We start from the raw sequence: 288,358 nt of genomic DNA on the forward strand, positions 1-288,358 counted from the left end.
ACAAGCCTATAAAAAGTTGAGGGGACTATAAGAGTTACAAATTAGTAATAAATTGTGCTGAATATGAACAAGCATGAATAAGAAAAAATTAAATTGTGGGTGGGTTTCATTTATCAGAAAAATCATTTAAATTACATTCTTCATTCCTCAACACCAGATAAATATTATGTAAAGGAAATCCAGACAAATAGTGAATTTCTAAGCATTCAGCGAAGGTGGAGAAAGTAAACTAAAATCCAATAAAAATTGAAGTCAAGAAATATAAGCATCAGGAATCATAAAAGCTTAGGACTAGTGACACTGAATTCTTTATTTAAAACATATTAAACAAACATTACCTCTCCTTAGCTCTTCTATTTTTAGCAAGAAATTCCAACAATTTTTGTTTTAATTCTTGGAAACAGGTGTTTAAAGTTGAATATCAGCAACAAGTTGTAATAAAAGCGTACATGAACAGTGACAGTCTGCTTCCAAATAACTTCAATGATTCCATTATCTTTGGTGTGGTTTAGGAGCAATTATGCAGCCGTTGGGTCCCTATTTTAGAATTTAAAGAGTACATGCCCGATATAGGCATCCAACCTTTGGAAATATTTTGTTGTAGGTATAAAATACCCAGAGAATTACTCATGAAATATTCTAGTTATTCTTTGTGCCAAATATTGATCTATTCAAGACAATGGAAGACATTTCCCCCCAAATGAATTTACATCATACTTAAGAGCTCAGCCTTTTCTTCTGGGACAAAAGAAGTAGCTTTCTATACTCTTTGATATATTATAAAAGGTCCTTTAGTTGCAAAAATTAGATCCTTATAGAACAGTCCCAAAATGTACTAAAAAAAATTTTTTTTCCTGGGAAGGTGAATACAACCTCACCCTTTACCAGCAGTAATGCCTATTTGACATATTTAAAATGCTTTTTGAAAGGGCACCATGCTCATGATTTAAGCATGCATAAATAATGTATAAGCTGAAAGCAGCACTAGCTAAGTATTTGGCAATCTAGAAGAATGTTCCAAATAATACATACGCTAAATTTAAAGAAAGTATTATTTCTACAGGCTTGTGCAACAAATGGTGCCTTTATCTTGAAGTAGATGTGGAAAGGGGAGGGAAGCACATTCTTTAACATTATATACATTTTCTTGGTATTCTGGTTACAGCATCCAGGTGTGATGTTTCCAAATTATGGGCAATTAAAGTACTAACATTAGTAGCTATTTTCCACCACAAAACAATCAATTATTTAGCCCTAGTTGAGGACAGTGATGTAAATAAAGTAGTTCATTTCATAATATAGCAAATACAAAATATCTGTGAAGCTAACTTGTCAACAACCAAATCTGCAAACAAGATGTAAAGAAATTAATGTTTTTGCTCCTTAAATATTTTTAAATTCCATATAATAATAAAATTCTAAACCAGAATGCTGTGTTATTTTATGGGTGGCTGGCTTTTGACTATTCTTGTAATATTTTACCACATTCTTCTTTCTTTAAATAACAGTTTTCATTTTTCACTCAGTCATTTAAAATTTTTTCCCATTTATATTTTAAACCATTTTATGGTAACTATAGGTGGAGAAGTATATCTAAACATTACTTATACCAAAAGGCTACTGTGAGCCTATATATTACCTCTCAATCTACAATATAGCAAGGCTAAGTCCTTTGGTAAATACTTTTCACAAGAAATATTTCTAACATAGGAAGGAGAATCCAGCAGAATGGAAAGATTTTTGGGGAAAAGATGGGTCAAGTCACCCAGTACTATAAAGCAGTCAGATAAAATATGAAAATACATAATTTAACTAATTTACAGCTGCAAAATTTTATATTAAAAGTAGTTAAAAACTAAATTATAGTAGCTCCAAAGCATTAAAAATAACTGGCCCTAAAGAGGCCAACTATTAAAGTATTATAAAGATCACTGAGAACTTGTGTACATCTAGCTTCACCACACAGTTTTAAGTGTTAAATGAGATCTAAAGCAAACTTTTAATAGAAAAGGTGAGAGTTGCAAACTAGCAGTGTTGCTAAATTAACAATAGCCATAATCTGGTGGCCATATTTTTTTCTTAAAAATCCAACACTTCTACAGCAAAAATATGAGGCCTACCCACCCCTGAGTTCAGCAATTACACTTTTTAAAAGTGTACGGTTTTATGTAATTAACACTATATACAATGCTAGAAAATATTATTACTGTACATAGATTAAAAACAGTACTCAGAATAACTTTTGCCAATTCTAGATTTAGTTTTTTGGGGGCAATATCTCAATACTTTCACTTTCAGCCAATTACCTTTTTTAAAGGTCCAAATTAAAGCAAATATTCACCGTAGGATTTATTTTTTCAGAGTGCAACAATAAGGCATTAGTAAAAACAGTGAAGTAGAAACTGATTTTGCATAAGTGTTAAAGGTAGTTTATAAAATACATTAAGTGCATTCTTAAAATTGAGAACCTAGTTGCAATATCATTAAATTACAATATTGGTGACAATAACTGAATCTATCTTTCAACATTTTTTTTTGTAGAAAAGTCATCTAAATGCAAAGGCTTCTGAAGAACCACCATCAAAAAAGGGGGGAAAAACTAGAGCTGTGTGAGACAGACAAGCAAAAATATCATCTTATACTCTAGTTATTTGAACTTAAATAAAAATGTCCACACTTTTTTTGTCAAAATATTAAGCCTCTGTCAAAAATGTATTTCTTTCTTTATAGTACAGGATTAAAAGACAAGATGGTGCTTACAGATAAAAGAAAATGTACAAGAAAATATTTTGACAAAGTTTTTCAATTAAAATATTGCAACATTCAAACTCGACTTACAGTATAACAAAAGAAATGAGACCGCAAACAAAATGGTGTATGGATTTTTCAAACACATAAATAAATGAAATATTGTGAAGGCAGCAGGGCTCATGCTGATGGCTAGCAGGAAGTAACAGAGTGTAATCTACTTGTAAAAAGCTTTTAATGTACAAATTATAAGCCCAATCATGGACTGCAGCAATTCAATCATCACTGCCATTTTTTTCTTACTTCCAAAATAAAGCCTTGATTAAACCATTCATACCCTATATTACTCATACCTTTACTTCAGAGATTGAGTAACTATACACATCAAATGTATTTATTTTCACCATAGGGATAACATATTGTACCTCTCTGCCAATGTTACTCGAAAACCTTTCATGTCAAAACAATTTGACAGCATAAAAACAATTCAATAAATATGCAATGATCTTTCAATACAGTCCTTTATAGACACGCATGTTAATTCATGCTGCTAACCTTAGGATCACAGTGCATAGAATCCAAATATTAAATGGCTGGGATGACTTTTGAAGTTATGATGGATCCTTCACTTTATTTATAATCCCATTATAACTGATTAACTCATTTCATAGGCCCTTTCATGCATTTATCATTTGGTGGCAGGAGTAAAACATTTCCTGTTAACAACGTCCATTGCCAGCAATGAACGTCTCAAAACTGCCAAGAAGTCATTGTTATTGCACAATACATGGAGGCCCTGGATATTTTCCAAAAGCTTTAAAAAATAAAAATAAAAAAATGGAATTATTCTGACATTTCCTGACACCTGCATTAATACTTGTATGACTAATAAAGCATGTCAGTTGCCTGGACTGAACCAGCGATCAACACGTGCCCAGAATGCACACGAGTAAAAATGCAGAAAAAGGAAGTAGTCTTCATTGCCTATAGGTCACTTCCAGTCAAAAGTTAAAGTTCAAAGACTGAATGATCAAAGTGCTCATTTTCTCAGTAGGGCTATCTTCTGCTAGGAGGTTCGCAATGGTGGCATCAACATGTATCATCTTAAAGAAAAAAAGGAGAAGAATATATTAAAAAAAGCATGCACAAATATTTACAAAATATTCTAGCACAGAAATCACTTCATGAGGCAAAAAACATACCTTTTTAACTTGTAGCCCTACTTTGACCCTGCCTCTCCAATCAATATGATTTTGCAACAACGTTTAAGTCTTGATTATATTAACTTGACAAATCAGTTACACAAAGATTCAAAAAGAAACTTGTTTTGTGTCTTTTGAGAAATGATAGCATATGCCTGATCAATTTATGGTTTACCATCAATACTCACTCTAAACCAGGGGTGAGAAACCTATAGCCTCGAGGCCACATGTGGCCCTCTAGGTCGTCAAGTATGGCCCTCTGACGATTGGAATCCACACTTCACAGAACAAATCCCCTTACTAAAATAATTTGTTCCGTAAAACTTGGACTCCATCAAAAGGCTGCACCCAAGGACCTAGAAGGCCATGTGTGGCCTTGAGGTCACAGGTTCCCCACCCTTACAAACAATTAAGTGAAATAAAAATTCAAATGATACATATTCCTTTTCTATACAAATATACAAATATGTATATGCACAGAATAGGGAAAAATCATGAACTTATCAAACTGTTAATGAAAAAGTGGAAGTTGCCCCAATTCAGAGTTTATTAACCTTTCTTTAGAAAGGTCTCTCATGGAATGCATAATTTCAGAAAGGGCTATTTCATTAAAATTTGCACAGAATAGGAGTAATATGGGTGTGAAACATTAAATATACTATTAAGACTCAGTTATTGTACTAGTTAGTTTTGCCAAACTGCTTTTTTCTCCCTTTTTTCAGTCTCTGTTACAAGGATAAATTACTTATGCATACTAAAAAGATATAAACAAAACAAAAATGTTCTTAAGAGTTCAGAGGCCAGAGAAATCAATTCGGCTATCTACTAAAGAAAAATAAAATAATTATAAGATGTCACACCACCAAAGAAATTCAAAGAACTCAAGGGTATAATTGTGAAACTACTGCTCCAAACATATAATCTGCTGTCACCAGCTTGTCAGGATAGATTGCTGACACAGCCCATATCTGTAGGAATGGCTCGGTGGAAACCAAAGAATCAGTGAATCTGTACGAACCTTCCAGAAAGCCTAAAAAAGTCCTGTGAACCAATGTTCTAGATTCTGATCTGCTGATGAGTAAAGGGAGTAAACTTGTTGGAATGAAACTAACTTGTTATCTTCAGTCAAGTTTGTAAAGAAGTGTAAGAGCCAATCTAGCCCTATCCCTTTTCATGTATGCTATGATCTCTCAAATCAACTACTCATACTCTACACCTGGGTTGTACTTTCTAAACTCCCAGCGTTTGTATAGCACCCTCCTGGAAAGCATTCATTCTCTACCTCTCTTATAAATGCTTTTCCTGATCCCTTCCTGCCTCAAATTTCTCAAAGGACTTGAGAGCATATATTCATGCTCTTGTTATAACATGTATTTTGTGTTAAAGTGCATGTACATTCATTATCTCCCCTTGTAGTTCGTAAGCTCTTTGAAATCAGACTTATTTTTTAATAAGTTAAACCATTTAACACAGCATCTTGCACAAAGGTACTTAAAAGACAGTTAATAAATTAAGTTGAGAAGAGAGTTATCAGCTATTGGGAGGGGATACATATTTGGAGGAGGAAGCTTACATTGAACAGAGATTCCTTTAAAAATAATACTGAATTATCTTTGATGACTGGAATTGGACTACTAGTTGGTGGTTGTCCTTTGTTCTACAAGAGGACCAAAATGACATCACTGTGATAGAGTCAAGTTTCAATGTGTCCAACTGTGGCTGATCAGACTATGAGCTCAGAATACTCTACCACAGGTCGGGCACATAAATAGTCCATGTGAACATTTGGGGTGGACACTCTCAATTTGCACATCCTGCATTTCCTTTGAGCTGTTTCCACTCTGCTTTGCTCATAGAGCACAGAATTTTCTCTGATGTGAGCATGCCATGCTGAGCAGTCCTGTGCCAATGTCTCCCATGTCACACAATCAATTCCAAAGTTCTTAAGAGAGACCTTGAGAGTGTCCTTGTATTGCTTCTTCTATCATGTGAATGCTTGCCCTGTGTGAGTTCTCCATAAAATAGTCTTTTTGGCAAACATACATGGGAAGAGTATTCCTATGATTTGGCCAGACGGGACTCTGGGTAGCCATCAAGGAGAGCCCCCCACCCCCAGCTTTGAATAACAGATGTTGCTCTCTCTCTGGTAACTATGCATGTATTGTCTTGGTCACACAGCTAGAAGCCTGTCTGTTGATTTGTGTTATTTGCTCTGTTTATATAATTTCTGCTTGTAATTTCTGTTTGTGTTTTCTCTGAAGTTCAGGGCGCTGACTTTTCCCCCTAAACTAAGTGAATGATATATATATATGCTTAAAGTGAGATTGTAAACCCCTTAAAGTTGCTTTTCTTAGAAAAGAACCTGTGCTAGCAGCCTTCCTGTGTGCTGGTGGTCTTATACCGCCCCCCCTCCCCCAGCAGCTGCTAGCAACATTGTTGTTACACTGAGAGAGTGCGAGAACACTGTCCATTATCCAGAACCCAGGCAAGCATGCCTTCATGAAACTGACAGACAATGTTGATGAACTCTAGGCAACCAAATTTTGATGTAATTTTTCATAAGCCCTCACAACTAACAGTATCAAAGGCCTTGGCCAGATCTACAATCACTGTGTACAGACCTCTGTTCTGCTCCTGGCATTTCTCTTGGAGTTGCTGGTCAACAAACACCCTATCAATTGTTCCTCGGCCCTTTCTGAAGCCACATGGGCTCTCAGGTAGATGACCATGTTCCAGATGATGGAGTCACACTGATTAGTGACAAGGATATGATCCTAGAGAGATGGGCTAAACACTTCCATAATTATCAATCAATGCTGAAGCCATTGACTGTTCACCTCAAGTTGAAGTCAGTCCCTCCCTAGCTGAAGTTCCTACTGAAGAAGAGGTTTTGAATGCCTTTAGGCTCCTTTCATGTGGCAAAGCACCTGGTGCTGATTCTATTCCAGCTGAGATTTACAAGGTAGGGGGTCCACTGCTCATACAAAAGCTGACTGAAATTTTCTGGGTTATATGGCAAGAGGAGGTTATCCCCCAGGAATTCAAGGATGCCTCCATTGTCCATCTCTATAAAGGCAAAGGAAATAGATAGTCCTGTGACAACCACAGGGAGGCCTCTCTTTTAGTCATTGCTGGCAAGATTCTTGCCAGAGTCCTTAATAGGCTGATCCTTCACCTGGACTACTAGTAGTAAGAAATGAGAAGCCAAGCAGAGAATATTAGCTGTAAGACCAAAATGAGATTCTTTAGAGGCAGACAGGTCTAAGACATGAGTCTTTTTTAGTATGAAGAGGACAGAAATATCCCCATTGATTCTCCAAAGCTAAAGAGTTTCAGTATGAAGGGCTGGATAGAATGCACCCTACAGACACCAGACATTCTTTTTTGTTTTTTTCCTTTTCCATTTTTATTTAAATCTCTTTGGATTACAGACCTAGTAGTGCTATTTCAGGATCAAAGTGTATGCAGTTTTATAGCCCTTCGGGCATAGTTCAAAATTGCTCTCCAGAATGGTTGGATCAGTTCATAACTGGGGGGACATTCTTAAAAATCGAAACTATGGACATCCTGCCTGTAATGAATAGTCTATAACATAGAGCAGATGTAATCTAGTTTCGTAGTTGAAGACGAATCTCTTAATTCATTTGGATCAATGAACATATACCGCATCAGAAACCGTTCCTATTAGGTTTTCAATGTGACGTCACACATCAAATTAAGGTTGTCATGGATGACCAGCAATATTTTGAAAGATCCCAATAAAGAGATCCAATCTTTGGGTCAGATAATTAGAATGGGACAAGGAGATCATTTTTGGGTTTTGCTTTGGGTTTTTGTTGTTGTTGTTTGTTTATTAGAGTGAGGGTGGATGGTGAAGAAAAGAGAGAAATGATGGGAGATATTTTAGATTAGTATCTACCTTCTAGGAGGTAATGGTAGCTTCTACCATTTTGACTTAGTGCCTAAAAGCTAGTAGGATTCAGGGGGTATTCAGTGAAATAAGATTTTTTTTAAAAAGCCTCACTAAAGTTGAGATACAACTTTAGCTTATAGCAAAAAGTAGTTAAGGGGGGCGGAACCAAGATGGCAGCTGGTAAGCAGGGAACAGCGTGAGCTCCATACCGAGTCCCTCCAAAAACTTATAGAAAATGGCTCTGAACCAATTCTAGAACGGCAGAACCCACAAAACAGCAGAGGGAAGCAGGGCTCCAGCCCAGGACAGCCTGGATGGTCTCTGGGTGAGGTCTATCCCACACGGAGCTGGGAACGGAGTGGAGCAGAGCCCAGCCTGAACGGCGTGGACCAACAAGACCAGCAACCGGGCAGAGCATGCCCTAGCGCCCTGAATAAGTGAGCTGTGGCAGTTACCAGACTTCTCGACCCACAAACACCAGAGACTGCTGAGAAGGTTAGTGGGAAAAGCTGTGGGAGTGGAAGGAGTTAGCGGTTTGGTTTCCAGCCCCCAGGGCAGTGGAGGTGGGGCAGCTATAGCTGTTGCTGCTTCCGGCTCCAGGCCCACCTGGTGGGAGGAAATAAGTGGCGGATCAGAGCAGGGGTGCACAGCCTGCTGAAGATCTAAACCCAGTTCGGGTTGGGGGTTCTTGGGGAAGGAGCAGTGCTGGTGTGGCAGAGCTAGCACCTCCCCCCCAAACGTGGAACATAGAACTCTGTATTCTACAAGCAGTCATACCCCACTGAAAAACTCAAAGGTCAAGTTAGTTGGCTGGGAATATGGCCAGGCAGCGAAAACGCACCAAGATTCAGTCTCAGACTTTGCATTCTTTCTTTGCTGACAAAGAAAACCAAAACATACAGACAGAAGAAATTAATAAAGTCAAAGAGCCTACAACAGAAACCTCCAAGAAAAACATGAACTGGTCCCAGGCCATGGAAGAGCTCAAAAAGGAGTTGGAAAAGCAAGTTAGAGAAGTAGAGGAAAAATTGGGAAGAGAAATGAGAAGGATGTGAGAAAACCAACAAGTCAATGACTTGCTAAAGGAGACCCAAAAAATACTGCAGAGAACAACACCTTAAAAAATAGACTAACTCAAATGTCAAAAGAGCTCCAAAAAGCCAATGAGGAGAAGAATGCCTTGAAAGGCAGAATTAGCCAAATGGAAAAGGAGGTCCAAAAGACCACTGAAGAAAATACTACTTTAAAAATTAGATTGGAGCAAGTGGAAGCTAGTGACTTTATGAGAAATCAAGATATTATAAAACAGAACCAAAGGAATGAAAAAATGGAAGACAATGTCAAATATCTCATTGGAAAAACCACTGACCTGGAAAATAGATCCAGGAGACATAATTTAAAAATTATTGGACTACCTGAAAGCCATGATCAAAAAAAGAGCCTAGATATCATCTTTCAAGAAATTATCAAGGAGAACTGCCCTGATATTCTAGAGCCACAGGGCAAAATAGAAATTGAAAGAATCCATCGATCGCCTCCTCAAATAGATCCCAAAAGAAATCTCCCAGGAATATTGTCACCAAATTCCAGAGCTCCCAGATCAAGGAGAAAATACTGCAAACAGCCAGAAAGAAACAATTTGAGTATTGTGGAAACCCAATCAGAATAACCCAAGATCTGGCAGCCTCTACATTAAGAGATCAAAGGGCTTGGAATATGATATTCCGGAGGTCAATGGAGCTAGGATTAAAACCAAGAATCACCTACCCAGCAAAACTGAGCATCATGCTCCAAGGCAAAATATTGACTTTCAATAAAATAGAGGACTTTCAAGCTTTCTCAGTGAAAAGACCAGAACTGAATAGAAAATTTGACTTTCAAACATAAGAATCAAGAGAAGCATGAAAAGGTAATCAAGAAAAAGAACAAGAAAAAGAAATTGCAAGGGACTTACTAAAGGTGAACTGTTTTGTTGACATTCCTACATGGAAAGATGACGAGTATGATTCATGAGACCTCAGTATTACGGTAGCTGAAGGGAATATGCATACATATATGTTTATGTATACATATGGGTGAATGTGTATGTATGTATATATCTATGTGTATATATATATATATATATGTATGTGTGTGTGTGTGTGTATATATATATATATATATATATATATATATATATATGAGAGAGAGAGAGCGGACACAGGGTGAGTTGAAGATGAAGGGAAGATATCTAAAAGAAATAAAATCAAATTAAGGGATGAGAGAGGAACATACTGAGAGAGGGAGATAAGGAGAGATAGAATGGGGTGAATTATTTCGCATAAAGGAGGCAAGAGCAAGCAGTTCTGTGGGAGGAGGGGAGAGGGCTGGTGAGGGGGTAATGAGTGAACATTGCTCTCATCAGATTTGGCCTGAGGAGGGAATACCATACATACCCAATGGAGAATCTTACCCCACAGGAAAGAAGAGGGAAGAAGATAAAAATAAATGGGGGGGATGATGGAGGGGAGGGCTGATGGGGGTGGAGATAGTAAAAAACAAACACTTTCAAAAGGGGACAGGGTCAAGGGAGAAAATTCAATAAAGGGGGATGGGTTGGGAAGGAGCAAAATATAGTTAGTCTTTCACAACATGAGTATTGTGGAAGGGTTATACATAATGATACACATGTGGCCTATGTTGAATTGCTTGACTTCTTAGGGAGGGTGGGTGGGAAGGGAAGAGGGGAGAGAATTGGGAACTCAAAGTTTTAAAAACAGATGTTCAAAAACAAACCAAAATGTTTTTGCATGCAACTAGAAAATAAGATACACAGACAATGGGGTGTAGAAATTTATCTTGCCCTACAAGAAAGGAAGGGAAAAGGGGATGGGAGGGGAGTGGGGTGACAGAGGGGAGCTCTGACTGGGGAACAGGGCAACCAGAATATATGCCATCTTGGAGTGGGTGGGAGGGTAGAAATGGGGAGAAAATTTGTAATTCAAACTCTTGTGAAAATCAATGCTGAAAACTAAATATGTTAAATAAATTAAAAAAAAAATAAAAATAAAAAAATAAAAGAGAATTAAGCAATAAAAAAAAAAGAAAAAAAAAGTAGTTAAAGACTTATAGTTTAAGAAATCAGATATACTCCTGAAGGAGGTATTTCTGAACCATGGCTTAAAAAATAAGCATGATAATCTCGGCTCCAAAGGAAGAATCCCTCAACAAAGGCTGGCAAGAATTTACCTGGAATTTTGCAAATCTAATCAAAATGACTTTAATTTGGGAAAAGGCTGGAGGAAGGGGGGAAAAAAGGGAAAAAAACCTGCTTGCCTATATTCACCAAAGTAGATAATATATAGATAGGACAGGAAGAATAGTAATAGAAAACAAAATCCAAGTAAAGAAGCCTTAAAAACAAAAAAAAAATTCATGACCAATGATGAAAACAAATCAAGGTGAACAAGAGAAAGTTCAAGATAAATTTGATTTCAAAGATATCATTGAGACTATTATTGTTTGTTTAAAAAAAAAAAGCAGGATATGAAGAGAGGGAAGGACAGTGTCAGGACTAGAAAAGGGCAAATACCTGGATTTTTTAAAAAAGTGAAAAGAATGGATGTCTCATATATAACCTGTATTAAATTGCTTACCATTTTAGAGAGAGGGAGGGAGGGATAAAAATGTGGAACTCAATTTTTAAAAAATAAATGTTAAAAATTGTCTTTACATGTAATTGGAAAAATATATATTAAAAAAAGAATGTGTGTCTGAGTACTATAGTGAATCTCACTTTGATTCCACGAGAAATTTTCAAATGCATTATTATATTCAAAGTGTAATGGTAACTGAACGATCCAGAAAAATGATAAAAAGAACTAACTTGGCTTTATCAAGAACAGATAACATTAAGCAAGACCAAAAAAATTTTATACATAGTATCTACAAACAATGTACAAGTAAAGAACAATGACACCACAATGAAAACTAAATTCTGCGTAATTATATGATCAAGCCTGGTTCCAAAGAGAAGAAAAAAACACACCTTTGTTTGCCGAGGACAGGAACTATGAAGGCATATAAGGTCCCACTTGGCTATTTCATTAATTTTACAGAGCTACTCCCCACCCCACCTCCACTCCATTCTTTAACATTTTGTTGCTGTTGTTTTAGAGAGAGAGAGGAAGAGAGAGAGGGAGGGAGGAAGGGAGGGAGGGAGGGAGGGAGGGAGGACTTTCTGAGGAAATATGAGGGTAGGAATACACTTAGAAATGAAGTATAAAACAAAAGATTAATAAAAATTTGTTTTAAACTCTAAGTCATGCCTACACCAACCTCATTTTCTTTTTTACAAAGTTACTAGAGTGGGAGATCAAAGTGTATGCTTAGATATAGTTTATTTGGTTTTAGCAAAACAGCAGACAAAGTCTCAGGCTATTCTTGTAAACTCCAGTGGTCCCTACTGCCTCCAGGATCAAATATAAAATCCTTCTGTTTGGCTTTTTACACCCTTCATAACCTGCTTCCTTTTCATCTCACTCCCCTATACATACTCTGTTTCAGTGACTCTGGCCTCCTTTCTGTTCCTTGCACACATTTCATCAGTTGAAAATGCAACTCTGTGCATTTTCAATGGCTGTCCTCCATCCTCCTTCCTACCTCCTGACTTCCCCGGCTTCCTTCAAGTCCTACTGAAATCACATCGTCTGCAAGAAGTCTTTTCCAGTACTCAATATTAGTCCCTTCCCTCTAAGATTATCTTCAATTGATCCTATTCTTTGTTTGACACGGTTGTTCGCCAATTAGATTGTGAACTCCCTGAGGGAAGAGACTATTTTTGCCTTTTTTATATCTCCAGTGCTTAGCACAATACTTTGTCCTACTCTAAGGTCCAACTTGCTTAAACGTTTACTGAGTATATTCAAATTATCAAACTATCTCATTTGACTCAACATACCTACTACTGGCTTGCCCTGGACACCAGACCATGCTTCAGTTTCACATCCTATCTAGTCATTTAGTCTCTCTGCCTACTCCTGCTGGGAAACTTTCCTCCCTGCTCCTAATTCACCCCATCTCCCACCCCTCTGGCATGCTCTAAAAATAAAACTCTTCTTCCGGTCACGATTCCCCACAGATACTGTCTATCCCTAGAGTAAGTTTCTAGAAAGGAGAGACTATTTCTTTAAAAACAAAAAAAAAACTTTTTTATCCCTGGTGCTTAGCATAGTACTTGGCACACAGTAACCCCTTAATAAATGCCTTATGATTTCTTCATTCAAGTCATGACAAACAGGGCAATTTCATTTCTTCCCTGTTAAATTTAATACACACTTTAAAAATTACAGAACAATTTAACAATTTCATATATAATCCTCTTTTTTGTTTTCTGAATAATGGAATGTTAGTGCTGATGACTTTTCACAATAAAGCTTAAAATTATCCACATGCTAACACACTAATAAATTTAAAAATAATTAATGCAAAAATTAGACACAACAAAAAATTCAAAAATAATAAACCATGCCACAGAAGACTCATTTCTTTTAATACAGGAGAATGCTGATGGGATAACATATTTGGATTTCAACATGGTATTTATCAATTTTCTTATGAAATTGCTTTGAAAAGCAAAAAGAAGGCAGTCCAGTGTGGGCCATGCAGGCACAGACCGGGTCCCAGCAAACCCAGAGCAGACCTCAGGGGACTGAATCACTGGAGCTGAGGCAGTTTCCAGACTTCTCAACCTACAAATGTCAAAGATAACTTAAAAGTTCAGTGGGAAAGGTCTGTCAGACCTGGGTGAAAGAGAAGCACAGACCAGCCCCATGCCAGTGTAGCTCCAGGGTGGCAGCGGCAGGAGTTTGGTGGTGGCGGCAGCAACGGCTGCTTCCAGAGCTCTCAGCCCACAGACAGTAAGGGGAATGAACAACTGGTCAGAAGATTACAAGGGTCTCTCTGCTGGCACTAAGGCAGGATTCTGTTGCTCTGCCCATACTTGGATTTGGGTCACAGTCCGGGGGGCAAGGAAGAGCACCGGTATAGCAGAGCTTGTGGCAGCAGTGGAGAGGGGACCCTCCTCACAGTTCCAGGGCAGGAAAGAATACTTGTGGTCACTCACTGACCAAAGCATAGGCCAAGAGAGGAGTAAACACCTCTCCTTATATCATACCACCTTGGAAGAACTGAAAACTTACAGGTCCCTAGAAGTATCTCTGAAAACACCTACACAGAATTCCTGAAGCTGAGAATAGTTCGCCCTCCACACTGGAAGCCCTACCTTAACAAAGAGTTAAAAAGTCAAGTAACTGGCTGGGAAAATGAGCAAACAACATAAAAAACTCAAACTATAAAATCTTACTTTGATGACAAGGAAGTTCAAAACATATACTCAGAAGAAGACAACAAAGTCAAAGCTCCTACATCCAAAGCCTCCAAGAAAAGTATGAGTTGGTCTCAGGCCCTGGAAGAGCTCAAAAAGGATTTCGAAAATCAAGTAAGAGAAGTAGAAGAAAAAAATCTTGGAAGAGAAATGAGAGTGATGAAAGAAAATCATGAAAAATGAGTCAACAGCTTGCTAAAGGAGGCCCCAAAAAACGCTGAAGAAAATAACACCTTAAAAATAAACTAGACCAAATGGCAAAAAAGGTCCAAAAAGTCAATGAGGAGAAGAATACCTTAAAAAGCAGAATCAGCCAAATGGAAAAAGAGGTTCAAAAGCTCACTGAAGAAAATAATTCCTTAAAAATTAGAATGGAGCAAATGGAAGCTAATGACTCTGTGAGAAATCAAGAAATTATAAAACAAAACCAAGAATGAAAAAATAGAAGACAATGTGAAATATCTCACTGGAAAAACAACTGATCTGGAAAATAGATCCAGGAGAGATAATTTTTTAAATTACTGGACTACCTGAAAGCCATCATCAAAAAAAGAGCCTACACATCATCTTTCAAGAAATTATCAAGAAAACAGCCCTGACATTCTAGAACCAGAAGGTAAAATGAAAATTGAAAGAATCTACCAATCATCTCCTGAAAGAGATCCCAAAAGGAAAACTCCCAAGAATATTGTAGCCAAATTCCAGAGTTCTTAGGTCAAGGAGAAAATATTTCAAGCAGCCGGAAAGAAACAATTCAAATATTGTAGAAATACAATTGGGATAACACAAGATTTAACAACTTCTACATTAAAAAATTGGAGGATTTGGAACCTGATATTCCAGAGGTCAAAGGAGCTAGGATTAAAATCAAGAATCACCTACCTAGTAAAACAGTGTAATCAATGAGGGGGAAAAATTGAGATTCAATGACAAAGAGAAATTTAATGTATTCTTGAGAAGCTGAGCTAAACAGAAAAACTGACTTTCAAATACAAGACTCAAGAGAAGCACAAAAAGGTGAACAGGAAAGAGATATCACAAGAGATGTATTAAAGTTGAACTGTTTACATTCCTATACGGGAAGGTGATATTTGTAATTCATAAGACATATTAGGGTAGTTGGAAGGAACATATACATACATACATACGCACACACATATGTATATGTATGTATACATATGTGTGTGTTTGTATGTATGTATAGATAGAGTGAGTTGAATATGAAGAGATGATATCTAAAAAATGAAATTAAGGGGTGAGAGAGGGATATCCTGGGAGGAGAAAGGGAGAGGCAGAATGGGGTAAATTATCTCACATAAAAGAGGCAAGAAAAAGCTTGGGGTAGGGTAGATAGGGGTAGGGGGTAATCAGAAGCAAACACTTTTGAGGAGGGACAAGGTCAAAGGAAAGAACAGAATAAATGGGATGAGGGGGCAAGATAGGGTGTGGGGAAATATAGTTAGTCTTTCACAACATGACTATTATGGTAGTGTTTTGCATAACTACACATGTACAAGCCATATCAAATTGCTTGCCCTCTCAATGAGGGTGGACAGGGAGGGAGGAAGGGAGAGAATTTGGAACTCAAAGTTTTAAAAAACAAATTTTAAAAATTGCTTTAAGTGCAACTGGGAAATAAGATACACAAGCAAGTGGGTATAGAAATCTAGCTTACCCTACAGGAAAATAGAAGGGGAAGGGGATAAGAGAAGGGGGAAAGGGGAGTTGACAGAAGGGAGGGCAGATGAGAGAAAGGGTAATCAGAATGCACACTGTCATGGAGTGGGGGGGAGGAGAGAGATGGGGAGAAAATTTGGAATTCAAAATCTTGTGGAAATTAATGTTGTAAACTTAGGTAGATGGATAGATAGATAGATGAAAGAATGAAAGATGAAAGAAATTACAAGCATAAAAATTAAATCCTACTCATCAGTTTCAAAGAACTGCACAAAGGATGGGGAAAGGGTGCCTAAAAAGAAAGTTGCATGAGAAAAAATCTAAGGGGTTTGCCAAACTAAAAGTTCCATGAGAATCAAAGCAGTCAATGCAGCTAATGTAGTCTTCATCTACCTTAAGAAAAGTATAATGTCCAGAGCAAGGATTACTAAAAGGAAGATACTCTGTAAACCTTACAACATTATATAAATGTTAAATAAACCATTATGATGGTCTTACTGTACTCTGCCCTGGTCAGAACACATCTGGAACAGTGTATACAGTTCTGGATGCCATATTTAATAAGAACCATTAACAATCTGGAGCAGGTAGAAAGCAGTGTGTTATGGTATAAAAAAAATCTATTGAAGGAATTATGGCTGTTTAGCTTAAAGAGAAGGTTTTAAGAAGGATGCTTATCTCCAGAGGAAATAGCTAGTATCAATGGATCATGGAGACAAAATTTTGGCTCAATATGCAAAGGTCATATAGGGGGCCTTAAAAAGGAATAAGTTTTTTGCCACTGAAAATTTTCAGACACTGGACAAATGCTTCCAAGGATGTTAGAGCTTAATTACAGCTAACATTTGTGTTTTGCCTAAAAGTTGGACAAGATTACCTTTGAGATGCCCTTTCAATTCTGTAGTTCTATGACCATAAGCAGATTAAGACTAAATATAGCTGTCTAAGAGTAAAATATAAAGAGCTTTCAGGTAAACATCAAAAATTACTTTCTTTTGGAGGCATTCAGAGTTAGGTGATTCGCCCAGGGGTCACACAGCTAGTAAGTGTCTGAGGTTATATTTGAACTCAGGTCTCCCTTACTCCAGGGCCAGTGTTCTATCCACTGTGCCACCTAGCTGCCCCAACAATTACCTTCTAAATGGAAAAGAATAAAATCTATAAAAGCAGGTATAACTTTCATAGCCCCTCAAATAATTTTTACATGAAAATCTCAACACATTTGAGCACTAATGCACTACAGAGACTACCATACTGAAATGGTACCACAAGAGAAAGAAAAAACTGTGATCTCTGAGTCAGGTTTTCTAAAGTAGAAACCCCAACCCCCTGGGTGAAGAACATAAAAACTTACTTAAGCAGCAATGAAACCATATTTGACCTAGATTAAGCATAATCCATGGGCCTGGAGTCAGGAAGACTCTTCTTCTTGATTTCAAAGCTGGCCTCAGTCACTTAATAGCTGTCTGACGCTGGGCAAGTCACTCAACCCTATTTGCCTCAATTTCCTCATCTGTAAAATGAGCTGGAAAAGGAAATGGCAAACCACTGGCGTATCCCAAGTGGGATTATCAAAAATCAGATATAACTGAAAATAACTGAACAACAATAACAAAGTCTAATTCCAAGTTAAGAGATCTTCCTTTTTGAGACAAATATCAATCTTGAATAGTCCCTAGCTTAAGGGAGTTACATGGGATAGGCTGATTCTATGAAACTGTACTGCCTCTCAAAATAGCAAAAGATGGAAGTTTATCTTAACAATAATTCTATTAATTCTCTCTCCTCCAAAATGGACAACAACTACTGCCCACCTAAGAGACATTTTAATGTAATGTGAAATGGAGCTGTGAAGGACAGTGAACATAGACACAAAGGTCACCTTCAAAAGTTTTTTTCAAATGTACTGGAAGAAAAAAGCCACAGGGCTCTTTTCTTGTTGCCACCTATCTTGCCCCTCAGAAACCGTCCATCCACAAAATGGGATAACAACTGAACCACTTACCTCACAGGGCTGGGAGGAAAATGCTTAGTGAACCTTATGGTGCAATAGAAATATGAGTGTATTATTACTTCTGACAAAATTATGACTCATGCATCTAAGGACATCCACTGGGCAGAAAGTTTCCACTCAGTTTAACAGATTTTTAAATAAAATAGTTGTGTTAATATTTTTATTCTAGACTCTCCACTGCTTTTTAGCTTAGTAAAGAAGGAAACAGTAACTATAAGAAAGACTGGTACAATACAAAGTCATTATTAGATTTTAGATTATCATATATTAGATACAAATAAGTTTCTATAATAAGATAAAAAAACTCAAACATTAATACAATCCTATCAACCTAAACAAAGAGAAAAAGAATGAGGAAATATTTAAGAGTTAAGGAAATTAGAAATAATTTAAAAGGTACAACACCTAAGCATCAATTCTGGAGGAAGCCAGTAGGATAAAGAAAGCTTATATTTAATAAGTTAACCATAAATTGATTTAGTTTTTTTCCTATTGAAATTATCTACTTTAGACCAAATGAAAACACACAGCATCAATACTACAAGAATTAAGTTTTATTTATAAAAGCAATTTTTCCCACCAACATTATTTCTGATATGAACTGAAAATTTACAAAGGGATTTTTTTATTTTTACATATATGGCAAATGAGCAAAACATTAACATTATCTTATTTGCTCATAATAGCTAGCATTTACATAGTGTTTTAAAATTTGTAAAGTGCTATATAAATATTATCTTATTTAAGCCTCACAACTCTGGGAAATAGGTGCTATTATCATCTTCATTTCAGAGACGAAGTCTTCCTGAATCCAGGTCCAGTGCTCTACCCACTACTCTAACTTAGCTCCTTTGGATAATAGTTATCTATTTTTGCTCACCAATTAGAACCCAAAGTTTTTTACCCTCAACATGCAAAAAAGAAACAATCAAAACTGCTAAAAGAATTCCTTACACACCATGGAACAAGGATTTCAAACCATAAGTCCCTTCCCACTAACTTGACTGTAGGCAACATAATTCTCTTCTTGAAATGTTATTTAAAAAAAAAAGTCATTTGAAATTGAATGCTTACCATGATACCACCACTTTGTTTTCTTTGGATTCTTGTTACATGTTCTTACGTAGAAAGAATTATCTGGTGGTCGCCTCTGAAACCAGAAAGTTTAAATGGATAAATAGCTCAAAAAAAAAAGAAATGAAGTGAAACACGCTGAATAATTCTTAGTTGATAAAATCTGTGCATGTAATGTTTAGAGAATGAACATGAAATCAATATGTATCTGTACATGATATCAATGACATAGCAAAGAGAACAGAAAGCTTTATATTTTGAGAAATTATACTATTAGTAATTAAATTATTTAAATGTTACATATGGTTACATGTGTTCTGTGGATAGAGAAGAGATAGACTCACTAGAGAACAGCCAATATGGAAGGGAGAATCAGATTTTAACCATGTATGTGGGCACATACACACACACACACACACACACACACGTTCATCTATGAAGGAGGAAATCAAAGATTGCAATGGCCCCTTTGTAAAGAACTGATTTGATTTTAATTTTTTTAAAATGACTTTTAATACAGTTAATGCCTTTAAAATAAGATTTAGTAAACATCCAATCACTCAAAGAATTTGGGAAATTTGAGAACCACTTAAATCAATGTGGTACTATAACGTAATGCTACCAAGAACATATCATAAGACATCAAAGCTTCGATACCATGTTATTCTATATATAAGTGGGAAGTAGCTCATGGTAAAGAATAAATAGAAAAAAATGACCTATGCTGGAATTTCCACATGAAAAGAAAACCCCTCAAAATGGCAGACCAGGGACATTTGGTTAACTGCCACATGCTCCTGGGATTTGGGGAAATTGGCAAAACCAAAAAAGTTACAAGAGAAATAGTGAATCTAAGAGCAATTAAGGAAGAAGTGAACATAAAAACCTAATACTGACCAGAAGAATTATGCCCAAGTTCAAGGCCATAGTTATAAGGCTCTGGGAAATGGCATTTATAGGCAATGATGGCAGTTTGGGAGAATATTCTTCCTCCTCTTCTCCCTCCTTTCATAGCAACTACTTCATACCTTCAATTTAATCACTGAATATTAGTATCTTCCCCCCACCTATAATTTTCTGTTAAAAACTGCACATTTAGACATACTATCAAATCGATTTCTCTAAACCAATAAGGAAACATAAATATATATGTACACATGTATATATGTGTGTGTATATACTTATATTAAGGAACAGATAATCAAGGTCTTTCCTTGTTATGTGGATTAAAGAAGACAGTTCTGTGTGGCATCAATAAAGAAATGGTAAAACACACTTGGGAAGTATGTTACATTCACAGAACTAACTATAAGGAAGTAAAAATAGTAAAGAGGAGAAATATCCCCACTCTCTGAATTAGCATAGCATGCTTATATTTTTAAAGCACTTTTACATTTATCTCCTTCGATACTTAGGATAAATAATTTTCAAGTCTAGGATTGTGAATAAGAGTAAATGGGTAAAGTATCTGCCCTCACTTTGAAAAAGAGGAAACTAAAGCAAAGGTTAAATGACTTGTTCAATAATATTAAATTAACTGTGCAATTGGTTATCATTCAAGATAATTATAGAAAAATAAGAATGAAACTAGGAACCTGAAAATATTTCAGAATGAAATTGACTGTTATTCAAGCAAGCATGGTTTTACAGAAAACTATTTTACTTTAAAGAACGATAACTACCTTTTTTAAAGTACCAACATTTTGATCATTGTTATGGTAATCCTTATAGAATCCACATTTCCTAGACTTAGAAGGGATGCATTTAGCCTTCTTTGAATGACTCAGCCATTATGAACATCCATTATGTCCTGGGTTGAACACAACAGTTTTGCCTACTCTTTAATTTTTCTTCTTTCTTCCTTCTTTCACTATCCGTTATTGTGGTGCCTTCCCCTGATAATTCTCTTCCTTCCTTCCACCCAAACTCCTCCTAGTTTAAGTGCTTTCAATTTGCTAAGGAAGGAGATGGAAATCAGAAAATCAATCTTCCTAATAATTCTGTATTAAATGAAGGTAAATAAAGCTTTGAGCAAAAGGCCTATTGTATCTCCTAAGGAACAAAGTGCTTTAGTCCCGGAACTTGCACTGGTATTTGAATGCTCAAAAGCCTTCTTGCTTTATTTGGTTTGGGGCCACCATCCAGAAGTCTGATGATGCCAGAAATCTGATCTCCAACTAAGCTGAAAGTTATTGAACTCTTAATCAGCTGTCCATGCCAGGGCATGAAAAGATTTTGGTTTAAAATTTTAGTTTAAAAAAAAAACCCACAAAATAAGCTTCTATTAGCCTATGTCATACCAAGGAAGCAAGCAGGAAAGATTAATTTTGGTGAGTGTCAAATGATCAAATGAAATTAATGATGACGAAAACAAGGATTAGAGAAAGATGGATGAGTTATAGGTCATTGTTTTCTAGTTTTTAATGGCAATGATGATATCTTATTCGAGTTGTGAACAGTTAAAATATCATATCCCTGACTCTGAAGTCCCAGCGGCACTTTTGGGCCAATGTAACCAATTGCCTATTGGACATTTCTAATGAGTTGTCCCACAAGCATCTCAAATTCAACATATTTGAAAAAGAACTCATCTTTTCCCCCACACCTATTCCTCTTACTATTTCTATTGGGAGTATTTCACTGTTCTTGCAGAGAAACCTAAGTTTGAAACCTTGGAGCTTACCTCATCCCTTATAGCCAATTAGTAGCTAAGCCTTTTAAATTCTCTCTCTCCAGTATCTCTCCCATTCAATTCTTTCTCTTCTCACATGGCCAATACTCTAATTCAGGCCTTCATCATCTCTGGACCACTCCAACAGCCTTCTCTGATTAAAATCTCCCCTTTCTGAATCCTTCTTCCACACAGCTGCCAGTGATGTTTTGGCAGCAGCAGTCTTTCTATATCACTTTCCACTCAAAAAGCTCCAGTGGCTCCTTATTGCCCTCTAGAACAAAACAGAAATTCTTCTGTTTGGTTTTTATTGTTTTTCACAATCTGGTTCCTGCCTATTTTCCTAGGCTTGTTCTATGCTATTCCCTCCTTCATGCACATCACGTTGGCCACATTGACCTACTTTCTGTTCCAGGTATATTACAATCTTCCAACTCTATGACTTTGTATGTCATAGAATCTACTCCTTCCTCTTAGAATCCCTGGCTTCCTTAAAAGCTTTGCTCCAGTGCTCTTTCTCAACAAAAACCCTTCCTGATCCTCCCAGTTATTACTGTCACCCTAAATTACTTGGCAAAACTTTCATATTTGCTTATATGTATACCTAATTCGTTCCCTCAATATCAAGCTAGCTCATTAAGGGCAGGGACTCGTTTTGTCTTTGTGTCCTAGTGTCCATTCTCTCAACCTTTCCACCTTGGACCCCCTTGTATCAATAATTTCTTCTTCTCACATGACTTCAATTATTTCCTTTATGTGGATAACTCCTAAATTCCCCAAGGTCCAACTTTTCCTCCAAGCTTTAATGTCTTACATCTGTAACTGCTCACTGGATATCTCCAAGTAAGTAAGTATACAGTCCAGATCTCAGGTTCAACATGAGCATAACTCAACTGCTTTCCCCTCAAACCTGTCCTTCCTATCATCCCTAATTTCTGTTAAATTATACTACTGTTCTCCCAAATATGTTTAACCTTGGTATCACCTGACTTTTCTTTCTCTGCACACAATTATCAGTATTTGCCAAATCCTTTCATCCCTGTCTCCTGTCTTGTTTTCATGACTATCCTCACCATTACCACCACTCAGTATTTGTGCTAGTGCTTATTCTTCTCACTTGGTACTACTGCAATAGCCTCCCAAACCAAATTCCCTGCCTTTAAGTCTCTTTCTCCCTACACACTGTCCCATCTACCTCCTTCCATGATTCACAGCTCTGGTTATGTCCCTCCCTTACTTTAAAAATCTGTAATTCAACTCAACTGGCATTCATCAAGCACATCCAATGAGCAAGGTACTGAGCTAGTGCTGGGAATACAAGCATAAAACTTAAAACAGTCTCTGCCTTTAAGAAATCCATATTCTACTGGTTTCTAACTGCTTAAAGAGTGAAGTTTAAGCACCTCATTCTCTACAATCTGGCTCCAACTTACCTCTCCAACTGTCTCTCTCATTATGCCCCTTTGCATGTTTTATGGTACCTTAACAAGGAAACTTGACTTTTGCCAACTCTGTGCCCTTGCTGATATTCTCTATCACCCTTGTACCTAGAATGCTTTCTTTTCCCTGCTCCCACTTCTACCTTTTGAAATCCTCAAAGCCCAGTTCAGATGTCATATTTGTTGTGAAGCCTTCTTTGATCCTTCCACTAAAAGTAACCTTTCTTTAAAATTTCCACAGTATTTACTTTGCACATACCCCCAAGCACTTGTGATTTCTATACTATTTCAGAAAATCACAAGATCATAGATGTAGAGCTGGAAGGGTCCTTTCTCCCATATAATCCAGTCCTCTCATTTTACAGGTGTGCAAACTAAGGATAAAAGAAGTCAGATGACTTGCCCAAGCTTACATGGGTAGCAACAGAGATGATGCTTGAGCTCTGGCTCCAAATTCATTGCTATTTCTACTGTACTATGTTCTCACGTACATATCCATCTCCTTTATTAATATTGTAGGGAATGAACTATGCTATTTATTTTTCCATCACTCACAACATTTAGCATAATACCTTGCACAAAGCAGGCATGTTTATGAATTTGACCCCCCCACCACCAGACTTTATAGCTGTCAAAGTGATAGAAGAGCAAAAATCAAAAGTAACTCTAAACAGTCACCAAAATAATGTTATTCTTCCTTTGAAATTTCACTTGGTTTTCCTGTTCTGTTCCCATTCTCCATACCTATGTTGCTCCCTCTTCAAGATAAATTTTGCCCACAATTTGCTTTTGAATCTCAGCCTATTAAATATTTACTATGGCTCTCTATTGTTCAAAGTTATCAAGCTAATAACTTTGACCCAAAGACCCTCATTCAAATGGTCCCACAATTAATTGTTTTAACTTTATATCCCTCTGCTTACTAGATCATAAAAATGAGAACTGCAAGGAACCTTAGAAATCAACTAGTCTAAACCCTCATTTTAATGATGACTCAATAAATCCATTGTTTTCATCAGGATGTTTTTGTTCCTTGCTCTCTTCTCTACTACTCAAACTCCTATACTTTATGGTAACTATTTATAGTTACCTACCATCTCAGCATGTGCTGATCATTTCCTACTTGCAAGCCTGGTATCTTACTCAGGATATGTTAATTTCAAATGCAAAACTCTTTAAAAGGGAAGCTGGCAAGCGACTGACTTGGGGGCAGGCTTGAAGAGAATTTGAAGGACTTGAGCAGAAAGACAAAGAGACATGGCTGGTAAGGTAAAGGTAAATAATAAGTTATCAAGATGAGGGAAAGGAAATTCAATGTGCTTAAGGAGCTTAAGGAGAATGACATCTAAAGTTAAGGCACCCACACAAGCAGTTGACCAAAGCAGTTCTTTTGGAGGAACTACTAGCAAGAATACAGACTAAAGAACTCACTCTCAGTAAATATGGAGTACAAGCAGTGAGTGTGATGTTTTTATTTTGACATAGCTAAGTGGCTCAAAACGCAGGCTAATTACCTACCCTCTAGGAAGATAAAGTAAAAGAGTACAAGGAACCCTCCACTCTCCAGCTTATTAGAGAGAATGAGGTACTCCCTTAAAAAAAAAAAAAAGAAAAAGGATATGGAAAAGCAGAGAAGAATCTTGAATGCCTCAAGAGAAGATCCACCAGCAAACACCTCGAAATAATCAACAAATAGAAGGCTATTCTTAAAGAAGATTTCTTTAGCAGAAGGAAGTGCTCAAAACGGTTATGATGCCTATCCACTCGTACTGTTAGGTGACAAACTATAAAGCAAGAGTGAAAAAGGAGGGAAGGAGAGGAGGATTGATTTATTAAGCACCTATTATGTGCCAGGCACTGTGCTAATAAGCACTTTATAAGTATCTCATGTGATCCTCACAATAACTCTGCAAGGGAGGTGCTATTATTATTATTATTACCCCCATTTTACTGTTGAGGAAACTGAGGCAGAGATTAAGTGACTTGCCCAAGATCACAGTGTCAATAAGTATCTGAGGCCACATTTGAACTCAAGTCTTCCTAACTCTAGGCCACCTAATCAACTCCAAGTACTGATGGCAAGCAAGTAGGTCTCCTGCTTTACTGGAATATACAGACAATGTATGACTGAAGTTTCTGAAAATGATACCAACAGAAGTAACCTAAAAAACACTGGCAAAGAATACAAAATCTCAGGCAAGAAACTGAACATCATAGGAGGAGTTGGGGGAGGGGGGAAGGTAAGTAATGTTTTCATCACTGCTGCTCCCTGGAACCAAGGAAAGCAGAAGAAAAAAGAAAGATTTGGGAAGGGAGAAGCTGGTTAAAAACAGCCTAAAATGAAGTAATGACAGGCTCCAGGCTAGGGATGAAGTACATCTAACAAAGTACAGAAATAATGTCTTTGTCTGGAATTTTGGAAATAAAATCATAATTCTTTTCATTGGAAACAGAAGGGGGAAGCAAATAATTACCCATGTCTAACAAGAAGGCCAAATAACACAGAAAATAGCTACAAATAGCTTTGTACATATCCAAAAGTTCCAGGAGATAAAATTTAAGAAAGAAGCCATTAATAAAAGCCATGTTTTCAGATGTTTATATGGAAATGTTCAAGTATAGTTTAACAAGCAATAAGATTTATACCTGGAATATGGCTCTGGGAGCACATATTTATTCCAAAGGAAAAAAAGACAAGTAAGAGGAGATGTGGAGTACCTTTAGAAGTACCTTAAGAAATCTAAGAACTGGAGAGGGAAACAGAAGTAGAAAGAGGAAATATTTAGGCACCAAAATACACTACAGACTATTTAATGAAAAAAAAATACAGTTGGGGAGTTCAACAAACAGATCATAAGCCTGGCAAAGAGACATAATAGGGGACTTCAATTATTTAAGTATCTGCCAAAAGCAAAGCAGATAATTTTGTGACTTGCCTTAATTACAATTTCACCCTTCCAAAGGTAGAAAAATTAAAAAGAGGAAATTCTATTCTGGATCTTATTTTTACCAAAAAAGGAGGAAATGAGTGGTAGGGTAATGATTTTAGAAAACTTGGAGTGAAGTGACACTTCATCTTAAGTATTTGTAACAAAGCAGCCATTAACTTATGGTAGAGAGGCCAATTTCAAAGAATTTGGAGAAAGAATATGTAGGATCTCATAAATGAAAACTCAGCCTAAGAAGAATGGGAATCCAGCTCAATAAGGTTGGGAATTTCTCAAGAATACAATTCTGAAGATACAAGAAGTATTCTAATGAGATGATAAAAGGTCTTTAAAAGATGGATGTGGATGCACAGGAAACTTACAATTTATCTTAGGTTTTTCAAATGACACATAAAGAAGATGGAAACAAGGCACGTAACTAAGGATAGATACCAAAGTACAAAATAATATTGTAAAAATGGTGTCAAGAGATTTGGATCTCCAGGCTCTGATCCAAAACAAAAATAACAGGATCCTGGCTAGGGATGGAATATACCCAAAAGGAACTGGTAAAAAAACTATTTGCCTGGATTTTGAAAAAGAAAACCTCTCAACTTGGCAAGTATAAGACAAGGGAGGTAAGGATAGATAGTAATTTGTCAGAAAAAGATCAGATAATTTTAGTGGATAGCAAACTCAAAAAATGCAACAGGACAGACAATGTAATAGGCTACATTAAGAGGGACACAATGTTTGGGTACGAAGATGATATCACTGATCTACTTCACACTGGTCAGTACTGTGACCACAATCTGAAGTACTGTGTTCAGTTCTGGACACCATATTTTAGGAAGGATAGTGATAAAGAGGGCCACCAGGTGGGTAGAGGGCCATATCAGGATCAGCTGAAGGAAATGGGGATGTTTAGCCTTGAAAAGATTTTTTTTGTTGTTGGGGCAAAAGGGTTCGGTGGGAAAGAACATGACAACTTTCCTCAAGTACTGGAAGTGTCAAGTAGAAGAGGAATTAGACTTGTTTTATTTAGTCCCTGAGGGCAGAATGAAGGGCAAAACATGGAAGTTGCAAAAGTAAATTTAGACCTGATGTAAGAGGAAAACTTCCCAACAATTAGTACTATTCAAAATTGGAAGGTCCTGCCTCGAAAGATAATGGCCTCCTTCTCATTAGAGGTTTTCTGATGAAGGCTGGATTACCCCCTGCCAGGTATTCTATATAGGAGATTTCAGTTTAGGTACAGGCTGGACTAGATTGTTCCTGAACTCCTACAATTCAGATCCTGTGATTCCCTTGGGATCCTATGTGTAAAGTATTGTTTTGAGGTACTAAGGTAGATAAGTAAGATGTAAGACCTAATTTCATGGAGCTTGTCCATGAGGATCATATGACACATTACAGAGATAAACCAATTACAAAACATAAGAGTACAACGAAGAAGTGCAAACATATTCTGAACTAGCATCCATTACACTTAATCCTATTGCCGATCATGCGTTGTCAAATCTCAACCTTAGATTACTCCCACAATCTGCAGTCTTCCATCATCACATACTTCTGAATGGTGCTGGAAAAATCATGAAACCAGGCTCCCTGGGGCCACTAAGAATTTATGTTACATAATTTCAACTGGGCCCTCACTGTAGCAAGGCAAGCCTTTTACATCTCCCTAATTAACTCACTGTCCATTCACCAAGATGGCTATTCCAAACCTTTTCATCCCTCTTCATGCCTCTCATAGTACTCTTTCTACCCTCTAGGTTGAGGGTACTTTGCCTCATACTTTAATAAAAACAGTGAAACTCTTCTCATCTCACATAACTCAGATATCTTCCCCCGTTATAGTCAGCTTCACTCCTCTGTCACGTGAAGAGGTGGCCATTCTTGCCAAATACCTCCACATACATTTTTGGTCCCATACCATCCTGTCTTCTTCATCAGAGAATTCCTAATTCTATATTTAATCTTCTATCTCATCCTATGTATTGGCTATTTCTCTACTCCCTACAAATATACCCATGCCTTCCCCCAATCATTCTTTAAAAAAAACCCAACAAACCTTCATTTGATCAGACCATTCTCACTAGCTATATATAAGCTATAAAAATTCTCTCTTTTTATGGTTAAACTCCTTAAGAAAGTCATCTACAAAAGCTATCTCCACTTCCTTTCCTCTTATTCTCTTCTAAAACCTCTGCAATCACATTTCCAAACTTATCATTCAAATGAAACTTTTCTCCAAATTTACCAAAGATCTATTAATTGCCAAATCTAATACCTTCTTCTCAATCCTCATCCTTCTTCTACACCACTTTCTCCTGTATAATCTCTCATATTGTCCATCACCCTAGGATATCCTGGTTCTCTTTCTGTTGTGTCTGAACATTCCTCAGTCTCTTTTGTTGTATAATCCAAGTCACACCCACTAATGATGGGTGTTCACTAAAGTGCTGTCCTGACCCCTCTTCTCTTCTCCCTTTATTCTATCTTGCTTGGTGATATCATCTGCTCCCATGGATTCAATTATCAGATTTATTCAGCCCTAACCCGACCTCCAATCTCACACCATCAGCTACCTATTTACCTCTCAAACTGCACATCCCACTGGCATCTCAACACATCCAAAACAGAACTTATCATCTTTCCCCCAAACCCTCCCCTCTGCCAAACTTTCCTATTACCATTGAGAGTACCACCATACTCCTAGTCACCCCCAAACTAGAAAACTAGGTGTCTTCCTCGACTCACTCATACTCGCCCCATATATCCACTGCGTTGCTTAGTCTTACTGTTTCTACCTTCATAAACTCTCTCATATACATCCCCTCCTCTGCACTTATAAAGCTACCACCCTAGTGCAGGCCCTCTTCACTTCACACCAGGACTATAGCAATAGCCTACTAATTGTTCTCGCTTTCAAATCTCTTCCTGCTCAAACCAATCTACCAAACTGCTCTTTCTAAAGAAAAGATAAGACCACGCCACCCCTCTACTCAATGAACTCCAATAACCTCTGGAAAAAAATATAGAATCTTCTGTTTGGTTTCTGAAGCCCTTCAACACCTGGTTCCATCCTACCTTTCCAGTCTTCTTATACTTTGTCTTCCAAATACTCTGAGATCCAGTGACATCAGCCTTCCTGGTGTTTCTCAAACACACTATTTCCTGACTCCTTTTCTTTTCACTGTCCATCTTTCCATGCCTGGGATGTTCTTGCTCCTCATGTCCACTTTCTGCCTTCTTTCGAGACTTAGCTCAAATACTATCCTCTTCCAAGAGACCTTTCTCAACACTACCTCTTTCCCTATCTCCTTCCCTCCTCTTATCCCCTCTCCCTGTTGGGGCTTCCCATTAACAGTATATATCTTGTATATACTTAGTTGTTTACAGCTGTCTCTCCTATTAGAACGTAAGTTCTTTGACAGCAGGGAACTGTAATTTTGCCTTTCTTTTTATTCCAACTCTTAGCACAGTAACTGGCACATACTAAGTAAACTCTTAAATATTTGTTGATGTTGATGATGAAACAAAGTGCATTTCAGTTGCAGAGAATTGGGGATGAAAGAGAACAGAAAATCAGGAAAAGGCTTTGTGGAAGAAGTAGCCTTTGCACTGGGATTTAAAGTATGAGTGGGAATTCAATACATAAAGAGAGGAATGGAAGACATTTTGGAAAAAAGAAAGCTGAACAAAAGGACAGAGGCAAGAGAGTACAGGATGTGGCCAGAGGATAGAGAGTATTCCCATTTGGTTTGAATGTATGATACGTTCACATGGAAGGGAGAAATTATAAGGAGCATATTGATCTAGAAATGAAAGGGATCTCAGAAGTTATCCAGTCCGACCCTCCCCTAGTCCTACAGCTGAGAAAAGTGAGGTTCAATGAGGTAAAAATCACCTGTCCCAGATTACACAGGTGGCAAATATAAGAAGTGAGATTTGAACCAAAGCCTCTGACTCCTGGGCCAGCGCTCTGATTGTACCATGATGCCCCTGGTGCCACATAGTAGCACATCATATAATCAAAAGACCACTGGACTTTAAATGCCAGGCAAAGGAATGTGAAAATTAATGCAAAGGCACCAGAGGATTATTTAAAATTTTGAGCAAATGAAAGTTCTATGAATAAGGAAGATTAGTCACATCAACATAAAGGATAGAATGAGGAAAAAAAGAGACAGGAAGAGTAGTTGGAGGCTATTGCTAGAGTAATGGCCTCTACCAAGGTGGTGGCAATAAGCAAGATGGGCAAGAGGAGGCAGGACTCTAACCAAAACTGATTACATATAAGAGGTAAGAAAGAAGAAAGAACCCAAGACAATACAAGGTTTTAAATGTAGGACACCAAGCGCATGGTGATACCACTCCCAGAAATAATGACAGGAGGAAGACAGAGAAATATTATATTGATTTTGGACATGCTATGTTATTGATACCTCCCAATAGATTATGTCCTATAAACATAGGCAGTGAGGATCTGGAGCTCTGAAGGACTAGAAATAGAGGTCTGTAGTCATTAATGTACAAGTGAGAGATGAATCCATGGGAGTGAATGAGACTGCTAAGCAAAAAATAAAGAAAAGGAGACCAATGCCAGAATTCTGGGAAGTACCCACCCTTAAAGAATAATGGGGCAGATTAAGAATAGTTATAGAAGAAAGTCTGGCATCCCTAAAGCCAAAAAGGAATGTAAATCCAGAAAAAGGTTGTAGCCAACGGTATTATGCTACAGTGAAATTAAGGATGAAAAGTGGAAGGAAAAAAAAGGTCATTAGTGACCTTTCAAAGAATAATTTCAGTTAAGTAGCCATGGCAGAAGACAGATTATAAGGAGTGTGAGCAAAGTCCTGGAAGAGGCAAAAGAGGATCAAGGATACAGGCAAAGATCTCAGTATGAAGGACCAAAGAGTAGAGGGATCTAAAGATCTTAAGGGAAAAACCCTTAAAGACAAAGGTAGTATGGGACGTCAATTTAGAGAACATGCAAAAACCTATTCTTAATCTTAAAAAAAGATTAAAATTTGTTTTCTCATATAAACAAAAGAGTGTGTGTGTGTGTTGTGTGTAAAACAGCAGTTTCCCCATTCACCTGGGGCACAAGGGAAAAAAATCTATGAATATTCTGTTGTCCCCTCATCTTCAAGCAGAAACAAGTTAGACACACACACACACACACACACACACACACACAAAACTGAGATGGGGGAACTTCTAGGATTCCTAGAGCTGACTCAAAAGGTCTTCAATATGAAATATCTTAATTGGCCAACTTATTCTTCCTTTAGTACTCTTTTTATCACTTTCTCCCAGAGAGTCAAATAGGAGACTCAGAAGAGGGAAGAAATGGAGAAAAGGGGGCTCCAAATAATCTGTGTAGCTACTAGCCAAAGAGGATCTACCTTCTCCATATCCCTCCTCCCCCTCATCCCCACCAAAAAAAAAATGCTGGTTCAGGGTAAAAAGAGTTTTCCTCTCTGTGTAGCCATAAAGAATTGTGGGAAGGAGTTGGGAGAACCAAATTGAATCTAGAGGCTTGGGAGAGTAGGGAGAAGGAAAAGAAAGTGTCTGACTGCCCCACTGGTGGTGAATGAGGGGAGCTATACAGCATGATTTTTTGGAAACTTTCTATACACTTTGCTCTAAGCATGCTTTAAGGGAAATAAAATTCAATATCACGACTCAAGAGCAGCAGTATAAGGCCTATTTAAAACAATACATTCTAATCCATTTAACCTTTGATCCGGAGCAAAAGGTTTGGCAAAGTAAAAATAAAGAATTTTCAATTTATTCCTCTATAGAAAAGCAACATTCCCTATAGTTTATAATCAAAAGCACATTTCCTTCTTTAAAAAACTAATTAGATATTAAAATATTTTATTTACCTAATCTGAAAGCAGAAGTATTATCTTGAATAATACTGAAAAGTCCTACCTTTTCTTTGCAGCTGGAAAGCATGCTAATAATGCTAAGACAAACTGATTGCACTGAGAGCGCTGGGGACCAATCTTCTGTTAGAATGGATAAACAGATATGACCATTGCTATAAACATGAGGATGTACAGGAATATTGTCACCAGTAAACATGACCTAAGAAAGAATAAAATTCCATTAACACTTATGATTCTAAAGGACACCAAAATCCAAATCAAATTCTCCATTTATGCCTAGAAATATTGACTTATAACATAATGCCAAGTAACAGACTTTAAACCTTTCAGTAAGTCAATGCCAAGTTAGGTATAACAACCATACAAAATAGAATATATAAAGAATCTGATCTATTCTTATTACAACATATCGTTTTCCAAATTCTCTTGAGCATTATCATAAGGGACAGGAACTGGACTTGTAGTTTCATTAGCTTAGGGAACTTCCTGATGACAACTCCCTTTACCAATACAGGATGGCATCTCCTCTGTCAACTTACAGTCTGAGAGAGTTGCCTAGAGCACTGAAAGGTTATTTAACTTGTCCAGGGTCACAAAGATATTATGTGGCAGAGGCAGGACTTGAACGTAAGTCTTTTAGCTTCCAGGCTAGCTCTCTATCCACTATGTCATAATACTGCTATTATTTTTATTCGCCTAAAACTAGTTTTTCCTTTGAAGACAACTTCCTAAAATTCTCCTCATTACTCTCTATACTAAGTAGAATTCACTTAAATTCTAAATGAGAGTTCTCCATTTGGGAATAGTACCCTTATTCTCCCTATCTTTATACCCACCTCTTTTTCCCTCCCATACCTAACTCAGAAAGACAAAGTGGTTTTCATTAAATCAGCAAGTATGTATGTGGCTAGAATTTAGAAGAAACAGGCAGAGAAAATAAAAGCAGGAACTACACCAAGCTTTTAAATAGTGTTTTGACTTCTTTATTTGGTGATATTTCTCAAATGTTAACTTTTTCTTTGAGGTCCTTCCTTTTTCTTAGCTTTTCTTCTAATTCCTTAACCTTTCTTCTCCTCTGCCCCCTCACATCTCTTCAACGCTATTTTGAAACATTTCTTTCTTCCTTTTCAATTTGACTAGTTTTGTCATTTTATAATAGGAATTTTTATTAGTTTGCATTATGGAATTAGTAGGAAAAATGACATTTCCCCCTTAATTAAGCAGTAGGGAAAGTAATGGGATAATTGATGATAATCATAAATAGCAAAAGCTTTACAGCAAGAAAAGTCCTTAGAAATCAGCACCCTCATTTAAGATGAAACTCAGGCTCAGAGAAGTTCAATGACCATCCCCAAGAACCAATATTTGAAGCCAAATTAGAAGTCTAATTTCTAAATCCAGGGCTCCTTCCAGTACACCACACTCAACATAGCTAAAATAACACCTCTGAAATGTAAAATAGTAGAAAACAGGTACAATACTTAAAATTAAACAAGGACAAGCAACAAGATGCTGGTACTTAGCGGAAAATGGTCTTAACTGAGCTTCAGTTTCCTCATTTATAAAATGAGGGAGTTAGACCAGATGACCTCTGAGGTCCAAGCTCTAAGTTGATGATACTATGAAATATTATTAGAGAATGAACATTACTATTGTTATTATTTGAAAACAACGTCACATTTATATAGTGCTTAAAGATCCGCAGGCACTTTCATAACATATTATTATGACCATTTTAAATGAGAAATAGGTTCACTGGTTAAGTGACACACCTATGATGGCAGAGTTTACGTCTGAGATAGGATTCAAGCCCAAATCTTCTAAGTCCAAAAACTCTTTCCACTGTGCTCTAAAAAGGACTTTCAAGGCTTTATTTAGGAGACTAATGACACAAATTCTTCATGAAGTCTAATTTCAGTTTTAAACTTAATAGTATTTCTTTTTCTTAGTATACCTATTACCACTTGCACATCAACCACCACAATTAAATTTCTTGGCTTACAAATGGAACTCATTTACTAGAGATTACTTACTGAATAGAAATTGGGAAGTGAGAAGAGGATTAATAGCAGCTCACATTTATGTCTGTAAACCATGAATTAATTTCAAATGAGATAAATGAATTAGAGGTAAGTTTAGGGTCTCACACACAATAACTATCAGAGCTGGAAATCAAACCCAGAAATGATTCCAAATCCGGTACGTTTTCCATTATCCAACACTTTAATAGGACAGTGATCATATTTTACAACACTTAACACTTAATTTGGACATACAGAGAGCTTCTCTCACAGAGCCCCCAAGTACAAGTGATCCACCAGCCTCAGCCTCCAAAGTAGTACAAGCATGCATCACCACACTCAAGAGGTTTAGGAGGAGAGAAAACAGGGAAATGCTGTGCCTAAGAGGGATGATGTGAAGAGTCCTATACTTGGAGTCAAAAGGGATTTAAGACCCACCTCATATATTTAATAAATTAACACAGACAAATCACTTAATCTTTCCGTGTCTTAGTTTCCTCAACAGAAAAATGGGAATAACAGCTGTAGTTCTTACTTCACAGGATTGTGTGAGGATCACATGAGATAATGTATGTAAAATGCTCTGCAAACCTTAAGTGTTATGTATATTGCCAATTACTATTAAAAGATACTTGGAAAATTTTTTTTACCTGGCTACCTCAAACTCATCAGCATTTGATAACAGTGGCAAATACAGAAGATGAAAGAAGAGCACTTGTGGCTTTAAAGAAGCGTTACTGATCAATCCTATCACCAATACATACAGCTTAGGGAAGCTGAAAATTCAAAATATTATGCTACACATACTTCTGGTCAGTTTGCAGACCAGAAGGAAAAGACTGGGTGATAATGGGCAAAAAAAAAAAAATTCAAGCCAGTTGGCATATGAAAATCAAGAAACATGAGAGAAGCAAAGGGGTAAGGAGATGGGAAAGAAGGAAAAAAGTAAACAGATGAAATAAGAGTGGCAAAACAGCAGAGTCAAACCACAAAAGTGGCTGTCAACTGTTAACAGAAAGACAACCACAAAAAAGGGACAAGAGAAACCAACTCTGAAATATAAAGGGGCAAAAAGTCATTTAGGTCTCATTAGGCTTAGAAAGTATCACCATACCTTTTTAAAGCCACCATTCATAGGATATTTCTTTAGTTATGTCCTACCAAGTACTATTTAGATCTCAGCAGATTAAGGGCATCACTTTCTTCAGGCCATGCCAAGGGGGAAGACATGCCAATACATACAGTTCAGCTGTCAGGTGAAATACTTGATAATAGCAAATGAAACCAAAGAATAATGCAATTTATACACCTAATATTGACACAAGCAGAAACAAACTACCAGGCATTATAGAAGCCATAATTTGATATGGATTCCAAAACTTCTAATAAAAAGGCCACACTATTCCCTGCAATTTACGACATAAGATGACTAAATTGCTGAAAGCGCATATGTCTTATCCCAGTATCACAGTTAGAAGGGACCCCAGAGGGCAACGAGTCTAAACTTTATTTAAGTAGAAATCTCCTTTATAATACATCTCACTTACCTCCATACCATTTCTAGGGACACCAAGCATTAGAAAAATGTTGTCTACATCATCCAAATCTGCCTCCCTGAAACTTGCCCATGGTAATCTTTAAGACATCTGAACTATCAACCTCAAAAAGTTCTCATCTCCAGGTTAAGCATCTTTAGTCTTTTCAACTGACCACAACTGCCTTCTTCTGGACACTCTGATTTGCTGAAGTCCTTCCTAAAACATTGCTCCAGACTAGAAAACAATCTGAAGACATAATTTGGTTAAACCTTTTCCTTGTCCTATCCTCTTCACTGAACTAATTCTGGAAATTTCAACTGTACAACTAATCTTCAAACTTAACAACAGCTCTACATTCTGTTCTACAATGATGGAGGGTTCAGTGGGTCTACTTCAGGAGCATGGAAATCTCCCTCAGTGCTCTCTGGAGGGGTGGTCTCAGGTGGTCATTTCTTCAATGCAATTACCTTTCTTCAGCTTCCAAAAAGGTCCCCTACATGGCAGGTAAAGTGCCTCTCTCCATCAACCTATAATGAGCTGGGCTGTTGTCACCATGCTCATGGCCAACTCCTTGTTCCTAAGTATGACCCTTTTAAAAATATTAGTAGATTGCTTTCAGAACTAATGGGGCACTAGAGATCAATCAATCCAAGCCCCTCAGTTTACATGGAAAAATTGTAGCCTAGAATGATTAATCATAGAATCTCAGAGCTTTAAAGGTCCACAATGATCATATTTCTATGCTGTTTTCTGATTATAGGATTTAGAGCCAGAATGGCCCTTTAGATCACCCAGTCCAAGTTTCATCCAAGTTTCATCATTTTGCACATGATGAAATATGTCCAAAGAGGAAGAAATCTGCCAAAGTATCTTTTACTCAACATCACACTAGAGCCTTCAGAGCCTCAGACTAGGAATCAGAAGACCTATGTTCATATCACATGTGATGACAATTATTATCTATGTGGTCTTGAGTCAAAACTATTTTGTTTTCCTCTATATAAGATGTAAGTATCCCCTCTCATTTCCATCACATTCTAACTCTTTTACTTATTAGAGAAGATATTGGACTATTATATGGGAAAGTCAAACCAGTATAGGAATGGGAACCATTCATTATTACTACTCTTACACAGAAGTTACTAATAGAAATAATTATAGATTTGAAGTCAGAGGACCTGGGTGGAATCTTATGCTACTGAAAGCATAAACAAAGCTAGAAGGAGGGTTGTTTTTGTCTTTGTACCCCAGGGCCTATCACAGTACACCTCTGAGAGGTTTAATAGTCACTGAAGTGAATTGTATAACCTTAGGCACATTCCTTCTGCTCTCTGACGTCCTCCTTTAAAAATGAGGGGGCTGGAGTACATAAACACCAAACTGTGTTCTAGTTCTGACACTCTGTGTTCCAAAGGTTCTTTCCAACTTTCAGGAAGACCAGAGGTGAAGTGATTCTTCCAGTGTCATATAGGTGGAAGTATCATAGCTGCGCCTCAAGCATAAGACTCTTCCACTACCGCAGCAAACCCCTCAGAACCTCCCTGAGTTGCTTCCATGTGGCCTTGTCATACCTCTGGAACTCACTTTCTTCATACAATGAAGGACTTAAGAGCTGGGAGAGACAAGTCAACAAACATTTATTAAGTGCTTACCATATGCCAAGTAGAGTGCTAAGTACTGGGATCAGTCCCTGCCTATGAAAGTATGTGAAGTATAGCCTATCCTATCCAAGCCACCTTAATCTCTCTTAATGCAATTTCCTTGTCTATAAAATGGGGATAATACTTGTGTAATATCTATGAGAGTTGCTATAAGGAAAATGAACTGTAAACCTTGGGATGCTACAAAATAGCTACCATAGTACATACTACCACCTCCTACCAGGATTTCAGAAAAAAAAAAAAAACCATACCTCCAAACTATATGAATAATTAAATTATAAAGTTATACATATTCCAGTTTGCTCATAAGCAGGGACATTTTTAACGTCATAGATGGTCCTTATTATACTTCACAAAAAGGAAAGAAATTCATAAAACCAATATCAATATAAAGAGATAATACATGCCCCTTCAAATTATACACTCAACAAACATGCAGGAAGTTATGCTTGGTGCAGGGAAAGTATAAAGTTTATAAAAAACAGACAGGCACTGTCCTCATGAAGGTCATAGCTAAATATGGAGACAAATACAGATAACTATTGCATAAAACATTGACATACACATATTTAAGTGCTGTTCCACAAAGTGCCAAAAGAAGTATGAGAGAGGTCATTTCCAGACAGTGGTGAAGATGGAATTCAGAGGGGATTAGAGTGAGGAAAGTTGAGAAAGTATACAACTTAATCAAAAGCATGGAAAGGAAAGACTACTGCTCAAAGGGCAGGTAATAGTCCCATCTGACTGAATTGAAGAGTAGAGGGATAAAGCTAAAAAGGAAGGCTCCAGATCCCTGAAGACCAGGAAAGAGAGATGAAATTTTAATTCAAAGCCAAGACATAGTGAGTAAATACCTTTTTTCTCCTCTAAGAATGGCATGAGTAGACGTATGTTATTAAAGAAGACAGATCAGAGGTATATACTATAGTAACAGTGTACTTAGATTTCTTAGCACAGATCCTATTCTTGTGGAAAAGATGGAGACATGACATGGATCAAAAGACTCTAAGTTTTTTTTTTATCATGCACCCAATCATTTTAAATTGTGTACATTATAAAGCTCACAAAAAAAAGAAATAAAAAACATGAAAAAAATCACGTAAAATTTGAACTTAGAGTCTATAAGAGATTATTAGAGCTTAATGAAGTAGGGTGGTGATATGGTCAAATCTGAGCTTTAGGAAACATCACTTTGGCAGATGCATGGAGCATGATTTGGAGAAATTGGTGAAAGGTAAGGAAGGGTGACTAGTTAAGAGATTGCAATAGATCAGGTAAGAGGTTTGAGGGCCTCAACTACAGTGGTGCTTGTGTGAACAGAGAGGACATACATATGAAAAATGCTGTAGAGAGAGAAATCACAAGATTTGGCTAACTAATCTGAAAAAACCAAAGTCGTGAATCTGGGCAACTAAAAAGGATGATAATGGCAGCTAGGTGGCTCAGTGCATAGAGCACTGGGCCTAGAGTCAAGAAGATGTGAGTTCAAATCCATCCTCAGATACTTACTGGCTGTGTGACCCTGGGCAAGTCACTTAACCTTTGCCTTAATCCACTAGAGGCAGAAATGGCAAACCACTCCAGTATGTTTGCCAAGAAAACCCCTGGACGGTATTGGCAGGCAGTCGTCTACAGGGGTCATGAAGAGTTAGATACTACTGAACAACAAGGAGGATGGTGGTGGGGCAGATAGGTGGCACAGTGGATAGAGCACTAGTCCTGTAATCAGAAGGATTTGTGTTCAAATCCAGCTTCAGACACTTAAGAGTTATGTGGCCCTGGGCAAGTTACTTAACCCCGAATGCCTTAAGAAAAACAAAAAAGATAATGGTGACTTGGACAGGATGAAAATCACAATTATCCTTGCTTGCTCAGCACCTAGCTAACTTATTTGGTCCCAATGAAAATGAAAAGAAAGTTGGGAGGAGAGGGGGGAGTGAGGAGATGCTTACCAGCAATAAATCAGATACAATGGAGCAAAGAGTTTTAACACCTGCCATAGGACAGATGGGAGCTTCAGAACAGGGGCAAATTTTGCTTGTATAGCTGCTGCCATGTATCTGTGCGTACCTGGCTGGCCAAGTTATAATGGCCCTGATGGCCTAGGCATAGCCCCAGGAGGGTAGCACTGGAAAGGAACAGAATACATTTATGTTGAGAGACAATAGGTATAAGGGGTATGGCTGTATTCGAGAAGCCCATGATTGTCATGATTGGATCTCGTGGGGTGGGTGAGATACAATCTATGATCCACTCTCTAAATGGGTGACCAGACATAAGACTACCAACTTAGGAAAGACTAAACAGAGTTAGAAATGATTGATAAGCCAGACCAAAGAACAGACACAGAAAGAGAGAGTTAGAAAGATTATCAGAGACCATCAAGTCGAAATCTAAGCAATTATCTTTTGCAACATATCCCCCAAGTGATCAACCAGCCCTTGCTTGAAGATGTCCAGTGAGGTCTATAGAGATAGTCCATTCTATTTTGGGATACCTTTGTCAGGAAGGTTTTCCTTTCAAAATCCACAAATTCCTTACAAAAATCTAAACTTTACATTTTGCCAACTTCTAGATGTCCATTGTTCCTACCAATTTCTACCCTCCAGGGTAAATCCTTTTCCTTTTCCGAATTGCAGCCCTTAAAATACCTGAAGATGTCTATCATATCTCCACTTACTCCTCTAATTCTCTCTTCTTCAGGCTAACCATGGCAGTTCCTTCAAACAATCTTCAAAAGACATGAACTTGAAGCCCTTCCTTTCCCAGTGCTTTTCCCTTGAAGATTCTAGTGTAACATCATCTTTTCTAAAATGGGGTGCCATGAACTGAATATAATATCTCAGATGTGTGTAGTTCACCTAGGACAAAGTACTGCCCACCCCCAAAAAAAAACCAAACCAGTATTACCTTATTCCTGGGTATTCCATGTCCCTTAAAGCAGCACTAAGCTTTCTTGGCTTCCACATCACACTGAGACTCACTGAGCTTGTTGTCTATGAAACTCCCATAACACAACCCCCCCTCCCCCGAATAAAATGTCTAGCCAATGGTCTCTTAGTTGCTAAGTCTGATGGCTGTCCCTCAAAACTCATCTTTTTTGTACTCTCTACAGCATCTGAGAGTTATAAGGGATGGCTCTCTGGGGAGAAAAGATAGAGAGGGAAAATCTAGGCAATCTAAAAAAAAAAAAAAGATCTATGAAATAATATTTCCCACAGCTTTACCAAGAACTGAAGGCCCTCCATTCTCTCAGCTTTGGAGGGCATAGCTAAGCCAATGTTTGCCCTTCTTCACAACTATAGTACTACTCCAGTTCTATGTGATTCTTCATAGATTACTGCTGGTATATCAAATATATTGCTAATTCTCAGGACCTTAAGTTGTTGTTTATCTGGGTCAGGTGACTTGGATCCAAGGACAGACAGGTACGTTTTCATATAATCTCTTTACTTATCTTGGATATCAACTCAGTATTAGCTTTGGTGGTTCTACTCTTTCCAGGCTAGAGATCATTCTTCATAGAGAATAAAGAGTTGAGGAACTTCATCTTCTATCACTTATCATCCCCATCCATGCCAAGTAATTTTAACTCCATACTTTATTAAAAACAAAAACAAAAAAAAAGTACCCTCATCAAATAATTTTGTTATCCTTAGTCTTGCCATTCCTAGATCCTTTTGAGCACTAGCACTCCCCAGATTCAAGCCATGCCATGCTTTTTTGTTCATCCTCTGTCTTTTCTTCCATCCTCATCCTGTCTATAACTTTATATGTCTCCTTAAAATTTAAGTTGTCTGGCAAGTACCCTGTATTTACATTGGTCTTTTTAGACAACCACTCCTCTTCCTCACCCACTGGAATCGTTCCCTGTCTTTACAATTTCATTCTTGAGTGTTTCCCACTCCTCTTGGGACAAACAAAAGATCAGACATTACCAGCTTTACTAGCTTTTCCTTTCTTAGCTATTACAAATTCGAAGATAAATGATCATTTTCCTTCAAGAGTCCATCAATAACCACCTTGCTACTAGTTCATTCTCCTTTAAGAGGATCAAATTCTCCAGAATATAATCTTCCCTTGTTGATCCCTCCACTTTTGGAAAGATCAAATTATCAAGAAAGACAAGAAATCATTCATTTTCTGAATTACTTTTGATGAAGCTCCAGCAGATATTTGGATAACTGAAGCCCCCTCCATCATCTACATTAAAATGCCTTTGTGCTAGACTTGAGATCTATTTCCTAAACTCTTTGACAATTTCTGCCATCCTTCCAGTTCAGATGTGGCATAGTCTAATCCTCCCACCATAAATCTTAACCCAAACTATTTGTACTATGTTTCTTTCCTCTACCTCAGTTTCCTGAACTCGTCACCTATTATCAATACACAATACTAGTCTGCCCTATCCTTTCCCTCTTTATTTCCTCCCTCCCAATACCTCAAACACCCCTTTTATTTTTCCTCCTCCAATAGGCTAAGATGTATCTTTCCATAATTAATTTCCAGTTGTGTCTCATCCAAGTGTCAGTGAAACCAATGAGGTCTAATTTACTTTTTTGACTTAGAATTTCTAGTTTACCTGGTTTGTCACTAATATTTTCTATAAATTTATGTATAGGGCATATGAAGCCAGGCATTATCACCGGAACCTTTCTTGGATTTTGAATACTGTGAAATGAATATCTCCATTGGTATTCTTTTTACAATACACAGATGCTCTCTAGATTGTCTACCTTAGGGAATGTCCAGATTTTTTTACTCCTATTACCTTTAATTTTAAATTTAAAGACCTCGATTATATATGAAAGATTGTTAGAAAACATGTTCTTACTAACCCCTACTGGGTACCCTCCGTTCTTGACCAGGATCTTTTCATTTCTATGTTTTTAGCTATAGTACAGAAATCCAAATCCCGTTCTCAAATATCTTAACTACCTGTTCATTTCTCAATTCAAATGTTCTATGCTGTGTTTCCCACCTTAGATTAACAGTAGTGGTGAAAATACTTTCTGTTTTTGAGCTTCAATTCTGGAGTAAGGCTTTTTCAATCTTTAGTAAAGTTTCTTCTTGAAGTGTCATGCATTCCCATGTGAGATTACCAAACATAAACAGTAAGCATCCAGTTTGAAAAATTTTTGAAGGTTCCCATGTAACATGTTAAATATATGCCCAGAAAGGGGTGGTAAGAAGATCTCTATTATCGTCAAGTAAACTGTAAAAAGTTGCCTGAGACTGCCAGCAAGGAGTCACGCACCTCTACTAATCTCTAACTGACCATCATTTTTCACCTCAATACCACATGTGCATCCATATCATCATCATTCCTCACCCAATGATTATTTCTTTCTCGGAATGTCCAACTCCCTCCAATTCGGGAAGACCCTTATATCTGTTTCCTAGCTCATGTGCAGTGGGTCTTCTATTTGTCCCCCTCAAGGTCAAGATTCTTGCCTTCAGATTCTTTTTCTTCTTTTGTCTTCACTCTGAATCCTTTCTTCAGAGCTTCAACATATTAATAATTTGATGATGAGTTAGATAGAAGGCTTTCATAGAGTGACCCAGGGTTCTGTGCTAGGACTGGTACTAGTTAACTTTTTAAACAATGACTTGGATAAAGACATAGATATCATGTTTATCAAGTTTATAGATCCCAACACTAAGAGGGCAAACAACTAAATGACAGTCAATTTTAAAAGATCTTGTCTAGTTAGAACACTGAGCTGAATCTATGATGATGAAATTTAACAGGAATAATTGTATAGTCTTATGCTATGATTCAAAACATTAACTTCACAAGGGTAAGATGGGAAACATAACTAGACAATGATTCATCTGAAAAAATACCTTTTAAAAGTTCTGTTCATGGGGGGACGGAGCCAAGATGGTGGCTGGAAAGCAGGGACTAGCGTGAGCTCCCCGCCAAATCCCTCCAAAAACCTATAAAAAATGGCTCCGAACCAATTCTAGAACTGCAGAACCCACAAAATAGCAGAGGGAAGCAGGGCTCCAGCCCAGGACAGCCTGGATGGTCTCTGGGTAAGGTCTATCCCGCACGGAGCTGGGAGCAGAGCAGAGCCCAGCGTGGGCGGCGCGGACCAACCAGACCAGGAGCCGGGCAGAGCGGGCCCTATCACCCTGAATCAGAGAGCTGCAGCAGTTACCAGACTTCTCAACCCACAAACACCAAAGACAACAGAGAAGCTTAGTAGGAAAAGCTGCTGGGGACAGGGGGATAGAGTTTTCAGTTCAGCCACCGCCCCAGGGGGCAGCAGAGGTAGGGCAGCTACAGAACTGCAGCTGCAGTTGCTTCCAGCCCCAGGCCCACCTGGTGGGAGGAATTAAGTGGCGGATCAGAGCAGGAGCGCAGAGCCTGATGAAGATCTAAGTCCACTCTGGGTTGGGGGTTCTTGGGGAAGAAGGAGTGCTGGTGTGGTAGAGCTGGCTGTAATAGCTCTCAAATCAACAGCGCATCCCCCCAAGCTTGGAACATAGTGCTCTTTACTCTACAAGCAGTCATACCCCACTGAAAAACTCAAGGTCAAGTAAGTTGGCTGGGAACATGGCCAGGCAGCGAAAACGCACCCAGATTCAGTCTCAGACTTTGGAATCTTTCTTTGGTGACAAAGAAGACCAAAACATACAGCCAGAAGAAGTCATCAAAGTCAAAGAGCCTACACCAAAAGCCTCCAAGAAAAACATGAACTTGTCCCAGGCCATGGAAGAGCTCAAAAAGGAGTTGGAAAAGCAAGTTAGAGAAGTAGAGGAAAAATTGGGAAGAGAAATGAGAAGGATGCAAGAAAACCATGAAAAACAAGCCAATGACTTGCTAAAGGAGACCCAAAAAAATACTGAAAAATACACTGAAGAAAACAACACCTTAAAAAATAGACTAACTCAAATGGCAAAAGAGCTCCAAAAAGCCAATGAGGAGAAGAATGCCTTGAAAGCCAGAATTAGCCAAATGGAAAAGGAGGTCCAACGGACCTCTGAAGAAAATACTACCTTAAAAATGAGATTGGAGCAAGTGGAAGCTAGTGACTTGATGAGCAGTTCTGTAGGAAGGGAAGAGGGGAGAGGTGAGGGGGAATGAGAGAATCTTGCTCTCATCAGATTTGACCTGAGGAGGGAATAACATACACACTCAATTGGGTATCTTACCCCACAGGAAAGAAGAAGGAAGAAGATAAAAAGGGTGGATGATAGAAGGGAGGGCAGATGGGGGAGGAGGTAATTAAAAACAAACACTTTCGAAAAGGGACAGGGTCAAGGGAGAAACTTGAATAAAGGGGGATAGGTTAGGAAGGAGCAAAATAATGGAAGACAAGAATACTAAAAGAAGCACTTGCCAGGACTATGGATGTGAAAGTCTTGCTGAATACTGTCTTGATCCACTTCTGGAACATTATGTTCAATTCTAGACATGCTTAGGGAGGATTTTGTAAGCTTGAACATATCAACAGAAGTGAAAGTTAAAAAGCCTCAAGTTCCTGTCTTATAAAGGCTGGTGGAAGGATAGAAAGAGACCTAGAAGGGATATGAAGCACCATCACATGGGGAAATAATTAGACTCATTCTGCTTAACCCCAAAGGGAAAAACTAGTGGCAAAAAAAATAGAAACTAACAAATGTGAAAATTCAGGTTTAAAGGAAATACTTCATAACAATGAGATATAACAAAAAGCAGACTGGATTGCCTCAAGAGGCACAGGATTTCCTTCCTTACAGAAGGTTTTCTAACAAAGATCGTATGAGCACTTGCTCTAGAGTAGATTCTTGTTCAAGAATGAACTGGACTAGATATGGCCTTTGAAGTTCCTTTTGATTCTGAGATTATATAATTTTATATAATTTATATAATTTTATGACTCTGTGGAAATTTAATCTGGCAGCCATACATATACGGCATGAATTTGAGGGGACAGTAGAAAGTGAATAAGACCTGTAAGGAAATCTATAAGTTGAGGCAGAAGTTAACAAGGGCTTGTCCTAGGATATTGGCAAATGGGAATGGAGGGAGGGGATTAAGATGTGACAGACAGAGAGGCAGGTTATTGACTAAATAGAGAGATGAATAAGAAAAAAAAATCAGAGAAAATCCCAAGGTTACAAATACAGAATTCTAGATAAATGGAAGTACCACAAATAGAATATTCAAAGTTGAAAGAGATGAGGAAAGATAAGGAATTCTGTCACTGACATTGTCACCATTACATGTACGTTAAGAACTTAAAAGGTTTTTTTTGTTATTGTTGTTGAATTGTTTCAGTCAAGTCTGACTCCCCATGACCCCATTGGGGTTTTATTTACTGTAGTAGTTTGCCGTTTCTTTCTCCAGCTCATTTCACGTGAGGAAACAAGACAAAAAGGGTTAAAAGTGACTTGCCCAGGGTCACACAGGTAGTAAGTATGTGAGGCTGGATTTTAACTTAGGTCCTGACAGAGCCCAGTGCCACTGTGCCACCTAGCTGCCCATAACCTGCATCTAAATGCCTAATCATTGGACTTTCTTATGAATACCCTTGATGTTTCAAGGCTAAAATTCCTGTGCTCTGCTCATGTGCACCCCTGAGAGCTCATCAATAATTTACTGAAATATGGTACAGTGACTAGAGAGTCACTTCCTGACAAAGTCAGGAAGACCTGAGTTTGAATCCCATCTCGGACATTTATTAGCTCTGACCCTAGGTGAGTCACTTAACATCTCCAAGCCTTTGTTTCCTCAACTATAAAATGAGGGGGTTAGACTTGACAGCCTCTAAGGTCCGTTCTAGCTCGTAATCTATGATTCTATGACCTATAAAGGTGCTAAAGTGATTGAGGCAGCAAAGACTTTGGGGTCACTCATGATATGTGGATTTTTGAAGTTGTTGACTACATGATTATCATGTTGCAAAATCAGAAGAGAAAATCAGGCAGAGGGACAGAGAAGAGAAAGCACATGACTGAGATCTGGATCTTAACACATGGAAGTCTTACAGCAGAAGGGTGGAAAAAGACAAGATAGCCAATCTTAGGTACTCAAGCATTTCTGACAAGTCACAACCTTGATCAAGCTACTGAAAGGGAAAATCTGAAAGAGGGCTAATGATGACACAGAAACTGAGGGTTCATATCATAATTATGCCAGAGGTCTGTCTTCCTTGCAAATACATTTTAAGGAAAGGCATTTTACATCCCGTCTGGTAAGCACATTAAGAGAAACTACGATGAGAAAATACATTCTTACATTTGGTCAAAAATTAAATGAAAAGGTGGGAATCTGATAGAACACAACCGAGTCAAGTACTATTTTCTCTTTGGTGGATTTGTCATGACCAAAAGACATTAGTACATTTTTATCAATGACGTGAAGATAGATATGGAAGTTTATCAAATTTGCAAATGACAAAACTGGAGTGACAGCTATTATCAGATGACAGAGAAGAAGAAATTATACCTGCCTCTTCAATATTTCTATGAATGTGAGAACTCCCTTCAATGATACTGATCACAATCCATTCATGACCTCTCATTCTAGCAAACATATATCCTCCTGTACACCATCCTCAGGGACTTCAACCAATGTATTGAGGGGTACTTCCTTTAATTTTCTTGACATTGCATGGATACCCAATGGAGTACACAGGCTGTTCATTAGTTATTCTTTGCTACTGCCAAATAATTGTCCACCGTATTGTCTGGAAAGATATCTTTACACTCCTCCTCTGGTGCAATTTTTGAATGATCTCAACCTCACAACCACCATGCACTGTTCCACTGGCTTTTGGGGAATCCTCTACTTTAATTCTTCTGAGACTGATATCCCATGATTTATAGCCACAAAGCATCAGTGGAAAAATATTAATATTAACAAGATGCACTTTTGTTGGTGAGAAGGCTGGGATTATTAAAAGCAACCCCTGCCCAGTTTTCCAAAGGCAATTCAGCTTGCCATCTTCCTGCTCAATTTTAGGCCCAATTTATTACCATGTGGGGAGAGAAAGGTAGAGAGAAGGAGTGAGAGGGAAAGGGAAGGGGATGGATAGGAAGACAGGGAGGGAGAAAAGGAAAGAGGGGAGAGAGGAAGAAGTGGGGAGAAGAAGGAGGGGGGAGAAGAAGAAAGGGAGAGAGGGAAAGATGAGGGAGAGGAAGAAGGGGGAAGGGAAAGAAACAAGAAGGGGTGGAAGAAGGGGGAAAGGAGGGAGAGAAAGGAGCAGGGGAAGGAGGAGAAAGTAGAGGAGGGAAAGAGGAAGAAGTGGGTGGATAGAGAGACTCTATGGCTTCCGGGTGATGTGCTAATATGCATCTCCATACTTAACTGGGCTTGTCCTCAGAAAACAGACTTTGTCTGTTGCCAAGGCCACACCTCGAAGTTCTTACAAGCCACTGGTACAGCATTTGGGAATCCTGAGTTACCTCCATACCATGAGGAGGCACTGGAGCAGGACTGTGGAAAACAATAATACTGCAATGGAAAGGCTCATGTAGGTGTGAGCCAGCCATAACATGTAACTAACAAGAACTTACAAAGAACAGAAGCAAAAGATGTTGCTATGGAAATGATGATAGGAAGAAAAGATGAATGAGAGCCTAAATGGTCCACTGGCATACCTTCATGATGTCAAGAGAAAGTGAGGAAGGCCTCCAGCATGTCTGGTAGTGTGCCTCTCCTCTCCCCTCCCACCCGCACCCCCTGCCACTCTGGTGAACTTACGGAAGGAAAAAGACAAGAAGGACAGGGATGGATAAAAGCTGTGATTTGCATTTCAGGAGGAAACTTCTGGGTTGTTAAGATTTAAAAAAAAAAAATCAAAGATCCATTTGGACAATAGCAATTTTCAACCACTTTTAAATTCTCACTTAGGAGGCCCTGCAATGTTCCAGGGCTTAATGCAATTAGAACAATGTCAAAAATAAAGAGGAGTACCAGGAATTTCTCACCCTTCATAGGAAATCTCTCTTGATTCAGGCTTGTTCTGGACATCTTACAACACTTTTGGCAAGCACAGACTTTTCCTTATTATACCTCACTTGATATTAATAGAAGTACCCTGGTATAGTACAGAGCTGGTCTTGGAGTCAAGAAAACAAATACTAAGTATAAAAGTACTAATTATGAAAAGGCTGTATCAGACACAAATAGCAACATAAAAATGAATTTAGTCACAGTGAGTAGAGCACTGGCCCTGGAGTCAGGAGGACCTGAGTTCAAATCTGGCTTCAGACACTTGACACACTTACTAGCTGTATGACTTAACCCCAATTGCCCTGCCTTCCCCCCTCCATAAAAAAAAAAACAAACCAGATTTAGCGCTATTAATTCCACCTCAGATAAATACTGGCTGTATGACCACCAAGAAACCACTTAACCACTAAATGTCCTAGGCAATTATCTCAAAATCTATAAAGTACAGAGAAAGTGCTAACTTGCCCTAGCAGAGGATGTTTCCTAATACGGGAGTTCCCTATACCAATGAAATTAAAATGTTAGTCTCTGTCTCTATCTCTTGATATTAATAATCAGAGGATCAAACAAACATGTTTTTTAACTTTCAAGGAACCTTATATGATCTGACATATGCATGATAGTATCCATGTTTATTCTTGCTTGATATTGATTTTGAGCTCTGTCCTAAAAACCAAGTTGTATGCAGTTAATTTGAAAGTGACTTACCTTGGTAGCTGTTTTCTGTTAAAATAAAATCAGCTGCATTATTTGTCATGGTATATGCCTGTCACACAACCAGTGCCTTCTAATTTTGTATAAGTATTTGATCTGTAAAGGTATTCTGTGTACTCTACAGGCCTTTTATGACCTCTCTTGCTTCTTACTCCTGAAATGTATTTGCCACATTTTGGGGGGCCACACTATCATCTCCTATGTCCACTTTTGAACTGACATCACTAAATATCAAAATATACGCTTATATAATTTGGAATGTTTTATCTATTTTAAAGAATTTCTCTACTTCCTTATCCAGACCAACAGTAGTTACATAAGTTAAAATTATTTTCATGGTATTATTATTTTGCAAACTCTTATCATGATCACTGGAATATGAGATGACCCCATATCTCATGTAATGGTATTTCATGCTACCCTTGTACACATGAAAAAATCAACTCCTAAAACTCCTTTATTTGCATCTCCATGGACAGCATAGGTGCAAAATAACTTTTGTCTCCTCATTTCATTTCACAGGCATCTCAAGATTAAAATAATTTGTAGTTACCAGTACAAGTATATTCACATAAGAAGGATTTAACATTTAAATGAAGCTAACTACAACTCAACACAATGTGATAGAATCCCATGTTCAGATTCCAAAAATCAGCTGTAAGAGTACAAGATTGGACTTCTGGGGGTGGAACCAAGATGGCAGCTGGAAAGCAGGGACTAGCCTGAGCTTCCCGCGGAGTCCCTCCAAAAACCTATAAAAAATGGCTCTGAACCAATTCTAGAACTGCAGAACCCACAAAACAACAGAGGGAAGCAGGGCCCCAGCCCAGGACAGCCTGGATGGTCTCTGGTTGAGGTCTATCCCACATGGAGCTGGGAGCGGAGCAGAGCAGAGCCCAGCGTGAGTGGCTCGGACCAACCAGAGCAGAAGCCGGGTGGAGCGGGCCCTAGCGCCCTGAATCAGTGAGCTGCGGCAGTTACCAGACTTCTCAACCCACAAACACCAAAGACAACAGAGAAGCTTAGTGGAAAAAGCTGCGGGAGTGGAAGGAGTTCGAGGTTCGGCCACCGCCTACCGGGGCAGCTACAGCTGCTGTTGCTTCTGGCCCCAGGCCCACCTGGTGGGAGGAATTAAGTGGCATCAGAGCAGGAGTGCACGGCCTGCTAAAGATCTAAGCCCAGTCCGAGTGGGGGTTCTTGGGGAAGGAGGAGTGCTGGAGTGGCAGAGCTGGCACAACACCCCGCCCAAACGTGGAACATAGAACTCTTTAGTCTACAAGCAGTCATACCCCGATGAAAAACTCAAGGGCCAAGTAAGTTGGTTGGGAATATGGCCAGCCAGTGAAAACACACCCAGATTCAGTCTCAGACTTTGGATTCTTTCTTTGGTGACAAAGAAGACCAAAACATACAGCCAGAAGAAGTCAACAAAGTGGAAGAGCCTACAACAAAAGCCTCCAAGAAAAACATGAATTGGCTCCAGGCCATGGAAGAGCTCAAAAAGGATTTGGAAAAGCAAGTTAGAGAAGTAGAGGAAAAATTGGGAAGAGAAATGAGAAGCATGCGAGAAAACCATGAAAAACAAGTCAATGACTTGCTAAAGGAGACCCAAAAAAATACTGAAAAATACACTGAAGAAAACAACACCTTAAAAAATAGACTAACTCAAATGGCAAAAGAGCTCCAAAAAGGCAACGAGGAGAAGAATGCCTTGAAAACCAGAATTAGCCAAATGGAAAAGGAGGTCCAACGGACCTCTGAAGAAAATACTACCTTAAAAATTAGACTGGAGCAAGTGGAAGCTAGTGACTTGATGAGAAATCAAGATATTATAAAACAGAACCAAAGGAATGAAAAAATGGAAGACAATGTGAAATATCTCCTTGGAAAAACCACTGACCTGGAAAATAGATCCAGGAGACATAATTTAAAAATCATTGGACTACCTGAAAGCCATGATCAAAAAAAACCCTAGATATCATCTTTCAAGAAATTATCAAGGAGAATTGTCCTGATATTCTAGAGCCACAGGGCAAAATAGAAATTGAAAGAATCCACCAATCGCCTCCTCAAATAGATCCCAAAAAGAAATCTCCTAGGAATATTGTCGCCAAATTCCAGAGCTCCCAGATCAAGGAGAAAATCCTGCAAGCAGCCAGAAAGAAACAATTTGAGTATTGTGGAAACACAATCAGAATGACCCAAGATCTGGCAGCTTCTACATTAACAGATCAAAGGGCTTGGAATAGGATATTCTGGAGGTCAATGGAGCTAGGATTAAAACCAAGAATCACCTACCCAGCAAAACTGAGTATTATGCTCCAAGGAAAAATATAGACTTTCAATAAAATAGAGGACTTTCAGGCTTTCTCAGTGAAAAGACCAGAGCTGAATAGAAAACTTGACTTTCAAACACAAGAATCAAGAGAAGCATGAAAAGGTAAACAAGAAAGAGAAATCATAAGGGACTTACTAAAGTTGAACTGTTTTGTTTACATTCCTACATAGAAAGATGATGTGTATGATTCATGAGACCTCAATATCATAGTAGCTGAAAGGATATGCACATATGTATGTTTATGTATGTATATATATATATGGGAATGTGCATGTATGTATATATGTATGTGTGTGTATATATATATATACATATATATGTAAATAGAGAGAAAGAGAGATAGAGAGAGAGAGAGAGAAGACACAGGGTTAGTTGAAGATGAAGGGAAGATATCTAAAAGAAATAAAATCAAATTAAGGGATTAGAGAGGAATATATTGAGAGAGGGAGACAGGGAGAGAGAATGGGGTGGATTATCACGCATAAAGGTGGCAAGAAGAAGCAGTTCTGTGGGAGGAGGGGAGAGGGCTGGTGAGGGGGGAATGAGTGAATCTTGCTCTCATCCAATTTGGCCTGAGGAGGGAATACCATACATACTCAATTGGGTATTTTATCCCACAGGAAAGAAGAGGGAAAAAGATAAAAAAATGGGGGGGGGGGATGATGGAGGGGAGGGCAGATGGGGGTAGAAGTAATCAAAAACAAACACTTTGGAAAGGAGACAGGGTCAAGGGAGAAAATTCAATAAAGGGCGATGGGTTGGGAAGGAGCAAAATATAGTCAGTCTTTCACAACATGAGTATTGTGGAAGGGTTATACATAATGATACACATGTGGCCTATGTTGAATTGCTTGACTTCTTAGGGAGGGTGGGTGGGAAGGGAAGAGAGGAGAGAATTTGGAACTCAAAGTTTTAAAAACAGATGTTCAAAAACAAAACAAAAAAAAAAGTTTTTGCATGCAACTAGAAAATAAGATTCACAAGCAATGGGGTGTAGAAATTTATCTTGCCCTACAAGAAAGGAAGGGAAAAGAGGATGGGAGGGCAGTGGGGTGACAGAAGGGAGGGCTGAATGGGGAACAGGGCAACCAGAATTTCTGTCATCTTGGAGTGGGGGGAGGGTAGAAATGGGGAGAAAATTTGTAATTCAAACTTGTGAAAATCAATGCTGACAACTAAATATGTTAAATAAATAAATTTAAAAGAAAAAGAAAAAAAAAGAGTACAAGATTGGAAAGGGAGTAAGGGGAAGATAGGGCTAAATTAATTCAAATGAAAAAATACCTAAGAGTCTCAGCAGACTGCAAGTTCAATGTAAGGCAGAATGATATGACAAACAAAAAAGCTAGAGCTCTTAGGCTGCAGAAACTGAAGCAGTATCTAGAACATGGACATTATAAATGACTATGTCAGGTCAGAACATATCTGAATACTACGGTCAGTCTCGGGTACAATATTTTAGAAAGCACAATGACAGGAGACCCCCAGGCCTCCCAATACAGGACAGCAGTCTGAGACATCAACTCCTGACGCTTACAACCCAAAGGTATGAAACGTGGCTTCTTGAACTTCCGGGAGACATAATGGCCAGGTAAACAGTTCTAATCCCTCCCCCCCTCACCCAGAGAATTCCTCCGAAAAAAAGAACGCTGGAACAGAGGAGATAGAAGTGTGGCTTCAGTGGCCAAGTAGTAGAAGTTCCTGAGTCCCAGAGGGCAGAGCCAGGAGGGGTCAACACCAGGAGCCCAGACGTACTCTTGCTCCCCCAGGGGAAGTGCCAGACACCAGCTCAAACAACAAAGAGCTGAGACCATTGCTGAAGAGCAACAGTGCTGGAGAGCAACCCTAGGGAAAGAGACATCAGGGAGCCAGACCCCTCTCCAACACCTCAGGAAACTGAAGGTTTTAATTCACAAAGCCAACAACTAGACTCACAATCCCCAGAATAAGAAAGCTGGGACAGAGAGCCCTGAGCCCCAAAAGCAGAAATTTATTGTAAAGCCAGGAAAAGGCTTACCAACATGAAGAAGAACACAAAAAAACCTAGGACCATTGATTCTTTTTATGGAGACAGGCATGATCAAAATACCAATTTGGAAGAGGATAGCAATGACACTATAGCCACCTCTGATACCTCAAAAGGTAATGTGAACTGGTCTCCAGCCCAAAAAGCATTACTGGAAGAGCTAAAGGAGGATTTTAAAAACCAAATTAGGGAGGTAAAAGAAAAAATGGAAAAAAAAATCCACTGAGGAAATAAAGTCCCTAAAGAATAAGATTGGCGAAATGGCTACAGAGAGTCAGAATCTAAATAGAGAAAATGACACCCTGGGAGGTAAAATCAACCAATTGGAAAAGGAGACTCAAAAGCAAAATGAAAACGCTAACTCATTAAAAATTAGTGAGCAAGTGGAAGCTAATGAATCTATGAGGCATCAAGAAGTAGTAAAACAAAATGTAAAGAATGAAAAAAATAGAAAAAAATGTGAAATACCTGATTCGGAAAAAAAACTGACCTGGAAAATAGATCCAAGAGAGACAATTTAAGAGTTATTGGTCTACCAGAAATCCATGATGAAAAAAAGAGCCTTGACATTATCTTCGAAGAAATTATCTAAGACAACTGCCCAGAGGTTATAGAACCAGAGGGCAAAATAGTCATTGAAAGAATTCACTGATCACCCCCTGAAAGAACTGAAAACACCAAGAAATATTATAGCTGAATTTCAGAATTACAAAGTCAAGGAGAAAATACTGCAAGCAGCCAAAAAGAAACAATTCAAATATCGTGGAACTACAGTCACGATCATGCAGGATCTCTCAGCTTCCACAGTAAAAGACAGGAGAAATTGGAATATGATATTCCGAAGGGCAAAGGAGCTGGGACTACAAACAAGGATCAACTACCCAGCAAAACTACGCACAATTTTTGAGGCAAGGAGATGGAAATTCGATGAAATAAGGGAATTCCAGACCTTCCTGATGAAACAGCCAGAACTCAATGGAAAATCTGATTTCCAAATACAAAACTCAAGAGAGACATAAAAAGGTAAAGAGGGGGAAAAACCCCCACAAACCTTATTAATCAATAAGGGCAAATTATTTGCATCTTTATATAGGATTATATCATCATATGAAGGTTTTATATATATATATATATATATATATATATATATATATACACACACACACACACACACACACACACACACACACATATATATGTCAATCTTGAGAATAGTTACAGCTATTATGACAACTGAAAGGGATACACATAGATTGTGAATGCCTGTATAAAATAACTGATATAAGGATAAAAACCATAATTAAAGAGATGTAAAGGGAGGGCTATGAGAGAAGAGGTAAGGAGGTAGTAGAAAAGGATAAATTACACCAAATAAAGAGGCACAAAAACATATTATAGTAAAGGGAAAGAAAGGAGGGAGAAGAACAGTACTGAGCTTTACTGTCACCTGATCCGGTTCAAGAAGGGAATAACATACACTGATAAGTATAGAAATCTAACTTGTCCTACAGGAAGTAGGAGGGAAAAGGGGAAAAAAATGGAGGGGGGGTTGTCAGAAGGGAAGGGAGAAGTAGCAAGTGGGAAATGGTAAGATAAGGAAGAGGAATAAAGAGGGAGGGTAAACTGAGGAAGGTGGCAGTCAAAAGCAAAACTCTGTTGAGGAGGGGAAGGGGAAAGGCAGAAATAAAAGCATAAACAGGGGGAAATAGGATGGAGAAAAAGACACAGATAGAAATCATAACTGTGAATGTGAATGGGATGAGCTCTCTCATAAAACGGAAGCAGACAGCAGAATGGATTAAAAACCATAATCCTACAATATGCTGTTTACAAGAAACGCATTGGAAACAAGGGATACACACAGGGTAAAGGTAAAAGGCTGGAGTAAAATATATTGCACCTCAGCTAAAGTAAAAAAAGCAGGTGTAGCAATCCTAATCTCAGACAAAGCAAAAGTAAAGATAAACTTAATTAAAAGAGATAAGGAAGGACATTACATCCTGCTAAAAGGCACCATAAACAATGAAGCAATATCATTGTTTAACATATATGCACCAAGTGGTATGGCATACAAATTCTTAGAGGAGAGGTTAAGGGAGTTACAGGAAGAAATAGACAGCAAAACTATAATATTGGGAGACCTCAACCTCCCCCTTTCTGAACTTGATAAATCTAATCTCAAAATAAATAAGAAAGAAGTTAAGGAGGTAAACAGAATTTTAGAAAAGGCAGATATGATAGACCTCTGGAGAAAACTAAATGGGGATAAAAAGGAATATACTTTCTTCTCAGCGGTACATGGCACATACTCAAAAACTGACCATGTAGTAGGGCATAAAAACCTCACAATCCAGTGCAGAAAGACAGAAGTAGTCAAAGCATCCTTTTCAGATCATGATGCAATAAGAATTATTTGTAACAAAGAACCATGGAAAAATAAGCTAAAAATTAATTGGAAACTAAATAATCTAATTCTAAAGAATTAGTGGGCCAAAGAACAAATCATAGAAACAATTAATAACTTCATTCAAGAGAATGACAATAATGAGACAACATACCAAAACTCATGAGATGCAGCAAAAACAGTTCTTAGGGGAAGTTTTATATCTCTAAATGCTTACATGAATAAAATAGGGAAAAAGGAGATTGATGAATTGGGCATACAGCTGAAAAAGCTAGAAAAAGAGCAAATTGAAAATACCCAACTAAATACCAAATTAGAAATACTGAAAATCAAAGGAGAGATTAATAAAATTGAAACCAAGAAAACTATTGAATTAATAAATAAAACCAAGAGCTGGTTTTATGAAAAAATCAATAAAATTGATAAAGCTTTGGTCAATTTGATTAAAAAAAAAAAAAAAGAAAATCAAATTACCAGTATCAAAAATGAAAAGGGTGAGTTTACCTCTAATGAAGAGGAAATCAAAACAATAATTAGGAATTATTTTGCCCAATTGTATGCCCATAAATTTGACAACCTTAGAGATATGGGTGAATATATACAAAAACATAAATTGCCCAGGTTAACAGAAAAGGAAGTAAAATTTCTAAGTAACCCCATCTCAGAAAAAGAAATTGAGCAAGCCATCAATGAACTCCCTAGGAAAAATCTCCAGGGTTAGATGGTTTTACATGTGAATTCTATCAAACATTTAAAGAACAATTAATTCCTATACTTTGTAGACTATTTGGAAAAATAGGTGAAGAAGGAGTCCTACCAAATTCTTTTTATGACACAAATATGGTACCCAAACCAGGTAGAGTCAAAACAGAGAAAGAAAATTATAGACCAACTTCCCTAATGAATATTGATGCAAAAATTTTAAATAAAATATTAGCAAAAAGATTGCAGCAACTTATCACAAGAATAATACACTATGACCAGGTAGGATTTATTACAGGAATGCAAGGCTGGTTCAATATTAGGAAAACTATTAGCATAATTGACCATATCAACAAAACTAGCAGAGACCAGAATTGGAAATCAAAGGGATGCCCACCAATTGGGGAACGGCTGAACAAGCTGTGGTGTATGAAGGTAATGGAATACTATTGTGCTATAAGAAATGGGGATGATACGGACTTCATAACAACCTGGAAAAACCTGCACGACATAATGCTGAGTGAGCAGAGCCGAGCCAGAAGAACATTATACACAACCACAGATATATGGATTCTATGAGGACTAACCCTGACAGACTTTGCTTGTCTCACCAACACAAGGTACAAAGACAACTCCAAAGGACTCACGATGGAGAATGCTATCTACATCTAGAGAAAGAACTATGAAGTATGAATGCAGATTGAGGTACACTTCATGCTAGCCTTCCCCCACCCTTTTTTTTCCTTTTTCTCTCTTTTGTTGTTGGTTTTTTTTTTTTTGGTCCTGTTTCTTCTTTCTCAATATTTATTTCATTGGTCATAATTCTTCTCCATAACTTGACTAATGTGTAAATTAATTCAATGAGAAGTTATACATGGAAGTTATATGGAATTCCATGCCGCCCTGGGGAGGGAGGAAGGGAAGGAGGGAAGAAAATTTGGAACTCAAAATTATGTAGAACCAAGTGTTGTAAACTAAAAATAAAAAAAATAAAATAAAATAAAAAGAAAGCACAACCACAAACTAAGTTTCATACAGAGTGGAGTTAGGGAACTTGGAAACCACACCACAAAAGCATCAGTTGAAGGCACTGTGGGATGTTTACTCTAGAGAAGTCTAGAGGACAGGGGGGAAGACATACTAGCTATCTTCAAGTATTTTAAGAATTGTTGTGCTGAAAATAGGAATTTTAGACTTTTTCTGCCTGACCCCAAACAAAGGTACAAGGTGCAGAAAAATAGATTTAGGTTAGATGTAAAGAAAAACTTGCTAATAAAACTATCCAAAAGTGGGATGGGCTTGAGAGGTAGTGAGTTCCCCCCATAACTAGAGATCTTAAGGAAGAAGAAGCTTCATGGCCACCTGCCTTCCAGTGATTCTGGCATAGTGATTCAGGCTATAACACTGGAGTAATATTTAGAACATCAACTATTACAGAACAGATTTAATGAGACGGCTATTCTTTATCTAAGTCTCACAAAGAACTTTCAAAACTTATGACAATACTATAAAAGCAATTTTCAATGTTACATGTACTTGGAATTCTGTCAAGTCAAACTGTAGTCTCTCATATCCTCAAAAGTGACACCTTCTGACAGCAAATTTGCAGGCATTGTACCAAGCATCACCAAGACAGCTTAACACAAATTTTTGAGATGGTGAAGAAGTGAGATGGAATTATAGGCAAGATATTAAAAAGGAGGTACCAATGGCCCCAGGTGATAATGATACCTAACTGAATGTTATGAACGCTTCCAACAAGTTAAGACACTGCCAGCAATAGTGACTTCTTTATGGAGGATGTAAAAAACTGGAAGATAGCCACAATGACTTTTTTTATCCTATTTTATTTTTAACCCGAAGTTATATTTTACTGTCCTGGATGTTATGTAGCAATATGTTTTTCACTTATGAGAAATATAAAAGGCAAAAATCTGGCTGACAATAAGGACTATCAAGAAAGCCATCTTCATCACAAATCCTAGCATCGCTATTTATCTGGACCTATGAGCTACACTTTATAGTTCAGTACAACAATATACCAAGGATCTATGATTTGCCAGTATACGTGAATGGCCTTTATTGACACAGACTGCAACCTATCTATATAACGTAATAGAGAAGTCTTAGAGTGTTTCCAGATGCTGAGGAAGATTAAATGACTTGCTCATGATCACAGAGTTGGTGAGCATCAAAGAGCGGTCATCTTTCTTAACTCAGTCTAATGCTATTTTGTTTTGAAAAGAACAAAACTCTGTATAAAAACAAACAGACTCTTAGTAAGAGCTTAAGAGCCTATCTCCTTTGGAAAAGGACCTATATGTACAAAAATATTCATAGCAGCTCTTTTCTGGGGGTATAGAATTAGAAGTTGAGGGGATGCCCATCAACTAGGGAATGGCTGAACAAACTGGTATGTGATTATGATGGAATACTATTGTACTATAAGAAATTACAAGAAGGATGCTCTCAGAAAAACCTGGAAAGACTTGCATGGGCTAATGCAAAGTGAAATGTACTATGTACAAAGTAAAAAGAATACTGTAAGATGATCAGCTGTGAATGACTTAGCTATTCTCAGCAATACAACGATCCAAGACAACTCTGAGGAACTTATGACGAAAAAAGCTATCCATTCCCAGGGAAAGAACTGATGGTGTCTGAATACAGACTGAAGCATAATTTTTTTAACTTTATTTTTCTCAAGTTTTTCTTGTCTATGGTTCCTTTCTATTTATGGCTATGTTTTGCCTGACTATACATGTATAAGCTATATTGAATTGTTTGCCTTCTCAATGAAGTGCGGACAGAAGAAAGGAGAGAATTTGGAACTCGAAGTTTTAAAAATGAATGTTAAAAATTGTTTTTACATGTAACTGGGACAAATCAAATTCTAAATAAAAGCTAAAAAAGAAAAGAGTCTGTCTCCTTTGACTAAAATATAGGAGCTTTCATGCATAGACCTGTAGCATTTATTATGGCTGCCCATAGGCCCTTTTTTGCCCCACATTCTGTATTCTTTGCTATTCCAGATAGATATTCTTTGCTATTTCTAGATGAAACCTTAATGGTGACTAGACTTTTGGAATATAAACACTATGTGCAATAATTAAGTCTCAATCAGTTTAAGTCACTAAATCATAACTGGCAAAAAGGTATATGTCTGTGTATATGTAGGTATCATCAATTAAAATATACATAGTATACACAGATATGTAATGTATATGTCCTTGATCCTGTAATGCACAAAAGCCTACACAGTGACATCACAGTACCTTCATCATCATCAAGAGCAGAAACAAAAATATCATTCTCCTCCAAAGGACAGTTCTATTCAGTCAAAAGCAGAATTACCTCTCACTAAAAAACTTAACATTTCTAGGGAATCCATCTCACAGGGTCAGGCCAGAGTTCCATTCCTTTTAATACTAGACTCCATAAATAAAAAAACTAAAAGGCACAGAAAGCAACAATGGGTGTAGGGAGTTAGAGTACAGAGGAAAGGGAAAAGAGAATGACCTTAGTAGATCTTATAAGCTAAAATGGTGATAAGCTGTTTCGTGACTACAGACAAGGAATAAAGCCATTCTCTTGACAGACCGTGCATTTAGAGCTGGAGAGGAACTCAGAAGCCAAGTCCATAGATTTTACAGATAAGAAAAATGAAGCACAAACAGGCCAAGTAAGTTGCCCAGAGTCATTTAGCTAGTAAATATCTGATGCAGGATTGGAATGAAGGTCTTCCTGACTCCAAGTCCAGTTCCCTATCCACTATGCCATACTGCCAAAGTCAGAACTAAAATTGTCATTCCTCAGCCTTTTGGCTAAGATCAAATGGGAGAAATATACATAAAACTAAGTAAAATTTGAATATAATCTAAAAATATAAGTAATAAAAAAGTGATTACCTGAGGAGAGTCAAAAGGATATCGACTACTAAATTTAAATAGAAGTTGAAATTTCTCCCCTTCATATAAAGTACCTGGTGCACCCTCCATGTCTACAATCCACCTGCAATATAAAAAAAAAAGCAAATTAAAATCCCGTTAATAATTTTTTTCCCTTCAGAAAAAATTATCACTGTACTACTCAAAAAACAAGGCAGTCAGCTGTCCTTCTACTCTTAGCTAAATGACTCAGAGCATAAAGAAGAGGGACTCAAGAGTCAGGAAGTTCAAATGTGACCTCAGACACTTACTAGCTGTGTGACCTTGGCAAATCACATCACTTCTTTGTGTCTGTTTCCTCCTTTGTAAAATGGGAATGTAATAATGCCTGTCTCACAGAGTAGATGTAATCAACTAACAGTTAATATGCATAAAGCATTTTGAAAACATTAAATAAATGCTAACTATTGTTAAAGTCATAGAAGAAGACTACAGTTTGGGCAACAAACCAGACTAATAAGAACCGCAGTGACACATTATTTTGTGTATTAAGGCTTGCAAAAAACTCTATATAAATGATTTCACTGCACCTCACAATAGGCAGGCACTATAGATATTATCCTCATTTTACAAAAAGAAAACTGAGGCTCAGAAAAGTTAAGTAATTTACCCAAGGTCACAGTGTTTGAAGTAGAATTTGAACCCACATCTTCCTGGCTTCATGTTCAGCTTTGTCTATTACAGCTGCCAGATGTACTGTTTTACCTATATTCCCTCGTGACCACATGAAGAATCAACCACCACCTCACATTTTCACAAAACTATAAAGATGACCATACAGACACTAGATTACCCATCAGCTTGGTTTCTGCTTACACCTCTGCCCTGCCTCTCCAACCCCTCTCCTGTCCTCTCTCCCTGACTTCCTCAATGTAAGTCTATTAGGCCAGTAGGACAGGTCTAGACATTTTCCATGTAGTAGGCAATTAAATTTATTAACATCTACATAGAACTTTAACGTTTACAGAGTCCACTTCATACTTTATTGCATTTGATTCTTACAGTTTTGAGGCAGATAAAGGTATAGTTATCTCTATCTTAAAGATGGACAAACGGTACTATAATAAATATAGGCATCATGAAACAAGGTCACCTTCATACAAGTTCTCTCACTAAAAGTACATGTGGGTTAAAAGAATATTAATAAGCAAAATTGAAAAGAAAAGCCTAAGATAGGCTCTAGTTCCAAATCTACCACAAACTAAAAGGAAAACCTTGGAGACAGTAAAATTTAAACTTTTTACAAGTCAGGACTATTTTGGTTTCGTCTCTGCATCCCCAAACTTAACATAGTGCCTGGCACACAGTAGGTATTTAATGTTTGAACTGAACTGGGGACATTACTGTTCTGTGCCCCAATGTTTTCACTTACCTTGTTTCTACATAAGCCCTTTACAACTTGCAGAGTCTAAATAAATTGTATTATCATCTATAAAGTGAGGAGACTACACTAAAGTCTTTAATGTTCTTTCTAGCACTATGATTTTAAGTCTGGAGAGTGTAAGAGATGGCAAAGAAACCACAGCTGTTCTATACCATCCCACCCACCACAGAGCAACAATGCTCCCTTCAGGGGACAGTGAAGGTGTTCTCTTTCTAAAAATAAACAACTAAGGCACTGCGGCACTTAGAACCAGAATATTCTGTCTGAGAGTACAGTGGTCACCCAAAAGGAGTTTACTACAAAGGACCTAGCAATTATACTACATCCTTGCCTATTTTAAATAGTGACTTCTTTGCAAAAGAATCGTATGAAGAAAAAGCAATGAACTAGAAGCTAGGATACCTATGTTCTATTCCTGGCTTTCTAATTAACTAGCTACATGACCTCAAGCAAGGTCCTCATCTGTAAAATGCAGAGACTGGACTAGATAAATATTTTCTCTAAACTCCCTTCTAGTTCTATGACCTCTATGTAAGGAAAACTTTAGAGAACCTGTGGTTAAAAACAATTACTCTGGCTTCTATACACCAAGCCTTGAAAAGTTCACATTCTACCCCTATTTCCATAAATCATACCATTTGCTTTAGGGACATATTAACCTACAGTTTCTTGCAACTCAAGGGTACAGTGTCTGTAAATACACAGTTCTTTAACCTGGAATGCTTCCCACTTGAAGGGTGCTGCTGTAAGAGGACACATGGTACAAACTGTAGTTAATGATGCTAAAGTAAAAATCTTAAGATCTTAAAAAAATACAACATGTGAACTAAGCAGTGATCAGAGAAAGAGTCAAAATTGGATCATAGTCCTCACTCCTTTAACTTGCCAGCAATCTAACCTAGGGGAAGAACCTCTTTAAAGGTTTCCTCATCTGTAAGAAGAAACCAGATGTGCTCAAAGGTCCCATCTAACTCTAAAATCCTATAATTAAGACCACAAAACATTATTTGAGCTGGCCATCTGCCTTCAAGTTATTAGTCCAATGTTAAAGCTGAAATAACTAAAGTCCTCAGAGATAAAGTGACTTTCCCAAGGTCATAAATATGAAAGGGGATTGGAATTTACATCTTAGGGGCAGCTAGATGGTGCAGTGAGTAGAGCACCGGCCCTGGAGTCAGGAGGACCTGGGTTCAAATCCGGCCTCAGACACTTGACAAACTTACTAGCTGTGTGACCTTGGGCAAGTCACTTAACCCCAATTGCCCAGCCTTCCCCCCTACAAAACAACAACAACAACAACAACAACAAAAGAATTTACAGCTTAAGCCTCTACTGAAGTACTGTGCCATACCACTCCTATCTAAGTGAATAGTGCTTTATACAAGTAAGGTACCATGAGATGGCTGTGGGGCAAACACTGATTTCTGTTATATTTTATCATGTTTATCTGTACTCAAAATATACGCTTTAAGTTGTCTTCCTTCTCTTAATTTCCATTATTTGTGGAATTATACTCCAGGGTCAACTTTGACCAACTGCTATATTCTCTTCATTATCATCTATGACAAGTAGAATTCCATTTTAACAAATGTCTGGTTCCCACAGAAACAAACAACTTGTGTCTTGCCAAGATGGTTCATGTTCACAGAATTTTGCTGATTAAGTATAATTAATTCCATTAAGTGAAACTCTCATATGAAATGCTGACAAACAATTCCATTTGTTCCTATGGTTTTGCTTTGTTAAAAAATTTTCTCCTAACTGGTCTTAATGTTACTGAGATACATGAACAGATGACTATGCTTTTATGTATGACAAAAACTTACATATCATTAGTACCTTTCCTTTAAAGATAATTTTATTTGATGGATTAACCAAATTGGCCTATCTAATGCATGATGTAGATCACTTAATGTCAACACATTTAGAACATACTAAAATACTTCTATTAGAAAAATATCCTTGCAATTAACTTGGTACTTGGCTACTAAAAATAACATAACAAATAAAGATTTCAAAAATAAAGTACTTACTGTGTAATTGAATTCTGAACACTCTTTTCATTCAAAGTCATTCCTGGAGGAGGGTCATTCTGTAAAGCCAATAATTCTTTTTGCAGTCGTTTCTAGAAAAGATCAATAGCATTTCAAGGTTTGCACAATATTCTGCTATATTACTTAAGAAATTATAAGTCTCCTAATGAGAAGGATCAGAACTGAAAACTGAAGTCCCTTATTTAAATGCTTCTTATAATTCATACCTTTCCCTCATCTATGTCCCTTGAATCTATACTGCCATACGCAATTGCTATAAATCATATTGCTTATGTATTTCTACAACTTATAAGGCATTTCCAAACATCTGCATTCATCATAAATTCTATAACCATATCCCTAATACTCTGAAAATAGCCCATAATTTCCCAGACATGTAAATGTACAACACCTTTAGAGTTGTATACCTACTATCCTACAACAATCTCATAGATGGGTGCACCTATAGAAGATAGATAAAGGCTGCTTTCACTGTTTTCCACCAAAATGCTTACTATACGGAACCTGTAGGGAACAAATAATTTCAGATAACTAAGTTTTACAAAAAGCTAAGGGTTTAGGTCTTGCAATACCAAAACTTTCTACTTGGGGTGGAAGTCAAAATGTTTTATAGTTTTCCTGTTTCCAAATTATACTGAAATATAGCCTTTTCTTCTTCTTCCTCTATACTATTTCACTTGGTGATCTCATCAGCTCCCATAGAATCAATTTATCATCACTGCTGATGAATCTCAAATCTTTTTATCAAGCCCTAACCTCTCTACTGATCTTCAATCACCTGTTAGACAACCCAAAGAGAATATCCTAGAGATATCTTAAACACAACATGTCCAAAACTGAACTCATTATCTTTTCTCCAAAACCTTCTCCTCCTTCTAACTTCCCTATTACTGTTGAAGGTACTATCATCCTCCCAGTCACCCAGGCTCACAACCTAGATGTCATGACTTCTCACCATCTCTCACCTCCCATAACCAATCTGTTGCCAAGGCCTGTCAATTTTTACATCTTTGCATCTTCTCTCCTAACACTGCCTCCACCTTGGTGCATCACTGGATTAATTCAATAGCCTATTGGTTGGTCTGCCTGCCCCAAGTTTCTCCCCACTCTATCAATGTGATGTTCCTAAAGAGAAGTGTGCCCATGTTACCCTTCTACTCAAACTCCAGTGGCTGGCTCCCTACAACCTCCCAGATGACACATAACTTCCTCTGGCATTTAAAGCCCTTCACAATCTGGCACATGTTCCCAGTTTTCTTACATTTTATAAACCACCCACCACACACACATATTCTATGATCCAGTGACACTGGTCTCCCTACTATTTCTCACACAGGCCACCATCTCTAAGCTCCAGGAATTTTCAGCAACCAGTCTCCCCCTGCCTCCTGGCTTCCTTCCGTCAACTCTCAGCTAAAATTCCACCATTTAAAGAAAGGCTTTCCCAAACCCCTTTCTACGGCCTTCCCTCTGCTGAATTTCCAATTTATACTGTACATAGCCTGTTTGTACAGAGTTGTTTAAGTCTCTTCCATTATGCTATAAGCTACTTGAGAGCAAAAGCTATCTTTTACTTTTCTCTGTATTCCAGGGCTTAGCACAGTGCCTGGCATATAGCAGGTACTTAAATGTTTACTAATGACTTAGTATTTCCCAATATTTTTTCTTCTGATTCTTCAAGACATTGCTGAGCTCCGCAAGCCTGACTGATCCTACATTAAATGACCTCTGATTATTATGATTAAGAGTTCTGTATTTCTTTTAAAAACAGCTTTCCTATCTTTTCGCTGATTGTCAGGTGTCACTTTCTCTCAACTGTCAGTGCATCTGCCTGTATCCGCCTCTCTCTCCTCACTTGCGTAATTCATTGATTCTAATCTGCTGGCTTGAGAAATTAGATAATCAAGTTAATTAAAACCAGTCATAACAACCTCCTCCCTTCTTTACAGAAGTGGAGAATTATGGGCATGGAATACTATATATAATATCAGACTTGGTTAATCTGTTAGTTTTGCTGAACTTTTTTTCTTTTTCATTTGAATTAGAAGGGATGGCACTCCAGACCACCACTACCACCACCTCCCCCCACCCCAGGTAAACTCACTTCTCTATCAAATTTTGGACTGTCTCTATGACAACAGAAAATCCATTTCCTTAATAACTATACCATTAAAACTGAAAGATAGGGGCAGCTAGGTGGCACAATGAGTAGAGCTCTGGCCCTGGAGTTAGGAGTACCTGAGTTCAAATTCGGTCTCAGACACTCACTAGCTGTGTGACCTTGGGCAAGCCACTTAACCCCAATTGCCCTGTCTTCCCCTCCTGCAAAAACAAAAAAACAAACCAAAAAAAAAAAACTGAATAAGGGGGAAATACCAAGAGTACAACAGGAATTAAGGGCAAAAAAATCAGCAATAAGAGAAACATTGATCTAAAACTTTCCTACTTTTCCCTTCTTATCATGTCCTAACCTTCTTTTCCCTGGAACTACAGGGGAAGAAAATACAAAGATTATAATTGATGATCTCTTATACTTTATATTTCCTTCCATTATTATGCTCAGAACCTAACTGAACCTGCCTTATATATGCATCTAATTTCTGTTAAGGGTTCATCATTGACTCTCAACATTCATTTTTTGGAAAGATTTTGAGTTTGGAAAGATTTTTGAGTTTTGGAAAGTTTTGAGTTTAAATTTTTATCCCCCCCCCCCCCCCCACCCAAGATGGCAAACAATATGATATAGGTTATACATGTGCAGTAATAAAAACCTATCATCACTGACTCTCAGTCACAATGTCAGTTCTCTGGTCTAGCAGGAAGAGAGAGTAAAAAGCATTTAATTTATCTAGCATGATATTTGTTCCCAGGCTAACCGATATAAAAACCCTTGAGAGTAAGGGCCATTATACAAGAAATTACAACAAGCAATTTAAAGCACTCCAACAATTTCACTAAATCCACCCTTTCCCCCCTTCCTACCCCACTCTCCATCAGACATTTATCTTAATATGATAAAAAGTGACCAAGATTATACATGGAATTAGTATTCTGGCTAAGTTGTGTTTTCTAATTAAAACCAAGACTTTTTTTAAACTATTTTTCTAGGAACCTGAAACGTATAGTATATAGTTCCCTACCTATGGTAAACAATACAATCAATATAATTTAGCCTTTTCTTATGGATTCAAGAACAACACTGATTATATCAGAGAATGCAGATGAGACCAAGATACATACTGTAAAGTCATTTTTACAATTCTGAACTTGAGCATTTCAATATACAAAGTAAAACAGAAAACAAGTTTGTTCTATTGGCTTTCATTCTGCTATTCTCCATACATTTTTTAAAAAAGTTTCAATACCCCACCCCATTTGTCTTTTTTTAAAAAAATCTGGTAACCTTACGCCTAATCCAGACCTCACCCTCCCTAAATTCTCCCTCCATTTTAAGTAAAACAAAATCCTCATATCAAATATACATAGTCAAGCAAAACAAATCCTTAGATTGGTCATTCCAAAATGTGTCTCTTCCACCTTAAGTTCATCACCCCTTAGCAAGAAAACTATAGCAACTGATATTTGTATAGCATTTTAAGTTTTGCAAAGTGCTTTACATGGATTCTCATTTGATCCTCACAACAACCCTATGAGGTAAGCATTAGGATGGGAATTATTCCTATTTTATGCATGAAGCAGAGGGATTAAATGTCTTAGCCATAATCACAAAAAGGCAGAAGCCCAGTATTCTTTAATGACTATATCATGCTATTCCTCAAATAAAGTAACTCTACTCTGACAGACATTTCTAGTTGAATTTCTTTTCTTTCCTCCCCAAGGGCTGCTAGCCCTCTGCCATCAGTAGCTTTGCTTCTTACCACGTTCTTATCACGTTATTGTTCCTCCTTCTTTCCCTTTTTACTTTTAAAAAGTGTGAAAGCAAAACTGAAGCCCTAATTCGGAATGAATAGGAACACTATCCAGCTTCCAATTTACTTCCAAGTCATGCAAAGGATTGATAGCAGCAGTCAGATTAATGAGAAGCACAAACCTAAAAAGAAATTTCTCTCTGGCTAAATTTGGCATGTGATTTAGTAGTCTCTAGAGCTGAGTAAGATAACTGAGCGGTCTGATTCAAATAGAAGAAATTTCAAAAGGTCCTTACCTTCCAGATCCCGCTAGGCTATAAACAAAGATGGTAATAAAGGAATTATTTAGGCAGAGGAGCTTAAGTCACAAAATTGAAAGTAAGGTTTAAAGCAGGTAAACAAGCAGTTATAATAGTAGTAACAAATACTTAAAAGGTAGACAGGAAAATTTGTGCCCCCCTCTCTCTCTTTTACACTCCTCACTCTTCTCTCTCTCTCTCTCTCTCTGACTCTCACACACACACACACACACACACACACACACACACACATACACGCAAACGCACTCAGTCTCCCTCCCAGCTTATCTATCATAAATCTTGCTTTCAAATTTGTGACTTCAGCCCCTCTACCTATATTACACAGACACAAGCATGTACATGTTGGTGGCACTGGTAACTGCTGTGGAGTATAACAAAGATTAATCAGAGATGATTTCGGCCTCAAGGAACTTAAAATAAACATAACTTTGAGTAACTCCTGGGGTGTTTCTTCATCTCTAATATGCAAATTTTACTGTCACATGAGGAAGGAAGGAAGGAAGGAATTGTCCCTATCCTCAAGGAACAGGGTTGCTTATACAGGAAAGGAAAAACTGGAATTTTCAACTTAAAAAAATGTAAATTCCATAGTAGTTCCTCCTTTCTGAGTCTGAACTATCACATGCTTTAACATACCACTGAACGTATAATATCGTTTTAACTTGCTCTCCAGTTTCTTTTTTAAATTTTTTTCTATCAAAAATCAACCCTCTCTTCTTCCTAGCCCTCTCTCACAACTGAAATAGAAAGAAAGGAAGCAAGGAAGGAAGCTTCTGATACAAACACATAAAGTAAAGCAAAACAAATTTCCTCATTGGCCATGTTAAAAAAAAAAAAAGACTCATTCTACACTGAGTCTTTCTCCTCTCTTTAAGGAGGTACATAGGATTCATCGTTAGTCCTCTGGAATCAAGGTTGGTCATTACTGTCATCAGAATTGCTTAGTCTTTTAAAATTCTATTTTACTATGTTGTTGTCATTACATAATTGTTCCGGTTCTGCTCATTTCACTTGGGATCAGTTCATACAAGTATCCCAGGGATTTTCTGAAATGAAGCCCTCCATTATTTCTTTCCTCCCAATATATTTTATTTCCTTAAATATTTCTCAATTAGATGTAAAAAAAATTTTTACTTTTTTTTTTAATTTTGACTTGTGCAAATTCTTTCCCTCCTCCATCCTTGAGAAGGCAAACAATTTCATATTGATTTTAAACATGAAGTTATACAAAATATATTTTCATATTAGCCACATTGCAAAACACAGACCAATCCCATCCCTATACCTGAAAAAATCTGCATTCAGATTCAATCTGCATTCAGATTCCATCAATTCCTTCTCTGAAGGTGGACAGCATTTTTTCATCACAAGTCCTTGGATTCACTGTATTGCTGAGAACAGCTAAATCATCACAGTTGGTTTTCATACAATATTTTGTTACTTGGTTCTGCTAACTTCACTTTGCATCAGTTCATATATATCTTCCCAGGTTTTTCTGAAACCATCCTGCTTATTTTTCTTAAAGTGCAATAGTATTCCATCACAATCATATACGACAACTTGTTCAGCCATTCCCCAATTGATGAGCAAGCTCTCAGTTTCCAATTTTTTTGCCACAACAAAAAGAACTGCTATAAATAGTTTTGTACAGATAGGTCCTTTTCCCTTTTCTTTGGTCTCTCTGGGATACAGACCTAGTAGTGCTATTGCCTGGTCAAAGGATAAGCAAATTTATTACCCTTTGGGCATAGCTCCAAACTGCTCTCCAGAATGGCTGGATCACTTCACAATTCCACCAACACTTCATTACTATCCCAATACCTGATAAGTGTCAGGTGCTACCTCAGAGTTGTTTCAATTTACATTTTTCTAATCAATCAGTGATTTAGAACATTTTTCATATGACTATAGCTTTGATTTCTTCTGAAAACTGCCTGTCCATAATCTTTGACCATTTATCCATTGGGGAGCGACTCATTATTACAAATTTTACTCAGTTCTCTATGATTTTCTCATTTCATTTTTGCAATTAAAAAATATGGCTATTATGGAAATGTTTTGAATTATTTCATTCTACAATTGAAATATTGCTTGCCTTTTCAGTGGGCATGAGAGGGAGAAAGAGAATCTGGAACTCAAAGAAAAAAATACCAAAAATAAATAAATAATAAATTAGAATATTAGGGGAAAAAATCTATTGCAGACTAATGTATCAAATTCAAACTCCATCCCCTGGTTTGCTCTGAAAGTCCTCAATTCAACCTTACACCCAACTACTATATAACACAAACAGCCTATTGCAGTGATACTAATCTCAATGCCCCTACTACAATAAACGTTCATTCCTGCCTTTGCTGATGTTCTTTTCCCCACCATCTGGAATGCCCCCCTTATTTCTCTCCTATGATCTATAGCCTACTCCTTTAAGGAACACCTCTTCCAACTACTCTAATCCACACTAATCTCTTCCACCTATGAATTCCTACTGCATTTAATCATGGAATTTTAAAGCTAGAATCCATTATCTAACCCATTAACGACAGTGGCTATTCTAAACCTTCCTAGCCTCTTCAAGCCTCCCATTACATTCACTGTTCCCACCTTCCAGCTGAGGACTTCACTTTATACCTTACCAAATAAACTGAGGCCTTTCAAGACTTCCCACTATGGGGACGGGGGGCGGAGAAAAGATGGCAGCTGGAAAGAAGGGACTTGTGTGAGCTCCAAGCCAGGTCCCTCCAAAAACCTATAAAAAAACGGCTCTGAACAAATTCTAGAACTATAGAACCCACAAAATAGCAGAGGGAAGCAGGGCTCCAGCCCAGGACAGCCTGGATGGTAGCTGGGTAAGGTCTATCGGGCAAGGAGCTGGGAGTAGAGAGGACCAGAGCCCAGCGTGGGCAGCAGTAGGACCAACCAGACTGGGAGCCAGGCAGAACAGGCCCTAGTGCCCTAAATCAGTGAGCTGTGGAAGTTACCAGACTTCTCAACCCACAAACACCAAAAGACAACAGAGAAGCTTAGTGGGAAAAGCTGCAGGGTATAGAGTGAAAGGAGTTCGAGGTTTGGCCACCACCCTGGGGGTAGTAAGAGAGATGCAGCTACAGAGCTACAGCCGCAGTTGCTTCCTGCCCCAGGCCCACCTGCTGGGAGAAATTAAATGGTGAATCAGAGCAAGAATGCAGAGCCTGCTTAAGATCTGAGTGCAGTCCAGATTGGCGGTTCTTGGGGGAGGAGAAGCACTGGTGTGGCAGAGCTGGCTGTATAGAAATAGCTCTGAAAACAACAGCGCATCCCCTCAAGCTTGAATCAAAGTACTCTCTACTCCATAAGCAGTCATACCCCAACAAAAAACTCAAGGGTCAAGTAGTTGGCCAGGCAGCAAAAGCAGACTCAGATTTAGACTCAGACTTTGGAATGTTTCTTTGGTGACAAAGAAGATCAAAACATACAGCCAGAAGAAGTCAACAAAGTCAAAGAGCCTACATCAAAAGCCTCCAAGAAAAACATGAACTTCTCCCAGGCCATGGAAGAGCTCAAAAAGGATTTGGAAAAGCAAGTTAGAGAAGTAGAGGAAAAATTGGGAAGAGAAATGAGAGCAATGTGAAAAAACCATGAAAAACAAGTCAATGACTTGCTAAAGGAGACCCAAAAAAATACTGAAGAGAACAACATCTTAAAAAATAGACTAACTCAAATGGCAAAAGAGCTCCAAAAAGCCAATGAGGAGAAGAATGCCTTGAAAGGCAGAATTAGCCAAATGGAAAAGGAGGCCCAAAAGCCCACTGAAGAAAATACTACCTTGAAAATTAGATTGGAGGGGGCGGAGCCAAGACAGCAGCTGGAAAGCAGGGACTAGAGTGAGCTCCCCACCGAGTCCCTCCAAAAACCTATAAAAAATGGCTCTGAACCAATTCTACAACTGCAGAACCCACAAAACAGCAGAGGGAAGCAGGGCTCCAGCCCAGGACAGCCTGGATGGTCTCTGGGTAAGATCTATCCCACATGGAGCTAGGAGTAGATCACAGCCCAGCGTGAGCAGCGTGGACCAACCAGACCAGGAGCTGGGCAAAGCATGCCCTAAGCATCCTGAATCAGTGAGCTGCAGCATTTACCAGACTTCTCAAACCACAAACACCAAAGACAACAGAGAAGCTTAGTGGAAAAAGCTTCTGGGGACAGAGTTATAAAGGAGTTCACAGTTCGGCTACCACCCCAGGGGGCAGCAGAGGTGGGGCACCTACAGAAGTACAGCTGCAGTTGCTCCCAGCCCCAGATCCACCTGGTGGGAGGAATTAAATGGCAGATCAGAGCAGGAGTGAAGAGCCTGATGAAGATCTAAGTCCAGTCCGGGTTGGGGGTTCTTGAGGAAGGAGGAGTGCTGGTGTGGAAGAGCTGGCGCATCCCCCCAAGTTCGGAACATAGTTCTCTAAACTCTACAAGCAGTCATACCCCACTGAAAAACTCAAGGGTCAAGTTAGTTGTCTGGGAATATGGCCAGGCACCGAAAATGCACCCAGATTCAGTCTCAGACTTTGGATTCTTTCTTTGGTGACAAAGAAGACCAAAATATACAGCCAGAAGAAGTCAACAAAGTCAAAGAGCCTACAACAAAAGCCTCCAAGAAAAACATGAACTGGCTCCAGGCCATGGAAGAGCTCAAAAAGGAGTTGGAAAAGCAAGTTAGAGAAGTAGAGGAAAAATTGGGAAGAGAAATGAGAAGCATGCGAGAAAACCATGAAAAACAAGTCAATGACTTGCTAAAGGAGACCCAAAAAAATACTGAAAAATACACTGAAGAAAACAACACCTTAAAAAATAGACTAACTCAAATGGCAAAAGAGCTCCAAAAAGCCAATGCCTTAGAATTAGCCAAATGGAAAAGGAGGTCCAAAAGACCACTGAAGAAAATACTACCTTAAAAATTAGACTGGAGCAAGTGGAAGCTAGTGACTTGATGAGAAATCAAGATATTATAAAACAGAAACAAAGGAATGAAAAAATGGAAGACAATGTCAAATATCTCATTGGAAAAACCACTGACCTGGAAAATAGATCCAGGAGAGATCATTTAAAAATTATTGGACTACCTGAAAGCCATGATCAAAAAAAGAGCCTAGATATCATCTTTCAAGAAATTATCAAGGAGAACTGCCCTGATATTCTAGAGCCACAGGGTAAAATAGAAATTGAAAGAATACACCAATCACCTCCTCAAATAGATCCCAAAAAGAAATCTCCTAGGAATATTGTCACCAAATTCCAGAGCTCCCAGATCAAGGAGAAAATCCTGCAAGCAGCCAGAAAGAAACAATTTGAGTATTGTGGAAACACAATCAGAATAACCCAAGATCTGGAAGCTTCTACATTAAGAGATCGAAGGGCTTGGAATACGATATTCCGGAGGTCAATGGAGCTAGGATTAAAACCAAGAATCACCTACCCAGCAAAACTGAGTATCATGCTCCAAGGCAAAATATGGACTTTCAATAAAATGGAGGACTTTCAAGCTTTCTCAGTGTAAAGACCAGAGCTGAATGGAAAATCTGACTTTCAAACATAAGAATCAAGAGAAGCATGAAAGAGTAATCAAGAAAAAGAACAAGAAAAAGCAATTGCAAGGGACTTACTAAAGTTGAACTGTTTTGTTTACATTCCTACATGGAAAGATGATGTGTATGATTCAGGAGACTTCAGTATTAGGGTAGCTGAAGAGAATATGCATATATGTATATGTTTAAGTATATATATATATATATATAAGTGAATGTGTATGTATGTATGTCTATATGTATGTGTGTGTGTATATATATATATATATATATAGAGAGAGAGAGAGAGAGAGAGAGAGAGAGAGAGAGAGAGCAGGCAGGGTGAGCTGAAGATGAAGGGAAGATATCTAAAAGAAATAAAATCAAATTAAGGGATGAGAGAGGAACATACTGAGAGAGGGAGACAGGGAGAGATAGAATGGGGTAAATTATCTCGCATAAAAGTGGCAAGAAAATGCAGTTCTGTAGGAAGAGAAGAGAAGGCAGGTGAGGGGGAATGAGTAAATCTTGCTCTCATCAGATTTGACCTGAGGAGGGAATGCCATACATACTCATTTGGGTCTCTTACCCCACAGGAAAGAAGAAGGAAGAAGATTAAAAAAAGGGGGGATGATAGAAGGGATGGCAGATGGGGGTGGAGGTAATCAAAACCAAACACTTTTGAAAGGGGACAGGGTCAAGGGAGAAACTTGAATAAAGGGGGATAGGTTAGGAAGGAGCAAAATATAGTCAGTCTTTCACAACATGAGTATTGTGGAAGGGTTATACATAATGATACACATGTGGCCTATGTTGAATTGCTTGACTTCTCAGGGAGGGTGGGTGGGAAGGGAAGAGGGGAGAGAATTTGGAACTCAAAGTTTTAAAAACAGATATTCAAAAACAAAAAAAAAAAAGTTTTTGCATGCAACTAGAAAATAAGATACACAGGCAATGGGGCATAGAAATTTATCTTGCCCTACAAGAAAGGAAGGGAAAAGGGGATGGGAGGGGAGTGGGGTGACAGAAGGGAGGGCTGACTGGGGAATGGGGCAACCAGAATATATGCCATCTTGGAGTGGGTGGGAGGGTAGAAATGGGGAGAAAATTTGTAACTCAAACACTTGTGAAAATCAATGCTGAAAACTAAATATATTAAATTAATTAAATAAATAAAAGACTTCCCTCTTTGCTTCTCTTCTCCTTACTCAGACATCTTCCCCGATTATTTCTTCCTTTACTCATCTTGAAAAAAAATAGTAGACTGTCTCCTTGACAAGGCAAACCTATTGGTGTACACTTTCCAACTGTCATCCTCTCTCTTTCTAATCTTCAATTTCTCCTTATCTACTAGCTCCTTCCCTGATGCCTCCAAATACACCCACTTCTCACCCATCTTTTGGGGGGAAAAATACCTCACTAGATCTGACCACCCCCATTAGCTATCATTCTGCAGCTCTCCTCCCCTTGTCAGCTAAATTCCTTGAGAAACCACATATAAACAATGCCTCTACTCCTTTCTTTTCATCAATTCTAAACACTGCAGTCTGGCTTCCAACACCATTCAACTGATATTACTCTCTAAATCACTAATAATCTCAATGGTAAAATTCTAATGGCCTTTTCTCAATCTCCATTGTTCTTGACCATTCTCCATTACTCTCTCCTGATTCTCCTCCTCCTACCTAATCACTTTTCCTCTGTCTCTTCTATTTCATCTTCATCAAAGTCACATCCAGAGAGGGAAGGAGCATTTATTAAGTGCCTACTATGAGCTGAGTACTGTGCTAAACACTTTATATTCTCTGATTCTCACAAGAACTCTATGAGGCATGCTGTTACTATTCTTACTGAAGAAACTAAGGCAGACTAAGTGACTTGCTCAGGGTCACACAACTAGGAAATGCCTGAGGATCAATTTGAACTCAGGTCTTTCTGATTCCAGGCCCAGAGCTCTATGCACTATGCCACCTTGCTGTCTCACTCAGCCAGTACTACCCCCTCACCCAAAGCTCTTTCCTGTTTTCTCCTGTTCCTATACTATCTTACTGAATTTCATTAGCTTCCACTGATTCAATTATCTCTAAGCATATGATTCCTAAATCTATATAACCAACCCTGTTCTCTCTCCTGCACTGGTTCTTCATCACTACTACCTATTGGACATTTTGAACTGGATATCCCCTATACATCTCAAGCTCAACATGCCCAAAGCAGAACTCATAGCCTTTCATCCCAAACCCTCCCCTGTTCCTGTCATGGGACACCGTACCAATCAGAGACTCAAAACCTTGGCATAACTCTAGACTTCTCACTTTAACTCACCCCACATATCCAATCCAATCTTGTCATTTCTACCCTTTGTAACTTCTCTTGCCCCTTTCTCTCCACCCACACAGCTATCAACTTAGTATAGACCATCATCACCTCAAGGCCAGACTATTTCAATAGTCTTCTAGTTGGTCTCCATGCCTCGATTCTCTTTACTCCGATTTATTCTCCACTCAGCTACCAGAGTGACTTTACTAAAGTGCAGATCTGACCATGTCACTCCTTACGCAAATACAGTGGCTTCCCGTTACCTACAGGATCAAATATAAAATTCTCTATAAAACCCTTCACAACCTGGTCCCCTCCTACCTTTACAATTTTAATACACTTTATTCTTCCCCTCCTCCCCACCCCACACAAGTAGGGACTTCCCTCTCAGATTAATGTCCATTTACACTGAATATATCTTTTATGTAACATAGTTATTTGCATGTTGTCTGTTCCATTAGAATGTGAGCTCCTTGACAGCAAAGACTACTTTTCCCCTTCTCTATATCCCCAATACTTGGCACAGTGCGTGATATATATTAAGTGCTTGGTAAATGCAGAGATCTAATTCAACATTTTCATATCAGAAGTGAATAAATTGAGATCAGAAAAATTAACTTGTTCCAAGTTCAAATAGTTAACATCTCCAAAATGTGTATTTCTAAATAGATCATAAAACTATTGATATGGTCTACATTTAGGGATATGAAAGCCTGTTGCAAAAACCCAGAAAGATTAATAGGGTAGGGAAAAAAGTAGAAACAATGTATCCTCCTCCCAGGATTTTTGACAGAAATACAATCATAATGCTGAATTTTTCTAGGTCTACACATCAAAGTCTTCCAAAAACAAATTATACATAACACATTTTTTGTTGCTAAACAAAAAGTTATTTTAGATCAAGGACACTTAAATTGGGGGAGGGGCGCCGAACTGCAATAATTCTTTTCTTGCCTCACTTCTACCGAAGTGTTAACATAACCTTCAAAAACATGATGAAGTTTCTTACACTATCAGAATGAAGCCAACTGTACAAGTATAGGATGGATAAATCATCTGCGGAGCTCAAAGGCTCTACTGCCTTTCATTGTATCTCAGTGCTTGGCTCATAACAAATTCTTTGCTGCTGCTGCTGCTGACTGACTAACATGTGAAGAGAAATGTAAGATTTTCAGGGAACTCAGTGAATCAATGTTACCCAAAAACACTAATGAAAACTTGGGGTATTTGTCAAGCAATGTTTGAAAAGACACTGTACAACTCACATGCAGTGACTGCTGAAGAAACTAACTATAGACTCTTCAAGAAGTTCTATGTCCCAACCCAGAAAAATCCTCAACCATTATTACTGTTTTGTGAAGAGTCTACTTTAGGTAAATTTCTTTAATGAGTTCCAACTTCTCCCCAAAACAAAGACTTCTTTTTAATATTAATTTTCTATGGATCTTGTTGTATAGAGTAGGTACTGAGACATGGTAAAAATCTCTCGAGAAACGAAAATGAGCATCATACAAGGAGCAACAGAGAGGCACAAGGTGAGTGTGAGTGGGCTGCCACATATAACAAATAAGGAACTTTGAAGGACTGGAATAAAGAGTGTTAGGAAAATATATCAAAAACATTTTTAAAATATGGACTGGCCATATGACAAGTGGTGGTAACAAGTGGAGAGAATGCGTGCTCCACTAGTATCTTGATGTCAGAGGAAAGTGAAGAAGGCCCCCAGGATGTAGAGTGGAGCCCCTGTAATGAATTAAAGGAAGACAAGAACAAGATGGGCAGGGATGCATGAGTTACAATCTGCATCATTAGAAGAAACATTCAAATCTACTAGACGTATTTTTATGAGTAATTTTGGTAACAGTAGAAAGAACACAGGACTCATTCAAATCTGAGTTTATCACTAAACACATGAATTTAAGTAAGTCATAACCCCTAGCAGAAAAAGGAAGTTGGGAGGCCTCTCAGCCCAAGATGGGAGTCTGTCAGAGCTAAGGGAGACACCAGCCCAGAGTGTGTGCCTGCAGGAGCAGCTAGCCCAGAGGCATCCAATCCACAGTCTAAAGGTTTGACACTGGTCTTCTTGAACTTCCAGGAGCCACGATGGCCAGGTAAAACGGCTCTCACCCCTCGCTTGAATAAACCCAGAGAATACTCCCATGGGAGAAACAGGGGAGCCAGAAGGGGGGCTTCAGTAGTGAGAGAAGTTGGGGAGAGGGCCCTTCCTGTAGTAGCAGGAGACTAATGCAGGAAGAGAGGTGTCCCAGCAGCCCTCACCTCAACAGAACAACCAGAGTAACTGAGCCCCAGGGAGTGGAGCTAACAAACATCAATGCCAGGACCCCAGACATGTCTTTGCACAGCCAGGGGAAGTGGCAGACACCAGCACAGACAAGAGCTGAGACCACCCATGCTGCAGAGCCGCCCTGGGGAAGAAGAGACTCCCAGCAGCCAGACCACCCCTCTCCCACACCTCACAAAACCAAAGGCCATAGAACATGAAGCCAGTGAGCAGGCCCACAGATTCCAACACAAGAAACTTGGGACAGAGCCCCCTGAGCCTCAAAAACAGAGATCCATTTTAGAAGCCAGGAGGAAAAAAAAAACACCATGAAAAAACATGCTAAAAAGCCAAACATTGATTCCTATTATGGAGACAGGGAAGATCAAAATACCAATTCAGAAGAGGACTGCATGGATACTATACCCACATCTGAAAACTCAAAAGGGAAAGTGAACTGGTCTCCAGACCAAAAAGCATTCCTGGAAGAACTTAAGGAGGACTTTAAAAACCAACTTAGGGAGGTAAAAGAAAAAATGGAAAAAAATTTCACTGATGAAAACAGATCTTTAAAAAGTAAAATCGGTGAATTGATTAAGGAGAATCAGAATATAAATGGAGAAAATGTCTCACTGAAAAGTAAAATGAACCAAATGGAAAAGGAGACAGAGAAGCTAAAGGAAGAACACAATACATTAAAAATTACGACTGGGCAAGCAGAAGCTAATGACTCTATGAGACATCAAGAATCAGACAAACAGAATCCACAGAAAGAAAAAATAGAAGAAAACGTGAAATATCTGATTCGAAAAAAAACTGACCTGGAAAATAGATCGAGGAGAGACAATCTAAGAATAATTGGTCTACCTGAAAGCCATGATGAAAAAAAGAGCCTGGACAGTATCTTCCAAGAAATTATCAAAGATAACTGCCCTGAGGTTCTAGAACCAGAGGGTAAAATTGTCATCGAAAGAATCCACTGATCACCCCCTGAAAGAGATCCTAAATTGAAAACTCTAAGAACTATTATAGCCAAATTCCAGAACTACCAGGTCAAGGAGAAAGTACTGCAAACAGCTAGAAAGAAACAATTCAAACATCATGGAACTACAGTCAGGATCACGCAGGATCTTTCAGCTTCTACACTGAATGACAGGAGAAATTGGAATATGAAATTTTGAAAGGCAAAGGAACTTAGACTGAAACCAAGGATCACCTACCCAGCAAAATTGAGCATAATTTTCCAGGCAAGGAGATGGACATTCAGTGAAGTAAGGGAATTCCAGACCTTCCTGATGAAAAGGCCAGAGGTCAATGGAAAATTTGATCTTCAAATACAAAACTCAAGAGAGACATGAAAAGGTAAATGGCGGGGGGGAGAACACCTAGTTAATCAATAAGGCTAATTAGCTACATCCTTATATAGGATTATTTTGTTTTATATGTTTATGTATATGTCAATCTTGAGAATAGTACAGTTATTATGACAACTGAAAGGGTTATTCATAGACTGTGGGTGTTGATATAAAATAACTGATGTAATGATAAAAAATATAATTAAGAGATATAAAGGGATGGTTCTGGGAGAAGAGGTAAGGAGTTAGTAGAAAAGCGTGAATTACATCATATAAAGAGGCACAAAAACATATTATACTAGAGGGAAAGAAGGGAGGGAGAAGAGCAGTATCTGAGCTTTACTCTCATCGGATTTGGTTCAAGAAGGGAATAACATACCCTGATAAGTATAGAAATCTAACTTGTCCTACAGGCAGTAGGAGGGGAAAGGGGAAAGAAAAGGGAGGGGAATGAAGAAGGAGGGTAAACTGAGGAAGGCAGTGGTCAAAAGCAAAACTGCTGAGGAGTAGAAGGGAGAAATAAAAGCATAAATGGGGGAAATAAGATGGAGAAAAAGACACAGATAGTAATCATAACGCTGAATGTGAATAGGATGAACTCTCCCATAAAATGGAAGTAGACAGCAGAATGGATTAAAAACCATAATCCTACAATATGCTGTTTACAAGAAACACATTTGAAACAAGGGATACACACAAGACAAAAGTAAAAGGCCGGAGCAGAATATACTGTGCTTCAGCTAAAGTAAAAAAAGCAGGGGTAGCAATCCTAATCTCAGACAAAGCAAAAGCAAAGGTAGATATAATTAAAAGAGATAAGGAAGGACCCTATATCCTGCTAAAAGGCACCATAAACAGGCACTATAAAATATTTTGGAGTCTATTTGCCAAGACAAACCCAGGGTCTACATGAACATAACTATGAAACACTTTTCACGCGAATAAAATCAGATCTAAATAAATGGAAAAATATCAGTTGCTCATGGTTAGGCTGAGCTAATAAAAATGACAATTTTACCTAAATTAATCTATCTATTCAGCATCATACCAATCGAACTACCAAAAAATTATTTTACTGAGCTGGACAAAATAATAACAAAATTCATTTGGAAAAACAAGAGGTCTAGAGTATCTAGGGTATTAATGAAAAGACATGCTAGAGAAGGCGGCTTAGCCACACCAGATATTAAACTGTACTACACAGCAGCAGTCATCAAAACTGCCTGGTACTGGTTAAGAAACAGGGGTGTGGATCAGTGGAATAGGCTAGGTACACAAGTAGGAGAAATCAACAACTTTAGCAATCTACTCTTTGATAAACCCAAAGAGGCCAGCTTCTGGGCTAATAATTCACTATTTCACAAAAACTGTTGGGAAAATTGGAAAATGGTGGGGCAGAAACTGGGCATAGACCAATATCTTACACCATATACCAAAATAAAGTCAAAATGGGTTCATGATTTAGGAGTAAAAGCTGATACTATAAGTAATTTGGGAAAGCAAGGAATAGTTTACTTATCAGATTTATGGAAAAGTAAAGAATTCATGACCCAACAAGAGATAGAGAGCATTACAAAATGCAAAATGGATAATTTTGATTATGTCAAATTGAAATGTTTTTGTACAAAAAAAGCCAATGCAACAAGAATTAGGAGGGAAGCAGAAAATTGAGAGAAAATCTTTGCAACTAGTATCTCTGATAAAGGCCTCATTTCTAAAATATACAGGGAACTGAGCCAAATATATAGGAATACAAGACATTCCCCAATTGAGAAATGGTCAAAGGATATGAACAGGCAGTTTTCAGAGGAAGAAATTAAAGCTATCTATAGGCATATGAAAAAATGCTCTGGATCACTACTGATTAGAGAAATGTAAATCAAAACAACTCTTAGATACCACATCTATACTGTCAGATTGGCTAAAATAACAAAACAGGAAAATGATAAATGCTGGAAAGGATGTAGGGAAATTGGAACATTGTTGCATTGCTGGTGGAGTTGTGAGCTGATCCAGCCATTTTGGAGAGCAGTTTGGAACTATGCCCAAAGGGCTATAGATATGTTCATACCCTTTGACCCAGCAATACCACTTCTAGGGTTGTATCCCAAAGACATCACACAAGCAGGAAAAGGACCCATATGTACAAGGATATTTATAGCAGCTCTTTTTGTAGTAGCCAAGAACTGGAAATCACAGGGATGCCCATCAATTGGGGAATGGCTGAACAAGCTGTGGTATATGAAGGTGATGGAATACTACTGTGCCATAAGAAACGGGGATGATGCAGACTTCGTAACAACCTGGAAAAACCTACGCGACATAATGCTGAGTGAGCGGAGCAGAGCCAGGAGAACGTTGTGCACAGCCACAGATATATGGATTCCGTGAGGACCAACCCTGACATACTTCGCTCTTCTCAGCAACCTAAGGTGCAAGGACAACTCCAGGGGACTCACGAAGGAGAATGCTATCTTCATCCAGAGAAAGAACTGTGAAGTTTGAATACAGATCGAGGTGCACTACATGCTCGCCTTTTTTGCTTCTCTTTTGTTTTTGGGTTGGTTTTTTTTTTTTGGTTCTGTTTCTTCTTTCTCATGATTCATTCCATTGATCACAATTCTTCTCCACAACTTGACTAGTGCATAAATTAATTAAATGTGAAGTTATACATGATAGTTATATGAGATTCCATGCCATCTTGAGGAGGGAGGGGGGAGGGAGGGGAGAAAATCTGGAACTCAAACTATGTAGAACCGTGTGTGGTAAACTAAAAATAAATAAATTAATTTTAAAAAAAGGCACCATAAACAATGAAGCAATATCATTGTTTAACATATATGCACCAAGTGGTAATGCATGCAAATTCTTAGAGGAGAGGTTAAGGGAGTTACAGGAAGAAATAGACAGCAAAACTATAATAATGGGGGACCTCAACCTCCACCTCTCTGAACTTGATAAATCTAACCTCAAAATAAATAAGAAAGAAGTTAAGGAGGTAAACAGAATTTTAGAAAAGGCAGATATGATAGACCTCTGGAGAAAACTGAACGGGGATAAAAAGGAATACACTTTTTTTTTTTCAGTGATACATGGCACATACTCAAAAACTGACATGTACTAGGGCATAAAAACCTCACAATCCAGTACAAAAAGGCAGAAGTAGTCAAAGCATACTTTTCAGATCATGATGCAATAAGAATTATTTGTAATAAAGAAGCATGGAAAAGAAACTAAAATTAATTGGAAACTAAATAATCTAATTTTAAAGAATGAGTGGGCCAAAGAACAAATCATAGAAACAATTAATAACTTCATTCAAGAGAATGACAATAATGAGACAACATACCAAAACTTATGGGATACAGCAAAAACAGTTCTTAGGGGAAGTTTTATATCTCTAAATGCTTATATGAATAAAATAGAGAAAAAGGAGACTGATGAATTGGGCATACAGCTGAAAAAGCTAGAAAAAGAACAAACTGAAAATCCCCAATTAAATACCAAATTAGAAATACTGAAAATCAAAGGAGAGATTAATAAAACTGAAATCAAGAAAACTATTAAATTAATAAATAAAACCAAGAGCTGGTTTTAAAAAAAAAACAATAAAATTGATAAAGCTTTGGTCAATTTGATTAAAAAAAAAAAAAGAAAACCAAATTACCAGTATCAAAAATGCCAAAGGTGAATTCACCTCCAACGAAGAGGAAATTAAAACAATAATTAGGAATTTTGCCCAATTGTATGCCCATAGATTTAACAACCTTAGGTATATGGATGAATATTTACAAAAATACAAATTGCCCAGGTTAACAGAAAAGGAAGTAAAATTTCTAAATAACCCCTTCTCAGAAAAAGAAATTGAGCAAGCCATCAATGAACTCCCTAGGAAAAAATCTCCAGGGTTAGATGGTTTTACATGTGAATTCTATCAAACATTTAAAGAACAATTAATTCCTATACTTTGTAGACTATTTGGAAAAATAGGTGAAGAAGGAGTCCTACCAAATTCTTTTTATGACACAAATATGGTACCCAAACCAGGTAGAGTCAAAACAGAGAAAGAAAATTATAGACCAACTTTCCTAATGAATATTGATGCAAAAATTTTAAATAAAATATTAGCAAAAAGATTGCAGCAACTTATCACAAGAATAATACACTATGACCAGGTAGGATTTATTACAGGAATGCAAGGCTGGTTCAATATTAGGAAAACTATTAGCATAATTCACCATATCAACAAAACTAGCAGAGACCATATGATCATCTCAATAGATGCAGAAAAAGCCTTTGACAAAATACAAAACCCATTCCTATTAATAACACTAGAAAGCATAGGAATAAATGGAGCCTTCCTTAAAATTATAAATAGCATCTACCTAAAAACATCAACAAGAATTATTTGTAATGGGGATAAGCTAGATGCATTCCCAATAAGATCAGGGGTGAAACAAGGATGTCCATTGTCACACCTACTATTCAATTTGGTACTAGAAGCGTTAGCTCTGGCAATAAGAGAAGAAAAAGAAATTGAAGGAATTAGAATAGGCAAAGAAGAAGCTAAATTATCACTTTTTGCAGATGATATGATGATTTACTTAGAGAATTCTAGAGAATCAAGTAAAAAACTACTTGAAACAATAAACAACTGTAGCAAAGCTGCAGGATATAAAATAAAGCCATACAAATCATCGGCATTCCTATACATTGCTAACAAAGCCCAACAGCAAGAGATGGAAAGAGAAATTCCATTTAAAGTAACTGTAGACACTATAAAATATTTGGGAGTCTACCTGCCAAGACAAACCTAGGGCCCATATGAACAGAGTTATGAAACACTTTTCACACAAATGAAGTCAGATCTAAATAAATGGAAAAGTATCAGTTGCTCATGGTTAGGCTGAGCTAATATAATAAAAATGACAATTTTACCTAATTAACTTATTTATTCAGCATCATACCAATCGAACTACCAAAAAATTATTTTACAGAGATGGATAAAATAATAACAAAATTCATCTGGAAGAACAAAAGATCCACAATATCTAGGGAATTAATAAAAAGAAGTGCTAGGGAAGGTGGCCTAGGCATACCAGATATTAAACTGCATTATAAAGCAGCAGTCATCAAAACTACTTGGTACTGGCTAAGAAACAGAGTGGTGGATCAGTGGAATAGGACAGGTACACAAGATGGAGAAGTCAACGACTATAGCAATCTACTCTTTGGTAAACCCAAAGAATCCAGTTTCTGCGATAAGAATTCACTATTCCACAAAAGCTACTGGAAAAATTGGAAAATGGTAGGGCAGAAACTGGGCATAGACCAATATATACACCATATACCAAAATAAAGTCGAAATGGGTTCATGATTTAGGAATAAAGGCTATAAGCAATTTGGGAGAGCAAGGAATAGTTTACCTGTCAGATTTATGGAGAAGAGAAGAATTTATGACCACACAGAGAGCATTACAAATAGACCAAATAGGGAGCATTACAAAATGCAAAATGGATAATTTTGATTATGTTGAATTAAAAGGTTTTTGTATAAAAAAAGCCAATGCAACAAAGATTAGGAGGGATGCAGAAAATTGGGGGAAAATCTTTACAACTAGTGTCTCTGATAAAGGCCTCATCTCTAAAACATACAGGCAACTAAGTCAAATTTATAGGAATACAAGTCATTCCCCAACTGAGAAATGGTCAAAGAATATGAACAGGCAGTTTTCAGAGGAAGAAATTAGTAATATCTATAGGCATATGAAAAAATGCTCTAAATCTCTACTGATTAGAGAGATGCAAATCAAAACAACTCTTAGGTACCACATCTCTCCTGTCAGATTGGCTAAAATGACAAAATAGGAAAGTAATAAATGCTAGAGAAAATGTGGGAAAACTGGAACAATGTTACATTGCTGGTGGAGTTGTGAACTGATCCAGCCATTCTGGAGGGCAATTTGGAACTATGCCCAAAGGGTTATAAAAATGTTCACACCCTTTGACCCAGCAATACCACTTCTAGGGTTGTATTCCAAAGAGATCACACAAGTGAGAAAAGGACCCATATGTACAAAAATATTTATAGCAGCTCTTTTTGTGGTAGCAAAGAATTGGAAATCAAGGGGATGCCCATCAATTGGAGAACGGCTGAACAAGCTGTGGTATGTGAATGTAATGGAATACTATTGTGGTAAAAGAAATGAGGAAGATATGGACTTCATAATAACCTGGAAAAACCTACACAATATAATGCTAAGTGAACGGAGCATAACTAGGAGATTATACACAACCACAGATATATTGATTCTGTGAGGACTAACCTTGACAGACTTTGCTCTTCTCAGCAACACAAGGTTCAAAGACAACTCCAAAGGACTCATGATGGAGTGAGTCCAGAGAAAGAACTATGGAGTCTGAGTACAGATTGAGGCAAACTATTTGCTCTCCTTTTTGTTTCTTTTGGTTTTTTTTTCTTGTTTTTGTTTCTTCTTTCTCGTAATTCATTCCATTGGTCATCATTCTTCTTTACAGCTTGACTATTATATAAATAAGTTTATTGCGAAGTTATACGTAGAAAATATATTAGATTCCATGCCATCTGGGGGAGAAGTGGGGAGAGGGAGGAAGAAAATCTGGAACTCAAAATCATGCGGAACTGAGTACTGTAAGCTAAAAATAAAAATCTTAATAATAAAAAAATGATGAGCAGGGTTCTAGGGCAATTCCAAAGGGCTCATGATAGAAAATGCTGTCTACATCCGGAAAGGGAACTGCTGAGTGTGAATGCAGATTGAAGCATCCTATTTGCTCTCTCTTTTTTTTTGTTTTGTTTTGTTTCTTCTTTCTCTTGGTTCATTCCATTGGTTGTGAGTCTTCTTTACAACACGACTAATGTGAAAATATGTTTGATATGAATGTATATGTGGAACCTACATCAGATTGTACGCCATCTTGGGGAAAGGAGAGGGGAGGACAGGACAGGGGAGAAAATTTAAAACTCAAAAGCTTGTGGAACTGAATGTTTTAAATTAAAAATAAATAAATTTTTAAAAATAAAAAAAAAGAATAAGGAAGTTGGGCTAGGTCATCTCATAGATCAGCTCTTAAGTGCAGAGATTCAATAAATTAACTCTCAAAAAGGAAATACCAAGTTTTACTATATATCATTCATGTCTTTTGTTCTAGATATTCTTTTTTTTATCCTGAAAAATGTATAAAATTATAAACCAACTAAAAACTATTTTTTTTCCTCTTCTCAGTTATTAAACAACATACTGGGGATACAAAGACCAAAAACAAAAAAATCCCTAACCTCAAAGAGCTTATCTTAACTTGCAGCATCTAAGGAAGTAGAAAATAGTAATGAAGGAGAAAAGGATAATTTTTTACTGCTACTTACGAGCTATTTGGTCTGCAAATTACAATTTTTTGCACATTGCTATAATGTTTGGTTACCTGACAATACTAATTGGGCAATTTAAAAAAAAACTGGAGAGCTATTTGTATTTTCATCTCAATCTCATTTCTGAGGCAGAGTGGTTCATACATTGTACCTATAATAAACACAACTGTTTAAAGAGTGGTTAATATCTGGAATATAAGTCAATAAAAGAATTTTCATAAACAAAGGCAGCCAATTAAATTCACCTTCCTTTTCTTGTGAAAAGAATAGTGGCAAATTATTCATACCATTTTATCGAGCATTCTTAATCCCATTAAAAGATAAACAGCCCACGGAGGTCAAAAAGGTCTATGCTACATGTATAAAACATTCAAAACACAAAGATTTGCAAATTGAAAGTGTGCCCAATGACTAAGCAATGGTGGGATAAAATGTAGTATATAATACAAAAGAAAATTATTTTGCAATAAAAAATGTCTGAGAAATCAGGAAATTTATTTACAGTTATCTGAACTGATACAGAACAAAACATAACCAGAAAAACAACGCACACAAAAACCACAATTATGTAAACAAAATGACGCTAAAAGTCAAATCAAAGAAACTAGTAACTAATCTTGTTCCTGCACAACAGATAAGTACAGCTCTCCTCATTGATAAAAATAAAGTTCCCATATACACCCCAAAATACTTATGGCAGGACAAAGAATTAGAAACAAAGTAGATGACTCCTGATTAGGGAATGGTTAAACAAATTGTGGTACATGACTGTAATATACTATTACTAGACAGTATGGAATGACAGATATGATAAATATGGAGAAGAATAAAAAGATTTCTACGAGTTAATATAGAGCCAGGAAAATAATATACACAATATAAACAGAAAGAACAACACAATCAAAAGTGAATGTTGCAAAATTATTAAGAAGTAAGGCTGCAGAGAGATATGAGAAGACATCCCATATCAGTTTTTCACTGGGATGAGAGCTCTATAAGCATGGCACACTGTACATATTGCCACACTTTTTTAAAAAAATGTATCGATCAGTTTTACTGATTTTTCCTCTTCTTTTTCATTTTCTTTTAAAAATATTTATTACAGGGCAGCTAGGTGGCACAGTGAGTAGAGCACCAGCCCTGGAGTCAGGAGGACCTGAGTTCAAATTCGGCCTCAAACATTTGACATACTAGCTGTGTGACCTTGGGCAAGTCACTTAACCCCAATTGCCCTGCCCTCCCCCCCTCCTCCGAAAAACAAACAAAAATACGTATTATATGGGATGACGGGGAATACTAGGAGAAATTTTGGTGATATAAAAAAACCAAAAGGTGTCAATAAAAATGTATATTCTCTTTGTCTTTAAAGAGGTGGAGCACTGTTAGATGGGGTCACTCCTTTTATCCATTACATTCGTTTTAACAAGAGGAAATTTCAATGTCTGGAGGGGGTGGGGAAAGAGAATAGCTAGAAATGACTGATGAAAACATGACACCGTTAAACTTTATTTAAAAAAGAGAGGAAAGAAGCAAAGAAAGAAGGAAGGAAGGAGCAGAGGCTACTAGTTCTTGTCCTCAGGAAAAAAAATTCAATTCAACAAGCACACATTAAGCCTCCACTATTTGTACTGTATTAAGGGCTGGGAATACAAAAACAAAAACTAAACAGAGTTCCTGTATTCAAGGAGTATGGAATATACAGGTGGAGAATACAAGACAGATACAGATAAACGAATACAAGACGCAAATATCAAAATAAATCAAAGTAAATTGGGGCGAGGGGAGGGGGGGGTGAGGAAAAACGCTGCAGGTTTCAGGAAACACCTTGTGTAGGGTTTTAGGCAAAGTTGTGCCTTTAGGGATTCCATGGTGTAGAGGTGAGGAAGGATCAATTCCAGACATACATCTAATTTGTATTGCTTTTCTTACCTTGCTAATGGTCTGTTGAGAGACTGGGAGCAGCATATATATGCCAGGTAAATCGAACCTGGTTGTATGACCCTGGGCAAGTCACTTAAGCTGTTTGCCTCATTTGTAAAATGTGGATAATAATACCTACCACCTTCCAGGGCTATGGTGAGGATAAAACAAGGTAATAATAGTAAAGTAGCATAGTGACTGACCCATAGTAAGCACAATATGAATGTTAGCTACCATTATTAATATTAGTGTTATTAGTGACAGCAACTCCCCACTCCATTCAGCCTAGCTTTCGCAGCCATCATCCAGGTAAGCAACTCATGGAGGAGGGGGCAACCACCCTCACCAACTGTCAACTAACTGCCATACAGAGGTCAGAAAGCCAGCATGGCAGAAGTGGCAGGGCACCCTGAGGGAGCTAGAAGGCAGCATGTGTAAGGCAAGTCAAACCACCAGCACCACCACCTTAACTACCATCTTCCCTTAGACTCTGGTGTAGACATCCCAGGATCCTGAACCCAAGACCACTGCGGGTAGAACTGCTGCCAGTCCAAGACTCATCCTGGGAAGCAGCCCCTGTAGAGATGCTGCCTGGCAACTGCTCCTGCAGGTGTGTCCAGCCACATTTACTGAAAATCCAGAAAGGAAAGTCTTGCCACCAAAATCTCTGGTCCAGTCAAATGGTTCAACCCCAGAAACTGACATTTTATCAGTGGAAATTACATTAAAGAAGCACTAACATCTGCTTTGCCACTGCACCCTAAGGACCATGGGACTTTTTCATGTGACTTTTTCAGCTGAAACCTTCCAGATATGTTGTCTCCCCCCATCAGAATGGGAGCTCCCTGAGAGCAGGAACTGTCTTGCTTTTCTACTTATATCCAGAATGCTTTGGCATATGGTAGGCACTTCATAAATGCTATCTTCCTTCATCCATTCACCTTAATATTTCTGTAACTTGAATGGATCTAATCAACTATGTTTTCCCAAGGGTCTATTATAGATTTGTCACAGGACAAACAGACACCCTTGGCATTTGGGGCACATCTCTAACATTTAAGATTTTAAGGTTATAGATGTTAAAATATTTAGTAGCTGCATCACTTATGAATAGTCAAGTATTACTTGTACTGAATTTTAAAATGGCTAGCTAGCATAGTCATCTTGAGTAATAAACTCATCTTTAGACCAGGCAGCTGCCAAATTCTACCTGAATTATGATCATTTTTGGTAATTTATAAAGACAGTGTTATTTGCTAAATCAGACATTATTTCCCTGCATAAAGTCAAAAGAAAAACTTAAGTTGTAGTTATGTTTACTAAATCAAATAAACAGAAGACTAAAGTATATTTCAACCTTAAGATCCTGAACAGATTAAACTGACCGTCAATTAGTAAGCTTGGGTGAGAAGTTTAATATAATTGTGTACTCTATGACCCAAACAATAAAAACAATTAACATCAGTAAATATGTGCCAGCTAGGTGACTGCAAAGCTTGTCTTAACAAAAATACTATGTTCTGATTTATGTTGCAAACCACAGGAAGAACATTTAATGGCTATAACATTTGATAATTTCCTCATCCTTGCTCAGTGTTGCTCTTCCAAAAGCTGATATAAAACATTTTAGGTATACAAGATAATGCAACGCAACCTAAAGAATTTAATAATAACTGACATTTAGGGATTACTTTCAAGACTGCAAAGTACTTTGTATCAACTCATTTAAGCCTCTCAACTCTGAAGCAGAGATTATCCACACTTTACATATGAGGAAACTAAGATAGGTTAGTTATAAATATTCTCCAGTTTGGCTTTTAAAGCCCTTCACAACCTGGTCCCAACTTAACTTCCCAGACTCATTACACATTATTTCCCTTCTACTCCAGCTTCCTGGATGCTCTTTACAAATGGCATCCTCTCCTATCTCCATTCCTTTTCACTGACCGGCTACTCCCCCATCTCCATGCTTCTGCACTGGTCAATTCCCATGCCTGGAATGCACTCCCTCCCAACCTCTACTTCAAAGAATCCCTTCCTTCAAATACTGAACTAAAGGCACACCAATTCTATAAGAAACCTCACCCAATCCCTTCAATTCTAGAGGCTCCCTAAACTACCTTTTACTCACTCTTTACATGCTATCCCCACCATGAAATATAAACTCTTTAAGAGCAAGGATTGTTTCATCTCTGTTCATGTTTGACACATAATCAGTACTTAATCAACATCTGATTGATCTGACCTTGCAGAGTGCCACAGGAAGATTTTTATGCTTAGTTTTTAATTCAATAAGCATTTCATACTTTAGTACTTACAAATACTTACAAAATACTTAGCCTAGCATGTCATAGGTGCTATATAAATCCTTACTCCCTTCCCCTTTCCATTCTGAATCACCTACTATACAAGACACAAAAATGAAACAGGCCCTACCTTCAAAGCAAAGAGGTACTCTAAAAGGTAAAAACAAGTACACAGATTCAAATTTTTGTGGAAAAAAAATAAATTTTGGTTAGGGGAGAAAAATCAGGTAGCATATGAGCATTGTATTCATCATCTTAAACCGTGTCAAAGCAATAATGGGAGGGGGCAGAAAAGAGAAATATGCATTAGCTAATTTTTTTTCTGACTTCCCACCTCTAGACTGCATCAAACAAGATTAATTCACATTTACCAGTGCTACCTGCAAGATAAAGGAATCCAAAGGAAAATGAAAAATGAAAAAGGGAATGAGAAAGGGATTAGGGGAGGGGAGGGAAAGAAGAAAAGAAAGGGAAAGAAGAAATGAAGCCTTCACTTCCACTCAGGGATATCCATATCATACTTATTGATATAATTAAATAACAGAAGGATAAGAGGTGCCCTGTTTTTCAATCTCATACACTAGGACCCAGATTAATGTATACATGTATGTATGTGCATATGTACATATATACAATATGTATATATATAATTATATATGTATATAATGAATGTATATTTTGTATATCATGTATATATGAATATATAAAGTGTGAGTGTGCGTGTATATGTGTATTCCATTCGCAGAAAAGGTGATGATTCTCCTCTGGTAGAAGAAAAAAATTTACCTCAAGTTATTATATCAGCACAGGGATACTGGTCAAGTTTATGTGAATAAGTTAATGCACTTAACACAAGGAGGAAAGTTTAACATCAGGTTCTTAAAATATGACTTAAGATATATTAAAACCCTAACTATGAACTATACTACATTAAACAATTAATTAAAAATTAAACTAAAACCTAAAAAAAGTCATTAGGTTTTATTTGCTATTTTTTTTAGGGAAAAATCCAGAAGTAAATTTCACACTTGCTTTATAATGATCATATGATATGAGTACATAGGTACTCCACTGGTAGCATATAATAGATAAACCCAAATAAATAAACTTCCATTAGACCTGAGAGGTTAGATCTTTGTCAAAGCTATTTTATGGCAGCTGAAATTTAAGTCACATTAATGACTACTTTTACTACTGGAGAATATTCTTAGAAACTGAACATTTAACTATCGACACATTGGAGCTGATGTTGTATCTAGAATATTCTCAAATGACTCACTGTTCCCTAATATTACACACAATCTCCAGGAGTTTTTATTTAGTGCTATGAAGACATGGGGCTACAGAAGTAGGTCAACCTAACTAATCCAAGACTGCAGTAAGTCAGTCAAAGATAAGGAAGCAATTACAGCCCCCCCCCCAAAAAAAACCTTCCTCATGAAAAATTATAGCAAAAAAGAGTTTAAAATTCACAAGCATTTGTTCAAACAATAGCTTCAATTGCTCGAATGTGATTTTTTTTAACAAACATAATTCTAAACTAAAAAACATCTCTAAAATTTAGTCATGTCTTCTGAATTACTTTTACCTAACTTCTTATGTGCAAATACTATATCCATGCAGTTATTTATAATGGGAAATATGAAGATACATAATAGGCTATAGATTAATAGCTAGGTACTGAAAGTTAATTATCAATAAAAGACAATTTTTAAATCTTCCATCAACCATTCAACAAACATTTAAATGGGAACTGTGTGCCCAGAAAACCATATTAGATATTCTGGGGAATTAAAGGCACAAAATGTCAAACCTGCTCTGAGTCTCCTTTGAGAAACTGCTGTGAAATGGAGGAGGAAAAATGGGTCAGCAGTAGGAAGAAAGGGAGGAGTCATGGGAAGTTTGGTTGGTTAAACATCCAAAGGAGATCTGTGGATGTCTTAAAAGTAAAAGAGGAGCCAGTAGAGGGAGAATATGACTTATCTAGAGAGAGCACACTTCTTCACAGTGCAGAGAATTATGATGATTTCATACTGCAAATTATAATAGGAAAAGCTTCAGGACAGGGACTGAATTTATGTTTTCATTGATGTAGGTAAGTACTAGTGAGAAACTTCTACCAATGAAAATTAGCACCTCCTTCTTTGATCCTTACAACAACCTTGTGAGGTTAGTGCAATTATTATCACCATTTTACAGTTGAGGAAACTGAGGCAGACAGAGGTTAAATGACTTTCACAAAACCACACAGCTACAGTATGATGTGTATAAAGGTATAGATTTTCCTAACTCAAAGTCCAGTTCCAAAACAAGTAGGAACTATGCCCCCCAAAAGTCAATGAAACTGTTCATTCCTTTTGACACTACAATACCACTAACTACTCCTGTAACATACAGAGGTCAAAGACAGATGAAAAGACCTGTATGCACAAAAATATTTATAGCAACACATTTTGTCGTAGCAGAGAACTGGAAAAAAAGTGAGTACCCGTCAGATGGGACATGGCTGAAGATGTTGTGGCATATGATTGTAATGCGATATTACTGAGCTGTAAGAAATGACAAAATGAAGAATTCAAAGAAACTTGCCCAGCTACAAGACATGAATTCTTGCAGAAGGAAATGACAGAATCTGGAGAACAAGTTATATAATAACAACAACAACATTGTAAAGAAAAATAACTTTCAGAGAAATAATAACTACATTTGATGCAAAAGCCAACCATGATTCCAGAGGACTGATAAGAACTGATGGTAAACCACACTAACTATACCTCTTGATAGTGAGGTGATGGACTCAAGGTACAGAACAAGACATACATTTCTGGACTAGGCCACCGTGGGGCTATGGTTTTGTTTTTCTCTTTTTTCAAAAGGGGGAGGGGAATGGAAGAGAAAAGAGAGGAGGAAGATAGGGTAGCCAAAAGAAAAAAAGTCACTGAAGCATTTTTTTTTAAAAATACACATTAGAAAACAGGAAAAAGCAAGACATCTTTGAAAGTTACATGCCCAATTTAATTGTAAATTTACATGGGAGAGCAAACTGTTATGTTAACATCCTCACAATTTCACGTACAATTTCTTTTGTTCTACTTGTAAGGGAATGCTCCTTTCACTTGGTATTTCATTCCAGAAGAAAAAAAAAGAAACGGGCAGAACCAGAACAATTTACAAAATGACAATAATGTAAAGAGAAATAATCTTGAAAGATTTAACTCTTATCAATGAATGCAGTGACCAATCATGACTTTTAAGACTTAACAATGAAGCATACTTCCCAACTTTCAGAGAAAGACTAGAGTTAGTGTGTGATGATAGATTAAATACACAAAAGAAAATAAAGTCCAGAAAAAAAACAAAAGGGGCAACTGATAACTCTTATTAAATTTAATAAAAGCATAGTGGATGAGAGTTTATTGACTTGGATTCCACCTTTAACTTACTGTGACACTTAAACTAAGTCCCTGATGTCTACATCTTCTATAAAAAGAGGATTAATTACATCTTTTTGGGAGGATCAAATAAGTAAATGTGAAAACATTTGATGAAAATGTTATAGTAATTAGAAGTATCAATTGCATATAAACAGAATGCTGATGTCCTTAAAGCATAGTCTTAAGCGTGTAGTGTGTATGTGTGCATGACAGATGGCTCAGACAATGAAGCAACGGGCCTAGAGTCAGGAAGACCTGAGTTCATACCCAGTCTGAAAGACTTATTAGTTGTGTGACCCTGGACAAATCACTTAACCTCTGTTTGCCTTAATCCACTGGAGAAGGAAATGGCAAACCACTCCAGAAAGTTTGCCAAGAAAACCCCAGGGATAGTACTGGCATGCTACAGTCCAGAGTCAAGAAGAGTCTGACAGGACTGAACAACAAAAGGTAGCCCTTTTTCCTCCTCACTCTATATAATCTCGCCTCCCACTTTGACTCACTGATTCCAGTCTTTCCCCTCTTCAGTCTTTTACATCACTGAAAAATAAACAACTTAAGACACAGATCAAGACTGTATCATTGCCTTGCTGAAAAACCTACGATGTCTCCCTACTGTCTCTAAGAGAAAATATAAATGCTTAAGCTTGGCTTATTTAAAGACCTTCACTATCTGGCTCCAGCCTCTCTATAGCTAGGCTTATTTCACACTACTCTGCTCCCTCTACCATCTCCCTGCTTTTGGCACAGACTATCCCAAATGCCCAGATTTTTACTTCCTCTTCACCTCTGCCAATTAGAATACTTAGCTTCTTTCAAGGTTCAATTCTGGTGCCACCTTCAAAGGGAGGTCTTTCCTAATCCCCCTCCCCACCCCCAGTTGTTATAGTGTTCTCTTCCTCCTCAAAATACCTTTATCTACTTATCTATTAAAATATGATATCCCTTAACAGAATATAAACTCCTTGGAGGCAGGGACAGTATTTCATTTTGTCTTTGTATTTCCAGCAACTAGTACACTTTTGCACCTGAGTAGACACTTTCAAAAATCCTTGTTGATTTGAATTATTGAATGGCACAAAATTGAAAAGAACCTTTGACAAAGTATCCATTGGGCTTAATTTTCTTTCTAGTACACGCACAAATTAGAAAACTATTCTATCCTGATACCTGTGGGAACCATGGCCTGGTATTCCTTTATGTACACAGAGATGGACAAGTTAAGCTTTCTCATATATCAACTATAAAGATATAGAGTGATATACTCATGATTTAGATATGTTTCCCCAATGACAAAAAAAAAAAAGGACTTGAATCAGCTTTCTGGATAGAAATACTTAACAACAAGCTTCCAGTTATTACCTACATATCAGCTGAAAATCTGAACCTAGCCCAAGCTAGGCTCTCTTCTACAGGATTCAGAGAAAATACTCTTATTAACCCCCAGCTGATAACAACCTACCCCGCCCTGAGAACTAATTCATTTGGACTCCTACTCTATTCCAACCAGTATTAATCAGTTTGATACTCTACATAAATCATATAGAGATAGATAAGTTCTTATAATGGGCCTTAAACTTTAATGTAACATTCACTACTTGTTTACCAAGTTATGAGGCTCACTTGTACAACCACAAGAATGCTGACAAAGACATCTCCAACCTGTTTTACTCAAATTCCATGTCCAAAGCCAGCATGGGTAGGATGTCTTGATGCTTTGGAAAGTCCATCAATTTATTTTTGTACCTCCAGACCATTCTCTCTTACCCAGAACAAACAGATGACCATCTTATGACCACTTAATCAGTGGAGATGCTCCATGTTTCACCCAACCTGCGACCCTCCTGCTAATAAGTAATTTTTGGCCCTCAAGAGCAAGGTCTATCAACCAATAAGATTCTGTATTTTGCCATGCCTCTTTTGCATATTTGTGTATCAAACCCTATAAAAACAAGGTACTAGAAGAAGCAGGTATCTCAGATTGTGAGGAAGACCTGAGGTCCACTTCATTAGAGGGAACCATGAACCCTTTAATAAAGTGCCATTGACTCAGAGCTCTGCCTCAGTCATTTTTATTTTAAGTTGGACAACTTTAATTATCACACTTAAACTTTCACAGAGCGTCTTGTTCTCCAACATCCTAACACATGTCCCTAATGCCCTATATTATAGTTACAAGAGCCTATTAGTTTTCAACTGGATAAGCTCCTTGAAGACAGAGACTTTATTTATTATGGATCTCCCCCAGAAGAGCTGTAAATATATGTATGTACACTCATGGATATACAGCAAAATACAGTAAACAAAAGAGAAGAGTTGTTCTTTCTAGGACTCAGTCATACATGAAGGAGAAAAAATAAATACAATTTGCAGAACAGATTCTGTGCCATCTATAATCCAAAACAAACCTGGACAAGGAATACAGCTGTAACACACTACAGAACAAAATGCCTCCTAAGAATTCCCAATGTTAGTTTTTCCTTACCCTAGGTCTAAATTTACACTTCTATAATTTCTACCCATTGCTCCCAGTACTGCCTCCTGGGTTCAATCCTTCTTTCTTAAATGAGGACTGTTCAAACACTGAAGATAGCTATTAATTCTCTCCCCCCGCCCCTCCCCGCCACCCCAAATCTTCTCCAGGCTAAATATCCTCAGTGATATGAACCAATCCTCATAGAGCATGATGTCAATCCTCTAGATTCAGTGTCATTTCTAAAATGTAATGACCAAAACTGAACATAGCATTTCATTCGTAGTCTGCCCTCATCAAACCACATATGAACTATTGTCTCCTTAATCTTGGACACTATTCCTCTCTTAATATAGCCTAAGGTTGCATTACCTTTTTTGATTGCCAGATCATACTATGACTCATAATGAGCTTACAATCCATTCGAAAACTTCAGATCTCTATCTACCCAGTCACACTTCCCCATTTTACCCTTGTGAAGCTAATTTTTTGAACTCAGGTACAGCCTCCCTGGGGTACTGCACTAAGGCAGTCCTTCCAAGATGAAATCAAACCATTAAATGAGTATTCGGAGTCTGACTGTTCAACCAGCTCAAAATGCACCTAACTGTAATGATCAGTGGTGCCAAACTCAAACAGGACCAGGATCCCTAAAGGATACATATTGACTTAGAAAACATAAATTAATATTATCTAAGGATCTAAGGTTGTTTTTTTTTTGGGGGGGGGGGGGATTGTGTCAAATATTTCCAAACTACATTTTAATCTGGTTCTGGAGTTTTGCTATAAAGGCCCCAAGTTTGACACTTCTGCTCTAATTCACATCTCTAACTCTTCCACAAAAATAGTATGAAAGAACTTATTAGACGCCTGGCTAAAACCTAACCAGGTAAACTAGATCTACAGCATTAGCCTCATTTACTAGTCTAGTAAGAACCCTGTCAAAGAAAGAATTAAGGTGAGTTCAGCATGACTTGTTCCTGATGAAGCTATGTTCTTTACGATCATTATTTCTCATTCTAGATGCTTTCCCTTTAATCATACTTTCTAAAAAGGAATTCAAATCAAAGCCACATTTATAGTCAACAGATTCCATACCCATTTTCAAAAAAGGGAAAAATATGTCTTGTCAGACTATATGATCAGAATAATTTTTCCATTTGGTAATTTAGTGTCAGACTCTGTATATACACTTGTTTACTAATATTGAAAATTAGCCCCCAAATGCAATGTACTAGAAAAAAAGGTTTAAGGTGCCATAACAGTGACCAAATAAAATAAGTACAGCTGTCTTCATACATATTTTTAGCTCTCTTTATTACAAAAACATGGTAATGAGGCTAAGATCATAGGTATGATCCTCATGTGACCCAATTAGCTTCCATCTATTTCATATCCAGATTCTAACTCCAAAGCCCTAGCCAACTATCTTACAAATGCAAGCTGATGGTCACAAGGGGGACAGAATCCAATCAACAAACACTCCTTGAAAAACACAACCTACTGATGATGGATCAATAACTATCTTCATGGATGCAGAAATGGCTGCATAGTACAAAGAATTAAATTTAAAACAAGTAGAAATTTGCAATTATCTTTAGCAATTATGCTATCTCAAAACAATAAGCTGTGCCTACAGTTACAACTTAACTCACATGAAAATTCAAGGAAAGCTAGTTTATCAGATAAAGCACAGAGCCAGTTGTGCTACTTTCAAGATCTGCTTTTATTTATTATAATTAAAACACTTTCAAGATATAGATAACATAAATATATCAGTATCATTTCAAGTGATTAGTTTAAGACACATGAGGGAAATATGTCAAAATACAATCTTGAAGAGAAGTAGCATTTATTAAGCATTCACTATGTGCCAGGCACTGTGCTAAGTACTTTACATGTATTATCTCATTTGATCCTGTGAAATGTTATTATCCCCACTTTACAACTGAGAAAACAGAGGCAGAGACTAAGTGACTTGCCCATGTTCACACATCTAGTAAGTGTGAAGTCAAATTTGAACTCAGGTCTTCCTGATTATAAGCCCAGACACAGAACTTGGATACCTAACTACCTATATCCCTAATAAAGACTGATTTTTGGATTAATTTTGACTAGAGAAAAAAATATTACTTTTCATGGTGGCAAAGAACTGAAAACTATGGAGGTGCCCATAAATAGAGAAATGGCTGGAAAAATTGTGTTATATGAATATTATAAAATATATAAATTATGTTATATGAATATGAAGCTGTGTTACATGAATATAATGTAATACTACTATACCATTAGAAGAAAGGGACAATTTCAGAGAAAACTTATAAGACTTGTATGAACTGATGCAGTAAAATAAGCAGAACAAAAGCAATTAATACAATAACATTATAAAGAAAAACAATTTTGAAAGACTTAGGAACTCTGATCAACACAATGACCAATGACAATTTCAGAATGAAGCTAATAATGAAGCTAAGGAAAGAAGGGTTCTTGTCACAATTTCATGGATGACTTAGGTCATGTACCTTAATTTTCCTTGGGCTTAGTTTCTCTTATCTTTTACTTGTGATAGTAATCATGGCCTTCCTTTTAAGGGTTGATCTGACTATAAAATGAATGGATTAGCACAGACTTTAAGATATTCAGGGCAAAAAAGAAACTAAGTCTGGCCTTCAGGATATCCTACCTCTTAAATGATACTTCTTTGGACTACATATTTTTACAGAATGGTACATTATTAGTAACTTCTCCACAAGCCTGACTTCTGTAAGGCTGAATTTACTGGGTGTTAAGTAACATAACTGGTTTGTTGAAATGTGAATACCTTAGCCTAATAATATTTATTACCTCAACTTATCACTGGTTATCAACTTAAGTAGATATTATTTCTTTAAAAGTCCAAAATTTTTATATTTCTTTATGCAAAACAATGATTGTGTTGCAGTCTTAGGCAGGAAAGACATTTATTTTTAAAGCATCAATGTTGACAAGATAAACATGCAATGATTCACTATGCACATTTCAGGAGTGTGATTTTATTAAAAGCCTATATTCAATACCAAATTGCACAAAACATATACTTGCAAAACGGACTTAGGCAGGCAAAATACAACAGCTTTCTTGTGAGCTGCTACCTCTGAGGAGTGTGATTTAGAGCTGGAAGACATTTCATGTCCAACTCCCTCATTTTACAGATAAGGAAAGTGAGTTGAGGCCCAGGGAGACAAGGTCACACAAGAGGTGCTGGGGTTTGAACTAGTCTCCTGACTCCAAATCCAGTGTTCTTTCTTTCCACTATAACATGCCAGTTTCTTTCAGAATGTTAAGCAAGAGATGAAAATAATTTTCCACTAATTTGTTGTTGGTATTGTTTAGTCATTTTCTGTTGTGTATGACTCTTCCTGACCCCAGCTGGGGTTTTCCTGGCAAAGACACTGGAGTGGCTTGCCATTTCCTTCTGCAGCTCATTTTACATATGAAGAACTGAGGCAATTAAGTGATTTGCCCAGGGTCCCAGAGCTAGCAAGTGTCTGAGGCAAGATCTGAATTCAGTTCTTGACTTCAGCTCCAGCACTCTACCCACTGTGCTGCTTAGTTTCCCCTTCTCTCAGTATATGTAGCTCTAATATTGGACTCAATCCAAAGTTTAAATTGCTTTTGGTAAATTGAAAACCTATGTATTTTTTTCCTATACTCAAAATTAATTAACTCACACTAATGACAAAACAAGAAGGAAAAAAGGAAGTGAAAAGAAAAAAGCAACAATGAAAAAGACACCTACAATGCAACTTAGTGCTTGCTACCAGTAACCAGATATGATTAAAAAATGTATCAGATGTCTTTTGCTATAGAGTACTGATCAAATAATAATGTTTCTTTCGAGGCCACCCCTGCAAAGTACTGTGGGAGATACAAAGTATAACACACGTTCCCTATCTTTAAGAAGCTTATAATTTAGTTAGTCAGATAAGACAAAAGGAAATAGCTGAACAAAAGATAAAGTAGTTCAAGATTGCAAGGCAGTCTACATGAAAGCAGAAAGATGTTTCGCTGTAGTTCAGTCATTCCATTGTGTCCAACTCTTTATGACCTCATGGACCATACTATCCATGAGGTTTTCTTGGCAAAGATACTGGAATGGTTTGCATTTCCATCTTCAGTGGATTAAGGCAAAAAGAGGTTAAATGACTTGCCCAGGGTCACACTGCTAACAAGTGTCTGAAGCCACATTTGAATTCCAAAGTTATTGACTCCAAGCCCAGAATTCTATCCACTGATCTACCTACATCCCTCCAAAAGGCAGTCTCCCATCCAAGTACTAACTAACCAAGCCTGACCCTGCTTAGCTTCCCAAGATCAGAGGAGATCAGCCCCATTCAGGGTGGTATGGCCTTAGACAGAGAGATGTTTACCATAGCTCCAACACTCTTGTGCATGTAAGCACTCATGCAGAATGCCTTGAGCTTATACTATCCCTAAAGAAAGCAGTCCTCTAGACCCTTTCAAAGCTTTTCCATCTCTCATTGATGAATAAATTAATGATAAAGCATTTATTAAGAGCTTATGGGTGTGCCAACCATAGTACTAATGACCCACAAAAGCCAAGCTGGCCCTTGTCCTCTAGAAGCTTACATTCAAACTGTGGGATAGAATACATATGGGGGAATAGTAGCCAAGGAAAGATATTTTGGTTTAGAAAGTTATCCTGGAGAAAGTAGACTGACACATACTTTCCAGGGACAAAGAGAATTGGCTTTGATTACAATTCTAGAACTGGTAGGAAGAAAGGGGTAAATGGCATTTGTGCAACCTCAGGGAAGTCTGGAAGCTAATGACTGATTACAGCAACCACCTATTCAGGATAATGAGGCCCCAATGCAGGTATTCAAGGAAAGAAAGGGTTAAGTTCTCCAGGACTTGAATTCTAGACCAAACAGAATGGTGGTTGGTAAGAAGTCCTTAGCCTAGGATATGAAGTTGAGCATCATCCTGATTCTGATCTCAGTCAGCATATCCCCATCCCTAACCAAGGCATTCAAACAAGTTTCCTAGGTTCTTTTTTAGGACCCACATCCCACTGCAAGTTACTATATTACCAAAGAAGGATAGAGCTGGTGAGAGATGCCACCACTACTGGGAATGTAACACTAAGGATATGAATGTGAAAGCTTTGGACTAAGGATTGTATAAGTGTTCAGCAGAAGCTTGAAGATAAGGCCCTGAACTAAGTCTTATTTTCCTATTATATTTTAATGGGTCAGGAAAAGCATGGCTTGTCTACTCATTCTAGTCAAAGTTAGGTAAGCTTCTGAATCCAAGTTCCATGGAACTTTGGATTCAGAGAAACCCAGTTATGGAGCTGGTAGTGTAGAGGACACTGGTCAGCAGTAGCAGATGCTGAGATGGCCTGGCTGGGTAGTATGTGAAGCTGAAACATGGCATGTTGCCTAGGGCCAGCCAGTAGCTTTAGGAAGACCCAAGTTCAAATCAGAGCTCAAACATTTCCTAGCTGTATGACCCCAGGCAGTCACTTAACCACTATTTGCCTCAGCTTCCTCATCTGCAAAATGGGGAGAATAATAGCCCTTCCTCCTAGAGTTGTGAAGATCAAATGAGATAATATTTGTAAAGCACTTAACACAGTTTGCTTGGCATACAGTAGACATAATATAAATACTAGCTATAATAATAATAATATTTATATAGTATCTATGTGCCAGGCACTGTGCTAAACACTTTAAAAATATTTGCCTCAGTTTCCTCAACTGTAAAATGAAGATAGCAGCACCTACTCCAAAAGTTGTAAAGATCAAATGAGATATTTATAAGGGTTCAGCATGGTGTTTGGCACATAGTAGGTGCTATATAAATGCTTACTCCTTCCACTCCCAATACGAAGGTACCACCATCCTCCCAGTCACCCAAGCTCAAAAGTAGGTGTCATCCTCAACTCCTGAGTCACACTCAACCCAAATAACCAATCTGTTGTCACATCTCATCCTTCTACCTTCACAGTAATATCTCCCACTATATGTTTGTACCCTTGTCTTCTTTGACACAGCTACTCTGCTACTCATGCCTGGACTACTGCAACAGACTGCCATTTGGTGTCTCTGTCTCAAGTTTCTCCCCACACCAGTCCATCTTCCACTCAGCTGCCAAAGTGATCTTCCACCAATAAAGTTCAGATCTTGATCATATCATTTCTCTACTCAATAAACAACAGTGGCTTCCTATAAAACCCGAGATCAAATATAAAATTCTTTGGCTTTTAAAGGCCTTCACAATGTGGTCCTTTCCTACCTTTTCAGTTTTCTCACACTTCACGCCCCTCCAGTAACACAGCTTCCGTGCTATTTCTTAAACACAACACTCCCACACACACAATCCACTTTTCACTTTAACTTTTCACTAGCTGTCCCCAATGAACAAAATGTTTTCTCTCCTTGCCTCAGCTTCCCGGGCTTCCTTCAAGACTCAGCTAAAATACCACCTTTGGCATGAAGTTCTCCACTCCTCCTCACTGCTACTACCTTCTACATAGTTTGTTGCATATTGTAGTCCCCCATTAGAATATGTTCCTTCAGGGCAAGGGCTGTTTTTGCCTTTCTTTGTATCCTCAGCCCGTGGCCTGTATTCCTAATTTTGAAATGCCACGGGTTTTATCACTTGTTTCAGATTCTCCATATGCTTCAGCTTCACTTTCTAGTCAATGATCTCGGCCACCTCATCCTCTGCCTGCTGGTGTTGATCTGCTTCTGCCCGCTTGGAGCAGCACCCTCAAGTCAACAAGCAATTGTTTTATGTGTAGACACACACACTTTTCTCCTTCCTATGCCCAGCTTCAGTCCCTCCCAGCTAGACAACACAGTTATCAGGAGTCTGCAATTTAGTTAAGCACTTAAATAGGAAGAGACTATAGATAATTCACAAAATGAATAACCAATACAATCAGATTTTCAGTTTGCTTTTTAAGCTAGCAAATGATAGCACATGCATATATAATTAAGAGAACTAAGATATAAAATCACAGACTATCCAAAGCGCAAGATACCTTAAGAGATCATCTAATCCAATTCCCTTCTTTTATAGGTGAGGATACAAAGAGGTTAAGTGAATTGCTAACAGTGACACAACTAATTAGTGATATAGTTGCGACTAGAACTCATCTCTCCTGTTTTTAGAAAATGAGAAAACAATGAGCAGAACATTTTTGGCCAGTAAGATTTATTGATTATTAAACTTCAGCATTTCAAGGATTTGTAATTCTAATCCCTCCACCTATGCACACCACGCAACCAACCTGGTCAAGAGTCTCTTCAAAATTAGGTAGGGGGGTCCTTAACCAAGAGAGAAACACTGAGACCATATTTAAAATCACCATAATTCCCTGCTGGCATTGCTTTAAAGAATCCAGAATCACCTTGAGGTCACGGTAGGCAGATGACTTCAGTAACTACCTTACTGAATTTTAAAGTTAGGTAAATCCATATATGGGCATGCAAAGTAATAGTAACAGAAAGAAAAATGTTAGAAAGGCTCAAAATAATTAAGGAAAAGAAAAAATAGGCAAAGCAATCAAAGATCATTAATATAGGAAATATAGTTCTATAGGTTAACTGGGAAAAAATTCTCCACTTTATTTATACTTAAGATATTTGGATATTCAGAATTATAGGAATTAGAAGTTGCAAAAGGCATATTTACCTAGTCACCTCCTGAGGATTTCAAATTTACAAATATAGACCTTTAACTGGGGGGCTGATTCTTACCAGAAATTCCTCTCAATCAGAAACTAACCACCACTTTGCTTATTATTAATCCAAGACCCAGTTCCTAATCAAAAGGAGTGGTCCATCAGTGATGATGGCCAAAAAAAGAAAGAAATTTTTTAAAATTTCGCAGCAAATTTCTCTGATTTCCAAAACATACAAGGAAGCTATACAAATACACAAGAACAAAAGCCATTTGCCTGGGATGACTGGCCAAAGGATATGCACAAGTCTTAGTTTTCAAAAGAAATGCTATCAATAACCATATGAAAAAAGGCAACAAATGACTAATAAAAAATGCAAATCCACCTCAGAGCCATCAAAATGGCAAAGAGGAAAATGACCACTGTTTGGGGGAGTAAGGGAATAATAGGAAGACAGGCACTCAATGAAAGTACTGTTAGTTGAGCTGTGAATTGTAGCACAGAACTCAACACAAAGCAGGTGCTCACCAATTTCACAATGATTGAACAAATTATGGCATATAAATGTAATGGAATATTACTATGCCAGAAATGCCCAGGAAGTCTCGTACAAACTAATGCAGAGTTAAGTGAGTAGAACTAGAATAACAACTTACATGGCCACCACAATAATGTAAAGGACAACAACTTTGAAACATGTCAGAAAACAATAATAAAGTAAGCCCTTCACCTCTTGACAGTGATGGGGATAAGAGGTGCAGAATAAGATATAACACTTTCAGATATAGCAAATACATTTATTTGTTTTGCTTGACTATACACTTCTTGGTTACAAGTAGCTTTAGTTACTAAGGACTCAGAAAAGAAAGTTCTTGCCACCAACATACTTCGCAGAGTCAAATGGCTCAACATCAGAAAACAGATACAGTTTTCTCAATAGAAATGACACTAAAGATGCATTATCTGGTGCACTGCCGGTAAACCCTAGGGACCAGTGGGTCTTTCCATCTGCTATATACCTGAAACCTCCTATACGGGTTGTCTCCTATTAGAATGTGAGTTCCTTGGGAGTACAGATAGGGTCACTTTTGTCTCTGTAGGCTCAGTGCTTGGTACATAGTAAATACATAACTTTTTTTCTCAAAACATCCATTAGCTATGCCTGTAAATGTATGCCCACCACCTCTCTAGAAAGCATTAAGTATGCTACCAAGAAAGCATTAAATATGCTACACTGGCCAAGACTGACCAAAGTTCTTTAGTCATTCAAAGTGAGAGTTCACCATAATTAGTCAGACTTCACCAAGCTTCCTGTGTCTCTCCAGCCACCTACATGCCATATCTCCTCACCTGCTAGGCTCCCCACTCTTGCCCTGGGGTTGTGTTTGCTCCACATAGCTGAGAAATCTGCATAACCGACTTGCTTCAAGCTGTGTCAATACTTAAGCACCACCATCTCTCTCCCCAACCCCAATATGGTTCTTGGAATAACTAAATCAATACTATCCTGTAAAAGACACTCCCCTGAGGTTCCACCCACCAACCAGTAACTTCCTAAACCATATCCCTCATCCCTTATATATACACTATCTTCCCTTGGTAGAAGTCAGTAAGGACTTTCTTTTGTTTCATCAGAAACTAGCAGTATCTTACACATAATCAACACAATGTATGCTTTTTAATTCATTAATTTCATTCAAGAGAGGGTGGACTGGTAAGTAGTTATAGTGATTTAAGAGCATCAATGAAACAAATTTTTTTAAAGAAAAAGATAAATTTCAGAAAAGGACACAGATAAGAAAGGCAGTTTGGTTACTATAATGTTAAATTTAATATACTCACAGGGACTGGACTTACAATTTCATCATGAAGGCACTGAGTGCAAGACTTGGAGTCAAGTAGACCAGGATTCAAATCCTGCCAGACACTGTGTGACCCTCGACAAGTCAATCTCAATTTCTTTATCTGTTAAATGAATGGACTGGGTTTTGTGAACTATAAGGTCCCTTTCCAGTTCTAAATTATTGATCCTGAAAACTTCCAGGTTAGGAAACTCCTTACAGAAATGTGCCTTCTCTGCAATTTATAGTCCTAGAGACATGCTTAAAAGGTTAGAGGAACTTGCCCAGGATCACACAGCCAGTATGTATCAGAGGCAGGGCTTAATTGAAATAGTCATGTTAATGTTTAAGTTCATGACACTTTTTTTTAAGACAAAAAGAATGATGGAGGCATTGCTCCAAAAGGAACCACAAATAAGGAAAAGTTTAAAAATTACTGCCTTGTTTAATAAAAAGCATAAAATGGGCTATGATCAGTGGTCCTCCATGCCAGTTTGGGATCTTGGAAAAGTTAGGCTTTCATTTCCACATCAGTACAATAAGTTAAACTAGATGATCTCTAAGGTCCATATCAGCTCTTCAATTGTTTTAAATCTATGAATACTAATGCAATCTACATCTTGAAATTGCAAAACTTCATTTTAAAGATTCAGATTTAATCTTTAGGAAATATTACTCTAAAGCAGTCTGTTTACCTTTGATTTTATTGCACTGGTTCTAGAAACTAAATCTTTTCATGTCTATTTGTGTTTATACCCCATTACTTTAATATATATTTTATGTCAATTTACAAACCCGTAGAGTGCTTTAACCTCTTAATTTTCAGTAGCACCAATAGGTCCAGATGACAGTGTTCTTTAGATCAAGAAAATTAAAGAACCTGCTCACATCTCTTATATGGTAAGACCACCTATCACAACCAAGCAAACGAAACATGCTTTGAGATATTGCTTACTTTTCCAGCAGATATTTTAGTAAGCTAGAAGAATGTATTATAAACTAATAAATCTTTCAGAAAAAAAAATCTAGTCACCAAGGAGAACATGAGAATAGACTTGCATAATATCCAAGATATATTAGGAAATGACACAAATTCTAAGAGCTATTTCCCAATAGGTAAGCGGTCAAAGATGAACAATTTTCAAAAGCACTGCAAATTATAAATAACCATTTGAAAATACTCTCCAAAATAGCAATAGTAAGAGAAATATAAAATTACAATAGCTGAAGTATTATCTAACACCTTGCAAATTGGCAAAAAGAAAAAAAAGAGTCCACATTAAAGCGGCCGTGGGAAGGCATGCACCTTAATACTTTGTTGGTGAAGGTGTAATGGGAAAGGAGTATTTATATAAGTACCTACCATGTGCCAGGCACTGTCCTAAGAACTTGATGAGCTCATTTGATCCTCACGATACCTTTGTGAGGTAAGATCCTGTTATTATCTCCACTTTACAGTTGAGGAAACTGAGGCAAAGAGCTGTTAAGCAACTTCCCAAGGTCACATAGCTAATAAGTGTCTGAGGCTGAATTTGAACTCAAATCTTCATGACTCCAGGCCCAGAACTCTAGCTGCCTTGTCCATCAAATGGTTCCATAGGTCTGGTTACCAATTTAGAATTAGGAAAGAACAGTGAACTTAACTGTCCATATCCTTTGACCGAATGATCTCACCATCAGGCATGTAGTAGTCAATGACAGAAAGAAGACATAAAGCAAAACACTCATAGTAGTAGCAAAAAAAAAAAAATGGAAACAATGTGGATTCCGTTGACTGGGAAATGGTCAGAAAAAACAGAACTCTGCTATATAAATATTATGCATAAGAGATGAAGCTCAAAGAATTCAGAAACAAAAGATTTATATGAACTTGGAGCACAAAATAAACAGAACCAAAAGAGCAATATACACCATGACTACAACTACAGAAATGAAAAGGTCACTTAAAGAAGTTGAACTGAGTATAATAACTGAAAAAGCAATGAAAGACCCAAAGAATATATAATGAAATATAGCTCCCTCCTCACAGAAGCAGGGAAATAATACTAGGCCAGCATATTGTACAGTCAGATATAGTCATTGTATCAGGTGTTGTTTCCTAATTGTTTTAATTCGTTACAATAGAGGGCCTCAATCTGGAAGGATTTATACACTCTAACCACCCCGCCCTACTCCACCCTCCCTTTAAGCCCTACTCCACCCTCCCTTTAAGAAATGACTGAAGTAAAAGACAAAACAGCATGAATAAAATTATCTTCCAAAAGAACAGCCTTGTAGACTTAAATTTCAAAATTTTAAGGTTATACTATTGTTCAAGAGACTTGACTTTTCTTTATGATCAAAATCAATGAAAAAAGAAAGTGTTAAGACTTGCACAACAGAGAATGCATATTAACATTTTAGAATTCCAAATGCAGGGGAAAACTTTAGTGTTAGAGATTCCAAAATAAAATTTCAAATATATTTCTAATTAAAAACAAAATCAGTTTTCTTCCCCAGTCATCTAGTCTAAGGTCACAAAAATCTTTAGGACAAAGAATAATGCTAGGAACACAAAACATGCATATACATATACATACTGAATGGGCTAACATTTTTACCTACCAAACTATGCCTGTCAAACTCTAAGTTGATAAAAATTGAGTTCTGTCCCAACTTTGTTTCTGTTCACAATTCAATTTTCCCTTCTCATTTTGGGGAAAAAAAAATCAGTTGTAAAGAAGTCTTACCTTTCAGAACCTCAAATCTAATTTTACTGGTAATATTTTTGCGGCAAGTCACTATCACTGTAATATACTTTACCAAATACCACCACAAGAGACAGTTTTTCCCCCACAATAAAGGTAAATCCTTTTTAACATGGGGTTTCCCACTACATTTCTCCTTCTGAGTTTTAAATGATAGATGGACTTTCCATCTGTTCTCTGTGGTCAAACTTACTCCCGAGTGGAGTATATTTACTACTCCGATTTTTTTCCACACATTGAACTGACACTATTCCCTCATATTAATTTAATTACATCTTTCCTTATATTTTTAAACAAAAATAAATATATAACCTTTTATATGCTGCATGAAAAAGTAGGGAAGGAAAGGCAAGAGAAAAAGCATAATGGATAATAAAAGGCGAATGAGGTAAATGAGAACAAAGATGGTGTGCACAAAAGGGGAAGGAGGCAGAAAAGGGAAGAGGAGAAAAGGAAGATCGTGTTGTCACAGCTTACAAAGGGAAAAAGCTGGGAGGAGTTTAAATTTTTCAGAAGCCAAAAAACCAAAAAGCTATTTTTAATGGCGTGAAGCAAAACGAAGCAGTTTTGTTCACTAAACAGTTAAGTCGTTAAGCTCCGAAAATACTGAGTTGAAACTCATACCATGGACTTAGTTTCTCTTCAAAGCAACTAAAATTTTGGTAATTCTAGCCACCTTTGAATTAACAAATGTGCACTCATTTCAACGAACTAGAACACTGCCATCTTCCCAGGCAGTCTTTGGACTGTACAATATCGACAAGGGTATGTAAGCTGGATAGCCAACGACTCCGCATCGAAAACTCCAGTGCAGATGACATTAATAAACTTCAACTAAAAAGTGTTTCGCTAAATGTTTTGAGAAACGAAAGCAGAGGAACATAATTCTATGACGAAGGTTAAAAGTAGGGTATCTTGAAAAGCTTTGGGGGCAAGATGGACTATCTATTGGGTGATGAAGTAGCAGAGCAACCGGTAAGTCAAAGTTTCGGGGAGACCGAGAGAACAAGCCTGGAGCATTATTGGGTACTCTTAGACTAATGTTTGGGTGAGACTTTAAATACTGGGAGGATGTAATAAGGTACGAGGCAGGGAAGAGCAAGAGGCGAAGGCAGCCGGTCAAGGGAGTGACTGTAACTAGAGAGAACAATTTATTCAAGGGCGTAGTGGAAGGTATTTATTTTATTTAGAAAGGTGGGGAGGAGAAAAGTGGGAGAAGAAGGGAAGGAGGGAGAGAAGGGAAGGCGACCAAGGGAAAAGCATCTGAGGCCCGCCCGGAGCCGGCTTCCCCAGGGACCGACCTCGGCGTCTCTCTCTCGGAGGTCTCCTTCTCTCACGCTCAAACTCACACTCACACACTTACACACTCTCACTCTGGTCTGGACACTCAGGCGGCCACGAAACCCACGGGGAAAGCAGCTGTTTCCTTTCCGGACAGGGAGAAGAAGGGCAAGGAAGGGGACACGGGGGGAAAGGCAGGCCGGCCGTGAAGGGAGAGGGGCACAGCCAAGGAGCCACAGCTCGGGGGGAGAAGGGCCGCATTTCACCCCTTCCTCCGCACCCTCCCCCCCATCCACCCAACTTCTCCGGCTCCGGGGTCGGCTAGGGCGGGCCGGCGGTACCCCTCCTTCCCCGCGGCCGCCGGGGGCGAAGGGAGACGGAGCCGGCCCGGCGGCTGCGGAACCTGCCCAGGTCGCAGCCTGCCGCTCCCGCAGCCGCCGCCGCCTCCCTCGTCCGAATCCCGCCCCACCTCCCTGGGCCGGTAGCTCGGATGCCGCAAACTCCTCTCACCTGCATTGACGCCATGATGGAACCATCCCCCCTGCCCGGCGCAGCCAGAGACGCAGGAGGAGGAGCCGCCGTGCTCGCGTCACGCCGCGGGATCCCAGTATCCGGGGTTGGGGGCGGGGGGTCGGAGACTGCAGGAGGGGGAGCTAAGGAAGGAGAAGGGAGACCGAGGTCGGGATTGGCCGGTGGGCCCACGAGCCCAGGAAAGGGGGCGGGCCTAGGGGCCAGGCATTAGGGTCGGGGCGGGGGTTGAAGCCCCGCAGGTGCTAACAGTTCCCCCTCCTTCTTCTCGGTCCTCCCCCCGCCCTCCCAGCACACTGTCCGAGTCGGCCCCGCCCTGAACCACAAGAGAAAGAATGAGGGAGGGGGAGGGGCAGGACAGAGGAGAAGGGGCGCAGTGGGGGAGGGAGTTTAGTCCTAGGGCTTCGAGAGGGCTCAGAGGTGAGATTGTGCGAAACGTCTTGCTTTGCTCCCAGGATTAGTTTCTTCTTGTCCCAGGGGTCTCTGGTTCTGGCGTGTTTTTATATCTTGACCATTCCTTCTTCCTAACCTTAGCAGTTTCGATGCCCCCGCCCCCCAAGATCCCGCTTTGGAGTTGAACTAGCCATGGAGTTCTCCAAAGCCCTGCGGGTCGAGTTTGGCGAGTTCTGATACGCAGAACCTGTTTAACCGTGATTACCTCGGTCCAGCATTGATGTTACTGAGGATGCGATCAATCAGATCCATCCAGCACTTAAGAAGCACTTGTGTGCCGGGCACCGTGCTAAGCGCTAGAGAGACAAAGAAAAGCACAAAACAAAACAAAACCAACCCATAAAAACACAAATCAAACCAACCAATCTGATCACCCTCGACCCACCTCGGTGCTTAGAGGATTCTTCACGCTTTCCAAACGGAGGCTTCCCCGAGAGATGAAAACTGAAGGGTATTTCAAACTTATTTCAAATCCGTTCACGTGACTTTCCCCTTAAGTTTAGACTTCCCAAATATTGGCACTATTATTGGCTGTTTAAATAGATGACAGAATCGGCTCTGGAAAAAGGTGGGGAGTGGTATGTGAATAACTCTTTAAAGAAAATATTCTTTACTGTAATTTCTATTACACATAAGAAACTGTCTGAAGTTCTGAAGTCTAGGGTCGGGGTAGGATGGGGGGACAGCGGTCGGCATATAATCCACAAGATCTACCTGAACATCAGAGATCTCAAGAATGAAAAATGCTGATAATAAACAAACCTTGTTCCAAATGCCACCTTCACACAGTAAAAGCTTTTGAATGTCATTTGTGAAAGCAATACATTTATATTTACCGCCGAGGTAATGCTGTTTAAAGCAAATATGCATATTAAAAAGTATGCTAGAGAGGTTAGAACAGTGATTTTTACTTCTTAGATTCGTCTTTATTTTGTCCAACAAAAACAAAAAACTTGCCACCAAATTTCAAAAGTGACCTTGAAGAAGAAAAATTTGGAAAATATACTAATTATTCTTCATTAGAGTATAGGATTTATGATTGTTCATATTCAAGGGTGTGAGCTCTAAATCTTAAGAAAACACATGGTTTTGATGTCAAAATATATATTCTCTGCTAGACTTTTCACTGTCAACAGGAATGCCTTTTTTTAACTTGGCGATTTTCTTGACAGGGTAGATTAGACAAACTGGTTGGTTTTCTCTTTGTCAGAGAAAAATTAATCAATTCTATCAACAATAGTCCAGAAGACATGTGGTGTAGGCTGTGAAGATTCAGTTTTGTCCATTCAAAATTACTGCACTGAGAGGAAAAACGTACTCAATATAGAAAAGAAGCTTATACAGAAGAATCCACATAACAATTATAGCTGAACTGTCAAATGTGAATACCTTGACAGATCTAGCACTTTTTAAGGCATTAAAGTGGTATTTGATGATCCTATGTTCACACAAAAGGATAGTGCCATTGCTAATGCATTGACTCCAACCATTATGGATATCAATAAGGAAGAGACATTTTACAAGAATCAGGACAAAATCATAATAATCTGAAAAGTTGTTGGTCATATGAATTTCAATGTATTTGTTAGCAGTGATGCTAAATTGAATAGAAAAGTCATTGGAGAGCCTAGAAAACTATAGAACCACAGAATTTTCTAGCTGGAAAAGTTCTTAGAGATAATTTAGTCCACCTATTTAATACTTTAGGCCAGCTAGGTGTTACAGTGGTTAGAGTGGTGGGTCTGGAGTCAGAAAGACTCCTCTTTTTGAGTTCAAATCTGGCCTCAGACACTTACTAGCTGTGTGACTAAGGGCAAGTCACTCCATCCTGTTTGCCTCAGTTTTCTCATCTGTAAAATGATCCAAAGAAGCAAATGACAAACCACTCCAGTATTTCTGCCAAGAAAACCCCAAATGGGGTCATAAAGAGTCAGACACAACTGAAAACAACTGAACAACAAATCTAATTCTTTATAGATGAATATAGATGAACAACAACATAGCAGATGTCAGCCACGTCTTGCCTATGACTTGAAATCGAAGGAATTGACAAGGCCAAATGGTGCAGTTAGAAATTCAAGGTACATTCAGAGTCTATAGTCATGGTTATATAATATAAAGACCCAGAATATGGATATAGATAGCATAGAATATTATTCCTTGAATTAACTAATGAAAAAGCATTTAAATTAAGTACTGTTATACTATCTGCCAAGCACTGTGCTGAGTGCTTGGGCTACAAATAGAAAAGCAAGACAGTCCCTGCTTTCAAGGAACTCACATTCTAACCAGGGAGACAATGTATGGAATTTGTTTGCAAGACAGATGGTCCTTAGAGTACAGTGGCAAAGCAGATGGCAATATGTCTTCTTTAGTGTTATTTCCATTGATAAACCAAATCCATTTCTAACATTGACCCTCTTTTTTGGTGCCAAAGATTTTAGTGGTGAGAACTTTCTTTTTTGGGTCTTCAGGAGCTTAGAAACAAGTAGACCACTTAAGTTCCAAATTAAGCAAGAGAATCCTATTGGATTAACTAATTGACCAAGTGCACTAAGGCCTCCTTTTGGTGATGTAAGGAACCCCTTATACAAGTACTGAAAATAGAACATAGTTTGTTAGATCTGAAATACTCCTCATTCAATGTTGCTACTGACCTAAGTGCATCCTCATAGGGAACTTGAGGTACGTGGAGAATTGTGTTCATCAATACAGTATGGATCTTCAGTAAGTATCTGCATGTATCCTTTTTATTGTTTCTCTAATTTTTGCTTTTGTCATTTACCTTATGTCACCAATCTCACCAGATCCCAACACTGCACTTGGGACCAGTGTGCACCTGTCCCAGAACAAAGAGAAACAGAGAGAGCAGAAGTGTCTTATCCAAGGACACACAATGGCATTCAGTGAAACATGCCTTTCTCTCAGTCCTCAGTAGCTGGCACAATGCCTGACATTGTAAGTGCTTAATAAATGCTTGTTGACCTATCTTTTGAGATTTATTGCAGCTGTTCTCTTCATCGTATTCCACATGCATTCATTCCACAATCATTTACTAAGTTCCTGTAAGAAAAAAGTTTTAATCAACTGTTAAAGAATGTAAGATATGGCCATTGTCAGTGAATTTTATTTTAATGAGTTTATTTTAATTTCTTGTTGTTTGGTCATATCCGACTCTTACGTGACCCCGTTTGGGGTTTTCTTCTCAAAAATACTGGAGTGGTTTGCTATTTTCTTCTCCGGGTCCTTTTATAGATGAAGAAACTGAGGCAAACAGGGTTAAATGACTTGCCCTGGGTCACGCAGCTAATAAGTATCTGAGGCCAAATTTGAACTCAGAAAGAGGAATCCTCCTGAATCCAGGCCCAGCAGTCTATCCACTAAACCACCTAGCTGAAGTATGATGCATCATGCATGAACCTTTTGAGAGTTTAAAGGGACAGAGAAAGAGCTTTTTATTTGTTAAAAACTGAAAAAATGTGAGTTAAAAGAAACAGTTTCAAGGATACAAAATGAAAAACCCAGGAACTACATGAACACTATTACAAAACACTTTTCGCACAGAGAAAGTCAGGTCTAAATAAATGGAAAAACATCAGTTGCTCCTGGTTAGGCTAAGCTAATATAATAAAAATGACATTTTTACCTAAATTAGTTGACTTATTCAGTGCTATACCAATCAAACTACCAAAAAATTATTTTATAGAGCTAGATAAAATAATAACAAAATTCATCTGGAAGAACAAAAGGTCCAGAATATCAAGAGAATTAATGAAAAGAAATGCTAGGGAAGGTCGCCTAGCCATACCAGATATTAACCTGTATTACAAAGCAGCAATCATCAGGACTACTTGGTACCAACTAAGAAATAGAGTGGTAGATCAGTGGAATAGGTTAGGTACACAAGACACAATAGTCAATAAGTATGGTAATCTACTCTTTGATAAACCCAAAGAGTCCAGCTTCTGGGATAGGAACTCACTATCTCATGAAAACTGCTGGGAAAACTGGAAAATAGTAAGGCAGAAACTGGACATAGACCAATATCTTACACCGTATACCAAAATAAAGTCAAAATGGGTTCACGATTTAGATATAAAGGCTGACACTAGAAGCAATTTGGGAGAGCAAGGAATAGTTTATCTGTCAGATTTATGGGGAAGGGAAGAATGTATGACCAATCAAGAGATAGAGAGCATTATGAAATGCAAAATGGATAATTTTGATTACACTAAATTGAAAAGGTTTTGTACAAACAAAGCCAATGCAACCAAGATTAGGAGGGAAGCAGAAAATTGGGAGAAAATCTTTACAACCAGTGTCTCTGATAAAGGTCTCATCTCTAAAATACACAGGGAACTGAGTCAAATTTACAAGAATACAAGTCATTCCCCAGTTGATAAATGGTCAAAGGATATGAACGAGCAGTTTTCAGAGGAAGAAATTAAAGATATCTATAGTCATATGAAAAAAATGCTCATTGATTAGAGAAATGCAAATCAAAACAACTCTTAGGGACCACATCTCTCCTGTCAGATTGGCTAACATGATAAAACAGGAAAACGATAAATGCTGGAGAAGATGTGGGAAAATTGGAACACTAATGCATTGTTGGTGGAGTTGTGAATTGATCCAACCACTCTTGAGAGCAATTTGGAACTATGCCCAAAGGACTATAAAAATGTGCATACTCTTTGACCCAGTAATACAACTTCTAGGTCTATATCCCAAAGAGATCATATAAGTGGGAAAAGGAACTGTATGTGCAAAAATACTTATAGCAGCTCTTTTTGTGGTAGCAAAAAGTTGGAAATCAAGAGGATGCCCATCAAGTGGGGAATGGCTAAACAAGTTGTGGTATATGAATGTAGTAATACTATTGTGCTGTAAGAAATGGGGAACATACACTTTACATGATCTGATGCTAAGTGAGGGGAGCAGAACCAGAAGAACATTATACATGATTACAGACACACAGTAGCTATGATGACTAACTTTGATAGACTTGGCTCTTCTCAGCAATGCAAGGTTCTAAGACAGCTCTAAAAGACTCATGATGGAAAAGCCATCCACATCCAGAGAAGAAATTATGGAATCTGAACACAGATTGAAGCAAACTATTTGCTCTCTCTCTTTTTTTTTTTCTTTTTTGGTTTTGTTTCTTCTTTCTCATGGTTCATTCCATTGGTTATAATTCTTCTTTACAACTTGACTATTGTGAAAATAAGCTTAATCTGAAGATATATGTAGAACCTATATTAGATTACATGTCATCTTGGATGGGGAGGGGGGAAGAGAGGGAGGGGAAGAAAATGTGGAACTGAGTGTTATAAACTAAAAATAAAAAATAAATTTTAAAAAAAGGATACAAAATGATTCAGAAGTTTGGGTTAAGAACATAAAGCTTTAGAACATTATGGTTCCTCAATTTACATATAATTTTTATAACTAGTAAGTGTAAAACTAAGAAAAATGATAAATCATATAAACATGTGGCAACTGAGGTATGAGATCAAGAGGACCATCGGTTTCATAGGGGCAATTTGGTGAGTTGTTATCTTTAAGTGAAAGTTGAGTCCCAGAGTCAGGAGACTCAAATAGAAGTCATTCAAAGATGTAGGGGACATAGGAGACAAAAGGCTGAAACAAAGTAAGATTGATGGAGCAACTTAAGGCCCCCCAGTTTTCTCAGATCTGTCTGAAGCAGTGGTCAGAGCAGTCAGCTGAATGAGGCTTCAGCTGTGTGATTCCTGATTCATTGGCGATCTACCCAATTGGACAAAGCTTTAATTCCAGATATTTCCCTTCAGGGACACATAAAGTTTCAGAGAGGTGAAGTCTCCTCAGAATGCATATTGCCATAATGCTGTGCCATGAGAAAGTAAATATGCACAAGGAAAAACATCCTAAAATTCAGAACTCTCAAAAATAGAATGGGGTATCTCAGATAGTAGGGGGTTCTCCCTCAGCTGAAGCCCTCAAGTATAGAGTAGATGACCACTCGTTTGAATGTTGTAGAGAGTATTCTTCTTCAGGTGGGTCAGACCATCTGACTTCTGGGGAGTCTTCCTTCTGAGATGCTCTAATTCTATGATTCTGCTCTTTTTCCTCCTCAGAAGAGAGTTAGAGTTGAGGTTTCACAAAATAAATCATATATTATCAGACTAGTCATGTCTGTCTACTGACCAAATTTTGCAGATGAGGAAACTAAGGCCACAGATAAAGAAATGCCTTTCCCAAAATCACAGAGAAAGTTACCGGGAGACTTGACTAAAACCCTCAGTCCTCCAAGTTGCCAATCCATGACTCCCTCTTGTTAAAAACAAAATAGTTTTTATTGATATCTCTTGTATTTTACATCACCAAAATTTCTCCCAGTATCCCTCCTTCTCATCCCAGAGAACTCTCCTACATAATAAATAATATTTTTAAAGAAAAAAGAAAAAGAGGAGAAAAATTAGCAACACTTAAGATGCCAAAAAAAATCTGAAAATAAATATAACATACCACACCCATAGACTTTCTACCTCTGCAAAAGATTTGGGGATGGGGAGAGATTTTTCATATATCTTTTTTTTTTTGGAGCCATGCTTTGTAATTTTGCAGTATTTACCTGTGGTTGTTTTGTGGTTGTTATTTCCATTTCCATTGTTGTAGTCATAGTGTATATTGTTTTCTTGGCTTTGCTTACTTACTCTGCATCAGATTGTAAACCTTTCCATGTTTTTATGAATTCATTATATTTATTATTTCTTACAGCACAATAATATTCCATTACATTCACGCAACACGATTTGTTTAGCCATAACCCAACTGATGAGCATCTACATTGTTTCCAATTCTTTGCTTTCACAAAAAGTGCTACTATAAATATTTTGGTGTATATAGGAACCTTCTTCTTATCAATGACATCTTTGGGGTGTAAATCTAATAGTAGGATCTCAGAAACAAAGAGTATGGACATATTAGCCACTTTATTTGCATAATTCTAAAATGATTTTCTAAATGATTATACTCATTCACAACTCCATGAACAAATGGACCAGTGTCCTTATCTTCCTACAACCCCTCTAACATTTTCTATTCCCATCTTTATGTTTTTGCCAATTTGTGGGTTGTAAGGAAAACCTCAGGGTTGCTTTGATTTGCTTTTCTCTTATTATTAGTGATTTAGGGCATTCTTTCACGTGGTAATAGTTTGCAGTTCTTCTTTTGAGACCTGTTTGTTCCATCTTTCAACCACTGATCTACTGGGAAATAGCTTTGGGAATGATTTCTTTTTGTTAGGACCTCTGCTGGATCTCTGAAGCTCATACTGAAACTCACAGTCACTGGGGTAGAAGATTTCTGTTCAGATAAAGCTTAGAGTACATGGCCTCTAAGGTTCCTGGTAGCTCTGAGATTCTATGGGAGATAAGATTGCATTTCTAGGCTGATGGAACTTCCAGTCCAAAAGACTGGGCAACGGATAGGACCATTCCTCATTCTATGTACTAGTGTTAATGCTACCTAAGATCCCTTTAGATTTTTTTAGCTGCATCATTAAATGCATTAAATTTTTCTGTGTGAATCAAGGGAAAACTAGCTCATGGACAACTGGGGGAATGGGTGAGGGTGAGGCTGGTAGTTTGGGCACTGAGCAATGCCTTCAGCCTTTTCCAGACAGGCAGCACTATAGTCAGGAAACACCTGGCCCACCAAATAATATGTAAATGATATGTAAAACACTCTGCCGGAGCAGTGAGCCTGCTTTTCTTGAATCAACAGCAGGGGTACTTTTCCTGAGAAGTCCTTTAACCTGCTATGGCTGCTAAAAGCGATAAACTATGAGATCAGACATGGTGAGCTGGGTTTTTCTGCTCCCCTACAAACTTAGTATGTGATCATAGGCATATCACTAAAGCCCTGTGGGTCTCAGTAACAATAACTTTTACATTTGTGTAGTCTCAGCCAAACTTTTAATGCCCTCTCTGACAAAAAAAAATTGTTTTCATTTAATTTATGTGTGTTTTGTATTTATTGAATTTGTATATGTTGTTTCCTCACAATAAAATGTAAGCTCCTTGAGGGGAAGAACTACTTCATTTTTGTCATTATATCAGCACCTAGCACACCTGGCACCAGGAGGGACCTAATAAGCACTTGTTGAATAGACTTGGACATTCAGCTCTACCTAAGATTTGAGCAATAGTATTTAAATGATAAAATCTTTGAAAATGATCCCTTCCCCCCCCCCCAGCTCCCCACTGAAAACTAGTTTAGTGCTTTATAGAGTGGGTAATGTGAAGGAGGTTAAGATTGTTACGACTATGTATTAATCTCATTACAGACAGTTTAGAATGCCAGACTGATGTTTTGCCTGGTCTGTTCCAAATTCTCACTAGCAATGCAACAAAAGTTTTGGAAATTGTCATCCAAAACCATCTAGGCTGCTCACTATGAAAATTCTAGAGAAAAAAGGCCTCTGAAAGAAATATTACAATAATATCTCTTAAGTCAATCTCCAAGTACTATTAAGAATAAGAAGAAAAGTGGCTTTTTGAAATATCTAATCTACCAGGCATTCATAAATGTTACGGGCACTGCAACTTGATAACATCAAAACAGGTTGGACAAGGACATCTTGGAAATCTAAGAGCCACTACTTTCAGCAAAGTGACTTATGCATTATTAACACTATAGTTCTTCAAGATGCAGACAAGGAGGGATTCATATAGAAACCTGGATAAAATGTGTGCAATATGAAATAAAAAAACTATTAGAGAATTTCTATTAGAAGAGCAGAATTTAATTGAATTGGAGATTTGAATGGAAACCTGGATCAAATGTGTCAGATATGAAAAAAAAAGAACTGAGTGAGAGAATGAATTTTTGAAGAGCAATTCTATGATTAAATCCACTAAATGAATTTAATAAATTGGATAAAAATCATGGGTCAAGTATAAGTTGTTAACTGTATTGAAAATAAAATGAATCAAGAAGCAAATCCAAAATGAAATCTGTTTTGTATACTAGATCTCAGGCAGAAAACACCTTCTCAAATTTAAGGTGATGTGAAATTCCTGCTATAAGTCCTTGGTTACCCTGACTACTCTGGAGAAGACAGGACAAGATGAGGGAGATACAGGAAGTAGTAACTGGGAAATACGTAGGTTAATGTTGGAGGGTGGCTGGGAGCTTAGGAATGAACCTCTCAGTTACTTCCTTCCTTTTATGGTGCTGTTCAACAATATTTAAAAGCTAATATAGTATTCTTATTTCAATAAGTAGCTAGCTAAATTGTATTTTTATAGCTTTTAGATTAAGGAATTATGTCAATTTGGATCTTAAAATATAACAAAAAATAATATAATAAAGTAAATACAATATAAAATAATATAATGAAGTAAAAATTTGTAGGGTTAATTTAAAAGGTAACATGATGGAGGGCAAAGAGGATAGACCTTAGGAGTCAGGAACACCTAGATATAACTGCCTGCAACAAATCCCTAAGACTATAAATTACAGAAGGATTGCTAATATGTATAGGTGGAGGGCTTTAACCTCCACACATAGCCATCCAGTGCTTTGCATTCTGGGATTGGCATGTTTCTCAAGGGAAGGTTACATGACATTTTAATAATTCTTATATCATACAACATTTTAAAAGTTTAACCTATGTAAATTAATTATCACAATATGGAGACCAAAATAGCTCAAAAAGAACCTCAGTCAGTAAACATATGACTTACTTGCCAAAAGGAAGGAGATGGAAACATTAAACTAGAGTATAAACACCTTAAATCTTATGAAGAATGATGATGATTACAAGCGGTAACAGCTCATAAAACAAAGGGAAGCAGAGGAAGGAAAAACCAGTTTGAAGAAAGCATAGTTAGACAGCCAACTAAGCAAAGTCATCCCAGGGGCATTCAAGGATGAAAATAGGATTACTACAAACAGAAGAAAAAAGTGGAAAAGATTTGCAACAGGCATTTTAACAAACTGTTTTCTCCATGAAAGATTACATTTGAACCCTAACTCACAGTCCTCAAGAGGCTTTTGGAGAAGGTAGAAAGGGCAGTAAGTAGGATAAACATGGGAAAACATGGGATTTGGATGTGGTATATATAAAGAAGATCTGTGCTAGAGATGGTACAACTGTGAAGGCAATGATGGACAGATAAGCAATGTGGATATACCGGAGTAGAAAAAGTTTTAGGCCTTGGTTACTGTCCTCCCTAAAATGTGTTACCCAGAATTGAACACAGTATTCTCTACGTAGTCTCACCAGGCAGAGTAATATCACCTCCTTCGTAAAACAACTTTCTTTTTCAATACTTGGAAGGATCTATTGTTTTGTCCAGTGGGAACACCCTTCCCTAAAAAGATTACAACCCTTTGACCTTTCAGTAAATGGTCTTGGAGTTGTGACTGAAAAATTCATCACCTTGTAGCCAGTCTGGTGATGAGACCCTCTGAATTTAGCTAAGCTGTTCCTCAAATGAAAAAATAGCCACTCTATTGCTAGCCCTACATTCAAAGCCTTTCCAAATTCAAAATAAAAGACTCCTTGTTGGTTCTTCCCCCTTTGAAGCATGAAATTATTATTGTCAGGGTAAGATTTTTATCATCTATTCAGCTTTTGGAGGCAGTGAAATTCCAGTAGAACAATCAATCTTTAAGTGTCTATTATGTGCCAGGCACTACGCTAAGCTCTAGGGGTACAAAGAAAGACTAAAATGAAATAGTCCCTGCCCTCAAAGAACTTGTATTCTATCAGGAGAAATAATCTATATCCATACAAACAAATACGATTTGTGTTTGTGGGCATTTTTTTCCTAGGAGGGGAAGGACACTAGCAACTAAGATATCAGCATAGGCTTCTGAAGGAGGTGGCACTTGAGATTAGTTTTAAAGGGGGTTAGGGATTATAAAAGGTAGAGGTAAAGAGAGAGTAATGGGTGACAGCTTGTACAAAGGAGACTAGAGATGTAATGAGACTAGAGATGTAATGTTATATAGGAGGAAAAGCAAGCAAACCAGTTCGACAGAAATATAGAAAGTAATATGTAATATGAAATATATGAAATTTCTATATGAAATATAGAAAGTAATATGTAATAAATCTAACATATAAGATAGAAAGCAGCCATATTGTGAAGGACTTAAAATACTAAACAGAGGGGCTTTTTAAAATTTTTACCTAGAGGCAAGAGAGAGCCACTGAAGTTTCATGAGTGAGAATGACATTATCACACCTTTGGTTTAGAGCTTTGGTGGCTTGCAGAGGATGAACCAGAAGGAAGGAACCCAATTGGGAGGATAGAGGAGGGAATAGATCATAGAGATTTTGTGCATTCATACCCTTTGACCACTTACCCACTGGAGAATGATTCATATTCGCAGATATTTGCATTTTTTTCCCTCCGAGTCTTTGATATCAGACACTTAGCAGAAATATTTGATCTCATTATGGTCTGGAGACAATGATAGCCAGCCTGGGGCATCTAAGAGCTCAAGATAGAGATAACAGGCCACTGAGCCTGAGGATCCCAAGTGTGCAAAACTGAACTGACAGCAAATAAATGAAGTAGTTCAGGACTTATCCAGTCTGTGATCAGGCTGACATAAAATGCTTCTAGGGCAAAAGGAAAAGTTCCATGTCACCAGTGAGTCCACCTTAGGGTCCTCTCCTCGAACATTATTTAAAGAAAGGCCAAGCTGAGCTTGCCTTCCTTACCTCCTCTCTTCTTACTACCCCCTCCACAAATTTCCAATAGCTTCATCCAGTGCAAATACTTTTCCACCCTCCCCATTCCCACTCCAGTTCGGAACCATGAAAAATAACCAATTCAATTCAGTCATTGTTCGTGAATGTGGTATGTCAGTCAAGTCAACAAGCATTTTATCATACAATAAATATTATAATTTACTTCTAAATTCCCCAATTCCTTATTCCTGTAAGTTTCTGGACCAAAGTACTCCTTCCTGGTCATCACTTCCCTATGTGTATTTTTTCCCTCGTTAGAATGTAAGCTTCTTGAGGACAGGAACTGGTTTGTTTGGTTTTTTGCAGTTCTAGCATATAGCACATAGCCAGCATTTTGTGAATGTTTCCCTATTCATTCCTTCACATAGACAATACCAGAAGAATACATATGATACTTACTTTGTAGGTAACTCTAAAGTATTATGTGATACATTTTCATATAACCTTTCTGTTTGGTCCACTGTTTGCAACTTTGTGATGCATAGTTATGTACATGTAATTTGCCATATTGTTTGATATTTCAAGTTCTGTACTATTGTAATATGTATGTAAGATTTCTGTGCACAAACTAGAACATGGTTTTACACATATCGACAAATGATACTTATGCATCTAGTAATTTGCAGGGACTGTAAATTTTAACTGGGGAGGGAGCATAAGAATGACAAGAGATTTGCTATGACAGCAAGAATGCCAGAGGATGGTTCACTATTTCTGCCCCTTTTTCCCAACAGTGTTTTGCCTCCTTGCAGCTAATCAAAACTTCAAGACAATTTTTGCTTGGCTGGGCAGGGTGAGAGTAGAAAGAACTAATAAAAGGGGTTGAACCAACAAATATTCAGCCAGAAGCACAGTGTGGCAAGGCACGATGCCTATTCTCTGAGGTAGGTAAGAGGTAAGAATTTATTTTCCCTAACAGAGATAGGAGTCAAGGCTAGAGAAACGCTGTGGAGAGGAGTGAAAAATTATAGTAAATAGGAATATCATTTACAAAGTGCTTTAAGGTGGGCAAAGTACTTTATACACTTTATCAATCCCATTTAACCCTCACAATAACCCTAGCAGGTAGGTGTTGCTATCTTCACCATTTTATAGATAATGAAACAAAGGCCATGAGAGATTAAGTAATTTACCCAGGGTTACATAGTTAGTAAGTTATCTGAAGTTAGATTTCACCTCAGGGCTTCCCACCTTCAGGTCCAGCACTCTAATCCACCATGCCACCTAGAATCGCCACCATGTCACTTAGTATTGCCACCATGCCACCATTACCTCCTAAGCATCTTAAAGAAGTGTTTAAAAGGCTCCTTTTAGGTACCAAGTGGAGGTGAAGAGACAGACCAAAGAATGTGATGAATAAACTATTATTTCTACATTTGAGTACTTGTATTTGTCCATGTAAATGAAAATAAAATTTATTTTGAGAAAATAAGATAAAATACAAAAATATGTAAATTGCATGCTTACAATAGGAGTTGGTGTCAGCGTATGAGGTGGCATCAAGTGGTGATTTTTATAGATTTTCTGGGTGGGGATTCCAAGTCAAAGAAGTAAAAAATTCTCCCTCAAGTGAACCTTTCATGTTTTGGACCCTCTAACACAAGGGTTACATGTATAAAGTTCAGTCTCTTTTGCCTGATATACATCTCATTGGTCTCCTACCCCCAAACCCTTCAAACTAGCACCACTATCTTATCTTTCTAGCTTAATCATGTATTACTCACTTCTACACATTCTACATTCCAGTCAAACTGCACTACCTTCTGTCCCCTGAATATAGGCCAAACACGATCTGTGCCCTCAAGGAAGTTAGCATTGTAGTAATATGGAAATGAGTCTGGACTTGGAAAGAAGAGAGACATATTTCACTAGCTACTAGCCTAAATCCCTTGCCCCCATGACTTTCTGCTTTCCTAATCTCTGAATGCTTATTCCCACCATCTGACTTTTCTGTTTTTCCTCCAGGTTGCTGAGCGTTGTTGGGAGAAGTGAAATCCAACTGGTTTCACACACCAAAAATTTGTAGTACCCAAACTTCATCTAGGCCCTGACTACAGCAAGACAATCCATATTAATTCTATTTGTAATAAGGAGTGTTCAAAACTTTTTCTCCTTTTGCTACTAGTGGTACTCTACCTTCCCATACTTAGAATGAATTATCTAGTTTCATACAGACTGAGACCATCACATGAGACCTCCCCTCAGTTCCCCTCCTCAGTTTCTTAAAACTCATCATATTCATGATCTCTTTCCCCTAGGATCACAAACTGATCCCATTCCTTCTTCTCCATACCCTCCCCTAACGTGGCTGTAGCAGTTAGCCCTTTTCATATATCCTCAATCTCTCACTTGCCTCTGGCTACTTTCCATCAGCCCAAAAACATACTCAGGTCTCCCCAGCTACCTTCTCTTCATCCTTCTATTTCATAATAACAAAGGTTTCTTCTTTCTTCTCCATTCATTATTTCATCATTTCCTTCATTACGCGCTCTCATTCTTTACTTTATTACTTCATTCTCTTCCCTTCAGTATTTTATTACTTTTTCCTCCATTCATACTCCCTTCAAAAGTCTTGAAAAAGCTGTCTCTACCCTGAGTTTCCATTTAGTCTCTTCCTATTTGCTATTGGACTTCCATTCTGACTGCTTTTTAAATTTTTTAAATATGCCTTTTCTTCAATCTTCGTTCCTGACTTTCCTGTAACTTTTGACACTGTTGTCTGTCCTCTCTTAAAAGTCTCTCTTCCTGTAGATTTGGAATCCTACTGAACTCAGGGCTCTCCTTTTACCTTTCTAGTTATTCCTTTTCTGTCTCTTCTGGCGCCATGTTCTCTTCATTATCCCTTAACGTGATGTATCTCCAGAGTTTGTCCTTGACCCTGTCGTCTTTTTCTTCATCCTTTGAGCCTGTGATCTTTGCGATTCTCATTTACTTCCATGGTTTTTATTACCACCTCCATAGGGAAGGGAGGAGAATAAGCATTTACGTAGCACCTACTATGTGCTAGACACTGTGCTATGCACTTTCCAATATTATTTCATTTGATCTTCACAACAATCCTGTAAGGCAAGTACTATTATTATCTCATATATTACAACTGAGGAAACTATGGCAAATGGAGAGTTAATGACTTGCCCATGAGCACACAGTTAGTATCTGAGGTTCTCTTTGAATTCAGGTCTTCCTGACTCCAGACCCAGCTCTGTATCCACTGCACCATCCAGCTGCTCCATGAAGAAGATTCTGTGAGTGTGTAACAGCACATTCTTCTGGAGCAAGGCTGCCTACAATTTATTACTCAGAAATCTAAGGAGTACCCTGAGAATCTGAGGGTGTCTTTTCTCCATTGCTATTGGCTCAAGCCCCATCATCTATGGCTCCCCCATTGTTAGGTGCTGCTAACCGGCACTTAATATCATTTAATAATTTAATATCGATTAGGTTTTACAAAGGGATATTTACTTTTGATGGGTAGTTGGGTAGAGGGGCAGGTCCAGAGTGTGGCAAATTTCTCTTCCTGAGTTCAAATCTGGCCTCAGACACTTACTAGTTGTGTGACCCTGGGCAAATTACTAAACCCTGGTTGCCTCAGTTCCTCATCTGTACAATTGAGCTGGAGCAGGAAATGGCAAACCACTCCAGTATCTTTGCCAAGAAAACCCAAACAGGGTCATAAAGAGTTGGACATGACTGAAATGACTAAATGAACAATTTACTTTGAAAATATAATAATAATGAAATTACAAACAATTTCCCTAACACATTCTCCCCGACTACTTTAGTCTCTGCGGAGAATAGGCTCAAACTTAGCTTAGTCCCTTCATAACATTGGTCCCACTAAATTTGTGTCCGGTTACATTATGACCATTGAATGAGTCCTCATCACATTTACTACTTGTCTGGGTCCAAAAGGTCACTCCTTGACTTTGGGGCATCAATTCTGAGCTGGCTTCAAAACCTGGATGTGGAATATCTCTGTTCCTTTACCTGAGACAGAAAACGACAAATGCCAAGCAGGAAAATAATCTCGATTTATATTCACAGAGGCACATTGGTTCAAATGGAAAAAGCTCAAAGCCCTTCCTCTTATAACATCATCTTTCACCAAATGCCAGGAACAAAAGACTCGAAGAGAACAATAAAGGTCAAACAACTTGACAGAACATCAGAGAAGAGTGGATGCGGCCAACTCAGCTCCTTTTAAAGACAATTGTATTTCAGCTACCCAGCTAAACAAAAAGGTATCTCCCAATCACCATGGTTAGAAGACCAGAACCAGTTACAGAGGGTCTATACATGCTCCAATGCCTCTCCAAGGCACTTCTATTATATGCTATTATGATTCAGCATCGTTCCCCCATTCTGCCTTCACTGTTTTTATGTCTTCCAAGTTTGTAACCTAAAAGATATCTTTGGTTCTCTTCTCTCACTCATTTTTTTGGAGGGGGAAGGCAAAGCAATTTGGGGTTAAGGGACCTGCCCAAGGTCCCACAAGCTAGTAAGAGTGTCAAGTGTCTGAGGCTGGGTTTGAACTTAGGTCCTCCTGACTCTAGGGCCGGTGCTCTACTGACTGTGCCACCTAGCGCCCCCTCACCCATTTCTTAATCAGTCAATTCCCACATTCTGTTAATTTTGGATCCGTTAAGTCAATCAAAACTATTCCTTCAAGGTGGTACCAAAAGCACAAAAGGAAGTCGTCCCTCTAAGATGATATCAAGTCAAAAGGCCTGAAGGCCAAGAAAGCAATAGTCAAGGGGGTACTTAGCCAGAAAAAGGTGAAAATCCAAATGTCCCCTATGTTCTGATGATCTAAAACAATTCAATTTCAAAGGAAGCTGAAAGCATCCCTAGAAGAAACATTCTTGATCATGACGCCATTATCATGATCAACTTTTCCTTGACCATCGAGTTTCTATAAAGAAGCCTGAGAACAACACCCTGTTATTCACTTCAGATATCAAGGCCGACAAATATCAGACCAGGCAGGCTTTAAAGAAGCATATGACATCATTGTCACCAAGGTCAGCATACCAAGCTGGTCTGATGGAGGGAAGAAGGCCAGCATCTAAAGTTGCCAAAACAAATTGGAATCATTTCAGCTACATTCAGCTAGCCTGTTCTATATATGATAACATTTTCCACTATATAAAAACAAATAAAATCTGTCCCTTTCTCTCTATTTCAAGTAGGTGGCACAGCAGGTAGAGTACAGAGCCTGGAGTCAGGAAGACAGGAATTCAAATCTGTCCTCAGACACTTATAGCTGTGTGACTCTGGGCAAGTCATATAAGCTCTGTCTGTCTCAGTTTCCTCAAGTTTAAATGGGGATCATATTAGTACCTACCTCCCATGGTGGTTGTATGAATCAAGTAAGATAATATTTGTAAAGCGCTTAGCACAGGGTCTGACACATAGTAGGTGCTTAATAAATGCTTGTCTATTCCCTTTCTCCTCTGTTCCTGCCACAACTTCTTAGGAGCATGAAAACCTATGGAAATGAGAGTCACTAGTATACCCTTCATGGAAAATTTCCTCAAAATCTCAAGCAGATATGTTGGCAGCTGCTTGGTGTATATAGGTTCTTGCTGTTTCATAGGAGAGTCAAGAAGTAGTGTCTGGACTGGTATATGTTTTGGTTGTTTGGGAGATCTGAGAGCTGTCAGGGAAGTCAGCAACTGCAGGGAGAATGTGTATGTAAGATTAGGGAGCTAGAAAATCAGTGCAGGTGATGAGTGAAAAGATTGGAAGCCAAAACAGTAAGTTTGAGGTTTGGCTTGAGAGGAGAGGAAGTTGCCTGAGAGCAATTATGAGTATGGTTGAGAGCTTTAGTAGTGCAGAGCTTTTTAGGGAATATCCAGAAAAGGCCAGTGAAATACTATTAGTGGTTGTGAGCCCCTGATTTGGTTCCTATCACATTACTCACTCACATCCGTAGAAGACACAAAAAGAGAGTGAACAATGATGTAAAGTTTCAAGATCAAATTCTTTCCAGTATAGTATATCAGAATTCTGGGCATCTGGGTTTCTCCTAGCTTCTATTTCAAGATTCTATAGTTAGGGAGGTGGGGAGTTTTCAAAGGAAAAGGAGGAAGGAGTGGGATGATAATAACTGAAAGGTAGATGTTATTGTGTTGGAGAGAAGCCTAACCACCCTTCCATTGGTTGATCACACATCCCTTAGGGTCATGTCACAGCTCTTTTGGAGTCAAGCCATGGTGCCTATGGAGCTGGAACACCTGTCCCACCACTTTTGAGACCACTGCCCTATGGTAGCTAGCTTGGTAGATAATATGAAGCCAGTTTTTTTTCTTCTTCCTCTTCCTTTTCAGTTTAAATATCCTTTGATTAGTTTTGCAAGATTCCAGGCAATATCCTTTCCAATCATTGTTAGATATACTCTATCCTTGGCCAGGAGCCTGTCATTCCAACTTGAAGCAATCCGGAAATCTAAATCCCATTCTCACCTTGTTCAGTTGTTTCCAGCTAGAGTGATTTGCCTTTTCCTCCAGTTCTTTCTGCAGATGAGGAAACCGAGGCAAAAAGAATTAAGTGATTTGCCCGGGGTCACACAGCTAATAAGTGTCTGAGGCCAGATTTGAACTCAAAAAGAGAGGTCTTCCCAACTTCAGGTCTGGTACTCCATCCACTGCGCCACCTACCTGCTGTACCAACTTGTTAACCAGCAATTCACTACCCAAATCTGCCTTTTGCGTCTAGAGGTCTTACCTTTGATAAGCACCACTAATAAAAAAACACTGCCTTGTTTCTTAAGACCTCTTTGCCCAGACCTGAATAATCTTTTAGCATGTGTTGCACTCTATGTTTGGCTAGGTGAATCACCAGAAGTGGGTAGCAGTCATTTGTTTTGACAAGCCTTCCAGGATTTTCCTTCAGGACTTGGACACTAGTCACCAGAAGACGGCAGACTTCTCCATTCTTGTTAGCAGGATGACAAATAGCTGCTTCAACAGAGAGTCACCAATCAGTTCTACTCATCTTTCTTCCTCTAACCTTTCTCTCACTTGCAAGATCTCCCACCCGACAGCACCTAGAGATTGATATCACCGTTCCTTGTAGGACAAGCACCTGCTTCCTTTTCAGAGCACTTAAATCCCTCTCCTTCAGAAAGAGTTTCACATTTGTCTCATTTCCAAGAGTTGAGTTGTCCTTCTTCATTTTCCCCTTTGTGTGAGCCTGACACAGGTCAGCACTGACCTGTCTCTTCATATCTCTTTTCCTCTTGGTTGTCATATTGATGCCTTTCTTTAAATTGTTTAAAGGAACATTTCATTCTCCATAATAATCCAGGAGAGCGAAGAGGTTTCTTTAGGTCCCCTTTCCTTCTCTTCCAGGAGGGAGATCGGCCTGCATTTTGAGCATTAGAAAGCAGTCTTTTGGCCAAGACAGAAATAAAAATTTGGCCATGACAGCAATTAAAAAAAAAAACCGACACTGCACTCTCTACTTTCTATATTGGGCTTCAGCCCCTTAGGGCAGTTTTTAACATAACTGGGCATACCCACAGTGGCTGTGGCAGGCACTCCTCAGAGGGTGGGCTCTGCCCTCCAAGGCAGTGGCCAATCAGTAAGTTCTCTACCCCTAACTGCTCCCCCTTCTCATGTGGGTGGGAGGGGGAGCCAGAGTAAGTTGCACAGAATAAACAAACACCAATAGGTTGTAATTTGTAACACGAGTTTAACTTTAGTTCTTCAAATATTCTGTGATTTTTATTAGTAACCTCATTTTCACTTTCGGGCTGGTAACCTGGAATATTTGTTGCTATGCACAGTAGAGAAAAAAAAATGAAAGGTTTGATGCCACAAGTTTGTGGAGCGGCTGGTATCCTGCTAGGCACTTTGCTGGTCTTGTTCATCCTACAGTTGTAAAGAACATTCGTTGCATATTTTCATTGTTTACCTTTAAAACTCAATTTTGTATTGCAATTATGCCCCCAAAGTCTAGTGAGAGTCCTTTGGGTTCTAAGCCCAAACCTGTAAAGTCAGTGATGTGGCTTCACGAGAAAACAAAGTTTTTAGATACTTTGTGGGGCTGCGAGTTTGGTGTTAAAGAATGGACTATTCATTATAGCTGCAAAAAGAAGGAAAGCATTCGTAAAAGAGTAAGTGAATCCACTCCAGAAAGTGATAAAGTAACCTCTCTAGTGCTCTAGGAGGGAATCGAAAAAAAATGGAAAAGCGGCTAAGTTTGTGGGTTAATGAGTTGATGGTCACCCCCTCCCTCTCCTCAAAATCAAATGAACTAACTCCCACATCCCCCACTGCACCTGCCACTCAGCAAGAGCTTCAGCTAGAACTTGGGGGCAAGAACTCACCCCAAGGCATGTGCTTTTCATGCAGGAACAGTTCAATCACGGAGCCAAACGAGAGTTTTGAGATGGCAGGTTGCCCCTTTCTCTTTTTTACCCAGGGGTTCTTCTGACATTGCTGCCCCTGCCCCACCCAAATCTGTCCAGTGTTGCCTCTCCTCTCCTCTTCCCTGCCTTTTATAGGTCTTTTTTATGGTTACTGTGTTAGGGAAAGTGAAGGTTATCAGAATTAATGTTTTGTTATAAAGAATTGTATGCAGAAAAGTGTATTTTTAGCAATCTCTAGTAAAAGTTTATAGTTTTGGTGGTTGAGGGAACCAAACCCTGTATTTCCCACAGATGCAATATATCAACATCCACATTTTTTTTACTTTTGCACCCATTTTCTAGGAACATTACCCCCAAGAAAATTGAGGATTAACTGTATGTTACCTTCTCTCTCTCTACCCACTCACCCTTCATCCAAACTTCCCTATTTTTGCCAAGGATATCATCATCTTTCCAATCATCTAGGTTTGCAACCTTGAATTGAATTAACATCAGTTAATTAAGTGAATATATAATTACTATTCAAAAAACTGTCACCATGGACATATACAAAGAAAATAACGAAGCATATTTAATTACATTGCTCTCAACATTAAAAATTGTCAATAATTGTTGTTAATAATAATATTTGCTAGTGAGAGCAAAATATATTTGTCATATGAATAAAAGAATTTTAAAATATTTCACTTTATCTCATCTCATTTTAATTTCCATTTTGCATAAGCTTTATAATGCATATAATATATTATTTCAGTAGAACATATATATAATTTATAAGTAAATATACTTATATGGGGGGGTGCATGCTCAAACATTTTTTCTTGATGTTGGTGACAATCAAAAAGATTTTGGAGATCACTGGTATTACTACAGACAATACCTACAACATAGGAAGAAAAATAGCAGTAGAGACATCCAGAAGACAAAATCCAAGAAAGATACCAGTAATAAGATCAAGGCCTCAACTATCTGTTTGGCTGGGAGTCTTCAATAGAATTAGGGAAGTTTGGGGGATGGGTGGGTTTACTAGGGGAAGATATTAGTTCTGTCATGAATGTATTGAGTTAGACATGTTTATGGGACATCCAGGAGATGAATAGCTAGAGAGACTGGAACTATGTTGGAGAATAACTTAAATACCAAGTTAAGGGTTTGATATTTTATCACAGATGAAATAAGGAGCCACTGAACGTTTTTGAGCAGCAGAATGACACAGTCGGACCTATGCCTTAGAGATGATTTAGGCTGCTTCATGGAGGATTGATTGTAGAGAAGAGAAACCGGAAGAGAGGAATGTATTAGGAAACTATTGCAATAGTCTGGGCAAGAAGTGATGAGATCTGAACAAAGATGGTGGCCATGTGGAGAAAAGAGGATGGGGTGTGAGACATGTTTGTGGAAATAGAGTTCATAAGATCTGGCAAGTGATTGGATGGAAGGTAGAGTGAAGAGCCAATGATGACATCAAGGCCTAGAAATCTCAGCTCAAATAAAAAAGTTTGGAGGAGATGTAGTTTTAGGGAGAAAGTTAATTCATTTAATTTTGGACATGTTGAATCCGAGATGCTGATTGGATATCTCGTTAGAGGTGTCCAATGGTCAGTTTGGTGATGCAGAATGGGATTTGAGGAGAATAGTTAGGGCTAGATAGAAATTTCAGAGTCAGGGGCAGCTAGGTGGCACAGTGAGTACAGCAACTGGCCCTGAAGTCAGGAGGACTTGAGTTTAAATCTGGCCTCAGACACTTGACACATTTACTAGCTGTGTGACCTTGGGCAAATCATTTAACCTCAATTGCCCTGCCTTCCTCCCTCCAAAAAAGAAAAAAAGATGATATTTGAACCCATAGGAGTGGATGATGAGATCACCAAAGGGAGCGTGAATGTCAAGAGGAAACATAAGGGGGCCTCTGAAAGAGCCCTGGGAAGATTTGTGTTAAGAAGGTAGAATGTGGATGATGATCCAGCAAAGGAGGCTGGGCTGGAAAAGATCAGTCCAACAGGTAGGAAGAAAACCGGGAGAGGGCAGTGTTATGAAAGTTAAGGTAAGGGAGAGTGTCCAGGAAGAGGTGGTGTTCAGATGTATCAAAAGCTACAGGGAGGTCAAACGGAACTGAGAAAATGCAATCAGATCTAGCAATTAAAATATTGTTAGCCTTGGAGAGTTTGTTATTGTTGTATAATAGTGTCTATTACAGCTTTTTAGGTGTTTTAGGTGTCTTTAGGTCTTGTCTGAACTATGTATCTCCCAAGTACTTAGGGAAGTTCTGTGCACACAGTTGGCACCTAACAAGCCCTCGTATGCAGACACTGATTAGCTGACTGATCATAAGTAAGTGAGTTAACCTTGGAGCCTCAGTTACTGTCTATGTAGGGACAATGTGCTTTTATCATTGTCTAACAGGTAGAGTAAGGAAAGGTTTTTCCATGGAAAGCATTTTGTAAACTTCAGAGTTCTATATAAATGTGAGTCATTATCATCATTAATCCTTCCTCCAAATCTTTCCTCATACCATTTCCTAGGCCTTGTATATCCTCTTTCTTGCTCTTAACTGGCTGAATTCCTACCCTACTTTAAAATCCAACTCACATTCCACCTTCTCCATGAAGCCTTCCATGATTCCCTACCTTCCTGCTTGGACCTCAACAATTTGTCTGATATATCTTTAATGCCTACATAAAGCATCTGCATTTTCACAACAATTCTATTACATTGCCTCATTTCGGAGAGGGAAATGTGAAGGTTCTGTCATCAGAGCACAGGCTCAGGCAAGCCCTATATGGTTTGTGGACTCAGCCACAAACCATATCAACAAAGTCCTGAGTAGTCAAACACTAGAAGATTGAGCAGGAAGTGACAAATTCCTTGGCTGTGATGATCTATAAAACAGATCCTTCTGCAATCTTCAGTGTCATCGACATTGGTCCTTCCTCCATTGGAGTGGATTGCAATATATCCATACTTTCTCATTCCATGCAATCCTTGTCAATGTCTTCTCATAACCCCTCAAGAGAGTCCCTATCCTACACACTGCAGGCCTTCACCCAGGCCTCTTAACATTACATGAGTACTAATGCTTACTATCTGTTAACCTGTACTTGTATTCATCACCAGCCCAATTCCTTTTCTGTTTTTCTGGGTGATAACTTTGTGATTCCAAACCTTTTGCAATCTATTTTCCAACTTTATCTTTCAACTGAAATGGCTTTCTTTAAAGTTACCTGTGATTCCTTAACTGCCAAGTCTTATAGCCTTTTCTTAATCCTCATCTTTCTTGATTTCTCCGTAGCTTTTGATACTGCCAGTCACTCTGTTTTCCTAGACACTGTCTCCTTTCTAGGCTTTTGTGTTACTGCCCACTCCTCATTCACCTTCTACCTGTCTGACCACTGCTCAGTCTCCTTTGCTAGATCTTTTTCCAGGTCATGTCTACTAATGATAGCTGTCATCCAGGGCTCCATCCTGGGCCCTCTTTCTTTCTCCCTCTATAATATTTTACTTGATGATCTCATTGACTGCCCTAAGTTCAATTATTTCTGTGTAGGTGATTCTCAGATCTACATATCCAACTCTAATCTCTCTCTTGACCTCCAGTCTCATATAGCAAACTCCCTCCTGGATACTTTAAAGTAAATGCCCTATAGATTTCTCAAGTTCAGTATGCTCAAAACAGAACATATCTTTTACTCCAACCCTCCCATCTTCTGATCTTCTCAAAGACTATTAAAGCTGACGTTGTCCTGGAGATGTGAACTTATCCAACCATTCTGGAGAGCAATTGGGAACTATGCCCTTTCAAAGGGCTATAAAATTGTTCATACCCTTTGACCCAGCAATACCACTTCTAGGTCTGTATCCCAAAGAGATCATAAAAATGGGAAAAGGACCCACATGTACAAAAATATTTATAGCCGCTCTTTTTGTGGTGGTAAAGAACTGGAAACTGAGGGCATGCTCTCAATTGGCAAATGGCTGAACAAGTTGTGGTTTATGAATGTAATGGGATGCTATTGTGCTATAAAAAATAATGTGCCCACAGACTTCAGGATAAACCTGGAAAGACTTATATGAACTGATGCTGAGTGAAATGAGCAGAACCAGGAGAACATTGTACACAGTTAACAGCCACATTGCAAGATGACTGACTTTGATAGACTTAGCTCTCAGCAGCAATGCAAGGATGTAAGACAACTCCAAAAGACTCACAATGGAAAATGCATCTACAACCAGAGAAAGAACTTTGGAGTCTGAATGCAGATGGAAGCATACTATTTGCTCTCCTTTTCTTTTGTTGTTTTGTTTCTTATTTTTTGTGGTTCCTCTCATTAGTTCTTATTCTTCTTTACATCATGATGAGTGTGAAAATAGGTTTAATATGTATTTATATGTAGAGCCTATATCAGATTGCATGCTGTCTTTGGGAGGTGGGAGGAGAGAGGGGGAGAAAATTTAAAACTCAAAATCTTATGGAAGTGAATGTTGACAACTAAAAATAAATAAATTAATTATATTTTTAAATTAAAAAAAAAAAAAGCTAAACCATCCTCTCTATCACCCAGGCTTGTAACATTGGCATCATCCTCAACTTTTCACTAGCACTCACCTCACATTTCCAATCCGTTGTTTAGTATTATCATTTCTACCTTCTCAACATCTATCGTATAGGTCCCTTCTTTCTGTTCACACCACCACCACCCTGCTGTAGGCCCTCATCACCTTGTATTGGCAATCAAGATGAGCTCTTAGCACTTATTCAACCAAGTGCCCTTGAAGAGTTTGGCCTTTGTTTCCTTGATTAAATTAGGAGTCTTTGATGGCCTCCTTGCCTCAAGGGAAAGCCTAGTTTACATGGGTTTAAGTGACATGTTTGTGACATCAGAGGCTTTTAGACCACATGGGTTTAAGTGGCATTTTTGTGACGATTTTAGGTCATGTTTGGGTGCGTTGCATGTGTGACTCACCTTTGACCCTGAACAAGATATATCAAACCAGGAGTTTGCTTTCTTTTTAGGAGCTCAGAGCTGCAGCAGTAGTGATGTGTGACTCTGAGCCAGCCATTGTCGAGCTCCTGGCTGAACTCAGATGTTGTAACTATGAATTGTATTTGGTCTGTTTATAAATGTGTGTTTGTAATTTGTTTGTATTTGCTCTGAAGTTCAGGGTGCTGGCTTTTTCCCCTGAACTAAGTGAATGGTATTTCTATGCTGGATTAAAGTATGATTGTTGACCCCTTAACGTTGCTTTCCTTAGTAAAGCAGATCAAAAGAACCTGGGCTTTTGCAGCGTTCTGTGAGCTGGTTGTTGTTAATTTTACATCCCCACAGCAGCTGCTAGCCAGATTGTTGAAACACACCTCACTCCTGGACTACTACTATACTTCTCTAGTAGGTCTCCTTTATTTGAATCTCTTCTTGTTCCAGTCCATCCTCGAAAGTGATCTTCCCAAAGTACAGGTCTGACCACATGTCCTCCCACTTCATAAATTCCAGTGGCTCTGTATTACTTCAAGACAAAATATAAAATCTTCTGTTTGACTTCACAAACTCACCCCTTCCTACCTTTAGAGTTTTTTTATACTCCCCTCCCCCCAACCCCACTCCATGCTCTATAATCTAGCAGCACAGGCCTTTTTGCTGTTCCTTGTGCAAGACTCTCTCCCTACTCCATTCCTTTTCACTGACTACCAAAAATGCCTAGAATGCTCTTTTCCACTTCCTGGTTTCTCTGGTTTTCTTCAAGACTCAGCTGAAATCCCACCTTCTGCAAGAGGCCTTTACTACCTTTTGCCTCAATCCCTAAGGCTGGTTCCTTCTCTATGAGATTACCTTCCATTTACACTTTATATACAGTATGTTTTATGTACAATATTTTTCATTTCATCTTCCCATTAGAATGTGAACATCTAGGGGTCAGGGATTGTTTTTGCCCTTTTTTGCATCCCTAGTGCTTAGTACTTGGCACAAAGTGCTTTATAAATTCTGTCAATAACAGACTGATACTTTTTGTGTGCCAGAGGAAGCAGATAACATTTGAAATGAAACAACTGAGAAACAGTCATTCCTGTGTGTTACCCTTTTGAAAAAAAGTTTTGCAATGATGATGACAAAGTAGTAGAAAAGTGGTTTGAGGGTACTAATAAAACAGTGGTTTGTTTGTTTTTACTCCCCTCCCTCGTACCATACATCCAGTCATTTAGCAAGTCCTGTCAATTCTGGACTCCCCAATATCTTTCACATCCATTCCTCCCTGTCTGTTTTCACAATCCTCTCCTTAGTATAAGCCCTCATTTTAGCTCCTACTTGGTCTATTGCAATAACTTCCTAATAGATTTCCCTGCCTTTACTCTCTCTTCTCTCCAAAACATCATTTATGCTGCTGCCAGACTAATCTACTTTATACATAGATATTATTATCTTAGTCTTTGGCTCAGAGATCTTCAGTCATTCCCATTGATTCCTGTGTCAAGTTAAGACTCCTTTTTGCCTGTCATTAAATTAAAGGTTTTATACAATCTGAGACCACCCCACTTTTCCAACCTCATCTCCTATCACTCCCCACTATACTCTGCTTTGGCTAAATTTAACTCTTTTCTGACTCCTCACCATATGTAGTGGATTGTAGTTCATGCTTTTTCTCATGCTATTCTCTATACTGGGAATATCCTCTCCCCCCTCTCTTTGCCTGTGAAATTCCCATGTATCCTTGAAATTGAAGTTCAAATGCTGCCTGTGTAGAGCCTTCCCCCATGCTAATGATCTTTTAAAGCCTCTCAGAACTCTTGGCATGTCTTCTTTTGCCCCTCTATAGTACTAGGATCTAAGAATTGGATGGGACCTCTGGGGCCAATCTAGCATCACCTGTGTCTGGCAAAGAATCCTTTTCATAACATCCCCAAGAGTTGGTCCTTTGGGCTGTACTTAAAGGCTTCAAACAAGGGTGAGCCCACTATCTTCTAAAATAGCCCATCCCACTTTGGGATCACTTTAACTCTTGTGATTTTTGTCCTAACATCAAGCCTAAATCTGCTTCTTTTCAGTTTCCCATTGCTTCTAGTCTTCTAGTGCTTCTTGTCAGAGAAATCAAGCACAATAAATTTGATCCTTCTTCTACAAAATAGCCCTTCAAATACTTGAAGATTGTTATTATGTCTTCTCCAACCCTCCTCTTCTCCAGGTTAAAGTAACTTTAATTCTTTCAACTATTTCTTAGATGGCATGTTCTCTAGTCCATCCTCCTGACTATCCTGCTTGCCCTCTTCTGGACCTGCTCTAGCATTTCAGGACCTTTCCTCATTTAACCACCAGAGTGTGTTACTGACCAACTAGTGGTGCTTGTGGAAAGATCATTCCCTGAAGTTATGTGCCGGAGAGCCCCAAACTAGAGAGCTTTCTGGGATAATACCAATCCCACTCTAGTTCTCAAAAAACTGGCTATGTCTCTCTCCCCTGGCTTTGCCCTTTTGTGGGTGTCAATATTCATCTTGTTAGATTAAGAGATTAGTGTGCATATGCCCCATTCAGATATTTGGCTTGTGGTGTCCTAGCATAATAGAGGGGGAAAATTATCTCATCTCTTTTAATGGAGAGTTTACTCACAAAAGCACGGAATAGCTATATACAGTTCTTTAAGGGAAACAATAAGAAAAGCATAAAATCAAATACATTAAAGCAACTAATGTGATCTGGCAGCCCACACATCCCTTCCAGACCAGGAAGTCAAAACACCAGGCAAGCCAAAACCCAAGAGCTCAGTTCCTTTCCCTTGCTACTCTTACAGGGAACTAGCAAGCATTAACATTGAGATTTTCACAAATACATCAAAAGTCCCCCAAAGGTCACTATTTATCCAGTGGAGATGCCTCAGGAAATCTTTCTTTTGAGGCTTGGGCTCTTGGTAATTGACAATGTGGAATCTGGATCAATGGCTAATGTCTTCCTCAGGATATTTCCTTTTCTGCCTCTATCTCTGCTCTTAGTTTATTCCAGGCTGTATTCACTGCTTGCCCCTGGGTCTGGCCTTTGATCAAAAAGGGAGGTGACCTTGCTAATAAAGTCTTATCTCAAGAAATTACCTGGAGGGTCAAACATAGCCAGCAGTGATAGATTACCCAATTACCAGACAGTAATTGATTACCCTCTCACTGTGTCCCCTCTCACTTTCACCAAAGTTACCACTGGTCTGATGACTTCTATATCTGATACTAAACATTCTTTCTCCTTGTTCTTCATTTCCACCCACAGTTCTCTCCCTGCTTGCCTGGATTGCTTTCACTTCTTGGCAGGTGATTCAGGGGGTGACAATAGCGGGAGGGGACAGGGAAAGAAGGGTGTTGCGTGCAATGTGGTACCCAGAACTGATATTCCAGATGTAATATGACCAGGGCAGAGTATAGCTGGACTCTCCCTTTTCTTGTTCTGTACACTAACATAACCTTTGGCTGCCATGTTAGCACTGACTCATTTTGAACTTTCAATCCACTAAGACCCTCACATTTTTTTCCACAGAAACTCTTGCCTAGTCAAGACTCCCCTTTCTTATAATTTTGCAGTTGATTTATTGGACTCTGGTGTGGAATTTGCATTCAGCACTATTAAACTTCCTCTTATTGAGTCCAAACTATTCTAGGCTGTTGCTACATTTTTGGAACTTTGACCCTGTCATCTAACATGTTACTTATGCCTACTGGCTTGGTATCTTCGGCAGATTTATAAGCATGCCTTCTATGGCTTCTTCCAAGTAATTGATAACAATGTTAAATAACCCTGAGCGAAGGACTGATTCCCACGGTACTCCACTACAGACTTCCTTTCAAGTTGATATTGACTGATTAATGACTATTCTGTATGTTCAGTCATTCAACCTGTTCTGAACTGCCGTCATCTCTCTTTCTTGTCTACCAGAATAATTGCATAAGCTATTTGTCAAATGCTTTGCTGAAATCTAGGAATATTAAGCCTACACAATTTTGTGTATGTTCCTTTACAAATTCTGATTTACCAATCTAGTTACCTTGTCAAAGAAAAAATGAAGTTTGTTTGTCATGGCTTTTTCTTGATGAGCCGTCTTAGCTTTTAGTGATTACCACTGCACTTAGTGCTCAGAAACTATCACTTTATTAAGAAAAGAAAGTCCTTGCCACCAAAGTCCTGTGTGTGTGTGTGTGTGCGCTTTCTTTTGCAACATGGCTAATAATGTTTTGCAGAATGTCACACACATAATCAATATGTTGCTTGTCTTCTCAAAGGGTATGGGGAGGAGTGGGAGAGAATTTGGAACTCAAAATTTTAAAAAATGAATGTTTAATTTAAAAATGTAACTGGGAAATTATACACACACACACACATAAATATCAGAAACATAGGATTATAGCTCGAGGTGACAGTGAAGGTTTGTGTTATTTAAAGCATTGAGAAGACTTGGGCAAGTTTGAAGTCAGCAGGAGAGGAATGAATAGAGGATGAAGACTAGAGAGCATATGGTTGAGGTTACAAACTGCACACAAGGGACAGGACAGGATTAAGGATACATATAGATTGTGCTTGATAAGGAGAAAGGCCAGCTCGTTGCCAAAGCCTAGGAGTGGAGGACTGGGCAATGGGGGATTACGTTAAGGGGTTTTTAGATGAAGTGTTAGAAAAGAGATCAGGTCCAATGGCCTCAATTTTCTCAGTAAGAAGCAGGATCCTGGGGCAGCTAGGTGGTGCAGTGAGTAGAGGGCCAGCCCTTGAGTCAGGAGGACCTGAGTTCAAATATGATGACTTCAGACACTCGACACTCTTACTAGCTGTGTGACCTTGGGCAAATCACTTAACCCCAATTGTTGTGCCTTCCCCCCTCCAAAAACAAACAAGAAGCAAGATCCTCTGCTGGGGGGGGGGGAGGGGCAGGGCATGTCAGGAGGGAAGGGAAAGTGTAGGATCCTTCAGGAGGGAAGAGGTTTTGAAACGCTTTTGTGGGGAGTGGGAATAGGGGGTCAATTGGGGAAGAATGAAAACATAACCCTGTTGCCATGGGGGTACAATTGGATAGCATGAATTTCACCTACAGTTGCAGGGAACCCTAAACTCAACTCTATCTTCCTAGGCAAGGTGTTTAGGACTACCAATATACTCATCAGCTCCACACCAAAACTTTAAGATCACTAAGGACAGTAAAGAATCCCCTGAAATGCTTTTAAGACCTGAACATACTTTGAATACGACTACTAGAACTTCACAGACTCATGTGACATGTCTGAATCACTACATTTTACAGATCCTCTTGCAGCTTAAGAATTTTGGCATGGTTACTGAGCTATAGATTTTTAAAAGCTTCTGTGTGGAAGTTATTAGAACAATTATTTTTTACAAAAAAAAATCCTATCACTATCAAATATTTCTGAAAAATGCTACCATAAAGTTAAATGCTCCATAATTGGATATGGCTCTAGAAACTCTGATACATTAATATAAATGAAATGTTGTTATAAAAACAGCAAAGCTATATGAAAACACAATTAACAAATGAAAATAGAATCATACAGTTATGCACATAGATCGTGACTATATAAAATGAAACTACATGTACCAAATAGGATTCAACGTACAAAAATCAATGGAAGTGAACAGTGGGACTGATGAGCTGTATGTTGGTCTTTTAAAAAATTAGTTTAAGTGATTCCATAATTAAAGCTAACAAATTCAGAACTAATCAAATCATAATATACTCTCGATTATCTCAGTATCTAGAGAAGAAAAGGACAATTGCCTTCTCACTATTGAAGATGTGCCAATAACTAAAGGGAATTCCCAAAGAGTTGCAAAGATGGATATAGCAGATGAAGTTTCATTCATATGTGTATCTTAAGTGCCTAGTATTGTGTTGGTATCTAGCAAATTATGAATAAAAACTTGATTTCAAGGTGATAACATTTGGAAAATTTGGTGATTCCCATTTGGAAGTATCAGTTCTGGTGTTTTGCTGTTTTTAAAATCTCAGTCAAGAAAATACGATCATCTCTGCCATGTATGGGGCTGTGTGACCCTGGGCAAATCACTTATCTTTTCCATGTTATCAGGCAGCTAAAACTCTTAAGGTTGAGAAATTATAATCTATGGAGAGAGAGAATTTTGAACTCAAAACTTTTTTCAAATGTTAATTGGGGTTTTTTGCATGCAATTGGGAAAAAAAAACATTATCAAAAGAAAAACTAAAATCTTAAAAGTTTAACTTTGATCAACAATTCGAAAGGAGTCATGATGAAAAATGCTATCCACCTCTAAAGAGAGCTGATGCACTCGGCACAGATTGAAGCATATTTTTTTCACTTCTTTCGTGGGGGGCAACATGGCTAATAGGGAAATAGGTTTTGCATGACATCACATATAATGGGTTATCATGTTGCTTGCTTTCTCGACGGATAGGGCAGGGGTTTGAGGGAGAGAATTTGGAACTGAAAATAAAAGTTAAAATCCCTTTAAAAAAACCCAAAACGTTTTGCGTTATTAAAAAAAAAAACTTGTGATCTGCATCCGTAGGGGTTTCCTCACTAGGAATTCTTTATACCAATGAAATTATAGATCTGGACTAAAACAGAAAGCAAGCAAAAATCTTTACAGTTCCAACCTCATATATTTGCTCCCTACTACTTCAGTTCGATAATCTAGGGTAATTTTTCCCTGACAATTTGTCAGCAAGAAAATACGGAAAACATCGGTTTACTTTTACAAGACTTCTCTAAGAAAATAAATCCTTGAAATATTTTCAACAGGACATTCTATGAAAATTATTGCAAAATTTCCATTTCCTTAATGCTTTACTCTTAACATGACATTAATAAGGAAAATATGATGCAAAATTTCCTCCAGCTTTTCAAGTTAAGTTTTAAAATATCTGCTGTCTTACATCAAGTGGCATTTTATGCTGTTGTTCAGTCACTCGGTAGCATCCAATTCTTCGTGACCTGATGGACCAGGCTGTCCATGGGGTTTCCTTGGCAGAGATATTGGAGGGTTTTGCTATTTCCTTCTCCAATAGATTAAACAGAAGTTAAGTGACTTGCCCAGAGTCACACAACTACTAAGTGACGGAGGTTTATAATACAGAGAAATTTTACAATCCTCTAATACAAATAGCCCTGGAATTTTAAAAAAAATCTAAATTGCTAATTAACCTAGAGGCAACTGATTTTGTAGGTCTTTTCTGACATTTATCACATGCTACACCTTGTTTGGCAGTTATGTTAATGTACACTTAACACTATGTTCCCTAAGGACGCTTGTATTTAAAATGGTGTCTTGCATACATTGGGGCTCAGTATTTGTCATACTGAATCTACATTTATTCCAAGATGTACACGTAGACTCTGATTAAAACTGTAAGGTTTTAAAAGATCTTTATTGAATAAAAAGTTACCTGCATTTGCATTTTCTCTTGGCTATCTTAACTAGGCCATCTACACAAGCTTCTCTAAATAATTATAAATCATAACTTAGAATTAACACCCTGCCGTAGAGAGGTCTTCAGCATACAAAATGTTTAAGTCAGGAGCAACACAAGTTCACAGAGTAGTATGGGCTGTCATCAAATAGGAAGCTTTTCAGAAGAAAAAAAAATCTAATTTAGATACTTGTTGCTTATTTGTCCCTATAAAAGAAAACCCTGATATACAGTATTTTTGATAAATAAATGAAACTCTTGGTTATAGTGGGATAATTTAGACAGTTCTATTTCTAAGCACATTTTAATATTTCCCAATTAAGAAGGCGGGGGAGTGGCATTAGGGGTAGGGAGAAATTGGTGGTTGGAGGTCAAAGTGAGGATCTAAAAGTATACACTTTCATCTTTTTGCTTTCAGTTAGAGGCACACACATGAGGGGGGGAATGAAGCAATCCAATTTGTTACAAATGCATAATTACCTGCTAAACTGAAAAGTAAAAATTAGTTTAACGCTGAACTGACATTACAAATAATGGTGTGACAGAGCATGCAAACAGTAATCCTTTACAATGCAGTGACTAATGATAACATGATGAAGTTAACTGTTACAGATGGAGTTGAAACTGGAAAACAGTAAGCAAAATTGTTCTAAGGATTTTACACTTTGATATATCTCTAGTAAGGCCCATTCGAACTTTAATGTCTAATTACGAAGCTGCAACAAGAGGGGTATATTGACTACCTGAAACTTCACTAATGAGCTCCACTTTATGCCACTTTCAAGTGATCAAAATAAAAATAAATTATACTACTACAAATTTGTAGTAGTATACACACATTGAACGTAATGGCTTGTTTACTGAAGAAATAAAATCATGGGCTACATAGGTTGTAGGGGAGGGGCATCACCACCTTGAAAACAGAAAGTTACAAGGGGCATAGTAACCTTAGTACATTACTAAATACCATTACCAAGTCAAGAAACCATCACAAAGCTGATTGGCCCCTAAAAAAATCTTAGGCTAGCATTCCAACTTCCATTCCAGTGTGTTCTTTCACTGTATCATTTGACCTCTCAAATGATCCAAATCTTTATTTGTTCAAATTAACAAACCATTAGGTTCTCTATAAATCAGTTTAGTCATTACAAGTTAAAGTTGTGTGGTCTAAAATTAAACTAGATTTATATATGTCAAATAAAATTCCATAATCAACTGCCCCTCAAATGATTATCAAGCATTAAAAATTTTCAATTCCAGCTTCAAAGTTGGATATGGACAATGTGAGCTCAGCATCACAATGTATAGGTATATATGAAATACTTTGTACCTGTTAATTTAGACTGTATTAAGTTTCTAGCATTTCCTACATCTTTCTGGACAGAAATTTCTGTAATGGACCTCCCTTAGTACCAATTAAAAAAAAAACCACGACTTTTTTTTATAGGATCATAAAGTTAAAGTTTAACAGGACAAAATATATATACCCTAAAGGGAATCAGTCTATCCACTAGCATGAGCTGTTTAGGTGTTAATAAAGACTAGACCCTATTTTGTTAGTAGAGAACTTCCAGGTAAGGAAATTCCCCTCTGCCAGTGAAGGCTGGCACTTTCTCTCCAACTTACAGTCCTAGAGAATAGCCTAGGTCATTGACAGGTTGCAACTTGTCCCAGGTCACACAACTGCCATGTGTGCAAGGTGGGTCTTAAACCCAAGTCTTCCTGGCCTGGAGGCTGGCTCTCTACCAACTATCCTCTGAGTAGAACTGCTTACAAAAAATTTTTCAGCAGTGTTGGTATTCAGAGATTCTGCCAGCTGGGTGACACTCATTCACTGATTTCTGCACAACACATCCAAACTCACAAACTAAAATACTTAAGATAATTTATTCAGGGGACAATGAAACATAAGCAGATGTTGCTGTAAAGGATTTTATTTATAATAGAATCCTATGTGCTGCAAATGCTACAATGTAGAAAAAAGACTAGGGTATGGTTTTAAATGGAACTTCAAAAATAAACTAATATCAATTTCAGAAACAATTATAGATTTGAATGACATACACTACTAAAATCTCTTAAATTAAAACAAGTAAGTGATATCTCATCATTCTGGGTATACAAGAATACGATGACTGAAAATGCCTAATGTGAAAATAAAAAATCATGAACTGAGAAATTTAATGCTTTTGAAAATAAGGCCAAGACTACACATGTGATACAAAATATTTCATATTCCTTAGTAAATATTTTCTCACTTATCATGCAGTACCACTTCTGAAATACATAATCTCTCCTTATCTGAATTCTAGCCATACTAAACTGTGGACATCAATTTTAGTATTTTATGACGTGTTCAAATGTAGCCATGAGTTAAAAAGGTAACCTACTAGGACAGAGAGCCCATTAGAAATGTAGTTTCTGCTACAATCTTGACCTATAAGATCATATCTGTACAGAATTGTTATTTTTGTCACCATCTAGCATTAAAAATCCCTGCACTTGATAAGCAAACACTAGTAAATACTTCAGCACTGTGTATATGAACCAGAGTTTGTCTTAACGAATTACTGAAACAGATGTAACAACTGTTTTCAATTAAGATTAAGAGCAAAGTGGTAATTTGTGGAGTGAATGAAAAGAATCTAGTCACCAGTATTTAAATTTACATTTATGTAACTAATTCTCCACTATTTGAAAAGTAAGAAGCTGAAACTCAACCTTCATGTTCTTGATACCATACCTAGGAAAGAGATACCCTGACTGAAGTTTTTATTTGTCCTTCATAATCCTAAAAGGTTAACATTCATTTTCACTAAGTAAAAACCTTATTACACTGGTGTAGTCATCACCCCTGTTATATACAGCAATTTTCTATATAGCCACTACAAAAAAGACATGATTTGACCATCAACAAAACTGAACCCACGAACCATTAAGGCGCTTTGTGCCAGGCTCTTACCATGAATTCCACATATTAAGTCCCATAAAGATTCTTTTGATTGCTTTTTTTTTATTCAACTCTAGTTTTGGGGGGTGGAAGTGGGGGGGATTGAGGATAAATTTTGCCATGATCTTATTTTTAATACATTTAAATAATGATTTATTAATGTAGTAAGTGAAAAGTAAATTGCAAAGGAAGCTTTCTTAGCTAGATGATTAAGTACAGTACTTTGGATTGTTCAAAAAGTATATTGTATGACTATCACTAAGTTTTCAGAGCCAAAGCTATCATACTGTGGTTAGTTATTGACAGTTTGGCTGAAGTTCTTAAAAATTCACTACCGCAAAAGCTATACCTAACAATCTTCCATAATGGTTTAAAAGAAAAGTACCACTTCAGTTGTATGACAAAAACAGATATGCAGATACACTGATATACTAACACAATTGCAATTTATCAAAAGACCAGTAAGATCAATTCTTACGTATTCAAGAGTTATTAAAAAATTAACTTTTTGGCCAAGCCATATTTATAAACACAAGTTGACAATGCAAAATAGTTGCATAACTAATAATTCTAGACAGCTATGATATGGTAGGTTCAAGTTAACCCCACCTGTCCAAAAATAACAAAAAAAACAAAACCCACCTCTAAAAATACTTAGCCAGTATCCAGTATAAACCTGTACTATTTGCCTAAATTTCAGTACTTATATATAATCATTGTTCTAATATTTTAAACCACATCTAAAGGATAAGGCATAGCCATCTACTAATTGGCAGATTTGTTTATTTCTCATTTAGTGAAAATGTCCTTAATTTATTTAAATTGAAGAACCAATTTCAACTCTGACTGCTATGCAAAAGAAAGGACTGAAGGTATCTGCTTTGCAATGAACTTTACAGTTCTCAACCACTACCACCCCCCACACACAACATGCTATATGAAAAAAGTTACTAACTGAACTACGGATATTAAATACTGAAAAAGTTAACAGTTTATTATAATTTATTTTATTTAACAATCTAGGAAGTTCGCAGCCATCAGCAATTCCAGTGCAATTTCAGGTGCAATTGGGAATTCAGGAATCTCTGTAGAGCTGTTAGTGTAGCGAACCTTGTAGGTAAAATACATGCATACTTTTGATAGCACATGTGATGGAATTTCTCTAAAATTAACCTCATTGGTTTCATTTTCAGCAAACTGACCTGCAAAACAAAAATAACATAGTTAAGACCTAGAGCTAGCCAATATCAAAACTAAAGTATTCACATAATTCAAGCTAGAGAAGGTAATCAAGACCACAAAGATAACGTTCCACTATGTTTGTGTAACAGAATGGGATGGTTGGACAAGGTGGTATGTAGTGGAAAGAATACTAGGTTTGGGAGCCAGGAGGCCTGGGTTCAAATCTAGGCTCTGCCACTTACTAGCTTGGTGACCCTTAGCAGGTCCTTTAACTTCTCTATCTTCAGCCTCCTCATCTTAAGAATTAGATACTTTCCAGCCTCATAACTATAATCCTATTCTTATGAACTGGTTGGCAGGTAGTTGGTCATAAAAAGACACTTTATTTTTTAAAGCTTTTTTGGTGGAATGAGATTCTAAAACTTTCCTTCGTAGTCTAGTTTCAGGATTTAATCACTCTTAGTGACCCACCCTCATAAACCATTTTGTTCAACACCCTATTCATATGATATAAAGTTCACTTCAAAGCGCCCATTAGTCTTCTCTTTTCCAGATTAAGCCACTCAACCACTTTAGTTTTTCCTCACAGGCATTTTCAGGACTACGATGTGAGCTGTTCTATACTCATCACTGGAGGCATGTAAACCTTTTTAGAGAAATTAGTGGAGATGTTACTATTTGCATCTTTCAAAGCATGCTACAACCTCTCCACTGTAATCCCTATTCAATTTGATGGATGAGAGCTCATCAAACAAACAATATGGTATTCAGCTCTGCTTGGCCAGGACACTACAATAATCCCATAATGTCCTCTGTTCTAAAACATATACTGAAATTATATGTTAAGTTTGGCCAACTCTGTATGGGGTCTGGTGATAGATGTTTGTTTTCTGAAGAACTGCCTAGCTAAGTTCAGAAAGACTCATCAGCAGATTGGCCAGCTGAATTTTTTGGCCACAGTAACTTATAAAGACCAACTTAAAAGGTCCGTTAGGGATTCTCCACACCAGTAAAATCACAGACCCTTCAAATACCCTTCACGGACCCTTGAAGTAAACTTTGGTCAACTCACTGCAAAACATTTCCTTAAAATTCTTAGCCTTGACTCAACTTACCCCAAGAAAAGAGATTTAGGTTACAAGTAGCAAGATTATACAAAGAGTTTGGAGAAGTTAGGTAGTTTTAGACAGCATTTTTAGAGCAGTGGATAGAATGCCAGGCTGGAATCAGAACTCATCTTCCTGAGTTTACATCTGGCCTCAGACACTTACTAGCTGGGCAAGCCCTTAACCCTGTTTACCTCACTTTCCTCATCTGTAAAATGAACTGGAGAAGGAAATGGCAAACCACACCAGTATCTTTGCCAGGAAACCCCCAGAATGGGGTCACAAAGAGTTAGATGTGACAAACAATTGCACAAGTGGTTTGTAAAGTACTTTATTTCACATAAATGTTATCTCCTCTGGTCCTTACAACCACACTAGAAAGTAGGTGATATTATTATCCCCATTTTACAGAGGAAAAAACAGACTGAGAAGTTAAGTCATTTGCATAGTGTCATAGCTGGTAAATGTCTGAAGCAGAATTTGAATTCAGGTCTTCTTCAAGGCCAGCACCTAATACACTACCTAAACCTTTGATAAATTGTGTAAATATAGCAATAGCTTAAACTCTAGATATATGTATCATGGGTAAGTTAATATTATAGTCACAAAATTTAATTTAATCTAGTCATTTGAATGTATGTTTGGAACAGATAACCTTAGCTGGACCAGCACAGAGTATTAGACTGAAGAAAATGCAGTGAACAGTACACCAGCCTCAAAATCAGGAAGACCAGGATTCAAGTAGTGCCTCTGACACGGGCTGTTTGACCCACTCCGGACAAGTCACAAACTCTCAGTGCTTCAGGTAACTTTTAAAGCTTCTTTAAATTGCAGAGTTAAGTGCTGATCTGCTTTGGTTAAAGGGTTCTCCCCAAAATCAAAACCCCACTTTTATCTGCATAGCCTTCTTTTCTAAGATTTTTGTCTTTTGAACAACAACAAAAAAAACCCCACCCCCAAACAAATCCAGAAGCATCATCTGAAAAATATTGATTAAAGGCCTCACTCAAGCTTTAAACAAAGCAACTGGAGGAAAGGTAGGACTGAACTTGCTGGTCATATGAGAGCCAGAAAACAGTGGTTTTATGCTGAAAAATCCTGTGCCTCAATAAAAAAGGCACAGCTAACATAACTGAATCTTCCTTTGATGTTACACCACTACAAATATAAAAATGTACATTAGGGTAGGCTGAATGTGTTTCAAACTAAGGATGTGACCTACAAGTTGTTTTATTTGTTTCTCTGCTAAAAAAAAGTGCCATTAAGATAAAATAATTTGGCTAATAATTCTTGCTGGGTAGATTTTCATTTAAATTATGCTTTATTAATTTCTATTCATATATATTGTTTATTATCTGCTTTCTTACTCATTGTTTCATTTATTTTTCTCAAAAATCTGTGAAAAGTCTGGGAAAGGATGGTGTTATAAGGAAATGGAGGCTTGGAAAGGATATCTCAACATCATCCTCATTTTTTCTTCCTCTGTTCTAGTCCTAGAGGAAAAGGTTGTTCTGCCCAAGTGCAGCCCTTTTAATTTGCATCTTTAATCCCATCTTCCAGGATTTGCCCCTTCCATCCTTTCACTGAGGTCTTCAATCTCTTTAACCACAGACTTATTTTTTGCTACCCATAGATAAGCCTATGTCCCCCACCCTAAAAACAAAATAAAAACTTGACTCTCTGATCCCCTCAAGCTGCTATCCTATCTCTATCCTCCCTTACATAGCCAAACTTCCAGAAAAAGGTCTACATTCGTTGCATCTATTGCCTCACCTCCCACTAATTTCAACATTTTGCAATCTGGCTTCTGATATCACCACAATCGTACTTGAAATGATGTTACCAACAATTCCTTGTTAAATTTAATGGCTTTTTCTCAGTCTTCAGTCTCTGACATGGTTAAACCATTCTCTCCTCCTGCATACTTTCCCCACCTTAATTTTTTGAGACACTGTTGGCTACCTGATCTTCTATCTGCTCCTCTGAAGGATGATCATTCATATCCACCCCCAAGACTTTCCAAGGAGCCCTCTGGGAGCCCTGGATCCAGGTCTCCTTGATTCTGAAACTTTTTAGGGAACCCTGCATTAGCCCCAGATCCAAACCACCCACCTCTTGCTTCTTTCTTTGCCCCAAGGCCTTCTCCAGTGCTCGGGAAACCATTCTGGGGCATCATGTTTAGCCTCTCCCAGGCTACACCTTCCTCTGATCCTGCCTGCTGTGAACTGGCCCTCCTGAGCCTCACAATGCACATCATCACCACTGGTTAAAAGGTTGGACAAAGAAGGGCACAGAGCGATCTCAATTACCTGCCTCCCTGAGTGCACATACTCCCACCTAAGCAAACTAATCTTATCCTCATAATTCTGAACCCTTGGCTGTCATTGTACAAACCCCATTCCCCAACCCAAACTATCCACTGTTTTACTTCCATCTCTCTCAACCCTACCTCCTAAATGTCTCCAACTTCACGAACTTCTTGCCCTGTATTCTCTGGAATGCCTGCTCCAGTTAACAAACTTGTTTTAATCTTAAACCCTTTCCTTTACTACTCTCTTGCTCTCTCCATCTCCAGGCTCCTTCCTGATGACATGACATCACTGGTCACCCTTTCCAGCAACAGCTGTACTTTAATGCATACCCCACCAACTTGCTGGTCATAAAGGGTAGGGATCAGAATGCTTGATGCTCCCCATGACCACTTCTAGGTTTTCTCTCTACAACCATCACTTAGCAACATTTCCTTTTTTTGTGGTGCATTCAATACAAATTTGTCACCCTACCAGGTTGTAGTAGCTGTAACCCATGGACCTTCACAACAATTGCCTTCCTTTTTCACCAAGTTCAGTGCCAAGCTCACAGTCTTTTTCCACTCCAACTCCTGCCCTCATACTAGACCTCAACCTAAGTTCCTAGTTCCTCAATTTACTCATTTCCCATGACCTATTTATCCTCTATACCTGTTACACCCAGTGATACCCTTGATCATACACCTGTGTTCTATTTGCATGTTCATGAACTCCAAAATTCCTTTATTTGATCATCTTTTATCATTTTATCATCACTGCTGCACTGACTACCTCTTCTCCTCCCTTCCCTGTCCTGACCCCTTGTGAGCCAGTTTGATTCTACATTCCATGTCTCCTTATCCTACGCCTCACCATGTTTCAACCTTGGAGTATTCTCACAATACACTGTCTTTGCTCTTATTCATGGACTGCTGAACTGTGTTCAACTAAGTCTTGAAAGAGTGCAGACTACAACCACTAAAAATTTGTTATATGATCTCAAAGGTGATCCCAAATTGCAGAAAAGCAATACTTTCATATGTCCCTAACTGAACTATTTTACTCACCAAACTGGCTATTCCAAACCTTTCCATCTCTCTTCCTGTCTCGCATGACATCTTCTCCCCCATTCTCTCAGCTGAGAACCTTGAACTACATTTAATAAAATACCCATAGATGGCAGGTAGAACCAGGATGAAGATCCAACAAAGGAAACCAAGAAGGAGGGAGAGTTCAATAGGAAAGAAAAGAACCAGGAGAGAGCAATATCAAATATACCTAGAGAAGAGAGAGCATCAAGGAGAAAAGGGTGATGAAGGTGTTAAAAACCACAAAAGTTCAAGAAGGATGAAGACTGAGGAAAGGCCATTAAATTTTACAATAAAGAGATCGTTGCTAACTTTGGAGAGACTGGTTTCAGATGAATGATAAGACTAGAAGCCAAACTGAAGAGCATTTAGAAGAGGACAGGAAGCTGATACATCAATTGCAGACGGCTTTCTCAATAAGCTTAGCCATGAAAAGGATATAGAACAACAGCTAGCAGGGTTGGCTAGATCAAGTGAGTTTTTTTAAGAATAAAGACATTTCCCATTAGAATATGAATTCCTTGAGAGCCAGGGATTGTTTTTCCTTACTTGGTATCACTACTTCTTAGCACAGAGACTGGCATATAGTAAATGCTTAATAAATGGTTAACTGACATACTTATGTGTGTAAGAGCAGGAAAGACAATAGAATAGACAGGGAGAGACTAAAGATTGGTGAGAAAGTGGGTATAATATAGAGGCAATCTGCTGTCAATGGAATGGATGGACTAGGATCAAGAGTACATTGTAGAGGAGATTGCTTCGGCAGAGGAAAGGTGACTTTTTGTGTCAGATGCGTGAAGGAAGAGACAGAAGAAGACATCTCAGTGATGATGAGAAAGAGAAAAAGAGAGATTAAGGTCTTGGCCTCACTTTTTTGGGTAAAGTATGAGGCAAGATCCTCACCTGAGAAAATAGGCAAAGAAGGGATGTTATGGGAGATTTGAAGAGGGTTTGAAGTAGCAGATGACTTGCTACACTGTGGGGCCTTCTGAAAATACATAATAAAACTGTAGTGGAGCCAGTCAGCAAGTACTGTTTCATAATTTTGCACACAAATAGGATCAAAGGCAGTACATGGTAGGAATGGATTTTTTTCTTTTTATCTCCAGCACCTAGCACAGTACCTGGCACAAAGTAAGTGCCTAACGATGGCATCCTGTAACCTTGAGTGGCTCAGTACTAGTGAGAGGAAAAGGGGAAAATTGTTCATATAGTACCTACTATGTGCCAGACACTGTGTAAAGATTATAAATATTTTGTCACTGATCCTCACAACCCTATGAGGTAGGTGTTATTTTTTTTGGGGGGGGGGGGGGAGGCAGGGCAATTGGGGTTAAGTGACTTGCCCAAGGTCACACACCTAGTAAGTATGTCAAGTGTCTGAGGCCGAATTTGAACTCAGGTCCTCCTGACTCCAGGACTGGTGCTCTACTCATTGTGCCACCTAGATGCCCAAGGTAGGTGTTTCTATTATCCTCATTCTACACTTAAGAAAACTAAGGCTAATAGAAGTTAAATGACTTGCCCAGGGTCACACTGGTTTCCTTGCTATTCCTTGTACCTGACAGTCCATCTCTCAACTACATGAGTCCTAAGTGTTCTGAAGGTGAATTTGAACTCAGATATTCCTGACTCCAAGCCCAGTACTCTATCCACTGCGCCACCTAGCAGCCTCTACTAGGAGCTCATCTCTTTCATTTATCTCATCTCCTATGGTTTGAACCTGGAGGTAACAGTCATTAGAGAAGAAAGATGATATGGTCAAATTTGTACTTTAGGAAGGTCACTTTGGTAGCTTAGGGGAGGATAAACTGAAACGCGGAGAAACTTAAGGCAGGGAGCCCAAGCAGCAAGCTATTGCAATAGTCCAGGTGTGATATAATGAGGGCCTGTACCAGGGTGGAGGCAGTATCAAAAAGAAGGGGGCGTATATGAGAGACGGTGTGAAGTGGAATCAACAGTGCTTGGCAACAATTTGGATATAGGAGGTGAAAGATTATGGATGATGACAATTAAATCACTAATCTGGGTGATTAGGAGGATACAAGTTTGACCCCATTATTTTTCTTCTCTAATGACTATTACCTGCAGATTAAAATACAAAATCCTACTTGACTTTTAACTCTCCTCATAGAAGGTCCATTACCAAGCTTACACCAAACTCTCCTTATTCCTGTTTACATATTCTGTGATCCAGTGATACTGGACTCCTTGCTATTCCTGGTAAGCAATATTCCTCTCAACTACATGCATTTTCATTTGCTATTTTCCACACCTGAAAACTACTTCCTCCTCACCTCTATCTCTTGGCCTCCTTCAAGTTTTAGCCAAAACCCCACCTTCTGCAAAAAGCATTTTTCCAGTTCCCCCTTCCCCCTTCTTCCCAATTAATGCTAGTGACTTCTCTCTGAAATGATCTCCAATTTATCCCGTATACATCTGGTTTACACATAGTTGTTTGCATGTTCCCCCCATTTTTTTCTTCCTCAGTACAGTGCCTGGCACATAGCAGGCATTTAATGAATGCTTGCAGCCTTGACATCAACTCCTCCTTAAACCCCTAAATCCAATCAATATTACAGCCAAACCAGCCCATTTGTTATACTTTGGGTCTGGTCTTCCAGCCTCTGCTTTTACCTATGCCTGCAATGCTCTGTCTTTACATTTGTAATACCAAATTCTCCTTCAAGATTCAGTTCTGAGACTACTTCCTAATTAGATATTTTCTGATGCTCTCAATTAACTGGATTTTCTGCGAAACACTCACAAATGCAGTTTAAGTTGTATCCTCTAGTCCCACCACCTGCAGAATGTAAACTCCTGGAGGGCAAGAACCACTTGAATCTTGCTTCCCCAGCACATAGAACACAGTGTCTTGCATATGTCCTATATAAGCATATTAATGCTTAATGAATTAATGAATCTTCCATCTTAAACTTAGGATCAGCATAAATACAATGTTTTCCCCTTTTATTAACTTAAAGAACTTACATTGGATTTTTAAAAAATCCCCAAAAAACAAAAATTCATATTGATGGTAGGAGACACACTTTTAAAAAAAATCAGTATTTTAAAAATTTCACAAATCATCTGACAAAACAAATATGCACAGTACCTCTGTCGATACTAAAAAATTTTTTAAAAACTATCAAGGGCTAATATATATTTCTATACGTACCCGGGCCACTTAACATGGCTTTTATTGTTCCTGATGTTAAAGCATGCTCCCTTTTCACAATAAATTCATGACCATCAGAAGATATCAATTTTACATACATAGCATCTGGGCCCTCACACCCGCCGTATGTTTTCTCTTCTCCATCTAAAATAAAACCAATGACAAATGTCTTTATAATGACACTGTTATTAAACAGAAAGACATGTCATATTTTATTCATTAATGTTTGAAAAATATTAAAACACTACTTGAAATTTGGGGCACAACATCCTAGACATATCTATAGAAATTTTACAAAAAATTTACATAGAAAAGTCTAGCTGTAGATTTATAGTGGGATATTAATACCATTCATTTTAAAAAACTGATATTCTGTTTAAGTTAACTTTTTACAAAGTTTGTTAATGAAATGAACGTAGGTTTTCAAAGGCAAAACTCATATTAAAACAAACTAGTATCTTAAGTGTTGGGTTTTTTTTTTCCACAGAATCAAAAAACTCTGGAAAGAGTTAATACCAATAATCTTGCCTATTTACTTTTAAGTCTCATATATAATTGGGACTCTTAACCTTGTTTTAATACGTAGGTTTGCCGTTGGTCATTTTAAGGTAAATACGGTAACTTCAAAATGATCTATTTTAAACACAAAAAACATTATTTGCACTCTAACTCAGGATGTTATAGATAGAAATTATAAAAGGCACATAAGGGTCTTCCAGAAAAACACTAGATAACTGGTTAATCCCAAGTGGTAGTCAGCACTGGGTTGGTAAAGCCTCTCCAAGTTTGGAACTCCTTGGGTGGCATGTGTGAAGGTACAGCAGGGGTACTTTTTTTATATTCAAGGTTTTATTAGCTGGCATTTTTTTCACTGCACTTATAGAGATTTAACTCCTGAACCTGAACATTATCATTTTCCCTATCATTTTAGGATCACAGATTTAGAATTAGGAAAAAAAAATCTTAAGAGATCATTGAGCCTGCCTCTTCATTTCACAGATGAAGAAACAGGCCCAAAGCAGTTATTGCCCAAGGTCACACTAAGGTCCTATGACTTCAGATCTGGCAGTTTTTCCACTACATCACATTTAACCTTCCAAAAACATAACTTATCCAACATTATTTAATCCTTAAACAAGAGGGAGTGTGGTATAAGAGAAGGTCAGTCCTGAACTCAGGAATACCAAAGTTCATGTCAGCTTCAGACACATACTGGTTGTGTGACCTGGGCAAGTCCAGGGGTGGGGAACCTTTGGCCTCAAGGCCAATGGCCCTGTAGATTCTCAACTGTGGCCCTTTCACAGAAAAAATCCCCTCAATAAAAGGATTTGTTCTGTAAGACTCAGTCAAAAGGCTGAACCCAAGGACCTAGAAGACCACATGTGGCCTTGAGGCTGCAGTTTCCTCTTCCCTGCCTTAACTCCTCAGTGCCTCAGAAAACTCTCTCAAACTACAAGTTGAATCACAGTTGCTGACCTGTATTGGTAGAGGAAGTTTAATTACTGGGAATTACTTAAAACAATGAAATCACAGCTTAGGATGAAAAAAGAAAAACAAAACAACAACAACAAAAGAAAACAAAGCCTCAGACACATTTAATTTTAAATGTGTAAAATACATATTTGTGAAACAGATGGTTGCACCATTACTAATGCATTTGATCATAACGTAGAGTTGAATTTTTCTTGATTTAGCCAGACTTGTTGGAAAATCTGTCTTTAGCACTAAACTCTTGAAAAGAAAAAATAATGATAAAATTACTAGTAATCATTATTTCATGATTAAGTTTACAGAGGACCTAATTTAATTTGTCAAGGGGAAAGTGCTCAAAGTTATGCAGCAATTCTAGACCCTAGAAGAGATCACTGTGGTAGAATGTTTATTTCTAGAGCTAAGAATATTTTGAAAGAAAGTTATTTAAAGTTTTGGTTTAGCCCTAAAACTTAGAATCAGAAAACCTCAGAATTAGAAGAGCCCCATAAGATGAAGAGGCTCTTTCCACAATGTGGAGTAAGCCTTAAAAAAAAAGTGTGTGAAATTCATGGAAGGAAAAACACTGAAAAACCTTAAGTTCTGTTTAAACAAAGGTAAATAGCTATAGTAACTTGAGGCAAACATCCTCATTCAACTATGCTAACAACTATGCTGTTCGGGTCAGGGTACTTAAGAGTTAAGGTTAAAAAAGATGCTTAACTATAGTTGAATCACTTCTTCACTTTTAACAGTAGCCCTTGTTCAAACTCATACATGCCTGAAAAAAATGAACTTTCATTAATCTCTTCCTCTAAAGTTAAAATAATAATAGTTTCCATTTATTTTTAAGCAAATTACTTCAAAAACTTTTAGTAAATGAATTCCAAAAAAAGGCCAATATTTTCCCAATAACATACTGTAAAAATCTTCATTAAAAAGTATGTATCTTGTCAGAAAACAAATGTTAGTTCTCCTTTTTAAAAAAGTGGTTTTTTTTGTTCATTATTCTGCTCACTCTCTTCCTACCTACTTTCGTCTTTAAAGAAAAAATTGAAAGAAAAAGATTATACTCATGCTTTGTAAACCTTGAAGTACTGTATAAATGTGAATTATTATGAGCTATCATTAAGAGTTAAAAAGCTCCATTATCTTTATAAAACTTACCCATTATCTCCTGATGAAATTATATTGTTTCCACAGGAATTTTAACAAAACACCTTCCTGAAAAATCAAAGTTTTAAAGTTAATATCTGAGATCAATATTTCCACAATTACTATTAACAATAATAATAATATTGTGAATTAAAATATCACTAATCCCATGACACACACTTTGGAAATATGAACTACCTAATCCCATTTCTGCATACCAGAAAAGCTACCTTAACGAATCTGACGGGCATTAAAATATTTCATGGCTTCTAGTCAGATGATTGTTAGAGCTGGAAGAATCAGCTAACTAAAATAATTTAAACTAAAAGGTTCGAAATAACTGAACACATCTTTATTAAGCATATACTAAGTACAAAATCCTAGGAATACAAAGGCAGAAAGCCAGACTGTCCCTGCCCCAAAGGAGTTTACATTCTACTTGGTAGAAACAAACATGTACACAGAAAATATATGAATGAATTTTTTCAAAAAAATTATTAAAAGCTTACTAGGTATCTATTAAAAGCTTAGTATGTATCAGAATTGTGTTAAGTGGCAAGGATATAAATAAAACAAGCAAGCTGGTTCTTCCCTTCAAGCAACTTACATTCTAATAAGAGAAGACAATACATAGAAGATGGTGGCCAGGGAGGAATACTTTGGCCAGGAAATCACAGCAATGGGTGAATGCTTTCAAGGAATGATAAATGTTGCCGTGTGTGTGCGCGCATGTGTGTTTGTAGGCAGTGGGGGTGGTACACCCAAAACTATATGACATGAAGATGACCAGGGAAACATAAAGTGATGAGTTTGGATCAGGTTAGAAATGAAGTCTGACCAACCAGAAGATGCCCAACCAGAGATATATTTGGGAATTAAAATTGTAGGAAAATAAACAAAAAAGATTAATACATACATATATATTTAAAATCAACTCTGATGTGGTCAAACAACTTTAAAAAGAAAGAAGGCTTAAAAAGGTAGGTTGAAACTAGGTTGTAAAGGGACCTAAAAGTCAGGCTGAAGAGCTAGTATTTTATGCTAGAGTTATAGGGGATTAATATGGTCTATCTGTGATTTAGTAAGACTGACAGGTGTGTGGAAGAGGAGTGATAAAGGGAGGCACTGTAGTCAGGAAGACTAATTAGGAGGCAATTACAATGATTCAACAGGGGGTGATAAAGACTTGAACTATGGTGATGGCAACTCAAATGTGAGAGATGGGGACTGGTGTGAAATACAGAGATACAATTCTAGAGTAGTTAATACTAGCCATTAAAAAGCCCCATACTGAATACGTATCACAAAACTGGTTGTACCTCTGAAGATCCAACAATAACATCTGGGGGAATAAAGGTCAGAAGCTAAAAACAAAAAACAGCAACAACAAAAACAAACCCTAGACAATTCAGGATGATTAGTTATAATATATATAAATACACACACACTCACTCTTACCACTCCTCCCAATTTGCTCTATTTTTATTCTAGTGGTGGCTGGGAGTGGGAGGAGGAGGAAACAGGAAGAGGACTGGACATCGCTATCATAATATTAAATTTATTTGTATTATGATCTTCAAAGTAAAGATACTATGTAATCAAGCAATTTTGGTAGGGGTTATAACATTTGCCACACATGAAAGGAATAAATCTTTAAAAACACATTTGTAAAAAAAATACAATCTTGAAATATCCTAATTTCAAAGCAAAAATAATTTATTAATTTCTCCCCCGCCCCCCCAATTCACAGTAAGACATCAGGGCCTACATTATCTATTTGTTGTTTTCCTTTGGGATACTACCTACTAAATATTTCTATTTTAAATGAAAGCAATCACTCTACATAGAATTACAGAAAGCTTTTTCTATAGGGTAAATACGTTTCTAGTTTTTACCCACACTAGTTGGCAGAAGGGACCAAGAACATTCCAAGAACATATATTGTGTGTTTGTTCTTCATTCTTCAAGAGGACCATGACATCAGGGGAATGATGACATGACTTGCAGTTAACCTTGATTTGAGTGAGGGAGGAAGGGCTATGCAAGGTCACCAACCTCACTATTCTGCTCCTGAACCATCTGGGTCCAGGGGCCAGTTATTCATCAGGATGACTAGAGATGACCCAGGATGCAATGGGAAACCTTGGCCCTTTTAAGCTAAGGTCTTCAGGTTCTCACTTTGAGTGAAGTAACGCCTATTCAGTGACTAGGCCTCTTTTAAGAGGTGAGTCAAGGGACCGCCCCTTTAATCAGAAAAAAAGAAAAAAAAAATCAAGCAGTGAGGGGAAGACCCTCAGGGTTGCTGGCCAAAAGAGAAGTTACTATATATGTACCAATGGCAAAATAGATAGAATGCTGAGCTTGGAGTACAGTAGATATTTTACCTCAAAGTGACAAACTGAAAAAACCTTAGCTTAAAAGGGCCAGGGTCTCCCATTGCATCTGGGGTCATCTCTAGTTGTCCTGATAAATATCTGGCCACTGGACCCAGATGGCCCTGGAGGAGAAAGTGAGGCTGGTGACTTGCATAGCCCTCCCTCACTCAAATCAAAGTCACCTCTTAAAAGGCCTATTCACTGAATGGGCATTACCTCACCCAAAGTGAGAACTTGAAAAGACCTTAATTTAGAAGGCCCAGTCTTACTCAAGGAAGCTTTGTCAGAAGGAAAAAAGCAGGTTAAAGGAGTAATCTTGCCCATTTCCTGTGAAACTGTCTATATCTATTACACAACCACACATTCCTCCCCATCTCTCACCTTTTGATAATGAATGTTTCAGGGCCAAATGATAAGGGATAAAAGATGGTGATTTCACTGATATAGGAACTCCCAGAAGGAGGAACTCCTTCTAGCAGGTTGATACCTTCTTGCGACTTATAGTCTTAAATGACCTGGCTAGGGTTACGCAGTAGAAGTACATGTCAGAAGCAAAACTGGAAGCCAAGTCTTCCTAACTTTGAGGACAAAGGGGCCCTCTATCCACTATACCACCGATTAATATGTTTAGTGCAGAGTTTATATTTTGTCAAATCAAGAAAAAATAAAACAATCTTGTTCCTATGTCAATCAATAATCCTTCATTAGTAGCTTACTACATGTCAAGTAATAGGTGCTGGAAATACAAAGACAAAAGTGAAACAGTTCTTGCCCCTCAATGAGACTACCTTCAATTGGGGAGACAATATGTACATATAAATGCTAAAAAAGTCTTCTGGCACACTCTCAGCAAGACAGTTCTCATGCAATACAATTCTCAAGTCTTTCCCTTGACCTCAAAGGAAGCAGGAAGATTTCAATTCTCTGCTTTAAGAGTGAAGTGTAAATAAACCATTGAAGAAGACAATGTTAGAGTTGGAAAGGACTGTGGAGAGAAAGGAAAAGCATTAAAGTTATGTGGCAAGCATTGTGCTAAGTACAGGGGATATGGGTACAAATGCAACACTGTCTCTGACCTGAAGTAGCTTATGTTCCAGTAGGGGTAGACAACACATACAAGAAAATGGTGGCCAGGGAAAGGAAAATCCAATCTCATTCTTGATTTAACTAACTTGCCCAAAGTCACGCATCAAGTGGAGGAGAAACTCAAACTAGAACCTGTATCTGAATATTAAGCAAATAAGTTCAGAGTACTTTTTAAAAAGCTTTATTGCTGGAGAGTAAGAAGATAGCGGCTGGAAAGCAGGGATTTGCATGAGCTCCCCACCCAGGTCCCTCCAAAAAACCTACAGAAAATGGCTCTGAACAAATTCTAGAGCTGCAGAATCCATGGAATAGCAGAGAGAAGCAGGGCTCCAGCCCAGGACAGCCTGGATGGTTGCTGGGTAAGGTCTATCGGGCAAAGAGCAGAACCCAGTGTGGGCGGCGGCAAGACCAACCAGACAGGGAGCCAGGCGGAGCGGGCCCTAGTGCCCTAGCGCCCTGAATCAGTGAGCTGCAGCAGTTACCAGACTTCTCAACCCACAAACACCAAAGACAACAGAGAAGCTCAGTGGGAAAAGCTGAGGGAGTGGAAGGAGTGGTTTGGCCACGGCCCGGGGGCAGCAGAGTTGGGGCAGCTACTGCTGCTGTTGCTTCCCGCCCCAGGCCCACCTGGTGGGAGGAATTAAGTGGCATCAGAGCAGGAGTGCACAGCCTGCTGAACATCTAAGCCCAGTCCGGGTTGGGGGTTCTTGGGGAAGGAGGAGTGCTGGTGTGGAAGAGCTGGCGCATCCCCCCCAAACGTGGAACATAGAACTCTTTAGTCTACAAGCAGTCATACCCCGATGAAAAACTCAAGGGTCAAGTTAACTGGTTGGGAGTATAGCCAGGCAGCAAAAACACACCCAGATTCAGTCTCAGACTTTGGATTCTTTCTTTGGTGACAAAGAAGACCAAAACACACAGCCTAAAGAAGTCAATAAAGTGGAAGAGCCTACACCAAAAGCCTCCAAGAAAAACATGAACTGGTCCCAGGCCATGGAAGAGCTCAAAAAGGATTTGGAAAAGCAAGTTAGAGAAGTAGAGGAAAAATTGGGAAGAGAAATGAGAAGGATGCGAGAAAACCATGAAAAACAAGTCAATGACTTGCTAAAGGAGACACAAAAAAATACTGAAAAATACACTGAAGAAAACAACACCTTAAAAAACAGACTAACTCAAATGACAAAAGAGCTCCAAAAAGCCAATGAGGAGAAGAACGCCTTGAAAGGCAGAATTAGCCAAATGGGAAAAGGAGGTCCAACGGACCACAGAAGAAAATACTACCTTAAAAATTAGATTGGAGCAAGTGGAAGCTAGTGACTTGATGAGAAATCAAGATATTATAAAACAGAACCAAAGGAATGAAAAAATGGAAGACAATGTGAAATATCTCCTTGGAAAAACCACTGACCTGCAAAATAGATCCAGGAGAGATAATTTAAAAATTATTGGACTACCTGAAAGCCATGATCAAAAAAAGAGCCTAGATATCATCTTTTAAGAAATTATCAAGGAGAACTGCCCTGATATTCTAGAGCCACAGGGCAAAATAGAAATTGAAAGAATCCACCAATCGCCTCCTCAAATAGATCCCAAAAAGAAATCTCCTAGGAATATTGTCGCCAAATTCCAGAGCTCCCAGATCGAGGAGAAAATCCTGCAAGCAGCCAGAAAGAAACAATTTGAGTATTGTGGAAACACAATCAGAATAACCCAAGATCTGGCAGCTTCTACATTAAGAGATCAAAGGGCTTGGAATATGATATTCCGGAGGTCAATGGAGCTAGGATTAAAACCTAGAATCACCTACCCAGCAAAACTGAGTATCAAGCTCCAAGGCAAAATATGGACTTTCAAGCTTTCTCAGTGAAAAGACCAGAGCTGAATAGAAAATTTGACTTTCAAACACAAGAATCAAGAGAAGCATGAAAAGGTAAACAAGAAAGAGAAATCATGAGGGACTTACTAAAGTTGAACTGTTTTGTTTACATTCCTACATAGAAAGATGATGTGTATGATTCATGAGACCTCAATATCATAGTAGCTGAAAGGAATATGCATATATATGTTTATGTATGTATGTATGTATATATATATATGTGAATGTGCATGTATGTATATTTGTATGTGTGTGTGTATATATATGAGAGAGAGAGAGAACACAGGGTGAGCTGAAGATGAAGGGAAGATCTAAAAGAAATAAAATCAAATTAAGGGATGAGAGAGGAACACACTGAGAGAGGGAGACAGGGAGAGATAGAATGGGGTGGATTATCTCGCATAAAGGTGGCAAGAGGAAGCAGTTCTGTGGGAGGAGGGGAGAGGGCAGGTGAGCGGGGAATGAGTGAATCTTGCTCTCATCAAATTTGGCCTGAGGAGGGAATACCATGCATACTTAATTGGGTATCTTACCCCACAGGAAAGAAGAGGGAAGAAGATAAAAAAAGGGGGGGATGATGAAGGGGGGGATGATGGAGGGGAGGGCAGATGGGGGTAGAAGTAATCAAAAACAAACACTCTGGAAAGGGGACAGGGTCAAGGGAGAAAATTCAATAAAGGGGGATGGGTTGGGAAGGAGCAAAATATAGTTAGTCTTTCACAACATGAGTATTGTGGAAGGGTTATACATAATGATACACATGTGGCCTATGTTGAATTGCTTGACTTCTTAGGGAGGGTGGGTGGGAAGGGAAGAGGGGAGAGAATTTGGAACTCAAAGTTTTAAAAACAGATGTTCAAAAACAAAAAAAAAAAGTTTTTGCATGCAACTAGAAAATAAGATACACAGGCAATGGGGCGTAGAAATTTATCTTGCCCTACAAGAAAGGAAGGGAAAAGGGGAGGGGAGTGGGGAGACAGAAGGGAGGACTGAATGGGGAACAGGGCAACCAGAATATACGTCATCTTGGAGTGGGGGGGGGGGGGAGGGTAGAAATGGAGAGAAAATTTGTAACTCAAACTCTTGTGAAAATCAATGCTGAAAACTAAATATGTTAAATAAATTTAAAAAAAAAGGATGAGGAAGAATTTAGCTTGGCGAGGTTGTGTGTATACTGTTCGTAGATAGTATCATCTTGAATGTATCAATTCCTTGATAGCCCTATAGAAACTTCTTAACAAGATTCATGGGCAAATGTTAGTTCATCTACCTAGTGAATGAAGAATGCATACTGGTCCCATGACAGGAAGCTAAATGGGCACTGGTATAAATCTTGATCATATGCTACAGAGGGAAAATAAATGAGAATCTAGTACTGACAGGAAGAAAAAGGAATTTATTGCATTTGGTAAAGTATAGCTTTGTCAATAATCCAAAGCTGCTTCCTGACACAAAAACCTATTTTCCCAGTGATGTTATAAAGCTAGAACTCATAGAATACCATGTTCTCAGAAGACTCAAAATCACTGGTAACCTGAAGGACAATGGAAAGCCAGAGTAGGTAAAATGCAAAGAATGCTGAATTCTGAGCAGAAATCCTGCATCAAAATCCTAGTTCTGTCACTTATTACTTGATCTCTCTTGAGTTTCATCTCTCTCAAGGTGCTATACTAGATGACGTCTTAAGTACTCTCTTTCTTTATATCTATGATGGTATCTGGAGTAATTCCTTCGCGTAAAAACTAAGTTATACTTAACATAGCTAGTAACCAAATCACACCTTGGAAAACACCTTATGACAGCAGTTGTTTCTCTGCAGTTAATAACAGAATTGGTGATTGATGTTAAAATACATTGAGAGAATAGAACTAAACCAAAATTTTAATAGTTACAAATTCTAGGAGCCTAAAAAGTAGTTAAAATTAGAATGTTTGAAAAATGTTTAAGTTCAAATTCAAGCTTTTTCCTCTATATAAAAAGGATAAAATACAAGTTATATAAACGAAGTAGAATGGTTCTGAAGTCACAAGACTTCGTTTCAAGTGTCCATTCTGCCATTTATGAATTTAACCTCTCTAAGCTTTAATTTCTTTATCTGAAAACCAGGCTATGTCTAAGATCTACTTCAAAAGTTGTTGGTGAGGATCAAATGAGAATACGTACGGAAAATGTATCATAAAAACTTTCTTTAATAAATAAAACATTTATTTCCTATACACAGAGAATAGTGCTAGCTCTGGATGAATATAAAATTCCTTAAGACTGGAATCCTGAGGCACTTATCTATGAGGGGGAGATACATGTATATAAGTAAATATCCTACCAGGTAGAGTCTAATAAGAGCAAAGGAGAAACAAAGTGCTTAGATATGCAGGCAGACCCATATGTACACAAACACTTATACCTACCTACATAGATATGATAGCCATTATGAAAAGTTGTACATGCTAATATGAGGCTGTCAGTTTTGTATTTTGGGTCCAGAGAGCCTGAGCTCCATTCCCTGGAATATCTAGAACATGGCTATAAAAATATAAAATGGATGGCTATCCTCCTGTCTAATTTCTCACTGTGCTTAACAATGTGAATAACTTAGAGGAGAAAAGTAGATTCCATCATTAAATAAACAATTGGGTTGTTTTCTAGATGACTAAGAATATGAGGAATTTAAGATCATTTAAAAATTAATAAAAATAACAAAAGCTTCAGCAACAGAATATAAACAACATTTAAAGTACATGGATTTTTAAAAAAAGACATCAGAAGAAGCATTATAGGTAATTTATTGCATTGCCTTTAATATTAGGAAGTTATTAAGGAAGGTCAGAATCTACTTGAAGGGAAGAGAAGAATTTTCTGTTATCTAGCTCCCGAAAAGAAATGCTGTAACTCTACTGAACCCTGGAAGAACAATTTAAAATTTTAACAAATTTCTCAAATTAATAGTTCCCCTTACTTAGGAATTCACAAGTGGAGTTTCTTTCTCATTAGATTCATGCCTAGAAATTTCTGAGTTTCCTGAGAGTGAAATACACATTTTTTTTTATCATGACCAATATATGGACTTGTTTTATTTTACATTGAAGGTTTTGTTTTTCAAATGTATATATATGAGAAAGTGATAGCGATGCAAAAAGGAAAAAAGAAAAAAGTCATTGTAGTATTTAAAAAGACAGCAAAGAAGTTAACAGAAAGGAAGCTAAGGAGGAGATACAGGAAAGTTTTCAAACTAACACGTCAAATTTATTATATTCTTTAAAAAATCCAAAGTGTACTACTGAGACCATGGTTTCGTGTATAATCTTTTTTTCTTTTGTGAATATGGAAATGCTCATTCTTGTTGTCAAATTTTGAATTCCCTTCCCCCTCTCTTACATTTTAAAAAGAAGCTACCCGTGGAATTCCAATCTCCCCAACTATATTTTAAGTCTCCAGCAGGCAAAACAACTTTGTATCCCCCTATGGCCTAATGTTGAGTCCAGTAATAGTTACTTATGAGTTTCAAGCAAAGTTCCTACTTCTAGAAGATGTTATTCTAAACTTGATGGCCACCTAATGGTAAAATGGAGGACATACCAAGATACTTTCCAATGTCTCTCACACTGAAATGTAGATATATGCAAACTTTAGAGCTTCCAGAGAATGGAGTTAATGTTATAATTTTTAATCCAATAAACATCTACCATCTTTGTGGGGTCTTTCTTTTGGTACATTGTCTTCACTAGATTAAATATATTAATTACCACTACTCCCCTCTGCCCCCCAACAAAAATCTAGCCAGGCTGAGCCATTTTCCAAGCTCCATATCCCAAGATATAAATATATGTGTGTATATGTATACATGTATATATACATACACACACACTTATGTGTGTGTGTGTGTGTGTGTATATGGAAATACAGTTTTTAACAGCACTTTCAAACAACAAACATTTAGTAAGCACCTACTATGTGCCACACCCTATATATACTAGATGCTAGGGATACAAAGACAAAAGGAAATATTCCCTTTCCCATGGATCTTTGAGAAAAGATATACGCATATAAATAAAAAGTATATGCTTTACAAGGTAAATAGAGTAATTTCAGAAGGGAAGGGGGGAGAAGATTGAGAAAATGGAAAATTGAGAAAGGCCTAATGTAGGAACAGATGGCACTTTATTTAGCTGAGCTTTGAATAGAGCTTGAAATGTCAAGAGGTATGCACATCTCTTGTCAGTTTGGTTAACATGACAAAACAGGAAAATCATAAGTGCTACAGAGGATGTGGGAAAATTGGAACATTGTTACATTGTTGGTGGAGTTGTGAAGTGATCCAGCCATTCTGGAGAGCAATTTGGAATTATGCCCAAAGGGCTATAAAAATGTGTAGACCGTTTGACTTAGAAATATCATTCCTCGGGCTGCATCTCAAAGAGATCACACAAATGGGAAATGGACCAGTATGTACAAAAATATTTATAGCAGCTCTTTTTGTGGTGGCAAAGAACTGGAAATCAAGGGGATGCCCATCAATTGGGGAATGGCTAAACACATTGTGGTATGTGAATGTATGGAATACTATTATGCTATAAGAAATGAGGAGCAGCCAAACTTCATCATAACCTGGAAAGACTTATATGAACCAATGCTGAGTGGGGAGCAGAACCAGGAGTACATTATACACAATTACAGGCACACGCTATCTGTAAAGACTAACTTTGATAGACTTGGCTCTTCTCATCAATGCAAGGTTCAAAGACAGCTCCAAAAGACTCATAATGGAAAAAGCTATGCACATCCAGAGAAGTTATAATTCTTCTCTACGACTTGACTATTATGTAAATAAGCTTAATGTGAAGGTATATGCAGAACCTATATTGATAGTTTACATGCCATCGTTGGAGGGGAAGGGGAGGAGAGGGAGAGAAAATTTGGAACTCAGGAACTTGTGGAATTGAGTGTTGTAAACTAAAAATAAAAAATAAAGAAAAAAAGAAATGTTAAGAGGTATGAATGAAGAGTGAATGCCTTCTAGACATAGGAACTAGCCTGGGCAAAAAGTTCCAGAGACCAAAGATGGAATGTGTATATGTATATACGTGTGTGTATAAATAAAAAATAATAAGCAGGCTAGTTTGGTTAGGGAGCAGGTACATCAGAGGAGTAGTGTGAAATCAGCCTAGAAATACTGGAGTCAGATTGTGAAGGGCTTTAAATGTTAAACAGAAGAGGTTTTAGATTACCCTACAGGCAAAAGGAAGCCACTGCAGCCTCCTGAATAGAGAGTTCCACAGCCAGAACTACGTTATGGGAATATTATTTTGGCAGCTGAGTGGAGAGTGGATTAGAGAGAGAGAGACTTGGGTACACAGACCAATTAAGTTACTGAAATAGTCCAAGTGAAATGTGATATAATGCCTTGAACTAGGGGTGGTGGCAGTATTAGTAGGGACGGACTTTGAATTGGATGGAAGTGGAGAGGAAGAGTTAGCAAGACCCAGCAACCTGTTTTGGTAATGGAGAGAGAAGAGCTGAGGAAGACTAAAATAAGATCCCTCTTTTGCCTTACTCAAATTCTGAGTTGAAGGACCTAAATTCACAGAATCGAAATGGTCCTTTTCATCAACCATCTAATCCAGTTGTTCTGAAATCGGGGTATATGAACTTGTTTAATAATATTTGGTAACTATTTCAATATAATAGGCTTCCATTATAATCCTATGTATTTTGTTTTATACATTTAAATAGATTATTCTGAGAATAGGCTTTGCCAGACTGGCAAAGGGTTGCATGACACAAAAAAGGTTAAGAATCTTATCTAGTCTAATCAATGCCTCCAAAAGAATCTCTTCTACAACATACCTGACAAATGGCCATCCAATAAGAAACACATTCCACTTTGATTAGAATCTTGGTTCTGCATAGAATCTGTGTAATTCTAGGCAAGTCACTTAACTTGGGCTTCAGTTCTCATCTATAAAATGAGGACACTGGACTAAATGACCATTAAGATCTCTTGCAAGGCTAAATCTGATTCAAATCTTAACTCCTACTCTGTCCCCACATCATTGTAAATAAGTCTCTTTACAGAATATTTTTTCCATTTTTTGAATTTCTAGGTTAGTACGCCTTAAGTGCTTAAAACAAGTTTGAGGAATTGAAATGTTTTTTCGAGATTTCTAAAAGTAACCACTTTTTTGTTAATTAAGTAGCACTGGAGTTAAATTGGCAACACTTTTCGGTCTCACAATTCGGCACCTTTTATAGGAATCAAAGGGAAACTTACATAAGGATAATGTTCCTCTAATAGTTTTGGAATTTTTCTATGTAGATTAGAATTTTCCATTTCAGTGACCTGTAAATTATTTTGCTACATAGATGGTATCCAGGTTAGTAGAAGCTTGCAGTTAAATTACTCTTTTAAAAAAGACTTATAATAACTATCCTTAACTTATATTTTTGGTAGATCTACCTTAAAAACAAAACAAAACAAAACAAATGTTCTAAAGTAGCACGCTGTTGATATAAGGGAACTTCCTCTGGTAAAAAGTTGGACAGATGCTTTCTCTCTGATTCCCAACCATCTCTATGTTAGTTTAGTTGGTCCAAGAGTTTTCTTATTCTTAGAACCTAAACATTATCTTTAAAAAAAAATTGCTCAACTTGTGAACAAGACACAGGCGTACACATTTCCCATTCCTTAAAGAAAAAAAATACTGTATATGCTCCATTAGAGTACTAAATATGCATCTAGCTGGTAACTTCTTGAAGCAGATTCTGTTGGGATTATATAGATCTTTAATGTCGTTTTCAAATGTTACAGGCCAAAAATGTCTTAAATAGAAAAAGAAAAACTATCTTAAAGAACATTATTTTTTAAAAGTTATCTATGCAATCCCCTAACTACTCTCAGCTTAACTTTCTTAGGTAGGTTTAACATATTAATTAAGAATATATAAATTTACCGTACGTGATACTTTATGTGGTCAGCTTGGACCTTATGCTACCACACCAATCAGAAATCATGAACTTTCATTTTTAAAATCCAGAATTAAAGTACTCTTGGCCAGGATTAGCTATCTGATCATTTTAAAAACTGTGGTAGTTGTAGTGTTGGTGTCCAATGTGGAAGTCTGTATATGTGTGGTAGCAAGGTGGGTAAGAGCCCTGAAGTTTGTGTATTAGACCTTCAATTTTTTACCAAGTGAATAACAAGTGCCCTTAAGCACACATTTTATCCTGCCAAAGTCTGAAATTTAATAATGATATAGTGGAACCAATTGTTTAAAATTAAATTTTCCTCCACCACTGGACCCTTATACATGAGGGGTAAAATTGTGTACTAGACTCGTTTCTTTCCCAAACCCAATTTCTAATTTTTATAGAATTACCTGACAACTGACAGTGGTATTTAATTTTATTATAAATGGGTGGATTTGACTGCAGACATTTCTTTTAGTACTGAAAGTATTGGGTATGGAAAGAAAACTTAAGGCAAGCTTCTTTGAAAACTGAATACACTAATAATTTTGTTGGCTTTTAGTACACTAGATAACCTCTGTAAGCTACTGCTCAAAGCCTAATTTAACCTGAAAATAATAATATTTGTATTGTCTTAGTATAGTAATCTTCAAGATCAGTTTCTTTTTAGGAATGTTACTTCAGGAACTCTTAACTACAGACAAAAACTTTTAATCTACTAGGGGGAGGGGGTGTGTGTGAATCCTTGCTTATTACCGGCAATTACCCTTCTTAATTCCTGTGGTTTGTTTCAATCTTTTAAAAAAGGGGCAGGTACACATGTTAGAGAGTTCTTGGAAATGAAAGGGTTTATACCTTTCTAGTTATGGAAAAGTTATTTTCTAAATTTTAACTGTTACTCATTAGCAGAAGAATACATGAAACATAGTAATTTGTCATTGGAAAATAATGTGGTGACAGCACTCACTTTGCTGCGTTTATTTTTAGGAGACTATATTACCGGTATATGCTACCTATGAGAATCTTTATTCTGTGAACCTAATCGCATAGTTTTTTCCAACTCACATGTCAGGCAATTTTCTAATGCCTTTTGTTGCTTAGTTCTATGAATTCACAGCATTGTTAATTATATTCTAAACCATTTTCAAAAGCACATGCTTGCCTAAATTCAGTCTTTTATTTCATAATTTAATAAAAATATTGCCCTGATGGTATGACTAACAGAAATTATTATACCAGTTGATAAAGTATTAAAAAGGAAAATAAGCTTCTTTTCTTGAGTTTGTAACTTTTTTGAGTGGCATCTACGTCAACATTATTGTAAATTTTAGTTTTGGGGATCCTTGAGCATTTTTTGAGGTGAAATTAAATAAAATAGTGATAGACCTTACGCAGTTTAGAAACTTGGTAATGCAAAATATTTTATTTTGGCATTTAGCATTGTGATATATCCAATAGTCATATATTATTGCTGGGCATATATGAAATACTGTGCCATATTTTTAAACTTTGGATATAATTTTGAGTATGAAAAAAATTCTTTATTAAATTTCTTCAGTAACACTGTGGTCTAAGTGAAAATTTAAGAGATTCACAATAATCCTTGTAGCCAAAGTAACTAAATTTGCACCACTTGTGTGTATGATAAATCACAAAACTTGTACAATTCTGCCACAACTATACAACACCTTTGATTCTGAAAATGATACTGTATTTGCTGTTGCTTCTGCTTTATTCTATAAAAACTGAAAGTAAATGTTTCTGCAGTAAAAAAAAAAAAGTAAAGTAGCATGTGGGGTGGGGAATCTACTTTTTAAAAAAATGAGGATTGGAACTATTTTGACTTCAGGGAACAGGCTAAATGCAGAGGGGGGGGGAAGTCATTTATTATGTAATAAAGAAAAAGCAAACACATATCAAGCTTTTGTTTCCAAGGTCAAAATTGGGGTATTATTCCAACTTTTTCTGAAACAGTCCAGTTTTGCTAAAATAATAAATGTAATTGAACTGCATGTAATTCAATTCAGTACATATTGTTTGCTGGGCTAGTCTCTTATTAATCATCTTTTAGCTATTTATAAATCTTGTAAACTGCTAGAAATAAATCCTAAATCTTTCAGGTAATCAAGTTGCAAAAAAAAAAAACAAAACAACAAACCACCTCCGATTTAAAGTATTCTATTTATATGTATATGTATAGGCAACGTGGATGTATGTATATATTGAGTCATTTCCTAACTGATAAATGGTCAGAGGACATGAATAGGTAGTTCTTCAATGAAGAAATCAAAACTACATATGTGTATATATATATATATATATATATATATACACACACACACATGAAAAAATGCTCTAAATCATTATTGATGAGAGAAATGCAAATTAATACAACTTTGAAATATTATGGTGTATGTATCAGATTGGTTAAAATGATAGCTTGTGGCATATGCTTGTGATGGAATACCACTGCACTTAAGAAATGATAAGCTGATTGATTTTAGAAAAACACAGAAAGACTTGGACTTGTGAAGGAAGATGCTATCCACCTCCAGAGAAAGAACTCATAATTAGAAGTATGTACAGTATGGTTTTACATATACGTATATGTGTGTATATATACTTGTGTTTAATTGTAGCCTTCTAAGGTGAAGTAAGTGCACAGCAGAGAGAAAAAAGTTCAAATTTGGCCTATTCACTTAAACTTTAGAATTTGAAAAAAAAAATCACTAGTGACCATCAATGCCTTTTAATTTCATCACACCACACAAAAGTACTTATATCTTCATAACTCTTAAAATATCAATTCATATGCTTTCAACAGTGTAGTTTGTGCAAATGAGCAGTGAATAAAGCAATTTTGAAACTGTTTATATTTGCATCAGCATATGCAAATTTGTCGACCACATTTACCTTCCAAATGATGCTTTGACTAGGTTAATAAAATTATTTTACTTTTCCTGAGCACATAATAGCTAAGAGAGCCTGTGAGTAAAGTCACCAATGGAAACCAATGTCTGATTATAATAATACATTTAATCCATCTGCTTTTAAAGTCACCAATGGAAACCAATGTCTGATTATAATAATACATTTAATCCATCTGCTTTTTCATGCAGTAGGTATGACTAATTTTTAAAAAAACAGATTCCTTTCCATTGTATGGGTAGTTATATAGACTAGGTATAAGCAAGAAAAGGAGGAGGAAACGGCAAGAGGTGAGACAGAGATGTTAACGAGGAAAGGAAGGTAGAAATATGCTTACTCAACTTTTTGAGTTAGTCATACATTTCAATGGATCTTTGATGGAGAAGGGATAAGTAACACTTTTCATTCCTGTCAAATGCCTTCCTCCAGCACTAACAAGCTGAGTGACCATGGGCAAGACTCTCTGTGCTTTCCTTATCTGTAAAACGGGAATTAATTCTGTATTATATATTATACTATGTTGGTGGGTGGCTCAAATGAGCAAATATAAAGAGCTTTACAATCTCTGAAGAATGATATCAATGTCACTTATTATTGAGCTGCAGTGAGTTCATGGAAAATCTACCCAATAGCTCTGAACATTTCTTGAGTACCAATGCAGTACTCACATTATCCATGTAACCCCTTGCTCTTACTATATAACCAGACTACATATTTTTACAATTAGTTCCTAGATGATAAGCTTACACTACAAGGATATCATACTTTAGCCTATTTGCAACTCTCCACTGTCTCAGGGTGCCTCAGAATCTATAGTGTTCCCGGACTGCTACAGGAGAAGCTAAAATAAATGCAAGCTATTATTAAGAGTATCTAGCTGATCACTATGGTTGAATTGACTAAAATATCATTTTGAAATTGGCCACCATTCACAGATCTGCTGATGGCTCTCATTAAACCTTTGGGGAAAAAACTATAGCTCAGCACATCATAGCACACTGCCTCCCCCCCCCGGCCCCCGGCCCCAACCACACTCCCACCCCAGCCCAGCATTATCATCTATGAAGCAGTTCCAAAGGAAATCAAACTCTCTGGTACACCCACCTGTTACTGATCATATTCAGAAACCCAATAGACTGGGGTTACTGATGATGGAGTTCTCAAAGTACTGGTCATACAGTGAATAATTGGTAGAGATATATAAAAGATGCCAATGATGAAGAGGTTCTCTGTTACTACACATCCCTTCAACTAACTAGAATGTTCCTCTTCCCATTACAGTAACATAGCTTTTCCTGGTAATCTTTAGTGTAACAAGTTAACAATCCATAGTGATAAACACTACACAATATCAGGGAATTCAGAAAACTAAGGAGTATCCTATAATTCCTGATCAACAGGTCAAAGCCATCAGTTGTGTAGATTTTGAACTGTCTCCTAAATACAAAGAAGTTTTAAACAGTGGTTAATATTCTAAGTCTGGGATGAAGGGTAAACAAATTCATTTATCTATTAATTCAATAACTACCAAGCACCAATGATGGCAAGGCATTTAAGTTAGGTGCTATGAGAGATACAGGGCACAATCCCTGACTGTAAGAAGCTTATAGTAAGTAGTGTTAGACTGAAAGCATAATTACACAAGCTAGGGAACACTAGGGACAGCTTTCATGAAGGTATCTCAAGTTGGACCTTGAAAGATGCCAAGCACGGATGGGAAAGAGGAATTTCAGGTCTAGGGTACATTGTGGGCAAAAAGAAGAAAGGAAAGAGATGGAAAGGCAGGATGGTCATCAATGTGTGATTAAGTATAGTTTCGGTAACATTATTTGCTAAATGAAAAAATGTGACTTAAGTTCACAAAATATATTGCTTTTGCAAAATCTTATTCAAATTGTGGTTCTTTCCCCTTGAAATTAGAAGTGTTCTGAGAAATCTAGGAAAATCTAGAATGTGTGACCACAGGTATAGCACCTCACACTGTAATATTTATTTCCTTCCCTGAATTTTACAATTATACTATCTTATCTTAGTTTCCCTTTTACCTCTGTAGTCCGTCTCTCTCCTTCCTCTCTTCCCAGAGATGTGATCATTCTATGAACACCAGTCATGGGGGGGTGGGTGTGGGGTGTGTGTGTTGTGTCTCCCTCTCCTCCTCCCTTACAGATTTCATACAAACTCGGGTTCTACTACACTTTTATGTTAACTTCCAAATTTGTAACTCTGACCTTAACTTTCCTCAAGTTCCAGTCCAGAATTACCCCAAGTGCTGAACAATTTGGATGCTCCATTATCACTTAACCTCTTTGGGATTTAGTTTCTTAATCTGAACAATGAGAGTTTCTATAAGACTTCAACACCTTCACAGGTTCATATATGTGGAAGACTGCACAGACCAGCTAATCCAATTCCCTCCTTTTCTAGAAGAGGGAACTGGGGCTGAGAAAGGCTAAGTGTCTTGCCTAAGGTAACACAGTTTATAAATGTCAGAAATGGGCTTTAGGCCAAGATGGTGGCTGGAAAGCAGGGACTAGCATGAGCTTCCTGCCACGTCCCTCCAAAAACCTATAAAAAATGGCTCTCAACCAATTCTAGAACTGCAGAACCCACAAAACAGCAGAGGGAAGCAGGGCTCCAGCCCAGGACAGCCTGGATGGTCTCCGGGTGAGGTCTATCCCACATGGAGCTGGGAGCAGAGCAGAGCCCAGCGTGAGCGGCTCAGACCAACCAGACCAGGAGCGGGCGCAGCGGGTCCTAGTGCCCTGAATCAGTGAGCTGCGGTAGTTACCAGACTTCTCAACCCACAAACACCAAAGACAACAGAGAAGCTTAGTGGGAAAAGCTGAGGGAGTGGAAGGAGTTCACGGTTCAGCCACGCCCCAGGGCATCGGAGGTGGGGCAGCTACAGCTACTGTTGCTTCCCGCCCCAGGCCCACCTGGTGGGAGGAATTAAGTGGCATCAGAGCAGGAGCGCACAGCCTGCTGAACATCTAAGCCCAGTCCGGGTTGGGGGTTCTTGGGGAAGGAGGAGTGCTGGTGTGGCAAAGCTAGCGCATCCCCCCCCAAACATGGAACATAGAATTCTTTAGTCTACAAGCAGTCATACCCCGATGAAAAACTCAAGGGTCATGTTAGTTGGTTGGGAATATGGCCAGGCAGCGAAAACACACCCAGATTCGGTCTCAGACTTTGGATTCTTTCTTTGGTGACAAAGAAGACCAAAACATACAGACAGAAGAAGTCAACAAAGTCAAAGAGCCTACACCAAAAGCCTCCAAGAAAAACATGAACTGGTCCAGGCCATGGAAGAGCTCAAAAAGGATTTGGAAAAGCAAGTTAGAGAAGTAGAGGAAAAATTGGGAAGAGAAATGAGAAGGATGCGAGAAAACCATGAAAAACAAGTCAATGACTTGCTAAAGGAGACACAAAAAAATACTGAAAAATACACTGAAGAAAACAACACCTTAAAAAACAGACTAACTCAAATGACAAAAGAGCTCCAAAAAGCCAATGAGGAGAAGAACGCCTTGAAAGGCAGAATTAGCCAAATGGGAAAAGGAGGTCCAACGGACCACAGAAGAAAATACTACCTTAAAAATTAGACTGGAGCAAGTGGAAGCTAGTGACTTGATGAGAAATCAAGATATTATAAAACAGAACCAAAGGAATGAAAAAATGGAAGACAATGTGAAATATCTCCTTGGAAAAACCACTGACCTGCAAAATAGATCCAGGAGAGATAATTTAAAAATTATTGGACTACCTGAAAGCCATGATCAAAAAAAGAGCCTAGATATCATCTTTCAAGAAATTATCAAGGAGAACTGCCCTGATATTCTAGAGCCACAGGGCAAAATAGAAATTGAAAGAATCCACCAATCGCCTCCTCAAATAGATCCCAAAAAGAAATCTCCTAGGAATATTGTCACCAAATTCCAGAGCTCCCAGATCAAGGAGAAAATCCTGCAAGCAGCCAGAAAGAAACAATTTGAGTATTGTGGAAACACAATCAGAATAACCCAAGATCTGGCAGCTTCTACATTAAGAGATCAAAGGGCTTGGAATACGATATTCCGGAGGTCAATGGAGCTAGGATTAAAACCTAGAATCACCTACCCAGCAAAACTGAGTATCATGCTCCAAGGCAAAATATGGACTTTCAAGCTTTCTCAGTGAAAAGACCAGAGCTGAATAGAAAAATTTGACTTTCAAACACAAGAATCAAGAGAAGCATGAAAAGGTAAACAAGAAAGAGAAATCATGAGGGACTTACTAAAGTTGAACTGTTTTGTTTACATTCCTACATAGAAAGATGATGTGTATGATTCATGAGACCTCAATATCATAGTAGCTGAAAGGAATATGCATATATATGTTTATGTGTATATATATATAAGTGAATGTGCATGTATGTATATTTGTATGTGTGTGTGTGTCTGTATATATATATACATATATATATATGTATATATATATATATATATAGAGAGAGAGAGAGAGAGAGAGAGAGAGAAAGAGAGAGAGAGAGGACACAGGATGAGCTGAAGATGAAGGGAAGATCTCAAAGAAATAAAATCAAATTAAGGGATGAGAGAGGAACATATTGAGAGAGGGAGATAGGGAGAGATAGAATGGGGTGGATTATCTTGCATAAAGGTGGCAAGAGGAAGTAGTTCTGTGGGAGGAGGGGAGAGGGCAGGTGAGCAGGGAATGAGTGAATCTTGCTCTCATCAAATTTGGCCTGAGGAGGGAATACCACGCATACTTAATTGGGTATCTTACCCCACAGGAAAGAAGAGGGAAAAAGATAAAAAAAGGGGGGGATGATGGAGGGGAGGGCAGATGGGGGTAGAAGTAATCAAAAACAAACACTCTGGAAAGGGGACAGGGTCAAGGGAGAAAATTCAATAAAGGGGGATGGGTTGGGAAGGAGCAAAATATAGTTAGTCTTTCACAACATGAGTATTGTGGAAGGGTTATACATGATGATACACATGTGGCCTATGTTGAATTGCTTGTCTTCTTAGGGAGGGTGGGTGGGAAGGGAAGAGGGGAGAGAATTTGGAACTCAAAGTTTTAAAAACAGATATTCAAAAACAAAAAAAAATTTTTTTTGCATGCAACTAGAAAATAAGATACACAGGCAATGGGGCGTAGAAATTTATCTTGCCCTACAAGAAAGGAAGGGAAAAGGGGATGGAAGGGGAGTGGGGTGACAGAAGGGAGGGCTGAATGGAGAACAGGACAACCAGAATATACATCCTCTTGGAGTAGGGGGGGGGGGAGGGTAGAAATGGGGAGAAAATTTCTAATTCAAACTCTTGTGGAAATCAATGCTGAAAACTAAATATGTTAAATAAATAAATTTAATTAAAAAAAAAGAAATGGGCTTTAATAATAATAGTTAATAGTTACATAGTATTTATTACGTACTATGCGCTGTGCTAAGCACTTTACTATTCCCATTTTAGAGATGAGGAAACCAAAGTAAACAGAAGTTAAGTGCCTTGTCCAGGGTCACACAGCTAGTAAATGTTGAATCTTGATGTGAACTCGGGTCTTCCTGGCCATGTCTCCCAACTCTAGAACTCAATGCTTTTTTCTATTCTATGACCAAAACTAAGCTTATCACTCCTCTCCTCCCACTAACATCCTCCCTTCCCCATTTCCCTCTCTATGAAACAATTCAACACATTTATTAACTGTCTACTTTGTGCAAGGCCCTAGAAATAGAAACACTAAACAAAAATAAAGACATCTTTGGTTCTTTTCCCAATGAAATAAACTAGGGGCAGCTAGGTGGCACAATGAGTAGAACACTGGTCCAGGAGTCAGGAGGACCTGAGTTCAAATTTGGCCTCAGACACTGGACATACTTACTAGCTGTGTGACCTTGGGCAAGTCACTTAACCCCAATTGCCCTGCCTTCCCCCTTCAAGAAAAAAAAAAAAACAAAAACAAAACCACCACCAATGAAATAAACTAGTGTGCCAGGCACTAGAGTAAAATACAAAGTTTCTTTAAGATACTATCAAATTTGCAGATAGCACAAAACTGGGAAAGTTGGCTAATTCAAAAAAGTCTTGACAAGCTAAACACTACGCTGAATCTAGGTTTAAAAAATCAATTCCACAAGTCCAAGATGGGGAGGCATGTCTAGCCAACCACTCATCTGAAGATATGAGGGGTAGAATATTGCTATTCTGTGAGAAATAATGAACATAAAATAGCATGGAAAGATATATAAATTGATATAAAGTAATATAAGCAGAACCAAGAAAACTCTACATTAATGTCAAAAAATAATCAAAACTCTGAAAATCTTAACAAGCAAGTCTGATCCTAAAGAAATCTTTAAGAAAGCACCTTCTTTCATTTTGTCAAATTGTGAGACTTCTGGGATGTTGGTTGGCTTTTCCCTCACCTTTTTATTCTTTGATTTAAGGGAAGAGGAAGAAGGAGGAATACACTGGTAAGTATAAATGATGAAAAGAATACTAACAACAAAATTTTATTTTAATAAAAAGAAATAAACTAAAAAGTAGTTTATCAAGAAAAAAAGGATATAGGAATTTTAGTGTATTGTAAACTCTTTACGAACCAACAATGTGAGACAGCAGCCAAGAAAGTTAATGCAATGCATTGAGAAGCACTGTGTCCAAGAATATGGAGTTGAGTCCTGCTGTATCCTTTTCTTGGTCAGATGAAAGCTGGAGTATTATGTTCAGTTCAGGGTTCATTTTAGTAAAGAAACTGATAAGCTAGAGAACATTTAGAATGGCAGAAAGTATGGTGAGGAGCCTTGAATTTAATCTATCAATAAAGGAACTGGGGATATTTAGTTGGGAGGAGAGAAAACTAAAGGTGGATCTGATAGATGATTTCAAAGTACGTACAAGGCTATGCTCTAGAAGAGAGATTAGACTTGCTCTGCTAGGCTCCAGGGTACAGAGCTAGGGAGCATAGGTGGAAGTTGCAAAGAAGCTAGAGATAGAGAAAAATTTCTTAATAGAATATTTAAAAGTAGAAAGGTGGACCTCAGGCACTTCTCCTCACTTAGAGATCTTTTAAGAAAGGCTATCCAGGGGTGGAGAACCTTTGGCCTTGAGGCCACAAGTGGCCTTCTAGGTCCTTCAGTGTGGCTTTTTGATCCAAGTCCAAGGTTTAAAGAACAAATCCTTTTATTAAGGGAACTTGTTCTGTGAAGTCTAGATTCAGTCAAAGGGACACAGTAGAGGACCTAGAGGGTCATTTGTGGCCTTGAGGCCCCAGGTTCCCCACCCCTGGGCTAGGCTGACCATTTGTCAGGTATATTGTAGGGTATATCCTTTCTCCCCCCTCCCCCCACCATGTATGATTTGTCCTTGTTCTCATAGAGCTTCTAGTCTAATAAGAGGATACAGCACATGAAAACATACCTATAATACAAAATTCATGATCAGTATTTAAGAAATTCAATTCAATAAAAACATTAAGTAGTTATGGGCAAGGCACTATACTAGGTGCTAGACTAGTTATCTCCCTAAGTGTTTTTTTTTAAGGAGATTATATTCTAGAGGGGAAATACAACATGTATTCAGATAATGCAAGGTTATTCAAGGAACAAGAGTACACAAACTAGCTTACATTAATATAGTACTTAACAGATCTCAACTGCTCTAAATATTCTTTGAGCTAGACAGAGCAGGAATCATTACATTTATTTTTTACAAATGAAGACACTAACAATCAGAATGAAAAAACAAACACCCCCCCCCCCAGGTCCTAGTACTCCAAGTGTACTGCTCTTTCCAATAAGGACAGAATGACTAGATCTATTTCTATGGACTGGGTCCTGCAACCCTATGAAGGATGATCTAACAAGGAAGAGAGTAGAGGAAGGAACACCTATTAAAAGCTTAATGTATGAAATGATTATATAATTCCAGGGCTGACAATGAAGGATAATACTAACTTAGTGACACAGTATTGATAGACTCAAGATGCAGAACAAGATAACTGACAGTTGACTATGCATATTTGTTACAAGGACTTTGTTTTTCTTTTCCTTTTCCCCCACTTGTGGGATGGGGGGGGGGGGGCGGCGGCAAGGAAGCATAGGGATAAGGTAGCTAAAAAACAAAGAAAATAAGGGCAGGTTATGGAGGTATCTTCTGGAAAAAAAAATGCAGAGAGCAAAAGGCAGGCCAGAAAGAAGCAAACAAAAGCTAGACAGTTTTGAAAGATAAAGGATGATGTTATATGCTTAAAAAGAAAAGCACACTATACAAAACAGAGATCCACAGTCATGTATAATCCTCTTTTTCTGTTCAATTACTTATATGGAAATACCCATTTTATTATTTTTTTTTGTTAAGTTCTGAGTTTTTAAAAAGAAAGAAAACTTGCTATACTACTTCAGGAGGGGACAATGAATGCCTACACTAAGCTAGTAGCAGTTGGAAGAGCAAGGAATACAGATTTGAGAGGCACAGGACATGATAAGTGATTGGATAACAAGTGAGTTACACAGAAATAACATGTATATATCCCTAAAGTAATATACTAACATCACATCTGCTCCTAGTGATTTGTGAAGTAATATCAATCTCCTTTTCTAGAGAAAGGAAACTAAAGTTTATAAGGGTACATTGTGAAGGTAAGTGACTTGCTGATGATCACACAATAACAACTTTATGCCCCATAAAAGAATGAATATGAAGAATTCAGAAGCATCTTCTATAAACTGAAGCAAATTAATCATAATTAGAAAAAAAATTATACACCCAACTACAATAACATATATAGAATGAACAGCAAAAAACTTAATGACTGAGACTAGCCCTAAAAAACTAACAAAAACTAATAAAAAAGGTCACTCCCTTCCTTCTTTGTCTTCAGATGTGGGAGACCATGGCAGTGAAACATTGTATAAGCTTGGCTGATATACTGGTTAGCTTTGCTCAATAGCTTCTCTAGCTTTTTTTAACTCTTTGTTAAATAGGATGTCTCTTGCTCTAAGTAGGAGAGAAGGGATGAATATATTCTTATCATAAGTGATATTAAGATAAAACATAGCAGGGAAGTTGGGAAGGGAGAGTTTGAGGTGAAAGATGGATTATCTTTTGGACACACTGAGTTCTGAAATCTCTAAAAGGCAGTTGGTAGAGACTCAAGCTGGATGTATAAATCTGGAAATCATCTACATAGAAATAATAATTTTGGGGAGTGGATTGAGACCACCAAGCAAGATAGTACAGGAGAAAAGAAGAGTGCCCAGTATAGGGCCTTATGGTTGACCCACAGATAGTGGGTATGATCTAGATGAATATTTAGCAAAAGAGACTGAAAAGGAATGTTCAGACTGGAGGAGAAATAGAATAGAGTAAAAATAGAAGAAAGCAGTGTCCCAAAAACCAGAGAGAAAAGAGTAAGCAGATGAGGGTGATCAACAGCATCAAAAGGTGAAGAGAAGTCACTTGGGATGAGGACTGAGAAAAGTCCATTAGAGTTCATATAAAATAATTTTGGAAAGAGCAGTTTCAAATGAATGATGAAGTCAAAAGCTACATTACAGAGTTTATGGAAGAGTGTATAAGACGAAAAACAACAATTGTTGACTGAATTCTCAATCAGTGCAGTGGAGAATGTAAGAAAATAAGATGGTAGCTGGTGGGGATGGTTGGATCAAGTGATTTTTTTTTTTTAAAGATGGGAAAGACAAGGTCATGTTTGTAGGTAGCAGGGAAAGAGTAAATACATAGGGAGAGTAGAGGATGGTACAAAGTTGAACTGATTCACCATTAAGTATCAAGACAGGAAAAGAGTACAATCAAGCCTGCAGAAGAGATGAAGGGTGGAGGGAGAGCTGGTCACAGTGAGAACAAAGAACAGGGTCAGAGGATATAAGGCACTGGCAAAGATGAAATTATAAAAGAATCTTGGAGTTCATGAACATGGAAGCAAGTTTTAGGGTACAACTATCTTAGTATGTAGATAAGGTGTAGTGGAGGAGTAGACCATGGTTATTAAAGCTTAGGGAATTGGTAAGTTAAGATACTTGAGGAAATTAAATGTACAAGTCCTGTGTAAGTTTGAGGGCAAGAGTTGGGGTAGAAAGATAACAAGCACTTACCTCTTGGAGCACGGATGGAGAATGTCCCAGGGCTTAACAGATAAAGCTACAGGATTTCGATCAAGTGATAAATTAATAGAGCACGAACCTCAAAGGAGAGGTTGCTAAGTAATGGTGGTAGAGAGAGTGAGTCTGGAGTGACAATGGACTGCAAGGAGTAGTCTCACTTTCCCACCTTAACTAGGGGTGTGGGAGGTGTGGGTGGGGGTATGAATGAAATTACAAACAATAATGGAGAGGGTGGCCAGGGATGCAAGATAATTATAAGGGAGCTGGGTCCCAGCAAATGCCAAGAAATGGGTTTATTACAAAAGCAAGTTTTTAATTATGAAGTAGGCATTCCAGAGAGCTAAGAGTTAACATCAAGATTTCAAAAAAGAATGACACAGGTGAATGGTGATGCTAGTGCTAAAAATAGAGATAAGGTGTGGACCTGCAATTTTATTCACATAGGGAATTTCCTGATGAAGAAACTGGTAAGAGTTCACAGAAAAATCTTTCTACAATTTAATAGTCTGAGTTGCCTTGGGGCAGTGAGAGGTTAAGTGACTTGCCCAGGGTCCTGCAGCCAGTATGTCAGATGTGGGGCTTGAACTGGAATCTTCTAGGTTTGAAGGTCAACTATCTATCAGTTACAACATCCCACCTCACATATGTGTATGTATATGCATATGTATGTATACAAAGTATCTGAAACTAGATACTCTTTATCCCTTACCTCTAACTATATTAATTCAGAGCTGGAAAGGGCCTCAGAGGCCAACTTGTCCATTTCCGTCATTTGTGAAATACAGAAAGTGAGGCCCAAGACTACACAAATACTAAGTAGAGGAGGTTATTTCGGAATCTGGGTTCTCTGACTACAAATCCAGCACTATTTCAAGCACATTAAGTTTCTGGAGGCAGGACATAAAACAAAAGATTGAGTGCAGCGTGCTTTTATAGAGGAGATTCTTTTCTTTAATCAAATGGTGACTTGTTTGGGGTCTGCCTCCCCAGGCCCCCAGTCAAGAAATACCCAATGCATTGCTTTAATTCTGAATTCTGGTACTACGCTATTAATAAAAATGGTATATAAATTTTTATTTAAATTCTCCAGTGAATATTTTTAAAGCAAGTATCTTTAACTTACTTCATAGTTTAACAATTTTGTATGTGTTTTAAGCAGCACATACTGCACAAAATACTTAGAACAAATGGATAAAGACATCAATTTAGGCCACATATTGTGCACAAATGGCATAACAATAGATAAAACATGACTTTAAAACAGTATTCAAAAGAAGATGAAAGAAACAAAACGGCTTGTAGGTGCTAATTATCCCCAAATCTGACGGCAAGTTCTACTTTTTTTTTTTAAGGAGTTTTGTTCCATTGGAAATGGTTAGGGAGCAAAAAAAATGAAATAAGCAATCCGTAGTATTTTTAACAAAGTCATGCTAAGGGCTGGAAGAGAGCAAAATAAGAGTGAAACAAGAGAAAAAATTATTCAGATCAATGACAAAAGCATAATGATCTATGTACCTAAATATCAACTCTAATTACAAGAACACAGTAAATTACAAATATGGTCCCCCAAAAGCTTAGGCGAATACCAGTATTTCCTGTGTACAAAAAAGGGGACATTTAAAATAATTCAACCAAAGTTCCAAGCTCATTTTGGTGTTCAAAATGGAGATATACAGTTCCCGCTAATAATGGCATTCATGCCTATTAATCCTTCAATTGTGAAATACACCTTGTAAGTTACATAACATTCAGAAACAGGTTTTATCTGAACACGAGTTGTACATTTAGAGAGTTGACTGTTTAGGAACTGGCTGTTTCATCACTGAAAGGGATTAGAGACGATTTTAGAACATCTGTCAGTAGCCCTGACCAGAAGTCCTCCCAACTACAGCTTATTGTCTAGTTATATTCCACCCTTAAATTACCGGTAATGAAGCTGCTTGCCTCCATTTTATTTATATTCACATCTTTCCTAGTAATGTGTGCTTGGCTAAAACAAGCCTTTGGATAAATCTGGAGGGAAAACTGCTAAGTGTCACATTAAAAGCCCAATGTCACCCAAATCTGCTGTCAACGTTAATAACAAGTACCAGTCAGCCCTTTATCCCAAACACATTGTGTATAGCACGGTGGTAGGCAGGCACAAAAATACGCCACTGTCCCTTCCCTCAAGAAGTTTACAACCTAGTAGGGGAGATAATACATAAAGAGTTCAAAAAATACCAAACAAAAAAGCAATAGGAGCCTGACAAGTATAAAAAATACTTAATACTGAGTAAGTATTCAGACTAATTCTGGATACCAAACAAAGTACAAGATAATTTAAACCGAAGTTCCCACCACTGCATAACACTTAAACAGCAATTATTTAGCGGTCAGTTAAGTATGCATATAGAAGACCTAATAATATCTGGCATCCTAATTAAACCTTCGATTTTCTACCTAAATAAGTATGTGCTACAAGCAATTGCTACAAACAATTTTCTAATTAGAAAACTAGAATTGAGGGTTTAAAAGCATTCACAAAGGATATGAAATACTCATACATACATAAACACAATCTCTAAAGCAATAAATAATACGCATTTAAAATAAAAGATTTGGTGTGTGTTTTTTTTTTTTCACCTTAAGGGAAACTCCACTAACACCACTACAAGTGTGTTACTTGACACCACCATTTGGATGCAGCGAGCTGGTGGTGGAGAAAAAAGTCAAATGAGTGCACAAAAGTCCCCGTCTGCTGAACCAGCCCCATTCTCGTCTTCACCCATCCCACACCCTAGGGATCTCCGAAGTTTACCCAAACTTCCAGGGCCACCGCACCGAAGGAAGCTGCTTTCCGTCCAGACCCCCCCTGGGAAAGCCAGCCAGGGTCAGATCCAGCAACGCCAGGAGAAAAGAAGAGCCGCCCCCCCCAACTCCACCCACCAAGGCGGCGGGGCGTCCGGCCCGGCCACGGGGACCGCCACGGGAACCTCCCAGCCGTCGAAAACCTCGCAAAGGGCGCCTCCGAGAGGCCCCGCCGCCCTCCTGACCCCGCGCCCTGCGACGGCCCCGAGAGAAGAGGTCGCCGGTCGCCGGCGGGGGCGGGGTGGGGGGGATGGTTTCCGTTCGCTCCCCGCCCAAATCCGAGGCCGGGAAGAGAAGACGAGCGCTCTCTCCCTGCCTCCTTCGCCTCCCCGCCTGGGCCAGAAGTGAACTCCCATCCCGGACCCAGACCCATGACTCACTTGTCAGTTCTGCAGCGGCCGCAGCTCGGTCCCCACTCACCGCCACAGCCCCTGCTCCCAGGGCCGTCCCCCCCCCCCGCGGGCCCCAGCCGCCCGCCGCCGTCTCTTCCGGGGCAACGAAAGTAACCACTTCCGGCGGGTCAGCGCAGTGTCTCCAAAGAGAGGGTACACCAAGCCAGCGCTAACCCACCTAGCCTCTCGACGCCTTCTACCAATTGGAAGCGCGCCGCATACCCTTCCCAATCATCATCCACTTGGGACGAGGTTAAAACCCGCCCCCCTCAGTTTTTCCCTCTCCCTACTTTCCACACAAACACTCTCTATCCTCGGAGGAGGGGCATGGACCGGACTGGTGACCAATCGGAGTCCAACTCGGGTGTTCCTACAATTCCCAGCATGCAACAAGACGACCCAATTTTTCAGTCCTAGCGGGGGGAAGGGGTAGAAAGACCGAAAACAGGATGGCAGGGTCGATGATTGCATTGCATGCTGGGATTTGTAGTTTTCTTTAGAGGAATTGGGCGCTGGGGCTGCTGGAGTCACGTACTTTCAGAGAGTAGGACAGATTGCAAAGCGTGGGGCGCGGTTTCGGTGCTAATGAGAACATCCTGCTTTCAAACTAGCAGCTTCTGTCCTCGGAGGAATGTTGCAGCATACTCTGGGACAGTGGCTCAGTAGCTTCTTTACTGATTATGATACTGGCACATTTAGTTTGCTTTTCCTAGTACTGTGCTTTGCACTCCTTAGCAGGATCTGCCCCTTTTCTTTTAAATTGCTTCCTCCCCCACCTCCCATATTTTTAAAGGCCTGTGGATGTTTGTTCCCCATATTGTTCTCAATCAAAATGCGCGGGGAATGGGCATTTATCCCGCTGGAAAATGATATTTATGTAATTAGAAAGAATGAAAAATTACTTTTTTCTGAACTGCAAGCAGTCGTGTACATTTCAGTTGAATACAAAGTTTTCTTGAAATTGATTGAGGTTCAGCTATCAAACCACTGGCTTGAAACACTGGTTGTATAAAGTAAGTCTTTTAACTGTAACAACCCAACTGCTTATAATACCGTTAGGAATAGATGACTGGGGGATGGGCACAAATAGTGAGACTGTACTTTCAATTCCCCCTTCCCCGCATCTCAGCGGCTACTGCTGTTTTCTTTCTTGTTTCTCGTTCTATCATGATATTATTTTTTCTTTTTTTTTCTTTCCCCTCCTTTCCCCCCTCAATTCCACCAACTCTGAAATTCACTTCCAAGCAGAGTGGTGGGTGGAAATAAGTGAAACCTTAAAAAGGATGAATACAACAGAATTGAACTAGGTGACCTCACCAGCTTGAGATTCAGTGAAATGTGGCATTGACAGCATGTATTTTTTGCAAAATCACATCATTAAGATAACCTATTTTGCTACTCAGAATGTTGCAATTATGCTATTGGGGAGGGAGAGATTTTTGTCCATCTTGGAATAGAAGTTCTTTGGCCTTAAGAGCAAAGAAAACATTTTTTCTTTTATTGTTCTCTGTATGTTATGTTTCTCTGCTGCAGCTATAAGTGCCTAGTGTCTAGTGGGTGCTCAACAAATGTGTGATAACAAGAATACCTAATGATAGTCGTCAACATTTAACCATTTAAAGCATGTGATGCTTTGCACACAACTAGTCAACAGAATTAATATAAGTAATATATTAGAAGGAAATGAGACTGGATCTGTGATTTCACTGATTTAGCTAACTCCCACATAAGGAAACCCCTTCTCTGAAAATTATAATATTATAATTTATAATATTTCTCTGAGCCAGGAGAACGTTGTGCACAGCCACAGATATGTGGATTCCGTGAGGACCAACCCTGACATACTGCGCTTTTCTCAGCAACCTGAGGGGCAAGGACAACTCCAGGGGACTCACGATGGAGAATGCTATCTTCATCCAGACAAAGAACTGCGAAGTTAGAATACAGACTGAGGCACACTACATGCTCGCCTTTTCTGCTTCTCTTCTGTTTTTGTTTTTGGGGTTTTTTTTTTTTGGTTCTGTTTCTTCTTTCTCATGATTCATTCCATTGGTCAAAATTCTTCTCCACGACTTGACTAGTGCATAAATTAATTCAATGCAAAGTCATTCATGACAGTTATATGAGACTCCATGCCATCTTGGGGAGGGAGGGTGGAGGGAGGGGAGAAAATCTGGAACTCAAAACTATGTAGAACCGTGTGTGGTAAACCAAAAATAAATAAAGAAATTTATAAAAAAAAAAAAGAAAAAATATTTCTCTGAAATTTATAATATTAAGAGAGTTGCCTAGAGCACTGAGAAATTAAGGGACTTGTCCAGAGCCATACTGCCAGTACTGTTAAAGGCAAGACTTGAAACTAGGCCTTCCATGCTCTTTCTAGATCTTTGACTATGTAATGCTGCTTTTAGAAGAACGCTATTAAATATAAAATGACAAAATTTTAAATTATGTTAATAAAATAATGAAGGATTTTTTAATGTTACATATTTTATCAAAAAATTTAACAAAGAATAGAGTTTAAAAAAGAGAAGAATTTAGGAACATGAGATCACACAAAGAATTTTCATCTATTTTGCTGCAGAATCACAATCAGGTATGACAATCAGAATTTAGTAGAGGGCACTAAAATTTAAAGGCTGTACAATTTTTATCTTCTTTTTTTTTGCAGGGGGGAAGGCAGGGTAATTGGGGCTAATGACTTGCCCAAGGATACACAGCTAGTAAGTGTGTTGCTGTACAATTTTTAAATAAAGATTTCAAAAGTTCGTACACTTTTGACTAAAATTTATATTTTGACAGTATTTCCATTAGATTGTGGGTTCTATGAGGGCAGGAAGTGTTTTCATATTTCTTTGTATCTTCCAGTCTTAGTCCCCAGGCACATAGTAACGGTTTAATAAATTCTTGTTGGCCTTACTTTACTTGTATTTTCAGTCCTTTCAGAGGACATAAATTAGTTAACAAGAATAATTAGTTATATTAGGAAGCTACCAAATGGTACCAGGCTAGATGTTTAAAGGTCCTGCTCTGTATTCCTTTTCTTCAGGCAGGAGTTTCATGGTGTTCCAAGCCATCTCCCCTTACAGTAGTTGGGATTTCCTGGACCAGAGTAGAGATTTTTTCCCCACTGTGGTTGATTTGAGAGTACTTTTACTTGTTGTATGTGTGTCAAAACTGAGAGTTTAAACTTTGCTTACAGTAGGCATACAGTAACAAGCAAATAGTGGAGCTGAATGAAAGGGATTGTCATTTCAAATTACAATTTCCTTGCAGACTCTTCTTTCTCAATGTAAATAAACTTGGCCCCTAAACTACTTGTACTGGATAGCCAATGGTGAAAGTCAGTTTAATTTTGACTTCTTTAACAACAAGCCAATAATCATAGTAATAATCATAATTTATTCCTTGAGATTCAGAGTTAGGAATATATATAATTCTAAAATATATAATAAAATCTACTGGACTACTGCTTACATTGGTAGTATCCTCCACTCTTGCAGAATCTCCTAATTTGCTCGTTCCTCCTGAAACCTCCAAGGTAATGAGTGAGGCCCAGGCCTAACAGTCTTTATTCTTTTCCAGGATGCACTGCTGACTCATCTCCACAGAACTTTTCCTTACTATACCCCTGTGCAGGATACCTGCACCCCAACCTGTTTTTCAGCCCTCGTTTGTGTAGTCTTTCCACCTTAGAATGTAAGCTCACTAAGGGCAAGGACTAGCTTTCTTTTTGGTTTTATTTGTATTCACAACGCTTAACACACTGTAGGGCACACAGTAAGCACTTAATAAATGCTGACTGACTGACTTGTATGAGTTCCCACTATCCTTGGAATAGACTACCATGGAGATTCAGTGAGAGAGAAAGAGAGAGAGAGATGAGGAGGTCTTTCAAAAAGCAGATATTGCCTGTACCAAAGTACTTTGACTGAAGATAGAATATTGGGAATTGCAAGTGGACCAATGTGGCTAGAAAGTAGAGTGTGTGAAGAATAAGGTGTAGTCTAAGGTAATGAGCAACCTGCACGAAGTTGGCTGGAGCCAGATTAAGGGCTTTTAAACGTCAGGAGAGGTGCAAAATCACCCAGTAAAAACAACACAAGTAAAGAGCACAAGGGAAAAGATGACAAGAAATTACAGAAATTTCCAAGCTAAGAGTGTAAGAAAGGACTATCTTTTGAAGAGCCCACCTAGAACAGGCAGTTTCTCCTTCTGAACCAGTGGACACACTAATACAAGAAAAATATAATCAAAGGCTTTACACTGAGGTCTAGGTTGACTTCATGCTCCTGTTAGATGAACCCAGTGCTGCAGGGGCGACGAGGCTGGAGTCTTTGCCTTTGCCTTATTATACCTGACCACTTGTCTCTGAACTGTGGGGATTAGGGAAGTGAGAGTAATGAACAAAAATAAGTGAGGTTTCCCCCCACAGACTAGTTTGGGGGCAAACTTGAGTTACTGGAGCTTTACTAAGGTTATCGAGTGAGAGGGAACACACTACTTCCCAATGCATTCCGTTTCACTCATGGACAGTTCTGAGTTTGCTAGGAAATATTTTTTCCTCTTGGCATCAAGCTTAGATTTGCTTCTTTGCTATTTCCACCCACTGTTCTTAGTTCTGGCGTCTGGGACCAATACACCCTTCCACATGACAACTCTTCAAATCCTCAAGGAATGCGGCTTTTTTTCGTCTCCAGTTCTTCGAAGTCTTCTCTTCTCCAGGCTCCAGGCGTTTAGTTCAAGCACAGGTACTAGCAACAGTAGCTCCTCGATTCTCTTTCTGCTACATTTGCACCTTGGCTTCTGCGATCCCAGGCTGTAGCTCTCTTCTCTGAACTCGGGAACTTTTGTTTCGGGACCAGTTTCCGAGGGGACAGGACATCCAAAGTACCAGCCAGGCGGCCAATCGTTTGGCGTAGGGGTCAGGAGGCGGAGGGAAAGCGCGGCCCCAGGGGGTGTCCGCTGGTGAGACCAGGCCGCGGTGCGGAAGCTGTCCGCCGTCACTCGGAGCCCGGGAGATGTTGCTCCTGGCAGTCAGCTGCCGGTTGCGGCTCGGCGGCGGCGGGACGAGAATCAGACCGTGGGCAACCGCGGCCCTGCGGAGTCGCTGGACCGCCCGAGATCCCCGCGGGGCTTCTGCCCTCGACCCTGAGCGCGCAGGCAGTGATCGGAGCGCACGCGCAGCACCCCCGGGAGTGGCGCGAGGCTTCGCCCTCTGGGAGCCCCGCCGAGAACAGGTGCCGCCCCCAGAGGCCCGGCTGGTGGGGAGAGGGGTGGAAGTTCCGGGAGTAGACTGGGGCCTAGGGTTGTACCCGTTATCCGCTAGATCGACCTTTTAAAAAAGGCTTTGGGAGCCGCAAACGTGTCACTCAAGTTTATAGGCATGGAAGGCCTCCTGGGGCACCAGGTCTTGACTTCGACCAGACACGTATCGGTAAAATCCAACGGATTAGATTCCAGGCTGACCCTGGAGGCAGGACTGGTTACTCCTTTTCCGTCTTGCTCACGGGACCCACGTGTGACGGAGAAACTGTTGTCTTACAGTGGCTCAAAGACCTTTTCAGATCAGAAGAAATAAATTCCGAAGCCATAGCTACTTCACTACACCGTGCCCCGCCGCCTCCCTCCCTTCTGCCCCGGCCCAGAAGGGGCAATTTAAAAACAATTTGGGCCCGGAACTAGGGAGAGTAGGAACTCCGCTACTCTGGTTTTCAGACTATGGCTGTGTTTACCAATTAATGATTTCCATTTCCAGGAATTCCATTGTATGAAAGTACATCTGTACAGATGTGCCCTTACCTCCCCTAAGGTGCAGCAGTTGGACTTATGATGGTGGCCGAAAGGAAATGACTGCAATGGGATTGGGAAGTAAAGGTTAAATAATAGGGAAATAGGGTAAGATTTAGGGTTTGGAGAGATTTTAAAATTAATTCTATACTTAAAGGAAACAGGTTTCCCTGATTATATTTCAGTTCTTTCCTAGCAAGAAAAGTCATTGCTGTAATGTGCTGCAGCCTCCAGTTTTCCTGAAATTTAAAATAGTGTCAAATAAAAGAGATGATAAAATGATTATAAAACACAGGGGATCTATCTGTTGTATTTACAAGGCCTTTGGGAAAGTTGTTGCCTTCCTTTTCAATACCAGAACAAAATACTTATTTTTAGTAGTTTGACATATTTCTAATTTTGCTTTTTTCACTTACAATTAAGGAAGCTGTAACTATTTGCAATTAGAATTTAAAGGATGATCATTTTATGTCCCTTTTGATTTGCTGATCATAATCCGGGTTTTGTAGGTTCCCTTATGTATGGGTTACCCTGTCTTTGTAGATGTTGAACTTCCCTCTTTCTTTTTTGAAAATTCACCTCAAATTTTGTTTCCTACAGGTATTTCTTGTAGTGATTAAGCAAATTTTTGGGGAGAGTTTTGAAAAAAACTTAAAATAATGAAAAGTTCTTCCAAAATGGCTAGATACTACACTATACACTGTGAACAGTTTTTTTTTTTAATTGTGTAACATTACAATGTGTTCTAATCCATTAGACAGCTTTTTCTTCTGGTGAATATGTTCGATGTGTTCATACTCGCACCCATCCTGAGCAATCAGAAGATGGAAGACTGATATATACAGGGAATTTGGCAAGAGCAGTATTTGGTATGTGATTAGAATTGGGATATTGATTATTTGTAATTTAAGTACTGTTTCTTCATTCCACTGTTTAGAGAGGACTGTTGATAGGGATGGAATAAGGTGGCGGTTTAAATATGTATATTTTTTAAGATTTATAAAATTTTGGGTTTTTTTAATCAGATAAGCATCTATTTTGTGTGTCAAGCTCTATGTTAGGTTCAAGGGACATAAAACCAAAAATAAAAGCGATCCCTAGTCTGAAAGAATTTGCATTCTATCAAGGGAAACAGGCACACAAGTAAATGTATGTACAAAGCAGTTTGGGGATGTGGCACTAATAGCTGTAAGGTTCAGGGAAAGGAAGAGGGCAAGGAAAGGGAAAAGAATAAGTATTAAGTACCTGTTCTGTGTCTGGCACTATGCTAAGCACTTTACAAATATCTCATTTAATCCTCACAACAATCCTTTGAGGTAGATGCTTGTATGATCCCTCTTTTACATCTTAAAATATTTTACATATTTATGAAGAAAACTGAAAGAGGTTAAGTGATTTGCCAAGGATCACACAAGTGTCTGAGGCTGAATTTAAACTCACGTCTTCCTAATTCCAATTCTGGTGCTCTGTCCATTGAACCATTTAGTTTCCTCAATGTATAGCATGACACTTGACTTGAACTTGTGTCAGTCCACAATCAATCAGCAGGCATTTATTAAGCATCTACTATGTGCTGAACTCTGTGCCAAGTGTTGCTGAGACCTGTGATTTAATAATATCTCTTTGACAGTTGCATGGAGGATGAATTAAAGGGGGGAGAAACTGGAAATAGACCAATTATTGGTTAATGCAGTAGCTGGAGTTAGATATTAGGGGCTTCTTAGTAAACATCTATTAACCACCTATGCGTCAGGCACTGTGTTAAGCTATGGGGATACAAAAAGAGGTAAAAGACAGTGTCTGTCCTTAAGGAGGTAACAATCCAATTGGGGAGACAACAAATATATACAAACAGGCTACATCACAAGATAAATAGGAAATAAGAGAAGGGAGGCATGAAAATTAAGGGAGGTTGGGAAAGGTTTCATGTAGAAGATGGTGTGTGAGTTGGGATTTAAAGGAAGTCATTAGGTGGAGATGAGGAAGGAGAGCATTTCAGGCATGAGGAACAGTCAGAAAATGCCTGGAATCTACAGCTGATTGTCTTGTTTGAGGAATGGTAAGGAGTATCACTGGGAGGATTATATGGTGAGGAATAAAGTGTAAGAGGATTAGAAAGGCAGAAGGGGGACAGGGTATGTTTTGAAGGATTTGGAATATGAAACAAATTTTGTATTTGATCCTGGAACCAATAGGAAGCCACTAGAGTTTATTGAGTAGGGGAATGATGTGGTTGGACTTTTACTTTAGGAAAATTACTTTAGTTGGTAAATGGAGAATGGATTAGAGTGGAGAGAAGCTTGAGGCAGGCTATTGCATATTCCTGGTGTGAGGTAATGAGGGGCTGCATCACAGTGGTGGCAGTGTTGGAGGAGAGAAGAGGGCTTATTACAGAGATGTTATAAAGGTAAAATCTGACAGGTCTTGGCAACAGATTGGATATGGCGGGGGGGGGGGGGGGGGGACGGGCATTCAGAGATAGGAATTGAGAATGACACCTAGGTTGGGAGCCTGAGGGACTGGGAAGATGTTGTTGCCCTCTACAGCAATAGGGAAGGTGAAGGTGAAGGGGTAGAGTTAGGGGGGAAAGATAACTAGCTCTATTTTGAAGATGTTGAGTTTAAGAGTTTAAGATTCCTAGGCTGAGATGTCTGAAAGGCAGTCGGAGATGCAAGATTGGAAGTTAGCTGAAGATTAGGACAGGATAGCTAAATTTGAAAATCATCAACATAGGGATGGTAATGAAATCCCTGGGAGCTTATGAGATCTCCAAGTGAAGTAGTTTAGAGGGAGAAGAGGGCCCAGGACAGAACCCTATGGGATACTTATGCTTAGAGGGTATTATGTGGATGAGGATCCAGTAAAGGAGATGGAAAAAGAACAGTCAGGGAGGAAGAGATCGAGGAGAGAGTAGTGTTCTTCAAACCTAGAGAGAAGAGAATATCCACAGGAGTATGAACAGCGGTATTAAAGGTTGCAGAGAGGTCAAGGAGAATGTAGATTGTGAAAGATGTGATTGATTTAGCAGTTAAGACATCAGTGATCAACTTTGGAGAGAACAGTTTTAGTGGAATAATGAGGTCAGAAGCTGGATTGTAAGGGGTTAAGAAGAAAATAAGAGGAGATAAAGTGGAGGCTCCTGATGTAGAAGGTCTTTGTAAGTAGTTTAACCGCAAAGGACTGGAGAGATCTAGAATGATTTTGGGGGTAGAAGGATAAGTGATAGAGTGAGGATGACAGAAAGAGTAATCTGTTGGAAGAGATGGCTCGATTGGGGTTAATTGACCAGGTAGAGGAGTAAAGCCACCTCATCAGGTGAGGCAGGGGTGAAGGAAGAAATAGTGGCAGAAGGAGACATCTGTGTGATATGAGATGAGGAAGAAGAGAGAAGAGTGAGCTCATGGCAAATGGCCTCAATTTTTTTTGGTAAAATATGAGGTAAAGATCTCATCTGAGAGGGTGGGGGGAGGAGGAGCCAAGGAAGTTTGAGGAGGGAAGAAAAGACTTGAGAGAATTGCAGTGGAGACTGGGATAGAGTGATTCCATGAGAGAGTTATAGTAGGATTGCATAGTAGCAGCAAGGGGTCAGTTGAGATTATAGAACATTAATTGTAGGAACTAATTCAAAAGGAACAGTTGTATTATTTTCTCCAGCTTTGTTCAGCAGCATGTGTAGGAGTGAAGATGGCAAATGGTGAGATTGAGCCAAGGCTGAGGCTTAGTGGGGTACCATCAGTGATAGGATAAAGGGGCTAGGAATTCAAGAAAGGAGGACAGTGTAGCTTTGAATTGGTTTACCAAGAGGTCAAAATAGGGAAAAGAAGGAAGAGTGGTTAGTGCAGGGGACATGGCCCGGGAGAGAATTGAGGAGTCAAGAGATTGGAGATCATAGTGTGGGTGTGTTAGAGCAGTATGGTATTATAACATGGAGCCATAAGGTGGAAATATGGCATTTGTAAATATATTTTTAAAGCACTCCTTTAAAAATACTTTCCAGGTAATTATATGCTAACAATAATCACTTTTTTGGGTGGGTGGATTTAAGATGATATCTTATCATGGAGATAGAAATGGGCAATGTATTAAATACCAAAACTCAAAACCTTTCCAGGTATTACTTAATATCTTGTTCTGGTGTTTCTGTGCAAAATGTAGGTATAGATGGTGATATAACTGTTTTACAGTCGGCAAAAAGGAAGGATATGAGTGTGGGTACCCAGGAAAAATTTAAAGGGAAAGTCTTGTATTTGAATTGGACTTTAAAGGATGGGTAGAAATTCAGCAAAGATGGGTAAGGAGGACATTCTAAGCTTAAGGAACAGTGTGAACAAAAGTATGGATGTGGCATAGTGCAATGTGTATTTAGGGGCAGAGAATGTGGTCCTATCTGACTAGAGTGTGGAAGAAAGCAATAAGAGATAAGATTAGAAAGTCTGGTTGGTGCCAGATTGAAGAGGTTTTTGAATCCAAGAAAGATAACCTCAAGCTTTACTTGGTAGACAGTAGAGAGCCACTGATACACACCTAAGAAAGATTTTTCTGGTTGTGGTATGGATTATGGTGGGGAGAAAGAGTAAAGATGGGAAAATCTGTGTTATTGCTATTGCAATAATTGTAGGTAGAAATGAGAGTGGATTTTGATTAGGCCAATATGTCTCTCAGGAGGAATATACAACTATACTTAGTACTGGTGGATCATATTAGGCTAGCTTTTGGGCAAAGAAAGGATACATGAAAGAACATGTGTTATTTAACCTCTTAAGTGCCACAGGCACTCAACAGAACAGCATGTTGCAGATTTATATTGGAAGAGGGAGTTTTCTCATTGCAAGTTGTCCACACCAGAGAGGTAATATAATCATTTATATTATAAAGAACCATTCCCCCCCACCCCCTTCCCTGCACCGCAAAAACAGCCTAACTAAAATGCCATCTTTCCCTAGAAGTTTTTTCTGGGCTTCTATACCTTCGGTTCAGTTGGAAACGATCCTCCTTTTTAGATTTCACATACACCATTTGTTTTGTTGCTTTCTAATGCATGCATATAATATTGCGTATAGTTCTTTGTGTTGGCGTCTTATCCCCGAGGGAAGAAATTGTGCTTTATTTAAATTTGTCTTTTCCTTGGTGCACAATCCTCTGCACACAATAAATACTTAATAAATGTTGTATTTGTAGCACCATGAGTTGGCACAAATGCATCAGTATATCCAGGGGTGGGAAACCTGCAGCCTTAAGGCCACGTGTAGCTTTTATTAAAGGGATTTGTTCTGTGAAGTTTGAATTCAGTCAAAGGGCTATACTTGAGGACCTAGAGGGCCACATGTGGCCTTGAGGCAGCAGGTTCCCCAGTTCTGGTTTAATACTCTTAGAGAGTGGCCCTATAGAGTTCAAGTATTACAGCATAGGTAAAAATTAAGACTTACCATTCATATCAGAAAGATCAGGTAATATGTATTTGAGTTGTGTAAACACAGGAAGATATAAGGGCTATGAAGCACACGACAAAACTGAGAAGGTGTCATCACATATTTTTTAGGCCTCTGTGTCCTGTTAAAAGTCCTTTGGACTGCTAAGAAGGCTTGTGCCAGGGTGGTGGTATTTGGAATGGAAAAGTAGCGATGAATTCAAGATATTGGGAGTAGCATCAATAGAACATGTTGAACATTAATGGGATATGAAGGAAGAGTCAAAGGTAGCACCAAAGTTGTGTGCATGGGAAACACAGTTAATGTTGTTGCTGTAGATAGAAATAGTGGATTCAGAAGGAGAAGCAGAGTTAAGGCCAAAGATAAATGAGCTTGATTTTGGACATGTTGAGTTGGAGATGTGCTATAGGCAGTTGAAGATACAGATCTGGATCCCAGAAGAGAGCTCAGGATTAGAGGTAAAGATGTGGGAGTCTTTTCTGCATACATGTGATGGTTGATGTCTTGGGAGAGAGTGGGCCAAGGACAGGCCCTTAAAAAGCGAAAACATAAATGGGTTGGGAAGAAGATAAAGGGCTAGAGAATGGTTTAAAGAGGTAAGAAGTGAACTGGGGAAAATGTGGTATCTGAAGCCAAGGAAAAAGAATGTACCAGTGTTATAAACTACAAGGAAATTGAAAAAGTGAGGAAACAAGACCATTGACATTGGCAGTTAGGAAGTCTTTGGTGTTAGAACTGTCTCACTGGAGTGATGAGGATGAAAACTGAGTTCCAGACAGATAGTTGTATTTTATATCTCAGTTCTAGAGAGATAAAGAAGTTCAAGTATGGAAGAGATCTGGAAATCCTAACTGAAATGAAGTAAACCTAGTGAGAATGTTTATCTTTAAAGTAACTTGCATGCCAGCACTCTTTAATTCATTTTGTGTCAGAACATTGTCATAGAATGAGCAAATGTTTGAAGCTGAAGAGAAAGACTGACCACAGCCTCTGTCTATTAGAATAATGAATAGTTATAAAAATAAATGAGTACCTAAAATAGTCCCTAGGGAGCCAAGCACTTGAATGAATGGTTAATGAGTTGAGGGTTTTGAACTAATAGAAGTTATAAACTCCTAGCTGTAATGTTTTGCACGTCAGAGATCTCCTGCCCCCCTTATTTTGAATGAAAAAAACATTAAATACACACTGTGCTTCAGGAACATTTTGGTTTGTTAGGCTTAACTTTTTAACTATCTTGCCACTGAGAACCTTCCCTTGAAGTTTGTGATGATTTGTCTATTTTTTTCTTTGTTCCATTGTTCTAAGATGAATGTACAAGTATATTAATATTGGTATGGATGGAATATTTTTAGTATTAAACCTACTGAAGCATGAAATTGCAAGCTAGTGTATAATCCAAAAGATCCTGTAGTTTAACTATAGTAATTATCTGTTATTAAGTATGATTGTAGAATTGAGTATTCTTTTTCTTCCAAAGAATTATAATATGCTTTGCGATACACACAAAAAAACAACCTTCAGGAATAATTGAATATCTGATAATTCAGGGGGCAATTACTTTGAGGTCTCAAAGTAGTTTAAGATCTTTACTTTGGATACTCCAGATAATATAAGTGCTGTTTAATAGAATTCCATTCAATAAAATGTTAAAACCAGTTTTTATTTCTTAATTTCTTAATTTTTTATTATTAACTTAGATCCTGTAATAATTTGAAAACCTTAGTGATGAATAAGCTCTTAAGCAATTTTTGTCATATAAGAACAGTTGAAAATGAGTAGGATAAAGTGATTACTTTGTACATTAGAAAAACACTAACCAATTTTTGTTCTTTTTTTAAAAATTCAGGTGTAAAATGTTTCTCTTATTCGACAAGCCTTCTCAGCCTTGCATTACTCCCATATATATTTGGACAAACTAATATGGAATTTGGAAGTCTGCCTCTGAAAATTGCATTTTATGGTGCTTTGGGAACTTTTACATTAATTACTCCAATGCTGCTTCACTTTATTACAAAGGGATATGTGGTTCGATTGTACCATGAAGCCAAGACAGACACTTATACAGCCATTACTTACAATGTTGTTCTTTTAGAAAAGAGAACAGTATTTCATCAGAATGATGTAAAGGTTCCAGATATCAAAAGTATATTTACCTCTTTTTATGCAAAAACGAAATCAATGCTTGTTAATCCAATGCTTTTCCCACATCCTCAAGATTATAACCATCTTATGGGCTATGACAAGCCTTTTACTTTTGACATTGAAGAATCTGATGAAAATAAATAGCATGAAGGAGATAAATGTGACCCTCTTTGCTGTTGTGTAACTATTCAACTGTATGCTTTTTGTATTGTAAAATAATAAATTATCCTTTTATTGTTAGTGTCTGATTTTTAAAATGGTTTGTTGGGTGTTGTCCTTTGTTTTAGAAGAGGACCAAAATGACATCACTATGCCAGAGTCAAATTACAGTGTGCCTGACTATGGCCGATCAGACCAATACAAGTTTGGAATGCTCACCCACAGGTCAGGCACAAATAGTCCATGTGAATATTTGGGGTGGATTCTCTAAATTTGTACATCTCAAGTTTCTTTTGAGGTATCTCAATTCTGCTGTGCTCATAGAGTACAGCACTTACTCTGATGAGGGCATGCCATACTGAGCAGTCCTGTGCCAGCGTCTCCCATGTCACACAATGAATTCCAAAGTTCTTAGGAGAGACCTTGAGAGTGTCCTTGTATCGCTTCTTCTGACCGCCATGTGAATGCTTGCCATGTGTGAGTTGTCCATAAAATAGTCTTTTTGGCAAGTATACATTTGGCGTTTGAATAATGTGGCCAGCCCATCGGAGTTGCACTCTCTGAAGTAGAGTTTGAATGCTTGGCAGTTTAGTTTGAGAAAGGACCTCAGTGTCTGGTATTTTATCCTGCCAGTTTATCTTCAGAATCTTCCTAAGACAATTCAAGTGGAAGCAATTCCATTTCCTGGCATGGCACTGGTATACTGTCTAGGTTTCACAAGCATACAGCAATGAAGTCAGTACAATGGCTCTGTAGACCTTCAGTTTGGCAGTCAATCTAATACCTCTTCTCTCCCACACTTTCCTTTGGAGCCTCCCAGACACTCAGCTGGCCCTGGCAATGCATATGTCAACCTCATTATCAAGGTGTACATCCCTGGGAAGTACACCACCAAGATAAGCGAACTTACCACAGCATTCAAAACTTCTCCCTTTGCTGTAACTGATGGTTCCATATGTGGATGGTATGGTGGTGGCTGCTGGAGCGCCTGTGTTTTCTTGGTGTTAACTGTTAGGCCAAAATTAGCACACGCAGCAGAGAATCCATCCATGCTTTGTTGCATCTCAGCTTCAGAGGCTGCAATGAGTGCACAGTCATCTACAAATAGAAAATCATGCATCAACATGCCCTCCATTTTGGTTTTTATGGACCAGATTGGTGGATCTCAACTACTTAGTGCTGATGGAGCCATATTGACTAGTGATAAGGAGGATGTGATCCTAGAGAGATGGGCTGAACACTTCCAAGTGTTCTCAACAGACCATTGTCAATCAATGTTGAAGCCGTTGACCATTTTTACCTCAGGTTGAAGTCAATCCCTTCCTAGCTGAAGTTCCAACTGAAGAAGAGGTTTTGAATGCCATTAGGCTCCTTTCACGTGGCAAAGCACCTGGTGCTGATTCTATTCCAGCTGAGATTTACAAGGTAGAGGGTCCATTGCTCATATAAAAGCTGACTGAAATTTTCTGGGCTATATGGCAAGAGGAGGTTATCCCCCAGCAAGCATTCCTCCATTGCCCATCTCTATAAAGGGAAAGGAAATGGTGTCTCACTCTTAAGTCACTGCTAGAAAGATTCTTAGCAGAGTCATCCTTAATAGGCTTATCCTTCACCTGGAAGATGGTCATCTACCTGAGAGCCAGTGTGCTTCAGAAAGGTCCTGGTCAGGTGTTTGCTCCCTGACAACCCCAGGAGAAATGCCAGAAGCAGAACAGAGGTCCGTACACAATGCAGATCTGACTAAGGCCTTTAATGATACTGTTGGTTGTGAGGCCTTATGGAAAATTATGTCAAAATTTGGTTGCCTAGAGAAGTTTATCAGTGTGTACATCAATTTCATGACAGCATTCTTGCCCAGGTTCTGAATAATAGACCGTGCTCTTAGGCTTTCCCAGTCACCAGTGGAGTGAAACAAGGCTGTGTGCTTACTCCCATGCTTTTTAGCGTGATGTTTTCAGGCATATTGTCAAATCCTTTCAATAAAGATGAACATAGCATCAAGGTTGGCTACTGCACTGATGGTAAATCTGACTTAAAATAATGGTGTAATTAAAAAAAAACATGAAACATTCAGAGCATATGAAATAGAGTGTTAGCTTAATTGTAATAAGTCATTTAGACAGTTTTTTTGTTGAAAGCTAGATATTTTTTTTTAAAAATTTGGAACTTCACAAACCAAAAAAAGAAAATGTTTCTATCTGCAAAGTAGAACAGAAAGAGATTTATGTATGAAACTGTTACATATTATTTGCAAAGCCAGATATGCTAAAAATGAGAACTGTATAGATTATGTGATGCCTCCTCAAACCTTTCCCTCACCCTTTCAATTATACTGTTTTTAAGGTTGAAAAATGCTTTATACACATTTAGATCCTTTCAATGACCTTGTGAGGTCAGTTCACCTCTTTTTTATACATTTCTGATGACATCTCTTATGTTGCTACTTTTGTACAATTCTTCCCTGGTAATGTGTTGTCTACTCATGCCCACCAGGTACCCCTCAATTATCCTTAGGTGATCCACAACTTTAATTCTTCAGAGACTTTGGTGTTCTGTGACAGTCAATAGCAAAGAATATTGATGTTAGAAGTTGCCTCTTTGTTTTCAGTTGAAGCTTAGGAATCATCAAAACTGCTGAGTAATTCCTCGGCAATCCAGTCCATTCTGCTTCATTCTGGACCTGGTACCATCCATGGATAGTGTCTGGCCAGAATATATATAATGATAGATCAACTCCAGGTTGTCTGTTCCATGGCATGTCATAATCTGAACAATAGACATTCATTCATTGTTTTTCCCCATGTTATTGTTATTGTTTATGACATTGAATTCTTGAGTGATAAGCTCATTTAGGAGGCTTAGAAATGTTCCTGTGCATGAAGGAATCAACAAGCACTTATTGAACACCTGTTGTGTACTAGGCACTGGGAATATGAAAGAGATAGTCTCTGCCTTTAGGGAACTTTGCTATGGGAATTCAACATGTTCATAAATACTGGATATAGAGTGATGGGGAAAATCAGGAAAGGCCCTTTGAAGGAAGCAGCTTCTTGAACTGAATTTTGAGGGAAGTTAGAAATTCCAAGAGACAAAGTTCAGGAAGAAGAGTAGTCTAGGTAAGAGGGATGGACTGCAAAAGCATGAAGGTCGGAGATAGGATATCAAGTAGGGGGAACATCAAGTAATCACTTTAGCTGGAGTACAGAGTGTATGGGGGGAGTAATGTGAAATCAGCTTGGCAGAAAAGGCTGGAGCCAGATTATGAAGGACTTTAAATGGAAAACAGGAATTTGAATTTTATCCTAAAGTAAAGCTTCCTAACTTGGGATACATACACATGTCTCCAGGGCATATGGAAAGTTGTCAAGATGGCACAAGGAATATTTATATGATTTCTGACAAACCAATTTTATATTAAGAATTTGTGTAGTGAATAAAGCTTTATTGAAAAATGCATATTTCCTTTCATATTGAATGGGGTACAGAACTGAAAAAAGTTGGAAACTCCTGTCCTAAAACTGAAACAATCATACAGAAACCTTAGTATCTGGAGGATGTAACCATTTATAAGGAATCTCCCTTTTATACTCTTTGCTGGACATTCTCTGTGACAGCAGCAAACAGTTTAGACAAGTATAATTTATGTTTTATACATTTCTGGACAACTCAAAGAACCTGATTCTGATATGCATGGGCCTTCTTGGACAAGTCTTTAAAGTGGCATTTCCCTTACTGAATTAAATGCTTTTTTAAATAGTCATTAAGTATAATGAATTTTTGTATTCTCCGCACCCTTTCGTGAGTTGTGTTTTGCTGTAGAGTATTGCTTGTGAAAGCTTGCCTATTCCCTTCTCATTCCTTCTGTGGATCATGCTCACAAAAAGTAGAGATGAAAATATAGACTTATGGGTTGGGAGTTACTGATATTTTGTGGTAATGAGGTCTGTTTCCCCTCACCTCTGGTGTTCTCTAAATGAATTTGAGAATTTAACCTTCAGTGCCCTCAAAATTATATTCCCCCCCAGTGCTGACCAACTTCAAGTATGTCATCTAGTTAGTTGCTCTTCCTGTCTTTGTTTTCTTTAGTACCATTTAGTGTATCTAGATTGTGATTGAATCCAAATATGGCTAATGGTGAGGTGTTTATTATAAAAATTCCCATAGATCTCATCCAGTTTTCATGTTTGATGTGGACCCTCATTACTACATATTCGTGGATAAGAGGCAGCAAGTTGGTATAGTGGATAGAATGCTAGACATATAGTCAGAAAGATCTGGGTTAAAATCCTGCTTCAAACACTAGCTATGTGACTTTAAGCAAGTCACTTAATCTCATTGTGCCTCAGTTTCCTCATCTATAAAATGAGAGGTCCCTTCTAGCTTTAAATAATATGTCTAAAATATAGGTATATATACACACATAAGTATATGTACAGATGTGTATATGTATACTTATGTGTGTATACATATGTATGTGTGTATATAGCATGATTAGAAGATATCCTTGTATAGCTTGTAAAGTTCTGAAAACAATTTAGTAAGAGGAGTTCCAAAAATATTTTGAGCTGTGACATTTATTGCTTTACACAGTATAGTCTCCTAAGTGGACTACTTTGAAGGAAGACACTCATTTGAATGTGTACATTCTAGCTAGCATATTTATTTTAAAAATTCCATTCTTGTAATTCATACACTCTAGGTTTTATGTCTTTCTATTTTCTATGTGTATAATTAAAACAATGTAAACCTGTGCATACCTGAACAGTAAAATTGATCTTTAAAAAGTTCACCTGCATGTTTCTCTTTTGACACTTTCCAGTTAATTCCCATCTTATACATGTGTATGTATGTGTGTATGTAGGGTAGAAGGTGGGGAGTGCTTGCTCCAAACCTGTGATATGACAATGATATAGGGAAGTCATTTTAAATTTGTAGTCTTGGAAAGTTGCCTGGGGAGCTTTCTCCCAGACAGAAAGCTGAGAGTTTAAGTGGCTCTTCCATGGTCCCACACTAGTACATGTTAAAGTGAATGTCCAAGGCAGGAGTTGAACCCAGGCCTTTCCTATTTCAAGGCCATCCCTCTATTCACTATGTCAAACTGCCTATTAGGTTCTGTTTACATATCTTTATTTTTTCTGTTGGCTTCTTGAGAACTTTTTCATCTAAATACTTATTTTAAGTAGCTGATTTCTTGAAAAGATAGCTAAGGGTTTTTTTTTTTCCTTGCTTTCTTTCTAAAACTAAAAAAAGGATTTTGGCATTCAAAAGTCACAATTACTTCATTATTAGGGCTCAGAAAGAGTGTTTAACCCAATTTGCTGTGTCTTGAATGCTTTCTCAAACCTGAAGGTGGGCACAAGAAACAGAGCCAGGCTTTCTCATAAGTACCTAGCTAGATATGTTGTCTATCCTCAGCAGATAAAACCACATTGAAGGAGAATGAATTGTTCTCCGAGTTCTCTGGCAACTGTCCAAGGTCATAGGATTTAGAGCTGGAAGAAACCTTAAAGATCGTCTGGTGATTCTACTCCATCTCCCTTATAAGATGAAATAACTGAGGACTAGAGAGGTAAAACAAATTGTCCAAGAAATAAAGAGAAATTAAAACTATCATTGCCTGTCTAATGTAATTGACAGTTCACAGAGCAGGTCCTATGGGTGAAATGAGGGAGTGGGAACAGTCTCTTTAAAGCAAATTGCCCAATTCTTACCTCACCCAGTTTCTCTCTTCTACGTAATTTCTACATATAGTTGTGACTGCTAATTTTTTCTGGTAATGGGAAAGATTTTTCTTTCTTTTTTAAAGCTCAGATCACTATTATTTTTGACATTCAGTTTCATTAGATGTAGCGAACTGTTGTTAGGTATTTTGCACATTCAATGTTAAATGGCTGTTCTTTGTAAATATAAAGATGATAAGAGCAAATATGTAGGCATTTATTTCCTCCCCTCTCATCTTACAGGAATTGCTTACTGGAAGGCAGTACAAATACTGAAAATCAGAAAAACAGGAAATAAAACTGAATAGGAAGCCAGAAATCATGTGACTGATGACTAAGTCAAACTTTTTCTTCTTACGGACAGGGAAGAGTAAGATACTAATTTACTGCTCTCTTATTTTCATTCTGAAAGCTTTAAAAGATACCTAATTATGCTTCAGATTGTGTTCTTCTCTACCCTGTTAGTTTTCATATTCATTGAATCAGTGAAAAATACATGGATCTGCAACTCCCTAGAGGCAGAGGTGACATATTCTTCCTGTGGTAAGTGTATTGCAAACTTCACCCTATCAATCGTTTTGAAGGTGAGTTTTCACAAGAACAATATTTAGACACTTGCAGGGTGAGAGATGGCAAATGCTTTGGTTATTGCTACTGGAGAAAAGAACTGCCTGCTCATTATACCAGCAGCCCCTAATCCTGGCTTTAAGGAAGTGCCTGTTCTTTACATGAGACTTATTTTTCCAACTTGTGTTATATTTGACCTTAAATAATAATTCTCTCCCCCACAACCTTCAGTGGTCAACTTACCATATCTTGAGCTCAGTTTAAGATTCCATCCCATCCTATAATAATTGCCTGCTGTTGTTTTCCACCATCCCTCCCCAACTGATAGGCTTCTATGTTCCCTAGCATCATTGACACGGTGGAAACATGGCTAGCTCTCCACCAGTCTTGATTTCTGAGCTGGACTAGGGTTTCTAGAGGCTCTATGAACCTTCTCACAATCCCTAATTTGGTTATTCTCCTGGTTTTTTGCCCTCCCTATTTTAGGAGGATGGAGAAAAGAATTTCAGTGTTTTATAGATAAACAACAAACTGTTGACAAATTCTCCTCTCCAACCATGGCAACTACCCTGACAGGCCACTTTCTCCTGACCCTGAAGGTGACACTTGACACTTCTAGGGATGGGACTTCCTGAGGCAACTCATTCATTTTATTTGTTGATAGCTCTAAATTGTGAGGAAAATTTTCCTTACATTGAGTTGAAATATACTTCCTATAATTTTCACCCACTGGTTCTAGTTCTGCCCCAAATAGACAAATAGAACAAGCCTGGTTCTCCTTCCTTATGGCAAATATTCAAATATTTGAACACAGGCAACTCTTTAAGACTGTGAGTTGCAAAGAAGGTACTGACCTACATTGTTAGAGGGTGTTTTCTCAGGAATTCCCTAATCCATGAAATCACTGGTCCATTCCTTATCCCTATTCATATTCACATCTTTCCCAAGTCTTCTTTTTTCTAGGTTAAATGTCTCCAGTACCTTCAGTTGACCCTTTTCCTTTGGCCTGGTTTCAAATCCCTTCACTGTCCCGACTAACCCTGCTCTGCACATGCTCCGGCTTGCCTGTTATAAAACCTGATGTCCAAAACCAGATAAAATGCCCCAGATGTTCTGCCTAGGCCAAAATATAGACTATTATCTCTTTGGCTCTGGGCTCTATGCTTCTATAACTGCAGCCTAGGATTTCATTAGCTTGTTTGGCTGCTGACTCTTAGAATCGTAAAATCCGGAGATGAAAGTGATGTTGACATCAAGGCAGCTGGGTTTTGCTGCCTCATTCTTGGAAATGGTTTGGGGGAGGGGACTGGGAAGGCAAAGAGTAGGATAGAGTGCTGGACCTGGGATCAGGAAAACCTGAATTCAGACCCGACCTCCGACGTGTACTGACTCATGACCCTCTGTGCCTCAGTTTCTTCACTTGCAAAATGGGAATAATAACAGCACTTACCTAAGGGTGGTTGTGAGGTTCAAAAAAGGTAACACATCCAAAGTGTTTTGTAAACCTTGAAGCACAATATAAATGGTAGCTATTACTATTATCATTACCATCTTAAAGATCATTTAGTTCAAACCCTTCTTTTTATAGCTGAGGAAAATGAGGTCCAGAAACGTGAAGCTTACAGTTACAACAAGTAAAGAGCAGAACTGATGTTTGAATCCAGGACCTCTGGAACAGAATACACTAAAATTTATAGTTATTTTTACTATGACCTGCTTTCTGGCCACATATTCTCTCTTGTATATGCAGCATATAAGACTTTCACAGAAATAAAGAATTTGAAGGACCCCAGAGGCCATTTCGTACAACTTGTACATGAAATAAGTCTCTACCACATACTCACTAATACAAGATGAGACAATTTTTGCTTGAAAAACTCTAGTAAGGGGGATTAGGTAAATAGCTTTCCCTAGATCACTTCCTGAAGCAGACCATTAGATAGTTCCAATTGTTAGGAAATTTTTCCTTGTATTAGGTATGGACCTGTTTACATCTTATCCTCAAGGCGATGAGTTGTCCCATTCTACTCTACTGTTTTATTAATCACCCCCTTTTTTAATCCCTCCTCCCTCCCACACTCTAGAGAAATAGACGCTTAGTATGACTAAGGAGAACAAAAGGAGACATCATTGAAGGTCTTTATCCATGGATGTCAAGATATCTCTCTAAAATCTAGATGTACTATGTCTGTTTATAGCAATGTTCAATCAACCTGGACAATAAGTGATTATGACAAACTGATAGCAGAATCTACATTTCATAAAATTAACTAGGAAGATGCTATTCATTTTCTCTATTTTACAAAGGAGTAAATGGGACTAGAGAATTATATGAATTATCCACCCAAGATTATCCAGCAATTTCAGGCCAAGCCTGAAACCCAGTTTTTTTGGCTCTAAGTGGTTGAATTCAGTTCATCCCCTAGATGGAATTTTTAAAGTGTCAAGTGAGTGCTGTTTCTTCTCTCCAATTAAGAAAAGGGTCAAAGTGCAAAGCAGACTATACATCACTGCATTCTTGTCCTTTAGGAGTAGCCTAACCCTGACTCTAACTTGTGTTGGCTCCATAAGCAAAAGAAACTTAAGGTCCTTATGCAAGTAGGCAAATTTGACTTTATGGTATTACTGAGAGAGGGTAGAATAAAAGACCATACATGGATTATGGTTCCTTATGGGTATATCTTATTCAAAAGAAATAGGATAGGTAAAGAGAAGGAACTTACCATGTATATTAAAAAGATTATGTGAGGAAATTCAGGAAAAAGAAGGATATACTGTAGCGATCGCTTGAGTAAAGACAAATAGAAGGAAAAACAAAAGTGATTTTTGTCATTAGAATATACTACAGATCATGTGAAGGACTGACAAGTGGATATTGTATTTTCAGTCTGATTTTCATTAACAGAGAGGACTTGGTTATTGGAGGAAGAAGTGATGAGAACTGTAGGTGGGGAAGGGGAGAAATGATAGAGAATAGATTGGGAGTAGAAATTGGGTATGGGGACTAGGGAGAGGTAACCAAAAAAAAAAAAAAGGAAAAAGAATGGAAAACCATAAAGCATTTTAAAAATGCCCAGAATAATATACTCAGGTTTTTCTTTAAATCATATAAATCTCTCACTTTTTTTTTTCCAAGGAAAAAGACAAAGTTTACTAAGGGTTTGCCATATTGGGTTGTCTTAAGAAATCCTACCCTTTGTGATGCTTGTTTTCACAAGTGGGCCAGATTCAATCTGAGCTAGATTGAATCTGAGTGCCTTCATGGAGGCAAGATGGATCATATATACACAAAGATTATGGGAGGGATTGAGGGGTAGTCTGGGGTGACTAGAGGAAGGGCTAAATCTCTCACTTTTTAAAATGTATAGAATAAAACAGAAGGAAGTCTAGAAAGAATCAAAGTAGGACAGCTTTGAAAGTTATATTTTTAATTCATTATATGTTTTTTTAAAAAATAAATCAAACTCTATATTATAGAAATCAACAGTGTAAGGAAAAATCATCTTTTTCCATTCTACTATGTATATGGTGAAGTCCATTTTATTTGGTATTTGTAAAATCAGAAAAAAATTTGATAAAAAAAAAGGAAGTAAATGTTTAAAACAAAGGAAGGTAAACAGACTTTCTCCTTGTCCAGAGAGGTTTCAAGCTTCCACAAAGCCTTTTAGCCCAAAAAGAGAAAGGAGGATTGGTCTAGTACGGATTTCCGCAGCAGTATCTGTTCTAATATTTCTCTGTGTCCAAATGGCCCCCAAAACCTTGTTCTCAGAATTTTCTGGCTTCTCTCTTTGTGGACCCTGAACTTTTGTTCTCTCAGTTACACAATGCTTCTCATGGTCTCCCCATTTCAAGTTCTGTGTGCCTTCTATCTAACACTTCATGTTATTCTTTAGCCTATAATATTGCTTCCCATTTAATTTACTCAAGGGACTTGTTTGCTTTTCATAAAAGGATCACCTCATAAAGGGCTCCAATTTTATAGTTAATTTAACACTGAGTTATTGGTCCTTTCCCCCTCATTAGATACTTGGTTTCCTGGAGCTATTCCTTTCATGTGTATTAATTTTATCTGATTTAACAGTATTTTTATAGGAGAAGTAATGATAAAAATAATTTTAAATGTATGCTTTTCATGTATCTAGTACAAAAGAATAATGAAATGAATAAGATAAATAAGATAAAAAATAACAATGGTTATTTATTTGAATAGATCGATTCCACATGGAGTAGTCATTGAAAAATCCATTTAGGTTTGGTTTCCTTTAAAAGATGGGAAACAGAGCCACTTATTTATTCAGTCATCCATCCATCATCTATCCTTTCATCCATCCATCCATCCATCCAACCAGCATTTGTTACTTATCTGTTTAGTTGACAGTATACTTCCATTTAGGACCAGGAAGTACAGAACTGAAATAGATTCTGGGGAGTGTGGAAAGGAGTAGGTCAGGGGTGGTGAATCTGTGGCCTTAAGGCCACATGTGGTCTTCTAGGTGAGGTCTTAAGTGAGGATTCAGTCAAAAGGCCACACTTAAGGACCTAGAAGACCACACCTGGCCTTAAGGCCCAAGGTTCCCCACCCCTGGAGTTGATAAAAATAAAAGTCCAACTCTGGAGTAAATCATGTCATGAATAAAATTTTTCAAATCATCCTTAACTGTCTCCAAACTCCTCTCATAGTGAAGTTTTCAACTTAAAGACTTGTGGGGTGAGTGTCTGGGTAAGTCTGGGAACTTGAAAAGTTGTACTAATGAGATATATGATAATCTGCTGGCATTGTCTTTATTCCATTTAGATGGCAAGAAGCCCATTCCAACAATAAATATTAGACCCTGTTTAAGTTGGCAAAAGACTAGAGGAAATTTGTCTTTGTACTATGTGCCACGTAAGTTCACCTGTTATGTTGTCTTTGAGTCAAAAAGGTAAAAGAAACATCCTTGATGATGCTTATAGTTCAAATTGTGCCATTAAAATATTTTATAGATTTGACACGTACTTAATTTCCACTCTATTTAAGTGTAAATGACTAGTTTAAAAGTGAGCCGAATGTAATAGCAAGAATGAAAACTACTTATTTTTTAATTAATTTATTTTTAGTTTTCAACATTCACTTCTATAAACTTTTGAGTTTTAAATTTTCTCTACCTCTCTTCCCTCCTCCTTCCCCAAGACAGTGTGCAATCTAATATAGGATCTACATATACATTCATATTAAACATATTTTCACATAGTCATATTGTAAAGGAGAATCAGAACCAATGGGAGGAACCATAAGAAAGAAGAAACAAAACAAAACAAAAAAGAGAGAAAATAGTATGCTTCGATCTACGTTCAGATGTCATAGTTCTTTCTCTGGATGTGGATAGTATTTTCCATCATGAATCTTTTGGAGTTGTCTTAGATGCTTGTATTGCTGAGAAGAGCTAAATTGATTAAAGTTAGTCATTGCATAATGTGGCTGTAACTGTGTGCAATGGAAAACAATTCATTTTGAAATCTATAGTCTCATAAGATCTTATAGTTAGTAAGGGGCCCCAAAGATCCAATTTCTTCTTACATTTTTGAATCCCTTCTTCAATTCAATTCATTTTAATTCAATTTGATTCCACTCATTTAACAAACATTTATTAGATGCTACTGTGTTGTAAAGCATTGTGCTAGGTACTTGAGTAAAATGGAAAACAATCCCTTCCCTCAAGGAGTATATATTCTATTACGGATGAATGTAATGTATAAGAAGATAAGTAAACATACAAAGTAATTTCAAGAGGGAGATCAGGAAAGGCCTTGTATAGGAGATAGCAACTGAAAAGGAAAATAAGGATTCTGAGAAGCAATGGTGAGACGTGTGAGTGAATGAATACCTGTGCAAAAGCATATTAGTAGGAAATTAAATGTTCCAAATGGTAAATAGCTAGCAGGTGAGTTTGTCTGAGACAGGTATGTGTAAGAGAGTGATGTGAAATGTGACTGAAATGCCTGGTGAGGAGCCATATGTGAATAACTTTGAATGGCAGGCTGAGCATTTTGTATTTTATCCTAGACTCAGGATCTTTGAGTAGAGTAGTGACATGGTAAGAAGTGTTTAGGAATATAAACTTGGCAGCTGTGTGGAGGATACTTTAGAGAGAGGAGAGAATGGAAGCAGATTGACCAATTTGGAAGTTATTGCAATGGTCAATCAATCAATCACCAAGCATGATTAATCAGCTTCCATTTGCCAGATACCATGCTAGATATTAATTTTCAAAATAAATTTTTGGATTAAAACCTAGCCAAAGATGTATTTCTTCTTTATTCTTCTCTTTGTCCTGATGTTTTTTCTTCTATTTATAGGTATAGAATGTATATTTTTTCACTTCTAAGCAGTTTGTGATAATAGAATAATAGAAATTTTTTTTTTTAGGGAGAGACCTGAAAGACCTATATTTTAATATTCATGTAGAATTTCAGTCATCTATATTATTACCACAGAGGAAAGAAGTCATATGTCGTGGGAATGATGGTGATTACTCATTCTGCAAAGTTTTAAAGGGAGGTAAGTATTTATTTCATTTTATGAGGCAGCATGGTGTGGGATCTAGAGAGTCAGCTTTGGAGACAGGACAACCTGGATTCAAGTTTTGCTTTTCATATCTACTGATTGAGTGACCCTAGACAAGTCATTCTAACCTTTCTGCACCTTGGGTAGCTCTATAAGACTGTAAATTGGTAAGCAGTTACTGATCTGAACTAGTATAGGTAATTCTTTCCACTGATGAAATCACAGATCTGGACTATCTAGAACTGTATCTATAACATATTTGTATTTATCTATTTATATCTCTACCATTTCCATCTCTATCCTTATCTATATCAACATCATCTGTCTACATAGCTATATCTACATTGATGTCATCTCTGTTTATATCATCTCTCTCTCTCTCTCTCTCTCTCTCTCTCTCTCTCGCTCTCTTTCTCTGAATTTTCTCCCCCAAAGAAATCACAAGTCTGAAAGGTGTGTATGTCTATACATCTGTATGTGTCCATGTGAATACATAAATGTGGTCATGGATCCATCAAAGCATATAGCCCTTAGGAATTAGCAAAACAATATTTTGAAGCACATTTAAATTTTAAGAATGCAATTTTTAAAATATTGAATTCAGACATAGTTACCACTAAAGTGATAAATATAACTCTCAGTATATATTTATACATGTTATATAGTATTTTATATATACACATATGTATAATGTATATATGTGCATATATGCCTCTGTGTGTATGTGCATATATATACACACATATATACATATATATGTTGTTGTTTTTGGTTAGTTGTTTTTTAGACATGTCTAACTCTTTATGACCCCAGTTGGAGTTTTCTCGGCAAAGATATTGGAGTGGTTTGCCGATTCTTTCTCCAGCTCATTTTACAGATGAGGAAACTAAGGCAAACAGGGTTAAGTGACTTTCCCAGGGTCACACAGCTAATAAGTATGTGAGGCTGAATTTGAATTCATGAAGAAGAGTCTTCCTGAATCCAGACCCAGCACTCTATCCATACTACACCATCTATCTGTGTGTGTGTGTGTGTGTGTGTGTGTGTGTACACACACTCACATACACACACCCACATTATTTCCCATTTGGGATACTGCCCCCTATGTGATTGTCCTTCTAAAACTAATGCTCACAAGTCCCCACCAGTGTACTTCTCCTTAAGTTTGTCAGCCAGTATATGCGATTAGCTTTTAGCAAAGGCACTTACTAGAAGGGCGTGATAAGAACAGTAGCTCATTCCATAAAGACAGGGTATAGTAAACACACACTTAGAGTACAGTAATAGTGAGGGAAACACATGGGGAATACATGTGGTTGAAGTTGCTCATTATTTTGGTACTGTTAGACATCAAAGTACATCCTCTCCAGTGAAATCCTTACAAAGCTTCCCCCAAGGCTAAGTGTTTCTTCTGGTTGTCTTCGTCAGCTGGATCCACAGGGTCTGGTCTTCCCTCCAGTTACAATCTTGAGAGAACTAGCTCCATATAGTTCATGAATAGCTTTCTTCTCTCCTGTCAGGGGTCATATTCCTAGATACTGCTTTCAGACTCAAGTGACTGTTTCTCTATAGCTGTGTCATTCTGGAGTGTGGTTCTCTACTCCCTCAAGTTAGCCTCAGATTCTCTGAACTTATTCTATTAATGCTGAATGCTGAATTGGGTTGCTACTTCTGGGCAGGTAGCTCTGCTGTTAGATGACATGGTCAGTGGGTAGAGGAAGGAAAAAAAATTGTCCATTCTCCCTCCTAAGAAGTGAAGAACTTAGTTCTACCTTCATATCTAGCTATCTCTTATACTTTTTGATTCATAGAACCTGCTAAACTTAAGCTATTTCCAGGGCTTAGCTATCTAAAAGCTTGCAAGGGTGTGGTCATTTTTTAAGCCAATGATATTATAGAGGTGTTTATACATAGAAAAAAGTATGAAAGGGTGTTAACACATTAACCTTGTCATCTGTGATTCTGTCAACTGACTTGGTATTAGGGGAACTCCATATATTTATATACATATATATGTATATACATGCATATTTTATATACATATTAGCTCTTTAATTATAAAAAATAAACTCTTTCAAATTTTCCTATACAACATGCTGGATTTTTGGTGGTAGGGGTTGGACTATGTGATACTTTTAAATTTCTTTAGTGAGTAGTTAAAAAATATTTTAAGGGTATTTTTTAACTTTATTGTTGAGACTACTGAAATAGCTATATTTTATCCCAAAATTAAAACAGAAACATTATTACCTTATATTCCTTTTTTCGATTATAGTGTTTTACTCTTGGCATAAACAATAAAAGCAATATACAGTACATAATAATGGCTACCATTTATATAACACTTACTATGTGCCAGACACTTTACAAACAATCTCATTATCTCAACAACCCTGGGAGGTAGGTGCTATTATTATCCTTACTTTATAGTTGAAGAAACTGAGGCAAACAGAGATTAGGTGACTTGCCCAAATTCACACATATAGTAAGTGTCTGTGGTTGCATTTGAACTCAGGTCTTCCTGACTCCAGGCCTCTCTATCCACTCTATTCATGGCACTATGTACCTGCCTAATAAAATATCTATGAAAGAAAGGGTGGTGTAGTTGATAGAGTGCCATCTTTGAAGTCAAGAAGATCTGGGTTCAAGTTTTCCTCTGTCACATACTATCAGTGTGGCCCTTGGTTAGTCACTTAACCTCTCTGTGCTACAAATAGGCCTCAAAGACTGTCCTCTGTGGAAGTGATAGGGAGCTACCAGAATTTATTGAGTGAGTGTGACCTATGCTTAAGGAAAATCACTTTGGCTGCTGAGTGGAGGATGAATAGGGAGACAGTTGAAGAAAGGAGACTCAATTAAGAAGCTATTGAAATATTCCAGGAGAATGGTGATGAAGGCCTGAACACCTGGGTGGTTGCTGTGTGAGTGGAGAGAAGGGACTGATATGCAAGATAGTTATAGTAAATGAATCACCAAGATGCTAACACACACACACACACACACACACACACACACACACGGAACCCACATACTTAATTGAAGATTATTCTCTGCTCTATTTTTTAAAAATTAAATTTTAATTTTTTCAATCAGCAACAATCTATCTTCTCTTCCTCCTACGTCCTCCTCCCTCCCAACCAAAACTCTGTTACTTTTTACTCTGTTGCTGTTTACTCTGTTAAGTCTGTTATTTTTTGAAGTATTTATTTTAACAAAAATATTTAAACACTCTTCAAAGACACAAAGATTTAAAAATATTTCCACCACCCTTCCTCCCAAGATTCATATGAAAATTAAACAGAACACAAGAAAGGAGAAAAGATACATTATTAAAAAAGGAGAACTGAAGCAAATTCCGTTTATGGGCTTATTGTATTCATTCTACTTCAGAACTCTCTTTCTGGTTCTTGAATGAGTTTGAGATCCCTCCAATATATTTCAGAAGTGAGATTCCCATATCTTCAGCACCTGATTCTGTGCTTTATTCTACCTCTTTCTTTTGCTTCTTTTGTCTTATTTTTGTTGGCAAATCTCCATTTTCAAGATACCCAAGTCCAGTTTGCTATCATCCTTATTTCCAGAAGCCTTTAGCCCTTTCAAAAGATTTTCTTGTAAACTCTGATAATGAGTTTTTTCTGTGTAGCCTAATAATTTTATTTCTTTCATGAACTTAGCAATTTCATCTGGCTTATTTTTCTGAAGAAAACACTTGTCCATCAAGCTTCAATATTTTCTTGGTAGCTAATTTTGGAATCTCTGATGTAGTTAGGATCTTTCAAATTATCCTTCCAAGGCAGATGGCCACTGAGCCACTGGATCTTGTACTAACCTATTATTTCCAAGTCACCCATCTTGATGGTACCACACTCTTATGTGCATCAGTACTTGTATCCTCAATAGTTCCATCATGACACCTTTTAGGGTCTTCTTTGTATTCTTTATGAACTCCTTCTGAACAATATTGGTAATTGAGGCCATAATCTACTAAATATACCTGGTCAGGATTCTTATAGCTCAGAGGAAGATTTGAGGCCTCGATATCTCCATATACGTATTCATGCTCGTAGATATATTCCAGAATATCCAGTATATATAGTCAAACAAATCAGATTTCTGCATTGGTCACATCAAAAGGGCCTACATATGTCTCATTCTGTATACTGAGTCTTTCATCTCTGTGTCAGGAGGAACTCATGGGAAATGCTGGATCTGGAGTTAAGAAAATCTGAGTTCAAACCCAGTCTCAGACATTTACCAGCTGTGTGATTCTAAGCAAGTCACTTACCCCCTTTCTACCTCAGTTTTCTCATCAGTAAAATGAAGATAGTAATAGCACCTACCTACCAGATTATTGTGAAGATCAAATGAGAAAATAAAGTGTTTTGTAAACTTTAAAGAAATATTGCTTTCGGGTCTAGGGAGATGAGGACTTTATGGAAGTTTTTATCTTCCATCTGTCTGCATTTGCACAAGGTGTCCCCCATGTCTGAAATGCCCTCCCTCCTTCCCTACACCTCTTAGAATCCCTGCCTTCAAGTCTCAGATCGAATGCCTCCTTCTACAAATGTGCATCTTCTCTTGCAAGGAGTATCTTCTACATATCTTTTTATGTACACATTGTTTCCCCCTTTAGAAGGTAAGCATCTTGAGGGCAGGAACGGTTTCCCCCCTACTTCGTTCTTTGTATTCCTAGGGCTTAGTAAAATGCTTTGCAAAAAATCGTAAGTGCTTAATAAATGCTTTGCTGATTGTTTGGTTGGCTCATGGAAAAGGTGGTGCCTAATTTGGATGTTGAAGGAAGAGAAGAATTTTAGTAAATGCAGGAGGAGGAAGAAGGGAGCAACCTGAGAATGTCCAGAGGTGAGAGAAGGCAGCATGAGATCAGGGAACAAAGAGCCTGTGCTCCTGCTTACGTGGACAATGAGGAGCCAGTTGTTGGGTTCAAGAGCAACGTGGTCTGATCTATGCATTAGCAAATTTATCTTGTCCATTAGACAAATTCTTTTTGCAGCTCCGAGATGGATGGATTGGAGACGAGGAGATTGTGGAGGTGGAGAAATCAGTAAGGAGATTATTACAATAGTCCAAGCAGGAGGTAATGAGGATCAAATTAGAAATGGTAGATGTGTGAGATAGCAAATAAAGGATAAGAAAGAGGGAAAAATCAAAGGTGATTCTAAAGGTTTGAACCTGGGTACTTGGGAAGATGATGGTGCCATCAATAAAAATAAATATGTCAAGCAAACAGTTGGGTTTCAGGTCTGGAACTTAGTGGCAATGTCTGGACAGAGAGCTCTGGAAGTCATCTGCACAGAGGTACTAATTGAAGCCATGGGAATAGATAAGATTGCCAGGAGAGAAGATTGTAGAGAGATAAAAAAAGGAGGGCTGAAGATAAAACGTGGAAGGATTCCCCACACTTAGAAAATGGAGGAGGAAGACAAAGCAGTGAAGGAGACCGAAAAGGTGAAGTCAGACAGATAGGAGGAAGTATCAAAGATGGAATGTTCAAGGATGCATGCTGTAGAAAGGTCAAAAAGAACAAGAAGTGAGGAAAAATCTTTCGTTTTGACAATTGAGGGAACTGGAGACCTGAGAGAGCTTCTGCAGGGATAGAAGCCAGCTTGCAGGAAATTGAGAAGTGACTAGGTATACTGTTAATGGAATAGGAAGGTCTTCCCTGTCAATTAATAGGCTAATGTGACCACATGTGTTTAATCACTGCTGCTTTAAAACTCCAGCTCATATCTATGATGCATCCTGAGTCACATGGAGCCCACTGGGGGAGGAACTTGCTTAAAGGGAAAGTTTGCTTAGAGGAGGCTTGCTTATAGGAAGGTTTTCACACTTTTTGGTAATTAGGCACTGAAACACATTGGTTCTTCTGGCTGTAAATATATTCTGAGGTTAGCATTTTGCTTCAGGGCCCAGTCACTGGAAGAATGTTCGTGTGATTTGGCCAGAGGAGACTCTGGGTAGCCATTAAGGAGTCCCCTGGCTTTGAAAGTCCATATATTGGTGTTTTCCTCTCTGGTGACTATGTATGTATTGCTTTGGTCAGACAGAAGCCCTATCTGTTGATCTTTGTGCTAATTTCTTAGGCAGTTGGAAGACCTGTCTGTTGATCTGTGCTATTTTCTCTGCTTATAATTTCTCTGCTTGTTTTTCCTTGGAGTTCAGGGTGCTGACCTTTTGCCTGAACTAAGTGAATGATATATATGTTTAATTAAAGTAAGATTGTTGACCCCTTTAAAAGCAGATCAAAGAACCTGTGCTAGCAGGCCATCCTGGGTATGCTAGGGTGCTTGCTGCTACACTAAGTTACAAAGGAAGTGCAGGCATTTAGCAAAGTTTAGCAGTGATGAGAACATGAATCAATTTTAGTCCTTTGTGTCCAGATCGTAAAATTTCCTTTGGCTGACAATTGTGAATTCTGCTCAAACTTGACTCAAGTGTGGCTAAAAACCTGGGAAACTTATTGAAGGTTAGAGATATATTACAGAGGCACGATTTGGAAGAAAGGATTTGAGGTGCAGGGCTAGAGTTTCCTATCAGCTCTGGGGTGAAGTGGAGAGAGTACTGGACCTGAAGTCAAGATTTTAGGAAGACTCTCTAACTCAGTTTTTCTTTTCTGTAAAATGGGGTTAATCACAGCTCTTACTTTTGGAGGGTTTTTTTTTTTTGCGGATAAAAATAAGACAATATTTGTAAAGTACATTATAAACCTTAAAGTGCTATATGCAAATGTTAGCTGTTATAATTAGCAATGACATCTAGCTTTTTTGTTCTTGCTTTGACCCAACTATTCATTGGCAAGGGAGGCACAGTGGGTATTGTTGGATAAGGGAAAACCATGGTGGCTCAGACCTACACACTCTCATCTTTGGCAGAATCTCCTCATTCACCTAGTGGCTTTTGATGGTATGGGATCCCCATAAAGGATTAGATGGAAATTATCAGGAATTTCTAACCCTAAGTCAGATATTTTTCCTGGGACAATGGACTCTTGTTCAGGCATAGACACAGGGAATCCAACAATTATACTAAATTAGAATCTAGAGGCCCTAATTAGCTAACTGGCTGGCTGTTGTGTTCTGAAACTGCTTGGCCCTGGAAGCTAAGTCTCTGGGAACTAATAGACCATTCTCCTTAAGGAAAGGCTATTTTTCCTTGGCTTGATGACAAACTAAAAGAGCAGCTTAGCAAGTGGACTCTAAACTAAAAGAGGGATGGCAGAGCCTAGCCCTCCTCTTACAAGGAAAGAGAGAGCCCCTCAACTGAGGACTCCATCTGAAGCCAAATAGGTAGCAGCAGTGAGAATAACCTAGGAGAGAAAGACAAATAACAGCAGAGATGCCAACCAGTGGGAAGCAGCAGAGACAAGACCTGTTACCCAGATGCAGACCTGGCAGAGAACAACTTGATGACACCACCAGAAAACACTGACAGCCCTGCAGAATCAAAAGTATGAGTTTGTTGCCTTTTCATTTATGGGCCCTGGTCATAAATGCTCCCTATGTGTGCACATCCAATTTTGCCTATGCTGGGCTCTGCTTAAGATTACAGTCTAAAAGATATAAAACCCATGAGATCAGTTTACTTTTCTCCTAGGGGAAAAAAAAAAACCATGTTGTTTATTAATAAAAAATGCTTTTTGTTTTGTAGAGACCATCAATACAACAGTGCCCTTTTCCTTCTCATTCCTAAACTTTCCTAAGGTATTTTTCAAAATAAATTTCATTATTTCTTAGTCTACTGAAATAATCTGTTAAAAATGTAAAAGAATTAATTTTGCTCTCCAAAAATGGCCACTAAAGATTAATGTGAAAAATTAGCTTGTGGTAGTGTTATTAGCTAGATAGGAAGTATGGTGTGATGCAATAGTATCAAACCATTTGTGAGGCTCCTTGTGGGCCACATATTGACTTAGAAAACCACATATTAACATTATCTGTATTCTGTTGTATTTTTCATTTTTATTTTTTGGTTAATATTTCTTAATTATATTTTAATCTGGTTTGGGTCTCATTCCAGAGTGACATGAGTATGACATTTCTGATATAGTAGATGGAATGATGGAATTAGAGTCAGCATCAACAGAGTTCAAATCAGGCATTGTCTATAAACAATCTTTACTTAACCTTTTGAGACTCAGGATCACACCAGTTTAAGATTGACAATTAGGGAGTTTCTCTTTTGAAAGAGTACAGACAGGTATTTCTTCTTTCTGGAAGATGGAGGGAGAAGATAATGCATAGAAAATTCTTTTATGATGTATTTTTTCTTCCAACTTATTTGACTAAAAATGATTCAGGCATACATTGGAATCATACTTTATATCCAATTATTTTGGGATCAAAAAAAAAGAAAGTCCATTTTATGTAACTTTCTATGGCACCTGAAGTGATCCTGAATGTATTTTTCATTGCTTAGTCTGATGAAAAAGCACAGCATTTTTTTACCAAGGTAAATATAATTTGTGTGTGTGTGTGCGCGCGTGCATGTGTGAATGTATATGAAAGATTTTATCAGACATAGACTGTGAGGCTTACACCTCTAGGGAGAGAAATATACAACCTTAATGAATTCTGTAAATGTGGATGCTTATATATATATGTTTAGTGTATAACTTCATACATTTCTTGTTTTAAGTTGCTTTTCTCTATGAAGAATGGAAGTTTTCTTAAGTTTCTGGCCCTTAATCATAAATAATTCCTAATGTTTTGAAATTCCAAAGAATTAACAAAAAGAAAATGATAAAAAATATATGTTTACAGCTTCCCATTTCCCACATTATTCAATTATAACAGCCTTGGGGTAGAGGTCCCTTGCAGTTGCAACCAGGGGTGGGGAACCTGTGGCCTCAAGGCCACATGTGGCCTTCTAGATCCTTAGATGTGGCCTTTTGACTGAGTCCAAGTTTTACAGAACAAATCCTTTTATTAAGGGAATTTGTTCTATGAAGTTTAGATTCAGTCAAAGGGCTGCACTTGAGGACCTACAGGGCCACATGTGGTCTCGAAGCTGCATATTCCCCACTCCTGAGTCTAACCCATGCCACTGGAGAAAATTCCTGGACCTTGAGTCCCTAGCTGCAGCCAAGAAAGAGGCAAGGGTATAATCTCTTGGCCCTACCCTGACAAGAAGAACCGAAAATCTGAGTGATAGGAATTCTTGAACCCTAGCCTTCCGGTGTTGTGTTCAGAGCTCCTGAAATCCACCCAGTGTTGTGGGTTGGTGATCGCCTCAAGAGGTGGTCTTTTGGATCTTGTTGAGTTCCTGGAGAAATAAAGGACTCAGTCATATAGAAAAGACAAAGGAGAATTCCTGGGTACTGTGATACTCTTGGGGAGAAGAGCATCATGCACGTGTCCCTGGAATTAAAAGAGCAGCAAGGGAGTGTCATGATATGCTAGAACAAGTGATCTTGACTTTGCCCTACTCTATTTCAGTTATTTGGATGGTGTAGGAACTCTCCTCTTCATTTCCAGATACATGGCTGAGAGCACATGCAACTAAAGTGTGTTCTTGCCCCAAGGCTGACATTAGAATCTTCTAGTGTGAGGTGGGGGGAAAGGGGAAGCAGACAGCTATGTATGTGCACTGCCTCCCTCCCCCCCTCCCCCACTGGTGGACTTTAGCTCTTTGGCTCTGTGATCTATGTTCAACTCTCTCAAGATCTCTCTGAAAAGGCAGAAAGGGCCAACTCAACAACCAACCAACGCTCCCATTTTGGGAGAATTATTGGATATTTCCCAGTTACTGGTATTACTGGGTATATCCCAATAGAGATCTCCTAATTCTTTCAGTGAGGTTATCAGTGGGTATGGCCACATTCTCCTTAGGAAGAAAAAGAGCAAAACCCCAGAAAAAGGTTTGCTGAGTTGTAGTGTCATCAAGCTGATCAATTACCTATGTTTATTTCCAAATAAAATTTATGATCACTGAATGCAAAGATATAGTTTCAGTGTTTTAGGAATTGAGAAAATTATAATTAACTCAGAATTGAAATGGTTTACTCTTAGTCTTTTTAAAAAAATGAAACATTTGGAGAATGAAATTTTTTTTAGAAAAAAGTATGTGTATCAAGTACTGTATTAATCATATTCTGCATTCTTTGTTTTAGGGATTCTATATTTTTATTGCAGAAGCCTTCTCTGGTGGTATGGAAGATTCACTGTTTTGTTGTAATATTACACTCAAACTCAAATAATAATTTTATTCAAAAAATAAATTGATTTTAGAAAAATGAAATGATTTTTCAATCAACAAACATTTATTGAGTAGCAGATACTGTAAGGGATATAAAAACAGTATATGACATGCCACAGCAGGGAAAAGATGAACAAATATAAAACATTTGGGAGAATAATATGAGATAGCACGTAATTAAGGAATAGATTATACAAATTCTATCTGCAAATGTTATATTTGTTCAGAAAAGGAAGGGATCAACATTTTTAGATTAGATGGGGAAGGCTTAATAGATAAGGTAGGACTTGGGCTTTCAAGGATGGGGAGAATTTGGATAAACAGAGTGGAAGGAAGAAGGACATTCTGAGAGAAGGGAACAGTATGAACAAAAATGGGAATGAACATGGTGTATCATTTCCAAGTTTCAAGATTATAGAAGTATAGATTTAGAACTAAAAGAGAAATTAGAGGTCATCTAGTCTAATCCTTTAAATTTACAGATGAGGGAACAAAAGTCCAGGGGAATGAAACGTGTTGTCTAATGATAATTTTGTGACTAAGATAGAACATGTATATACACATATGTATATAACATACACACATATATTTGCATGTATATATACATGCATATATATATAGGTATATGTGAATATGCATGCACATATATACAGACATACAAATAATCTATATATAATCTATAACTGCTTACATATATTATTGACTTCAGTCACCCAATCATTCTTAGACAATACATTTCATTTTGCATATATTTAGTATATATATTTCATTATATATGTACACTAAGGTGTCTCTCCATATATTTCTTAGTGTGTGTATATATATATATACATATATATATATGTGTGTGTGTGTGTGTGTATGCACACATATATATATGTAATACAAAGACTATGGGACATGACCTAGATTTATCATTTAATAAACAAATTAGAGGAGCAGGACAATTACACATACAAGACACTGACTGATGGGGGACCAATCCTCAGAGCCTGAGTACTGTGTTTTGCTTGTTACCAATCCACGTGTAGGGTTTGTTGAGCTGACTTCTGGAAGCCAGCTTATAATGGAGGGACCCTCCTCCCAATTAAGAACATTTGAAGATATGCTGCAACTTTTCCTGTCCAACTTACTGTATGGTGAAGAAAAGCCTTTTCATTGGCTATAGAGAAGGAAATGAAAGAGCATACAAGAGGTTTTAATGGGGGAAAATTAGTTTCTCTCTCTATGATGGATTTTGAGTGAGAGCGAGCAATGCTGTAAGCCTCTGGGTAGGGAAAGAGCCTCAAATCCCATTTTTTCACTTGAGTCATGTGTCACTTGACATATGACTGTAAATACTTTGCCACTTTGTATTTGTTTTCCCAGTGCTGAAGTGAATATTTATAGAGATGGAAAGGACTAGACTGTTAAATATGTAAGCTTCTAAAGGTTGGAAGAGTTACCAAAGGTCTAGCAACTTAGCTCAGGAATTCCCTAGGCCTGTAGAGTGACCTGCTTGACCTTTCCCAGAGAAGGATCAACCTGGGAGCTGAGACACTGTATCCTATGAGCAAAGGAGTGACTCATCCATTGGCTCTGCTGTAACTTAAAGTGAATTTGGTGGTGGGGAGAATGTTTGTAGCTTCCACTTTAAGTTTGAGCCCAGTCTTCCCAGGGACAGGGGTAGTAAAGAGAGTGCATCTTCACAGAGGGGGATGTATTCACACTCCTGTTTTTGCTATAACTTCTCAGTAAATAATTGATGATAACTGCTTGTAGATGATATTGAGAAAATATCAACTGGTTAAATGATCCTGATGAGACACTAACCTGGCACTGAAAAGTCAATCAATCAATAAACTTTTGTTAAGCACCTACTATTTGCTAGGCACTGTGCTAAGTGCTGGAAATATTCTTGACCAGGGAGGGAAGAGGATAAACATTTATTAAGTGTCTACTATGTACCAGACATTGTACTAAACGCTTTACAAATATCTCATTTAATCTTCATAACAACCCTGTGAGGTAGTTGGTATTATGATCCCTATTATACAGTCACATCCTCTGTTCAATAAACTCCAATGGCCCCCTATCACCTCCGGAATCAAATACGAAATTCTCTGTTAAGCATTCAAAGCCCTTCAAAACCTGTCCCTACCCCTGTCTTTCCAGTCTTCTTATGCCTTATTCCTTTCCATGTTCTCTTTAGTTCAGTGACAATGGTTTTTGCTTGCTGTTCCAGGAATAAAACATTCCATCTCTCAGGTGGAATCCCTTTTTTCATCCCTTTTTTCGGCTGTTCCCCATGCCTGGAATATTCTCCCTTCTTATCTCCAGCTACTGGCTTTGGCTTCCTTTAAGTCTTACCTAAAATGTCATCTTCTTTAGGAAGACTTTCCCAACCTCTCTTAATTGCTCTCTCTTACTTATTTACTATTTATCCTATACATAGCTTGTTTGTACATATTTGGTTGCTTGTTGTTCCCCCCATTAGATTGTGAGCTTCTTGAAGGCAGGGGCACTTTGGTCTATTTTTATATCCCCAGTGCTGAGTACAGTGCCTGACGCATAGCAGGTGCTTAAATAAATGCTTATTGAGGAGTAGCTAGGTGGCACAGTAAATAGAGCACCGGCCCCGGAGTCAGGAGGACCTGAGTTCAAACCTGGCCTCAGACAAGTCACTTAACCACTATTGCCTCACAAAAACAAAAAAACCCCCAAAACCCAAATGCTTATTAACTGATGAGGAAATGGAGGCAGAAAACTTTCAAATGACTTGCCCAGGGTCACATAGCTAGTAAGTATCTGAGGCCAAACTTGAACTCAAGTCGTCCTGATACTTGGCCCAGTACTCTATCCATTGTGCATTTAGCTTGGGGCAGCAATCTCTGGCTATCAATATTGGGGAAAATACATACAAATGGAGTCTTGAGCAATAGGAAAATTCCACTGTCCTTCAAGAATACCTCTAGACCCAGATAGGAGAAATGTAGGCATTTGGCTCTGTGGTCTCAATCTGCTAGTGCACATGTGGAAGAGGAGAGTATGTCCTAAGACTTGCTGCATTTGGTTATACAAAATTTAAAGGTTTTTGCATAAACAAAATCAATGTGGCTAAAAGGAAAATAGTTAACTGGGGAAAAAAATCTTTGCAGCAAATTTCTTTGACAAAGATCTGAAAATGAAGAAATATAGGGGATTGATACAAATGTATAAGAACAAGAGCAATTCTCCAATAGATGAGTGGTCAAAGGTTATGAACTGGCAATTTTCAAAAGCTGAAATGCAAGCTATCAACAATACTCTACATTACTAATAATAAGAATGGAAATTAAAACCCTGAGGTTTCACTTTATACCCATTAGATTGGCAAAGACGACAAAAAGGAAAATAATTTCTGGAGGGCTTATGGAAGGACAGACACAGTAATGCACTCTTGGTGGGACTGTGTATTAGTCCAGGGATTCTAGAAAGCAATTTAGAATGATTCCCAAAAGGTCACTAAATTGTGCATGTTCCTTGGCTCAGTGATACTACTGCTAGGCTTATATCCCAAAGAAATCAAAGGAAGAGGGAAAAAATCCATATGCATACAAACATTTGTGGCAGCACTTTTTGTTGTAGCAAGAACCGGGAAACAAAGTGGAGGGAATGAAGAAATTAAAGCACATGAATGTAATAGAATATTATTATCTCTTAAGGAATGATAAAAGGGATAGATTCAGAAAAACCTGGAAGAATTTATATGAACTGATGCAGGAAAAACATTTATACAATTACTACAACATTCTGAGGGGAAAAATTGGTGAAAGACTGAAGAACTCTGATCAATGTAATGGTCAGAAGATTAATGACTAAGCATGCTTCCCACCTCTTGGCACAGCAGTGATGGAATACAGGTGCAGCAGAATCATGCATTTTCAGAAATGGCCAATGTATGAATTTGTTTTACTTGAATATAGTTATTTATAACAAAAGAAGGCTTTTAGTGGGCAAGGCGAGAAAATGTTTAGAGTATAGTGATGGTTATAAAAAAAAAAAATAATAACAGAAGAAAAAGACCATCAGTGACTCTTTGAAAAACACACAGAAGAGAAAGGAAGAAAATTCAGTAGTGGGTAAAGAAAAGCAGGCCAGTGTTGGAACTACTATGTTAAATTTAAATATATTTTTTAAAAAAGATTATAAGACTCATAGGACTTCTTTCTGAAATCATACTGACCCAAAAGTCTGAAAACTTTTAGGAAAAAAAATGTAGACATCTTAAAAGCTCTTTAGTTCATCTATATTTTTTAAAATAATATTTATATTTTAATGGAATATTATTGTGCTATAAGAAATGGGGAAGATACGGAATTCATAATAACCTGGAAAGAACTACATGATATGATGCTGAGTGAGAGGAGCAGAATCAGGAGAACGTTGTACACAACCAGACATATTGATTCTATGATGACTAACTTTGATAGACTTAGCTCTTCTCAGCAATACAAGGTTCAGACAGCCCCACAGGTCTTATGATGGAAAGAGCTATCTACATCCAGATAAAGAACTATGGAGTATGAATACAGATTGAAGGAAACTATCTACTCTCTCTCTCTTTTTTTTTTTGTTTCTTCTTTCTTATGACTCACTCCATTGATCATAGTTCTTCTTTATGACTTGACTATTGTGTAAATATGTTTAATGCGAAGGTATATGTAGAACATATGTCGGATTCCAGGCCGTATTGGGGGGGAGAGGAGGGAAGAAAATTTGGAACTCAAAAACCTGTGGAACTAAGTGTTGTAAACTAAAAATAAAAAAAATTAAATTAAAAAAAATTTACATTTAGCAGGATAAGACTGGGCTAAAAGTATTTCAAAACTATGTTATTTTTTCTTCAAAATGTAACTTGTGGCCCACAACCTCCAGCCACAGTAGTACTATAAATCTGGAAGATTATATAGGTCCCTGGGGAGCTAGGACTCACCACAGGGGAGGGCTATTTAACTCTTGCTCAATATTTCTATTTCATACCTCCTTGAAGAGACACAAGAGCGATTCAGAAAAGGCTTAGCCACATCTCTCATATATATTTTTTGCTTGCATTTCTTTCTAGTCCTGAGAGCTTAATGACTTTTAAAAATATTACTTCGGTATTAGTTCAAACATTTCAGTGTGTGAAAATGGGCTTGTGTCTTCTTCCTTTACGAAACATGAAAGGAGAAAGTGAATGAAGGTGGAGGATATGTACAGGGTCACACAGCCAGTAGTACTATTGAAGAGGTAAAAGGTCGAGAGGTGCTTGACACCCCAAAATATTGACGCACCGGGTCCTGCCGAAAGAATTCGACTCAAGACTTCTTAGCCAAGGAAAAAGACAAAGTTTATTAGGGATTCACCACAACGGGCTGTCTTAAGAAGTCCCCCCCTTTGTGACGCCTGTTTCCACAAGCGGGCCAGATTCAACCTGCTGAATTAGATTGAATCTGAGCACCATCATGGAGGTGAGATGGATATTATATACACAAAGATTGTAGGAGGGATTGAGGGGTGGTCTGGGGTGACTAGAGGAGGGGTTTAGGGAGGGTCTTGAGGGGAAGTCCAAGGAGGGCAAGGTGAGGTAATGGGATTAAGGGTGGGAAGTAGCCGAAGGCATGGATACCGATATATCAAGGGTGGGGAAGTAGCTGGACAACAAAGGGCGAGGCTAGGTAGAGATTTGGGCCTAATGATAATGTGAGGCCTGTGGCCTTAGGGGAAGGCCAGATCCAGTTGGAAGATTCAAGGACAGTTCAAGGGGGCTCCCAGTGACTGTATTCCAGATTCAAGGGGGTTCCCAGAGACTGTGCCCTCATCACTATGAACCTAATATTAAATATCAATACAAGTAATTGGAGATGCTTTATAACTCAGACATGGTGGGCAGAAGTACATTTCTACACATTGCAATAAATCGGTTTAAAGCATGTTATCAGAATATGATGTATGACTTGGAAAAAGTCAATGTACCCCCTCTAGTAATGCAGATGGCAACCTACTTGTGTGACTCTTCTTCATGTTCTCCTGTAAATCCACCATAGTGGGTCCATACAGCAAGTTTGGCAGAGTCACATGGCTCAAAAGCATGCCTGACCACACTCCCAAGTGCAGACAGACCAGATTAAAAAGTCATTGAGAAATGTTTAACAAAATGAATAAAAATAGAATTTGTACAGTTGTTTTCAGTCATCTCTGACTCTTCATGACCCCATTTGGGGTTTTCTTGGCAAAAATACTGGAGTGGTTTACCATTTCCTTCTCCAGCTCATTTTACAGTGGAGGAAAGTGAAGCAAATAGGGTTAAGTGACTTGCACAGGGTCACACAGCCAGATCTGAACTCAGGAAGATGAGTCTTCCTGACTCCAGGCCTGGTGATCTCTCCAGTGAATTTCTTTTCTTTTTTCCTTTCTCTTATTAAGCCTTAATCACTGAATGGGTGCTGCCTCAAACAAACTGAGACCTGTTAAAGACCTTAGCTTGAAAAGGCCAAGGTCCCCCACTGTATCCTAGGCCATCTCTAGTTGTCCTGATCTAAGCGAGGCTGGTGACTTTGCACAGCCCTCCGTCACTTAAATCAAATTCACTTGCATGTCATGGCATCACCCTGATGTCATGATCCTCTTTGAAATGAAGGACAAACAACATCAATCCAGTGAGTTGCCTAGATGCCCCTAAACACAATAAAACTTAATATTACATTTGAAAACTTATGTATGGATTAGTGGCCCTGTTTCTATTTGAGTTTGATAGCATTGATATCAATAAGTTATCCTTCACTTATGTAACGACTTGTAATGATGAGGGCACAGTCTCTGGGAACCCCTTGAACCCTTGGACTCTCCTTGAATCTTCCCACTCGACCTGGCCTTGGCCTGAGGCTATACCATTAAGCCTAAGTGCCCAGTCCTCTATTGTCCAGCTGTTTCCCACCTTTAATCCTGTTTCCCGTCCTTAATCCTGATCAAAATATCTACACCCTAGCTCCCCTACCCCAGCCCTTGATGGGTTGTCATTTCCATATAGCCTTCAGCTATTGCCCCCACCCCGGAGTCTGACCTCATCCTTAAGTCCCTCCCTAGACCCCTCTTCTGGTCACCCCAGACCACCCCTCAATCCCTCCCACAACCTTTGTGTATATAATCTCCATCTTGCCTCCATGAAGGCGGTCAGAACCAATCTAGCTCAGATGGGTCTGGCCCTTTTTCCTTACAGGCGTCGCAAGGGGTGGGATCTCTCGGGGCAGGCTTATTTGGCTAACTCTTAATAAACTTTATCTTTCCCCTTGGCTGAGAAAGCTTGAGTCGAATTCTTTCGGCAGGACCCGGCGTGTCGGTACTTGGGGGTGTCGAGCATCTCTCACCCCAAACCCTCATCAGTTATAGTGTATGCTGGTTTTTTTGCTTCTGCATAAAAAATACTGAGCAAACAAACCAATTACTTTGCTTAATTTCATGACGATTTTTCCAGATTTAAAAAATATTTTTCATATTTGCCTAAATTGCATTATAGTTTTCTATTTGGCTAGGATTGACCAGAACACAACTATTTTGAGAGGTGAGGGGATAAGTACCGGCCCATAAGATTAAGTGTCAGAGGCCTGACTTAAACCCAAATCTTTCTGCCTCCAAGGCTGCCCCCATTCAGTACACCAAGCTTTGGTCATTTTGTTTTGGATCTGAGGTTAGGGTGGAGAACTCCTACTGTAGAAACTCCCTTCACAAAAAAAAAAAAAAAAGAAACTCCCTTCACCTGCAGATATGCAACTCATTTGAGAGTTGTTGGGTTAGAGGGGTGGAAGTGCACTAAGAGGTGATAACGATGTCCTCTGCAGGATTTGAATGCAGGTCTTCCTGACTCTAACGTCTGCTCCAAGGCCTACTACACCATTCTTCCATTTTGGTACCATAACTTAAGTAATATTGGTCCTCATTGCTAGACATTAAGGTTGTTTCCAAGTTTTTGCAATTACAAATAATTGAGATATGAACACTTTTTAAAGAGATAGTACTTAAAAAAAGAAACAATTTCACATATACTTCCAACAATAGAATTATTGAGTCAAAAAGTATGATTATTTTTGACAATGTAACATACTGTCAGATTGATCTAAAAAAATCCAAAAAGGCCTTAACACTACAAATTCCAGATTCTGCTAATGAGGTTTAAGAAAAATGACGATGGTAGGGAACCAGGTTTTTAGGGGTACTCGAGACTCCAAAATACCCACATGCCAGATCCTGCCGAATGAATTTGACTCAAGCTTTCTCAGCCAGGGAAAAAGACAAAGTTTATTAAGGATTAGTTATATTGGCCAGATCCTCAAGAAATCACACCATAGGCTAGATTCTTAAGGAATCCGAGCGCCTTTTTGGAAGCCAGATGAGATTTATATACAGAAAGATTGTGGGAGGAATCTAAGGGTGGTCAAGTATTCTGGGGTGACTAGAGGAGGGGTGTACGGAGGGTCTTGAGGAGGAGTCTAAGGAGAATATAGATGGCACTGGGGTGACTAGAGGTCAAGACTCCAGGAAACAAGAGAATGGGATTTCGATGGGATCAAGGGTGGGAAGCAGGTGGATAAAGAGGGCTAGGCCAGGTAGAGATTTTGGGCCTAGATAATGAAAGGCTTATGGCCTCAGGGGAAGGCCAGATCCAGTGGGAAGATTCAAGGAGAATTCAAGGGGATTCCCAAGGACAGTGTCCCGTACAGTTCAAGGGAATTCCCAGAGACTGTACCCTCATCACGGCCAGAAGTGTCTCTTGTTGGTTGTTCAAATTTGCATGTCTTTAAGTATCAATGAGATGGGGCTGCTTTTCTCAAGTGATTATTAACAACCTGTTTGCTCTTGAGAAAATTGCCCATTTATATCTTTGTCCATTTATTCACTGTGGAGAGAGAATTTAAAATATTAGTTGGTTCCTTATATATTTTCAATATTGAGGTTTTTTTAAAATCTGTTTTGTTTGCTATAATTTCTTCCCATTCTGTACCTCTGGAACATGAGACCTTTTCTGAGCCTACCAACATCCCTCTGAAGAGGTTTAAGAAAAATCATGATGGTAGGGAACCACATGTTTCTAGGAGTGCTCGAGACTCCAAAATGACACACTGGGTCCTGCCGAAAGAATTCGACTCAAGCCTTCTCAGCCAAGGAAAAAGACAAAGTTTATTAAGGATTCACCATAATGGGTTGTCTTAAGAAATCCCACCCTTTGTGCACCTGTTTTCACCAAGCGCCTTCATGGAGGTAAAATGGAGATTATATACACAAAGACTGTGGGAGGTTGAGGGGTGGTCTGGAGTGATTAGAGGAGGGGTTTAGGGAGGGTCTTGAGAAGGAGTCTAAGGAGGAGCTTGAAGGGATGGAAATGAGGTCACACTCCAGGAACCAGGAGAATGGGATTAAGGGTGGGAAGTAGCTGGACAACAAAGGGCTAGGCTAGGTGGAGATTTGGGCCTAATGATAATGTAAGGTTTATGGCCTTAAGGGAGGGCCAGATCTAGTTGGAAGATTCAAGGAGAGTTCAAGGGGGTTCGCAGAGACTGTACTCCAGGTTCTAGGGGGTTCCCAGTGACTGTACCCTCATCACCTCCATCTGTCCTCTCAAATTATTGGTTCTCTAAACTTCTGTGTGTAGCCATTGCTCCCTGGAAAGAATGCAAATTCCTTGGGATCAGGGTCTATTTCATTTTTGTCTTTGTATCCCCCATAGCCTGACAGTGCTAGACACATCGTGCTGACTATCCCCCATAGCCTGATATAGTGCTGGACACTCTCAATAAGTGCTTGCTGACTGATTGTGCAAAAATATATTTTATGAAATCAAGTATCTCTTGTCCTTGATGACTGCTTTTGTTTGGTTAATAGAAACATTTTTTTTTTGCTTCCACAATTAAATGCCATTTTCCATTTTCTTTCATTTTAAAATAGTTCTTTAAGTGTCTTCTTGTATAGTTTTCAGTGTAGTTTTTTTCATGCATCTTTTTGCTAATGACATTTTTAGAATAACTATCCAGATCTGACTTTCTTCAGTGCTTCCTATTTCATCCCATGCCTTAAAAAAATCTGTCTCAAAGAACATTTGCACTTGGGGATTTTCTTGTCCTTAAATAAAATACCTCATCTAGCAGTTCTTTTCCAAGTAAGCATGTCCTGCCCTCACCCCCTTCCTTACTTCTCCTTTTAAATTAATCCTCAATCCAGCATCAAGTTTGTAGTCCGTTCACACTGGGGATTTCCATGATGATCCATGAACTGCCGGAAAAAAAAATCCTATACTGAAGTTATCAACTAACCCACAAACAGTAGGCTGTGCTAACTAGCACAAATTATTTTAAAATTATAGGCATTATTCTTTTTTTTTTTTCTCTCTCTTGTGAATGACTGGAGGGACAGATGGAAAAGAAATCTCCTCCCTCACCTTCCTTTCTTTAATTCCTTCTCCCTTACAACAAAACTCAAGCAGCCATTCTTGGCCAATCTTGGGGAAGAGCAACAAAGCACTCATTCTTGTTCTCTTCACGACAGAATCATAGGACTCTTTGAAAATTTCCTTGGCCATCAGCATTTTTCAAATTTCTTTCCTTAGAAAATAAAGCAATAAGGGAAGGCAGTTTTTAGGTCTATGAAAAACAAATTGACACTGTTAAGATACATAATCTAAGACAGGGGTGGAGAAACTGTGGCCTCCAACTTCACCAAACAAATTCCCTTAAAAAAGGGACTCAATCAAAAAGCAACACCCTATGACCTTGGAGGCCTCAGGTTCTACACCCCTGCTTAAAGGAATGAGCTCAGGCTAAAATGTTTAAGATGAATCTGAATTCATTTATAAACCAACAAAGTTTGGAGACCTCAAAGGTCTTCTTTAGATCAGAATTGAGCAATTCGAAAGTGTGAAATTCAGATTCATCTCTTTAGCCTTCCAGCTGTGCTGTTAGGACTTAACCTTAGGGTTGGGATTTTCTTGAAGATATATTATTGCAAAATCTGAAAAGCCCCTGTTTGAATTCTTGTGTCCACCAACCAAAATGCAAAGCACTTCAAATTGTATTCTTTCATTTAAAAAATTAGCTCCTGAGGATGTTGTCAAGTTGAAAAAGGAAATAAGGCTGGAAATTTCCATTGAAAAATCTCCCAGTCCTAATTTTTTTTTTTGTCAGACCATAAGGTACTTTTCCACTGAAAAGTTTAAAGTACTCTACCAAGAACTTTCAAATCATTCTATACCTTAAGGAATGGGCAAATTTAATTCAGGTCATCATCACATATGCTACTGTGGGCAAGAATCCCTTAGAAGTGGAGTATCCTTCACAGTGAATAAAAGGGTGAAAAAAGCAGTACTGGGCTATAATCTCAAAAATGACCAAATGATATCTGTTTGAATCCAAGGCAAAGCATTCAACATCACAGTAAGAGGCCAAAGTTAATCATTTCTGAGAAGATTTACAACATCTTCTAGAAATAACATTGAAAAGAAGGTGTCATGTTCATCAAGAGATAATTGGACTAACAGGAAAGTTTGGCCTGGGAGTACAAAATGAAATAGGACTGAGACTAATAGAGTTTTGTCAAGATGACTCTGATCATAAAAAGAACACCCTTTTTCAACAACCCAAAAGGCAACTGTACACATGGAACTCATCAGATGGCCAATATAGAGATCAGATTGATTATATACTTTGCAGCCAAAGGTGGAGAAGTTATGCAGTCAGTTGAAAATAAGACCTGGAGCTAACTTTGGCTCAAATAATGAGCTTTTTATTGCAAAATTCAGACTTAAATTGAAGAAAGTAAGGAAAGCCATCAGACATATGACCTAAATAACATCCTTTATGAATATGAACTGGAAGTGAAGACATTTCAGGGATTAGATCTAACAGATAGAGTGCCTGAAGAACTTGTGGACAGAGGTTCACAAAATTAGGGAGGTAGCAACAAAAAACATCCCAAAGAAAAAGAAGAGCAAGAAAGCAAAATGACTGTCTGATGAGGTTTTACAAATAGCTCAGGAAAGGAGAGCAAAAGTTAAAGGAGAAAGAGGAAAGATATATTCAACTGAATGCAGAATTCCAGAGAATAGGGAGGAGAGTTAAGATTTTCTTAAATGAGCAATGCAAAGAAATAGAAGAAAACAGTAGAATGGGAAAGACAAGAGACCTCTTCAAGAAAATTAGATATATCAAGGGAATGTTTTGGGCCAAAATGGGTATGATGAAAGACAAAAAATTGCAGAAATTTAGCAGAGCAGAGAGATTAAGAAGAGGTGGCAAGAATACATATAAGAACTATACAAGAAAGGTCTTAACATTACCAATAACCACAATGGTGTAGTTACTGATCCAGAGCCAAGATATTCTGGAGAAAAAAAGTCAAGTGGTCCTTAGGAAGCATTGCTAACAATAAGGCTAGTGGATGTGATGGAATTCCAGCTAAGTTATTTAAAATCCTAAAAGATGTTACTGTTAAAACGTTGCACTCAATATTCCAGCAAATTTGGAAAGCTCAGCAGTGGCCACTGGATTAGAAAAGATCAGTTTACATCCCAATCCTAAAGAAGGGCAATGCCAAAGAATGTTCATATTACCAAACAATTGCACTCCTTTCACACGCCAGCAAGGTTATGCTTAACTTGGCTTCAGCAATATGTAAACTGAGAATTACCAGAAGAGCAGCCTGGTTTTCAAAGAGCCAGAGTAATTACAGACAAAATTGTCAACATTTGCTGAATTTTGGAGAAAGCAAGGGAGTTCCAGAAAAACATCTACTTGTGCTTCATTGACTACACCAAAGCCTTTGACTGTGAGCACCACAACAAAATGTGGCAAGTCCTCAAAGAGATAGGAGTACCAGATCATCTTACTTGTCTTCTGAGGAACCTTTATGCAGGTCAAAAAGCAAGCTAGAATCAAACACGAAATTGATGGGGTTTGGGTTGTTGGGAACCAAGAAATGTCAGGGTACAGGGTGGCATCTGCCTGGAATGAATTCACTCAAGCCTTCTTCCAGTCAGTTGACAAGGTTTATTGTAATGGCAATAGTAGGGGGTGAGGTTCCTAGTGAATGTTCAATTTAATGGGAGTGAGATTGATGCAAATATACAAAAAGGACAGTGAAAAGAATCTCGATAGGATTAGGGAATGGTAAATAGTCTGGTGCAGCCAAGGGCAACAAAGAAAGGAATATGAAGTGGGCTAATTACGTGATCTAGAAGACTTTAAGGAGTGGTAGTATATGCAAGTAGTCTGAGGTGGGCTTAGAGACCCAGGGAAAGGAAGGTCAGGTAAGCTAATTAGGTGATCTAAGTGGTCTGGGATGGGTCAGTTGCCTTGGGCTGAGTCTCCAGTGATCTAGGCTGCTGGCAAAATTCCCGGGACTGAGTTGTTTTCTAAGATATGATCTTTTCCTTTTAGGGGTCTAGGTCCTATCACCCCATCAGAACAACTGACTGGTTTAAAATTGGAAAAGGAGTACAGCCAGGATGTATATTGTCACCTTATTTATTTAACTTGTACGCAAAGTACATCATGTGAAATACCTGACTGGATGAATCAAAAGCTGGAACTGAGGTAGTCAGGAGAAATATCAAGGATCTCAGATATGCAGATGATACCAATTAAGAAGCCTCTTGATGAGGGTGAAAGAGGAGAGTGTAAAAGTTGACTTGAAGCTTAACATCAAAAAAACAAAACAAAACAAAAAACTAAGAAAGATCTTGGCAACTAGTCCTTTCATTTCCTGGCAAATAGAAAAGTAGAAGCACTGTCAGATTTTATATTCTTGGGCACAAAGATCACTGCAGATAGCCACTGAAGCTGTGAAATTAAAAGATACTTGCTCCTTGGGCTATGGCAGATCTGGATAGCTGAGACATCACCTTACTTACAAAGGTCCATATGGCCAAAACTATGTTTTTTTCGTAGCAATATGAGCGGGATGGTGAAACCCTCTCATGGAATCTGGATCTTGGCCTTTCTGAGAGTTGAGTGGGATGAATGGGGGTGGGGACTTTTCAGCGTGGCTCAGGGCTTCTGATTGTCAGCTAGGCCTAGGTTTCCATTTGCTACCTGTAGGAATCCGAAACTTGAAGCAGCCTGAACCCCGCCAGCACGAGCCTCGCCAAATAAGGATAAAAGTGTTTTTAAGAGTTGGCATTGGCTAAATTGTACCTGAAGTAGTAGATTTCTGCTAGATTGTGAGCCTGAACTCTACCAATGAGAGTAAAGCTGAGTTCTGCCCGCTGGGCATCACCTCTCCCTGCTGATTGTCTATTGGTTCGGAGACCACTCTTTCCTGCAGGATCATAATAAAATTCATTTCTACTTTCTACTTGAGAAGGCTTTGAGTTTAATTTTGTGTGAAATTGCTGTCCCACACAAATCTGTGGCTGTGAGAGTTGGATTGTAAAGAAAGCTGAGTGTCAAAGAATCTATGCTTTCATTTTGTGGTGCTGGAGAAAACTTTTTAGAGTTCCTTGGACAGCAAGGAGATCAAATCAGTCAATACTTAAATTAATTTAGGCTGTTCACTGGAAGATCAAATACTGAAGCTGAAGCTTAAATACTTTGGCCACATAATGAGAAAGACAGGACTCACTGGAAAAGCCCTAATGTTGGGAAAGATTGAACACAGAAGGAAAAGGGGACATCAGAGGGTAAGACGGATAGTGTCATTTGAACAACAAACATGAAATGCAGATTGAATCATACTACTTTTTACTTTATTTTTTTCATGGGTTTTTTTTTTTTAGTTTGTGTTTTCTTTCACGACATGACTAATATGGGAATGTGTTTTGCATGATTGTACATCTATAACCTATATCAAATTGCTTACCATCTCAGGGAGTGAAGAGGGAGGTGATGGGGTGCTTGGATGATTATGCTTGGACCCCAGTTCCAAGATCGTATTTCTCCCTAGCCTCAAAACTATCCCTGACAGTTTTCTCCCCAGCCCAAGGACACTATGTCTAGCAATAACTCATGAGTGGGCCCTAGTAAGACAAACTACCTTTCTCCACAATTACTCATGAGTGGGCCCTAGTAAAACAAACTATCTTTCCCCATCACAATAACAAGCTGACCTCTGAAGAAATTTTCTTGTAAAAGCAGGACTATCATTGTAACCACATAATTATCATGTATTGATTCCCAAAGTTATCATATTCAATCCAGAGGTCTAGCTATAGACATCAGCTCTCAAAGCTATCTTCCTGCAGATATAACAGACCAAAAGTAAACCCTTGAGAAACCCCTTCCCCTGCTTTTTAGTAGTGACTGATACCTGTGACCAAGGTTGTAAATTATCACCTAATTAGCATATCTGCCAGATAATCCACTACTTTTTCCTATATAAACTTTAGCATTATTCCTGTTAAGTGGTGAGTTCCTTAGGCAGGTCTGCCCACCATTTTGGCATTACAATCAACCTTTGCCACCTTGACTTAAAGAATTGAGTCCTTGAATTCATTCCAGAAGACCCTGTCCAGTACTTCAGTCTTTGAGGGGCCCCTGAACCCCTTAAATCCCATCAGAGGGAGGGAGAGTTTGGAACTCAAAATTAAAAAAAAAATGTTAAAAATAGTTTTTACTTGTAATTGGAAAAAATTATTATTTTTAAAAGAGAAACAGTGAACATGAACTTGGACAAACTTCAAGACACAGTGGAGGATAAAATGGCCTAGAGCGCAATGGTCCATGGGGTCGCAAAGAGTCTGATGACTGAATAACTGAAAAAACAACGAACCTCTAAATAGTCAGTTACACATATATGTATGTATGTACATATATGAACATATAGATGTACATGGCATACATTTACGTACATATACACAAACACACACACACACACACATATACAACGTACATATGGCAAGAGACAGAGAAAGGTTCGGTCTTTTTCACTAAACCTTAATTCAGGGTCTCATCCTTTCTCCCCTGGTCTGTTGTAATTATCTCTTCAATGACTACCCTGTCTCATCTCCCTCCTCCCCCAAACCATCTTCTACACAGCTGCCAAAGTGACATTTATAAAGCAAAATCTGAATGTGTCATTGTCCACTCAAAAAGAATAGAGCATAAAACTCTCCGATCTGGTGTTTAAAACTTTTTGCAAGGAAATGATTAAACATAAGTCCAGGAAGAAGGATGATAAATCATGCTACTCATTTCTTTATAGAGGTTGATGGACTCAAGATGCAGAATGAGATACACATTTTTGGATGTGGCCAATAGGTGAAGTTGTTTTGTTTGATTTTACATATTCTTTACAAGTATTTTTTTTTTAATTTTTAATTGGAGGGAGAGAGTGCTGCAGATATATTTGTTTGTTTGTTGTTTTTGGAGGGGGAAAGGCAGGGCAATTGGGGTTAAGTGACTTAAGTCCTTGGACAAGTAAGTGTGTCAAGTGTATGAGGCCGGATTTGAACTCAGCTTCTTCTGACTCCAGGGCTGGTTCTCTACTCACTGTGCCACCTAGCTACCCCTACGGATATGGTTCTCCCTACTCCCAAATAGAAGCAACAGAAGGAAGGCCAGAAGGAATCACAAACAAGCAGTAAAGCTTTGAAAGTTATACATTGAATTAATTATATACTTAAAAAGGAAAGCAAGCTCTATGTAATGGAGATTCACAGTTTCATGTATAATCCTGTTCTCCTCTGCATTGCATATGGAAATGCTTGTTTTATTTTATGTTTAAGAGCAAAAATTAAATAAACCCCTTCATTATCTGGCTCCAAACTCTGTCTCCAGTCTGATTTCACATTATCTTTCTCACCCACACATTTCACATTCTTCCCTTTCAACTTACCCTATGGTCTAGCCTACTAGTCGGCCTGGCGCTCCCCCTGCATGACATTCCTATCTCCAGCCTCTGGAGAGACAAGTCTGATACCTACCTTGCTCCCTCACCTCTCCCTCTAGGAAACCCTAGGTCCCTTTGTTATTCTGAGGGCAAGCCCTGATCTCTCTAATATAAGGCTTTTCTCTGTTCCATCCTCAACCAATTACTTTGTATACATTTGGTATTCAACTTTGTACATGTTTCCTTCCCAGAAAAATGTTTCATTTTTGTCCTTGTATCCCCAGAATCTAGATCAGCGCCTGGCATAAAAATTCTGATTGAATTCTTTGTCTTTTCCCAGCAATGACTGTTGAAAGTGATTGAAGAGAAGACTACAAATGACTTTTTTTTTGGCAGGTGACATTTTTATATCCTTATTTCTCTATTTAATCTTGAATTTTACTGGCTTTTAATTTTTGAAAGCTGCATGGAGATAGTGCCTATATCAAAATTTAGCAACAAAAAACTCCATAAAGACTATAGCCCTCGTGGGTAGTATGTATGTATGGGAGACTGTATGTCAGAGTATGTGTGCTATCATGGCATTTTATGGCATCTTTCTGTCTTTACATCCCTTACATATTACCTCCTGCCACATACTCTATTCATCAGCCAAATTGGTCTACTTGCTGTTCCTCACCCATGACACTATATTAGAGAGATAACATGGCATAGTGAATAGAGTATTGGAGTTGGAGTCAAAGAGACCTGAGTTCAAATCTTGCCTCTAATATTTACTGACTCTATGACTGGGCAAATCACTTAAACTCTCTGAGCCTCAGTTTTCTCATCTGTAAAATCAAGGTGTTGGACTAGATTTCTTCTAGCTCTAAATCTGTGATCTGTGATCTCATGCCTCCCAGAATCCTTAGCTTCCTTCAAGGTTCGGTTCAAATGTCCTCTTCCGTGGGAAGAATTTCTGGTGTCTCCTTGCCCTTCCCCCTCCCCAGCTGTTGGTGCTCTCCCCTCTAGGGTTACTTTATATCTATTCTGTATGTATGCTGTATCTTTCAACTTGCATTCACACAAGCAGTTTGAGGGGCCCAGCATGTAGGTGCTATCTGCTACTTTGAAGGTTCCTGGAGAAACCTTGAGGGCTGTACTTCTAGTACAATTCCTCATGAGCCCACAGTGATTCTTATACTTTGTATGTCAACAGTCTCTACTCTGTGACCCAGGGACACTAGGTTCCTTGCTTCATCTCCTAACTCTGCATTTCCATTGGCTAGCCTCCATGCTCTCCCTCTGCTCTCTGCCTCCTAGCTTCTTTCATCTAAAAATCCCACCTTCTGGAGGAAGCCTTTTCCAACCTGGTGCCTTCCCTCAGTTGATTATTTCCCTCTTAGCCTCTATATATGTTGTTTGTACATAGTTGTTCGCATATTGTTTTCCCCATTAGACTGTGAGCTTCGGGGAGTAAGGGACTATGTTTTGCTGATGATGGTAGGGAACCATATGTTTTTAGGGGTTTAGGGGTGCTTGAGGCCAAAATATTGACGCATGGAGTCCTACCAAATGAATTCTACTCAAGCGTTCTCAGCCAAAGAAAAACAAAGTTTATTAAAAATTTGCCATAATGAGAATAGACTTAGGGAGCCTGAGCATTTGTGACGCCAATGCCAGCGGGCCACATTGAATCTAAGCTGAACTAGATTGAATCTGAGCGCCTTCATGGAGGCAAGATGAGATTTATAATGCAGAAAGATTGTGAGAGGGATCCAGGGGTGGTCAAGTAGTCTAGGGTGACTAGAGGAGTCTAAGGAGGATCTTGGTGGGACTAGGGTGACTTAGAGGTAAGACTCCAGGAAGGAGATTAAGAGTGCTAAATAGCTGAAGGCTACCTGGAGATGACAGACAATAATGGGCTAGGCTAGTTTAAGGGTAGAGATTTGGGCCTATAGATAATGGAAGGCTTTTGGCCTTAGGTGAAGGCCAGATCTAGTGGGAAGATTCAAGGAGAGTTCGAGGGGGCTCCCATATTCTGTAACCCATCCTTGGCACATAGCACAGTGCCAGGAACATATTAGGTACTTCATAAATGTTAATTGACTGACTGGCATGTTCCCCATTAATAATCTGTCAGCCAGACTGAAAATGAATTTATTAAGAAGGCAAACTAACTAAACATGGTACAAAATATTCTCCCCTCAGACCTGGGACACACTTTTCCACAAACACAGACGTCGTCCGTGGGGAGAGTGGGCTCAAGCGTAAAGTACAATGGTAGTGAGGCATACGTGTGGAGAACGTGGCAAAGAGCTAACTCACAATTCCTGTATAGGAAGTTCTTTTCTCACTTTGTATAGTCCTTGTGAAGTTCCTCTTGGGTGTAGGTAATTCTCTGCTGGGCTCAGTGCCCTTCCAGAATCCCTCACCAGCAACTGGTGTTGCCAAGAGGGGTAGTGTTCTCTGAAAATGCCTTTCCTCAGCTGAACTCTCTCTTTAGCTCCACTTGACCTTGGTGTGTCTCTCAGGCCTGATGCAGTTGCTTCCATGGAAGTTGTCTTGGACACTATTCTTAATTCTGGTGGATGTGATGATGCCTCAGCCCCTGACCATTAGGCTCTCATAAGATTATCGTCAGCGCGGTTCCTTCTTGAGATACTCATTCTCTTAAAATCAAGAGATTACAAACACAAAGGAACAGAGGGGCCATGTGCTCAAAGCTTCCATGGCCAGATGGGAGACAGGGCAGCCTCCTCTTCCCACCATAAATCCCAGAGACATGTCAAAACAGTCCTGCCTCACTAGAAGCCACACAGGAAACAGCAATGAAGCCGCAGGTTGCCTGTTTTGCGTACCCTCTGAATTCTGGTTCAGCAACCTGAGTCATCAGTTCTTCTAGGTTCACCAGTCAATGACAGAACTCTTAATTATTATACAGTGCAAACCCCTGAGTCATCGTGGAAAAAAATAGGCTTACCCCTAAGATTCCACATGGTCTCTTAGAGTGGAGCAAGGCAGTGACTATCTGTGCATTCTTTAAGGGCTGGCCCCCATAAGCCAGGACCCTCTCAATACGTTTGTAACCTCAGTGCTTAGTACAATGCCTGCCACACAAAAGTACATAATAAATGCTTGCTTTATTTGTTGATTGATTGGTTTGACTGTTCCTTTTCTGTTTGACAGGTTTAATTTGGTCAGTTAGTTGAGACCTAGATAGGCCAGCATTTGGAATGGCTTTAGGGGTAGGCAGAGTAGGGCAGCAGCTATGGTTTATAAGGAATCTGATTGATAATTTCCCACACATTCTAGAGCTGAGGGTGTGATATCAAGACTTGGGCTTTGTGGTCTGAAACCCAAGTTTTCCTATCTAATGTGATGGAGTTTTGATACATGCTCAGATTACCTAAGGTGGCATCTACCTGGGAGACATTAGGGAACTACTTCTTGGAGAAAACATTCTTCAATCCCTCACTACATGGGTGGGAGCAGCCTTCTCCGTTGGCTTTTTAGCTGGAAGAAGATGTTCATTTAAAACTACTAGGCTGGGATAGTCTTGCTCTCTTTTTAGCAGTATCCAAAGGATGAAAGTCCTTTTCATGGGCACCATGAACAATGCTGGGTAGAGGGAAAGGAAGACTTGCCCTCTCTTTCTTAGGTACTGTGGCCTGAAAAACAGGTTTGGTCTAATTCCTTTTACAGTAGGTGGAGTCCAGAGACCTGGGAGCTTGAGCTATGGGCAACTTGGAGTCATGATTGCAGACAGGATGTGACTGTAAGGACATAGAACTTTGTGGGACCATGCTATGTAGAAACTGAGTTAAATTGGGAACCTAATTCCCCCCACCTCTCGGAAGACAGGTGGTGCAGGGGAAGGTGTTTGAGGAGTTTCCTTTGTAAAAGCTAATGTGACTGTTAAGTGGTTAAATGGGACTGGGCTGCTTGGGGACCCTCTAAATTAGTGAATGAACATAATTGGTGGAGGGTTTAAGCCTATGACAGAGAAACCAGATACCCCTCAAACCCTTTTAAGGTATGAGAGAATTTTAGGGGAGGGATGTAATTGAACATACCTGGCCTTCAGGCAGTGGGTGTCAAATCAGTCAATGTTATACTAAATACTCCTAATTATATAATAAAACTAGCATTTTAGTTGTAAGATAATGATAAACACTTTGCCTTAGTCCTGAAGATTTTTGACCTCCAATTTTATTGCTGTTCAGTTGTGTCTGATTCTTTATGAGTTTTCTTGGCAAAGATACTGGAGTGGTTTGCCATTTCCTTCTCCAGTTCATTTTACAGATGAGGAAACTGAGGCAAACAGGGTTAAGTACCTTGTCCATGGTCACACAGTAAGTGTCTGAGGCCACATTTGAACTCAGGTCTTCCTGACTTCAGGTCCAGCACTGTAGCCATTGTGTCACCTAGCTGCTCTTGGCTTCCAATGGATCTTTTTAAAAATACAAGTGGAGGGGGGCAGGGAATAACACTTAAGCAGATATCACTTAGCAACTTAATGAAGACAGCTTCTCTAGTTGAGAGCTAGGCCTTAGTGAAATGAGACACAAAATGAAGGTGAGGGAAAGGGAAAGATGATACGTATATGTTAGGGTAGAACAGGTGATGAGAGACACTGACAGAGGAGGCGAGATTCTTTGAACTTCCAATTTTGCCTGCTTTAAAGTTTTGTTGAGGTCTAGTTTTGCAAAGCGGAATCCTGAAGGTCGGTAGTACAATTTTGAGAGAAATGAAAAAGCTCAATATCTGGCCCATACTTTTCATTTAAAAAAGGCTCAGAGGGTTAAGTGATTTTTCCAAGGTCATACAACTTGTAAGAAGCAGGACCAAATTTGGAACATAGGTCCTATAGAAGCCAGGACTATTTTCACTGTATCTTGTCCCTTGTAGACCTGACAGTGAAGGCACTGAGAGACTTGGTGAAGGGCCATAGGGCAAAAGATATATGGCAACTGAAGTCCAGCTCTAAACCTGTTGCTCCCTGGTCCTAAGTTAGAGTGCTGTCATTGTCAGTGATCATTTTCAAGGCATGGAGTATGTCGGTAACTTGTTGTTAACACGTCAGCAGCTTGTCACCGTTGTGAACCTGACCACTGAAAGCACCAATTTGCATGTTCCCATATTTCAAAATGTTAATTAGCAAAATATAATACTTTGATTATTCTATGAGTCCATGATCTTGCCACTGTATGTACTCCCTGCAATGCTGTCAATTGCAATCCATCCATCCTTTTCCATCTTGTGTCCTACCACAGGCATCTCATAGAGGAACTTCTCAACACAATGAAGGCATTCCCTTGGTTTTTGCATCTAATGGATATCAAATGCATAGGTGGTTCATGTGCTACTCCTTATTCTCACTATATAACTAGTTTACCTCCTTTCCCAGACATATATGATCTATATTTATATCAATATTTCTATCTCATGTGATAAATAGATAAGAGGCAGCATTGGGTAGTGGATAGAGGGCCAGCCTCATAGTGAGAAAGACCTGGGTCCTAGTCCTATTTCTGATATATACATATATATACTTTGTGACCCTGAACAGCTCACTTAACCTTTCAGTGCCCCAAGACTAATACTACAAATTACAAAAGAGTTATTGACCGTTTTTATCTTCAATGCCTAGCACTGTGTCCGGTCATTAATAAGTGTTTGCTGATTGATCTGTATTGGTAGAGGTAATTTCTTCTCTGAGAGTTGTATATTCTGATGAAATAAAAGGGTTGGACATATTTATATGTGTATATGTGTATATATAAAGCAGCTAGGTGGAGCAGTGTCAGGATGACTCCTCTTTGTGAGTTCAAATCTGGCCTCAGACTTACTAGCTGTGTGACCCTGGGTAAGTCACTTAACCCTGTTTGCCTCAATTTCTTCATCTGCAAAATGAGTTGGAGAAGGAAATGGCGAACCACTCCAGTATCTTTGCCAAGAAAATGAAATGGGGTCATGATGAATCAGACATGATTGAAATGACAGCACAATAACACGTTGTAATACATATTACACATGCATACAAATTACAGGTCTGGATATATGTAATATACATGTGTATGTATGCAAATACACACAGAGACATATTTGTACACATATATATTCAGCCCTATGATTTCATTGGTGTAGGGAGCTCTCAGAAAGGAAATTCTATCTCTTAGTACAGATCAATCAATCACCAGAGTTAATAGTAGAGTCTACCAGAAGCTTTAGTAATGGCTGCTCAAGAGTACGAGACTGATGACAGAGCAAGCATCTACAGAAATACGTTGAAAGACATTCACCTGAGGACGTTGGCAACTGCAGGGATTGTGACCCCTTTATGATGGAAATAAGTGCCAGTTATGGACTATAGAAGGGTGCTGATCCTCAGAACCTAGCCCCACATGTTCTCTACATGTGTTCCTGAATACTTTTGTACTTTGTTTTTGAGCTCACTTTCCCCAAAGACCTTATATGTACAAGGGCAGGCTATACTGCAATTTGGAGGCATTGTTTTGAACCCACTATTTTTGCTATGCCTTCTCTGTAAATCCTATCTATCAAAACTAACTGATGCTAACTAGTTGATTGCTAATGGACAGCACACTAATGGGGGCTCAGAAGCCAAAGTACTAGAAATCCCAACCCTTCATGGTTAGCTCCCTGGGGACCCAACCTGAAAGTGCGTGTCCAGTTGAAAGATTAGCTTAGAGGGGCTGCTGCTGCAACTCTTCCTCACCACATGTATGCACATATATACACACATATATACACATTCCCATTCACACATATCATATACACATATGTATATAGACACATGAGTATGCTCCTCCTCTAATTAAACATTTCTCCATTGTTATCTAGTAATTATATAACAGATAATTAAGTGCATATATGTATATATATAAATACATATCAATCTATAAAATAAAGCATTGAATATATATATATATTTTTAATGTAATCTGTGGCTTGGAACTGTAGTTCTGGGTTCATGCAAATTCATTTGAGGCTCAGGAGCTTTTTGCTGAAATCTCTTTTGGCTTTTTCCCCAACTGAAGTTTTCCTTGGGAATATCATCTCTTGGCATGTGTCTAGGTCTTCACAATCAAAAGGTCTTCAGCTCCTATGCAAGTAGTCAATATAAAAAACAACCAAATCAACTACTGAATGAAAGACAGACTTTATTTTAACCATCAGAAAATGCCAAGGCCAAACATCCAGGAGCATAAACACTCAAAATAGCTTTCTTTGCATCTCGGGTAGCCAAATCTCCCTTAAGGACCTATGTAGTTCTCTTCATTTCTAGTGCTGTTGTGTATTAAGGTTTTGCTGCAAGATGAAAGCACTCAGGGGTGCTAGAGAGTTCAGCCCTTTCTTTCTGGAACAGCATAATCCATTTAATTTATTACATCAGTGAAGGCCAAGGTCTGGATTTATTTTTGCCTATTATGGCTCTGGCCCTTGATGTTCCTCAGCTTTGGCTGTAGTTGGATTCAGAAACTCTCAAGTCAAAAGAATGACCAAGTACTAGAAAAAGCCTGAGGGAGAAAAACATTTAGTGCTTTGGGTTAGTATATATGAATTAGTACGTTTCAGAAGTAACTATAGGAAATATAGGAGTCTGAACTACTTAGAATAGAATGTAATAGAATAAGCAGTTATATAGTACCTACTGTGTGCCAGATACTATACTAAATACTTTACAGTATTATTTCACTTGATCCTCATAACAAACCTGAAAGGTAGGTGCTGTTATTATCCCCATTTTACAGTTGAAGAGACTGAGGCAAATAGAAGTTAGTTACTTGCCCAGGGTCACACAGCTAATAAATGTCTAAGCTACATTTGAACTTGGGTCCTAACCCTAGGCTCAGTGTCCTATTAACTATATTACCTAGCTTCCTATTTTTCTCTGTTTTCCTATCACACTAAGACAACTAAGACAACTTCATATACTGTAATCACCACCACCTTTTAATCATACTCAAGAGTTGGCCAACAACTTCCACGTGTGCTAGGAGGTTGGCATAGTGAACTTTCTTTCTGGACCTTGATGATTACTCAATAGCTTTTACCATGCTGCTCTTGCCTGGTTCATGTTATTACTATCCTGGGCTTGTAGCCACTCTCCCCTCCACACCTTTGCTTGAACTTAGAGAAATGATTGGAGCTCTGGGAGCCATCATTGCCACAGGCTCTATTCCAATATCTCATTTCCAAGTTTCCTTTTGCCTGCCATCATCACTTGGTTTGTCATGCTGAGAGATGGAGTATCTTATTTGTGGAACAGCCAGGAGGCCCATGTCACTGGATTGAAGAGTATATAGTATATGTTGGGGAGTGAGGTGTGAGAAGACTGGAAAGCTGGAAAAAGGCTAGGTTATAAAGGGCTTTGAATGCCAAACAGAGCCTTTTGTATTTGCTCCTGGGGGCAATAGGGAGCTGCTGAAGTTTACTGAGTGGGGGGTGGTGGTGGTGGTGGTGGTAATGGTGATGTGATCAGATCTGTGCTTGAGAAAGATCACTTTAATGGCTCAACAGAGAATAGATTGGAGTGATGAGAGACTTGAGGTAGAAGACCCACCAGCAGGCCATTACAATAATCCAGGCATGAGGTGATAAGGGCCTGCATTGGAGTGGTGGCAGTGTCAGAGGGGGGTCATATTTGAGAGATGTTGCAAAGGCGAAATGGCCAAACCTTGGCAACAGATTGTATTTGGGGAGTGAGAGATAGAGAGGACTCCAGGATGACTCCAGGTTGTGAGCCTTGAGGAACTGAGAGGCAAGTTTTGCCCTCTACAGTAATAGGGAAGATCTGGGGGGGGTAGGTTTAGAAAGGAAGATAAAGAGTTCCATGTTACATATATTGAGTTTAAGATGTCTACTGGATGTCCATTTAGAAATATCTGAAAGGAAATACAAGATTGGAAGTTAGCAGAGAGTTTGGGACAGGACAGATTTGAGAATCATCAGCATAGAGACGGTAATGGAATCCTTGGAAACTGATGAGATTGCCAAGTGAAGTAGTATAGAGGGAGAAGAGGAGTGGGTCCAGGACAGACCTCTGAAAGACACCTACTGTTAGAAGGCATGATCTAGAAGAGGATAGAGCAAAGGAAACAGAGGAGCATCAGATAGATAAGAGGAAAACTAGGAGAGAGAGGTACCCTGAAAAGCTAGAGTAGTAGAGAGTATCAAAGAAGAGAGAGTATGATCAGCAGCGTCAAAGGCTGCAGAGGTCATGAAGAATGAGGATTGAGAAAAGGCTGTTGGGCAACTAGGACCATTAGTAACTTTGGAGAAATATGTTTCAATGGTATCATAAAGTCAGACGCCAGATTGTAAGGGGTCAAGAAGAGAGTGAGAGGAGGGAAAGAGGAAGCATTTATTCTATTCTAGATTGGCTTTTCATGGAGTTTAGTTACAAAAGACAGAAGTGATCCAGGACAGTGGTGGAGGTGGAAGCATCAAGTGAGGGTTTTTTTGGGGTTGGGGGAGACCCAGGCGAATTTGTAGGCAGTAGAAAATGACCCAGCAGACCCGGCGAGAATGAAAATCAGTGAAAGGGTGGGAATGACAAAGGGGAACATCTGTTGGAGGAGATGGGATGAAATGGGATCACTTGGACAAGTAGAGGAGTTAACCTTGGTAAGGAGTAAGGCCACTTCATCATGTGAAACAGGGTAATTAGGTATGGATCCTCTTTCAGAGTCATCCCAGCACAAATAATTTGTCATTGATTTGAAGAAAGCTTGTGTCCAGTTCCTGGAAATGTGAGGGAAACTCCATGAGAACTATATAACTTCCTGATTAATGGACCTATGTTTTCACTGGTTTGGGGAATTCCTGCATAAGGAATCCCCCTCTACTGATAGTAGTTGGCACTGTCTCTTCAACTTACAGTCCTAGAGAGTTGCCTTGGGCAAGGAGAAGTTAAATGGCTTGCCCAGGATCACACAGTCAGAGGCAGGTGAACTCAAGTTTCTTTGACTCTAGCTCTCTACCCATTACAACAAGGCTGCCCCTCCTGGCTAATACTGAAGAGAAAGACATTCAGATTTTATTCTGTTCTTTCGCTATCCTTCCCCTTTAATGTCTAAGTGCAGCAGTGCTCAATGCTAAAGACCTCTCTCTCCTTCCCAACACAATTTCTTTCCTCTGTTCCATTTCCTTTGGGAATGCCCCAGCTCTGTCTTTCTGATTACCATATAAACCAATTCTCTATGAGATGATTTTGACTTAATGTGTGAGCCCCTCAAGGTAAGAAGATATTTACATTGAAGCAGAACCAGGAAATATAACTTTAACTCAATAGAATGATTCTAATGTGGGAATTAGAATAATTTCTTTCTAGGCTTGAAACTTTTGAATCATCTTTGACTCTTTTCTCTTACTTCCCACATCCAAGGGTGTCCTGGAAGCACCACAGAAAGCATTCTTTTTTAAGATGGGGGAGGTGAGGGAGAAGACCCGGGACAGCTAGGTGGCGAAGTGGATAGAGTGCCAGGCCTGGAGTCAGGAAGACTCATCTTCTTGAGTCCAAATCTGGCCTCAGACATTAATTATGTCACCCTGGGCAAGTCATTTAACCTTGTTTGCCTCTATTTCCTCATCTGTAAAATGAGCTGGAGAAGGAAATGACAAATCATCTAGTATCTATGTCTTTTTTTCTTTTTGAGGGGGGAAGGCAGGGCAATTGAGGTTAAGTGATTTGCCCAGGGTCACACAGCTAATAAGTGTGTCAAGTGTCTGAGATCAGATTGAACTCAGGTAGTCCTCATTCCAGGGCTGATGCTCTACTTACTGCACCACCTAGCTGCCCCTTCTGGTATCTTTGACAAGAAAACCCCAAATGCAGTCGTGAAGGGTGGAAATGACTGAACACAACAAGGACAACAACAACAAAGAGGACCTGGAATAGACTTGGATCTTTTCCCTTCATTATAAAAATATTAGACGGATTTGGACCTCTTTCCAAAATTATGAAAAGAACATCTTTACCACTTTCTGGTCCCAGCTCAAACTTGGTTACATCAAAATACAAGGGGAGAGGTAGCATTAGCATTGGCCCCTCCTGGACCTTTGTTCCTGCACTTTATTGGGACACTTAAAGACATCATAGATGATCAAGTAATTCACCATTAGAAACCAGATATAAATAAGGCAGGAAAGGGCCAGTGGCAGAGGGCTTTTGTGTCGGGATCATGTTGCTTTGAGGACATAGCATATAGCCTCGTACTCATTAGAACAGCAGAATGCACAGGCAAAGGAAGGACCTGATTCCTTGGCATTGAACACTTTAAAATATCTCCCCTTCAATGCTTTTAAGAAACTATTAGCAGTGCATAGAGAAAAGGAAGAAATGCATTTCTGAAGATAAATATGAACTTAGTCAATGAACTAAAGACTAACTTCCTTTCAGATCTCTAAATTATTACTGAGAATCAGAAGAGAAAACAATAATTGAGGATGAGGAAGTGAATAGCTTCGGTTTTCTTAGGGATGTATCAGTGAAAATGACATCAGGTTGACTTCAGAGGAAAAGAATTTATACCATTATTCCTTTATTGTGCTTAAATAATTGAGTGTTACCCATCATTCAGGCTCCCCTCTCTACCTTCCCCCCACCCTCCTTGACTCTTGGCTCAAACAGACCAAGTTGGGGGTTGACCACGAAAGAGTCATTATCTTTGCCTCAATGTCCCCTCCCCAGATTGAAACTCTAGAGAAATCTGAATAAAGCTTAGGTATGGCTGATGTCTAGATTTCCCCAAATGGGGGAACAGGTAATCACTCCCACGACAGGTAGTCATTATAAAAATGGGTATCAGGCATAGGCCAGCTTTTATTTCCTCCCACCACAAAAAATGCATTAAAAAACAAAACAAAACAAAAAACTTCCAGAGCCCATGAACAAATACAGAAATGTAAAGCAATTCCAGCAACATTTCAGACTTATTTGGTTCTCTCCAAGGTAAAGATACTTTGTGGGACCATTGAATAAATATTCTCCATTTGCCTTAAACCTTCATTATTTGAATAACTCACAGCAAGACTATGGAGGTTTGACACAGTCCAAATCTCCTGGCCTCTTGTGACAACATGTCCTTTCTCTTTTAGCTGCAGGCTAATCCTCTGTGGAAGCTACTCTTCTCCTTTTCCTTGTGAAGGGAAATGCCCATTCTGGATTTCTAGTCTGACTTATGCTTAAAAAAGGAGACTAAAAGGCCAAGAACTTGAGTTCCAAGTACTCCTTTTTCAAGCTTACCATGGACTTCCCCTACATATTGCTATCATTTCTAATTCTGGGAGCAGGGAGGTAGAGAGAAATTCTTTTTTTGTCCTTGCTGTGTTCTAGTAAGCAAATCCATGGGAGGGAAAACAAGGGGAAAAAAGGGATGAGTCACTTCATAGTTCACCCTTAATAGACCACAAAGAGGTTGCCTTCTCCAGTAAGAGTCCATCCTCCCTAAGTTCAGTTAACCAGTCATCAGCAAGTAGCCCCAATCTTGGAAGACCAATTGGTAAAATGTCTTAATCTTGTAATTTTATCAAGTTGATTTGGGGATTCATCAAATTGATTAGGGGCTCTCCTGATCAATCCCCCATTACACTAGGATCAACATAACTGATAATAAAAGGCAAAGACAAGGATGATGAAAAGCCTGAAGAAAAGCTTCTCTAATGGCTGCCAAGAAATGATGCCTCTGCATCAATGGGAAGTTATTAGGTGCCAGATTATCTTTCAGTTTTAAATATTCTGAATTAACTGTGATAACCCATACTCCCTGAAGCACTCACTCTTTTTATTGACTCAAAGAATCTGAGTTGGAAGGGATTAGAGTGGTCTGTTGTAGCTAGGTGGCACAGTGGGTAGAGTGCTGGTCCTAGAATCAGAGGACCTGAGTTCAAATCCAGGCTCAAACACTTACTAGCAGTGTGACCCTGTGCAAGTCACTTAACCTGTTTACCTTACTTTCTTCATCTGCAAAATGAGTTGGAGGAGGAAAGGGCAAACCACTCCAGTATCTTTGCCAAGAAAACCGCAAATGAGGTCATAAAGTCAGACACAACTGAAACAACCGGCAACAAACAAACAAACTAACGGTTATCTACAACTCCCTAAAATATTCACCTCCTCTAGAACATTTGATATATGTATTATTTAACAAGAAGTGGCTATGGTAATATATGATGGCATGTGGCTACAGTGTTGATTACTTAGTATTGTAGCGTTTTGATTTAGAAAGCACATTAAGAGATAATCTTTTCTAGTACCTTCATTATCATGAATTATTTTCTTTTGTATTTTTTTTTGGAGGGGAAAGTCAGGGCATTGGGGTTAAGTGACTTGTCCAAGGTCACACAGCTAGTAATTGTGTCAAGTGTCTGAGGTCGCATTTGAACTCAGGTCCTCCTCACTCCAGGGCTGGTGCTCTACTCACTGTGCCACCTAGCTGACCTTATTTTCTTTTGTAATGGACAAAATAAAGGAATAAAGAAATTCTTAAACAGGGCTGGTGAGAAGGCTGGAACAGATTAGGAACAATGGAAAGACTCCATCTCTACCACTCTAACTCACATTTTCCCCATACAGTACAATTCAAAGTTTGTATGATTACAGACAATATGTATGGTTGCAAAGTTCTTTCTGTGACTTAGGATGCAGTTCATTTAGGTCAGGTGATATGAAGTCATCACAGGAAACTAGGGTTGGTTTTTTTTTTTTTTTACCACTTCCCTGCCTTCCTGCTTATCTTGGGTATCAATTCCTTGTTAGTAGTCATAGTACATTGTCTGTAATCATGCCATCAGTGACTCAGTTTCTGTTTCTCCTTCTAAGGAAAATAGCTTTTAGAAATTATCTTTGAAAGATCAGTCTAAAGACTTTTCACTTTGGAAGAAGAAAGAAAAGAAAAATCGATGCTGAGTAGAACAAAAGAGCTTAACAGGGAGTTGAGATTTAAGTAAGAAAATAACAAGAAAAACACAGAATCTTAGAGTCGGAAGGGCCCTCAGAGGTCATCTATTCCAACACATCTTGTTGTTGCTGAATTGTTTCATTCGTGTCTGACTCTTCATAACCCCATTGGGAGTTTTCTTGGCAGAGATACTGGAGTGGTTTGCCATTTCTTTCTCTAGCTCATCTTACATATGAGGAAACTGAGGTGAAGAAGGTTAAGTGACTCGCCCAAAGTCACACAGATAGTAAGTGTCTGAGACTGGATATGAACTTATGAAAAGGAGTCTTCCCGACTCCAGGCCCAGCACTCTATCCACTGATCCACCTAGCTGCCTGTGTTCCGACACATAACTGAACATAATTTGCCTTTGCAACCTATGTGGCAAGTGGTCATTCAGCCTTTGTAGAGCTCCACATTACTTCCTGAGGCCACCTATTCTACTATTTCAGTCTTTAAAAAAAATTTTTTTTTGACTCTTTCAGTCTTCATCTGGGTACATTCCAGGTTATCAATGTTTTTCCTAAAAGGCAACATCTAGTACTGAACACAATGCTCCAATGTGGTGTTACCAGGGCACAGCACAATAAGATTATCATGTCCTTATTTCTGGATGCTGTGTTTCTTTTAATAGTTATAATTGCATTAGTTTTCTTGAATAACACAATGGATACAGATTTAGTATCCAAGAGGTCTCAACAGGCTAGCTTGGTAAGCCTAATCTACTGAAGCAGGATCTAACAGGAAAAAAAAAAAAATGAAAAGGGATCAAAAATAAATTGGCTAAGTTCAGAATGGTGACTTAGTTGGTAGAAAACAGTTCATGTGAAAAGTCTCTGAACTTGTTTAACTTACTCCAGACTCAATTTGAGAGGCCAGAACTCTAAGAGTAATAGGTAGAAGTCACAAAGAGGTAGATTTTGGCTCCTTGTAAAAATGAACTTCCTAAACAAAATGAGCTGTTCCTAATTTGGGGCAGCTTCTGGAGGAATCAGGTTGTCCTTTACTAGAGATGTCTCTAGAAGGGCTGGGCAATCACTTGCTTCAGATGTTGTAAAGGAGAATTTGCTTGGTCAGGTTGTCCTACATGAATTCTGAAGTCCTTTACAATTTTGAAATTCTGTAACAGGATGATATATGGCAGAGAAAGCAAGCATGCAAACCAACAAACCCCCTGCCATCTTCAGTTGCATTTGAGAGGTTGGTTTGTATGTGTTCAGAAAAAGGGAGATAATAATTTTCTTTGTCTTTGTCAATCCACATTTGGAGCACTGTGTTCATTTCTAGTTACTATACTTTTAAGAAAGGCCCCCAAAACTCTGGAAGGCAGCTATAGAAAGGTGACAAGGATGGTGAGGGGACTGGAAACCATACCATAAGAAAGTCATTTGGAATAAATGAGAATGTTTAATTCAATTCATCTCAGTAATTTCATTTCAACAAACAGAGGGATATGATAGCCATTTTCTTTTCCTTTTTTTTTAAATCTTAAATTTATTTATTTATTTTTAGTTTATAACATTCAGTTCCACAACCTTTTAAATTTTCTCCCCTCCCCTCCCTTCCCCAAGCAGGCATGTAATCTGATATAGGCTGTACATACACATTCATATTAAGCATATTTTCACATTAGTCATGTTGTAAAGAAGAATTATAGCCAATGGAATGAACCACAAGAAAGAAGACACAAAACAAAACACAAAAGAGAGAGTAAATAGTAAGCTTCAATCTGCAGTCAGACTCCATAATTTTTTCTCTGGATGTGGATAGCATTTTCCATTGTGAGCCTTTTGGAGTTGTCTTAGAACCTTGCATTGCTGAGAAGAGCCAAGTCTATCAAAGTTAGTCATCACACAATGTGGATGTAACTGTGTACAATGTTCTCCTGGTTCTGCTCCCCTCACTCAGCATCAGTTCATATAAGTCTTTCCAGGTTTTTCTGAAGTCTGCCTGCTCATCATTTCTTATAGCACAATAGTATTCCATTACATTCATATACCACAACTTGTATAGTCATTCTCCAATTGATGGGTATCCCTTCAATTTTCAGTTCTTGGCCATCACAAAGAGAGCTGCTATAAATATTTTTGTACATGTGGGTCCTTTCACCATTTTTATGATCTCTTTGGGATACAGCCCTGGGAGTGGTATTGCTGGCTCAAAGGGTATGCACATTTTTATAGCCCTTTGGGCATAGTTCCAAATTGCTCTCCAGAATGGTTGGATAAGATATCCATTTTCAAGTATTTTCAAGGATATTCATGTAGAAGAAACATTAGGTTTATTCTTTCTGCCTAGGCAGAATGGAGAGCCATAGGTAAAAATTGCGAAGAGGCAGATTCTAACTCTATATAAAGAAAAACTTGCTAATAACTAAAACAATTCCAAATTAGGATGGGCTGGCTCAGGACTTTGTTCAATCAAGTGGATGCTAGATGGTCCTATTGCTACTCACACTTTGCCAGTCCACTATGCTGGAATGATCTCACCATCTACCTCCTCACTCCTATTCACATGCTATTGAATTGAGTTAAAGAAAGTCATACAAAATCAAACCAAATGGATCCTCTACAAATTTGTTATGTTATGTCCCTCAACTAGGGAAAAGGCATTCTTTTTAAGCCTTTCTTCTAAATCCCACTACTCTTAGTGACCATTCCAAACCTTATTTTTTCTCCTTAATCCTGCTAAGCTAACCTCTCCCCTAACTATCATAGCTGAGGACCTTGCCCCATACTTTACTTAGAAACCAGAGGCCATTTATTATGAGCTCTCTCTTCTCCCCTTCTGTACCTCTAATAAATCCATCTACCATTCTCTCCTTTACTGCAGTTTCTGATGATGAAGTAAGTAGCCCTGCTCCTTGCCAAAACCAGCCTTATCCCCTTGATCTCATATCCTCCCATCTATTCCCTTAATTTTCCCCTTTCTCCAAATTAGGATGTCTCTCTATCAGCTCCCTCTAATACATTCAAGTCTCCTTTAACCTTCAAAAATCATCCTGAAACCCTACCATGTTCTCAAGCTATTATCTTACATCTAGTTTCTCTTTCTCAAATTCCTAGAACAAACTATATACAGTTGTTGCCTCCACATCCTCCCCTCTTACTCATTTATCAGATCAACAGAAATAACAAAAGAAGAAAATAACAATTCCTGGAGGGATTGCGAGAGGACAGTCACGTTGGTGCTTTGGCGGTGGAGCTTTGAATTGATTCAGTCATTTTGGAAGACAATTTGGTAATATAGACAAAAAGTTCTTAAGCTATACATAGTCTTCCTTACCAGCCATGTACTTGAAGGAGATCAGGGATAGAAAGAAAGTCCCTATATATGTACACTTTTTATTGTGGCAAGGAGCTGCAAACAAAATAAGTGTTGCCTATTTGAAGACCAGTTGAACAAATTCTGGTATATGAATATGACGGAATTTTATTTCACTATAACAAATGAGGACTATGACAGATTCAGAGAAATGTGAAAAGACTTCTATGAACTAATGCAGAGTGAAGTGAACAGAATTAGGACAATTTATATGATGACCATGATAATATAAGATGAAACAGCTCTAAAAGACCTCAAAATTTTGACTAACATTGCAATCAATTATGTCTTCAAAAGATCAATGATGAAGCATATCTCACATTTTTTCTTAGAGATGTGATGGACTACAGAATCAGACATGCATTCTCAGAGAGGACAATATCTTGATTTTCTTTGCTTGATTATATGTATTTATTATAAAGGAAGGGTTGGAGGGAAAGCACATTAACAAAGAATTATTTTTTTAAAAAGAGTTTCCTGAGGGCCAAGGAAAGGTTAAATGAAAGTCAGCATGTAATAGAGGCTGGCAATCCCAGGCTGTCCAAAAAAAAAGTCAGGTTGTCCTGACTCCAAAGACAGCTCTCTAGTCACTACATCTTTAAGGTATGTAAGTGTAGGCAAAGAACATCAGAGTATAAAAATTGAATGTCTATGCAAATACCATGGCTTCTAACTGTTGCCCAAATGATCCTGGAAGCTTCAAAAATAATGAACTGTGCAGATGGAAGCTGAATCACAAAATAAACAAGTCCTTTCCCATAAGTGAGTAATGAACATTTATATAGAATTTTAGATTTGGAAATTACTTTGGGTAATTTAAATTACCTAGCTCTTCCAATTACTCTGTGGGGGAGGTGCATTATGCTGTATTTTTACCTTTTACAGGAACTTGAGGCATTGAAAGGTAATGTGACATTCACATTGTGGCTAGTACTCAAAGTCTTGGCATTCTTGTGTCTAGTGCTTATGCCAGTGACTCATAGATATCCTAGAATATTAAGTGTTGGAAGAGAAATAAGAGGTCATCCAATCTAACCTTCTTCCTACTTGAGAATCTTGTCTGCAACATTCCTGTCAGAGCTATCTATCCTTTGACCAAACATTTCCAGTTATGACTACTTTTTTAAATTTTTTTTTTCAATTAACAAGCAGCTGTCCTCTTTTCCTCCCATTTCCCTTCTCTTCCTTGGAAAAGAAAAGGAAAGAAAAACAACCCCCTGCAACAAATATGCATGGTCAAGCCAAACACATTTCTACATTGGCCACATCCAAAAATGTGCTTCTCAATCTGCATTTTTATACCTCTCTGACATGAAATAGGCAGCATTCTATCCACAGGTGTAAGTAAAAGGATCCTTATACAAGCACTCAAGGTAAAAATGCATATCAGGTATAGGACAGTCTTCATTTCACCCCTACAGAAAATAATTGAACCACAGAATGGCTAATTCTAATAATTTTGATTGGCAAAATGAGATGGGACACTAACATCAGAGGTGTTTTGGAGTCAGCGTGAACCAGCTGGAAAGAGCCCATCCAAATTTTCAATGTGAATATTTGTACCATGGAAATCTACAAGTACAAATCAGGGCTTGGTTTATAATTTTGTTGATTGTCTTAGACTTAAGAAAGTGGTGGAGATAATATCAATGATGCAAATTAAACCTAAAAGTTGTGTGTGTTTGTATTTTTTTTCCCAGAAAGCCAGCTGTTAAACATTTACCAGCATACCCTTCAACACTGCTCAGTTTCAGAGCAAGAAGGTAGGATTTTTCTTTGTTAAAATCAACATAGCATAATGGAAATGAGTATGTGATATGGTGATAGAAAAACTGCATTTGATTTTTTGCCTCTTCTTCTTACCGTTTGTTGATGCTAGGCAAGTCTTTTCCCCTTCAGAGGTCTTAATTTCCTGATCTGTAAAATGAAGGTGACCTGTAAACTTCCTCTTAGGTCTAAATTTGTTATCTCTAAAAGAACATTTCAAGAACATCCGTAATTACAAATGTGGATAAGAATGAAAACATTCATCATATAAAAGTCTAGCAATTTTAAAAACTAATATCTCAAAATATAAAGGATTATATTTTTTTTTTCAGAAAAAATAATAAGGGCAGGATTTGTTTTATCTGAATTTAGCACTATGCCAGGGACATAGTAAATGCTTAGTATTTTTCATTCATTTATTGTATCTCTTCCAATACAATACCCTGTGCGCAGTAAGAGCTTAAAAATGCTGTTATTGTACAAAATTATTTATATCTTTATCTCTAAGGCATCTTTTACAAAACATTGAAACAACTATAGGCACAAATGATTGGAAACCAATTTTGATTGCTTAATGGTCAGTTAACTACAACTGATGGCTTGATAATTGATGTTCAACTCTGTGGGTTAGTACAACCTTTTTTTTTTTAATTAAGACTTTCTTTTGTAAGACTCCTTAGCTTATGAAGTAGCTTTTAATTTGACTTTGGTGAGGTTTTCATACCTATGAGACAATGACAACTTTAGCGACCCCTTGGAAGGCATGGTGCTGTATAGAATGAATGCTGGATTTGTAGCCAAGAGGACCTGAAGTCAAAGTCAGCTCTGTCACTTATTACTGATGTTACCTTTACCTTTACGGCCCTCAGGGTTCTTATTCATAAAATAAGGTCTGACTTGATGAACTCTAAGGCTCCTTCTAAGGAATCCTTCTGATTCTCAAAGGTTATCTAGGCATCCATGTAAATAATGAAGAATTATGAAGAATTCATTTCACCAAATTCTTGACAATTAATCATTATCTGAAAGCCCCTAGTGGGTAGGCACACTGGGCCTCTGAGAAAAGTCTGTTCTACTTTGGAAGCTTTTCCTCACACCCACTGAAACCTGCCTCTCTGAGATTTATAGACCAGGAAAATAAGTCCTACGGAGGAGAAGAAACTTGCCCAGCATCAACAAGTAGTAAGAAGAAGAGGCAAAAAAAACAAATCCAGTTTTTCTATCACTATTTCAGGTATTCATTTCTATTATATAATACTGCTCCAAGTCCTGTCCTCTGGAACCAAGAAGTATAACCCTAATTTCTCTTCATGTAAAAGTCCTTTGCATACTTTAAGACTACTATCATGTCCCCTCTCCCTGTCTTCTGTTGTTCAGTCTTGTCTGACTCTTCCTGACCCCATTTGGGGTTTTCTTGGCAGATATACTGGAGTGGATTGGCATTTCCTTCTCCAGCTCATTTTTAGAGATGAAGAAACAGACAAGCAAGGTTAAATGACTCGCCCAGGCTCACACAGCTAGTAAGTATCTGAGGCCAGATTTGAACTCAGGAAGATGAATCTTCCTGACTCCAGGCCCAGCACTCTATTCACTGTACCACCTAGCTACCACTAGGCTCCCCTTAAAACTTCTCTTTTCAAGATAAATTCCTGTAACTGATCTTTACGTGGCCTAATATCAAGTCTCTTCTTCCATCACTGAGGCTATGTAAGATAGAAAGGAGGCATGGGTGCTCATGAACACTCCCCGGGAATACTAAAATACTAAACAGACAAACAACTCATTATGCTTTCTCTCTCTCTCTCTCTCTCTCTCTCTCTCTCTCTCTCTCTCCACACACACACACACACACCCACACACACACACATGTGTATATATATATATATATATTCTGAATATAATAAAGTCAGCATTTTCATATTCAAAATAAAACAGAAAAAAAAGATTATACATGAAACCAGTGTCTTTTTCTCAAACTTCATTCTTCTTGACCTCTTTACAGCATTCGCCACTATTGATCACCTTCTCTTCCTGGAAATGCACCTCTCTCCAGATTTTTGTGACACTGTTTTTTCCTGCTTCTGACTATTCCTTCAAGTCTCCTCTTCTTTTTAAAACTTATTTTAAAAAATTATTTGTTTTTATTCTGAACCTTAATAGAAAATAAAATGAACAAAAATTTCCACATACTAAGTAGAATGGAAAAAGAGAATTGTACACGAAATCACAAATCTCAATTATCTACAGTTTTTCCTTTTAGGTGTATAATAAATTCAATATCTAACTTTCAAAGCTGTCTTGCTTATCTGTATTTCCTTCTGGCCTTCCTCCCATTCTCTTTTGCGCATTTAAAAATGTGTCACTGCTATTTTTTTTGGACAACCCTATAGCTAGCCTCTTCTACTTCCCCTCCAACTAGGGGGAAAAAAACCAACACAACCTCCCCCCCAAACTTCCTCTTCCCCCCCAAAAAACAACCAAAAAACCCAAAAAACCTTGTAACAAATTTTCTTAATCAAGCAAAATAAATTCCTACATTGGCAGTGTCCAAAAATGTTGTATTTTATCCCTTGAACAATCATTATAATTTCTTCAGAAGGTAAGGATTTTTTGTAGTCTTGCTGAATAAACATCTCCTATTTATCTTGGACCTGTAATGTGTGAACAACTCACAGCAAGATTGTGGATTGTTGGCGATGTCTACATCTCTTGGTCCTTATCACATGGCTTTAGGCTTCCAGCCGCAGGGTCATCTTACTCATGGTCCCCTTTTCTGAGAAGTGTGCCGTTAAGGAAAACTTTTCCCTCTAGGAATCTGATTCTAGAGTCAAGAACTCTTACATTATGGATTATTCATTAGGAAACCACCAAAGTAACCTCCAATCGGTGCTCAAAAAAAGGGAATCAGAAAGGCAAAAGTAGGTATCTAGAAATCAAGAGTCTAGAACTCCCAGTTTCAGGCTTATCTTAGTAAATACAGGGTAGGCTGTGCCTGCCATATGATTCTGCTGTAAGTCACCATGAGGTGGGGTGGGGGAATGAGGGAAGAGAAATCCTCATCCTCCTGCTCTGCTGCTCCTCCATTCTGGAAGTCCAAAGAAGTTAGAGTGGTTGAAAAGAGTTCTAAGGATGAAAAGATGGAGTTGTTTTACAGCTCGTTACTGACGCAGGGCTGGCTTCTTGGACCTCAGGCAACCATTCATTGGGAGAAAGCTTGGGTCTTTGGGGATCAACCAGAGGAGTTCTGATTCGTCCTGGCCGAACAAAAATCCATGCCCTAGAATCTCATCAAGTTGACCTGAGAGGGTGGTATTTTGATCAGATTCTCTTGATCAATTCTCCTCACCCCACCTCACCCCCCATTTTCCCTCATTCTATGAGTATTTGTAGAGAAAGTTTTTATCACTATCTCTTTCTTTCTTGGTTTAATTATATTTGGCTAGAAATCCTATATTGTTGTAGCTGGTACATAAAATTTGACTAGGTGAAAGAAAATGACTAAATAATTGTTTTTTAGCTTCATGTGACACTGAAAATAATCTGGAAAAACCATAATGTCAAATATTAAATAACAGAGAACCAGCTGTCAGTGTTATTGGTTTCCTACATTGCTATTGATAAATCTCCAGGATCTTGGCGAGTCTGAATGTTTCTGTGGTTATAGGGAGGTGTTATTAAAATGTCATAAAATCATATAAACCATTCAGCAAAGAAAAAAGGGTAAAGCATGTCTTGGCAAATTATATTCTGGCCAATAAAATAGGGTGATCCAGATGAAGTCTTTTTAAAAAGTAGTTCTAGAAATAGTAATACTCCTCAGTGGAACATTTTAACTACCTCATTTCAGTTTTTTCCACAGATGGTAGGTGGAAATCTCTAGAGCATCTCTGTTTCGTTCCTCTTCTGACCCAGCATGACAGTCCACCTTATGCTAGGAAGTTATGGAGAATTACTGCTCCACAATTAACAAACGTACTTTCATCCTAAAGACCTAGGCAGCTAGATGGCACAGTGGATAGAGCCTTGTGCTTGGAATCAGGAAGATTCATCTTCATGAGTTCAAATCTGACCTCAGATGCTTACTAGCTGTGTGACCCTGGGTAAGTCCCTCTTCTATCCTCTCAAGACACCCTCTCCTCCCACCTATCCTTAACTCATACCTCACTCAAAAATTTGAGAGCATGCACTGAGAATGCGCTCTTCTCTTCCTCATCTTATATCATTCATTCATCTCCCCCCACTATCTCCTTCTTCATTTGTTTCTCAGATGAAGAGGTGCTCCTCTTTGTGCTAAGGCAAACTCCTTTATATGCACCCTTGATTCCATCCTTTTTCCTTCTCCATTAAATTGCTTCTTTTTCTAATTCTCTCTCTCTCTCCCCCCACACACACATATATATATATACGTACATACACACATATATATATATTCTCCTTCCCTATTACCTCATGTCTCAACTCTTAAAAAATCCTTACTGAATCCAACCATCTCCCTTAGCTCTCACATTCTATGTCCTCCATTTCTCAGCTAAACTCCTTGAATAAGCAATTTATACTGCTACTTCTACCTCCTCTCTTCTCATTTGCTTTTAGCGGGTCTGCAATCTGGCTTCCAATTTTATGGTTAAACTGAAACTTCCCTCTCCTAAGTGACCAATGATCTTGTAAATGGTAAATCTATGGCCTTTTCTCAGTTGTCATCCTTCTTGGCCTTTTTTTAATAGCTTTTGATTCTATCAATCACCTTCTTCTCCTGGATACTCTATAGTCTCCTTCCCACCACCTACAAAGATGACTGTCTGCTTTATCCTAAAACAAAACAAAACAACCTCATCACTTGGTCCAATCATCCTTACTAGTTACTATGTCATATCTTTCCTCACAGTCTTCACTAAACTCCCTGAGCAGGTCATAGATCTAGGTGCCTTCACTTCCTTTACTCTCACTCTCTTCTAAACCCTTTTGCAATCCAGCCTCTGACATTGTTTAACTGAAACTCCTCATTCCAAACTTACTAAAAATCTTTTAATTGCTAAATATAATATTTTTTCCCTCAATCTTCATCCTTTGACCTCTTTCCAATCTTTGACTCTATTGACCACCCTCTTTTCCTGGATTTTCCTGAGAAAACCCTTTCTGGGTTTTCATGACACTGGTCTCTCCTGCTTCTATTAAGACGTGTCTGATTACTTTTCAGTTTCCTTTGCTGGGTTTTCATCCAGCTGATGTCCACTAACTGTGGGTATCCACCACAACTTTGTCCTGGACTTTCTTCTGTTCTCTCTCTATGCTGTTTTGTTTGGTAGTCTTATCAACTCCCACAGGGGTCGATTATCATCTCTAGGCAGATGATTCCTAGATCTATATATTCAGCCCTAATCTCTCTCCTGAGGGGTAGTATCAAATCATCAACTACCTTAAAGTGCTTCCCATGTGCCAGGCTTTGTGCTAAGCACTTAGGATACCTGATGCAAGCAAGCAAAGACAGTCTCTCCTTTCAAGGAGTTATATTCTAAAGGGGAAAGACAGAGCATAAAAGGGAGTTGGAAATCTTGCAGAAAGATACTCACAGTAGGAATGGGAGGAAGGCTGCTGGCAAGGAGGGGAGAAATTTGATCAGTGAGAAGTAGAGCTGGAAATGAAATGAGCATGACATGGACGCCTTGTGAAATGGGAGTCTGATTCAGAAACTCATCAATCAAAGAAGAGGGTCACTGGGTGGAGGTATCTTCATGGTGAAATATAAAGTCCTCCGTTTGACTGTTAAAGCCATTTAGAACCTTTTTGCCTTTCTTTGTATCTCCAGAGGTTAGTACAGTGCCTGGCATGTAGTAAATGCTTAATAAATGCTTGTTGGCTGACTGAATGAGATGAATATCTCTGGTGTATTAGCGATCCTCTTTGGAGGATTTATGGAATAGTATGGATAAGAATTACATAGGATGAAGACTCACACAGACAAGATCATAGATTCATTTCTCCCTCTCTTTTTATATGGGAGATTTTATTTTTATTTAATTGAACAAGCAATTGTTAAATACCTACTGTGTATGAGATACAACATTAATACAACAAGGTTCTTACAGCTTAGTAGAAGGCTATTTTCCGCCTCCAAATAACTCTAGTATAAGAATAAACAAAAATACACAATTATTTTTGTACTACAGTTCAAAATGATACACGACACTTTTACACATTAAAAATATCAGTTCAGTTGTGAGACTACTCCCCTTCTTATGCAACTTGTTTCTTATGAAAGCTCTTTTGTAGTTTTTTAAGTTCTTTTTTCCTCTAAATCCTGTCCTTATCTTGGAATTCCCCTTTGTACAAGCATTCGGCATGCCAAACATATTTTACATGCTGTCCTGAGAGTCCCTAGCAGACTCACTATTTCTCTAAGCAGTCACTAAAAATAGATTTTTCAAGTATTGGGCTGTGAACAGTCATAGATTTGGGGCTGTGGCTGGATGTTTTTCTTTCTTCCTTTCTTCTTTCCTTCCTTTCTCTTTTTGGAAACAAAAAAAATTGAAATAAGACTCAACAAAATGAGGAATAAAGAACTATCTGTATTTTTGTACAAGTAAAATTTAAGCTGTGATTGTTCAAAAGGTTTCAATGAGTAGCTGTTACTGGGACTTCAAAGCTAGAGGCCAAATGCTACCACCCTCTGGTGACTGAAGAGAATGTCATGGAGGCCAAATGTATTTGACCTTTTGGATAGCGAGATCCCAAGGATTTGAAGGTCAAGGGTGAAGTTGATAGCATTTTCTAAAACTTCCTCTTCCTATCCCTACTTGTCTTACCAATGGGTGGTAAATTTCCTTGAGTTATTGGACCAGATATTGTCAACTAGAAGCATAGAATTTCTGAGACATATACTTCATGTGTAAGGTGGAGATAATAGGGTATGAGTCTCCCTAGTTTTTCCCTAATATAATAATGCTGTTGGCTGGACTTTGAAATGACTACCAGTGCATTCAACTAATGTCTGGACTGGTGAATGATTGTCCTAGGTAACACTCTAAGATAGGAGTTCTTAAATTGGGGTCCTTGTTGTTGATCAAAAAATTATAACTTTCGAAATAATCATTTTCTTTGTAAATCTATTTTATTTTATGTATTTAAAAACATTCTGACAAGGAGTCCAGGGGCTTCACCAGATTGTCAGAGGGGTCCATAACAGAAAAAAAGCCAAGAACTCTTGAGGCACTAGAATGGGAAGTATTGAGGATTATAGATTATGGGTTTATTGTTGTTGATTCTTTGTTCTCAGAGTGGACCAATGACATCGCAAGGATGATGTCTTGACTTATGCGTTTAGTTGGTCCTCTGTTGTTTTATTAGGGAGACATATCAACCAACGAGCTAGAGGACTGACTTGGAAATCAGGAAGATCTGAGTTTAGGTCTCACTTCTGACATAGATTGACTGTGTGATGCTAGGCAAGGCACTTAACCTCTAAACTGTTAGACTATTAGAGAAGGTGCTAGCTTGTATTGGTAGAGGGAGTATCTTTATCCTATAGTTCCCAATATCAGTGGAATTACGACTACAGTGCCTATCCATTCTTGCTCAAGTATAATGTCAAGTAAATTTCATTTTTTATTTGCCTCCTGAGGGATCCATTTTAGTGGTATTATAATTTAAGTGGTGATCTGAAATCAGAGACTTTTTTCCTCTTTTGCTCTAAAAGTTCTCAGTACTTATCAAAACTAATTGTTTCTAAGACATTGTGATTTTCCGAGTTCTGATAAAAAACTTCCAGAAGGTTTATCTTTCCCTTTACATTTTCACTACCATCAAGTCTCTATTTCTTTCATGTATACTCTAGTGCCTAGAGCAAAATAAGTCAGTGATATATCTAGTTATATGTTTGGGGGCTGCCCATAATGAGTGAATTAGGAAGGAAAATTGCTTCAATGATTCAGTTCCTGAAGGATAAATTCATAAGTGTACCAAACATGAAAACAGTAAAATAAAGGCAGCCAGGTGGATAGAGCATTAGGCCTGGAGTCTAATTCCTTTCTTTCTTTCCTAAAGTAGATTTCTATTTTTCCCCCATGTGGCAAAAGATATCTCTAGATTTTGATCTAATTATATATAGATTGCAATCTCCCCTCTGGTTGAGTAGATTGTCTTCATGAGTTGCTGTGGCCACAATCAATCCATGGTCACCTTCTGATAAGTCTCCATGAACTTAGCTCTACTGGTCCTCAGACATCATTTGCTGGGTTGTTCCAACAATTTGGCTAGCAGCTGCTGTGGGGGGTGTAAAATCAACAACAACCAGCTCACAGAACACTGCAAGCCCAGGTTCTTTTGATCTGCTTTACTAAGGAAAGCAACGTTAAGGGGTTAACAATCTTACTTTAATCCAGCATACAAATATCATTCACTTAATTCAGGGAAAAAGCCAGCACCCTGAACTTCAGAGCAAATACAATCAAATTACAAACAGACCCAAAACAATTCATAGTTACAAGAGAACCATCAACATCTGAGTTCAGCCAGAAGGCCCTAAGAGCCTGCCTAGAGTCCTGAGCCTCCAGGAGTGAGAGCCTTAAGCAAATAACTCTGTTCTCTCTTTTTATATGGTTTCAGACGTCATCAAACATCATCTGAGTGACCAGAACTTAGGCTCTTTCTATTGGCTCTGGTGTTAGCACCTCCCTTCACTGGCCCCACCTGGAGCCCCGCCTTAGTTACCAATTCACACCCACATAGGCTTAGCAACTAATAGGGGTTTGGGACTGGGGCTTAGCACCTAGTAAGGCTCAATCAAAGACACTTAATTAATCATTTTTAAACAGTAAGAAAGTCCCAACTTAATTGATGTTACATGGGTCCACACCTCAAACCTCTTGGTAGGTAAGCCTCTTGCCAGAATCCATACTCTATTAGCACAGACTTCCACTATACATTGCCATCTGTTAGGGGCCGGCAAAAGATAACTACCATAGTATTGCAATCTTTGCACCAATGGGCCAAGAGAAGAGGGAAGGGATCGGGAGGTGGTACTGACTTTGTAATACAGAGTCATCACCATCCAGTCCTTGATGTCTTCTCCATCTAAGACCTCATATAGTTTACAGCACAAGACTTTCTCAGAGACACAGGTGACACAGAAGAACTTAAACAGAAACACACAGTGGAAACCAACCAAGCAATCAGATTTCCCAGGTCTGCCTAACAGCAAAGGATTCTCTCGTTATTTTTTTCTCTTCCTTCTATTGATACATTCAACTCTATAACCATGGTATAAGGGCCAGGTTGGGACTACCACATCAGTGTTCTGGGCTCTCCTTGATTTTGGATGTTGCCTACATGAGTCTCAGAGTAGGAGAAAGGGTGATGCCCTCATTCAGAGCTCTGCTGCCTTCCTGATTTCCTTCCTCAATTTCTCTGCTTCCTTGGTAACAAAAACTACGCCACAGCAGAGCCCTGGAGTCAGACTTTCATGGAGAATGATAGGATCGGAGAGATGGACAAGACTTTTGGTGGTCATCTAGTCCAATCCTATCATTTTACTGCTGAGGAAAATGAGGCCCAGAGGTTTAAATGATCTACCCAAGGACACATAGGCAGGTAATGATGAAGCTGAGATCTGAACGCAGGTTTTCTGACTCCTCCACATCCAGGGCTCTTCATATTGCATTGTACTCCCTCATTTTGGTAATAAGTTTGTTTTTTTTTTAAATAAATTAAGAAGGAAATGCTAAGGTACATTGGAATTTCCTTTTGATTAATTAGTCTGCTTTTGCTTTTCATTTACCAGATGCTGTTATCAATGAAAGTGCAAAGAGTTGACTTTGTTTTCCATTGAATAGAAATTAATATAGGCAAGTTGAAAAGAGTATTTTAAACAAAAGGGGATATTAAGCTCCCTACATTAATCTCTTCCCTTCCATTAAAAGAAGTGTCAACAGGAAAAGGGTGAGAATGTTCTGTACATATCCATGTCAGAACTCAGTAAAAGAGACTTTATCAGCTGGATCCTCTTTTATCATGATTTATCTGTCTTCCTAGGAGTACCTATAGATGTGTATATGTGTATGTGTGTGTGTATGTATGTGTGTATGTATATTTGTATGTATGTATGTTGTTTTTAGTCATGTCCAATTCTTCATGGCCCCATTTGAGGTTTTCTTGGCAAAGATACTGGAGTAATTTGCCATTTCCTTCTCCAGATCATTTTGCAGATGGGTAAGTAAGGCAAACAGAGTTAAGTGACTTACCCAGGGTCACACAGCTAGTAAGTGTCTGAGGCCAGATTTGAACTCAAGAAAATGAATTTTCCTGACATATGTATGTATATATATATATATATATATATACATATATATATACATGTATATCACTCACATATTTTATTTATGTATATTACACACATATGTCTATATATTTATATCTATATATGAAGGGGAAGTTAGGGGAAAGGAATTAGGTGTTTTTTTCTTTGACATGAAGGACTCTGGATGGTGGAAACTCTTTATAAATGCAGGTCTGAACTCATTTTGTGAATTATTCTAGCCTCAGACAGTTGCTTTCGGGCATCAAGAAGTTAAGTGACTTGTCCAGAGTCATAGAACCAATGTGTGTAAGAGGCAGGACTTGAAGGCAGGACTTCTCGACTCTTTGTTCCGCTCTCTACCCATGACACCACTGCTGCCTCCAGAGTAAACATTCACTAGATGAATTAGCATATTAGCGATCAAGTTATGTCCACAACTTGTTGTTGGAGCCGTACTTTGAAAGGATTCTGAAGATTTTCATGATAAGTACCCAGAGAATTTCTAAGTAGGTAAAGTTAGGAAAGATGGGAGGGAAGAGTGGGGCATTTTGTATGGGATTGGATAAACAGCTATACTTCAATGCTGCAGTAAGGTTGGCTTATTCCTATAGTTTGAAAACATTTGGCAGAGCCTCTAACAATGGCGTATTTTCTCCTTCTGGAAGGGTTTAAAGAATTTAAGACAACCCCTAGGAACTGGGGAGAGTAACCATATAACCTGTGCCTCAGCGTCCAAAGCTCAGGCTTTACACAGACTGGGTTAGATCTTAGGGGCTCATCTTGAATTGTTTGATTTATTATTATTATTATCATTACTATTTTAAAAGCAGATCTTACCCCTTGTCTAGCATGGTATGACTAAGAACAACTCAGGAGAGACTCAATCAATTATTTTTAGTTATTACTCAAATATTTATTAAGCTCCTACTATATGCCAGGCACTATGCTAAGTGCCAGGTATCCAAAAAGAGGCAAAAGACAGTTCCTGTCCTCAAGGAGCTTACAATCATATATGTATATGTAATGTGTATATATATATATATATATATATAATCATATGTATATATACACATACACACATACATATACATATCTTCCTATTTGTGCTGTGTGCATACAGGATAAATAGGAAGTAACTAAAAGAGGAAAGGCACTGGAATTAAAAGGGGTTGGGAAAGGCTTCCTGTGAAAGATAGGATTTTAGTTGCGATTTAAAGAAAGTTAGGGAGGTCAGTAGGTACAATTAAAAAGGGAGAGCCTTCCAGGTACGAGGGATGACCAGAGAAAATGCCCAGAACTAGAGATGGAATGTCTCATTTGTGGAACAGCCAAGAGGTCAGTGTCACTGGACCAAAGAATACTTGGCTGGAAAAGTAGGAGAGGGCTAGGTTATGAAGGGCTTTGAATTCCAGACAGAGCATTTTGCATTTGATCCTAGGTGATAGGAAGCCACTGGAGTTTATTGAGTAGGCGGGTGACTTGGTCAGACCTGGGCTTTAGGTTTTCAGGGACTACAAATGTCTAATAAGAGGAGAGTACAGTGGATTGATCTAGGATATTCCTTGATCAACTTGATAAGTGATCAAGATTAGTGAGCCCTTTGGGGGCACTTTGCATCTTTGCATCAAGGATTTAGACTTGCTCATTTGACCTGGAGCAATAGGGAGTGAACTTATTGTCACAAATATAGTGGGATGGGTTGTTATGGGAGAAGCCAAACTATTAGGCTGATCTATAAAAGGGTCTTCAATCGCAGGCCTGGCTTCCTTTCCCTTTTTTTTTTTTCTCTTTGGAGAATGGACTAGAGTGCAGGAAAGCAGATTTGGGTCTTGGGTCGAGGGGAGCAGGGAAGATCTTACTTAGGTACACAGGAGCTACATGTACTTTTGCCCATACCATCAGAGAGAACCTCGGAGAGACAATGGCACATCCTATTGGCTTGAAAAAGACTAACCATAGAGAGGGGAACCATTTGGTGTGAATGGTGATTTTTTGTGAATCTCAGATTTCTGGAAGAGGATTAAAAATTCCTGGGCCCCAGCCCCCTTTATAGAGCAGAGGGAAGTTCTTGACCAGTGCAACCAGAATGTAGGCTTCTGGAGAAAGAAGGGGGATTTCCTCAGGATTATATCACTTTTAATCCCAAATCTAAGAGTTCCAGGATTGGCTTCTGGGTCTTATCATTCAACTGAAATTGCTGGCTCCAAAATTACCAGTGATCTCTTCATTGCCAAATCTGGTGGTCTTTTCTTGGTGCTAATTCTTCTGTCTGATGCATTGGACACTGTTGACTCTCCTCTCCTCCTGGATATATCATTAATAGGCTCCACTGTCTTAAGTCTCTAACCGGCACTGTCCATCCTACACATTGCTAACAAAGGGATTTTCCTGAAACATAGATCTGACCATGTCACTCCTATATTCAATACATTCTAGTGGCTTCCTATTGCCTCTAGAATAAAACTCTCTCTCTCCCTCCATCTCTCTCTCTCTCTCTCTCTCTCTCTCTCTCTCTCTCTCTCAACACTCCATCCACCATACCTTAGCAATAGCTATCCCCTATTCCTGGAATTCACTCTGCCTTTAACTCTACCTCAGAGAGACCCCCTCTTCCTCTAAGATTGCAGCTTGGGCATTATACTCTGTATGAGATCTTTCCTGACCCTCTCCCATGACTACTAGTTCATTCCTCCCAAACTAATTATATTTAGCTACTTTGACCAAATTTGTATCTGTTAACTTTCTGTTTATGAGATACACACACACTCATACACACACACATAAATGTACATATATTTGCATCTATTCTTTTCTCTCCCATTAGAATGTAAGCTCATTGTTCCATTTTTTTGGACTTGTATCCCCAGCACTTAGAATAGGGCCCAGAACATTGTAGGTGATTAATAAATGCTTATTGATTGATTGATCCTTCTAGAGATAGAAAGGCATCTCTTGAGCAGTGTCATCTTCTTGTCCTCTTGGAGAAAAAAGAGGATTGTGCGTGTAGTCCTAGAAGCTGGAGGAACAGCAGAGGCATCTAAGCTATGATATTGAAGAGCAAAGACTAGAATGTTGCCCTCGGTTTTTACTGTGGGTTATTCAGACTGTGCAGGTCCAATAGGAAGAGGGTTGCTTTTCTAGCAGCCTCAAGTATGCCTCACTGCTAGTCCTGTCTGAATCCTTTGTGTAATATCATGAGGCTAGATGCCTGGATGGGTCTCTAGGGTGAAAGAAGGACTGACACCAAAATGTGAGGAGGCTTCCTTGCTAGCTGCTCCAATTTTATTTATCTTCTAAATGAATTCCAAATCATAGGCTGGAGCTGAGTCTGAAGATTAAAAGACTGAGAAAAGGTAGGAATGACTAGAGAGGGAGAATTGTATCAAATGTATTTGGGCTACTATGAGTACTTTGTGTTTTAGCGTATTCTGTGGGGTGGAATAAAAAGCATTTTGAACCTAACATGCTTTATTACCTTCAGTGCTGGTATAGGGCCTGTGAATCTTTTCATCCACATCTGTGGGGACTTGGCCATGAGCTATATTCAAACTATAGTCTGAGATTTCTCAGAGACAATTCTGGGTGGGAGCAGATGAGTCAAAAGGAAATATTGATTTTTGGGGGTGGGATAACCCACACGACTGAACCCTATCCATGTAAGTCCAGGCCTGGGGGATGTTGTGTTATGGACTATAATTAATCAACCTCTGTGGTTTCCTTATTTGGAACAACTTTTTCTCATCTTGGTTTTCTGAGGCTAGAGAAAACAGGTTACCAGAGAGAGACTTTCAAGACCTCTAGACAAGAGTTAAAATGAAATTTGTTCCTCTATGATTGCTCATTTTTAAAATTTTGTTTAAGGATGGGGGAGGGGAGTTGTTCTATTGTCCTTTCTGTCTCCAGCCAATGCTAACAACAACTATATAATAGTCAGAAGAGACACTTAGTATGAGGGGGCACTGGATTCTTAAAAGCAAATCCTTAAAAAATATATTTGGAGAACAGAATTTTGTATGCCTGCTTGCTAGGCAGTTTGAAATTGCAACTGAGAGTGGTGCAGGAGGAGAAGGAAGAGGTGGAATACAGAGGGGCAAGGAATGCCTTTGAGCGATGAAGAGTGCTGGAAGGTGGGGGAAGACTCCTGCACCTCAACTGATGGGAACCGATCCTGCTGACAATTATATTGAAAACATTGTACCGGAACCATGTATCTGTGGGAAAACAGAGCACTTGAAACACAGCCAAGGCTTTGACAGGCTGCAATGCCAGCTGTGTGGACCTGCCTGGGGCATTAAGCAGGTCTTTTGAATGAGTTGGAAGAAAAACTGTGTTTTAATGCCTTTTGAATGGAATACTATATTCTTCCAGAATGACTTTTATTTATTCCCAAATCCCCGATACCTCATCAGGAACTCTTTTTCTTGTTTGTGGACATGGTTTGTGAGAGTCATAAGTGATTTAGAGAAAAGAATGTCAGAAAATAAACTGAGCCTCCACGTGCTTCCCAAATGAGATCCTCACACCATCCCCCCCTCCCCTGCCCCCACCCCTTCTGAGCTGAGTCACGGAAGTGCCAGGAACTAGACTTTGAAAATAATTATGTGACTAATCTCCCGTAATGATGGGGGAAGAAATCCTGAAAAGGCTCAGAGTCAGGGTTTAGATAAGCACACGCTATTCCAAAAGTGTATCTGGATTTTTGGCTTTGCTTTTTTGGTTTGGTGGGGGATGGAGACAACTTTAGGGGGACTCACAATAGTCTATGTTCCCCCACAAACCTAATTTTTTCCTCACTCTCCCCTTCCCCTTGAAAAAAAAACTCCCTGTTGCCCCCTTTCTTCCCTGGCATCTGCCTGATTAAAGAGATTGAACTGATTTCTCAGTCTGCTTCTTACCCTTTCCATTTAGTTGAAAGTTGCTAGCAGGAAGCGCAAAGGCCCCATCTTGGTTGATGTGGCTTTAGATTCTCCTAGACCCATTAGTCTTTTCTTCTTGGCACCTGTGGATGAATTTGGCTCTCTTGAGTTCTTCTATTCTCATTATCTCAGACTTGGCTAAATGGATATGTGACTTTCAGAGACAAGAGAGGAAGGACCCTCAAAAAGAGCCTCTTCAGGTCAGAGTCATTGCCCACACAGCTTGCTTATGAATCATCTGGTTTCCAGTCTCATTCCTACCCCCTTGTTTTTCCCACATTGGTTATACATTTTGTTTTAGGTAGAGATGGTAGATCCTCCACAAAATCTTCTTCTAATTTCTCACTGGGAGGCCTATGTGTCTCCCACCTGGACTCTTGCATAGCCTTTTAACCTGGCTCAAGGGATAATAGCTAACATTTACATGGCACTTTGAGGCAGCTAGGTGGTGCAGTGGATAGAGCACTGGGCTTGGAGTCAGGAAGACTTCATCTTCCAAGGTCAATCTGGCCTCAGACACTAGCTATGTGACCCTGGACAAGTCACTTAATCCTGTGTGCCTCAGTTTTCTCATCTGTAAAATGAACTGGAGAAGGAAATGATAAACCACTCCAGTACCATTGCTAAGAAATCCCAAATGGGGTCATGGACACGACTGAAAACATAGCACTTTAAGGCTCACAGAGTATCACTTTAATTGATCCTCCAGAGGTAGAATTTGAATTTATGTCCTTTACTCTAGAGACAATCCTCTTTCCATTACAATGTGTTCCTCCCCCTCTCACATCTTGAATCATACCCAATAAGTGTTCTATAAGGTTTAAAACTGGAGGGGACCTTGGAGATCATCTGGCCTAATTCCATCGTTTTATTTACATATGAGGAAACAGGCTTAGAGAAGTCAAGTGAGTTGCCCAAGGTAGCAGATAGCAGAATAAGGATTCAAGCCCGGATGCTCTGACTCCAAATCCCATGGTTTTCCCACCAAACTGTGTTGACTTTCTAAAAGCTACCTTCTTTTGCCTATATGTAAGGTCAGCTATAGTTTAGAGACTGATAAAGCTCTTTAACAAGTCCAGCTTCCTAAAGTTTGCAGTCACAGAACTGGTTGACATTGAGGGTACTAAAAAACACGGTTCCTGGAAGTAGAGCATTTTGAGCCCAGGCAGAAATGGCAATGCTTCTAGGTTCCTACATGGACATCTTTCTTGAAGTTCTCTGCCCAGGAGCCCAGATCATCCACCCAGAACCCAGAGCCATCAGTGCTGCTTCCACTCAGCCAGAATCAGAGACCCACCAGAATGGGTCCTGGCTTTTTGGTCCATCTGGGAAAGTCAGAGGCCCTTGACTTCACCGTCATCACCCAGAGCTTAAAAAGTGGTCAGCTTCAGTTCAGATTAGGAAATAGGAAAAGGTCCATGGTGACTCATTGCAGCAGGACTAGTTTGCTCATGCTTAGTTGTTTTCTCCCCCCTGACTTAGAAGAAAGCTTTGGTTGAAAAGCATTTTGATTGCACTGGAAAGGGGAGTGAGGGTGGGAAAACAAATGTTTTCAGGCCACTTTCCAAGGCCAATCAACTGCTCTTCAGTGCAGAGGCCCTGTGTCTTTCCAGTTTAAATCCATTGCACTTGGTGGGAATATCTCATATTTCTGGGGAAAAGAAGCTTATACATAAACTAATAGCTTCTTAGGAATCCTTCCAAAGTTAGGTGGTGAAAGCTATTGAAGTCCCCCTGGAAAACCAATCTGAAACTGGTGGGTCTATGCAGGAGAGTTAGATGATAGCATAAGTGGCAATATCTATGAAAAGTGGATAGTACTTTATCAAAATCCACTGAGCAGCTGGGTGAGTATAAAAAGTCAGCAGACTGGGCAGTCATTGTTCAAACTCAAATGAGCTTTGATGGGTCCTGACAATATCAATAGCTCTACCATTGATCCTTTGTGTGGGGTTTAGCCTACTTTTTATATTACTCAGGTAGAGAGACTTTCAGATCTATTAAGTCTGTCCAAGATAACTGTATGTATCTAAGACTTAAAGAACATATTTCCTTTTTTGCTTCTTTCATATTAATCTCTTTTCCAACAAATTAACAATAGCTGGCATTTACTTATATAGGGTGTCTGAAAACTTTTAGTGTAGTATTAAGCTATTAGAAAGAGCTCAAAAAAGCTATCAAAGTTTAAAACTGCACTAAGAGTTTTGGGACACCTTGTATTGGTTTTAATTTTTTTAAGGTTTATAAAGCATTTATATTTCACTTGCTCCTCCTAACAGCCCTGAGATATGTGTTATTGTTCAGTTGTGTCCAACTCTTTGTGACCCCATTTGGGGTTTTCTTGGCAAAGATACTGGAGTGGTTTGCCATTTCCTTCTCTAGCTCGTTTTACAAATGAGGAAACTGAGGCAAACGGGGTGAAGTGACTTGCCCAGGGTCACACAGCTAGAAAGTGTCTGGGGCCAGATTTGAATTCAGGAAGAGGAATCTTCCTAACTCTAGACCCAACGCTCTATCTACTGTGCCACCCGAACTGCCCGTGGTGCTATAGGTATTATTATCCCCATTTTATGGCTAAGGAAACTGGGGTTCAGAGAATTTAAGCAATTTACCTTAGTCACATAGCTAATAATTGTCAGTAGCAGATCTGGTACCTTATTATACTAGATTGCTCCTGAAGTAGCTCAAGAAGGGAAGGGCCAGGTGATGTGTAATCTCTATTCTCTATTGATTTTTACCAGCCCCTTCTCTCTTTAGGCTTCTATGATCTCTGTAAATCTTCAACCATAAGCCAAGCTTCTCCCTCAAACAACGTTCTCCTTCCATTTCTTTCCCCTATTTTTCTATGTCACAGCTGCCTTTTAAGGTCCAGCCCAATTTATATTCTCTGTAAAACTTCCTGTGACATTGGTGTCTTTCTTCTTTGATTTCCTAATGCTTTGTTAAGATAGTGTACCAGTAATTGTTTATTTTGTTTCATCAGGCATGTTAGAGGCTCCTGGAGGCAGAGGTCACATCTTGTACCTGTATATTCCTGCACAATGTAGTAGCTACAGGTGACAGATGTGTTGATGGATAGATGAATAGATGGAATTGCCAGCTAACGATGCAGAAGAGCTGTGATTGGCCGGGAGGCGGCAGACCATGTAATGATCCCGGCTTAGCTAGTTCAAGTGAAGGACAGAAGGCAGTTGGCCGGGGGCAATTCAGGATAAGGCCTTTTTCTAAAAGCATGTTATTCAGTTCCTAGCATGGATTACCACCGGCGTATAGCTAGCTCTTTGGCGCTCTGCAGGCACCCACTGGCTCTTCCCTGTAGTCAGTATAAATCCCCGTGGCCCTGTTGCCTAATTATTTATAGAGGGCCAATTTAGGCTAGAGGCGAAGGCCTGAGAAGCAAAGGGAAAACTCTTTCAACCACTGCATGAAACTGGTTTTAGGAAAGAAATAAATACTTAGCGTCTTTAGAGACATTCTTGCTTCAGAATCACAGTGAGATGGATGTGATCATTCAGGATCTATTTCAATAGGATTTTAGGAGGCTCCTGCAGTCTCGGGGTTTTGAACTGAATGATAAAGATATCATTTTTCGTTAAATAGACACTATCAAATACCAGTAAGGATGTGGCCTAGTGGAAAGAACCCTAGGACAGGGAGCCAAAAAATCTAGGTTTGAATCCTAGCTTTGCTATTTTTTTTCACCTGTGATCTTGGACAAATCATGTGAGAGAAGCACTAGGTATTGGGAAGTGAACCCTAGAAGTCAGAAAACAAGACAACATGATACAACAAACATTTATTAAGCACCTACAATAAGTACTCTGTGCAAAGGACTGGGCTAAGAATCAGAGGTAATATAAGGTTCTTGACTCTGAGGATGGTAATTGTTCAGTCGTGTCTGATTCTTCATGATCCCATGCATCATATTATCCGTGGGGTTTTCTTGGCAAACAGAGGTTAAGTGACCTGCCCGGGGTCAAACAGGTAATAATTGTCTGAAGCTGCATTTGAACTCAGGCCCTCCTGACACCAGGCTCTGTCCATGGAGCCATCTAGCTGCCCCCAATGATGATGATGATAGCTAGCACTTATATAGTGCTTTACATATAATAATTCATTTGATCTTCACAACAACCCTGTGTGGTAGATGCTTTTATTATCCTCATTTTATAGAGAAGGAAAATGAGGCAAAGAGAGATTAAGTGACTTGCCTAGGGTCATAGCTAAGAAGTATCTGAAGTCAGATTTGAACTCAGGTCTTCTTGACTTTAAGCTCTGGGTTCTAGATCAAAGCATGCTATTTTCACTTTTTTGTGTGTGTGTGGTTTTTTTCCTTTTGGCTTGTTTCTTCTCTTACAACATGGCTAATATGGAAATGTTTTATATGATTGCACATATGTAACCTATATCAAATTGCTTACCGTTTTAGTGAGGGGGATAAAAGGAGAACATTTGAAACTCAAAATTTTAAAAAAATTAATGTTAAAAATTGTCTTTACATGTAATTGGGAAAAATAAAATACTACTAAAAAAAGAACTTAGGTACTAAGGTGTGAGAGGGGACAGAGAGGTAAGGATGTTGCAAAGTTGACTGCATTTGATAACTGATTGGATATTAAAAGAGTTGGGGAAGAAGTGTCAAAGATATCAACAAGAACACAAACATGAGAGATCACACAAGTGGTAGTACCTCAGATAGAGGGACGTTTGATGAAAGAACAGTTTTAAGGGAGGAGACTCCAAGTTGAATTCAACTCAACAGTGGAACAAGGCAGTCAAAAAAAATAATTGCTATTCTAGGCTCTATTAAGGGAAAAAAAATCCAAAATGAAGGTTATAATAGTCCATCCTCTCCTCTGACCTGGTCAGGCCATGACAGTGAAAAGACAAAAGACTATGCCATAGAATGGGTGATGTTTAACCTAGAGAAAAGGAGACTTGCGAGAGATATGATAGTTATCTTGAAAAATCTCAAGGGCCCCTGTGGAAAAGTGATAAGACTTGCTTGGCCTCAGAGAATAGGATCAACACCAAAGGGCAGAAGTAGTGGAGAGGCAGATTTGGGCTTAATGTAAGAAAAAACTTCTTAACATCCAAAATTGTCCAAAAGTGGAATAGAATACTTTAGGATATAATGAGTTCCTCCTTACCAGGGCTTTTAAAGCTCTAGGTACCTTGTTAAAGGAAATCTTGTTCGGGTATATTTGTAAAGTGCTGGCACACAATAAATACTACATGAATATTAGTGGTGATGATGATGATGTGAATGGCCTGTGAAGTCCTTGATACTCTGGAACACTCAGAATAAAGGTCAGGACTTTGAAGGCTTTGGGGACATGGGCATAGAAGAAATAGTTGAAGCCATGGGAGAGTATAGATAGCTTAGAATATGTTATATAATCTCAACTCCCTCTCCAACACCTCACCCAGCAGACTAATCTTTCTATTCTTCCCGGATTCTCTATCCCACTCATCAAAGAGGCCATTTCAAAACTTTTCTTTTCAAGCTTCCAATAATATTCCTTCCTCTCTCTGTTGAGGACTTTGCATGATAGTTAACTGAAAAATTGAGGCCATTTGTCATTATTTCTTAGTAGCTTGATGTCATCCTCCATTCTTTCCTCCTTCGTTCCCACCTCTGATGATGAGATTGCCTTTCTGCTTGCCAAGGCCAACCTTGTACATGTACATTGATTCTGTCCCATCTTCTTTGCTGAAGGCCTTCACCATCATTCCCAACTGCCATCCTCACCCCTTCTTCAGTGTCTCCCTGTTTACCAGTTCCTTCTCTGCTGCTTACAAACACACTCGCATTTCTTCCCATCTTTAAAAAACAAAACAAGACTTCAAAACAAACCAAAACCCCTCCTTTCACTAGATTCTTTAATCTCTGTCCTCTGAGCCTCTCGTCTCAGCCAAAGTCTTTGAAAAAGCTGTCTATACTTGTTGCCTCCGCTTCTCTTCTCTCACTTGCCTCTAAATCCTCTGCAATTTGGCTTCTGACCTCATTATTCAACTGAAATTGCTCTTTCCAAAAACTGCCAGTGAGTGATCTCTTAATTGCCAGATTCAATGGTCTTTCTCAGTGCTAATCCTTCAGCCTTTTAAAATTATTTGTCATTGTCGACTACCCTCTCCTCCTAAATGCTCTCTCTACTCAATTCTTTATCACATCGCTCTCATCCTCCTCCTGGATACTCCTTAATTGCCTTTAAAATTGCTTTTAAACAACTTAATTTATTTTTATTCTGAACTGAATAAACATTAAATGAGAACTTCCATTCACCAAGTAGAACAGGAAAAGAGTTTGACAAATGAACATGTTAATCTTCATTACATAGATTTTGTTTTTCCTTTGAAATATATAACAAATTTAATGCACAACTTTCACAACTTTCCTGCTTGTTTTGTTTTCTTCTGGCCTTTTTTCCATTCATTTCTTGTAAGAGTTTAAAAAAATTTTAATTTTAAAATTTAAAACGAAAAACTCCAACTAAGTAAATAAATATATTTAAAATTAAAGAAATTTAAAAACACCAAAATTGTAAAACAGAAAAGGAAGACTGTATATAAAACTAAATCTTTGTACCGTTTGCTTTTTTAAAATATATATAATAAATTTAACACTTAAGTTTCTAAGATGTTTTACTTGTCTGTGATTATTTATGGCCTGTTGTCTTCTGTGAATTTAAAAAAAATGCTTCAATGATCCTTTTTCCTTTTCCTTTGATAACCCCCTCTTCTGAAGTCATGATGAAATGTCTGATTTTCATTTAATATAATGCTATTTTAACCTTTTCTCTGACAGGGTGATGATATGACAGCAAACAGACAAGTGAATTCTGCTTTGACTCTTGCATCAGTAAGCAGGTATTTCCTGTCTGTTAAGATATAGTGAGCAATATGTGAGAAGCAGCACAGTTTAGTAGAAAGAGAGGTGGCATTTGAGTCAAGAGGACCACTTCCAACACATACATGCTGGCTGCGTGAGCCTGGGGAAATCCTTTAACCTTTGATGCCCTAGGAAACCCTTCAAGACTGTAAGTTGCAAGAGAGGTGCCAGTCTGCATTGGTAGAAGGCATTTCCTTAATGAGAATTACCTATAACAATGAAATCACAGATTCAATCATGGTAGGACCTACTAGAGCTTACGATTCTCTGGAATAGCCCTTAAGAATCCAAGATCACCTCTGCAGCATTATGAAGTATTGGAGTAAGACTTTTCTTTAGAAGATACTCAAGTGGACCTATACTTTCATCAATGTGGATATACCTTCCAAAGATGAAGATTGTGACTCTTCCATGTCTGCTCATCCTGTGCTTGCTACTCTTGGTCATCAATTTGCCACGGGGGGTCTATCCCATGTGTTTCCTCACATTCTTTTGATATCACAGGTATACCAGTGGTGCATGCAGGTGACTGCCCATCTTTCTCTCTTGCCACATGGCCAACTCATCTCCTTTTTTTTGTTCATATGCCTCTTTGAAGACTTCTTTTACACTGCTTCTGCATCTGAATTCCTTGTTTTTAATATGCTATGGCTGCTTTGTGGTCAGTTAGCTGGCACAATGGATGAAGTGCTGGGGCCTAGAGTCAGGAAGACTTCTCTTCATGAGTTCAAATCTGGCCTCAGACCCTAGCTGTGTGACCGTGGGCAAGTCACCTAATCCTGTTTGCCTCAGCTTCCTCATCTGTAAAATGAGCTGGAGAAGGAAATGGCAAACCACTCCATTATCTTTGCCAAGAAAACCCCAAATGGAGTCATGAAGAGTTAGACATTACTGAAACAACGGAACAACAATAATAAAAGTGGCCTCTTCATGCCCACTATGTGCTTCTCCATTATACTTTGGGTGACTCTCGACTGAATTGTTTCAGAGACTCTAGGGCTTCATGACTTGCAGCCATATGATACCAGAAGATTGTTCATATGAAAAAGATGGGCCTTTGTTTCAGGGAGAAGCTTTAGAGCATTGAAAAATGTTTTAAAAATTTCTCTCTTTTCCTTCTACTCTGTTCTGGACCCAAAATCATTGTCCATTGTGGAGGATATGACATGTAATGTTAAAAAAGAAGTGTGGTACAAGATAGAAGGTTATAGTGGCAGCTAGTTGGCACAGTGGATAGAGCTCTAGAGGCCTAGAGTCCAGAAGACCTGAGTTCAAATCCATCTTCAGACACTTACTAGCTGCGTGACCTCGGGCAAATCACTTACATGCTGTCTGCTTCAGTTTCTTCAGCTCTAAAATGGGGATTATAATAGTGCCTACTCAAAGAATTTTTGTGAGGATCAAATAAGATAATATATGTAAAGCACTTAGTATTGTGCATAGTAGGAACCTAGCACATGCTCTCCCTCTTCCCCTGAAGCAAACTGTTCTAAGGACATTTTAGAAGGGAGAGATAACTTTTAGCTGGAAGACAGATAGAACTCAAGGACAAATTCATGGAGAGGAGCTACCTGATCTGGATGGTGAAGAAAGAGTAAGGTTTTAAGAGGTGGAAATGTGAAGAATCACCTACAATCACAGGGGATGACGGCCACAAATGTACACAGTCCTGGGAGATAGCAAGAGGGTTAGGCTAACAGTTAACCATATAGTAGAGCTAGACTATAGAATGTGTGGTGGAAAAGGAGTCTGGAACTAGATTGTGGAAGGCTTTTTAAAAAATTTATTTTTTATTTTTCAACATCAGTTCCACAAGTTTTTGAATTCCAAATTTTCTCTCCCTCCCTCTCTTCTTCCCTCCCCTCGCCCAAGATGGCATGTAATCCAATATATGTTCTATATATACCTTTGCATTAAACTTAATCTCACAATAGTCAAGTTGTAAAGAAGAACTATAACCAGTGGAATGAATGATGAGAAAGAAGAAACAAAACCAAAAATGAAGGAAAAAAAGAGAGCAAATAGTTCACCTCCAACTACATTCAGATTCCGTAATTCTTTCTCTGAATGTGGATAGCTTTTTCCATCATGAGTCTTTTGGAGTTGTCTTAGAACCTTGTACTGCTGAGAAAAGCAAAGTCTATCAAAGTTAGTCATCTCAGATACCGTGTGTATAATAACCGTGTATAATGATCTCCTGGTCGTGCTCCCCTCACTCTGCATCAGATCATGTAAGTCTTTCCAGGTTATTATGAAGTCCATCTGCTCCTCATTTCTCATAGCACAATAGTATTCCATTACCCTCATATACCACAGCTTGTTCAGCCATTCCCCAATTGATGGGCATCCCCTTGATTTCCAATCCTTCGTTACTACAAAAAGAACCACTGTAAATATTTTTGTACATATGGGTCCTTTTCCCACTTGTGTGATCTCTTTGGGATACAACCCTAGAAGTGGTATTGCTGGGTCAAAGGGTATGCACATTTTTATAGCCCTTTGGGCATAGTTCCAAATTACTTGGAGGGCTTTTAATGTTAGGAATTCTTATTTCATCATATTATAACAATTTCAAAGCATAAACAGCCAGCTTCGCTGAGGTAATATTCTAATCTTTTTGGTTAAAATTCCTTAAATTGTTCTCTGCTTTTTTGTTAAAGAGGCAACTAGGCAATACAGTAGATAGACTCTATCAGGAAGACTAGCTAGATCTGGCAGTTAACCACTGTTTGCTTCAGTTTCTCCATCTATAAATTGGGAATAATAACAGCACCTACCTTCTATGATTTATGTGAACATAAATGAGACAGCTCATGTAAAGTGCTTTGTAAACCTTGAAGTGCTACGTAGGTGCTAGCTGTCATCATCATAGAAAATATAAGCCCCCATCTTTCACATTTCTTTACAAGATTGATTCTGCCTGGTACTTGTATCTCATCGGTACCCTGTGCCCCTCTGATGGGACCCTCTGACTGGAGAGAAAGGCCATGGACTCTAGGGACTCTATTTAAGGAAAGGTCTCTTTATGCCGTTCTCCCTATTTTCCCCCAGCTACACTGCTTTTAGACTTCTTTCTTTGGATTTCTCCATCATGCCCCTGTCTATTTTCACCCTAACTTCCTACCTCCATCTTCACTTTTTAGCTCCCTTTTGTGTGTTGTCTTCCCCTATTAGGCTGTAAGCTCCTTGAGGGCAAGAGCTGTCTTTGTTTTTATTTGTATCTGTATTCCCAGAGCTTAGCAGAATGCCCGGCACCTAGTAGATGCTCAATAAATGTTTACTGACTGACTGATCACCAGGCAATTACACTGACAATTCAAATAGGTTTCAGTTTGATTCTCTACCTCTGTCCCCATCCCCCCCCTCCAAGTAATGCTGTTTTAGTTCTAGGAAAATTAGTGAAGCTTTGCCAACCTTCCCACTGAATGAAAGGTAAGACAGATTTCTTTCCAGTGCCAGCAGGGGTCAGCTGGAGTACTCATGTCAGGTCCTTGTTTGCAATACTTATGACTTTTTTTGGATGCTGCCGCAAACAACTTTGACTTCAACCCAAGTAACCTGTCATTCACTCTCTAGTCATCAAAGTGGACCTTGCTCTAGTCTAGCCTTTGGAAGTCTGCCTATCCCTTTTGGTGGATTTCACCATCAGGCATCCACTTCCTTACTGGTTTAGCACCTTCCTGATGTAGTCCTCTCTTCTCATTAGTTCAACAAAGTATTTTGGGGTTTGAAAGCCTTTAGATGACTCTCAAATCATTCCTCACAGATTCCTGACTGCTAGAACTAGCCCTAAGATTTAGGGATTTTTTTGGGGGTGGGCATGGCCAATCATCAGTGGGTGGAAGATAACTAAGAGATATTCCAATCAATAATCAATAATCAAGCATTCTTAAGTGCCTATCATTTGCCAGGCTCTGGGATATAAAAATGTAACAAGTGCCATGCCATGAAGAATGCTCAGAGATGCCCTTTCTGGTTCTCATTGACCACATGGAAAATTTGAGGCCTGCTTCTAAGTGTGTGGTGTCCCAGTACTGAAAAGACTTGATGTTTTGTTATGGTGTGGAAAACCCTATGTAGTGTCTTGGTCTTTTCCCAACCCATGACAATGGCAGGGGAGTGAGGTATTGTGTCAATAAAAGAAGAGAGAGTTTTTAGCTTGGTTTTCTGGTGGCATCATGTAATTCCAAGACTTTCAACGAGGGGTAGGAAAGGGATAGTCTTTCTGATCCTTAGCATCATGGTGGCTGTAAACAAAAGGGATTTAAAAGGTTTATCTTGCCTAAGTGAACCTGAGGCTGGGTTTGGACTGTTTCTTTTGTATTTGTTCTTTCCTGATTTTAGATGAAATCTAAGATCTAAATGAAATGTCCATTTATTCCTAGATAGACATGTTCAGGCTGAGAGGTGACTTTGAGTTCCAGAGGTCAGGAAAATGCTCTCTCCAAAGTTACCGATAGTCTCTTAAATGCCAAATCTAACGGTATTTTCTCATTCCTCATGCAGCTTTTGACACTATTGCTCACTCTCTCCTCCTTGATTCTCGCTTCTCTCACTTTTCATGACACTGCTTCCTCTTGGTCCTCTTCTTACCTATCTGCTCAGTCTCTTTTGCTGGATCATCTTCCAGATCGTTCCCACCACCCGTGGATGTACCACAGGCTCTGAACTGGGCCACCTCCCAGATAGAGATAGAGAGATAGACAGACAGATAGAGATAGATATGGGAATGCAGAGACAAAATTACAATATTCTCTGCCTTCCAGACTTCAGAAAAACCTGGGAAGACTTATATGAACTGATGCTGAATGAAGTGAGCAGGACCAGGAGAACACTGTACACAGTAACAGCCACAGTGTGCGATGACTAACTTTGATAGACTTAGCTCTTCTCAGCAATGCAAGGATCTAAAACAATTCCAAAAGTCTCATGATGGAAAATGCCATCCATATCCAGAAAAAGACATATGGAGTCTAAATGCAGATTGAAGCAGACTATTTTCTTTTTTTGTTTTGTTTTATGTTTTTCTTTCTCATGGTTACTCCCATTCATGCTAATTCTTCTATACAACATGACTAATGTGAAAATATGTTTAATAGGAATGTATAGGTACAGCCTATAGTAGATTGCTTGCCATCTTAGGGAGGAAGAGGGGAGGGAGGGGGAGTAAATTTAAAATGTATGGAAGTGAATGTTGAAAACTGAAAACAAATAAACTTATTAAAAAAAAGAAAAAAATTTAAAAAATATTCCCTGCCTTCAAGGAATTTACATTCTAATGAAGAAGAAAACATACACACAGATGTGTGTGTATATATATATATATATGTATATATATGTGTAAGTGTATGTATATGTATGTGTGCATATTGAATATATATAGATATAACTATATCTATCATCCATCCATCTATCTATCTATCTATCTATCTATCTATCTATCTATTTATCCATCTTTATCTGGAAGTAGTCCCAGGACAGAGCCTTGAGATATACCCACAGTTAGTGTATGTGTGTGTCTAAGTATATAGATGTAGATACATCTATCTCTATCTCTCTACATAGCTATACTACATAGATATATTAACCTATATCTATCTCCAGTCCTAGTCTTTCTATTTAGTTCTGGCTCTGTTGCCTCAGCCAGGTGAAGGGAGCATGGCCATTCAGCTCACCTGACAGATGGAAAGAAAGGAGAGAAAAATTACCAAGGGTAGATTGTTTTTTCTTTTTGTATGCACACTTAGCTCTGGTTCAACAACTCCTGAGTTATTAGGCCATCTGGCTCCTAAGCTAACCAGAAGACTTTGTTGCCGCATAAAACCAGCTGATGGAAGTAAGCTCATCAAACCTGTACACTTGTTTGGACTTGAAGCAGGCAGAGGACATCTCTGTAAGTTCTAGGGAGGGGAATATCGGTGCCTTTTTCAAAGACTTCTCACGCTTCCCTCCATTAACCAGTCTGACATACATATGTAACCCCAAAACATATATGTATATTTAACATACACACAAATATGTCTATATACGTTCTTCTTTAGAATGTAAACTCCTTGAAGGCAGGGAATATTGTAATTTTGTGTCTGTTTTTCCATTGCTTGCCATGGTGACTGCCACATAGCAGGCATTTAATAAATAGGTATTGCTTCATTGATTGATTAGACAGGAAGGTCTCTACAAATTGGACATATGAGGAAAAAAAGCATCTATGAAAAGTATTTGATGCGAAGTTTCAAGATGGAATGTGGGGGCTCAAAGGAAGAGTAATTTTAGGCCTAAGGAATGTTATAAACAAGAGCATGTGAGAAAGTAAAGCAAATGAATTAGCAGTGGTAAGTAATTGGATTTGGCTGGTGCACAGAGTATGTGGAGGGGAAGGGAGTAAGTAGTATGACGTAAGGTTAGAAAGATAGGGTGGTGTCAGATTGTGCAAGGCCTTGAATGTTTGCCTAAGGATTTTATTCAGTAGGCATTGTAAATAATGATTACTTTAAGTGCTTAAAACTTTGAAAAACTAAATAATGGGAATAGTTTTAAGAACTCAAATGTATGCTAGGTGGTTTGTAGACAGCATCTCATGTTACATACTTTGTCTCCTCCTTAGCCTGCTCCTGATCAACTTTAGTATAAGCACTTTTGAAATTTAGTGCTTAAAAACAGAAATCTAATTCTTTAAATTGTTCCATATTATAGAGGTGTGAGTATAGTGGGGGACTGGCTAATGAGCCCAGTCCTTATGAGCATGCGCAGACATTTTGTAGCTGGTTGCAGTTTGCAAATCATGTGGTTAAGTGAAGCCTTTTGGACTGGCTTAGATTCAGAACTAGGCTGCATTCAAAAGGCATTAGCCAGTAAGGGCAAAT

At 38.4% G+C, this 288,358-nt stretch overlaps 4 protein-coding genes across 6 annotated transcripts; 2 read left to right on the forward strand and 2 right to left on the reverse strand.

Moving 5' to 3' along the window:
* Window positions 1–292: 292 nt before the first annotated feature.
* On the reverse strand, window positions 293–111,047 carry UBE2W (ubiquitin conjugating enzyme E2 W). Its single transcript, XM_036740102.1, has 6 exons — window positions 110,958–111,047; window positions 63,649–63,740; window positions 60,193–60,295; window positions 31,976–32,131; window positions 18,993–19,068; window positions 293–3,851 (listed from the first exon to the last, which is right to left on the reverse strand). The coding sequence occupies exons 1-6, from the start codon at window positions 110,970–110,972 to the stop codon at window positions 3,838–3,840; spliced, it is 456 nt and encodes a 151-aa protein (XP_036595997.1). The 5' UTR covers window positions 110,973–111,047; the 3' UTR covers window positions 293–3,837.
* Window positions 111,048–147,687: 36,640 nt separating this feature from the next.
* On the reverse strand, window positions 147,688–187,065 carry ELOC (elongin C). Of its 3 annotated transcripts, none has more exons than XM_036764198.1 (4): window positions 186,973–187,065; window positions 158,404–158,460; window positions 155,767–155,910; window positions 147,688–148,123 (listed from the first exon to the last, which is right to left on the reverse strand). In XM_036764198.1, exons 2-4 carry the CDS (start codon window positions 158,405–158,407, stop codon window positions 147,933–147,935), a joined length of 339 nt encoding a protein of 112 aa, XP_036620093.1. In that variant the 5' UTR covers window positions 158,408–158,460; window positions 186,973–187,065; the 3' UTR covers window positions 147,688–147,932. The 3 variants fall into 3 exon arrangements, with proteins under 3 accessions (XP_036620093.1, XP_036620109.1, XP_036620101.1); XM_036764214.1 differs by lacking the exon at window positions 186,973–187,065 and adding an exon at window positions 186,671–186,746; XM_036764206.1 differs by lacking the exon at window positions 186,973–187,065 and adding an exon at window positions 186,543–186,631.
* A 4,809-nt stretch (window positions 187,066–191,874) lies between these two features.
* On the forward strand, window positions 191,875–200,593 carry TMEM70 (transmembrane protein 70). Its single transcript, XM_036742389.1, has 3 exons — window positions 191,875–192,224; window positions 193,532–193,643; window positions 200,053–200,593. The coding sequence occupies exons 1-3, from the start codon at window positions 192,006–192,008 to the stop codon at window positions 200,490–200,492; spliced, it is 771 nt and encodes a 256-aa protein (XP_036598284.1). The 5' UTR covers window positions 191,875–192,005; the 3' UTR covers window positions 200,493–200,593.
* A 5,998-nt stretch (window positions 200,594–206,591) lies between these two features.
* Window positions 206,592–223,554, forward strand: LY96 (lymphocyte antigen 96). The gene is made up of 5 exons (XM_036741235.1): window positions 206,592–206,770; window positions 211,590–211,679; window positions 213,201–213,332; window positions 221,004–221,056; window positions 223,465–223,554. Exons 1-5 carry the CDS (start codon window positions 206,659–206,661, stop codon window positions 223,549–223,551), a joined length of 474 nt encoding a protein of 157 aa, XP_036597130.1. The 5' UTR covers window positions 206,592–206,658; the 3' UTR covers window positions 223,552–223,554.
* Window positions 223,555–288,358: the final 64,804 nt, after the last annotated feature.

The sequence above is a fragment of the Trichosurus vulpecula genome, chromosome 1 (assembly GCF_011100635.1).
Source record: "Trichosurus vulpecula isolate mTriVul1 chromosome 1, mTriVul1.pri, whole genome shotgun sequence".
NCBI lineage: Eukaryota > Metazoa > Chordata > Mammalia > Diprotodontia > Phalangeridae > Trichosurus > Trichosurus vulpecula.

Excerpts from the sequence above, each read along its gene's own strand:
- UBE2W (XM_036740102.1), bottom strand. Across the intron at positions 60,296-63,648 it reads GTTCAGAATTCAATTACACA|GTGGATTGTAGACATGGAGG; the intron begins GTAAGTACTTTA and ends TTTATATTGCAG. Across the intron at positions 19,069-31,975 it reads TTTCCAGCTGCAAAGAAAAG|AGGCGACCACCAGATAATTC; the intron begins GTAGGACTTTTC and ends TTCTGGTTTCAG.
- ELOC (XM_036764198.1), bottom strand. Across the intron at positions 148,124-155,766 it reads AGCCATGTTAAGTGGCCCGG|GTCAGTTTGCTGAAAATGAA; the intron begins GTACGTATAGAA and ends TTTGTTTTGCAG.
- TMEM70 (XM_036742389.1), top strand. The coding sequence starts at position 192,006 with ATGTTGCTCCTGGCAGTCAGCTGCCGGTTGCGGCTCGGCGGCGGCGGG. Across the intron at positions 192,225-193,531 it reads GGGAGCCCCGCCGAGAACAG|ACAGCTTTTTCTTCTGGTGA; the intron begins GTGCCGCCCCCA and ends CTAATCCATTAG. Across the intron at positions 193,644-200,052 it reads TTTGGCAAGAGCAGTATTTG|GTGTAAAATGTTTCTCTTAT; the intron begins GTATGTGATTAG and ends TTAAAAATTCAG.
- LY96 (XM_036741235.1), top strand. The coding sequence starts at position 206,659 with ATGCTTCAGATTGTGTTCTTCTCTACCCTGTTAGTTTTCATATTCATT. Across the intron at positions 211,680-213,200 it reads GTCTTTGTACTATGTGCCAC|GGAGAGACCTGAAAGACCTA; the intron begins GTAAGTTCACCT and ends TTTTTTTTTTAG. Across the intron at positions 213,333-221,003 it reads CTGCAAAGTTTTAAAGGGAG|AGACCATCAATACAACAGTG; the intron begins GTAAGTATTTAT and ends TTTGTTTTGTAG.